This window comes from Mustela lutreola, chromosome 18 (genome assembly GCF_030435805.1).
Source record: "Mustela lutreola isolate mMusLut2 chromosome 18, mMusLut2.pri, whole genome shotgun sequence".
Lineage (NCBI taxonomy): Eukaryota > Metazoa > Chordata > Mammalia > Carnivora > Mustelidae > Mustela > Mustela lutreola.
The window spans coordinates 33,276,746-33,565,103 of record NC_081307.1 but is presented as its reverse complement, the minus strand read 5'-3'; the positions used below and the strand labels follow the sequence as shown (position 1 = coordinate 33,565,103).

At 35.9% G+C, this 288,358-nt stretch overlaps 1 long non-coding RNA gene across 1 annotated transcript; it reads right to left on the bottom strand.

Annotated features, from left to right (window-relative positions):
- Positions 1-63,938: 63,938 nt before the first annotated feature.
- On the bottom strand, positions 63,939-264,334 carry LOC131820575 (uncharacterized). The gene is made up of 3 exons (XR_009349704.1): positions 264,249-264,334; positions 259,978-260,049; positions 63,939-64,569 (listed from the first exon to the last, which is right to left on the bottom strand). It is a non-coding gene; the product is annotated as an uncharacterized LOC131820575 (long non-coding RNA).
- Between the last annotated feature and the right edge of the window lie 24,024 nt (positions 264,335-288,358).

The window sequence follows — 288,358 nt, the reverse complement described above, 5'->3', positions numbered from 1 at the left end:
ACCCAGTTCGTTCCAAAGGCAAAGCTGAATCCACTCAAAATGCTTCATTCAATGTTGGGCTCTAGGAAGGTATCTCTGACTTCCTTTGATTCAAAACTATATTTAACTGTATTTTTTTTAAAATAAGAATAATGATACCTATCTGATTAAAATTTCATGAACATAATATAAACATAAAATCCATGATGCTTTAGAAAATATGTGTTGTCTCTCCACAGAATGAAGTAATATTTGATACTTTAATACAGAAGCCATAAAAATAGAAAAACCCTTCCTTCTTGAGTGGTCAGAACTTTTTACTATTGTAGAAATGAACTCTAACGCGTGTGAATTATACTTGATAATTACCAGGGCAAGGGCAGGATTAATACAGATTTTAAAATAGTAAGAGTAAAATTAAAGGCACATAGTGTAGTTCTGCAAAAATTGCTCATAATCAATGTTCTTCAATATTGCAAAAATTAAAAAGGACTGGCTGATAATTTAGTAATTTAGATGATTTACATTAAAGTTTCTGTCACAAGGGAACCCTGTTCTACATAACTGGTGAGATAGTGTTGTGTTGCTAACTAGAAAAATTCAAGGTCATTGTCTCGGGGAGTCCGTTTCCTCTCTTTAGAGCAGACTTTGTTCTGTGATGTGGTTGTTAAGCCTAAGGATGTATCAAAGGGGCAGAACAGGCTCTGAGTTTCATGAGATTTTCGGGCTTGACTTAGTAATGCTATGCTCACTTTTCCTTTTCTTTCATTTTTGTTGTTGTTTGTTTTTACTCCTAATTTTCTTTGGGATCCAAAGCCTAGTGTACTGACCTAATCTTAGATTTAAGTTTAAAAAAAAACCAAAAAGACCGAGAGGAAAATTTTATTAAAAAATTACTTGAATGGCCTTAAACTATAGCAGCATATGTTCTGGAATTGGATTTAGGGGACAGAAATTTATGATTTTTAAGAAAATATTTCTAGCCTAGTTTTATTCTGTTACTCTTCATGTTCATAAAATCACATTTGTGAAGCACTCATTCTTCAAGTTACATCAAAGAAAATGATGTTTTTAACTATGTTAGTTTTCATTCCATAAAATTGGAATGACCCTGACTTTGACTCTTCTCAAAAAGTTTTTAAAGGAATAAAATAATCAACACTAAAAAAAAAAAACAAAACAAAAACAAGTTCAAGCCCTATGCTTGGCCAGATAGTTGTTGATCAACATAAATGAGTAAGAAAGTATAAACCAACTTATTCAATGTGTCCAGGAGAAAAAAAAAAAAGTACTCCACCTTTGTGCTATTTTCAAGGTGATCCTGGTTAATTAAAAAACAACCATAACAACAAAAATGCAAAGACTATAAGCTTTGCCTGATCCTTCAAAATTGTAAAAAATGTGATTAAATATCCAGGCAGATTTTCAGGGTTTTGTTACTATGGCTATCTCGGAAACTGGTATTACTGAAACATGTGAAACAAAAGAAACTTTCAAATGCATTTACAGATGGTCAGGGTAATTTATAAGGTATGCGAATGTATTCTACACATGTAACACCTACATTGTCCCACAGTAAGATGTTTATTTATTCAAGAAACACAGAAAAACAAAGACTTCCCCAGTCATTCTTCCTCCAGGGGAGAAAAAGAAAAGACCTGGCAAATTAAAAAATACTATTGCAAAATTTACTTTGGTTCATTCTTAGTTTTGTAAATAGTATATGGTGTCATTTTGGAAATTATACATTAATGTTGTTTTTAGGATCTCAACAAACATTTTCTGGTTGTGAGTTTTTATATCTATAAATGTATGGTTATGGTAGAGTTCTCTCTCTCTCTCTCTCTCTATATATATATATATATATTGGTTTTCTACATTCATATATATAAGATGTGTATGTCTGTATATGTATAGGTAAATAACCAGGATCCAATTTTTCTTAGGTACTAACCACAACAAATAAGACAATATTTGCTATGCTTTATATATTTTTAATATTAAATTTCAAAAGAATGCATTATGTAATAGGCAATATATACTATACCATATATAAAATAGAATATGTACTATGCATCTATGAATATTATATTACACAAAATATTGTAAGGTTCGATACAGATTGTTACATATTCTACATGCTGTATTACATATATAATTAGTTTGGCTGTCATAAACCAAAATAACATAAACAAAACGGAAAGGTCATTTTATTTAGATAAAATTAACACTTTTGAGTTTAGATAGATTTTATGCTATGACAGAGATTTCATTTAAGATCTATGGAGAAAAAGTTGAAACAAAATAAGGCAGGCATGCATATTTTATTGCCTTGTAACTGTTTAGTCTCACAAATTCTGAATTTGTTGAGTGCAAAGAGGAAATGGATCAGTTTTTTTCAACTATTGTCTTTTTAAAAAATTAACATATAATGTATTATGGCCCTAAGGGTACAGGTCTGTGAATCATCAGACTTACAGATTTCACAGCGCTCACCATAGCACACACCCTTGCATATTTTTGCCTCTTATGTAAAGTTTTAATTTGACCATATAATTGTGGGTTTATTTCTGGGCTCTCTATTCTGTTCTGTTGGCCTGTGTGTCTATTTTAGTGCCACAACCATATTGTTTTGATTACTACAGCTTTGTAGCATATCTTGAAATCTGTGATTGTGACACTTCCAGGTTTGTTTTCCTTTTTCAAGATTGCTTTGGACATTTTAGGTCTTTGTGGTTCCATACAAATTTAAAGATTATTTGTAACACTTCTGTGAAAAATGCTGGTGGCATTTTCATAAATACTGCATTAAATCCCTAGATTGCTTTGAGAAGGACGACATTTTAGCAATATTTGTTCTCTCATTCCGTGAGCTTGGAATAACTTCCCATTTGTGTTATCTTTGTATTTCTTTCATCAGGGTTTTATAGTTTGCAGAGTATAAATCTTTTACCTCTTTGGTTAAGTTTATCCCTAGGTATTTTATCGTTTTTTGTTGCAACTACAAATGTGACTATTGTCTTCACTTCTCTTTCTGTTACTTCATTGCTAATGTGTAGAAATGCAACAAGTGCCTGGGTGACTTAGTCAGTCAAGCATCCAACTTTTGGTTTCGGCTCTAGTTCAGCTTTTGATCAGGGTCTTGGGATCGAGCCCCATGTTGGGCTCTGTGCCCAGTACAGGGTTTACTTTTCCCTCTCGCTCTGTTCCACTCCCGGCTCATGCTCTATCTCTCTCCATCTATTTCTAAAGTGAATAAATACAGTCTTTTTAAAAAAAGAAATATAACAGAATTCTGTATATTGATTTTTGTAACCTTTGAACTTAGTGAATTCATTTATCTGTTCTAGTCGTTTTTTGGTGGAATCTTTACAGTTTTCTAAATAGAGTATCATGTCATCTGCGAATAGTGACAGTTTATCTTCTTCCTTACCAATTGGATGTATTTTATTTCTTTGATTGTTGTATTTAGAACTTTCAGTACTGTATTGAATAAAAATGGTAAGAGTGGACATCCTTGTCTTCTTCCTGACCTTTAGAGAAAAGCTCTCAGTTTTTCCCCATTGAGAATGGTGTTTGCTATGGGCTTTCTCTTTTTTCTAAGATTTTAATTATTTGACAGAGAGTGACAGACCAAGAGAGGGAACACAAGCTGAGGGAGTGTGGAGGGAGAAGCAGGCTTCCTGCTGAGCAAAGAGCCCCATGTGGATTGGGGTTCATCCCAGGACTCTGGGATCATGACCTGAGCCAAAGGCAGACATTTAATGACTGAGCCACCCAGGTGTCCTCTGCTGTGAGTTTTCATTACAAGTCCTTTACTATGTTGAGGTACCTTCTTTCTAAACCTACTTTGGAAATAAATGGATGTTGTACTTTGTCAAATGCTTTTTCTGCATCTGTTGAAAAGGTCATATGGTTTGTATCCTTTCTATTGTTGATGTGATATAACATGTTGATTGTGAACATTGAATGGCTCTTGAATCTCAGAATAAATCCCATTGGATTGTGGTGAATGTTTTTTAAATACATTGAACTGGCCTGTAATTCTCTTTTTCTTCAGTGTCTTTATCTGGTTTTGATATCAGGGTAATAATGCTGGTCTCCCAGAAGAAATTCAGAACATTTCCATCCACTCTATTTTTTGGAGTCGTTTGAGAAGAATAGGTATTAACTTTTCTTTATTTATTTTTTTTTTTTAAAGATTTTATTTATTTATTTGACAGAGAGAGATCACAAGTAGGCAGAGAGGCAGGCAGAGAGAGAGAGAGGAGGAAGCAGGCTCCCTGCTGAGCAGAGAGCCCGATGCGGGACTCGATCCCAGGACCCTGAGATCACGACCTGAGCCAAAGGCAGCGGCTTAACCCACTGAGCCACCCAGGCACCCTTAACTTTTCTTTAAATGTTTGGTAGAATTCACCTATTAGGCCATCTGTTCCTGAACTTTATTTTATTTTATTTTATTTTTTGGAGTTTTTGGATTACTGATTCAGTTTCTTTGCGGGTCTTCAGTCTGTTCAAATGTTTTATTTCCTCCTAACTCAGTTTTGGTAGTTTATATGTTTGTAGGAAATTATCTATTTCTTCTAGGTTATTCAGTTTGTTAGCATATAATTTTCATTCATATTCTCTTAACAATCCATACCACAGAAATAAAAAGGATTGCATTTTTCCTATTTCATTTTTTATTTTGTTTGCATCCTGTCTCTCTCTCTTTCTCTTTTAATCAACTTTTTTGATCTTCTTTTATTAAGTTCTTCATTTCTGATAGTTTCTTTATGTTTTCTGTCTCTTTCTTGAGGGTCTTACTGAGGCCCTCCGCTCTTTTCTCAAGTCCATTGAGTGTTTTTATGACGATTATTTTAAATTTTCTATCAGGCATATTACTTATCTCCATTTCATTTAACTCTCTGGCTGTGATTTTTGTCCTACTCTTTCATTTGGAACATATTCCTCTGCCTCCTTATTTTGTCTCTCTGTGTTTCTGTGTGTTAGGAAAGTTAGCTATGTCTCCTGCTCCTGAAAGTAGTGGCCTTATGAAAAAGAAGCTCTGTGTTGCTGTGACCCCGGTTTTCCAGAACTTGGCACTACAAGGGTGTCTTCTGTGTATATTGTAAACACCCTACTCTTATGGCAAAGCCGCATTTGCTTTCAGTCCAGTCATCTGCAATGGTTCTCTTTGTCTGTTATGGGCAGGGTTTGGTTCCTGTGTTGTGAGTGGGCCATTCTGGGGCCATCTTGGGCTTGAGTTGTCAGACCAAGCGTCTACCAGAGCTGTGGTCGCAGGGAACTACAGGCTGTTTTCCCTGTGTTATACCCTCAGAGGCTTTAGGTGATGGGTGGGGCCTTCGGTCAGCTCAGATATGTGCCCTCAGGCCACTGCTGCAGCAGCCCTTGGAGCTGGTGTGTGTGGTTTTCCTTCCCTGGCCCTGGGCCGGGAGTCAGTTTACAGTGGAGCTGACCCTGGTTGGAGCTGTTTGCACACGGCCAGGCTTGTGATTCTGCTTTGATTGGCTCCTGAAGAAGGCATGTTGAAGGAGGTGGGCGCCCAGGAGACCACAGGCATGGGGTGGTGCATGGTGTTTGCAAGTTTTGTGCTGGACTCCTGTGGGAGGAGACCTATAGCTACTTTGGAAAACTGCCGTGGGTGAGTTGGGGGTGGGTGCAGATCCACAGAATAGTGGGAACTCAGGAAGCACTGTCTGCAAGCTAGGTGGAGTGTTCTAGCTGACCTGGTTCCCACAGATGTTGGTGGATCTAGGTTGGAGGATGGGCAAGGGAAATGAGACCCCCACTCCTCTGTTCTTAAGGAAGTTTCTTACAGAATCCTGCCTCTCTAGCACATGATATGTCATTAGTAAATATATCTTCCCACATCCCCCAAATCCTTTGGGGTTCTGAACAAGGGAGCCCGATGTAGGGCTCCCTCCCAGGACTCTGGGATCATGACCTGAGCCAAAGGCAGATGCTTAATGACTAAGCCACACAGGCACCCCAATGGATTTGTTTTCGTTCAGACTTTACATGATATTTCTTTCTCTAAACCTTTCTTTCAACCATCCTGTATCTTTATTTTTGCAACATATCTCTTGAGAATAGCATAGGCCGGTTTTAAATCAAATCTAATTGTATGATATTAGTGTTTAACTTGGAGAATTTAATTCATGTTCCATGTAATCACTGCTGTTGTTCAGTTTTTACCTGTAATGTTGTATTTTCTATTAACAGATTTATTTAAAAGTCCTACTTTGTCTTCTTTTTAATTAATATTTTAATTGCTTTTTATGCCCATTTAATAATATAGTATTCTTTTATTAATTTATTCCAAAAATTGCATCACATTTCCTTGACTGTTTCAGTTTAATGCAGCTACTTACTTAATTCTAGAACGTGAGAATATGAGATCTACCTTCCGATGCTTTACCTTATGCGTGATTATTGTCTTGATTTTCTTGTTTAAGGGAATGTTAAACGCCACAAGACACCTAGAGACTTAACTCCCTTTCTGGGGTTCATCATTTCCTCTTGCATTTCATTTTTCTATATGCAAGTTTTTTTGCTTTTGCTTTCTTTAGTTTCAAAATTTCTACTTTAAATTCAGTTTCGTAGGTGAGCAACTACCTCAGTTCTTTTTAAACTAGAACGATTTTTCTCCTTAAATAGTTTGTAATTAAATATAGACAGAAAAGGGAACATTACTGTCTAACCAACATCTAGCAAAGATAATTTCCAAAATGAGTGCTCTAACTGAATGTTAGTTTTGCCTGTTTTTGTGCTGTTTGTAACTGGAAGTATACAGTATTTTACTTGTTTGTATGTGACTTTCTTTGCAAAAGATTATGTATATGAGGGACATCTGTGTGGCTCAGTGGGTTAAAGCCTCTGCTTTCAGCTCAGGTCATGATCCCGGGGTCCTGGGATCCAGTCCTTCATCGGGCTCTCTGCGCAGCGGGGAGCCTGCTTCTTCCTCTCTCTCTCTGCCTGCATCTCTCTCCTACTTGTGATTTCTGTCAAATAAATAAATAAAATCTTAAAAAAAAAAAAAAAAGATTACGTATATGAAATGTATAAATACTTTGGCCTGTACTTCAATTAAATGACTTTTGGTTAAGTATCACTCTCATTTAGCAGTCATTGAAAGTATATTATTACATTATCTTCTGGCTTTTAACTTTTCTTTCTTTTTTTTTTTTTTTTTTAAGATTTTATTTGTTTATTTGACAGACAGAGATCACAAGTAGGCAGAGAGGCAGGCAGAGAGAGAGAGAGGAGGAAGCAGACTCCCTGCCGAGCAGAGAGCCCGATGCGGGACTCGATCCCAGGACCCTGAGATCATGACCCGAGCCGAAGGCAGCGGCTTAACCCACTGAGCCACCCAGGCACCCTGGCTTTTAACTTTTCATTGGAGAAGTCAGGAGTTAGGCTCAATGTTGTTTCTTTGAAGGCATATGGGGTAGTTTGCTGTGGTTGCCATAACAGAATATCACAGACTGGGTGACTTAACAGAAATTTATTTCCTCACAGTTGGAAATCCAAGGTCAAGGTCATCAAGGTTGGTTTGTCCTGAGGCCTCTCTTGGTGGCTTGAAGAGGTGGTACTGTGCCCTCACATGTCTTTGCTCTGTGATCTCATGTGCATGTCTACCTTTCTTCCTCTTAAAGGGACCTCATCAGCCAGATTAATGGTATCATTTTAACTTAATCTCTTCTTCAAAGACCTATCTGCAAATAGAGGCACACTCTGAAGTACTTGGGTTAGAACTTTGACATAGAAATTTTGCAGGGACACAATTCAGCCTGTAAGAGAATCCATATCGGTATTTGATGTTTTTAAGATATTTTCTTTGTTTTGGTTTTCAGTGGGGTATTTAAGGGTTGCTTTCTTCATTTTACCCTTTTGGATTGGTATCTTCCACTAACTTGGCAAAGTTTTCGCATATTGTGTCATCAGATTTTGATTTTTTTCCCCATGTGTTACTTCCTCCTTCTGTTAATTTAAATTCCATATATATTAGAATTTGTGTGTGTCCCATATATTTTGTAAGCTATTATCCACATTTGTACTCTTGTTTTTCTCTGTGCTGCAGATTTATTTCCTGATCTATTGTCCATTTGCTAACCTGTGTTTTGCTGTGTCCAATCCATTGCGAGACCCACCCTTTATGTATTTAATTTGTTATAATACACGTATATTTTGGCAAATCACCTATTTTCCTAAAAATTAGAATTTTATAGGGAATTTTCCATCCTTTCACCAATTTATTTCATCCATCTTTTCTTTGTTTTCTGTGACAACTTCATTATCATTGTTGTCTGCTTGCTCTCCTGTCTGGGTCACCTGTGGGTTCATTTTTACAGTTTGCAATTTGTCTTGTTTATTAATTAGGTACTCTTGCTTCTTTCGTGTGTGTTTTCATTGTATGCCGAACTCTGTGGAAAAGAAGCTTAGAAGTTTCAGATCAAACCACAGGAGAGGGCTTATGCTGCTATTATCACGTCGAGTCTGGGGTGTTGCACGGTAATTCAGTGAGAGGCTGATCTGAGTCAAGTCTGGCTTTCAGTGTTTGTAAGTCTAAATTTACTTGTGGTTTACTTCTCTTACCAGAATGTGTCCTTCAGAAGCTTCCGGTAGATTGCTTGCTTGGACTTTGCATCCTTAACTCTGAAAGGCTGTTGGCAATTTATTTCTGCCTTTCACAGTATTTCATATTTTCTTTTTAGCCTACTTTCTTGATTAAAATTTTGTCACGTATCTTCAAGGGGAACACTGTCTTTAAGGACTCTCGTGTTTCCAATTTAGAAACTGCCGCAGTCTCTGCGGCTTCTCTGTCCTTTAGTGGTGGGCCTCTGCGAGGAGCCAAGACTGTTATCTTGGCCTCTAATTATACCCGTGTTTGCAAACTATTCATGAAAAAGCAGATGAATTTGTTATTGCCAATTCAGCCTTCTTTTCAGGTTTTCAATTTTCTAGGATCACTTGTTCCAGCAGGTGTCTGTCCCTATACACGACAGCACAGAGAGGATTTTCACTTTGCTTTTAAGAAACTTTCTCTCTAATCCTGCATCTTCTGTAACATCCTCAGCATTCGGTAAAATGCTTTTGGGGAAAACAGGCTTGAGTTTGAGCCCTGTCAAAGCCCATATTCTGTTCGAACAGCCCTATACACTTGCTAAAAGCCTCTCTCATTCTCCCCACTCTGATCTCACATGCACAGAGGTTTCATCCACTGTGGGCGTGCATGCTGAATGCGCAAATGAAATTAAGAAATTAAAAAAAAAAGTAGCTGTGAATATTTAGTTCACAACCGAACAGTTTGCCCCCTCTATAAACAGAGGCCATCCACTCTTCTTGGTTTGAAAGCTCACTGACAGCTTTAAAAATATGATTTTGGTCGGGGAGGGGGGTGCCTGGCTGACTTAGTAGAACATCCAACTCTTGATCTTGGAGTCATGAGCTTAAGCCCCAGATTGGGTATAGAGCTTATTTTAAATAAATAAATAAACCTTTAAAAAAATGTGATTTTGTAACCGTACAGTTTATCTGGCTTTACTAGTTGTTGACAAAACATCCCTGTGCTCTTGATCTTTCAGAAGTATGCTTTTGTTTTTTTATCTGCTGTATTTTGAATACAAATAAACCTACATGGATGAATAGCTCATTATAAATGCAAAAGGTAATACAGGTTTTAACCAGTTATAATCTGTTTAAGAGAATTTGAAACACTCCAAGTATATTTTACAAATTTAAGATCCTCGTGAATATTTTAGGCGTGGGTTAAATTATCAGAATGAATATTGCACAACATGTCTGTATGTATAGATGCATACATATATATGACATCAAGAATGCATGTAATTTTGAATTAGAAAAAGAAATATATATATCTATATACAAATATAGATATATAGGTATATAGTTCTATATGAATGCATAACTATGCAGCCATACAATAATGTATTTTTTGGCTGCATACACTATACTTGTATCAAAGTAAGATGTTAAATTTTTATAGAAACCAAGCCATAGATAAGAAATAAAAGAAATAAACATCTTTTTAAAGATTTTATTGATTTATTAGAGAGAAGGTGAGAGAGCAGAAGGGGGGCAGAGGGAGAAGCAGACTCCCTGCTGAGCAGGACCCGATGCGGGACTCGATCCTGGGATTCCAGAATCATGACCTGAGCCAAAGGCAGTCGCTTAACTAACTGAGCCACCTAGGCACCCCAAGAAATAAAGTTTAAAATAATTTTAATTAATTCAGTAATGATTACCAGTCACCTCAGGGCAAACAGCCCAATAAAACATTAGCATATTAGAGGTGCCGGAGTGGCTCAGTTAAGTGTTCTACTCTTGAATTTGGCTCCGATCATGATCTCAGGGTGATGAGATCGAGTCCCACAGCAGGATCCTTGTTGAGGATGGAGTCCGCTTGAGACTCTCTCTCCTTCTCCATCTGCCCCTCCCTCATGCTCCCTCTGTCTTCTCTAGAATGAAAGAATGAATAAATAAATAAATTAAGTCTTTAAAAAAACATGTATTCTCTCAATAGCTTGGCAATTAGAAACGAATGCATTAAAAAGAATGCCTTTTTAATAAAATATGATTTTAAAATAATGCCGTGTTGCATAAAACAGTACTACAAACGTAGTGACGTTAGTAAACACAGGTTTATTATCTTGCTTCTGTCTGCTGGTCAGGAATCTCCTCATGGCTTAGCTTTTGCCCACACTCAGAGTCTTGGAAGGCTGTCTTCCAGGGAATAGGTCGGCTACAGTTTTATCTGCAGTGTTAACGGGGGAAAGAATCCACTTTGACACTCGTTCAGGTTGCTGGCAGAATCCCTTTCTTGACGATGGTAGGACTAAGGAAGACAGATCTTCGCGACTCATCATCTGGAAGCTATCGTCAGCTTCTGAAAACCACCCACTGTTCCCTCATTGGTGGTGTTCGCTGTAAGGAGTTTGCAACACGTTCGCTTGTTTCCTCAATGCCAGCAGGAGAGAGTGTGATAGCGAGATAACCTCTCACTGAAAGCAGGTGTATCATGAGAGTGACATTCTGTTACCTTAACCGTATTTTACTGGTTTGGCCGAGTCATACCTTTCCCATACTGAGGAGGAAAGGATTATGCAAAACAATTGTCACAGCATGCTAGATCGCTGAAGCCACCTCAGTGGATCCTGACCATTGATGTGACACTTTCAGATGCATGATTTTGGAAAATGATTAACTTCAAAAGACTAAAGAATCATGGGGAAAAAAACCATGGGTTCTATGTGCTGTATTCCCCTAGCATTGGAGTTAGCTGTTGTCCTTAATCGGTAGACTTGGTCTTAGCTAGAAAAAGAAGGAAACAAAAGTGAATTGGGGTTACTAAGAAAAGAAAAAAAAAACCCTCAAATCACAGATAATTAGTTTAGTTATATGCATGCCCAAATTCTTACTAAAATATACTTAAAGCTTTGTGTTTGTGATTGTGTGTGTGGGTATAAATGGTGCAGAGCAAAGAAAGTTGAGAACTATTTCTCCAAGGAACTTCCATTGTCAACTTGAACATTTACTCTTGACATACTTATTTCTTTACTAAAGAGAGGAAAACGTACCATTTAGTTTAAAACCTGACTATTTACTCAGGATCACAATTGTCCTCAATGTTGTGAATAACTGGTGTTTATAAAACTGTTTGTGGGAAGTTTGCGGGAAAGAAATCTTAATTCTGAGAGAACATTTGGATTCAACAGCTATACTACCTTTCAGTCCACCACTTAAAATATTTTTAGCCTCAGGGTTTGTGTTTCATTTGACAGAGGTCCCATATTCCCGCCTTGCTCTTGACTGCTATTGCTGATTCTTCTCAACCCTAAGGACATTTATACTACATCCCAAGAAGCTAGATAGAACATTCTGAACTCTTTTTCCTTCCACACATTCACACTTATTTTGACCTGGCTGTAAAGTTGGAAATTTGAATTTGGTTTCTTTTACAAGAGCAGAAAATTTTAAAAGTATAAAATAGTTTGAATGCATGGATGAGTGAAACATTAGATGAGAGATGAATTTCTGAAACTTCCATAAATCATCTATTTTATTCGTATCTAAGAACAAAAAAAAAATTACAAATCAGATCCTCGTAATTGTTTAAATGAGGCCATGGATTATTTAATACTGAAATTGTTATAAGCATACTTATTGAGCACTTAGAGTAAAGCTGATGGTCACACTGGAGTACGGTGGACCCATATGACCCATATGACCCATATGACCAGTTTCTTTATCAAAAGGGGACATTTAGAGTAAAGCTGATGGTCACACTGGAGTACGGTGGACCCATATGACCCATATGACCCATATGACCAGTTTCTTTATCAAAAGGGGACATTTGTTCACTGATCTGCAAGTAGGGAGAACATACATAGAGACTAAGGCTAAGGTCAGGTGATGCTCCTGTTAGTTAAGGAACTAACTAACAGGATTAGTTAGTGATTACCAGCAAACCAGCAGGTACAAGGGGAGAGGTGAGGACTTCCTCACAGCCCTCAGCGGGGACCAGCCCTGCTAACACCTTGATCTTACTTACTGCTTCTAAAACTATGAGACTCTAAATTTCTGTTACTTAGGTCCCCACAGCTTGTGTTACCTCGCTATGTTAGCCTAGCAACTAATATGGGAAGCAAGCAAAAAATGGGGCAGAAAAACTGCTTGAAAAAAAAAATGGCTAATTTCTGTTTCCAAAAAATAAGACAGTCATGAATTTATAGATTGTATAATTTAAGATTGTATAAATCATGAGGATAAAAATAAGTTCGCTTTTTTTTAAAATATAATTTTTAATTTTTTATAAACATATATTTTTATCCCCAGGGGTACAGGTCTGTGAATCGCCAGGTTTACACACTTCACAGCACTCACCAAAACACATACCCTCCCCAAGGTCCATAATACCACCCCCTTCTCCCAAACCCCCTCCCCCCAGCAACCCTCAGTTTGTTTTGTGAGATTGAGTCACTTATGGTTTGTCTCCCTCCCAATCCCATCTTCTTTCATTTATTCTTCTCCTACCCACTTAAGCCCCCATGTTGCATCACCACTTCCTCATATCAGGGAGATCATATGATAGTTGTCTTTCTCTGCTTGACTTATTTCGCTAAGCATGATACGCTCTAGTTCCATCCATGTTGTCGCAAATGGCAAGATTTCATTTCTTTTGATGGCTGCATAGTATTCCATTGTGTATATATACCACATCTTCTTGATCCATTCATCTGTTGATGGACATCTAGGTTCTTTCCATAGTTTGGCTATTGTGGACATTGCTGCTATAAACATTCGAGTACACGTGCCCCTTTGGATCACTACGTTTGTATCTTTAGGGTAAATACCCAATAGTGCAATTGCTGGGTCATAGGGCAGTTCTATTTTCAACATTTTGAGGAACCTCCATGCTGTTTTCCAGAGAGGTTGCACCAGCTTGCATTCCCACCAACAGTGTAGGAGGGTTCCCCTTTCTCCGCATCCTCGCCAGCATCTGTCATTTCCTGACTTGTTGATTTTAGCCATTCTGACTGGTGTGAGGTGATATCTCATTGTGGTTTTGATTTGTATTTCCCTGATGCCGAGTGATATGGAGCACTTTTTCATGTGTCTGTTGGCCATCTGGATGTCTTCTTTGCAGAAATGTCTGTTCATGTCCTCTGCCCATTTCTTGATTGGGTTATTTGTTCTTTGGGTGTTGAGTTTGCTAAGTTCTTTATAGATTCTGGACACTAGTCCTTTATCTGATATGTCGTTTGCAAATATCTTCTCCCATTCTGTCAGTTGTCTTTTGATTTTGTTAACTGTTTCCTTTGCTGTGCAAAAGCTTTTGATCTTGATGAAATCCCAATAGTTCATTTTTGCCCTTGCTTCCCTTGCTACCTAAAGCAATCTACACATTTAATGCAATTCCTATCAAAGTACCATCCATCTTTTTCAAAGAAATGGAACAAATAATTCTAAAATTTATATGGAACCAGAAAAAACCTCGAATAGCTAAAGGGATATTGAAAAAGAAAGCCAACGTTGGTGGCATCACAATCCCGTTCTTCAAGCTCTATTACAAAGCTGTCATCATCAAGACAGCATGGTACTGGCACAAAAACAGACCCATAGATCAATGGAACAGAATAGAGAGCCCAGAAATAGACTCTCAACTCTATGGTCAACTAATCTTCGACAAAGCAGGAAAGAATGTCCAATGGAAAAAAGACAGCCTCTTCAATAAATGGTGCTGGGAAAATTGGACAGCCACATGCAGAAAAATGAAATTGGACCATTTCCTTACACCACACACGAAAATAGACTCAAAATGGATGAAGGACCTCAATGTGCGAAAGGAATCCATCAAAACCCTTGAGGAGAACACAGGCAGCAACCTCTTCAACCTCAGCCGCAGCAACATCTTCCTAGGAATAAGTTCACTTTTATGATTTGACGTTTTCTACATTTTATGTAAAGTGGCATAAAATAAACTTGACATAGCTTGTGGAGTCATTGAAAAACTACTAAAAACAATGAAAAAAGGTACAGGTGAAAATTAGAATATTTCAATTAAAAAAAAGGTCAGTTAATGTCAGAGTCCTAATAAATAGAGGTGCCAAGGAGAAAACAAATAATGAAGCATTACGCTAACATGCTACAATATTAACAGTTACATTAAACTCTCCTTAATAGACTCTTCAATTAATAGGTAATGATTGTCATAATGGGTAAATAGACTCTCTTCAATTAAAAGGCAGTGACTGTCATAACAGATAAAGAAGACATGTTTTAGTACAAAAGACATAGGTTGAAAACGAGTGACTGGAAAATACAATGCCAACAGTAAGGATAAAAAAGATAGCATACCTTTTATTAATCTATTCGTACTATGGGGTGCCTGGGTGGCTCAATTGGTTAAGTGACTGTCTTCAGCTCAGGTCGTGATCCCAGGGTCCTGGGATCGAATCCCATATGGGCTCCCTGCTCGGTGGGAGGCCATCTTCTCCCTCTCCCACTCCCCATGCTTATGTTCCCTCTCTCACTGTGTCTGTCTCTATCAAATAAATCAATAAAATCTTTAAAAAATAATCTTTTAGTACCAAAGAGGTATAGATTTTAAAAACTATTGCCATTGTATAAGTGGGACATTTCCTAAGGATACTTAAGTCACCTTGAAGTCATGCCAATTATAAATGTGTATATTTATAACAAATAACAGAGTTTCAAAATACATACAGAAGCACTGATGTAGTAGAAGGAAAAACTGCAGGAGCCCACAATGATAGATGAGGCATTCTAACATCCCTATTTCAGTAATTGATAAAATAACTAGATTAAAATAATAATCTAAAAACATAGAGGAGCTGAGCAACACTGTTCATTGCTTTGACCTATGTGATACTTATTATAGACACTATGTTCAATCAGACCACATTCAAGGGCTTATGATATCCTCACCACAGTAGGCCATATGCTGGGACATAAAAATTATGTATCAATAAATTAAAATACACTGAAATTCCCAATTACATTGAGAATTACATGAGAAAACAGTAAGGTATTTAAAATATTTCCAAAAACTTTGAAATTAAACAAAAACGCCTAAATAATCCATAGGTCAAGAAAGAAAGGACAACAAATGAGAACATACTCTGAATTCAATGGAATGTAAACACAGCCTACCAAAATGTATGAGATGAAGTTAGCAAAGTTCTCTCCCTGATTATATCAGGGAAGATGAAAGGTCATTATTTAATGATCTGAGTGTCTCTTTCATAAACACAGAAAAAGAAGAACTAATTATCCATAAAGTAAAAAGAAGAAACAATGTAGTTCAAGGCAAAAATCAACAATAGAAAAAAATACAAAAATCAAGATCAAAGCTGATTTTTCAAGGATGCAATAAAATTGATAAAACTCTGAGACTAATAAAAGTACACACAGATAAACAGTATCAATAATAAAAGGGAGATTGTTAGTCTAGATCCTACAGACATTAAAGGGATAACAAAGGAGTTTTATGAACATTATTCCAAGGCTAACACTATCTTTAAAGGACCCAATGTTCTATAATCTACCTAACAAGAAATAATATCCATACTGGAAAAAAAAAAGCTTAGCCAAAAGATGGTTTCCCTGGACAATTTCATAAGCCTTTAAAGGATTTATATCTCAAATATCTGGAAGATTTTCCAACTCAGTAATAAGACAGTCAACCCAAAATGGATAAACATTTTTAACAGTTATTTTACAAAAGATAAATGAATGATGAATATGCATATAAAGATATTCAAAGTCACTAGTCATCAGAAAGATTAGCATTAACACGCCAATGACATACTACTGACATCCATTTTGGTTAATATTAGGAAGATGTGTTGATGAGGATTTGAAGCAACTGGAACTCTCCTACTTTGGAAGATGGAAATGCAGAATTGTGCAACTGTTTTAGAAAACAAATTAGCATTTGCTAACATATGCTAACAAATTAGCATAGACTCTACAGATAGAATCTAAAATTGCATATGGCCCAGGAATCTAAGAGATTCACCCAAGAGCAATGAAAATACATGTCCACACAATGACCTGTACACAAAATGTTGGTAGTAGCATTGGTGATAGCAGCCAAAAATTAGAAATAATCTAAACGATGCAAATGTGCATCCACTGACAGGCACCAGATTTTGGTGAGCTCGTGCAATGGAACACACTGCAATAAAAAAGAACAGTTGGCATATATAACAGTCTGGATGAATTTCAAAACATTATGCGAAGTAAAGAATTTTAAGTAATGCATATTGCAATATTTTATTAATATGATACTCTACGGGGAAAAAAAGCAAATAATACTGACCAACAGCAGATCATGATAGCTAGGGTTCAGGGAAAGGGAGTTGATTGTAAAGGGACATGAGGGAATTTTTTGAAAAGATTTTATTTATCTGAGAGAAAGAACAGGAGCGAGGTGGAGGGAGGCAGGAGAGGGAGAAGCAGGCTCTGCCTTGAGCAGGGGGGTCTGATGCAGGACTGGATCCCAGGACCACCTGAGCCAAAGGCAGATGCTTAACCAACAGACCCACCTGGGGATTTTTGATATATTAGTACAATTGAATGCCTTGGTTGTGGTCATTATGAATATACTTAATACTCCACAAACAAAAGAAGGAAGCCACGTCTTAGACCTAGGGTCCCGGTTCCTATGTTGAATTTCCCACTAGCTGAGCTGGGTTTTAATAAGATGTGCTGTGTCAGTGAAAACCAGAAATATTCAGAGCTTCTTTTTAAAATAACCTTGTGGGAGAGAGAAAAGATGGGTAAGAATAGGTCTGGACTATCAAACTTTTTATAGTAAAAGGAGATATTAGGATGCGGTGGCGGTGCAAAACAGCGGTTAGGCATGTGGTCTCTGGTGTCTGGGGTGTAAGTTCTATTTGTGCTCCTTACTGTGTGAACTTTGGAAATTACATAACTCCTCTGTGCTTCAGTTTCCTCTCACGTAAAACGGAGGGAAAAATAGGTTATTGACAAGTTTGTCGCAATGGTGACAAAACTGTTTCTCCACATAAAACACCTAAAACAACACCTGCTTTAGTCTAAGTAAACAACACAATTACTGTTCAAAATTATCCGTGGCCGTATCCATGCTTTCCTCCCCTGCCTCATAGCAGTGGGTGATACATGAAGGAAGCACAATTATAATCAGTTTAAGTCAACTTGATTATATTGTAGATACTAATTTGGTGAATTGAGGCCAATAAAGATGTACTTTCTCTTGAGAATTTCATATTACTGAAATGTGAAATCTTCGATCATGTGGTTGTGAGTGACTGTTTTTCATGACATTAGTTAAATCTCTATTTTAAAGTTATCGAATCCACTAAAAACCCAAAATATAACAAAAATGAAAACAACAAAGTTCAAGAAGGAAAGGTGTTTTAAATAATTGAGAATGTCTGCCTTACCTTTTAGAGCTAACCTTGATAGTCCTGTGGCTGAATTTACCCATAAGCAAACATGTTGCCTACCTGAAAAGGCTTTACTATTTACGTACAGCAGTTATTAACAAAAGATAATATAATTCCTGTACCTATTTATAATGATGTTAAACATGGGACTTGTAAGACTGAAGACAGACTTTTTTGGATGATTTTCTAAAATACTCAAAATAGATACCTGTAACAGGAGAAAGAAAGGCAGAATGGTTTCAAGTGACAGGAACCTGAACTCCACAGTGAATGGACGCTGGAGAATAGTTCTTGGTTGTATAAAAACCACTGATTCCAAAATGTCGAGGACTCTAGTGCAACAATTACACCTTTTAAATCAATGGGAGTTTTAGGATGCAGCAAAGGGATAGAGCTGAGCCCCGAATAATTAATTAAAATGACAAATGTGTGTAAATGATGAATATAGACTATTGTAATTAGAGACTCACCAGGTGTAGTAAATATGCCCTACTTTCCATTTTCAAAATTGCTTATAGCGTAATGGTAAGATGATTTTCCGGGGCTCATCTGAAATCCCAGCTCTCTGCAGACAATGGGTGATCTAGTTACAGTTTCCCTTGGAACAGGGGATATGCATCTAAAGACATACAGAGGTGATAAAATAAATGTTTAGAATAGTTCCAGAGAATGAGGAATCTCTGTAGGAGGTAAAGGGGTGAATGGCATAATTAACTTGGGGTTGGGAAGAAAGATAATTCATATTTTGCCTTTATAACAAGGTTAGCTAAAATATTTGTACCTTTTTTTCTTAGTATTTTCAAAATGTTGCCAAAAATTCTACTCAAATCTCTCCTCTTATAAAAACTTGAGATTTGTCCAAATGTGATTAATTTGATAACTTATCCTTCCCACTTTTACAAAGTGGAGATTCACAGCTGTTACTAATTACAAGCATACCCTTCATAAAATAACCCAATAAAAAACATCAAATTTACTAGAAGGTTAAGTTCAGGTACATTGATTTGCATTAACAAAGGACACTCTTTTTTAAAATTTAATCCTTCAAAAAAGAATTGTACTAATACACTTAAATGATTGGGAAAAAATTTTAAAAATAATTGATAGATTTAAAGAGCAGAGAAGAAGATAGCTAAAATGCTGAGTCATTGATATTGAATATAAATGAAGATAAAGCATCGTGTTGAATATAAATGAAGATAAAGAAAAGATTCCACTTCTTGATGTATTTTAAAGTCAAAGTGAATATTGCTCTCAGTTCCTGTGGGTTGGCTAAAGGGGCTCTATTTAGGATGTGAATAGTTTATTTTATATAATCTCCAAATACATAGCTTTTTATTTGGTTTCTTCAAATTCTGTCTTTGTTTTTTTAATTATATAAAGATGAGAAATCAGTTTTATAACCTAACAAATTTACTTCTCAAAATCATGTTAATAGTTTCATAAACTAGGCAAAAAAAAAAAAAAGGGGGAGAAGAAGAAGAAGCATGAGACAGGCACACACATTTATAGAACTGTGTGTCAGTCATACCAGATCCCTGCAGGAAGGAATTCCTAGCACCACCTCGTTCATCTCTGAAAACACAGAGCAATCCTAGTCTCCATGTACACATTGACTTGTCCAGCGTGGCCAACCCTGTACTTCTTGATGGTTCCCTTCTGCTATGAACATGCATGGTCAGTCTTCTGTTTCTTGGAGCAGACATTGACCCTCCTCAACCACAGCTGGTTTGCAAGTTGGCCCCCCCACACAGAGGGCAAAAGGAATCTGAACAAAGAGGCGGGCCAGTCTGGATTGGTGGGTGGGAAGTTTTATAAGCAAGCGCACTTACAGGTGAGTGGCCCGGAGATGAGTAGAGCTCCACACGTGTGTGCCAGAATCTTCAAAGTTTTTAGAGAGACCATACTTGGGTTCAGTCAGTGTGTACCGTCCAGATGGTCTCAACAAAACATTGTTCTCTTGAAGGCTGCATCCTGGAAAATGGCTCCTGTTGTGGAAGCTGCGGGCAGAACATTCATTCCAACGATGGGGGTGGGTTGGGGGAGTGGGGGAGGAAGGAGACTCTGATTGCCTGGGCGCAGCTTAAGGGTCATTTGGTGGTCCTCTCCATGGCCTTCACTGAGGACTATTCAGGGAAGACCAGGGCTATGCAGATGATTAATCTGACACATTTTTCTGGGTAGGTTTTAGTGTGTATTTAATTTAAAGGTAAGAATTTTTCAACTGTTAATTGACTTGCTTGGTTTCATTAGTTGGTAAGTACCGTCACCAAGATTGAAACAAAGGTATGTGTCGTTCCAGAGCCTATCTGCTTCCTCGGGGGAGAATCAACTGTAGATATTCCCCTTTCTCTGAGTATCCTTTGGTATAAGCCTCAGGATCACAGCAGCTGCACACTGTACAGCGGACAGGTGTGCTCTTCACAGAGACAGGAAAGGAACTACTTCTTTGGGGAGTTGCCCAGTACAATTACTCTGATATCTTAACATGATATTTCTAATACCTCACATTATTGACTTTTGATCCTGGGTACTTTTCTGTAGAAGATTGTTTTAGCATCCATGATTTAACTATGAAGTGTATTTTCCCAGAGTGACATGATATCTGTAATATAATATAAACAATACATATGTGATAAATTAGATCTATGATATATGTTTTCCTATAGATACACCTATATTTTCCTATATATACCTACAACATACATTTTCTTCCACAGAGGAGATTTAGGATTTTACTGATATTATCCTTTATTGATAATGCCTTTATTGATATTGATATTTATAAAAGAAATTTGTAAATCTTATTGATATTCTACTGTGTATGTGAAAGACTAAAATACATGGTCAATGGATAGATATACATTTAGACTCTCTAGAACTAAACTCCTAGCATAGTTTTATTCATTCATTAACATATACACATGCATATCTCTGTATGTAGGTATGCATTTATTTATGGGGATTAAAAGTAAGCATGTGGCCATCGTGTATATCATTATTTTATGGAAAAACCTTCCGTTGTAAATAACTGATAAATAAACTTTTAGATAACGGTCCGTTTTAAGCTTGGAAATTATAGGATTCTAGAGAATATATTGTATAGCAAATCCTAACTCATTTTTACGAGAACTTGGATTTTTGAGGGTAGAGCAAAGGCTGATTGGAAGAAGTTCTATGAATATAATAGTTAATCCTGTGTTAAGTTCCCTGTAGCAGTGAGACTGATCCAACAATGGTGTCAGCTTCTTGGGAGAAACTGACCTCAGTCATCCCAAAAGCATGAAGATAGAGGATAGAGATCACCTTTTTGGTGTTGTTTTGTTTTGTTTTTTGTTTTTTGTTTTTTTTGGTGTCTTTTTAAAGGATTCTTCCCATGACAGTGGGATGCTAGATTAAATATAGCCGAGGCATAGTTGAACACTGGTTCCAATATTTTATGATTCTGTAAATTGCTCCTGTTTTCATGAACATCATGCCGGTTTATGTGTATATATATGCACACATGTACACATACACACATTATGTATATGTCACTGGGTAGAGTTGGCAAGAAATTATCTTTTTTTTTTTAAAAAAAAGCTTTGTATATATGACTTTTAAAAATGAAAAAAATCTGCATTCCTTTATAACAGATTTCTCTTATGGCTTCTTTTATTAATATTTAGTTTTATCCTTTTTCTTGAAGATAATTCCCAATTGTCCCAGCAGTGGAACTCTCCACTTTCTACTCTGGCTGTCACATTTTTCTAGAAATCTACTGGAAGTTTACTAGGTTCTCTCACGGTGAGCTATCCTGTCATGATCAGTATTTTTAGATGGGATTTCTGTTGATAAGGTGAAAATAAAGGACAGGAAATATATGTTGTAGCGCTTTGGCTTCTTTTTACTATCATCGTACTCATTCTTTGAAAGGCAGTGAAGCAGGAATTCCAGATGTGTAGCATAAATGTGCAATTGATTTTTGAATGCTCTAAGAAGAAAGCAATGCAATCAAATTCTTGGTAGCTCATGTTGAGTTAAAAGGCAAAATCTAGAAAGCTGTGTCTTGATTTTAAATACTCTGACCCTTGAATCAGGCTTTCTCTCTGTAGTTGCTTCAACAGGAGTACAGTGCTTGCTAACTGCATTGTAAATCTCGGAGAAAGTTGGTATTGGCTTTGTATGAAGTCATTGTATCTTGCAGTTTTAATAAATTAGCTGTTATTTGGATATAAATGTCTTTTTGTTACTCTTTGTGGGAATATCGGAGTGTGACTGAATGCCATCGTATGTTGGATTTAGTATTGATGCTCAAACTTAAAACTTTCCATTCAGTAGCATTAATGAAGGCAATATAACTATTTTGAGATACATTTGGATGTCTTTTACCTAATTTATGTACTTAGCTTATCTTACTCTGTCTTCTGTAAACTTGAGCTTAGGGGAAGAACAAACGAGCTACTGTAAATTAGGCAGTAAGGGTGTGATTTTTCAATACCGCCTGAATATATCACTGATGTAAAATAGTGATAGAAAAAAAGTTTCATTAGCATATGATATTTTAGAAAAACAATTAAATGCCATCCATCAAATGTAAGTGTTTCTCTTAAGTAATATTTTCCTTTGCTATGAGTACAAGTGTGTATTTTGGGGATATAGTTTAACTTCGGTTTGCATTTAATTAAACCAAAATATAAAGGAAGTAACTGTTGAATTTATTTCAATCCCAGTTAATTAATAAATCCACGTACCTGACTAAAATTAGAATTTTGCAGTCGATGGAAGTGTTTTTATTTGTACTTTATCTCATTTATGGAAGTGATTCCCATTTTCAGTCCTGTTAGCCTTTTTTACCAAGAGAGTAGACCCATTTGTGGTGAATATTTGGAGCACATTTAATTGCTATTATTTAATATATGGAGCACATTTAATTTTTAGCCAATTGCATTGATGTTCAGGCCTATCTAAAAAAGTTTAAAGTTCATTACAGTTAGCTGTTTGTGTTTTCAAGAAGCAAAGCTCTATTGGCCAGTCGTCTGCAGTCACTGTAGGTTGCATCTTAGAAGCCCAGAAGTGAAGACAGTTTGGAAAAGATCTGTCTGTGCAACTACCACCAAGCTTGGGTGTAGACCCCTGGAGAACTGGACCCAGATATAAATGAGCCACAAAGCCTGCTTTTCCTGGGAAAGACAGGCGTACGTATCCTGGATGAGAGCTCTTTTCTTAAATGGAAAGTAGCTTCAGGCAGAAAGAAAAAGGGTCCAGGTGAAGAGGTTTTGGAATGATGTTCCCAAGAAACAAGCCAAAGCAGACCAGTCAACAAGAACAACTGTAACCACAAACATCCCAGTTATCAGGCTAGGAAACCCGCCACTCCCTGAAATCTTACTCCATAACCGTTCTTGTCTATGAACTCCTCCAGAGGTGTGAGGACCATATCCAGGGGGCCCCAAATTGCACAGAACCGTTTCCCCCCAGCATGATTTTTGTTGTTGTTGTTTTTGTAAAGAATGTGCTGTGATTTGAACTTATGGTCCTGCCCAGAAATACTTCTTTTTCTGGTCTTACAACCTATTCATGAGGACAACAGTCTTTCTTACTTTAGACATTTTAAAATCGTCTCTTGGTGTTCCAAACTCAGTAGGTCACGAGCTTTTCAAGGATAAGGAGCATGACTTATTTATTTTAATAAGTCCCAAGCCTGCCATAATTACTGTCATATTTAAAAATTCAAACTCTCAAGTAAGTGGTGACACATTAAGTCAGAGCCCCTTGCTGTGATTAAAAAAAAAAAAAAAAAAGAAAAAAAAAAGATTTCAGTGATGGAATTGAGATTGAATTTCAAGGAGGGAAAAGGGTCACAGAAAGGGGAGGCAGACATCCTAAAAGCAACGTCTTTCTTAGTTCTTCTAGGCACCAGACCTCTTACCCTTTACACACATTTTCCCTGGGTCACCCAGAGAGGGGGGTTGTATGGGACAGGAACAAGCGGGCATTGCTGGGGGAACGTCCTGCTCCCTTCGTCCATTGAGCAGCTCTTCCTGAAATGTTTTCTCCTCAGTACGCATCTGAACACGATACCCCCCGCGTTCTGGTCCCGCTTTCTCTACGCAGAGCTCATCTCCAATTATTTTAAATTCCTGGGGGACACGGTCAGGCTTCTTGTTTTGTGTAACTCCGTCTTTTTCTTCACCATTTCATGATTCAGTAGCTGAGCCTCATTTTCATTTCACTCTTCCATGTCACGTTTCCTCTTGACCTACCTGGGAGCCCTCCTGGTATGTACTCCATCACTAAAGTGTGTCCTTTATCTTAAAGCTCCACTTTATAGAGCCAGACGTAGTGGAATGTGAAACACATAGATAGCCTTTAATTTTCTTAAAAACCTACCTTGTGTTTGTCTAGTGTATGTTTGTGTGTGTCTGAGAAAGAGAAAGTTTTTATAAAAAAACATCTTCCTGGTATGTTAAAATTTTATAAAATCTTTCTTTTTTAACTTCACTGATCTCATCTTTTCAACTTACTGTAACTCAGGTGGTTTATCATTGAATTTCTATACATTTAGATATCACAATACATGCATGTTCCCTTCTGACACACACTCCAGGTGCATATGTGTGTGTGTGTGTGTACGTTCTCTTTCTTTGTTTTACTTCATACACTATTTTGCTGAAATATACTCACATGCAGAGTGTCAAAATCATAAAATGCAAATCAATGAATGATCATAAAGTAGATCCATGCACATGAACTCTACCAGATCAAGAAGTAGAAGATTATCAAACCTCAGATTCCCTTCATTCCCCCTCTCTCCACCCCGAAGGTTATTTCTCTCCTGACTTCGGACACCATAGTTTAGTTTTGTGTCTCTTTGGAAAATTATACATACAGAATTTAACAGTATTGTCTGTAAATAGTTTCATGTATTGCTTCTTGTATTCCACATAGTGTTTGTGAAATTTCCTCTGTTGTGCCATAACTACAGGGTTTTTGTTTTGGGTTTGTTTTTCATATTTACTGATTACTGTTTACTGTTCTCCTATAACAATATCGTGATTTTTTTTTTACCCATCTTATTGTTTGTGGATATTAGTATTTTTTCCAATTTCATCTATGTGGAGGAGTGCTGCTCAGATGATTTCGTACATGCCTTTTGATGCACATATGTATGTATTTCTTCTACATATGAAATTGCTAAATTCTTTTTTTAAAGATTTTATTTATTTATTTGACAGAGATCAGAAGTAGACAGAGAGGCAGGCAGAGAGAGAGAGGAGGAAGCAGCTTCCCTGCTGAGCAGAGAGACCGATGTGGGGCTTGATCCCAGGACCCTGAGATCATGACCTGAGCCGAAGGCAGAGGCTTTAACCCACTGAGCCACCCACGTGCCCCAAAATTGCTAAATTCTTGCTTGTGCTTATATAATCCTAAATAATGGCACCCATATGTCTAAAGAGATTACATCAATTTGAGCTACAGTCACTGCACATCCTCAAGAAAATTTGACATTCTCCATCCATTTAATTTTAGCTGTTCAAGCTTGTGTGTTTTGGTGTTTCACTTTGGTTTCAATTTGTGTTTCACAGATTTTGAGTAAGTTGGAACCAGTTATTTGCATGCGCTATTGAGATATCTTTTCTGAAGTCTAGTTCCTCTCTCTCCTTGATTTTTTTTCCTCCCTTTCTTGCTCATTTCCTCTGTCAGTTTTCATCATTATCATCCTCTCTTCTCTTCTGTCTGACCATCCTTCTCTGTCTCTCCCTGTGTTTCTAGCTCTTTCTTATACTCTCAGTCTTTTTCTCCTCTTTCCACACACACCATTTCTCTCAGCTTTTTTCTCTTTTTCTCTTTTCAACAATGGCACCATTTCTTCAAAAAATTTTGTATTTATGATTTCCACATTGTAATTCTGTTTACATCATTTTCTGTGGAATTGGAAGCTAGTTTGAAATCTTTTAAGTTATAATACCAACACTATTAACATTCACTTTGTGGATATTTTAATAATTTGTTTTTAATTTCTCAATATGCTATGTTAAAACATTTTAGTTGTTTATCAGATGCATATTAGCATTTGTCTTTTAGGGCATTATGGCCATGAGGTTGTAAGTTATGAATATGATATTTAATACAAATACAGAAAAAAATACCGTCTAGGTAAAAAGTATGTAACTTAGGTGGATAAGCATGACTGAATTATAGCAGAACTCAAATAATTATAAATGTCTGATAAAATTGATTCTTTTTATCTTGGTGGGTAACATAGACCTGACCTGAAAGCATGTTAATATTAAATAAAAACATGGCAATGCAAAATTTCTGTTTGAATAAGCAAAGGAAATCAATGGTAATACTATAATCACAGAATTATAATTTGTGCTTACCTTAGAAATGATCAAGAGGTATCATAAAATAAATAGCTATGTGAAGAGAGAGAAACTAGATGGCCTGATAGAGACTTCTTTTAAATCAGTGAATTCTAAGATTGTGTGAGAATCTATCCATCAAAAACTCGGGCTCAGGTGGCTTTAATACGTTTCTCCTCAAGAAACTGAAAGTAATGAAGAAAAGTGTACTCTCAAATAACAAAGATGGAGAACCATTTCTTAGTGAGGTTTTCTTCACAAATAATAAAGGAAAGGCAAGGGTAATGTTGATGACAAAGGGATTTAAAAAGAAAAGATCATAGAGTCTACATACAAGAACAGAATTTTAGGTTTTTCTTTTGATCCCTCAAATATTAAGTAATGACAGCAGTGTAGTCCCTGACATGGTAATTTTGCTCTATTTTTTTCCCTATTGTTTGAGGGAGAACATGATTATAATTGAATAAATGCTTCCATTGAAATATGTTTCTTTAGAATGTCAAGTGGTTTCAAAATTTAACAAAAATTAAATGCTCTCATTTTGTGCTACATCTTTCATCTTATCTACAAATAATATGCTCTTACATATGCATCTTTGCAAAGTTTCCCTCCTCATAATGAAATTGAGGTCAAATTTTCTCATTGTTGATAACTGTAATGGTCGCTTTTCATGATCACAGTCAAGGAGGAAAAGATACAAAGATAAGAAGTGATTGTGATGTTCAGTCAGTTGCCTCATTTTCTGTTGCACCATTTTCCTCCTTAATAAAAGTTAATTTGATGCAAATTCATGATGTGAGTTTTCATCCCTCATCTGGGAAGGAGAGAAATAGTTAAGCAAAGGAGGAAGTGGGATCCTTCTGGATCACTGGTGATAGAACCTAATAGGATACATTTACCTTTCTCTTGATTTTTTTTTTTTTCTTGGAACATTGTGTGAGCATCCAAAGGCCATTGGACACAGGGGCACCTGGCTGGCTCAGTGGGTTAAAGCCTCTGCCTTTAGCTTGGGTCATGATCCCAGCGTCCTGGGATCAAGCCCCACATCAGGCACTTTGCTCAGCGGGGAGCCTGCTTCCCCCTCTCTCTCTGCCTGCCTCTCTGCCTACCTGTGATCTCTCTTTCTGTCAAATAAGTAAATAAATTGAAATCTTAAAAAAGGGCGTCTGGGTGGCTCAGTGAATTAAAGCCTCTGCCTTCGGCTCAGGTCGTGATCCCGGGGTCCTGGGATCCGGTCCTGTGTTGGGCTCTCTGTTCTGTGGGGAGCCTGCTTCCTCCTCTCTCTTTGCCTGCTTCTCTACCTGCTTGTGATCTCTGTCTGTCAAATAAATAAATAAAATCTTAAAAAAAAAAAAAAAAGCCATTGAACACAATGAGGAGTTGGAGAAATGTTAGGGACATAAGTCCAGTGATGTTATGAATCCTTTTGGGACATGGTCTGGAATAACTTTCATGCCTGCTTCTTCTGGGATGGTACAGATGTTGTTTCTGGAAACACTGATCTCTCTAGGTTTTTAATGCTCATAACTACAAAGTAGGATAGGCAAGAATGCTGATGGAAACATCTGACACCTTAGAAATACCCCAAACTTTCAGAATTTTTCACTAAGTCAACCTTTAATTCTTCCTTTACTTGGTTGCTTTGCAATAGTCAAAACAATTCAGGCCTTTAAAATGTAGAGATGAGAATGTGAAATGTAAAATTTGGCCTTTTTTTAGAGGAAAGAGACAGGATTGCTGGCAAACAAAACGCTAATATCCTGAAATGTAAACCTCTTGAATACAAACTTTCTCTTTCTTACATGTGTAGAGGTTTTTTTTTTTTTTTTTTTTTTTTTTAAATTCATTTTGGTTTTGGCGTCTACTCAGTTAAAACATATTCACAGAATTCAGATCAAATATGAAAGTAAGAGGGGCGCCTGTGTGGCTCAGTCGGTTATGGGTCTGCCTCTGGCTCAGGTCATGGTCTCAGGGTTCTAGGGTCAAGCCCCATGTTGAGCTACCTGCTTAGCGGGGAGCCTGCTTCTCCCTCTCTTGTTCCCTCTGCTTGTGCTCTCTGTGTCAAATAAATAAATATTTAAAAAATATAGAAATAAGAAAAGTTCATGAGATCAGGCCCCGTGTGGGGCTCCGAGCTCAGTGGAGTCTGCTTGAGATTCTCTCTCCTCCCTCTGCCCCTCCTGCTGGTGCTGTCAGCCTCTCTCTCTAAAATAAATAAATAAATCTTTTTAAAAAGTTGAAGGGTTATAGAGAAATATTAAAATATACTTGATTTTAGAAAGGGGAAAAAAAAGAAAAACACCGACCAGTAAAATCGATGTGCTTAATTTTTGGTTTCTGTCATAGCACAGACTTTTGTTCTTGTAGGGCCTTCATACATATTATTTAGTATTATTTATCCTAGCAAATATCAGCTAAAATTACATCAAAACTGGTACAACTAACTTGGCTCTAACCCAGGGTGTAGCAATCTCACAATACCTTCTGACTTTGCAATTTTAAAATGTGGCCTTTCTTTTCTGAAGGAAGCTTAAAGTAATTAGTTCCTTTAGAACATGAGGTAAATGTGGGTTTTAAAAAGAGTGAGATACGTTGTGATGAGCACTGGGTGTTGAATGTAAGTGATGAATCACTAAATTCCACTCCAAAAACTGATATTACACTACATGTTAACTAACTGGAATTGAAATAAAACTTGAAACTACAAAACAAATAAAAATAAAAATAAATAAAAAGTAGGATTTTTAAAAATGAGACAGAAGGGGGGTAAATTTCAAAAGTTTTATATCTTGGAGAAAGTTTCTTTTTTATGAATTTATGTATGAGAGAGAGAGAGAGAGCATGAGCAGGGGGGAGTGCTGAGATCACAACCTCAGCTGAAATCTGGTTGGACACTAAACTGACTAAGCCACCACGGTGCCCCTGAGAGACTTTCTTGAAGTTAAAACTACTTCAAGGCTCAGTTCTTCAATTAAATAGTCTGGCTTTTGAAGATGTAGTGTTTTGTCCTCTAATTTTTACAGAATTCCTTCTAAGTCTATTAGTTCATTAATTATTATATGTCAAAAGCTCCACTCTAAGAACCACTTGATACTCTATTTTAACTTTATTTTTGGCTGTTAAGGAAAATACAAGAGTTAACTAACATTAAAGTGAGACTTTAAATAGAAATCAGATTTTATTTAAGAAAGAGGTGGAAATTTCTATAAAGACAAACCCATGACAGGTAAGAAAACAGAACCACTGCATTTGTTCAGTGTGTATACTTGTGAACGTTGTCTGGGCTCCCCAGACAAGACATGCTCAGAGGGGGTCCTGTGATCAACCATCTGACAAGTGGCCCTTCTTTCACAAACTGACTGAACAGAGGTGGTGCTCCTGAGGGTTTTGAAAGGGACCTAGAACAAATCTTGGCTAGTGCGTTTTCATGACTGTTCCCTGGGCTTCTGGTTTCCAACCATCAGCGCACAGAGTCTGCTTATATTGAAATGGAAATTTATTGGAATACTGCATCCATTCTCTATGGAAGCATCTTCTGTGTGTGTTCGGCAGAAAAAGGTAATCAAGGACAAAACAAGAGTAGCCTGTGCAAAACATTACATGTGTAGACAGCCAAAAGCAAATGCATTGTAAGCAGCAGAGTAAGTATATTAATTGCAAATAACAGTACAACTTCAAATGGTACAGCTTCAAATCTGATGACTTTTTTTGCATGGAAACTTAAGTTTAATTGATCAAGTGATATACCCAAATCAGGGTTACTTTATAAACAGATCCAGGCTTGAAAAAAGTTGTATAAAAATCCAGGTTTAGGGACCTCATACAATAACCTATTTGGTTATAAATTCTAGGATAACAGAATGAATTTAGCAGCACTGCTCAGTGAAACTAGTTAGAGCTTAGATCATTGTTGGGTTGGTAGATCTAAAGGGAAAATGGTGTTTGGCGTAACGAATGCAGTGAGTATCCCTGTTGCTTAGAGTAAGTCAGCTCAATGTCTTTAAAACAAGATCACCCAACTACTGTTCAACATCTGAAATTAAAAGGCGATTCTGAATTTCTTATTTTAGTAGAGTCAGACATTATTTCCTTGACTCGAGCAGGCTGACAGTCTTGGAAAGATTGGTGAGAATCATGGCGGCAGGGATTGTCAGGCTTTCAGAAGGTAAAGTGTGTGGACGTTATGTGTAGAGTTGTTACTCAGGTAAGATGCTGGTGATAAATGACACTTGGCTGTGTTCATGGAATTACTCTGTTTCTTATCGCTGACTTCAGAAGCTAGGTTCTAACATTGTTGCTTTGCAAAAAGAGTTTTCACTGAGCTGAGTTGTCAATGATCGCCTGAACAGGTTTTCGCAGTTTCTGATGGTTATTTATCCTCACCATAGAGCAGTTAATCTTTTCCTAGCTGTACAGGGACTCTTCCCCTCACTCCCAGTGGCATATTAAGTGAAGTATAAATCCAAAAGAATGACGTGAAACATGAAGAATTGTTTCATGAGAAAGCCTGAAGTCTCAAATTTTTGAGATTTTGATAAATGTTAGGGAAAATGTAAGTGTTTCCTTTTATTTATAAGCATCTGTTTTTATAAATTGCCAGTTTGATCACATTTTAAAATAGATAACATGAGATTTGGTATTTTTATAGAGAATCCATTATTCCATATCAATATGGATTATTTTGCTACTAATAATTCTTGTGAAATAGCTCTTTCTTTAATCTTGGAATAATGATTTTATTATATTTCTTAAAAAGAAATATTATTATTTTAAATAATCAAACAATGCTATGAAGAAGAGAAAACACTAGAAAAGTCCACAGATCTCAAAGAATCGTTAGAGTTAGAACCATCCCCTGAACTAATCCTTAAATCCCACAAATGGTATTTTTTGTTTCATCCTTAATTGCATTCAGTGTTGACCACAAATCCCTTTGTTATGGTTTCCATTTCTGAGTTATTCTGAGTCATATCTTGGTAGGGTTATTTTACTGTGTTTTTTAAAATTCACACATGCAGAGTTATTAGCTTCTTGCCTATGCTTGATCCCCATCTTTTCTGAGTATAATATCCCTGGATTTCTTTTTTCCTCTCAGGCTACTAAAATTTTTTTATATAGTTTTTTTTTTTAAATGTTTCTTTGGAGAGGGTTATACTACACTTAATTTTCTCCTTCCATTTCATATGGAAGGGTAACAAAACAAAAACAAAAACAAAACAAAAAAACTTTGATTCTTCTCAGAGTTTGATGAGGGAGCCAGAAAGGTATGTGGCCTGAGTCTACTTGATTTTCATCTCTTTGGAAGATGGCTTACTATGTTCCAAAATCTAGAAAGCTAGAGATTGCCTTCTTTGAAGTTCTTATCTCCCCTCAACACAGCATCTGTTTGAGAGTTCTAGAAAAGGAACATCAAGAGAAATTTTCTCTCAATAAGTCTTGGCTTGGTTAATGGCTCTGTCTTAACTATACCTGAGGTAGTTACCCTCCTCCCAGATACACATTTTTTTATGACCTGCCCTTGCTAACTTTCATTGTCTTCAGACTCTACATGCCATAGCATGTTGTAGTTGAGGATATAAACCTTGTGACATCATAAAGAGACACAGAAATAAATTAAGTGTATTTTTTTTTCTCAGATAAGGTCAAAATGATGACCATTTGCTAGCATGGTAACTCTGCTCCAACAGGTTTTTTAAGGGACACCCCTCAGATTCTTTTAATCCTATTTTTCTTTCTTTCTTTCTTTTTTTTTTAAAGATCTTATTTATTTATTTATTTATTTATTTATTTATTTATTTATTAAGCGAGGAGAAGGTCAGAGGGAGAAGCAGACTCCCCGTGGAGCTGGGAGCCTGATGCAGGACTCGATCCCGGGACTCTGGGATCATGTCCTGAGCCTAAGGCAGTCGTCCAACCAACTGAGCCACCCAGGCATCCCTAATCCTATTTTTCTATAAATTTAAGAGATGTCTTCTATGTGGTAGAAACTAATTCAGGCTCTGCATCTTGGCTCCTGCTTCAAGGAAGTATGAGGAAGTAAAATTGGAAGAAAAACAATTTTTAAGCAAATTACACAAAATGTGCACCTATTACTTCTGATCATATTTAGTTGATAACTTAGTCACATGCACAGCCAGCAACAAGAGAGGCTGGGAGAAGTATTGCCTACTTGGATTGCTATGTGCTCAGTTAGAACTACACTACTATGCAAAGTTAGCCCTACAGACCTGAAGCGGAGGCTGACAGCTAAGGGGGGAACTAAAATGCCACACCCAGATGAAAATGCTTACAGAGCAGTAGAATTGCAAGATTTTGACTAATGTATATCAGCAAAAATATGGAGAATACATGTTGGAATTAACTTAAATATGGCAGTGTGAGGGAAAGAAATACAGTTGGAGATAAGGCCAAGCTTATCATATAGGTAGAATGACCAAGGATTCCAGTTTTTTATGTGTTAGCTCAAGCAGCCAATAGCAGATCAAACAACTTGAACAATTAATTGACTAAACTCTGAACAAATTGTTAGCTGAATGAAAATGAGATGTAAGAAATTTCCTGGCATGATATTAAAAAAAAAAAAAAAAAAAAAGAATGTAAAGATAGAAATGGAGGAGGTAGGAATGTCGGAGTGCACTGAAAAATACTCTGTCCTATGAAGGGGACTCTCCTTTACCATTGTGTTATAAAGCTAATCAGCGATGGTGTGGGAGAATCCTTATGAACTCCCTAGTGGCTGTCCTCAGTAGACTAGGTATAAAATGGAAAATTCTGCCTTAAAATGAGCTCCCTGACTTTAAAGTAAAAGAGGAAATTTGGGGCATACTAGCTAAATTACACAATTTATCTGACATAGACAGATAAGCCTGATTATCACCATGGGCAACAAGAGTGGAGTGAAAAACAAGTATTTTGACCCACCAAAAGAACATGGTAGCTAGCTAAGGCCTTTCTTGATCTAAGTAATGAAGGACAAGGTTGGGGCACAGAGGTCTATCTTGAATCGCCGAGATAATCATAGCTCCTCTCCTCTTTTCCAGACAGCCTTTAACGAAGCCAGCATCTCTCAAATAAAATAGCTTGCCAGAATTCCTTACCACCACAAGTTCATGCTATGTAACTCCTTCCCAGCCTTCCTCAAAGTGATCTGGGTTCATACATTAAAACTTTTGCAATCTGAGAAAAGGACAACCTTCAGCTTGTGTGGATTAATGAACCAAGAGTTTGAAGTAATGTTGTTTTCCAAGGGACGTAGAAGGTTTCCATGTTTACTGTAGTCTCTGACTGGGTTATCCTGGTCTGAATGGTAAACCCAAGCTGGTCTTACAATGAGCCAGGAGCCCTAATGTACCCATTTGTTGTTATTTCCCAAGTGTTTACTTGTAGTAGAAATCCCACTCAGCAATTGGTAGAAATTTTATAATGGTTCCTAGACTTCCAGCCTCTTTATGTCTGAGCCCAGATAGGTTTCTTGACTCTGTCCTGAGAGTGGACATGTTTTACTTTTTTTTCTTTACTTTTCTCTTCCTCCAACTATAATGAGTCTTTATCCAAGTCTTCTAGCAATGCTTTGTGCCTTTAGGGCATAGCTAATCCTTTATTTTCCTGATCATTTTCCTGATCATGAGTACCCAGTAAAAGTCCATGGAGAAGAAAATGCATCATGATGTGAATATTCCTTCTTTTCCACTTTTCTGTCATATTCTTTCTTGTATATAATTAGGAGTGTAAATAGTTTTCAATTTTTTTGTAACATTGATCTTTCCACATAAGGTTGTTGACTTAGTCTGCTGGCTGCAGTTGCTTCATACTAGATAGTAGGACCTAAACACAGAAAGTATCCTCGCTTGAAGTCAATGAATGGACTTGAGGAGACAGTAGTCCGTTTTTATTTATAAATGTTATAATAGCATTTGGACTTCAGGCAAGTGTTACCATTGCTCTTCTTAAAAGTGAATGATAAGACTTTTATGCATTGACACTGTGTGGTCAAAGCAGTATTTTGTGGCAGATAAATTAAGTCAACCCCGTTGTCCATTGTTTGCAGAGTGACTTCCCTATATCAGCAGTGAAAATATTGAGTTTTCCACAGCATTTGGGTTTGTGCGTGACATAATTTGTAGCAAATTTACTCAACCAGGTACATGGTAGGCAAAGTAACTTTGGGAAAAAGTCACGTTCCTACTCATTCTCTGGACTTCATGGAACAGCATGGCCAGATACAATGGAATTCCCAGAACCTGTTCTATTATGTTTTTGTTTTTGTTTTGAATGCTGATGCACATTATATAAGAAATCTATATTTCTGATACAGTTCACCAGCAGATGTGAAGTGGTTCTTGGAGACATTCATATCATTTGCTTCCCCAATTATCCATGTATCAAAAAGAATAGGCTGGGTATCATTTTGCAATAGACACCAGCAAAATAATGGTGCTAACAATGTTGCTTCTACTATATCACTATCAAAGATTAACGTGGGTTAATTTGTTCCTTACAAGTCACTCATAGATCCATGCTAGCATAGCACCCATGGTCTCAACTCTTTCCTGTGGCAGCATGACAAAGAAGACATAGAAGTTATAGAGGTTTACACATCACCCATAAGATATTAGAGGCCATTTCTGTTCATAAATAATTACATTTTAATTGATTTTTATTCTTCTAAACTGCCTGTGGAAAATGGTGTGGGGTTGGTATTTTTTTTCTTGGTTACCACCTTTCAATATTTATCAGATGAAATGATGCTCCTTTTATTGTTTGATTTCTGCTGCCTGCGTATCTATGTGTATCTCTGTGTTACTATTTTGATATTTGGTAAGGTATTGTTGGAAGGAGATTAAATAATACAGCTTCACTCTATTTTCTCTACCCAGAAATACTGTCTCTTCAAAATGTCATGAGTCAATGCATTCCATAATTATGTACTCCATTTTAATCAACAAATCAAAAGTTGTTATGACATTCTGAATTTTCACTACTCAAAATATTACTACAAAATATATATTTATATCCATTTCAATTATTTTCTTAATATTAACTCCAAGAAATCTAATTGTGTATTACTCAGGTTATTGTAAATATGGCCATATTATCTTATCAGCAGATTGTATACATACAAGTACGCTACCATAAATGCAAATAGCAATTTCTACTTACTCTCATGATCATGGACTGCTTTTTTCCTTTTTGGTTTTAGAAATTTTTTTTAAAACTTCATCCAACTTGGATCATTTGCCTTTGTTACTGAATTTAATTTTTTACTGTTTTTAATACATTCCTTTTCCCATTTTGGTGACTGCCTCTTCATTCCCTTTGTTCATACATATATGTATTTTTTTTTTTTTAGGAATCATTTTATTGATGAACCTAAATTTTAACACACCTGTGCTAGAACATCTGGTGGCCAAATAGGCTGAAAACACTTTTTAAAATTTCCATCTTTATAATTAAGGTTTTGGAATTATTTTCTTACACAGATTTAATTTGCTAGAAAATACTGTTAATTTTTAGTTTTTGCATTTTACCTTTGTTTTTACACCTGAGCAAACATCATTCATCATCCTAAATTACATCAGTGTCTACTAATAATTTTCTTCTAATGATTTCATTGTTCTTTTTTTTTTTTTCCTTAATTAATTCTTCTGGAATGTGTGTTGACTCTTTACCCATCGTAAACAATTTTTTCTTGGTGGTTGACATGTAATTCAATGCCACCTATTCATTAATTCTTAATTTCTTTTTAATTATGCTATACTTAGCACATTTAAAATTCTTGAAATTTATGGAAATTTGATTATCTTTCAATGATCTATCTGTTCTATGTAGTTCTTGATAATCTGGAAGGCAGTTACTCTTTCATTTATATTCTCTCACTTTTCTTAGCTACCTTTATCACTCTATTGAGTACATATCAATATTTTTGATACAATTCTGTCCAAAAATCAGGTATTTTCATTGAGAACACATCAAATTAAAGATTTACTTTGGAAAGAACTGATAATTGTGTATTATTGAATTTATCCATTCAAAACTTTTTTGACTCTCAGTAAAGATCTATAGTATTATTTGAAAAATATTGTTCCTGAATATTTCAGTTGATTTTTCATATTATATTGATCTTTGCTAATGTTAATGGACTCTTTTTAAAAAATATGCTTTGTAACTATAAATTATTGATTACTGCCTATTGATTTGTATCTAGAAATCTTACTGAGTGGTCTTACTGATTTTTATAGATAAGTAGATGATTTGTGTTTCCCAGATAAACAGTAATGTCATCCGAAATTAATATATTTTCTTCCTGTTATCTTATCTTTTAATTATTTTTGGCAAAAAATATGTAAAATGATGCAAGCTGAAATAGTGAATCTTAACTATATATATATATATTTTTTGTACTGAATTTGAAAGAATGTATTTAGTCTTACATTTTTAAGTAGGATTTTGGCTTTATAGTTCGTGTAAATATTCTTATAAACTTAAGAAATTAACTTTACCCTGTCATGGTTAAAATTTTTAATACTAATATTATATTAAAATTTTTTTAAATACCCTCCTCAGGACTTAGATCTTTGCCATTAAATTTATTCTTCTTGCCCTGTTAATGGAGTTAAATAGATTTCTTAATGTTGCATCATCTTTATGCCTCTGGAAAAATCGCTACTTGTTCCTGGTCTATTTATTTAATACCTTGACAAGTTTAATTTTTCTAATACTCAATTTAAGATTTTGCACCTGTATTTACAGAATTAGTCTTTAATTTGTTTGTTGGAGCTACCATTGAAAAATTTGGGAATTAAGTTACTTCAAATGGTTCAAATAATTGGGAATATTTTATCAACCATTCTTTTAACATGGTTTAAATACCTAGGGAATCATGGGTCTTCTGATGTTTGATACATCTCACCTATAAAATGAATATAATTTTTAAAAGAAGTTTTTGAGCAATTGTTTCAGAAATATTTACAAGGTTTTTTTTAGATTGACTCTTTTGTCTCTGTGATCATTTTTTTTTTTTAAAAGATTTTATTCATTTATTTGACAGAGGGAGATCACAAGTAGGCAGAGAGGCAGGCAGAGAGAGAGAGGAGGAAGCAGGCTCCCCGCTGAGCAGAGAGCCTGATGCGGGACTCGATCCCAGGACCCTGAGATCATGACCCGAGCCGAAGGCAGCGGCTTAACCCACTGAGCCACCCAGGCGCCCCTCTGTGATCATTTTTTATAACCATTCTCTCAATAGCAAAGAGGAATGACTTCAAGGCCCTCACTTTCTATTTGTTTGTCTGTCTTACTAAAGTTCTTACTTACTTAAGTTCTTAACTTAAGACCTGAAGCCGGAAAGATAATTGATACAAGTTTGACAGAAGTTCTGTCAAGTGATAGGGCGACCCAAGGTAACGAACCCCAGTGGGTTACTGGTAGTCTATAGGAGTATTTGCTCAACATGGTTCCTTGTCTATACCATCGAAGCACTGAGTCCCATTTGGCTTGACAAGCACACCTGGTCGTTAGAAAGTTTTAGCCCTGCATTCTATTTTGCTTGCCAAACAACTACAATTATGTATAGGTAAGGTTTTCTGGCATTTCTGCTCAAACAGTTTTTATTCGAATTAGCAGTCAGAGTCCTGAATAATGACCTCCCCAGCTTGTGTGTATCTTGGCATTTATCTCAGCTCCACTCCTGCAGAAGGCTGTGATTCTGACAATAGCTGTATGTGTACCTTGACATGGTGCAGTCTTTTTCAGTAAGTAGAATTTCCAAGTTAGGTAGTGAAAACATATTTTTATCTAGTATCACCTGTTTTAAATTCAGAATAAATTTATTCAAGCTTCTGAAGAGTTCTAAAGTAGCATGGCATGCTACTTTAATTTCCAGTGCTGGTACAGCTGTTCGCTATTTTTATAGTTTTGTGGTCATTTCAGTGCCAATTTGGATTAGTGAATTTAGATACTATTATTAGAATGTAGTGCAGCAAATACTGGGAAACTTAATATAAAAGAGATGTTAACAAATTCTAGTAGAGCCAAAAGAAAGTAACTTAGTTTAAAAAGTACATAAATCCATACATAATGCAAAAAAAAAAAAATAGAGGAATGTAGCTCTGCTTAGAAGAAAATGTTTAAAAAATTCCTATATCTGAAATATTTATTTTAAAAAATTAAACCTGGTGTAGCAAAATGAACTCTAAAGGAACAAGGTGACCAGGAGGCAGATTTTTTTTTTTTAAATTTTACTTATTTATTTGAGAGAGAATGAACGAGAGAGAGAGAGAGAGAGAGATAGCATGAGTCAGGAAGAGGCATAGAGAGAAGCAGATTCCCCACTGAGCAGGGAGCCTGATGTGGGGCTGGATCCTCAGGTTCCAGGATCATGACCTGAGTCAAAAGCAAACACTTAACTGACTTCAGCCACCTAGGCACCCCCAGATTTAGTTTTGATAAAAGAAAAAAAAATCTTTCTAATCATTATAACTGTCTAATAGTAGGATTGGTTTATTTTAAGAGAATTTAAAATTTCTCTTTTACTGAAAACTTTTCTACCAGAAGTTAGATGAGCGCCTGGCAGAAGTGGGATTCCTGTATGAAAAAGTATTCCCAATGTCCTTTCACTAATTTATTGTTCAGATTTCAAATTTCAAGTTACACAGTGTTACAGAAAAATATTCTTTGTTATAAATATTGAGAACTCAAATTCGTATCATACCTTTAATCTTTCTTTGTACAGAGACAGATTAAAACTGTACATTTTTCTTAGTCTAGCTATAGATTTATATAATCTTATGTTTATGTGTCATTATTTTATAGATTACTTTATATTTTGAATCAAATGCCTCAAAATTGGTTTCTGGTAAATGGGAAACAAACATGTGGTGAATAAGATGTGCCTTCTTTTCCCTCAAATTTTTGATCATTGAGTCTTCAATGAGATAGACTGTAGCTCATATATATTCATCTACCATGTATTAATCATGCATCTACTGTGCAGTAGGCATTGCTTTAGTTGTTGGGGACACAACAGTGAACAAAACCATGTAAAGTCTCCTCTCTAATTAGCTTCTATTTCAATTGGGGAGGTGGAGATAGACAATAAACCTATAAATAAACCAATATCATGTACACATGATGGTGATAAATGTTTAAAAGTATTTTAAATCAGAGAAGGAGAAGGATGGGGCACACTTTCAGGAAGTGCTCTCTGAAAAGTGCAATTCAAGCCTCTAATGCATGAGGCAAGGAAGCACGTTAATGAGGGTGTCTATGAGGAAATCTCTTTAGAACAAGTCAAGGTTCTAAAGCCAAGCATCTTGGGGTATGGAACTTAGAGAAAATCCTAGCTAAAGAGGAGAGAAGAGAAGATGAGATTTAAAAAGTGTTGGGGCTCAGTCCTTTGAGCACCCTAAGCCCTGATAAGAACTTGACACTTTGTTGACTGAGATGGGTCTTTGGGGCTATCAGCAGTGGAGATGCAGGGCTTAACCTTAACAGACTGGATTTGGTTTCACTCTGCCTGTTTAGAATAGACTTGAGTTGGCAAGTGCCAACTCAGAAAAACATCTTAGCATGAAAGTAAAATAATCCAGGCAAGAGACATGGTGATTTACACCAAAATACTAGAAGTGGAGATAGGAGAAATGACCAGGGGCTGGATGTATTTTATGGTACAAGATTCGCTTGTTTAATGGACGTCAGGATTGAATTTATTCCTGGTGTTTTTTTTTTTTTTTTTTTTTTTTTTTTTTTTTTTTTTTATAAACATATATTTTTTATATACATATATTTTTATCCCCAGGTCTGTGAATCACCAGGTTTACACACTTCACAGCACTCACCAAATCACATACCCTCCCCAATGTCCATAATCCCACCCCCTTCTCCCCAACCCCCTCCCCCCGGCAACCCTCAGTTTGTTTTGTGAGATTAAGAGTCACTTATGGTTTGTCTCCCTCCCAATCCCATCTTCTTTCATTTATTCTTCTCGTACCCACTTAAGCCCCCATGTTGCATCACCACTTCCTCATATCAGGGAGATCATATGATAGTTGTCTTTCTCCGCTTGACTTATTTCGCTTAGAAGCATGTTTTTTTTTAATCCTTTTTAACACTTGTGATATAAATATAAATTACCTGTTTTATATAGCAATTATATATTAATAATGCAGTTTATATAGATTATATATGGCATAATAACACAGACACATATGGTGTTCTTTAGCGCATCCAATATTTTAATTTTGGAAAAAGGGTCACATGATTCAGATGCTACTTAAACATGCTCCAGTTGTCATTCAACGCACTCACTCAACACATGGATCTAGTGTTCCTCAGAAATAAAAGCAATTTAAATTTTGAAATGCACCACTTGAATTCATACTATTCCAGTGACTTCAGCTTTCCTGGCAATGTTTGATAGATTTCAGTGTTAATGACAGAAACAATTTAGTATCCTATCTCCTGACTGCCATGCACAATACCAGGAAAGCTAATATGTCCTCAATAAAAAAAAAAAAATTATAAATGTTTCCAAATATACTATTATTAATTTATTATTTCTTTTAACCAATATTTTTGTTTCTTAGATTTTATCTTTCTTTAGAAATTAAAAAAAAAGTTATTCATAAGATGCAGGGCATGTCTTGCAAAGCAAACTCGATTATATGTGCCGCAAGCAACTTTGGAAACTTTAGGAAGAAGCAAAGCAAGCTGTCAGACATTTCAGTAATTGAATTTCTTTGAGAACTGCCTGGGTATGTCAGTTCTGACTTTACTGTCAAAAGGAAATAAAATAACTAGGGAATTCATCGGAGATAACACCAGGGGTATTTTGATAAAGCCAAGGCAAGAACACTAAGTGTTTCCTCAGAAGCTCTTTGCACTAGGATAGGCCCACCCAGTGTGTTGAGGTTCAGATCCTTGAGCCTCTCTTATCCAGGGCTGAGGTCTGAGATTAACTAATGACCTGTCAGATGGCAGTGCATAAGCCTTTCTTCCGGTATGAGGATGCACGCCATCATTGCTTAAAATATTCAATATACTTTTCCTCAATTACTTTGTAAGTGCAATCCATCTTTTACTGCTTCCGCACTTGGATTGCTGGTAAAATGTTTAGTGGTTAATTAGCCTGGAAGGAAGTCCAGCTTATGAAAAACCAGGTAGGAGAACAAAATGCCATCCAATTAATGGCATTAATCCAGTTCTCACTTGATAGAGCCATGTTAATCGGATCCCTTTGGAAATTTACTTTTGACTACCATTCAGCCTTCTCTATAATCAGCTTCAGAATTCTTCCACTGTGGGTTTTTCCCTTTGGCCTGTGCTTTTCTCCAAAGGGCTTGAATGTATTAAGAAGAGATTGACAGCTCTCCTAGCAACTGCAGATTGTGCTAACACTAAAAGGAAATATAGGTCTTGAGAATTTTCTGTCCTGAGATCTGAAATATCAAATATGAACATTTATCCATAAATGAAACCAACACTCATTATTATGTAGGAGTAGACTGACCTTGAGTTTCCATTAATCAGAGGAGAATTTATAGAAAACCCATAAAACTACATGTATAGAAATACTATAAAACTATTCTTATACTCATGAAGATAGTACAGTAAAGAACTTGGATACAGAATACCACATTGGCATATAAACTCCTCATTTGCCATTCAGCTTTACTCTCGGGTTTAATAAAAATACTAGGAAATCCTTAAGTTAACAGAAATGGTTTCATAAATTTTCCCTTTATTCCAAAAACAAGTAATGCACACATTTGTGAAATCAATTTAGACAGCGTTTGTTAACGTAAATATTAAGAGATTCTCAAATTGTGCCCTGTAGCAGACATCTAGAGAGTCATTAGCCCCTTCTTCTGATGTGAGAATGATTATGTGAAGACCATATATCTCAATCCAATATATGTAATTGTTTTCAGATTGTGGTTTTTTTTCCTACTCTAGTTCACTTTGCTGTTCACACTAAGCTGGAGTTGACACAAGGCCCTTTCCTGCTGTGGCAGGTGTTGTGCTGCTCACCTCATTATAATTTTAGCTACTTCAGTCCGCGAAGGACCTGCTTTGTTTTGTTGATGATTCAAAAATATAAGGTAATATTCAGATAATTCCAGCACAGGCTTCTTCCTAGTCTATGAATGGACATAACTTCCAAATTATTTTGGAAAAAAATTAATGTACAAACTTCCTTTTTATTAAGCTAGAATTCTACTTTAATCTTAATTAAAGTGACTTTAATCTTATTACAGTAAAAAATATGCAGCTGAAACAAATAAAAGGGGTTCCTAAATTTATACAATTTTCTTTATTCTTACATCTCCAACTGGGCCATTACTGATTAACGTTAAGATCACTTTTTCCACATCACTTCATATAAAGAAAACATATTGGAAAATGCATTAGTACTATTTAGCACATCTATCTGAAATAAGTTTCATTTTTTATCAAATTCCAAGTAGTATACTGCTATTCATCAAACAATGAATGTGATGGCTCTGTATGATGACGGGATAAAATTCTGGCAAGGTTTATACCCTTAATTTAAAGAGAAGACATTTCTGATTAAAGTACTATTTCATATCAGAAGAAATAATCGATAGCTACTAAGGCATATGTATACTTTATAGGCCTACTGTAAATTTTTAAAGGTAAGTCATAAAATATAGCACATTATTAATATGGGTTTCAAATGGAATTGAAAGTGTCCTGTGTTTCACACTCTGATGGAAGTTTAAAAAATCGAGATAATTATTGGGATAAACATCAGTACTCTACATGTATGGATAATAATAATGGTATTATTTTCTGATTATAAGACCATAAATCTTTTGTATTAATTTTTATAATAAATTAGAAAATAACATTGGCCCATATTATTCAGAGGTATATTTCAATGGATGCATGCATAATTTTATATTCTTCATGATACAAATAAATACTTTCTCCATAATTTTGGAGCTACAGTTTTTTTTTTTTTTTCAAATTTCAAGAGAAAACATAAACTACTATATGTTGGCCAACTGAACATAATTTTTAAAAAGAAAAAAGAAAACACAAACTTAACTTATTTGGCTCTTCATTTTTGGCCAAGTAGACTTCTTTGGAGAATTACAATACCAGAGCAAGACAATTTGGATCTGTCTCCAAAAATCAGGAAAGTTCTGTGAATAAATGCTGAGTCTGTTTCTTGAACTATTTAAAATACTCCCCAACAAAGAGCTCAGCTGAGCTTTTCAGGTTTGTTGAGAACACACTACCCTATGTTAGGGACTTCACTGACTTTAGGTTGTTTCAGACTTTGGCTCTCTACCTGGTATCAATTCGGGTTCTTCAAAAGAGACAGTGACCCCCCAGGATGAGGACCCTACCAGAGTACACTTGAGTTGTTGATGATATCTGTTAGCTCAGAGAATACTGCTTGCTCCTTACTGTGGAGTTTAGCCCTTGGATTTATGCTGTTTGCCACTGCAATCTTACCACTTTATCCACTTTCGGTTTGTGTATTTAACTAATGTACTTTATCGTTCTCATTTCTAAATAATGAAAAGGACGTACTTAACCCTCCGAATGACTGGAGAGAAGCAGAACCATGGCAGGCTCCTTCAGGAACATACACCTGTTTCCTCTCTCTTTCTTCTAGGTGAACTCTTTGATAGTTTAATCAGCTTCAGTGAAATATTAGACACCTGTTAAACTATATAGTGCAGTATGACTGAAAAGTCTTCCCCCAAAAATCAGCCAGGAAGAGGGGCACCTGGGTGGCTCAGTTGGTTAAGCATCTGCCTTAGGCTCAGGTCATGATCCCAGGGTCCTGGGATCGAGCCCCACACGGGGCTCCCTGCTGAAGCAGTGAGTCTGCTTCTTCCTCTCCCTCTGCCCCTTCCCACACTTGTTCTCTGTCTCTCTCTCTCAAATAAATAAATAATAAGCCAGGAAGAGAAGGCAAGAGGGAAGGAGACATTCTAAACGTGTTAATGCATGATCACATATAATTTTTTTAACAGTACTATGTGTGCGATTTCATTATTCTCATTTAACAGTAAAAATGAGACTCATAAGTCACTCAGTCACCATGCTAGCGAACAATAATGGCGGTGCTGGAATGCAACTCGCAGCTGACATCAGTAGTCTAGCGTTTAGCCATGGAAGAAACGCTATTATCTCCTTATCTATGAACAGGCCAGTTTCCTTCCGAAAACATGCAGCATCTGATCTGATTTTATCGTGAGTGGTCCGTAATAGCACAAAACAATCCTTTGTGGAAGGAAGTCCTATCCAGGGTGTAAAACTCTATGGTAAAGAGCTTCTAAAAAAAAAAAAAGAATAGCATCTAACTTTTATAAATAACCAAGTAGTTCTGAATGTGCTGATTCGTTCTTGGAAGGTAAATGACAGAAGATCCAAAATCAGTGTCCAGGATTTCTTTGGTGCCAGAATGCTGCAGCTGTTTTCCAACTGAGTAGTCTGGTGCGCTAGTAGAAAGAGATTAGGCTTATGAACCCATGTGAAGTGAGTTTTAACTTTGCACATATTCTTACTAGCCTGTGAGAAGTTAATTTCTTTGAAGGGATTTAAGACCAAGGTAAAATAATATTTAGCCTTTATATTTCAGATTTATAAAGAATAAAAATAAATGAAGTATAATATATATATGTAAGTGATCGTTATTGATAGAGTATCATCATCTTATTATTTACCTTCTAATTAACTAAATCTTTTGAGGACAATCTTCCTTTCTCCATTTTGCTTGGAATTTAAGTGAAGATTGGCAAGAGCTTGAATTATTTATAAGAGAATATTTTAGGATATTAAACACACATACACATGTGTATGTGTATGTCTGTGTGTATATATATATATACACACAGACACACACATCACACATATACAGGAATCCATGCAGGGACATTCATATGACATTCCAGAAGGAGAAAGAAATTGTTGCAAAGAAACCCATAGTCACCCCCACATCTGTTTAAAAAAAAAAAATAGATGTTCTGATTCTCCTTATTATATTGCTTCACCTCTACTCAAATTTCTATATCATAAAAAAAAATAAAATTATGATGACCCAAGTTGCAGTCATTCCAAGGAAACGGGCGAACATGTAGAAAAGAAGCCTCCTGTAGTTTTCTGTTTGGGCTCATCGATTTTTTATCAAGGTTTATCAGTGTCTGAAGCTTACACAGATTTATGGACTGTTTTTAAGGAAAAGAGCCCAGAATTGCAAATGAAAAATTAGGGCTTTGGGTGGAGCTTGGGTGCTAGAAATTACACATAATCAGCTTTATTGAAAATCTACCTCGACTTCCAGAGTCAAGCATATTGAAAATTCTTCCCCGGTTGTAGAATCTCTTTAGTCCCCACTTCCATTAACTGATAAATATTACTTATAGTGGCTGTTCTTCCCAAATCTTATCTCTGTTATCACACTAAAATCCAATCCCACTTTAATCTAAATTAGCCTTGAGTTTTTCCTTCCTCATGTGAGCATCTATGAAAAGTTCCTAATCTTTCTTACCAAACAGTCATCAAACAAGCCATGCCTTCTTTATCTTGACGAGTGACAGCCATTATTTTACTGGTACTCTAACCACACACAATTGACTCTGAGATTTCAGAAAAGGGGTCTCACACATAGAAATCATTTGAGTATTGTCTTTAATAATTTATAGGAGTTTTTTTTTTTTTTTTTTTAGAAAGACAGGCTGTGCATATAAATGGAGGAAAAAAAGCTGGCCACTGGTGATTCTATAGTTTGTGTGTTGTTTGTATTTAAACTTAAGTAGATAGAATTAGGGTTTAAGAGTGAAGATATTATCAGATGTCATTAACTCCTCCTGCACCAGGACAATGACCTTAGCCATTTGCCTGATGGCTGGGGAAATACATCAAAGGTTTTACCTCCGTGAGTATTGATCAATGGTTAGGTCTTCAAGAGATCTCTAATGGGAAAAATGGAACACAGATAGTCTCAGGTAACTGTAATTTAAGGTTTCTGAGGACTGTTTGAGTGTGACAAAAGAGAAGAAATATTATAAACATGTATTTGGGAAATGAACTTGTTAGATACTGATTATTGATTAGAAGTAGTGAATGAGAGAGAGGGAAATTTAGAAATCTAAATTATATCTATCATGTTTACGACCTGAGGATCTAATGGGAGGCTGTTTCCAGCAAATGATATATGGAATTCGGAAAAATAATTGGCAGTTTTGTAGGTAGAAGAAAAGTTTCATGGGAACAACTCTGAAGTTTGTGTGCGATTGAGATATTCATCTGCAATGCGTGCTCTCAGTTGGATACATTGAAAAATGATCTAAAACTAAGGAGATGCTGGTCTTCCTCTCTGTCACACTCTATTTGTGGAGCATATAAATTATGCTTCTCAATCTGTTGTAAAATTCCTGCACTGTTCTTGCTGTCCAGAATCCCTGTGCTCGTGGTTCAAGTCAAGGAGTTTAAACTTGAAATTATTTTTCTGCATGTAAAGGATAATACTGGTACTCAACAAAGATAACCAAACTATAGGACCTCTATCCATCACCTCTCAAATTAGTGTAAACTTGACCATTTTATCAAGTTGGATTATAAAAATGCTTACCTGACGGGCTCAAGCTTTGGCAGAAATGCCTTCATTGAATGATTTTTAATGTTATGCCGTTGGCTTTTATTAAGGTTAGATTCAATAAATGGGCAGGTGAAGAATGCTTCTCCCTTTGCTGATAAGCTGCAGCTGAAGACACTGTCCATTATCCTGTTCTTTGTCATTCCTATGAGTACCCAGGAAACACAGTACTTTCAGAATTTAGTGTTGAAAACTTTGATCATCTTAAAAAGCAGGTTTGATATTTTGGTCAGAACATTAAATTGTGTAACTCAGTTTGTCTTTGCCCGAATTCTCAGAGTTAGAACTTGTGAACAGAAGAGATAATATTAACAGTAAACATTTAGTTGATAAACATTTAGTTTAGTTTAGCAAAAGCTCCAAACCTTTACACACCAATTTTATATAATTGTCATTATTTAGGCTTTAAAAATCAGTTCGAAGTAAGTATTTTCTTTACAAAAAAAATGTTTTGGAAGTTTTTTTTTTGGAAAGTGTATGGGTTGTAAATAGTGAATTAATAAATTACTAAAAGCTCTGTAACTATATATTTGCTTTGATAGGATCATACTTTTCAGACACTGCTCTTTAATTAATTTTTTGTACCAAATCTAGTTTTTTTCTAAACCTTAAATGTGTAGATTTCAGTGTTACCAAAAAGGTATTTTTCAGTTAGTTGTTTTGTTAGTGGAATTTATTTGCCCTTAATTTTCCAACAGAGCAAAAAAGGGTGAAAGCTGGTTTTTAACCTTAACACAACTAAGACTAGAATTTCCAATTTCAAAATTTCAAAATACCAAGGTGAATGACAATGACATACATTTTCCATAAACAAATGGAAACATGTCTATTTTACTGCTGATAGTCAAACTAATTTAAAAATTTTAAAAGTTATTTTCTATGTTTAAAATTGAAATGAACAAAAACATTAGCAATTTTATATCTAGTATTCTCTATAGAGATAACAGGTAGGTAAAACACATGCAATATTATCTTTAATTACACAAATGCAAAAAAAAAAACAAACAAAATAACAGCAACAATAATAAAAAACAACTATCCAGCGTGTTAAGAAAGAAAAATAAATGTGTTTATTTACATCTGTTCATTAGGAAAATAGGGGGGGTATTGCTGTTCAATGGGCCTAAAATTTAAGTGGTACAAGATGAAGAAAGTTCTAGATGTCTGCTGTACAGCATTGTGCCTGTAGTTGACAGTACTGTATTGTACACTTAAACTTTTGTAAAGAGGATAGATCTCATGTTAAATGCTCTAACTGTAATTTTTTTTTTACAGAAATAGAGGAAACATCTTAGAATATTAACCTTGATATGTTAACCTTGCTTCAGTAGAGGTATGGTGGTTAGTATTTTCCAGTGAAAACTCAAGATAAAGATAATATGTATTTTCAAAGTTTGGCAGTCACAGTCATGGGGAGTCATTCACGGTGTTCACCAAATGGTCTAGCACTGATGCTAGTATTGAACTTGCCTACAGTCCTTGAACTGTAAATTTGCCCCTTGCTTTAGCGAATGACGTGCGAGTGGAAGTTACTTACACTAATTTTGCATAGAACCTTAACATTCAGTGTGTGGTTCACCATAAGCCTTCTTTCTTCCTCTGCAGTCATACAGACACAAATGTACAGCCCATCTCGGAAGAAGAGTTGGCTTGCAATAGATATAAAGCATGACAAACAGAGAAACCTGTGATTTTCAGCCCCTAAGATGTGGGATTTTACTTACAGCATCACCTAGTTTATTTTGACTGCTACTGATCTTACCAGTTTTAAATAGATCTTAGCCTAGTGGGATTATATCAGATTTTCATCTCCTTTACAGGGTTTTCCTCTCTCTTCCTTAATTTTATTTGATGAATACCTTTACTAGGGTACATTAACACATTTTCATCATTTGGCTTTACTATTCCAGTGAGATGATCACTTTACTACTACTTTTCTGGTTTATTTACCTTAGATCTGATATAAACTTATTTTCTCAGTTCTTAATTATTTAATTGGCAGAAGTATGGTGACAGAGAGCCTTTGTATCTCCTATGGTTTAACCCATTAGTGTTGTAGTCATCAGCTTCATCCTTCTCTGGTGCATTCTGTGATTTTTTGATAGCCAGATTATTAAACTAGTTGACCTAAACATATTATGCAGAAAGGGAAAAGGCCTGACCCCTATTTATTCATTGTTGTACTCCTGCAGCCTAGAGCGGTGCCAAATGAATGAAGGCAGTACTTACAAACCAGTGCATTTCAGGAGAAAATGAAAATGTTATAAAAACCAGAACTGAAGAAGGAAATTTTTCTTATACAAAAGATTTATGTTGTCAGATTCACCCCTAACATCAGACTATGGGTAAAAGTCACAATTACTCCTAAGATAATTGATCTACTAAGTACAAAAAAAAAAAAAAAAAGTCCATCAAAGGAGAGTTACTCAGTATTGCTAGATTAGGATGATGAGTGTTCATTTAGTCTCCCAGAAGGTGATACTTTTTAAATGATTTAACAACATATTCAGAAAAATGCCTAAAACATTTCTTTATCTGTATTCCGTGACTACCTCACAATCTATTAGGAAACAGGTAGCATGAAAATTTGTATCATCTTTGTGAAATTTTACCTATTACTATTGAATATTTTGTTAAGATATTTGCTACTAAGGGCTGAGCTTCTGTCTCACAAGAACAATATTGAAAATACATTAAAGAACAGTCCATCTCAAAACGTTTGGACCCTTATATGTTGACATAATTCTGCCATCAAAAGCTTGCAAAGATATTTCCATACACATAAAAGGGAGCTGTTCTGTCCATGGGACTGTAACTTACGAGATGACTAACAATTAATTAGCTCTCACATTTTTTCTGGTTTGCTCCTGTATCTAACCCTGGGCTCTAGCCCAGACCTGGAGCCAAGTTTCCAGCTGCCTGTTGGCGCACAAGTCTGGTTCTTAAGGGAGCGTAACCCCTTTTAATATAGCAGGGAAGAAAAAGCCTCTATGGGTCTCCGCAGTCTGACCTCTAAGTAACCTTTGGCCCCCTCTCCAGCCACTCTTGGTCCTCTCTGACTACAGTTCATGTACCCTGGCCTGTTCGTTCTTAATCTAACATGCCAGGGCCCCATGCGCCTTATGGATTTGCACTGACTGTGCCTTTTATCGGGAAGGATTTTTGCCTGGATATCCCAGAGCTAATATTCTAGCGTTTTCTAAGGCTTTGCTTAAATGTCACTTCTCCACAATACCCGTTCTGGTAACCTTATTTAAAATTACAAACTTTATCCTTAGAATTTTCTAGCCCTTTCTCTTGGGATACCAATTTTTTTTCCAGTAACACTCAATGCCTTCTAAGATAAATTAGTTGACTTATTTATTACAGTTATGGTTACCTGCCCCCTTTTATGCATTATGGTATGCATCTTTAACTTATCAAAATATCAACCTTCAGATATTATGTTGCTGTACACATGGCAAGGGAGAAATTTATAGTAGTATAATTTTATTGATCTTCCTACCACCTTCTGTGCTATGGTCCTAACAAACACCCACAGACCTGTTTTCCAGTGCTGCTCTTATGAACTAGGACAAATTTAGTGACTTAAAATGATGCAAATGTATTATCCATCACATCGTGATGTCAGGTCAGACATCCTCAATGGGTTCTTTCTAGGCTAGAATCAAGGGTGTGTTCATTCTAGAGGTTCTAAGAAAAGATCTTTTTTCTTACCCTTTCCAGCTTCTGGAGGGTGCCTGCATATCTTAGTTCGTGACCTTGCCCTGCTTCTATCTTCAAAGCCAGCAATGGCTGGTCAAGTTTTTCTCATATCATATCTTGTCATGGCCACCTCTTACACCTTTAAAAACTGGTGTGATTGCATTGACTTCTCCTGGATAATCCTGTTTGCTTATTTTTTTTTTAAGGGTGGAATTTAAGCTTTATTTACAAAACATGGTAAGATAAGAGATCCCACATAGAAATAAGAGATCCCACAGAGAAATAAGAAGCCTGTGAGAAAAAGAGCTTCATACATTTTGTACACTTTAGAACTGGTCAAATACAGTTTTGTTGTAAAAAGTGCCACCATAACAAAACACATTTAAAAAGAGTTCTTAGTTGGAGCATCTCCGTGGCTCAGTCGTTAAGCGTGTCTGCCGTCGGCTCAGGTCGTGATCTCGGGGTCCTGGGATCAAGCCCAGCATCTGGCTTCCTGCTCCTTGGGAAGCCTGCTTCTCCCTCTCCTACTCCCCCTGCGTGTGTTCCCTCTCTCACTGTCTCTCTCTCCGTCAAACAAATAAATAAAATCTTAAAAAAGAGAGAGAGAGAGAGAGTTGTTAGTAGAAAATCAGTAAGACAAAGTTCTACCAAACAGAGTATACAACAAAACAACTATCTGCCTCCACTATACAATCTGATCAGGACTGCCATCGTGAACTTGGAACGGAGAGCCTTCAAAGGTCGTTTCTGGCACAACATTCTGATCTCCCTCTTCCTCTACAGAGAAACACTTCTCAATCAAGTTTAATGAAGCTTTGCATACAGATTCATTTTCGTGGTTTTGTAGCGGTGATGAGACAAAGAGAGAAAGCTATGCAGCTGCAGCCGGCTCAGGCTTCCACAGGAGACGGTGGGGGGTATGCAGGCTGTGGGTCAGTTGCCCTCAAAACGTCGACCACGGATCAGCCCAAAGACAGATCATCCTGTTTCATCATCTTTTGGTTACCAGATTGAATTCCATCTACTACCATACTTCCCCTTTGCCATACAATTAAATATATGCACAAATTTTGAAGATTAAAACTTGGAAATTGTTGGGAAGCCATTATTCTGCCTATCACAATGTGTTTTTAAAAATATTTTATATTTCCTGGAGTTAAGAGTCTCTTATGGTTTGTCTCCTTTTCTGATTTCTTCTCACTCAGTTTTCCTTCCCTTCCCCTATGATCCTCTGCACTGTTTCTTATATTCCACATATAAATAAAACCATATGATAATTGTCAAAAAAAATTTATTATTTATTTGAGATAGAGTGAGAGGTATTTGTCTTTCTCTGACTGGTTTATCTCACTTAACATTATACTCTCTAGCTCCAGCTATTCTGTTGCAAAAGGCAAGATTTCATTCTTTTTTATTGCTGAGTGATAATCCATTGTATGATTCTACCATTCTTCTTTATCCATTCATCTATTGTTGGATACTGTTTCCATAATTTTGCTGTTGCAAATAATGCTGCTATAAACATAGGATGCATGCATCCCTTTGAACTAATGCTTTGTATTTTGTGGGTAAATTCATAGTAGTTTGACTACTGTATCATATGGTGGTTCTGTTTTCAACTCTTTGAGGGAACGTCATACTGTTTCTCACAGTGCCTGCACCAGATTGCATTCCCACCAACAAGGCATGCGTGTTTCTTTTTCCCCACATCCCTGCCAATACTTACTGTTTCTTGTGATTGTGATTTTAGTCATTCTGACAAGTGTGAGGTGATCTGCACTGTAGTTTTGATTTGCATTTCCCTGACAATGACTGATGTTGAACTTCTTTTCATGTGTCTGTTAGCTGTCTGTGTGTCTTTGGAGAAATATCTGTTCATGTCTCCTGCCCATTTTTTAACCGGATTATTTTGGGGGGAGGTGTTGATTTCTATAAGATGTTTATATAGCTGGGATTCTAACCATTTCTCAGATGTCATTTGCAAATATCTTCTCCCATTCAGTAGGTTGCTTTTTAGTTTTATTGGTTAACCCCTTTGCCTGTTATTTTGATGTAGTCCCAGTAGTTTAGGGTTTTTTGTTTTTGTTTTTTGTTTTGTTTCTTATTTATTTTTATTTCCCTTGACTCAAGAGACAGCTCTAGAAAAAATGTTGGTATGGGCTAATATCAGAGAATTTATGGCTTTCTTGGATTTTTTATGGTTTCAGATTTCACATTTAGGTCTTTAATCCGTTTTGAATTTATTTTTGTGTCTGGTGTAAGAGAGTGTCCAACTGTTCAGTTTTCGTAACACCATTTGTTGAAGAGACTCTCTTTTTTCCATTGGATATTCTTTCCTGATTTGTTAAAGATTAATTAAGCAAATAATTGTATGTTAATTTCTGTGTTTTCTGCTCTGTTCTATTCCTCTATTTTGAGCTGGTACCATACTATTTTGATCACTACTGCTTTGTAATAGAACTTGAAGTCTGGAATTGTGATGCCTTCAGCTTTGGTTTTCTTCTCAAGTTTCACTAACTATTCAAGGTCTTCTGTGGTTCTGCATAAAATTTAGCATTGTCTATCCTAGTTCTGTGAGAAATGCTGTTGGTATTTTGATAGGGATTGCATTAAATCTGTAGATTGCTTTGGGTAGCAGAGACATTTTAATGATATTTGTTCTTCCAGTCCATGAGCATGGAATGTCTTTCCATTTCCTTGAGTCATCTTCAATTACTTTCATCAGTGTCTTACAGTTTTCAGAGTATGGGACTTTTACCACTTTGGTTAGGTTTATTCCTAGATATCTTACAGTTTTTGGTGCTGTTGTAAATGGGATTGTTTTCTTAATTTCTCTTTCTGCTGTTTCCTTTTTGTGTATAGAAATGTAACAGATTTCTGCACATTGATTTTGTATCTTGCGACTCTATTTAATTTATCAGTTCTGTAAGTTTTTTGGTGGAGTCTTTGGGGTTTTCTACATATGTTATCATGTCATCTCCAAATAAGGAAAGTTTTACCTTTTCCTTACCAATCTGGATGCCTTTTATTTCTTTATATTGTCCAGTTGCTGTGGCTAGGCCTTCTGGTACTATATTGAATGAAAGGGGGCCAGTGGATATCCTTGTCTTGTTTCTCAACTGATCTCTGCTTTTCCCCCTTTGAGTCTGATGTTTACTATGGGTTTTTCATATAAAGGCCTTTATTACATTGAGTTATATTCTCTCTAGATGTACTTTCTTGAGAATTTTTGTCATGAGTGGATGTTATACTTTGTTCATGCTTTTTCTGCATCTATTGAAAGGATCATATGGTTCTTATCCTTTTTCTGATTGATGTTATCTATCATAATTATTGATTTGCAAATATTGAACCACCCTTGCATTCCAGGAATAATTCCCACTTGATTGTGGTGAATGCTTTTTAATGTATTTTAGACTCAGTTTGCTAATATTTTGTTGAGGATTTCTTTGTGTATGTTCATCACAGATTTGGCCTATAGTAATTTTTTTGTGGTGTCTTTCTGGTATTGGTAGCAGGGTTATACTGCCTCATAGAATGAATTGGAAAGTCTTCCTTTTTTATATTTTTGAAATAGTTTCAGAAGAATAGTATTAGAATGTTAAAATGTTAGGTAAATATTAGGTAAAATTAAAATGTTAGGTAGAATTTTCTTGTGAAGCTGCCTGGTCCTATACATGTATTAATTGGGAATTTTTGATTACTGATTCAATTTCATTACTTGTAATCATTCTCTCCTAATTTTTTATTTCTTCCTACTTCAGTTTTTTTTTTTTTTTAGTTTTTATTTTTTTAATTTTTTATAAACATACAATATATTTTTATCCCCAGGTTTACACACTTCACAGCACTCGCCATAGCACATCCTACTTCAGTTTTGATTGTGTTTCTAGGAATTTATCCATTTCTTCTACGTTGTTCAGTTTGTTGGCATGTAATTTTTCATAATCTTTTAAAATTGTATTTCTGCAATATATGTTGTTATTTTTTCCTTTTTTATTTCTGATTTTAATTTTTTAGTCTTTTTTTTTTTGTTATTTCATTCATTCAGTTTTTTGATGAGTGTGGCTAAAAGTTCATCAACTTTTTGGATCTTTTCAGAGAACCAGCTCCTGGTTTCATTGTTCTGCTCTGTTGTTTTTCATTTATCTCTTTGCTGGTTTTATTATTTCCTTCCTTCTGCTGGTGTTGGGTTCCATTTGTTATTCTTTTCCTTTCTCCTTTAGATGTAAGACTAGGTGTTTATTTGAGATTTTTCTTGGTTTTTGAGATAGGCCTGTATTGCTCTCAGAACAGATTTTGCTACATCCTTTTTCATTTGTCTCCATGTATATTTTTTATTTCCTCTTTGGTTTTTTGTTGTTGCTGTTGTTGTTGTTGATCCATTCATTATTTAGTAGAATGTTACTTAACCTCCATGAATTTGTGGTCTTCCCATAGTTTTTCTTGTGATTGATTTCTAGTTTCATAGCGTTGTGGTCAGAAAAGATGCATGGTACAACTTTGATTTTTTTTGAATTTGTTGACACTTGTGTCCTAGTACGTGATCTATCCTGGAGAATGTTCCATGTGCACTTGAAAATAATGTATATTCTATTGTTTTAGGGTGAAATATTCTGAATATATCTCTTAAATACATCTGATCCAGAGTCTTCCTTGATTTTCTGTTTGGATGATCTGTCCACCAGTGTAAATGGAGTATTACTATCCCTTACGAGTATTATTACTGATTAGTTTATGTTTGTCACTGTTTTATGTATTCGAGTGCTCTCATGTTGGGTGCATACATATTTACAATTGTTACATTTTCTCTTTGGATTGTCCCCTTTATTATTATAGAGTGTCTTTCTTTGTCTCCTATTACAGTTTTGTTCTAGAGTCTGTTTTTCTCCAGGATAAGTATTGCTACCATTTTTTTTTGCATAATAAATGTTTCTGTGTCCCTTCATTTCCAATCTGAAGATGTCTTTTAGTCTGAAATAAGTCTTTTGTAGGTAGTATCTAAGTAGGCCTTATTTATTTTTTTATCCACTCTGCTACCCTATTTCTTTTGATTGGCACACTTAGTCCATTTACAGTCAAAGTAATTTTTGATAGGCATGTATTTATTGCCATTTTGTTACTTGTTTTGTGGTAGTTTTCTGGTTTTTCTCTGATCCTTTCTTCTCTCCCTCTCTGTTTGGTTTGTTGGCTTTCTTTAGTGATATGCTTGGATTCTTTTCTTTTTATTCTTTGCATATCTGTTACTGGTCAGATTGGTATATAAACTTTGCTGCATCTAGTAGTCTTTACTAAGTTTGTGGTCACTTGAGTGTGAACCTGTTCTTTACTCCTCTCCCCCTCACGCTTTAGGTATGTGGTGTCATATTTTACATCCTCTTTTTTTTTTTTAATGGATTGAGAAATTGTGTACATCCTTTTGTTTTATGGATTGTTTACAACCTTTTTTTATAGATTGACTGACTGTTACAGAAATACTTTTATTGATTTTGTGTTTTTGACTTTTCATACTTTCACCTATGGACTTTCCTTTTCAGTCAAAGGGTCCCCTCTAATTTTTCTTGTAGGTCTGCTTTAGTGGTTATGAACTACTTTAGTTTTTGTTCATTTGAGAAACACTTTATCTCTCCTCCTATTTTGAATGATAGCCCTCAATATTCTTGGCTGCAGACTGTTCCCTTTAAGCAATGTCATGCCACTTTCTTCTGGTCTGGAAATTTCCTGCTGAAAAATGTGCTGATAGCCTTATAATTATTCCATTCTATGTAACTATCTTACTATCTTTTCTTTTGTTGCTTTTACATTTTTTTTAAATCTATCACTCGTTTTTAAATTTTTTTTTTTCAGTTTTAATTACTGTATGTCTTTTGATGTGGATCTCCTTAGGTTCATTTTTTTGAGGAATCTAAAGATCATCTTACTATCTTTTCTTTTGTTGCTTTTACATTTTTTTAAAATTTATCACTAGGTTTTTTTTTTTTTTTCCAGTTTTAATTACTGTATGTCTTGATGTGGATCTCCTTAGGTTCATTTTGTTGAGGAATCTTTATACTTCCTGGATCTGGATATCTGTTTCCTCTCCCAGATTAGGGAAGTTTGCAGCTATTATTTCTTCAACTAAATTTTCTGCCTCCTTTTCTCTCTTTTGCATCTCAGATCCCTATAATACCAGTGTAATTATACTTGATGAAGTCACTGAGTTTCCTAAGACTATTTTCAATTTGCATAATTTTTTATTCTCATTTGCTTGACTTAGTTACTTTCCATTATGTAGTGTTCCATGCCATTAATCCATTCTTTTGTTTCCTCTAGTGAGCTATTTATTCCATCAAATGTATTTTTAATTTTATTTATTGTGTTCTTCAACTGTGATTGGTTCTTTTTTATCTCTTTGTTAAGGGTTTCATGTTGTCCTCCATTTTTTTCTTAAATCCAGTGAGTATCTTTATGATCATTACTTAAAATTCTCTATCAGGCATATTATTTGGATCTGTTTCACGTAGGTTACTTGCTCTGGTTTGGTCCTGTTCTTTAATTTGGGACATATTCCTCTTGCCTATAGTCGGCAGTGTTTGGTCCCTGGCTGGGTAGGGTGCATTTCAACAAAGTGTGCATTGGTTTGCTTGAAAAATGAGAACTGCTGCCACTGCCCCACAGAACCGAGGCCCCACAGAAGCCGTGGGTTAGGAACCATGGTGCTGGTGAAGTCTGCACCTATTTTCTGTAGGAGGGAACTCATAATACTGGATTGGAGGCAAACAAGGCTATAAAGTGAAGATCTGCCAAAGAACATGGGGGTGAGGCTTCGTCTAAGCGAGTTAGGTAGCGCATGTGGGCGATACGCTCTTTTCACAGGTGGCTGTGTTTTTGCAGAGGGGTGGGGGTGGAAAAAGGGTTGTTCGAGGCCCTTTGTTCGTGGCGGTATTGTGTATAATCCCCTGCCTCCCCAGGATAGGCTCTGAGATGAATAAATCACTCTCCCTCCCACGTGCCCTGAGCATTTTCCAAACTGCTCCTTCCATGCAGTATCTACCATGGCTACTTGTCGTTCTGCTTTCTTAAGAGCAGAACTCAGCTTCTTAATGCCCTCTGGGCACTCCTTAAGTGGAGTCCTGTGTTGTTGTTGTTGTTGTTTTTAAATTCCAGGCTTTAAGTCCCACTGGTTGTAAGAACTCATGAAATTTAGCCTGTCTCTCTTTCAAAGCCAACTGTTAGGGAATTTGTCTAACTCCCTGCGGGCTTCCAGTGTGATACTCTGATTCTCACCCTTCTCTGTGGCCCCACCTTCCTCCCCACTCCGGAGGGCCACAGTCCATTTTGCTCCCAAACCTGACCTCCACCTTTCTTCTTACCTTCTTTTCTGTGGCCTCTTCTTTACCTTTAATTGTCGAGTTTCTTCTGCCAGTTTTCAGGTCATTTTACTACTTGAGGTTATTCACACCGATGTGAGGATAACCCAGCTATATCCGTGGGATGAGGCAGGCTTAGGGTTTTCCTACCCTGCCGTCCTCTCACACTCTGAGACCTTCCAGGTCCTACTTCCAGGCCATGTGAGGATTCCCTCTCATTGTCCCTCCCCTCCCCTTTGAATATGAATCGTATTCCTTGCTTCTTTATGTTTCATAATTGTTGACTTCATTCCTGCCACTGTATATGTGAGTGAATGGTAGGGACAAAAGTAAATGATATTTATCCAAGATAAGAAAATGTCAGATCACTACTGGAGGAGCTAAGTCAATCCAATCAATAGTTGGGCTATTATTAAACTTCATTGGCTTTAGCTAGAGTCATTTTTTTCACCACTGGATTTGACTATTTTCAGGACAGGATCTAAACTTTTTTTCTTTAAAGTAAGCCTTAGGACCTGAGTATTGACAAGGCTCTGGAGATCTCTCTATGTGTTAGAGACCAGTGGCCAGTTTTCCAAATGATGGTTGTTTTCTCTGTGCTTAGAGCACACTTCCCAGCTTTTTGGATCACTAAGTATTTCTCTTTGCTCTCTAATGTGAGTGTTCTGCCCCAGCCTTCAGGTGAAGGCTCTTTTTCCACCTCCACTGGAGGTGGAGGCCTGGCTCACATGCAGGGGATTGGGTTCCCCTTAATGTTCTCCCCTCGCAGTTAGTGCATTCAGGAAGATGCTTTGTGCCTTTGAGATGTGGCCTGCTGTGGTTCCATCCAGTTCTTCTCTATCTCCACTTTATCTCACAGATACAGTAGAGACCCTGTGGGACAAAACTGGTGGGTAGAGGCAGACTTTCTCTCTTTCCATTTTGGGTTCTCATTCGTTATACAACCCACATGCAGCCACTGAAATTTTACTCTAAGTGTGTATGGTTTCTCCTTATCCCAATTTGTGGCAGATTTGTCCCTTTTTCCACTATTCCTCAGTGACTGAAGCCAGTGATGCATCTTGTTTATTTCTGGTTTCAACTTACCCAGATCACTTTGCATCTAAAATCTCTGATGGTTTTAAAAATTATAATTTCATAGCTTATCCAGGATATTCTAATTACTTTAGGAGTGATGTATATCCAAAATGTCTACCTTTTAACTGGAAGCAAAAATATCCTTTGGTAAAAAATTTTTGTTTTCTTTTTGATGAATTATCACAGCAATTTTGAGAAATGTTATTGCTATTAAAATTGAAAACAGTTTTAATTATACTTCATACAAAATGTTTCATTCCATGTATATTAGAACCTGAAAATACAGTAGTGGGCTACAGCCTTTCTTTTCCAAATGACTCTGGATAGTGTTCAATAGGTTAAATTTAATGTCCCCCTTTTCAGTGGTTAGTTGGTTTTGCTTTGTGGCAACCATTTATGCATCAAAACAGCTACAGTGTGCTAAGTAGTGGATGTGGCTTTTGCCACCTGATTGAGTATATAAATCACCTTATGGACATGGACTAACATTCCTGGAAGTTGCTACCAGGTGGCAATGCAGAGTTGTAATTAGGTATAGTACCTAATTATCGTACTTCAATGCCGTGGTGCAGAAAATCATTAGGACTCTTGCCTTGTTAAAATATAACCAAGCATCATTAGCATATTACATTCTGTTAGAGGAGTGTGAACTTGAAAATACACAAGAAGAATTAAAATATGTTTGTACGTTATTCTGCATTATAGAGTTATTTGAGGAGACAGAAAAGTACATGCGATGATTAAGATAAAAATAATTAGGAATTTGGAGAAAAATAAAATAGACACAAAGTTAAATCAACAATGAAGTAAAATAAGTTGCTATAGCCTTTTTGAAATATGATAGACAAGTTGACCTCTGAGCTGTCTAGGTTTTCACCTGTGTCAGCACAGTTTTTACTGGTAGTTAGAGTGGTGGAACTTACAAATGTAGATTAGATCATCATAGGGAAATTATTTTAATTCCTGGAGCTTTAGATGCTACCTGTGATATGTAATTTTGAAAACTGTCCCTCCAAGCCACATACGCTTTTGCTTAATCTTTCCTTGAGTTCTGGCAACTGTGTTTGATCAGTTGTTCTCATTAATTACAGTCTTATCAAAGGGAAACTTCAATAATTCCTCAAATACCTGGCAACTCTCTTGAGCAGAAAGACACCTAAGTATGCTAGTTCTCTTACCTCAGTCCTCCCCACCAAAGTTTGGACTGTCCACAGGAACTGTGCCATGAATTGCTGAGACAGATTGCCAGCAATATTCTCTTCTTCAGGCTTGCCACCCTCAATGATGCTCCCTTCACATCTGCTCAAGTGCTCCCTCTCACTCTTACTAATAATGTGATTAACATGGGTATACCAATTATTTAATAAGGATGGTGTCTAGAAGTTCTACCAGAATTTCTGGAAATAAATGCATCCTCTAAATTATCCATAAGTAGCAAAATACCACTTGTTACAGTCTGTCATACTCTGTCACGTCAGATTCAGAGCGTTGGGTCATTTTTTGGTGCCCTCCCAAGGAAGTTCATTATAACAATTTCTTCCGCTTCTTCCTGTAGCCTCTCTCCACTGGTCTCAAACTCTGCATCACAGTGTTGGGTGTGGGTTGTTTCCTACTCCTTTATATTTCTGCCCTTCACCCATGCACCTCAAGAACCTTCACAAATACATCCTGTATTTTCCAAAACGTCTCTCATAAACTAACTTACACAAATTGCTTCTAGCTCTCCATCTTTTCCAGTTAATTGGAAACACTTATATTCTTTCTATAATGACGTCAGCTTGATACACCTGTCTTAATTTTGAAAGTCCTAAATTCCATTTTCCTTTTGGCTCTTCAGAATTGCTCTAAAATAATTTTTCCAACATGGCAACAGAACTTTTCACATTCACCCTTTGATTTTGAATTTACACATACAGAACAATTGTATTAGCCTTTTATGCCAACATCTCTCAATTTTTATCATTCTGCTGTAAAAGGGGTTCTCTTTCTAATCCTGATTCTCAGTTCTCAGGATATCTTGATGCACAATTTCTCCTGCTGATTCAACTGAGCAACTCATAAAACTACATTGTCAATCTGTAATCAGAATGAATTCTTACAATCAGTTACATTTTCAACCAGTATTCTTCTCTGACCAATTTAAAATGGTATATGCTAGCTTGGGATTAAAAAAAAAAAACAAAAAACAAAAAAAAAAAAACACCCAAAAAAACAAGGCTCGTAAAGCAATTTATACAGAAAAATTTCCATATAAGCATATGAAGCTGAAGTAGTTTGTTTTTTGACGTTTAACAGCAGACCTGACATAAATACTCATGAATCTCTTCCTGAATCTCTTCCTATGTGTCATTATCCATCATCCTCAAAAACAGTATACAAACACAGAGCAAGCCCTAGAGTCACTGGAAGTTTATGAAGGGGTTTCTTCTCTTGCCTATTTCTATACTTAAAAAGAGCTAACTCCAGCTGCTTTTTATTGTAAGAACTTTGTACAAGAAATCACTGTTCTTTAGTTTCTCTCTTGCCAACCTTAAGTCCTTAATAGCAAACCATACTCTATCAAGTTTTATCATGGTAAAATAAGCTCTGTTTCTTTCTTTCTTCCTCCAAAATTTCAAGACAATAAAATGAGTGTAGTGCTATTTAAGCAGTGAAGAAAGAAACACAATGTTGAGCTGCACCCTGAAGACATGTCTTTTGTATTATACTGCTTTTTATCCACAGATGTTAGTTGAAAATTGATATAATGGTGTTTCTTGTAAGTCTACCAGAAACAAAACAAAACAAAAAACATTTAAAAAGTAGAATAGATGTAATTGTATGTGATAAATGAGCCTGGTGGAATTGTACTAGAAACCCATAGGGAATAATTATCAGTGGCACCTGCAGAGGAATTATAAGCAGCTGCAGAATTTGATTTTTGAATAAGAAAATAGGAAAAATAACTTAAAAACTGGTATTAAGAATTGAAAAGTTAGGGATCAGAATATGGAATGAGAAGATTATTTAATCAGGATTTCAATCCAAAAATAATATGGTAAAACAGGTAGACTTTTTTTTTTTTTTTTTTTTTTTTAGTTATTATGAAAAATGACGTACAGGGTCATTTAGGGAGGAGATAGGAAGAGCACTGAGTTTGAATTTCACACAAAAATCTGTGAGTCGCTCTTAGGAATATAGCAGTGCTGAATTTAGAAATTGGTTTGTTAGCATGCTGTCATAAAAAGTCTCTGAAGACAAAGAAATGCCTGATCTCCTGTGTCACCTACAAGCTACATGGTCTTTAAGTTATCTGGCATCCATGATTATTTGTTTACATAATTGTGTGGTGTAGATCAAATGAATTTGCATTTGTTTTATGCTTTGTGCAGAGCTTAGGGTATACAACATATTTAGAAAATGTGTTCTAATTTTATCCCTCTTTATTATTTTGATAATTTTATAGAACTTAAAGTCTCGAATATATGCACAAAGGCAGTTCTCATTATATGAAGTAGTTATGTTCTACAAAGTGTCTGTGAACACTGAAGTTGTGAATACTGAACCATTGCTCTTAGGGGACATACACAGTTAGGTTCCTGTGAGCCTCTGGTCACATTTTCATCAACTTAACAATACATGACCTTGTTTCATGTGTTTTTCTGTTTAGAAATCTTATATAATTTGTTAATTTGTTAATTTATTCCTGAACAGAGCTTGTCTAACCAGTGTACATTGACTCTTGAACATTATGGTTTGGAACTATGTGGGTCCACTTAATTTTTTTTTGATAAACACAGTACAGGACTGTAAATGTATTCTCCTTTCCTCGTGGTGTTCTTAGTAACATTTTCTTCTCTTGAGCTTACTTCACTGTAGAGAACACAGTATATAATATGTATCACATACAAAATATGTGTTAGCCAACTATTTATATTATCAGTAAGGGTTCTAGGTATATTTTAGGTGAGTCATAACTTATACATGGATTTTTGACTGTGCAGGGGGTCAACATATTTGACCCCCTGTTGTTCAGGGGTCAACTGTATTTTCTTCAGAGGACACATCACAGCCTTCCTTCATTGAGGAGCACTAATGCAGCACTTTAGTGCTACAAGATCGGGGGGGGGGGGGGTTAAAAAAATTAACAAAGTTTCAAAAGATCATGGCCTGAAGTATATTCCCAAAAAAAAAAAAAAAAAAAAAATACAGCATGAGATCTGAACAGAGTGTCTGTTGCCTTGTTTGGACGAAGTTGGGAAAGGGCTTACTGGGTAACTCACATGCTTCTCTGCTCCCTCCATGTCCACAAATAATGGCAGACCTTCTGGGTGTTGATTCTGGATAGACTGCATTTTTTTCTCTCCAATGAGAAAACCACAGAGGAAAAACAGAATGGAGAAAGCGCTTGGTACCCTAGCTTTCCTATATATTAATATACTTATTTTTATTGTTGAAGGCTCAGAATTGAAAATTTCAAACTTTACGAGGGCCAAAAGAAGGCAGACCATCAGACATTTTATGACTATTATTTTATTTGAGGAGAGTGATGGGAATACTCAGAAATGTTTTGAATCTAGTCTTACAAAATGATTTACGTGAGTTATTTGAAAATTAAGAATTATAGGTTCTTGGGATGCCTGGTTGGTTAAGCGGCTGCCTTTGGCTCAGGTCATGATCCCAGGTCCTAGGATTGAGTCCCACATCGGGCTCCTTGCTCCGCAGGGGGCCTGCTTCTCCCTCTGCCACTCTGTCTGCCTGTGCTCACACACTCTCTCTCGACATCTTTAAAAAAAAGAATTATAGGTTCTTAAACTGATTGTAAAAGAATTATAGATTCTTAAACTGACTGTAAAAACAAAAATAATTAAAAATTAAATTATATCACTAGGAAAATAGTGAATTGCTGCTGGAAAAGTAGCCTGGGATAAATGTCAAAATGCAGACAAAAAAGGAAGAAAGTATTTATTTTCTGAAGAAATCGAGAAGTCCTTCATGTTGGATTATATGGTGATATGTTTATATCATACAAGGTGATACAAAGTGATAAGGTTATGTATAAGGTTATATCATAAAAGGTGAACTCTTTTTCTGGTAGAATCTCATCCCACAAGACTATCACGGGACATACCTTTCCCCTAAACCAGGCTGCACGACTCTTCGAAGTTCTGTTGGTTGAGTTTTTCTACAACTGAATCAACTAGAATAATTTGATTTCTGGGGAGAATGTACCTGCTCTGTGGCTGTTTTTCGAAGAACCTCTGTAGAGTTGTGCATATTAGTAACATGGGAAACGAGGAACAACTCCACCCTGGAGAGTCACTGTTTTCTGAAAAAGAAGAGAAACCGGCAACTCGAGTATAACCCCTTTAGGTATCACTTGGTCGGCCCGCATCTCTTCATCCCTTGTAGACTTGAGGCTCCTACAGACCTCAGTCCTTGTCCTTCTTTCTTTTTTCTCCTTCTGTAATGCATTTCACTCTCTACTGCCCACCTCTTAATTTTCCCTCTGGAAGAATGAAGTCCTTGAAAACAGAGAATATATGTTACTCATTAAAGTGGTTTAAGACTTTGGCCCTGTATGTGGTACACTGAACATGTTTCAAAGAAATTTGTTACATGGGGGCAGGAGGAGATCTAGAAGTCATGAAAGTCAGTCATGTCACCAAGAGAGGAGAGAGTGTCTGTTTCCAGCTGGGCCGTCAAGTTGGCCGGGCCCCTTTCCCCCATCGGTTTTTGATGATGCCATTTATACCTCAGTTTTCACTCGGAAAAAAACCATTATTTCTCCAATATTCTATTCATGTGAGATTAAGTTTCTGAAATACTGGTTTTTATTCTCATTCTGTTATAGAGAGGAAGGAGACTGAGGACCATGAGAGAGAGAGAGAGAGAGAGAGAGAGGGAGTGTTCCAATCCAGGTTCAAATGGATGCTTTTCCTAATTGGTGAACTACACCTAGATACACAGGCCTTCTCTGTGTGTGTGTGTATGCTGAATTAGTGTACCCAAGGTATTAAAAAATCATAACATAGAAACAGCACTTGAGGAAAAAGATTCTCAGAAACTGAACTGACTCTAAGAACATGTTTCCTTAAAAATAAGCAACATATTAAGGAAGATAGTGCCAGATATACCAAAAGACATAGAAGAAGGGTCTAAATCAGTGTGATGTTTACTTTAGGACTGAGAGATTTCAGGTAATATCCATTATTAACATATCCTAGCAATCCCTCCACCAAACTCCTGTCATACTCATGATATCACCCAGCAGAGAGTAAAATATTCTCAATCAGTAACAAAGGCAGAAACTTTACAACTTGACATATGCAGTCTAATAATTACGGGAGAATATATGTTTGAGGTGCTGGCCAATTTCCAGTATCTAATTTAGCACTAAAGTGAGACAAATCTGGAAGTTTTCAAATTGATCATTAAAGAGTTTAAACACCGGGAATGCTCACTAGACGGTTCAGTCCGCAGACTGGTCATCAGAAATACTACCTACAGAAAATGCCAAATCATGGGCAACCTGAATTATCAAAATAAATGGCTTGTGTCACCTCGTCACAGTTTCTAGTTTCTCCAAATAGTGGATTCTCTTGTGTCTTTTACTAAAAATGTTGGTATTTCAGATATAGTGTCATCGTATTTCTCTTACGAATATAGAAGGTTATCCAGAGAGGCTGATTTTGCAACTGCCGATTGCCTCTTTTAACCTTTTCTAATTTTTTTTTTCTTTTTGAAGTATAACCAACATACAGCATTGTAGCAGTTTCAGGGATAAGCACAGTGATTCAACAATTCCATGTATTTCTGAGTGTTCGTCCAGACAAGTACTTTATGTATTTCAGCTTTTGTCTCTTTTTTTGTTCATTTCTTTTGTTTCCTAAATTCCTCATGTGAGTAAAATCACAGTATTTGTCTTTTTTTGCCCTCATTATTATTATTATTATTATTTTACCTAGATTACCCTATCCCACATCTTCATTATCTGGTTCACTTATGGGTGGACACTTGGGCTGCTCCTGCATCTTGACTATTGCACATAATGCTGCAATAAATATGTTTCTTTTTGAATTAGTGTTTTTGTCTTCTTTGGGTAAATACCCAGTAGTGGAATGACTAGATCATATGGTAATTTTAGTTTTAAATTTCTGAGGAATCAATACTATTTTGCACAGTGGCTATACCGGTTTGCATTCCCAATAACACTTCATGGGGGTTTTCCCTTTTTTTCACATCCTTGCTAACACTTGTCACATTTTGTGTTTTTGATTTTAGCCATTTGACTCACTATTGATTTTAGCCATCTACGTCACTATTGCTTTTTAACTTTTTAGGTTAAAATTAATATCAGCATTATTATATATTAACGTGTATTGTATTGATTTAGTAAAAGCATTATAACTTTCAATTTATTGTTTGCAGTAGCAAAAGATTGAAAGTTATATCTAAGACAACTGACTTAGTCACTCTTATATCTAATCTAAGTCAGTTGTAGCACACCTGCACCATGGAGCCATTAATTAAATAATGAGTAGGCATGTATGTGCTATAGTGAATCAATTTCCAGGATATATTACATATAAAAAAAAACCCCGAAGGACAAGATATGATTTACAGATATTTAGTATTTATATACCTCTGCACTAATTTTAAGTTTTTAAAATGTTTTTATATTTTATTGAGGTATAGTTGACATGAAATGTGAGTTTCAGGTTACGGTATAATTTAATGTTCATATAAATTATGAAATGAATGTCTTAATCACCTTTACTCATCACCTCAAACTCTTTCCTCTCTGGTAACCACCATTTTGTTCTTTGTATTTATGAGTCTGTTTTTGTTTTGTTTTGTTCATTTGTTTTTTTGTTCCACATCTAAGTGAAATCATACAGTATTTTTCTGTGTAACTTCTCTTAGCATTATACCTTCTAGGTCTGTCCATCCTGTTGCGAATAACCAGATTCCACTCTTGTTGGAATTCATGGCTAATATTTCACTGTATATATTACCATACGGACTTCATTAATCTATCAGTACACAGTTAGGCTGCTTCCATTTCTTGGTCATTGTACACAGTGCCATGATGAATGGAGTGCATGTGTCTTTTTGAAGTAGTATTTTCATTTTGTTTAGATAAATACCCAGAAGTGGAATTACTGGATGGTATGGTAGTTGTATTTTTAATTTGTGGAAAAAAAATTCCAGACTGTTTTTCACAGTGGTTGCACCAATTTACTTTTCCACCAATTGCATGAGGGTTATCTTTTCTCCACATCCTCATCAATTAATGTTATTTCTTATAATTTTGGTAATATCCATTCTCACAAGTGTAAAGCACCATTTCATTGTGGTATTGATTTAGGTTTCCCAGATGATTATGGCGATTCACCACCAGTGTGTCTTTTTTGGAAAAATCTCTGTTTATGTTTTCTGCCCAATATTTAATTGAGTTGTTTCTTTTTGTTATTGTTGAGTTGTGATCTTTATATATTGAGATATCATCACCTTATTAGATACATCATTTCCAAGTATCTTTTCACATTCAGTAGATTGCCTTTTTATTTTGTTTACAGTTACCTCTGCTCTCCAAAGCTTTTAGTTTGATGTGGTCCCATTTCTTTTGTTTTTGCTTTTGTTGCCCTTGCCTAAGGAGACAGATCCAAAATAATGCTTAGACATGTAAAAGAGCCTAAACCTTATACGAGTTTCAAGGTTTCAGGTCTTACATTTAAGTCTTTTGAGTATATTTTTCTATATGGTGTAAGAAAGTGGTTCAGTTTTTCCTTCTTATATGTACATGTCACTTGCCCCAAGATCGATCATTTAAGAGACTGTATTTTCCCCATTACACATTCTTGCCTCATTTGTTGTAGATTAGCTGAACATGTAAGTATGGGTTAATTTCTGGGATCTCTATGCTGTTCCTTTGACCTGTGCGTCTGTTTTTGTGTCACTACTATGCCATGTTGATTATTTACCTTTAGAGTATAGTTTGACATCAGGAAATGTGATACTTCCAGATTTGTTCTTTCTCAAGATTTTTTTGGCTATTTGGGTTCCATACAAACCTTACAATTATTTGTTCTAGTTCTGTGAAATTACCAATTGGTATCTTGACAGAAATTACTCTGGATAGTATACACATTTTACCAGTGTTTCTTACACTCCATGAACACAGTAAGATCCATTTACTTGTGTCCTCTTCAATTTCTTTCCTCAATGTCCTATAGTTTTCTGACTTCCCTGGTTAAATTCATTCCTAGGTATTTTACTTTTTTTTTTTTTTTAATTTTTTATTTTTATAAACATATATTTTTATCCCCAGGGGTACAGGTCTGTGAATCACCAGGTTTACACACTTCACAGCACTCACCAAATCACATACCCTCCCCAATGTCCATAATCCCACCCCCTTCTCCCAAACCCCCTCCCCCCAAGGAAGTTTGGAAAGAACCCAAATACATGGAGACTAAACAGTATCCTTCTAAAGAATGAATGGGTCAACCGGGAAATTAAAGAAGAATTGAAAAAAATCATGGTATTTTACTTTTTGTTATAAGTATAAATGGGATTGTTTTTAAAATTTCCATTTCTGCTAGTTTATTTTTACTGTACAGAAATGCAAGATTTCTATATATTAATTTTATAATTTGAAAGTTTACTGAATCCATTTATTCTAATAGTTTCTCTTCTTCCAGGAGTCTTTAAGGTTTTCTTTAGTCCGATGTCATGAGCAAAGAATAAGTTTTACTTCTTTCTCACCACTTTGTATGTTATTTTTCTTGCCTGATTACTGTGGTTAGGACTTCCAGTACTATGTTGAATAAAGGTGAAAGTAGGCATCATTGTCTTGTTCTTTATTTTAGAGGAAAAGTTTTCAGGTTTTCACTACTGAGTACAATGTTAGCTGTGTGTTTGCCATACATAGTCTCTTTTATGTTGAGGTATCCTTCCTGATAGTTTTTATCATAAATGGATGTTGAATTTTGCCAGATGTTTTTTTCTGTGTCTGTTGAGATGATCATATGCTATTTATCTTTCATTATGGTAATATGGTATATTATTTTGGATAATGAACTGTCCTTGCACCCTTGGAATAAACCCTACTTGGTCATACTCTATGATTCTTTTCACGTATTATTGAACTGAGTTTGCTACTATCTTGATGAGAATTTTTGCATATCTACTTATCAGGACTCTTGGCCTGTAATTTTCTTTTTATGTAATGTCTTTGTTAGGTTCTGTTATCAGCATCATGCCAGCCTCATAGAATGAGCTTGGAATCCTTCCTCTTTATTTTATTTTATAAATTTATTTTATTTATTGGAATTTTTTTGAGAAGTATAACTCTTCTTTATATGTTTGGTAGAATTTACCTGTGAAGTCCTCTGATGCTAGACTTTTGTTTCTTGGAAGATGTTAATTACTGATTCAGTTTCACTACTACTTACTGATCCGTTAAGCTTATTATTTCTTCCTGTTTCAGTCTTGGAAGGTTGTAAATTTCTAGGAATTCATCCATTTCTTCTAGGTTATCAAATTTGTTGATGTCTAATTGTCCACAGTAGTTTCTTATAGTACTCTGTATTGCTATGTGCCATTTGAAACTTCTTTTTTACTTCTGATTTTATTTATCTTTTCAAAGTACCTACCTCTTAGATACACATCTGATCTTTCCTAATTTTTTAGTCTCTATTTCTTCCTGTTTCAGTCTTGGAAGGTTGTAAATTTCTAGGAATTCATCCATTTCTTCTAGGTTATCAAATTTGTTGATGTCTAATTGTCCACAGTAGTTTCTTATAGTACTCTGTATTGCTATGTGCCATTTGAAACTTCTTTTTTACTTCTGATTTTATTTATCTTTTCAAAGTACCTACCTCTTAGACACACATCTGATCTTTCCTAATTTTTTAGTCTCTTTTTCTTTCTGCTATGAACTTTATTATTTCCTTTTTTCTGCTAATTCTGTTCTTCTAGTTTCTTTGGTGTAAAGTTACACTGTTTAAGACTTTCTCTCATTTCTTCATGTAGGTCTGCAATACTATAACTTCTTTCTAAAATTGCTTTAGCTGCGTCCCATAGATGTAAAAATTTTGTGTGTACATCTGCACTCCTAGTACCCTATTTTTGATATTTATTGGATTTCTTTGTTGACTCATTGGTTGTTTAGCCTACACATATTTTTATTATTTTCAGTTTTTGCTTTGTAATTTACAGTTTCGTAATACTATGGTTGAAAAGATGCTTGATATGACATCCATCTTTTACATTTATGTAGACTTATTTTTTTGGTTTAGTATGTCATTTATCCAAGAGGATGCTCCATATACACTTAGAAAGAACGAGTAGTCCACTATTTTTAGATGGAACATTATGTGTATATCTATTAAGTCCCTCTGGTCTAATGTGTCATTTAAGGCCACTGTTTTGTTACTGATTTTCTTTCTGGATGATGTATCCATTGATGTAGGTGGGATTTAAAGTCCCCTACTATTTTTGGATTGCCATCAGTTTCTCCCTTTATATTTGTTAATATTTGCTTTATATATTTCAGTGTTCCTATGATTGGTGAATTGACACTTACTATTTGTATATCCTATTGTTGGACTGAGCTCTTTTTCATTATGTAATTCTTTTCATTGTCTTTTGTTAGAGTTTTTGTATTATAGCCCATTTTCTCTGATGTAAGTTTTGCAACTCTGGCTTTCTTTTTGTTTACATTTGCGTAGAATCTCTTATGTACATCCCTTTACTTTCTGGTGTGGGTATTATTATGTTTGAAGTGAGTCTCCTGAGGGCAACATGTACCTGGGCCCCCCACCCCCCCCTTTTTTTTTTTTTTTAATCCATTCAGTCGCACTGTGTCTTTTGACTGGAGCTTGTAATCCATGAACATCAAAAATAATTATTGATAGGTATGTACTTCATGCCATTTGGCTCATTATTTTCTGGTTCTTTTTCACTTCTCTGTTTGTTTTCTGTTGTGATTCGATCACTCTTTGTCATGTTTGGATTTCCTTCTCTCTCTCGCTTTCTTTTTTTTTTGTATCTGTTACAGGGTTTTGAGTTGTGGTTGTCGGAAGGTCCTTACATAACCACCTATAAATATAGCAGTTTAAATGTTGGTCCCGTAAGATTTAACACATTCTAAAAGCACTACATTTTTATTGCCTCCTCCAGCTTTTATGTTTTTTGATGTCCTCATTTACATCTGTTTAGTTTGTGTATCCCTTAAAATATTATTTATGTGATTGATTTTTTGTTACTTTTTCTTTTAGCCTTCATGCTAGCATTAGAAATGACAGGTCCACAACATTTACTATGTGTTTGCTTTTACCAGTGATAGTACTTCTTTCATGACTCTTTCACTTGTGGTTATGTCCTCCCCACGCCTCCTTACTTCAAGAAGCCCCTTTAACATTTATTGTAAGGCTGTTTTTGCAGTGATGAACTCCTTTAATTTTTCTTTATTCTGGGAAATTCTTCAGCTCCCCTTTAATTCTGAGTGAGAAGCAGGTAGAGTATTCTTGGTCGTTGTTTTCGCCTTTCAGCACTCTGAATGCATCAAACCACTCTCTTCGGGCCTGCAAAATTTTTGGCTAAAAAATCAGCTGACAACCTTATGGGAGTTCCCTTGTACATAACCAGTTGTTTTTCTCTTGCTGCTTTGAGACTCTTTATTTTGAATTTTTGACATTTTAATTATGTGTCTTGCTGTGGACCTCTTTGGGTTCATCTTGAACCCAAAGAGGATACAAACTGGATGTTTGTATCCTTCCCCAGATTAGGGAATTTTTCAGCTATTATTTCTTCAAAATGCTTTTAGCCCTTCTCTGTCTCCTCTCCTTTGACCTTTATAATGCAAATTTAAGTATGCTTCATGCTGTCACAGAGATCACTTATTCTGTCCTTATTTTTAAAAGTCGTATTTTCTTTTGCTTTCTGATTGAGGATTTCCCACTCTCCTGTGTTCTAGGTCATTGATCCATTGTTCTGCATCATACGATCTGCTATTGAATCACTCTGGTGTATTCATTTCAGCAATTATATTAAACTCTAATTGGTTTTTATATTACTATTATCTCTTCATCACTTAGGTTTATTATATCCATTTTGTTCTTTTTCTATTTTTTTTTTCTTAGATTCTTAGAATTTCTCCCTTTCTTCATTTTGAATGACTCTGAGTTTGTTTCCATATATTAAGTCGATCAGCTATGTGTCTTGGTCTTGTCAGAGTGGTATTATATAGAAGGTGTTATATAGAAGTGGTGTTATATAGAAGTTGGCCTCTTGGTCACCAGAATTGAGCACTCTAGGGGATCCCCTGTGAGATCTGTTTGTGCCCTCCTGCCGTGACTGGGCTGCAGAAGCTGCAGGTACGTTGGTGGGTGTGGCTGGTCCCTAGCCCAGCTCGGAGCAGTGCCCAGTTGCAATTGCCACAAGTGGGCAGGGCTGGCACCTTGCATGGCTGACTGAGGCCAGGCTGCAGTTGCTGCGAGTGTGGTGGTGGAAGGGCTGGCTTGTGCTGTGTGAGGAGCTCCTTCGGGGGCAGTGCTGGTCTCAGTCAAGGCCATCCACCTGGTGCGGCTCTGCAGCAGCCAGTTGGGGAGGGGTACCAGCCCCAGCCAAAATCCCTCACCAGGTATTATGGCGGGGTAGGAGCCAGTGTGGGGGAACACGTGCCAGAGTGGGCAGGTTTGGTCCACAGAGGAGTGCTCGAGTGGGGCATGCAGTGCCAGCTAGCAGGGTGCATGGAGAGTGTCAGAAAAGGCACCTGCCCGTGCTGGGTTAGCTAGGCGGGAGGAGGAAGAAAAAAAAAAAAAAAAAAGGCATCTTCATGCCCCACTCCCCCGGGGGAAATTCGTACAGATCATTGCTTCTCCGGAACACGCCCTAAAATTAGCTCTCTTTCACATACTGCTTAGGCACTTTTCAAACTGCTGCCTCTGCACAGGGACTCAGAGCAAGTGAGTTTGGGTATGGGCCTTTTAAATGTGAAATCTCATCTCCTACAGTCCTCTGGCTCTCTGGGATTTAACTACACTGGCTTTCAAAGCAAGACCTTGTGGGGGAGGCTCATCCTCCCACTGGAGTTCCCAAATGTCGGGGTGACAAATGTGGAGCTTAAACCCCAGTTCCTCAAGGAAGACTTCTGCGTTTGCATTACCCCTCTCACGTGTGTGTCAGGATGCAGGGATATGGATCTTGATTAGACATATCTCTGACCCTCCTACTCACCTTCGTGTGGCTTTTCCTTTCTATCTTGAGTTCTGGTAGAGCTATTTTGCGACTCTTCAAGTCATTTGGAGGGGGAAGTTGGGCTATGGGTATAATTTTGTTGCATTGGTGGAAGGGGTGAGCTCAGGATCGTTCTATTTATTTTTTGAGAGAAACAGTGATAGCGACAGAGAGCACAAGTAGGGATGAGAGAGAGAAGCAGCTCCTCCCCGAGCAGGGAGCCCTACGCGGGGCTCCATCCCAGGATGCTGGGATCATGCATGACCTGAGCCATAGGTAGACACTTAACCGACTAATCTACCCAGGCAGCCCAGGACCTTTCTACTCTACCACCTTGGTGCCCCTCTGAGAATGTTTATTTTTTTAAAAATATGCTAAATATACTAATAAGAATTAATTATGTTTACCCCAAGAAATTATGGGAATTGAATTTATTCATAATATTGTTTTAAAAACATCTACTCATTTTGTATTGTCCAAATTTTTAACAAATTCTCAAGGTGGGAGGTAAATCCTTGAATTAAGCCATTTCTTAGTTTCCGTGTGTGTGTATACATATATGTGTATGTGTGTATATATAGATGTATATGTACATATATATGTGTACTTCAAATGCATCCCAGGAAGTACTGTTATTTGTATAGTTGGAATATTTTGAAAGTTGTCTTGTGGTTTATTCTTTGATTCATATTCCACATGAAGTCTCTTGTTTAATTACCTCCATATTTGGGGCATTTTCCAGATTACTTTCTAGAATTGATTTCTAATTCACATCCTCTGGGGTCATTGAACACACTATGATTTCATTCCTTTTACATTTACTCACCTTTGTATAATGGCGCAGAATAGGATATATGGGAATGTTCATGAGTGTTTGAACAAAATGCGTATTCTGCTGTCATTGAGGGTAGTGTTCTATAAATATCAATTAGGTTTACTTGGTTAATGGCGGCCAGCTGTGGAGCTCGGGGTGGGGTGGGGGAGGGGCTGACCGAAAAGGAGCAGGAGGAAATTTTATGAGGTGGAAAATGTTTTATATCTTGATTGTGGTGCATTTTATCATAGTAAATTAGACTTTCAGTAAAGATGATTTAAAACAAAAAATAACCTTCCAGTTACTGCTCCATTTCTTGGTAATTCATGATGCTAAATCCTTGAAAATAGTCATCTAAATGCACTGCTGCTACTTTCTCTCCCCTCGTTCTTTGTAATCTATTCACAAATCCGATTCTGCCTCTCCTCGACCACTCTACTCTGCCCTTGGGAGACTTCCGCTCTGCCCTTGCTGATCCGTTGCCTCTCAGTTTCATGCCAGTCTTCCTCCATGCCAGCCTTTCATTCCCTCCTGATGCCTGGGCTGATACAGACTCTCTGGCCATCAGGATTTTCCCACGATATCCTCCTATGTCCAATTAGATGAAAATACTGCAGGGGAATGGGAAATTGGGGGACGGGAGATCTAGCTTCTTTTGGGTTTTCTTTTATATTGTTCAGGTAAGAATTAGCTCAATAGCCACAAATGTTACTTACTCCTCTTCCCAGCTTGCTTTTTCACTTCTGGCATCTGCACAAAGAACCTTCCCCTCCTTGAAAGAAGCCCCAGATTCCCAGCCCCGCCTCACTGCCCCCACCCACCTTGTCATTAATCCCGCCTCTTCTCTCCCATTCCAAACACCCAGGTGGTTACCAGTTTCCTGCACACACTAATTCGTATGTTATCTTAGAACCTCACTTTCCCCATTCCGTTTTACAGCACTGGGACTCCAGATCCCTGCCTTTCTGTTTGAACTCCTTCCTACAGCTTTTGATTTTTTGACTGAGCTAAAATAACACAAAACAGGGCTAGCAGGAAACATGCTTTCCAATTGGGAGTATGGCATTGATTTAGTAAGTGCTTGGACTCAAACTGAGGGCTGAGATTTTTAGAACTTGAAGAATCTGTACCTATTTCGAAAGGACCATTTCCCGGTAGTTTCAACAGCCCCTGAAGAAGTTACTAGAACAAAGTAGTGCTTGGGAAAGTTCAGACGAATGTGAATTTCTTGATAACATGTCATTATGTAAATATGTTGTATTCTTGGCTAGAGATGAAAAGAATACAGTATTTAGAGGATAGATTGGCACAGAGAATGGATGAACCAGCTCAAAAACTGAAGACAGGCAAAAATGAAACAGGCAAATATTCAAATATTTTAAAATTTGTTATGGAACTTCTTATACTGTGTGTAATGCTGATATGGCATTAGAGGACTCGTTAAATAAAATTATATAAACAATAATGTAACCTATTTATTCATTGAGGCATGATTGACATACAATATTAGTTTCCAGTGGACAACATAGTGTTTCACCATTTGTATACAGAGAGAAATTATCAAAGTCAATCTGCTTACCATGTGTTACCTTACAAAATTAATACAGTATTATTGATTATATTCCCCATGGTATACGTTATGCTACCATGACTTATAACTGGAGGTTTGTCTTCTTATACCTCCCACTCAGCCTCTAGCAACCATGAATCTGTTCTGCGTCTATGAGTCTGGATATTGTTTTATTCCACATATAAATGAAATTATAAATTTGTCTTTCTCTAACTTACTTTGCTTAGCATAACACACCTAAGGCCCATCCATGTTGTTGAAGATGTCAAGATCTCCTTTTATGGCTGAGTAGGATTCCATTGTACATATATATTATATCTTCTTTTGCCATTCCTTCGTTGATGCACACATAGGTTGTTTCCATATCTTGGCTAGTACTAGGATTGTTAGATGGTATGGTAGCTCCAATTTCAATTGTTTAAGGAAACTTTATCCTGTCTGTTGTGGTAGTTGCATCAACTTACATTCCCATGAAGAGGACATGAGAGGTGCTTTTCTGAACATCCTTGCTGATACTTTCTTGTGTGTGTGTGTGTGTGTGTTTTAATAGACTTGGGACATTATCCTCTTATTGATTCTATGAGGTGAAAATATCTTCTTCCATTCAGAAGGTTCCCTTTTGATGTTGTGAAGGGTTTGATGCTATGCGGAAAATATTTATTTTGATGTCGTTCTCTTTGTTTATTTTGCTTTTGTTGCCCTTGACTTTGGTGTATATCAATAAACACTTCTAAGCCTATTGTGAAGGGCTTACCCTCTATGCTTTCTCATAGGAGTGTTATGGTGTGGGGTCTTACATTCAAGTCTTTAATCCATTTTGAGTTAATTTTTTTGAAGAGATTGTTTTGTTTTGCTGCTGCATGATACCTCTAGTTTTATTCTTCTTCCTCAAGATTGTTTTGTTTATTCAGGGTCCTTTCTGGTTCTATAGAAATTTTAGAATTATTTGATCAAGTTCTGAGAAAAATGTCATAGTAATTTGTATAGAGGTTATCCTGAATCTGCTTTGGGTAGTATGATATTTTAACAATATTAACAATTTTAATCCCTCCAAGCCATTATCACTGTGTATCTTTACATAGTGTTTTTGATGCAATTGCAAATATGGATTTTTTTATGTCTTTTGATTATTAGTATATACAAATGCAACATAGTCTAAGTTTTTAAATTATATTTTAATTTTGTCCTGCAACTTTACTAAATTCTCTTATTGGTTCTAAATAATTTTTGTTGAGTCTTTAGGGTTTTCTGTATATAGTATCTTCATCTGGAAATAGTGACAGTTTTATCTCTTGCTTTCAAAATTAGATGGCTTCTATTTCTTTTTCTTGCCTAACTGCTGTTGCTAGGACTTCCAGTATTATCTTAAATAAAAGTGGCAGTAGAGGGCATCCTTCTCTCATTCCTCATCTTAGGAAAAGCTTTTAGATTTTCACTGCTGATTTTATTAGCTGTTCATTTATCATATGTGGACTTTAATATGTTGAGATACATTCCTTCTAAACCCACTTTGAGTTATTTTCATAAGTGAATGTTGAGTTTTGTCAAATGCTTTCTTGCATCTGTTGAGACGATCTTGATTTTTATTCATTTTGTTAATGTGGTATGTCACATTGATTTGTGGATGTTGATCAGTTGATTTTTGCCTCCCTAGCAAAATTCTACTCAGTCATAATTTATGGTTCTTTTAAGGTATTGTTGAATTCACTTTCCTAATAATTTTACAGAGATTTTTAAGTCTGTGTTCATCAGGGATTTTGGCTGGTTTTGTTGTTGGTTTCTTTGTTCTTTTTTTGTTTGTTTTGTTTCATTATTTGTTTTTTTGCTAGTGTCATTTTATTTATTTATTTTTTTTTAAATTTTTTTATTTTTTATAAACATATATTTTTATCCCCAGGGGTACAGGTCTGTGAATCACCAGGTTTACACACTTCACAGCACTCACCAAATCACATGCCCTCCCCAATGTCCATAATCCCACCCCCTTCTCCCAAACCCCCTCCCCCCGGCAACCCTCCGTTTGTTTTGTGAGATTAAGAGTCACTTATGGTTTGTCTCCCTCCCAATCCCATCTTGTTTCATTTATTCTTCTTCTACCCATTAAGCCTCCATGTTGCATCACCACTTCCTCATATCAGGGAGATCATATGATAGTTGTCTTTCTCTGCTTGACTTATTTCGCTAAGCATGATACGCTCTAGTTCCATCCATGTTGTTGCAAATGGCAAGATTTCATTTCTTTTGATGGCTGCATAGTATTCCATTGTGTATATATACCACATCTTCTTGATCCATTCATCTGTTGATGGACATCTAGGTTCTTTCCATAGTTTGGCTATTGTGGACATTGCTGCTATAAACATTCGGGTGCATGTGCCCCTTTGGATCACTACATTTGTATCTTTAGGGTAAATACCCAATAGTGCAATTGCTGGGTCATAGGGCAGTTCTATTTTCAACATTTTGAGGAACCTCCATGCTGTTTTCCAGAGTGGCTGCACCAGCTTGCATTCCCACCAACAGTGTAGGAGGGTTCCCCTTTCTCCGCATCCTCGCCAGCATCTGTCATTTCCTGACTTGTTGATTTTAGCCATTCTGACTGGTGTGAGGTGATATCTCATTGTGGTTTTGATTTGTATTTCCCTGATACCAAGTGATATGGAGCACTTTTTCATGTGTCTGTTGGCCATCTGGATGTCTTCTTTGCAGAAATGTCTGTTCATGTCCTCTGCCCATTTCTTGATTGGATTATTTGTTCTTTGGGTGTTGAGTTTGCTAAGTTCTTTATAGATTCTGGACACTAGTCCTTTATCTGATATGTCGTTTGCAAATATCTTCTCCCATTCTGTCAGTTGTCTTTTGATTTTGTTAACTGTTTCCTTTGCTGTGCAAAAGCTTTTGATCTTGATGAAATCCCAGTAGTTCATTTTTTCCCTTGCTTCCCTTGCCTTTGGCGTTGTTCCTAGGAAGATGTTGCTGCGGCAGAGGTCGAAGAGGTTGCTGCCCGTGTTCTCCTCAAGGATTTTGATGGATTCCTTTCGTACATTGAGGTCCTTCATCCATTTTGAGTCTATTTTTGTGTGTGGTGTAAGGAAATGGTCCAATTTCATTTTTCTGCATGTGTCTGTCCAATTTTCCCAGCACCATTTATTGAAGAGGCTGTCTTTTTTCCATTGGACATTCTTTCCTGCTTTGTCGAAGATTAGTTGACCATAGAGTTGAGGGTCTATTTCTGGGCTCTCTATTCTGTTCCATTGATCTATGTGTCTGTTTTTGTGCCAGTACCACGCTGTCTTGAGGATGACAGCTTTGTAATAGAGCTTGAAGTCCGGAATTGTGATGCCACCAACGTTGGCTTTCTTTTTCAATATCCCTTTGGCTATTCGAGGTCTTTTCTGGTTCCATATAAATTTTAGCATTATTTGTTCCATTTCTTTGAAAAAGATGGATGGTACTTTGATAGGAATTGCATTAAATGTGTAGATTGCTTTAGGTAGCATAGACATTTTCACAATATTTATTCTTCCAATCCAGGAGCATGGAACATTTTTCCATTTCTTTGTGTCTTCCTCAATTTCTTTCATGAGTACTTTATAGTTTTCTGAGTATAGATTCTGTGTCTCTTTGGTTAGGTTTATTCCTAGGTATCTTATGGTTTTGGATGCAATTGTAAATGGGATTGACTCCTTAATATCTCTTTCTTCTGTCTTGCTGTTGGTGTAGAGAAATGCAACTGATTTCTGTGCATTGATTTTATATCCTGACACTTTACTGAATTCCTGTATAAGTTCTAGCAGTTTTGGAGTGGAGTCTTTTGGGTTTTCCACATATAGTATCATATCATCTGCGAAGAGTGATAATTTGACTTCTTCTTTGCCGATTTGGATGCCTTTAATTTCCTTTTGTTGTCTGATTGCTGAGGCTAGGACCTCTAGTACGATGTTGAATAGCAGTGGTGATAATGGACATCCCTGCCGTGTTCCTGACCTTAGCGGAAAAGCTTTCAGTTTTTCTCCATTGAGAATGATATTTGCGGTGGGTTTTTCATAGATGGCTTTGATGATATTGAGGTATGTGCCCTCTATCCCTACACTTTGAAGAGTTTTGATCAGGAAGGGATGTTGTACTTTGTCAAATGCTTTTTCAGCATCTATTGAGAGTATCATATGGTTCTTGTTCTTTCTTTTATTGATGTGTTGTATCACATTGACTGATTTGCGGATGTTGAACCAACCTTGCAGCCCTGGAATAAATCCCACTTGGTCGTGGTGAATAATCTTTTTAATGTACTGTTGAATCCTATTGGCTAGTATTTTGTTGAGTATTTTCGCATCTGTGTTCATCAAGGATATCGGTCTATAGCTCTCTTTTTTGGTGGGATCCTTGTCTGGTTTTGGGATCAAGGTGATGCTGGCTTCATAAAATGAGTTTGGAAGTTTTCCTTCCATTTCTATTTTTTGGAACAGTTTCAGGAGAATAGGAATTAGTTCTTCTTTAAATGTTTGGTAGAATTCCCCCGGGAAGCCGTCTGGCCCTGGGCTTTTGTTTGTTTGGAGATTTTTAATGACTGTTTCAATCTCCTTACTGGTTATGGGTCTGTTCAGGCTTTCTATTTCTTCCTGGTTCAGTTGTGGTAGTTTATATGTTTCTAGGAATGCATCCATTTCTTCCAGATTGTCAAATTTATTGGCGTAGAGTTGCTCATAGTATGTTCTTATAATAGTTTGTATTTCTTTGGTGTTAGTTGTGATCTCTCCTCTTTCATTCATGATTTTATTTATTTGGGTCCTTTCTCTTTTCTTTTTGATAAGTCGGGCCAGGGGTTTATCAATTTTATTAATTCTTTCAAAGAACCAGCTCCTAGTTTCGTTGATTTGTTCTATTGTTTTTTTGGTTTCTATATCATTGATTTCTGCTCTGATCTTTATGATTTCTCTTCTCCTGCTGGGCTTAGGGTTTCTTTCTTGTTCTTTCTCCAGCTCCTTTAGGTGTAGGGTTAGGTTGTGTACCTGAGACCTTTCTTGTTTCTTGAGAAAGGCTTGTACCGCTATATATTTTCCTCTCAGGACTGCCTTTGTTGTGTCCCACAGATTTTGAACCGTTGTATTTTCATTATCATTTGTTTCCATGATTTTTTTCAATTCTTCTTTAATTTCCCGGTTGACCCATTCATTCTTTAGAAGGATACTGTTTAGTCTCCATGTATTTGGGTTCTTTCCAAACTTCTTTTTGTGGTTGAGTTCTAGCTTTAGAGCATTGTGGTCTGAAAATATGCAGGGAATGATCCCAATCTTTTGATACCGGTTGAGTCCTGATTTAGGACCGAGGATGTGATCTATTCTGGAGAATGTTCCATGTGCACTAGAGAAGAATGTGTATTCTGTTGCTTTGGGATGAAATGCTCTGAATATATCTGTGATGTCCATCTGGTCCAGTGTGTCGTTTAAGGCCTTTATTTCCTTGCTGATCTTTTGCTTGGATGACCTGTCTATTTCAGTGAGGGGAGTGTTAAAGTCCCCTACTATTATTGTATTATTGTTGATGTGTTTCTTTGATTTTGTTATTAATTGGTTTATATAGTTGGCTGCTCCCACATTGGGGGCGTAGATATTTAAAATTGTTAAATCTTCTTGTTGGACAGACCCTTTGAGTATGATATAGTGTCCTTCCTCATCTCTTATTATAGTCTTTGGCTTAAAATCTAATTGATCTGATATAAGGATTGCCACTCCTGCTTTCTTCTGATGTCCATTAGCATGGTAAATTCTTTTCCACCCCCTCACTTTAAATCTGGAGGTGTCTTCGGGCTTAAAATGTGTTTCTTGGAGGCAACATATAGATGGGTTTTGTTTTTTTATCCATTCTGATACCCTGTGTCTTTTGACAGGGGCATTTAGCCCATTCACATTCAGGGTAAGTATTGAGAGATATGAATTTAGTGCCATTGTATTGCCTGTAAGGTGACTGTTACTGTATATGGTCTCTGTTCCTTTCTGATCTACCACTTGTAGGCTCTCTCTTTGCTTAGAGGACCCCTTTCAATATTTCTTGTAGAGCTGGTTTGGTATTTGCAAATTCTTTCAGTTGTTGTTTGTCCTGGAAGCTTTTAATCTCTCCTTCTATTTTCAATGATAGCCTAGCTGGATATAGTATTCTTGGCTGCATGTTTTTCTCGTTTAGTGCTCTGAAAATATCATGCCAGCTCTTTCTGGCCTGCCAGGTCTCTGTGGATAAGTCAGCTGCCAATCTAATATTTTTACCATTGTATGTTACAGACTTCTTTTCCCGGGCTGCTTTCAGGATTTTCTCTTTGTCATTGAGACTTGTAAATTTTACTATTAGGTGACGGGGTGTGGGCCTATTCTTATTGATTTTGAGGGGCGTTCTCTGAACCTCCTGAATTTTGATGCTCGTTCCCTTTGCCATATTGGGGAAATTCTCCCCAATAATTCTCTCCAGTATACCTTCTGCTCCCCTCACATTTTCTTCTTCTTCTGGAATCCCAATTATTCTAATGTTGTTTCGTCTTATGGTGTCATTTATCTCTCGAATTCTCCCCTCGTGGTCCAGTAGCTGTTTGTCCCTCTTTTGCTCAGCTTCTTTATTCTCTGTCATTTGGTCTTCTATATCACTAATTCTTTCTTCTGCCTCATTTATCCTAGCAGTTAGAGCCTCCATTTTTGATTGCACCTCATTAATAGCTTTTTTGATTTCACCTTGGTTAGATTTTAGTTCTTTTATTTCTCCAGAAAGGGCTTTTATATCTCTCGAGAGGGTTTCTCTAATATCTTCCATGCCTTTTTCGAGCCCAGCTAGAACCTTGAGAATTGTCATTCTGAACTCTAGATCTGACATATTACCAATGTCTGTATTGATTAGGTCCCTAGCCTTCGGTACTGCCTCTTGTTCTTTTTTTTGTGTTGAATTTTTATGTCTTGTCATTTTGTCCAGATAAGTGTAAATGAAGGGGCAAGTAAAATACTAAAAGGGTGGCAACAACCCCAGGAAAATATGCTTTAACCAAATTAGAAGAGATCCAAAATCGTGAGTGGGGAGAAAGGGGATAAAAAGAGGTTCAAAAAGGAAGAAAGAAAAAAAAAAACAAAAAGAAAAGAAAAAAAAAGAAAAGAAAAGAATTTTTAAAAAAAGAAAACACCTAAGAAAAATGTAAAAAAGAAAAAATATATATATTAGATAAACTAGTAAAAAATCGTTAAAAAAGAAAAAGGTAACAGTTAAAAAAAAAATTTTACCCGAAGACGAGAAAAAAAAAAAATGAAAAAGAAAAAATTAAATTAACTGCAAGACTAAAAAAAATCACAGGAAAAAAGCCATGAGTTCCGTGTTTGGCTTTCTCCTCCTCTGGAATTCTGCTGCTCTCCTTGGTATTGAGACCGCACTCCTTGGTAGGTGAACTTGGTCTCGGCTGGATTTCTTGTTGATCTTCTGGGGGAGGGGCCTGGTGTAGTGATTCTCAAGTGTCTTTGCCCCAGGCGGAATTACACCGCCCTTACCCGGGGCCGGGGTGAGTAATCTGCTCGGGTTTGCTTTCAGGAGCTTTTGTTACCTGAGCGCTTTCCGTAGAGTTCCGGAGGACGGGAATACAAATGGCGGCCTCCTGGTCTCCGGCCCGGAGGAGCCGAGAGCCCAGGGCCGCACTCCTCAGTGCGCCCTCAGAGAACAGCGCCCAGTTACTCCCGTCTGCCTGACCTCCGGCCGCGCTCCGAGCTCACCGAGCCTGCGACCGGTTCAAGGTAACACGGAGCTGCGAGCTTACTGTCGGCTCTGTCTCTGCAGCCGGCTTTCCCGTTCCAGTACCCGCAAGCTCTGCGACACTCAGACACCCCCGATCCTTCTGTGACCCTGCGGGACCTGAGGCCACGCTCACCCCGCGTGGGCTTCGCCCCGGTTTAGCCTCTGGAGCGATGTCCCTCAGCGGAACAGACTTTTAAAAGTCCTGATTTTGTGCACGGTTGCTCCGCCGCTTGCCGGGAGCCGGCCCCTCCCCTCGGGGTCTTTCTTCCCGTCGCTTTGGATTCACTTCCCCGCCGGTCCTACCTTTCAGAAAGTGGTTGTTTTTCTGTTTCCAGAATTGCTGTTCTTCTTCTCTTCGATCTGCCGATGGATTTGCAGGTGTTTGCAATCTTTAGATAAGCTATCTAGCTGATCTCCGGCTAGCTGAAGCAGTCTCAGCTTGCTACTTCTCCGCCATCTTGACTCCTCCCCCCTGCTAGTGTCATTTTAGAATGTTGGTAAACTTGACCTAGTAAAAAGAGTTTATAAGCTTTGACTTGTTTTCAGCTTTTTGGAAGAGAAAGATGTCATTATTAAATCTCCTTTGAACAATTTGGTAGAATTTGCTAATGAAACCAAATGGTCCTGGACTTGTGCTTATTGGGAAGGTGTTTCTGTTGTTTTATTTTTTTGTTTTGTTTTGGTTTTGTTTTCTTTTTTTCCCCTACTGATTCATTCTCTTTGCCAGTAATTAGTCTATGCAGATTTTCTATTTCTTCATTATTCAGTCTTGGAAAATTGTAAATTTCCAGGCATTTATTCCAATTCTTTAGGGTTTCTAGTTATTTCTAGTGTTATTGTTCATGCTAGTCTCTTATGACCCTTTCTATTTCTTTGGTATCATTTTTCAGTTGTACTCTGATTTTTATAAAACTTTGTCAATTTTTCTTCCCAAAGAAACAGCTCGTAGTTTCAGTAATCTTTTTTATTATCTTTTCAGTGTCTTTATCATTTATTTCTATCCTAATCTTTATTATTTCCTTCCTTCTAATGTTAGATTAGTTCTTGTTTTTCCAGGTTCTCTAGGTGAGAGTTAAATTGTTTATATGAGATTTCTATTCTTTCTTGGGATAAGCTTGTATCACTTTAAACTTCCTTCTTATAACTGCTTTTGATGAATACCATAGGTTTTGGTATGTACTATTTCTGTTTTCATTTGATTCTAGGTATTTTTTGAAATTTTTCCTTTTTTTTTTGATTATGATCCAGTAGTTGTTAAATAACATATAATTTAATCTCTGTGTTTTTGTAATATGTCCAGTTTTCTTCTTTTGAGTGATTTATAGCTTCTTACCATCATGGTCAGAAAAGGTACTTGATAGGATTTAATATGGAGACTTGAAGCCTAGCATGTAACCTATCCTGAAGAATTTCTCTGTACTCTTCACAAGAATGTGTATTCTGCTACTCTGGATGGAATGTTCTGTGCATATTTGTTAGGGCCATCTGGTCTAAAGTATCATATAAGGCTGATCTATCCACTGATTAAATGGGGTCTAGAAATTCCCTATGTTTATTGTATTGCTGTCAGTTTCTCTCTTTATGCCTATTATTATTTGCTTTATGTATCTTGGTCTTTTTATGTTGAGTTCATATAAGGATAAAAGTTATATCTTCTTACTGAATTGAGCTTTTTATCCTTATGTAGTTGCCTACTTAGTGTATTATTACAAGCTTTGTTTTAAAATTAATGAATGAATTAATTCATTAATGTAGACAGGAGTGTAGCTACATCAACTTTCTTTTTCATTTCCAGTCACATGGAATATCTGTGTGTGTGTGTCCATACTTCTGTAGTGATTTTCCTATATTCAGTAAATAAATGTTTGTTTGTTTTTTAAATCCATTCAACAGCTCTGTCTTTTGATCAGGACATTCAGTCCACTTTAACCCACTGAGCCACCCAGGCGCCCCCTTCAGTCCACTTTAATTTAAAGAAATTTTGATAAGTATATATGTAAACTGCCATTTTGTTCATTGTTTTGTGGCTGTTTTTTGTAGTTCTTTTCTGTTACTTTCTGTCCTCTCTTCCTGTTTGGTTTGATGACTTTGATCAGTGTGAGTGTTTGATTCTTTTCTCATTTTCTTTGCATAAAGAAATAAGGTAAATTTCTTTCCTGTAAATATTTGCTGTATAGTTTCTATTATCATCCTACATATAGATCAGTGATATAGATCAGTGTCCTGCTGAATTAAGTTGACCTGCTTAAATTTCAGCATATTCTAAAATGTATATTTAAATCTCCCTTATATTTTATGGTTTTGATGTCATTTTTAAATTTTATCTGTATCTTTTAATTAATTCTTTTAGTGTTAGTTAATTTTACCACTTTTGAATTTAAACTTTCCTAGGTTTCTAAGTGATTAATTCACTTACTTTATGGCGTATTTACTTTTTCCAGTGAGAATTTTGCTTTCATATGTTGTTAATTAGTTCCATTCTTTTTTATTTGATTAAGATTTTTATTTATTTGAGAGAGAGTGAGAAAGAGAGCATGAATGGGGAAGAAAGGCAGAGGACAGAGAGTACCAGGCTCCCCACTGAGCAGGGATCCCAGTGCGGGGCTGGGTCCCAGCACCCTGAGATCATGACCTGAACTGAAGGTTGATGCTCACCCAACTAAGTCACCCAGGCACCCGTCTGTTTCTTTTTGGATTAAAAAAATTCTTTTAGGGATGCCTGGGTAGCTAGGGGGTTAAGGCTCTGCCTTCAGCTTAAGTCTTCGTCGCAGGGTTGTGGGATCAAGTCCTGCACTGGCCTCCCTGCTCAGTGGGAAGCCTGCTTCTCCCTTTCCCTCTGCCCCTGGCTCTGTTCATGATCTCTCTCTCTCTTTCTCAAGTAAATAAACAAAATCTTTAAAAAAAAATTCCCTTTAATATTTCTTGTAAGGCCAATTTAGTAGTAATAGACTCTTTAGCTTTTGCTTTTCTGGAAAATTCTGTCTCTTTTTCAAATCTGAATGATACCCTTACCAGGTAGAGTATTCTTTATTGGAGTTTTTTTTCCTGTCAGCACTTTGAATACATCAAACCATTCTATTCTGGCTTGCAAAATTTTGTTGAGAAACATGATAGCCTTATGGGGTTGCCTTTGTATATAAAAGATTGTTGTTCTTACCTTTAGGATTCTTTAACTGTGACATTTTAATTACTATGTGTCATGCTGTGGCTTTCTTAGTCTTCATCTTACTTAGACATCTCTGACATTCCTTGATGCTGACATTCCTCAATTTGTTTTCTTCCCTCTGTTAGGAATGCTTTTAGCCATGGTGTGTTCAAATAAACTTTCTGTCCTTTTTTGTATCTTCTTCTGCTGCTGGGACCTTTATATTGGAGTTGTTATTCTACTTGATGTAGTCCTAGTAGTTCCTAAGTTTGTTTGTTTGTTTGTTTGTTTGTTTCTCCTTTTGCTGCTGTTTGGGTGTGTTCCATTGCTTTTTCTTGCATTTCCCTAGTACATTCTTCTGTGTTATCCACTCTTCTGTTGAACTCATCTAGTTCATTTTTTCAGTTCAATTATTATGTCCTTCACCTCTGTGACTTCTGTTTGGTACTTTGTTTTCTATCTCTGTTGAACTTCTCTGGGTCTATTGATTCTTCTTTCTAGTTCTGGTGTCTTTATGACCATAACTTTTGTTTCGCATACATTACTTAGCTTTACATCATTAAGGTCTTTTTCTAAGGTTTCATCTTTTTCTTTGTTTTGAGTATATTTATCTGTTTCTTCATTTTGCTTGACTCTCTGCATTTCTGTGTATTAGGTGCAAAATATATATATATATATATATTTTTTTTTCTTTGTTTTTCAAGATGTGACCATGTGTAGCTTGATGGTTCTACTCATTGAACCTTTCCCTAGCTCTTGGTTGCCTCTCTAGCCTTTATGAATATCTTAACCACCTGATTTATTCTTGATGTGCTCCCATTGTTAAAGATGTGCCAAGATCTGTCAGTAATCCAAGAAGAGGAATCTCATTTACCACTGATATTCAGGCTAAGTGGAAGCCAGATCCTCTGGCAGAAACTTTTAAAGTATAAAAATATAAACAGTCCTTGGGATGGTGATTATAATCTCTGTTGACCTCCAGACCAGGAGATCTGGAAATGTGTCCTGTGTGATTATAGCAAAACTCTACGTTCCACAGATAAACACCTTTCTGGGAAGTCTCATTGATCCGTAACTAGGTCAAGGGACTGTGCAGAGAGGTGTTTCCCCATCAATGTTCCCTGAAAGCAATTCCTTTGCCTCTAGATGTCCAGAAAACATACTTTTCCCGCAAGTTGAAGTGCCAGGCTAAGTGACTAGGCCTTTTTCATACAAAGACAGGTTTTGTTCAGTCTACGGTTTGTGCAGAGTCCTTGAGGTGGCAGTTTGCCAAGAACTGTCTAATTGTTATAGTCCCATGGAATACTCAAATGCCAGGCCTTTTGGCCACCAGGGCCTGGTAATGAAAGGGTATCACTGGTGGGGATGACACACCTCTGCTGGCTTTAGCAAGGCAGCTTGGAGAGTGCAGTGAGTGGCGCATGTTTGTCAGTTTCATCAAGGCAGAACAAAATGTCTTGCCCGTGTGCATGCTGGGTTGTCGAGGAGTGGGAGAATGTCATGACAGTTCATGCTCATCATCTCTAGTTGGGAGTGGGGAAGTGTCACAACTCCCTATGCTCACAAACTCCACCTAGAGAGAACTCTGCAATAATTCACACTTGATTGCCCCAGCAAGTACAGGGATTGCTCACCCTAAGCCAGCCAGTCAAGGTGATGGGAGGATGCTCTGTCCAAGCTTGTACACCTGCGCGCTAGCAGGAGATGTGGAGTACAACAATGGCTTCTTCCAGGACCTTCACATATGGGGATCATCTCAATTCTTTCCTGTCCCTCTAGCTAATACCCCAAGATCAGCAAGTGAATCTCTCTCACATTTAGTCTAGGTACTTTTCAAACTGCTGTTGTTTTTTGTTTTTTGTTTTTCCACTAGGTCTTAGGGACAACAGATATATGCATGAGCCCTCTCTAAGCAGGGAATCCCAATTTCCTGGAGCACTTTGGGACTTGCTCACATCAGTCCCATAGATTATCCAAGCCAGATGTTATATCAGCTCACCTTTCTCATGCAGACCCCAGGTTTATGATGCATTATCATATGGGGCATTATCCTTTCAGTCTTCTAAAAGAATGGTCTGTCCAGTGCGATCCTTCCCTATAATGCGTCACCATAGCAGGGATTTTTGTTGTTGCTGTTTTAAATGCATCTCTTCCTCTCCTTCCCATCTTCATGTAGTCCTTTTATTCTTTGTTGTGGCAAACAGTTTATTTAGTTTTCAGAGAGTTTTCAAAGGTAAATGATCCACATGTAGCTATATATTTGGTATGTCCAAGGGCAGAGGTGAGTTCAGGATCTTTCTATACCATCAGCTTAGACTCCGCCTCTTCCATGTTCAATTAACATAAAAAAGCTTCTTATCATGAATTATACTGCAAGAGAATATAGTTTTTTCAAACAAAATGGTGGGAAATCATTGGCAATTTAGAAAACAAAGTAGTATAAAATATATTTTTTCTTATATGTAGCAAAATGTCACAATAGCAAGTAAGTACTCAATGTTTTTAGCAGTACTTTCATGTAAAAATTACAATATTTTTGGTCAAAAGAAACCACATCGCCTTGTTACATTTCAAGTAGAAAAATAAGGAGTAGGATTAGTAACCCCATGAGAACACCTCAGAAGACTAAAATACCAGTTTGGTATGTTACTTAAAACTATAGAAGTTCAGAGATCATGTAAAATCTGTATTCTTGAAAATCGCCACGGAATCAACATAAGTAATACCACATTTCATTTGTCATTTACATCTAAATTTTAAAAAGACCAAAAAATACTTTATTTTTTTCATCTTAATAATGGTATTTGGATACTTTATCACTATTTACAATGGCTTTTTAAAACTCTGATGTTCGAATCATTCTCTTTTGCCCCAACTGTGCCATCCAGTTCTATTTTCTCTTCCTTAATTGAGAAGCTCATCTAATTATACCAGATCATCATTGGGGAATTATGCCATTTTCCACACTAATAGACTTTCTGTAATTTTCTAACATTCTAAGATTTGTGGATTCGTATAGATGCCCCCAAATTTGATATACCTTATTTTATTATTCCACATTGTTTCTTGATCTCTGAATGCTATTTTTAAAAATAACCAAAGAGTGGTGGGTGGGGTTGGAGGTTGGGGTACCAGATGGTGGGTATTACAGAGGGCACGAATTGCATGGAGCACTGGGTGTGGTACAAAAACAATGAATACTCTCATGCTGAAAATAAATAAAAAATAAATTTAAAAAATTATAGAAGAAAATGGAGCTGTCCTTTTTTAACTGTGAAGAGCCATAGTCATCCTACTCTGGTGACTCCTAATTTGGAATACAGTTTAGGAATTATTTAAATGAAGTTTCATATGCACACATATGTGAAAGCATTTTTCCTAATTGTAAAACATTATAAAATATTTATTAAAGTATTGTTAAAAGAAATCTTAAAAAAAAAAAAAAACCATTTGATAGTGTGACACTCATTGTGAATGACATTGTCTGGTCTCTTGAAATCTAGGCCTGTTTGGCTCAAGCCCATTCCACACATGTGGAAATAGGAAGCCTTATATAAATATAATCAGTTCAGGACTGATTCTATCATGGTCTTCACTGGACTTTAGTTCTACTTTCTACAATTACGGAATTTCATATTTTGAAGTTTCAAACACTTTTTAAAAATACAGAGGGGGTGCCTGGTTGGTTCAGTTGGTTGAGCTTGGATTCTTGATTTCGGTTGAGGTCATGATCCCAAGTCATGGAATCAAACTCCCATGAAGGGCTCTGTGCTCTGTGCAGAGTCTTCTGGAGATTCTCTTCCTCCCTCTCTCTCTGCCCCTCTTCCTCCTCACAATCTTTCTAAATAAATATCTTTAAAAAGTATAAAACTTGGACACGTCATTATGATGGTTGCCATTATTATACTGCACTGAAAAGAAAGTAGGGCTGGGATAGCTTGCATTTCATGAAAAAGGTCTCAGCCACATCACTCTCTGTAACATCTCCCTACTCGTTCACTTCATATGCTGCTGACCCTTCTCTACTTTTCTGATTTCACTCCATTTCTCCCTCACTTCTCTAATTTCAATCTGTACTTGATTGCCCTTGAAACTCTATTTTCTTTACTTTCATATAGATCAATCCATGACCTTTTTCAGTACCAATTCTATATTTGCTACCTAAATTCAGCAAGATGCTCACCAGTTTAAAATATCCATATTCCTTTGAGGTCAGCTGTGTTTAAAAATATAGCTTTTCATTTTAGATCTAAATACAATCTATCTATCTATACTATCTATATAGATGTGTCTGCTATAGGATCCAAATGTTGATGTATTTACCTGTTGTAATTCCCCATGACTGACTAAGAGACACTTTTCTCACTATAGAGCTAGAGTAAGTATTTACCACTGTGTTGACAGTCTCTAATTCTTACACAGGTTATTCCTCACCCACATAAGGCTAAAGAGAGAAAAATCTCCACCCTTTAAGAAACATCCTTCAAAGTAATCTGAAATACCATTTTTAAGACCTAACTTTCAAAAGCTTTTATTGAAGTTTCATACATTCTATCATTTATAAACTTTCTTTTTTGGTAGTATCCACCAAGTACCAAAGTGATGATGTTTCCTATTTTACAGTGAAATAAAGATTGAAGTGGATTCCAATAGTTTAGGGAAGTAATAAAGTGAACACATCAAAAAAGAAAGTGCTTCTGAGCTGAGTAGACATGTTTCAGATAGTAATATGTTCTGTGGGAGTGTTCTCATATTGATGTAGTTGATTAAGATGGCTACAACTGTGTTGTGTGAAGAATAAATACCCACTACATAAATATCTGATATCTTATTTGTGTACTATCATAAAACTGTTAGAAATGGTCTCTAGGCATAGCAAAAATGGTATCTAGTGGCTTTTGGTCTACTAAAATAAGTATAACTTGGCACTGAGTGTGAATAAGACAGCTAGCTTTCCACTTTCTTATGGCATGTGCTGTTGAATATTGTTAGTCAATTCAAATTAATTAGATAGTGTAGAATCACTGTTCGGTGCTTCCATTGATTTATATTACAAGCCTCCTTGTGGGACAGTATTCCAAATTAAAATAAAATTGTTTTAGTGTCTAAAAACTGAAACCTATATTGGAGGGCATTGGTATTTCTCAAAATCTTTACTCAGATAATTTTGGTGGTAGGGGAGGAGTCAGGGGAGAACACTGCAGTAACAAAATGTTTTTTTCACAAAAGGAGCAAAATGAAACTGATAAAAGTGAGTTTAGGCTTTTGAGTTACTGTACATATCATTCATAAGAGGCAGTCCTTTGTTGTACAAATATTGTCTTTTTCCAGGTAGTAACAGAAATATGCAGTGAGGATTTTAATTTTAATTGAAATACATAATACATAATACTATTATTTTTCAACTCTAGGGTTTTTATTGGATTCTTTTTTATAGTTTAATTTCTCTTCTCATTGAGTTTAGTCTTGTTAAAAAATGAACATATTTACAACTGTTCTTTTAAAAAAAATTTTTTTCAGTGTTCCAGGATTCATTGTTTATGCACCACACCCAGTGCTCCACGCAATACATGCCCTCCTTAATACCCACCACCAGACCATGCCAACCCACCACCCCTTCCCCTCTAAAACCCTCAGTTTGTTTGAGTCCACAGTCTCTCATGGTTCATCTCCCCCTCCGATTTACCCCACCTCACTTCTCTCCAACTCCCTATGTCCTCTGTGTTATTCCTTATGCTCCACAAGTAAGTGAAACCATATAATTGTCTCTAACTTATTTCACTCATCATAATCTCCTCCAGTCCCAACCATGTTGATACAAAAGTTACAAAAGTTGGGTATTCATCCTTTCTGATGGAGGCATAATACTCCATTGTATATATGGACCATATCTTCTTTATCCATTCATCTGTTGAAGGGCATCTTGGCTCTTTCCACATTGGCCAATGCTGCTATGAACATTGGGGTACAGATGGACCTTCTTTTCACTACATCTGTATCTTTGGGGTAATTACCCAGTAGTGCAATAGCAGGGTCATAGGGTAGCTATTCTTTTAATTTCTTAAGGAATCTCCACTCTGGTTTCCAAAGTGACTGCACCAACTTGCATTCCCACCAATAGTGTAAGAGGGTTCCCCTTTTTCCACATCCTCTCCAACCCTTGCTGTTTATCGTCTTGTTAATTTTGGCCATTCTAACTGGTGTAAGGTGGTATCTCAATGTGACTTTGATTTGAATCTCCCTGATGGCTAATGACGAGGACGTTTTTTCATGTATCTGTTAGCCATTTGTATGTCTTCTTTGGAGAAGTGTCTGTTCATGTCTTCTGCCCATTTTTTGATGTGATTATCTGTTTTGGGTGTGTTGAGTTTGAGGAGTTCTTTATACATCTTGGATATCAGCCCTTTATTTGCAGATATCTTCTCCCATTCTGTGTGTTGCATCTTTGTTTTGTTGACTGTTTTCTTTGCTGTGCAGAAGCTTTTGATCTTTTTTTTTTTTTTTAAAGATTTTATTCATTTATTTGACAGAGAGAGATCACAGTAGACAGAGAGGCAGGCAGAGAGAGAGAGGGAAGCAGGCTCCCCGCTGAGCAGAGAGCCCGATGCAGGACTCGATCCCAGGACCCTGAGATCATGACCTGAGCCGAAGGCAGCGGCTTAACCCACTGAGCCACCCAGGCGCCCCGAAGCTTTTGATCTTGATGAAGTCCCAAAGGTTCGTTTTTGCTTTTGTTTCTTTTGGAGACAGGTCTTGAAAGAAGTTGCTGTGGCGGATGTCGAAGAGGTTACTATGTTCTCCTCTGGGATTTTGACAGATTCCTGCCTCACATTGAGATCTTTTATCCATTTCAAGTTTATCTTTGTGTATGGTGTAAGAGAATGGTCAGGTTTCATTCTTTTTATAGCTTTTTTCATTCTTTTTATAGCTGTCCAATTTTCCCAGCACCAATTATTGAAGAGACTATCTTTTTTCCACTGGGTATTTTTTACTGCTTTGTCGACTTTACTTATTTGACCATGGAGTTTTGGGTCCGTATCTGAGCTCTGTACTCTGTTCCACTGGTCTCTGTGTCTGTTTTTGTGCTAGTAATATGCTGTCTTGGTGATCACAACTTAGTAATAAAGCTTGAAATCAGGGAACATGTTGCTCCCAGTTTTGTTTTTCTTTTTCAATATTTCCTTGGCAGTCCGGGTCTCTTCTGGTTCCATACAAATTTTAGGATTTTTTGATCCAGCTCTTTAAAAAATGCGAGTGGAATTTTGATCAGGATGGCATTGAAAGTATAGATTACTCTAGGCAGTATAGACATTTTAACAATGTTTATTCTTCCGATTCATGAACATGGAATACTTTTGCATCTTTTTGTGTCTTCAATTTCTTTCATGAGTGTTCTGTAGTTAATGGAGTATAGATCTTTACCTCTTTGGTTAGGTTTATTCCCGGGTATCTTATGGTTCTTGGTGCTATAGTAAATGGAATTGATTCTCTCATTTTCCTTTCTATATTTTCATTGTTAGTGTATAAGAAAGTAACTGATTTCTGTATATTGATTTTTGTATCTTGCCACATGAATAAATTGCTGTATGAGTTCTGGTAATTTGGGGGTGGAGTCTTTTAGGTTCTCCATATAAAGTATCGTCATCTGTGCATCAGAGAGAGTGTGTGACTTCTTCTTTTCTGATTTCAATACCTTTTATTTCTTTTTGTTGTCTGACTGCTAGGACTTCTAGTACTATGTTGAGTAACAGTGGCAAGAGTGGACATCCTTGTCATGTTCCTGATCTCAAAGGGAAGGCCATCAGCTCTTTCCCATTGAGAATTATATTCTCTGTGTTTTTCATAGTTTCATAGGTAGATTTTATGAAGTTGAGGAATGTTCCCTCTATCCCTGTACTTTGAAGTGTTTTAATCAGGAAGGGATGCTGTATCATGTCAAATGCTTTTCTGCATCAATTGAGAGGACCATGTTGTTATTCTTTCTTAGCTTATTTATTCTATCTCACTGATTGATTTGTGAATGTTGAACTACCCTTGCCTCCCAGGAATAAATCCCACCTGGTCATGGTGGATAATCTTTTTAATGTACTGTTGGATTCTATTAACTAAGATCTTGTTAAGAATCTTGGCATCCATATTCATCAGGAATATTGGTATGAAATTCTCCTTTTTGAGGGGGTCTTTGCCTGATTTGGGGATCAGGGTAATGCTGGCTTCATAGTAAGAGAATGGGGGGATTCCTTCTGTTTCTATTTTTTGAAACAGCTTCAGGAGAATAGATATTATTTCTTCTTTGAATGAGTGGTAGAATTCGCCAGGGAATCCATCAGGTCTTGGGCTCTTGTTTTTTGGGAGGTTTTTGATTACTAGATACCGGTTACTAGATATTGGTCTATTCAGATTATCAATTTCCAGGAATACATCCATTTCTTCTAGGTGGCTTAAACTTATTGACATATAACTGTTGATAATAATTTCTGATGATCGTTTCTATTTCCTTGGTGTTAGTCGTGATCTCCCCCCTTTCATTCATAATTGGATTAATTTGGGTCCTCATGGATTAATTTGGCCAGTGGTTTATCAATCGTATTGATTCAAATAACCAGCTTTTAGTTTCGTTGATGTTCTATTGTATCTCTATTTTGAGCTCATTGATCTCTGCTCTAATCTTGATTATTTCCCTTTTTGTACATGGAGTTGGCCTATTTTGTTGTTGGTTTTCCAGTTCTTTAAGGCACAAAGAGAGCTAGTGTATTCTGGAATCTTCAAATTTTTTTTTGAGTGAGGCTTGGATGGCTATGCATTTCCCCCTTAGGACTCCTTTGCCATATCCCATAGGTTTTGGACCAATGTGTCTGCATTCTCATTGGTTTCCATGAATTGTTTGAGTTCTTCTTTGATTTCCTGGTTGACCCAAACATTCTGGAGTAGGATGGTCTTTAGCTTCCAAGTATTTGAATACCTTCCAAACTTTTTCTTGTGGTTGAGTTCCAGTTTCAAATCATTGTGGTCTGAGAATATGCAAGGGATGATCTCAATCTTTTTGGTATCGGTGGAGCCCTGATTTGTGACCCAGGATGTGGTCTATTCTGGAGAAAGTTCCACATGCACTTGAGAGGAATGAGTATTCTACTGTTTTAGGGTGGAATGTTCTGTATACATGTATGAGGTCCATCTGGTCCAACATGTCTACAAAGCTCTTGTTTCTTTATTGATTTTCTGCTTGGATGATCTATTATATTACTGAGAGTGGTTTGTTAAGATCCCCTACTATTAATGTATTCATATCAATATGGCTTTTTATTTTGATTAACAGTTGGGTTATGTAGTTGGCTGCTTGCATATTGGGGATATAAATATTTATAATTGTAAGTTGTAAGTTCTTCTTGGTGGATAGACTCTGTAAGAGTGATGTAGTGTCCTTCTTTATCTCTGACTGTAGTCTTTAGTTTAAAATCTAATTTATCTGATATGAGAATTGCTACCCCAGCTTTCTTTTGAGACCCATTGGCATGAAAGATATGTCCATCCCTTCACTTTGTCTGAATGTATCTTTAGGTTCCAAATGGGTCTCTTGTAGACAGCATATGGATGGGTCGTGTTGTTTTATCCAATCTATAACCCAGTGACATTTTATGGGAGCATTTAGGCCATTCACATTGAGAGTGATTATTGAAAGATATAGCAGGAGGCCTGGGTCCCAAAGAGCGCCGGCTGGCAAGTCCACCAAGCTGCTCACAGTCCATGGTCACACAGAGCACAGAAGGCCCTGGAGCTAGAGAGTGCCAGCTGGCCCCCATGTGGGAGTGTGTCCAGCCCAGTGGTGGTGCAAGCAGCAGAAAGCTGTGAGCTCGGGGACCACGGGGGCTCCATTGCACTCTCTTCAGTATGGGTTGTCATTGGTGGTGGCCATTCTGGGTCTGTGGGCTTAGGCTTGTGCCTGTGACCACCCAGTTCCACCAGTTATCCCTTAAGCTCTTTGCTCATTTTGAGTGTTTTCAACCAGACTCCAAGTTAATGCTGGTCCCCAACCACAGGGCACTTTTGTATGGGGTATTACTTTCTAATGGGTTGCATGTAGTGGTTCCCTCCCCCTTTGCTTTTCCTTGGATATCAGTCAGAGAGTTCCCACTCTGCTTTACCTCTCCATTGATGTCTACATCCAATGACTCTCCATTGAGTGTACATCCAGAAGTGTACACTCCTACATCTCAGGCTGATTTCATGGGTGTTCAGAGTGTTCTGGTAGATATTTAGCTCACTTTATGGGACTGGTTGAAACAGGGTCTCCTACTTCTCTGCCATCTTGCCCCCCCTAATTCAAACTTGACAACTTTCAAACTTGACAATCACAGAAGACTTTTTTATTAACACAGCTAATATTGTATTTTATGCACATTTTCCACCACATGCATGATCCATTCTAGTTTAATTTTGAAGATAACATTTGCATATGACAGTGGCCCAATTTTGAGCTTACAGTAAGAGGCCAGAGCAGTAATTACTCTTACCAGTGAGTGGAAATTCCGATTTAAAGCAATTGAAACTGCTTTATGAAATGTCTACTGATAATAGAATTTACTAGCAGGGCTTGTCAAACCTTCTTTCTCACCAAAACACTTGAGATTAGATCACGCTGTCCTTTTATGATTTTTAGTATCATTCAGAAGCACGAGGGAGGCTGCCCTCCAGAGAGGGTGTAGATCAGAGTCTTAATTGTGGAGGGATGAGGAGTTGGATTAAAAGTTGCAGATGATTCTCTGATAGCTATTACAAAGTATCTTAATCTTCTTGCTCACCATTTCATAGTTTTTGAATTAGTTTACTGCCTATTAATAATGTATAACAGTATTTTTTTTACATTTATCAAACATCTATAATGTGCCCAACATTATAACAAAATTATAATTCTCCAAAAACTCAATGAAGCAGGTTTTCTTATCCTAATTTTACAAATGAGAATGGTGAAATAATTAACTTATTCAAGTTGGGCATTGTTAGAGCCAGAGCTGATAGAGAAGCCAATACAACACTGAGGTCCATGGTCTGAAATTCTCTTCTTCTGTTCTGTCTGGTTCACCTCAATTTAACATTAAATTAAGCTGAATGAAAGTGTTTGAGTTTCCTATTGCATTTTTATATCTATTAACGGGGTAGGGAAAAATGTGTATAGTGACTGTAGCTAGATATCTAATCAAAGATCAGTTTTAATCACTACAGTGGGGATGCTATATTATCAATAGCACATTAAGATACTTTGAAAAAATATATGAAAGTCCAAACTAAATTTTTCTTACTGTGTTTACTCCATTTCGAATTTAGTTTTGCTATTTCATCTCCCAACAATATATTAGATTTTTTTTTTTTTGGAGTTGTTACTATAACAAAGCTGACTACATACAGAAACCACTCAATTATTATATTGAAACACTCCTTACTTAATAGGAGATAGTCAACAAAATACTAATAGAGAATTTATTGGAGAGGAAAGCCATTATCTTTGATTATTGGTAGGAATAGAATCTTCAACCAGACAAGTAAGTAAACAAGATCCCATATAAAGTTTACATTTCTATAGCTATTTGCTGCCCTTCCTATCAAGGATGATAATTGCACTCATCCTTGACATCAGGTGAGACCATGGGACTTACTTTGCTAGTGAAATGTGAGTGGAACTGATATGTGGCCCTTCTGTGCGAAAAACTTCAATGAAGTAAATTTGAACAGAAAAAATTTTCAGGAAGTAGAGACATAGCAAGACGTCTAAACTGCTAAGTGTTAGTGATTCCCTTTTTTGAAATTCTAAAGGAAAGTTGTCACCACAAGTAAATCTAGCTGGCCATGCAGCGGCTTAATGGGTAAGAGTTGCACACGTCCAGAAACTTCATCTTTTTACTGTGACAGATTAATGATATGGAAGAAATAGCTAATGTGCTCCACAAGGGGGCAGAGTATAAATAGATTATGGGTGTTATAATTTATGAAGTACAGTGTCCTCTCCAGTGCCTCAAATCTTTCTTGTTCCTTTCAGTTACAAAAATTATGGACTCATTTGTAACCGGTTATCCGGAAATCCAGTGATTAACTCTCTGGGTAAATGTGGAAATAAAGAAAAAGAGGATCCAGCCTTCATAAAGTCAGAGCACCAAGTGTGTGTGTGAAAGGAACCACTTGACTGTATCACAGTCATCGAAGGTTCTGCTATAGAAAGCTGAACTACTCCCCGTTAAGCCTCTCAGACTTTCTTGTTTCCTGTGCTCTTGTATTAAACATTCTCTGTGCTCACTGACATGTTTCATTAGGGATATTTATAGCATTAACTGAATTACTTTTTTTAAAATATAATGGTGGGATGCTGGGGTGGATCCATCAGTTAAATGTCTGCCTTTGGTTCAGGTCATGATCCTGGGGTCCTGGGCTTGAGCCCCCGATCAGGCTCCCCACTGAGTCATCTTCCCTCTCTCCCATTCCCCCTGCTTGTGCTCTCTTACAAATAAATCAAATCTTTAATAAAACGTAAGATAGTATAATGGCTATACAATATCCTATTGGTTTCAGGTTAGCATCACAGTGATCTGACATTTTTATGCATTGTCAGATGATCTCTACAATTAGTCTAGTCACTTTCTCCATTATTGACTATGTACCTATACTGTATATTCTATCTGCATGACTTACTGTATGACTGAAAGTCTGTCCTTCATAATCCCCTTCACCTCTAAGGCCTCTCTCTCCATAATCAACAGTTTCTCTGTGGTTGTGAGTTTTGTTTTTTGTTTTTTTCAGATTCCACATAAATGAAATCATATGGTATTTGTCATTCTCTTAGCATAATACCCTGTAGGTCAAACAGTAGTCCAGTGTGTGTGTGTACATGTATAATGCCTCTTGTTTATCCACTAATGTACTGATGGACAATTACGTTGCCTCTTACTTTATTATAAATACTACAGTGAACATAATAGTGCACTATCTCCTTGAATTTGTGTTTTATTTTTTCTTTAGATAAATATTGCTGGATTATATGGTCATTCTATTGTGTTTGAGGAACCTCCACAGTAGCAGCACTACTTTATATCCCCACCATCAGTGTGTGAAGATTCCCTTTTCTTTACATCCTACCCAATACTTGTCTTAGCTGTTCTTACCATTGTAAGGGGTCCTCAATATCATTTTGATTGGCATTTCCCTGATGATGTGTGATGTTGAGCATCTGTATGTCTTCCTATCTGTAAGTCTTTCCTATTAAGTTGTGTAAGGATTTTATATATTTTGGATTTTTACAGCATATTGAAAGTATGATTTGCAAATATCTTCTCCCATTCACTAGGGTGCTTTTTGTAGTTTTTTTGGTGCTTTATATTGTTGTGCAAAAGCTTATTAGTTTTGTGTAATCCTCTTTATTTTAGATTTTGTTGCCATTTCCAGAGGAGACAAAATATTGCTTACATGTTGTTTCAGTTTTATTGTCTCAAGTCTCCCATCAATTTTGAGTTTATTTTTATGTAGAGTGATCCAGTTTTTCAAAAATTTTTCAAAGTGACCACTTTACTTTTTCCTTTTCAATTTGGATGCCATTTTTCTTGGCTCACTGCTATGAGTGGGACTTGAATAAAAGTGGTGGACATCATCGTCTTGTCTGTGATCTTAGAGAAAATGCTTTTAGCTTTTAACTTGGATTGATGTTACTTGTGGGTTTGCAGTACATGGCCTTTTTTATATGTTGAGGTCTATTTCTTTTATTCCCACTTTGTTAATTTTTTTCCCATTAATGGATGTTGAATTTTGCTAGTATTTTGCTGCATCTGTTGAGATGATCTCATATGATTTTTATTCTTCATTTTCTTAATATAGTGTACCACACTGACGTGCAGATTTTGAACCATCTGTGCATCCCTGGAATAAATCCCATTTGAATATGATATATAATCCTTATAATGTGTTTGTTCCCCTAATCAGTTGTTGGGGATTACCTGCATCTCTCTTTACTAGGGATACTGGTCCACAGTTTTCTTCTGATGTCCTTCTTGGCCTTTATTTTTATTTCAGTTCATTACTATAGAGTGTGATCTAGTTTCAGGTGTACAATACCGTGATTCAACTGTGTTGTGCTCCTCATAACAAGTGCACTTTTTAATCCCCATCAGCTGTTTCACCCATCCCCTGACCGACCTGTCCATTGGTACCATCAGTTGGTACCAATGATGAGTCTCTTTCTTGATTTGCCTCTTTTTTTCCTTTTATTTTGTTTCCTGAATTCCACAAAGGAGTGAAATCCTATAGTATTTGTCTTTCTGACTGAAAGACTTATTTCATTTAGTATGATACTCTCTAGATCCATCATGTTGTTGGAAAAGGCAAGATCTCATTCTTCTTTATTGCTGAGTAATATTCTACTGTGTGTGTGTGTGTGTGTGTGTGTGTACATATACACACACACACCACAGCGCACTTGGGCTGTTTCCATAATTTGGCTACCAGAGATAATGTTTCCATAACATCAGTATTCATAAGCCCCTTCAACTCAGTATTTTTGTATATTTTGGATAATACCTAATAGTGCAATTGCTGGATCATGGGGTAGTTCTATTTTAATTATTTTGATTTTGCAGAGTGGCTATACCAGTTTGCATTCCCACCAACAGTGTAAGTAGTGTGGTAAGTGGTTCTCCCTTCTCCAAAATCTCACCAAAACCTACTATTTCTTGCATTGTTGATTTCAGCCATTCGAACAGGTCTGAGGTGCTATCTCAGTATTTTTGCTATATACAGTAAGTTTTGACAAATGTATGCAATTACCATCATAATAAAGATACCGAATATTTCCGTAGTACTAAAAATTCTCTAGGACTCCTTTCCAGCCAATCGCTACATTCCACATTACTCCAAGAACTATTTTTTTTTCTGTCACTATGTTATGCTTATATTATTCTCTCTGGATTCTTTTAGCATAATGAAAGAATCTATGACGTTAATCCATGTTGCGTCATGTTCACTCTTATTTTTTGCTGAGTCGTATTTCATCATACATCTATACCACAATTTATCTATTTATCTATTTGCCCATTATTTGAATAGTTTCATATTTTGTACTATCATAAATAATGCTGCTGTGTGGGACGCCTGGGTGGCTCAGTTGGTTAAGCGGCTGCCTTTAACTTAGGTCATGACCCCAGCATCCTGGGATCGAGTCCCACATCGGGCTCCTTGCTCTGCCTCTGCCTGCCTCTGTCTGCCTGTACTCACTCGTGCTCTCTCTGACAAATACGTAAATAAAATCTTAAAAAAAAAAATAATGCTGCTGTGAACATGTGTCACTAAAGAAATGCAAATAAACACCACAGTGAGGTACTCTACACACATACTGAAATGGTGTAGACTTTTTTTTTTTTTAAATATATAAGGAGATGGATGTTAACTTATTGTCATACACAATACATGTCTGTCAGGTCATTATGTGGTATAGCTAAAACCTAAACAGTACAGTATGTCCATTAGATTTTAGTAAATCTGAAAAAAAAATCTTAAAATATACAAACTATTCGACGTGTTAGTATGTGAAGCTATTGAAACTTTCATATGCTGCTGGTGAGAATGTACGATGATGCAGAGATTTTGGAAAACTGTTCACAGCTTATGAAGTTAAATCATCTTCTAGGTATTTAGTTAACAAATACAAAGAAATATCTATAAAGAGCTCTAAACATATACATTCACATCAGCATTATTCCTTCTCTGGTTTTGATATTATGCTAATGCTAGCCTCATAGAATAAGTTTGAAAGTATTTCTCTTCAATTTTTTTAAATAATTTAAGCATTTGGTAGAATTCACCTTTTAAGTTATCTGGCCCTGCACTTCTGTTACAGGGAATGTTTTAAGTACTGATTTGACTACATTACTGGTAAGATCTTCTATTTCTTCATGATTTGCTCTTGGAAAGATTCCCAGAAACAGAGCACCTTCCATTTCTTTTAGATTTTCCCAATTTGTTGGTTTAGAATTGTTTGTAGTAGTAGATTTCTGTGGTGTCAGCTGTTACTTCTCTGTCATTTCTGATTTTATTTGAGCCTTCTTTTTCTTCATAAGTCTGGCTAATGGTTTAATTTCATTGACTTATTTAGTCTATTTCTGGTCTGATCTTTATGTCGTTCCTTTCATTAACTCTATAGTTATTTCTCTAGTTCCTTTCATGTGGTATTGTTTTCCCTGTTTTTTGAAGTAGGTCTGTATTGCTGTAAACTTCCTTCTTAGAACCGCTATTCTGAGTCCTACAGATTTTGTAAAGCTCCGTTTCCATTTCATTGGTCTTAATGTATTTCTTTGGTTTCCTCTTTGACTTCTTCCTTGACATACTGGTTTTTCAGCAGCATGTGCTTTCGTCTCTACCTGTTCATTTTTGACAGTTCTTTCGTAAAATTGATTTCTACTTTCTTACCATTGTGGTTGGAAACGATGCTTGATAATACTTCAACATTCTTGAAGTTTTTGCAACTTGATTTATAGCCTGATGTGTGATCTGTCTGGGAGAATATTCTATGTGCTCTGGAAAAGAATGTTTATTCTGTAGTTTTTGGATGAAGCGTTCATTTATCTAGGAAGTTGATCAGGCCTAATGTGTTATGTAAGGCCGATGAATCCTTATTAATTTTCTGTCTAGATGATATATCCACTGATATAAGTGGGATGTTAAAATCCCCTATAGTATTTCTGCCAATTTCTCCCTTTATATCTGTTAGTATTTGGTTTATGTACCCAACATAGAAGAACCTAAACACAGAAATTATATCCTTTATTTGATCTTTTTCTCATTATGTAATACCATTCTTGTCTTTTGTTAATTTTGACATGAGTATTTCTATTCTAAATTTGTGTTTGCATCGGCTTTTTCTATTCTTTAATCTTTAGTCTGTGTCATGAGTTTCTTGTATGTAGCACAAAGGATGGGACTTGAATTTTTGTTAATTCAGTCACCCTATGCCTTTTTAATTAAATGTAAATGCCCTAAATGCTCTAATTATTTTATTTTTATTAACATATAATGTATTATTTGTTGCATGGGTACAGGTCTGTGACTCATCAGTCTTAAACAATTCAAAGCGCTCACGATAGCATAGACCCTCCCCAACATCATCACGCAGCCACTCCACCACCCCACGGCCCTCCAGCAGCCCTCAGTTTGTTTCCTGAGATTAAGAGTCTCTTATGGTTTGTCTCCTTCTCTGGTTTCATCTTGTTTCATTTTCCTGGTTTCATCTTGTTTCATTTTTTCCTCCCTTCCCCTGTGATTCTCTGTCTTGTTTCTCAACTTCCTCGTATCAGTGAGATATCATGTGATAATTACCTTTCTCCGACTGACTTAATTTAGCATAATAACCTGTAGTTCCATCCATGTTGTTGCAAATGGCAAGATTTCATGTTTTTAATGGCTTCTGAATTCTCTAATTATTGATAGGATTGTACTTACTGGCCCTTAAAGGTTGTTTTCAGGTGTTTTTATAGTTCTTCTATTTGTCTTTTCCTGTGTCTGTCATTGATGGATTTTTTTTTAATGTTTGGATTCTTTTCTCTTTATTTTTATAACAACATAAACATGCACATATATGTGTACGTATATATGTCTATTTTAAGCTGATATTCACTTAAGATTGAATGTATTCTTAAAGCACTACATTCTTAACAGCATATTTTACATCCTTTCTTTTGTGTTCTACTTAACTACTTACTATAGTTACAGTCTGTTTACTATTTTTATCTTTTGAACTTCATACTACCATTTTTTAAAAAGATTTATTTATTTATTTATTTGACAGAGAGAAATCACAAGTAGTCGGAGAGGCAGGCAGAGAGAGAGAGAGGGAAGCAGGTTCCCTGCTGAGCAGAGAGCCCGATGCGGGACTCGATCCCAGGACCCCGAGATCATGACCTGAGCCGAAGGCAGTGGCTTAACCCACTGAGCCACCCAGGCGCCCTTCATACTACCATTTTATACTGGCTTTATATTTGTTGTTACCATTGAGATATATATAATATATCCATATAAAAATCCACATATGTATGGCTTTTTTCTGACAACATTTTAATAATTTTGTTAGTCTAGTTTATTGGTGATTAACTCCTTCATCAATCCTCCAAATCTGAATGATAATCTTGCTATTAAAGCCTTCCTTCTTGTAAGTTTTTCCTTTTCAGTATTTTAAATTTATCTCACTGCTCCATTTATACAATTAATATAAATTAATTATGTCAGGTTAATGAATAAAGGTAAGAAGATACTAAATTGCCAGAAAAAATGATTTGTAATCATTTCTGCTCTATTTGTCAATTGACATATAAAAACATTGTAAGTTACTTCTTTGGAAAGGTTAATTATTAAATTCCTTGCAACAACTGACCAAGACATAAAAAACTCCCCAATTATAAAAGGATCACCTTTTATAATCACCTTAGAAGTATGAAAACAATTAAACATTTTAGCAAAGTCATTTCCAAGTTAACTCTGGCCCAGTAGAAAGTCAACAATATCTACAGTAATGCAAATACATCTAACACCAATGAAATTCACAATGTCTGGTATGAAATAATAAAAAAATTACCAGTTATGCAAAGATGCAGGAAAATTTCACTAAGAGTGAAAAGAAAAATCACTTAAGAAATAAACTTGAAGAACACAGGTAATAATTAGCATAAATCCAAGAATAAGTCAATTTTTCATTTACTCAAAAAGGTATAGAGAAATGACAGCTTGTTTTATAGATATCCAAAGATATACAAAGACACAAATCCAGCTTTTAGAGATGCAGACTGATCTGTCTCATATGAAGAATTCACTGGATAGGATTAAAAGCACACTGTAGAAGAAAATACTACTGAACTTGAAGATGTACCAATAAAATTTTTCCCAAATGAAAGGTATAAGAATATCTGAAGAAAAGAAGAAAAAGAGAACCAAAAACCAGTGAGCTTTGGGACAGCATAAAGGCTCTTAATGTTCTTGTAATTAGAATTCCCAAATGGGGAAGGGTGGTTAGGAAATAATGATGAACTTTTTTTTTTTTTTTAAAGATTTATTTGACAGAGCTCACAAGTAGGGAGACAGGCAGGCGGAGTGAGAGAGGAGGAAGCAGGCTCCCTGCTGAACAGAGAGCCCAGTGCAGGACTTGATCCCGAGACCCTGGGATCATGACCCGAGCTGAAGGCAGAGGCTTTAACCCACTGAGCCACCCAGGTGCCCCAATAATGATGAATTTTTAAAAATTTGATTAAAAGTATAAACCCTTAGATCAAAGAAGAAAGGCCAAATAATTCTTAAAACAAATTAACTGGGATATCAGGACATCTCAAAGCTACAACACTGCAAAGATTATAACAAAAAAATAAACTTCACATTGTAAATATGACTTCACATTGTAAATACAAATTAGAGTGGATCAGAAATCCAAATAAATATAAGGGCAAAAGTACAAAACTTTTAGAAAATATAGAAGTTAATGCCCTTAGGTTGGGCAAAGTTTCCTTAAATTTTATCCAGAAATTATGACCAGTAAAAGAAAAATATCAAAAAAACTGTCAAGATGAGAGATCAAGGAAAGATGGCCAAGTAGGAACATTTTGAACTCATCTCTTACCATGGACACACAAAGCATCAACTGCATATAATGAAATTCACCCAGAAAGCCACCAGAGCACTAAGAGGACAGATCTTCCAGAGATAAAGATGAAAAGAGGCCATCGTCAGAAAAGGAGAGGGGACAGATATGCTGTCAGGAACCAAACCTGGCAGCACGGTGCCTCAGGCGTCACAGATGCACTGCTCTTTGCTGAGAAGAGGGAAAGAAAAAAGAAAGAAGAAAAATAAAGTTACCCTGAGCCCTACAGACCTGCAAGGGAAAACGACCCCTTATAACATCTGGCTTTGAAATCTAGCAGGAGAGCTGGAGAAAATCTAGACTCTGCTCCTAAGGGGTCGGCATGTATGTCACTCAGCTGGAGACCCAGAACAGAAGTAGTAGTTTTAAAGCACCTGGGTTATATGTGAAAAAGTTCCTGATTTTAGGCTGTGTGCTACGAGGGCTAGAATATGCAGGACTTTTTTCAAGACCAGATATGGTGTACGGCACCATTTTTCTTGGCCTCTTGTAACAGAGCTGGCCAGACGCTTGTGAGTTCAGGTCTGAAACTCTTTCACTAAATGGCTTTAGCATCACTCACCTCAGCTGTCTTCCCTCACAGGCCATCTCGCCCAGCATGTCCATACTGGCAAGTGCCCCCTGAAATTAGCTCCTGCTTTACCACACCTGCCAGGCAGCCTCAGTGGGAACCAGCCTTCCCTTAAAGCAATTATTATACTTCACAAATAGTAAACAGCCCCAGGCAGGACCAGCAAACAGTTAAGGCAGCTTCTGACCCTTGTCAGGTGAGACCTGACAAGCCGTGCACTTGCAGCTAGTAGAACAAACCCTCTTGGCCAGCCACCAGCACGTCCACAGTATCTGGAGTCTAGTCTTAACAGGAGGATGCATGCAGCAGACACAAGGGACACCCTGAGAGTGCCTGGTTCTGGTGATCAGGAAAAACTGTCTTTTGCAGAATGCTTTCTACATAAGTCCACTACTTCCAGCAACAGGTCATGAGACTGACCTACCTAGTACATAGAAACCAATAGAAAGACTCAAACAAAGTGAGAAAAATATATTTCCAGCAAGAAAACACAACAAAACCTTTGAAAAAAGAAGTAAACGTAAGGTAGGTACTTGATTGATCAAGATATAGATATCTATATATCTATCTCCCAATATCCTTGATGAATATAGATGCAAAAACCTCAACAAAGTATTAACAAGTCTAATTCAACAATACATTAAAATAATCATTCATCATAATTCAGTATGATTTATTTTAGGGATGAAAAGATGTTGCAATATCTGCTAATCAATCCACATGATACGCCACAAACCCTGGCCCAAAATATTGGTTACTACTCCCCTTAATCCTTTATCTGAGTACCCACAGTCTTCTATTTTTCTAACTGTACTGCCTTTCTGCCCTTTAGAGGTGACTGAACAGTTACCTTTTAAAATAAAACCATCTGAATTTATAGGCAATACTCAGGTATCTTTCGCTCCTTGGACAAAAATGGAGTTAAGCGCCATGACCAAGGAATTTCCAAAACCAAGGGAGAAGCCTTACAAGTTTTTCTAATAATTTATAATCATATCAGTACCTATGACTCAGGCTACCAGATCTTTATCAGCTTGAACACATGTTGACAGGACCTCAAGATGTCCAAAAATGGAAGCAGAATGGCATAAATCTAAGGAAGGTGTTTGAAATCGCCATTTTCTAATGTGGTCATCTTATGGACCAGAAAGAACTCAAAGAATAGCAGCTAATCTTTTAAAAGCCATTGCTAGGGTCTTCCCTACTACAGATTGGTTTATTACTCAAACATTCAAACAAAAGAAAGGACTCTGTGAGACACTTTGGGAAGCCCATTGGGAGGTGCTCTGGGTACAGCATTCCAGATTCCATACCCACTATTAACATCAAATCTGCTCTAGCTGCTCTGTTTGTGAATGGATTGTCTCTGTGATTAGTAGGTCAATAAGAATGGAGGGAAAAAAAAAAAAAAAGGGACACCACAGGACTGACTGAACTAGTGGCTGGAGCTGAGCATTTTTCAAGAACCTTGGAACAAAATCATAAAAACAAAACAAAACAAAAATCTGTCAAACTGTTTGCTTTACACCTACAATAGCTCCAAGGCTAATGTGGTTCTACCACATTTCACACTTCTAGGGACCCACCGTCAAAATGCTGTTCTAAAGATCCCTGTTTAATTTGTAATCTACTGGGGCACTGAAAAAAGATTGTCCTCCAAGGCCCCATATGAATTCTTCAGTTGTGGAGCTCCCAGGAAGTGTTCCCCATTTGGACCCCTCCCAGAGCTGACAGGACTCTGATGGATTCTCTCGTAAACTTTCCCTTGAAACTGTAACTCCTTTAAACAGCCAAGGAGAAACTAAACTAACCTAAATAAATTAAATAAACTTTGCCAAATTTTAGTTGATACTGAATGCAGGCTTTCTATCTTAAATCCTGCTTTCTTAGGCCAACCATTCCCTCAGGATGAAAAAAAAATTTTTTTTTTCCATACTGGGGGTATCTCACTTTATGCTTAGAAATTTGGACAAACTGGAAACGGATATTCAGAGGCTGATAAACAAAAATTTAGGCCTTTTCCCCTAAACTAAATATGCCCAGAGGAAATCAAGGTGTTATCTTAAGTAAATGGGATTATCAGTCATTTTAGATGATTTAGGTGAGAACTCAATCCTTTGAAAAATTAAAAACAGCTGTCATTGTTTTACAAAAATGATTCTACAGAATCACAGGTGTGGTTCCAGAAACATTTCAAAGATCATCAGTCCTTCTTACCAATCCCCCCAAAATTCTGTCATGAAGTGAACAGAATTCTTAAAAATTGTTTACATTTTCCCTGCACCTTTAAAATGTAAATATTCTGTGTTCTGCTTGGTCTTATTCAGGAACTCCTTAGTCCATTTATTTAGTCCATTTATTTTATTTAAAAAAATGCAGATTCCAAGGAGATAATTCTTACCAAGTAAAAACAAGGGGAAAAGACCATTTAAAGCTTGGCTAATGAAAAATAAGTACAAATGTTAAGTATTCTCCACAAATATTAAAAGAAAGCTTTCCTTTAGTCATCTAGAGAAATAACCTTGACTTATTCCATATACCAGAAAAAGAAGCTCAGAATGAAGGTTTATAACTAGTAAATTGTATACCTCTTTCAGGCAGTGATTTTAATTAGCAATAATCACACCTCAGGTAAACCTCGTTGGCTACAGTACCGCCACTGCAGAGTGATTTTAAAACAGAAGCTCTGTTTGAGTCTACACGTTTACATGTGTCTATATGGGTATTGTAAATGTGTTCCGACCTCTAGATTGTATTGGTAAAACCAATTTCTGCAAGACCTCTAGTTGGTTTGGAGGGAAGTACGTGAAAGCCCTAGCATTGTAAAACTCAAGAAGCTAGAAACCAACAAATGTTTTCTAAAGTCACATGATCTGGAAAAATATTCAATGTAAAAGTTAGTTGAAGATTCATGATTTAATTAAAAACATGCCTATTTTAGAGTTATTACCATGAAATATAAAGCTTTTATTCTACCTTAGTTTATTGGCCAAATGAGTTCATTTTGTCTTTTATTAGATATGTCAACAACAAAAAAATATCTTCAGATAATGAATGACTGACCTTTAATAATCTAAACAACTTAAAAAAACTAAATTAAATGAAAAGGCTCAATATAAAAAAATAGTTTTCCCAAATATTTTTGATAACTCATCATTTACTCCCCAAAACTTTAAGCTTTTAAGTCTAAATCATATTCAAATAAAAGAAAATACTAAAACATTAATTACTAAGCATAGGTTTTTCTCATTTTGGCTTCTTATTATGGAGAAAAAAATGTGCACATATTAATGCTACAGTGGAAAATTTAAAAAGCATATACTTCTAGAAATTGTAAAATTTATAAATTTGAAAGTTTTAAAAAATGCTGCTATGGAAAAAAACATGCTGATATGCCAGACCATTTACAATTGCTTGCTTTTTAGTTCTCATTAGAATAATAATTTTTAATCCTTAGAAATCTTATATATAATTAAAAAGGGAAACAACTCTGTATGCCAGGAAAATAAGATATCTTCAGTTTAAAAAGTTATGAGAAATGAGTTATAGTCAAAGTAATTTTGTCCTAAAATGAGGTTGGATTAAAGAGGGGAAAAATCAACTTGAGAGAATTACAGTAGGTTTGTGTGGGAAAGAAAAACTTTGGAAAACATTAATGTGTAATCAAGCTAGGCAAGATTAAAGTAAACCTATTAAAAATGTCTTTCAGAATGTGGTGGTCTTTGTGTTAAAAAAAGTTTTCTTAGATGTTTGGTCAGCTTTTCATAAGATTATATATCTCTCTGCTTTTTAAGTATTAAGTTTCATAATAATCTATGAATGTATTTAGAGAAGTACAATAAAACTTTTAAAAATATTTTTGACAAACTTCTGAAAATCAAATTCCAAGAAAGTCTTTAATCTGGAATAGCCCATAAGTGTTTGCCAAATTATTTAGGCTTGATATGCAAATTCAATAGACATAAATATATTCTACTAAAGCCTTCTTCATATGATATTTGTAAGATTGTGGCACTCGTAGGTAAAGTCCTTTTTGGCTCCTGCAAAAATGACCACTTATTGCCAGACTCTTGCCATCTCCTGTCTTTGTACCATGGCAACAGTCTGCTCCTGCATCCGAAAAAAATGGGGGATGGGGGGAATGGTGCAAAGAATGGCTGTAGATGTCATGAGTCATCAGAGATACGGGAAGCTTACGATGGCTTGGCTCCTCCTAGATCCCTGACAAACTTTCTCTTTTGCAGTTTCTGCATTTTCTTACCCACCACAGCATAGTCCATTTCAGATGACTCAAATTATAAATAGACATTGGTATAGAAACTTCTATAAAATTGCAGTATACCAGCAATGTCTGGCCTTTTTGGTCCCTAATCCTAAAAAAACTGGTCTGTTCCCTGAGGTTTCAAACCATATAAAACACAGCTGTGGCTAGATGTCTTTGAACTGCAATGTAGTATATGTTATCAGTGTTTTCTGGTAATGATGTGGGAAACAAAGGCAGAAGAAAAATTACTAAATTTTCTTACTACCTACAGCCCATTGACAAGTCCTTGAAACAGGCAGAGTGACTTTCCTCTAGGGACTCAACTGCCCCCCACCCCCGCCCCCTTCTCTGATGTTACTACTATGCTAAGGGCAAAAGACAATCTTAGCCCACACCTCCCAGCCCACTGCAGGATCCTGTAAGTCCATTTTAACATGCAAAAATTCCATTAGAAATTTTGCATGTTAAATTTTCCAAGATGCACATTGATAATTATCTGCCAATCATCTGGGCCATTGATATATATCTGAAGGGTCTCATGACTAAGGTTTCATTAGGTGGTAATATATGAAGTTTTCCCAATGATAGTTAGCCTCCTCCAGGTCCTAAAAACCTTGCTTCCAAAATTCTTTAGAGACTTAAGCTCTCCCTAACCCCTTGCTAACTTCAAAGTATGTAATAGGCCACTCCTCATGACCCTGGTGCAGCTCTTTCTGTCCATGGAACCTGTCCCTGTGCTTTGATACTACCACCTTTTTGCACCAAAGACATCTCAAGAATTCTTTCTTACCTGTCGTCTTTGAACCCTAACTTCTTTCCTACATCAGTACCTTCACAGAAAAAATGTTTCCCACTTGGGGTGTATGTTTCGCTATGTCCAGTGATAGAGGCACCCACTTCTCTGAACAAATCATAAGAGCCTTAACAGAAGCCTTAGGAATTTTTTGAAATTCTAGCCATATACAACCTTTTGCTGGTCCCTTGTTATCTCATGCTCATATGACCAGCTACTATGAGTCTCTAATGTCTTATATTTAAGCCTATCATCAACAGGTTAAAGAAGCCTTCCTGGACTGTAATTTTTTTTTTAAGATTTTATTTATTTATTTGACAGACAGAGATCACAAGTAGGCAGAGAGGCAGGCAGAGAGAGAGAGAGGAAGGGAAGCAGGCTCCCTGCTGAGCAGAGAGCCCAATGTGGGGCTCCATCTCAGAACCCTGGGATCATGACCTGAGCTGAAGGCAGAGGCTTTAACCCACTGAGCCACCCAGGCACCCCCCTGGGCTGTAATTTAAAAGAAGTTGTCAGTTACAGTCTATGGAGATGGCTGACTGGGTATTTTAAAACATCATCAGAGGCAGACAGTCCTAGAGCATAGTTGAAATGATCTGACCACTAACCACTACAAAACTAAAAGATGCTAGAGACCTCTCAATCTATTTGACAAGGAAGAAAGGTATCTAACAGCAAGGTAGACTTTTTGTTCCTAAGACGATGGGTCAAGACTTCATAATTTAACTGAATATAAACTCTCTTACCTGTACTCTAGCCCTGGCCAGGAAAGATAGTATCTTTCATCTCTTTTTTGAGGTCACTGCCAATGGAGATAACCTCTTTTTTTTTCCCCCAGACAAAAAGGAAATCTAACTGTGCCCTGACTTTTCACAAGACATCCATTTGTTGGCTCCCTAGATTTATATTGGTAGGTTAAAAAGGCCTTACTAGTTTTGTTTTTCTTTTTCAACACTTTCTCAGCAATTTGGGGTCTCTTCTGGTTCCATACAAATTTTAGAATTATTTGTTCCAGTTCTTTGAAAAATGCCAGTGGAATTTTGCTTGGGATGGCATTGAAAGGATAGATTACTCTAGGCAGTATAGACATTTTAACAATGTTTATTCTTCTGATCCATGAGCATGGAATGCTTTTCCATCTTTTTATGGAAATATCTTTCCATATCTTCAATATCTTTCATGAGTGTTCTGTAGTTCCTCAAAAACAGAATGTTTACCTCTTTGGTTAGGTTTATTTCCAGGTATCTTATGATCTTATGGTTCTTGGTGCTATATTAAATGGAATTGATTCTCTAATTTCCCTGTTTTTCATTGTTAGTGTATAAGAAAGCAACGGATTCCTGTACATTGATTTTATATCCTGCCACATTTTACTGAATTGCTGTATGAGTTCTGGTAGTTTGGGGGTGGAGTCTTTTGGGTTTTCCATATAAAGTATCATGTCATCTGTGAAGACAGAGAGTTTGACTTATTTGCAATCTGAATACCTTTTATTTCTTTTTGTTGTCTGCTGTTGCTCGGACTTCCAGTACTATGTTGAAAAGAGTGGTGAGAGTGGACAGCCTTGTCATATTCCTGATCTCAAAGGGATGGCTGCCAGATTTTACCCATTGAGAATGATATTCACTGTGGGGTTTTCTTAGATATATTTTATGAAGTTGAAGAATGTTCCCTCTATTCTATTTTGAGGCATTTTAATCAGGAACAGATGCTGTGTCTTGTCAAATGCTTTTTCTGCATCAATTGAGGGGACCAAAGAGACCCCAAATTGCTAAGGAAATGTTGAAAAAGAAAAACAAAACTAGGGACATCACATTGCCTGATTTCAAGCTTTACTACAAAGCTGTGATCACCAAGACAACATGGTACTGGCATAAAACAAACACATAAACCGGTGGAACAGAGTAGAGAGCCCAGATATGGACCCAAAACTCCATGGTCAAATAATCTTCAACAAAGCAGAAAAAAAAAAAAAATCCAGTGGAAAAAAGACAGTCTCTACAATAAATGGTGCTGGGAAAATTGGACAGCTATGTATAGAAGAATGAAACTCAACCATTCTTTTACACCATACACAAAGATAAACTCAAAATGTATAAAAGACCTCAATGTGAGGCAGGAATCTATCAAAATCCTAGAGGAGAACACAGGCAATAACCTCTTCGACATTGGCCACAGCAGCTTCTTTTAAGACAGGTCTCCAAAGGCAAAGGAAACAAAAAGCAAAAGTGAACTTTTGGGACTTCCTCAAGATCAAAAGCTTCTGCACAGCAAAGGAAACAGTCAACAAAACAAAGAGGCAATCCACAAAGAAGAATGGGAGAAAATATTTGCAAATGACACTACAGATAAAGTGCTGATATCCAAGATGTATAAAGAACTCCTCAAACACAATACACCCAAAACAGATAATCACCTCAAAAAATGGGCAGAAGAGATGAACAGACACATGAAAAAATGTTCATCATCACTAGGTATCAGGGAAATTCAAATCAAAACCACGCTGAGATATCACTTTATGCCAGTTAGAATGGCCAAAATTAACAAGACAGTAAACAACAAGGGTTGGAGAGGATGTGGAGAAAGGGGAGGCCTCTGACACTGTTGGTGGGAATGCAAGTTGGTGCAGCCACTTTGGAAAACTAAAAATAGAGCTTCCCTATGACCCTGCAATTGCACTACTGGGTATTTACCCCAAAGATACAGATGTACTGAAGAAGGGCCATCTGTACCCCAATGTTCATAGCAGCAATGGCCACAGTTGCCAAGATGCCCTTCAACAGATGAATGGATAAAGAAGATATGGTCCATATATACAATGGAATATTATGCCTCCATCAGAAAGGATGAAGCCCCAAATTTTCTATCAACATGGATGGGACTGTAAGAGATTATGCTGAGTGAAATAACTCAAGTAGAGAGTGATTATATGGTTATTATATGGTTTCACTTACTTACTTGTGGAGTATAAGAAATAACACAGAGGACATGCAGCATTGGAGAGGAGAGTAAGTTGAGGGAAATCAGAGGGGGAGATGAACCATGAGAGACTGTGGACTCTGAGAAACAAACTGAGGGTTTTGGAGGGGAGGGAGTAGAGGATTGGGAGGGCCTGATGGTGGGTATTAAGGAGGGCACATATTGCATGGAGGACTGGGTGTGGTGCATAAACAATGAATCTTAGAATGCTGAAAAAAAAAAAAAAAGGCCTTACTAGAAGACATTTCTCATTCAGAATGCACTCCTTTTGGAGTGCATAGTTCTCTGGTTAAGGATAAATGTAAATGAGGCCATGACCACAAACTACTCCTTAATTCTTAAAATTAATACAATATCAGCTGCTAAATCAGTAGTCACACAACAAAGATCCTTAAACTCTCTAGCCAAAGTTATGTTTGATAATAAAATGTCTCTTAATTATCTTTTAACTGAATAAGGTGGTATCTGTGCTATGACAACACCTTCTGTGTCTGAACTAACACTTCTGGGGAAATTAAAACTCAATTACAGAAGGACAGCTTGCTTAGGTTAAAAAGATGCCTATTTTTTGATGGTTTAAGTCTTGGGGCCACAGCTCTAAAGTACATTCAAAATATTAGGAATTCTATTGCTTATGGTAATCAAAATGATCACCCTGATAGGTTATATTCTCTCAAAACTTTAACTGTATGTCTGCAACATTAGCCACCAAGCAAGTGATCTCCCTGACTAGAAAATCTAAGAAATGAAAAACAACAACAACATCAACAACAACCTTAAAATATTAACTGGAAGATATGACCTGTGAAAACTCAGAGGTTAAGTGAAAATGCACCACACAAAGGAGCACCAAAAAATTTGGGAACTTCAGAGTGGTAGCTGAGAAGGATGCTAATCCCTTAAATTTTTATCACATCTATCAGTGGAACTGAGAGTCTGATCAAAAGGGGAAGAATTGTATCACTTAACTAGAGATCCCAAACTGGGGCTTGACACCTAATCTAATTACAGTTCCAACTTAATCCAGAAATATTGTCTTAACTGCAGAGTCAAAAATTTTTCAATCACTTGCCAATGATTCTGCCACGTGGGTACTCTCTGTCTTCCCCTGAAAGATAGAATAATCTGCATAAGACACCTTTCTTTTCCTCCTAAAGGAAAGACAACTTTCATCAAACAAATTTTTTTTATTTTGCTAATAACTCCTTACTGCACTTGCTTATATAAAATCCTTCTCTGTACATCTCCTAGAAGTCCCCCTCTATTTCATAGATGGAATATTGCCCAATTCATGAATTCAGTTAGATCTTAACAAAAACTTAAGTGAATAAATTGTAATTTGAGATAAAATGGATAAAAAACATATGATTATCTTCATAAATAAAGAAAAACCTTTGACATAATTCAGCATCCATTAATAAAAATAACAGACTGGGTTTAGAGGCAATACACTTCAACATAAAAGGCCATATATGACAAACCCACCACTAATATCATGCACAATGATGAAAATATGAAAGCTTTTCCTTTAAGATCAGGGACAAGACAAAGATGTCTTCTCTCACTACTTTTATTCAACATTATACTGGAAGTCCTATCCTATGCAAACCTAGATTTATTGTAGCATTATTTGTTATAGTCAAGATATAGAGGCAACCCAAGTATTCATTGATAGATGAATAGATTAAAAAGTGTGGTGTGATTTAATACAATTCCTATCAAAATACCATCCATTTTTTTCAAAGAAATGGAACAAATAATCCTAAAATTTATATGGAACCAGAAAAAACCTCGAATAGCCAAAGGAATATTGAAAAAGAAAGCCTTGGTGGCATCACAATTCTGGACTTCAAGCTCTATTACAAGGCTGTCATCCTCCAAAAGTGTGGTGCGATTTAATGCAATTCCTATCAAAATACCATCCATTTTTTTTCAAAGAAATGGAACAAATAATCCTAAAATTTATATGGAACCAGAAAAGACCTTGAATAGCCAAAGGAATGTTGAAAAAGAAAGCCTTGGTGGCATCACAATTCCGAACTTCAAGCTCTATTACAAAGCTGTCATCATCAAGACAGCATGGTACTGGCACAAAAACAGACACATAGATCAATGGAACAGAATAGAGAGCCCAGAAATAGACCCTCAGCTCTATGCAGCAACCTCTTCGACCTCAGCCGCAGCAACATCTTCCTAGGAACATCGCCAAAGGCAAGGGAAGCAAGGGCACAAATGAACTGTTGGGATTTCATCAAGATCAAAAGCTTTTGCACAGCAAAGGAAACAGTTAACAAAACCAACAGACAACTGACAGAATGGGAGAAGATATTTGCAAACGACATATCAGATAAAGGGCTAGTGTCCAAAATCTATAAAGAACTTATCAAACTCAACACCCAAAGAACAAATAATCCAGTCAAGAAATGGGCAGAGGACATGAACAGACATTTCTGCAAAGAAGACATCCAGATGGCCAACAGACACATGAAAAAGTGCTCCACATCACTCGGCATCAGGGAAATACAAATCAAAACCACAATGCGATATCACCTCACACCAGTCAGAATGGCTAAAATCAACAAGTCAGGAAATGACAGATGCTGGCGAGGATGCGGAGAAAGGGGAACCCTCCTACACTGTTGGTGGGAATGCAAGCTGGTGCAGCCACTCTGGAAAACAGCATGGAGGTTCCTCAAAATGTTGAAAATAGAACTATCCTACGACCCAGCAATTGCACTACTGGGAATTTACCCTAAAGATACAAATGTAATGATCCGAAGGGGCACATGCACCCAAATGTTTATAGCAGCAATGTCCACAATAGCCAAACTATGGAAAGGACCTAGATGTCCATCAACAGATGAATGGAACAAGAAGATGTGGTATATATACACAATGGAATATTATACAGCCATCAAAAGAAATGAAATCTTGCCATTTGCAACGACGTGGATGGAACTAGAGTGTATCATGCTTAGCGAAATAAATCAGAGAAAGACAACTATCCTATGAATCTCCCTGATATGAGGAAGTGGAGATGCAACATGGGGGGTTAAGGGGGTACGAGAAGAATAAATGAAACAAGATGAGATTAGGAGGGAGACAAACCGTAAGTGACTCTTAATCTCACAAAACAAACTGAGGGTTGCTGGGGGGAGGGGGTTGAGAGAAGAGGGGTGGGGTTATGGATGTTGGGGAGGGTGAGTACTGTGAAGTTTGTAAACCTGGCTATTCACAGACCTGTACCCCTGGGGATAAAAATATATGTTTATAAAAAATAAATAAAAAATGAAAAAAAAGTGTAGTGTGTATATATGTATGTATATATAATATATATAATATATAATAAAATATTAACCTTAAGAATGAAATCTTGCCATTTTTATAACATGGATGGGCATTAGGAATACTATTCTATGTGTAGTAAGAGAAAGGCAAATACCATGATTTCATTTAAATGTGGAATCTAATGAACAAGTGAACCAACAACAAAAAAATTCAGAAACTGACTCAAATGTAGAGAACTGGTGGTTGCCAGAGGGGAAGGGCGCTGGGTGAAATCGGTAAAGGGGTAAGAAATGCAAACTTGTAATTATAAAATAAGTCATGGGGATGCAAAGTACAGCATAGGGAATATAGTCAATAATACTGTAATAACTTTCAATGATGGCAGATAACTATGTTTGTTATGGTGAGCACTTTATAAAGTTTTTAATTGTGAAATCACTACATTGTACACCAAAAAGTAATAATGCCAATTGAATATGAACTAAACCTCGAAACATTTTCATCTTCCTTTATCTGCAGCAGATAAAAGATGAAAATGTTTCAAGGTTTAGTTCATACTCAATTTTTGCACAAGTGTTATAATTTATTATACACTCAGTATACATTCTCACTTATAGCACTACCAAATGAAAATGTGAACTCTTACATGTGGTTGATTTCTACAGAACGTTAGGAAATGCAAACTCATGTATAGTGGCGACACATCAGTGGTTCCCGGGGATGGCAAGGTCAACAAGAAGGAATTTGGGGTGAGGCAGATGTATATACTGTCATTATTGTGGTAATATTTTCACAGGTGCATACCTATTTCACAATATATCAGATAAAATGTCTATGTACATATATAAAATGTACATGTATATAAATATATGTATATGTACACACTGTATGATTCTTGTTAATAAAAATTCCAAGAAATTAAAACTAAAATGACAGGAAGAAAATTGATATTTGCCTGGGGATGGGCAAAGTAAGTCGAGAGTATGAAAGCAAAGGATGGCACCAGGAAACTCTGGAAGTGAGGGATATGTTTCCTATCTTCCTGTGATGACGGTTTCATGGAAATGAACATATTTCAAAAGGAATTAAATTTGCATTGATAAACATGTAAGGTGCTATGTGTCACTTATAATAGATAAAATTTAAAAAACTGATGAATGGATAAGAAATATGTGGGGTATATGTGTGTGTGTGTATGCACAATGGGATATTACTCAGCCATAAAAAAGAAGGAAATCTTGCCGTTTTCAGTGATGTGGATGGAGCTAGAGTGTATAAGGCTAAGGTAAATAAGTCAGAGAAAGACAAATACCATATGATTTCACTCAGTTGTGGAATTTAAGAAACAAATGAACAAAGGGGAGAAAGAGAGAGCAAACCAAGACACACACTCAACTATAGAGAACAAATTGGTGGTTACAGAGAAGAGGCAGGGGGGAGGGATGGGTTAACGAGGTGTTGGGGACTAAGGAGTGCACTTGTGATAAGCACCAAGTGATGTACGGAAGTGTTGAATCGGTGGATTGTACAACTGAAACTAATACAACACTATGTTAACCAACTGGAGTTTGAATAAAAACCTAAAAAAAATTTTAAAGTAAATATGACTAATAATTGTTGGGGATTTAAAAACAACTGGAACTCTACACGTTGTATAGGAAAAAAATTTCTTATAATATGTGAAATATTGATTTACCATATAATAGTTATTCCACTCCTCACTATTTGCCCAAGAGGAATTAGAACAAAGGAGTTGTTCATATGTGTTGGTAGCTGCTTTTTTCCTAACCTCTCAAACCTGGAAACAACTCAAATGTTCGTCAAAAGTAGATAGACCAACAAATTGGGTCATAGTCACACACTCTGTAGACTACTAAGCAACAGATATGAATAAACTTCTGAGGCACGCAACATTTATAGGTTATAAATCATCCTATGTGAAAGAATCCAGCCAAAAATTCAATTACAAATTCAAAAATTTGTAATTCCATTTCTAATAAATTCTAGAAACCACTAAACTTTAGTGACAGAAAGCATATCAGGATTTACTACAGAGGAGATTTGTAGGAACTTTTTAAGAGATGGGAATTTTATTGGTAGTCACTCACATTTGTCAAATTTCATCAAATTGTATGCTTAAAATTGTCACTTTTTACTGTATGTAAATCATATCTCAATATAGTCAATTTAAACAACACAAAACCACCAATTTTCTAAGAAGCTGTATCTTAAAACTGACGTGGCATTTCTGTTGTAGTATATTGTAGTGTCATAAAATTACTTCAATTTTTTTTTTGTTTTTTTGTTTGTTTGTTTCTGTATAACTGATACTTATATACTTATAGTTAGATATACATTTAGGGTCATGATACACTCTTCCAGCTCTTTAAAAATGGTATAATTAAAAAGTAAAACATAATTCTACCTATGCATTGCCTGAAGTCCAGCCATGTTTCATTCTTGTCTATGCAAACTTATTTGACTTAATGTCCTTTAAAAAGGCGAAATTCAATAAATATCAGTTATAAATTTTGATTTACATAACTGTTCTGATAGAATTTCTTATTTTACTATATTTGATCTAATTTTGTTTTTCAACCTGAGAAAATTTTCCCTTGAGTATTGTTAAAATATATGTCAATAATTGGTAGAGAGCTTTTTCAGTGGAAATACAGTGTGTGTGTGTGTGTGTGTGTGTGTGTGTGTGTGTATGTGTGTGCATATATATATAGAGAGAGAGAGAGAGAAAGAGAGAGTATTTAATACATAATACTATGTATTTACTAAATACATGGTTATAACAAAAACCTCAAAGAATTAGATCTTCTGTTTCAAATTAGAATTGAAAAGATTTTTCCTATGTCCTCAGCAGCTTGCCCTTAAATCTCATTAATCAATGTGATATCCCTTAGAGTTAGTGTTGGTTAGCTAGCGGAGTTGCACTGCTCTTAAACACTATGAATCTCCCTGTTGTTCCATCTTCACATGCTATGTTCCTTTGCTGCATTTAGGATCCAGGCCTATAGAAAACTCAGCCTCTCCTTTATAGAACTCTACAACAAACATTCACTTTCCCATTCTATCTTCATTATCTTGCTCATTTTCCTCCTAAGACATAACTGTCAGCAGTAAATTTTATATGTATTTTTTATGGTTCAAAAGAGTCTAAGTTCTATGAAAACATCTTTGCCTCATTTTTTCACTGCTTCCTACTTAGTGCCTGTATACAACAGGTACTCATGAAATATTAGTTGGATAGATGCAAGCATGAAGACAGAAATAAATGGATGCATCTGCCTAATCAGAGAGTATATTTAGAGGAAATGAGGTTTGTCAGAGTTTTGACCAACCCTGCTGATCAAGTTTCTGTTTTACAACCTTGGAGTTAGCCCATTAAAGTGAGAAATAGGGATTTCTCAGCTGGAGCAAAAGAAAAAAAAATTTTTTTCAAGACATTTGTTTAGAAAATGAGCTGTACATCTTTACTAAAACCTATTATCATATCTACTTTCAAGATTAAAGGGCTTAGAAATTTTAAAATTTAAAACAAAATATACACATAATTATTTTCGGTTCGACTGTTCAAGCACATTATCTCAATTTATCCTGACCTATCACCAAGTCAGTAAAACATTTATTCTCATCCTATCTATTCCACTGACTATGTCTGGTCCTCTCCTCATTACCTGGGTACTATATTTCTGTTCAATCTAACCAGATGTAGCTACTGAAAAGACATCAACAAAAGGGCTTTTTCAAAACCTGATGACAAGTAAAATCGAAATGAAGCCTAAATTCTTGTCAAGAACAATCATCAAAAACTACTGATGTCCATATGCTAGCTAATTGAAAATAATAATAAAGTGTTGGTTAGGCTCCTCAACACTTTTCAGATATCAATTCAACATTTATTTTGTTTATCCAAGAGTATCATGGATGCCTTTTTATTAAAATATTATTAAACAACTAATATCAAAAATCCAAAAAAAAAAAGAAAAGAAAAGAAAATGTGGCCTATCTAGCCTTCTATCCAAACTTCTCACAATCCAATTCTTTTTGGGTTCAAATCTGGCCCAAATTGAAGGAGATTGATCACAGGAGGACAATGGAAACTGGTAAAAGAATCTGGTTGCTTCTTCATTTCTGTGACATAGGTTTGACTTATTCATCACCTCTGGTTCTGCTGCATGAATTTACGACAAGAGAAATTACAGCTCTCTGCGTTTGAGGCAGCAGGCCAATTTAGCATGTCAGAAAACTGTTTACTTTCATTTGCTTCCTCTACTACTGTCAGAGAACCTAGCATTTTTTTTTTCTTAATAAGGAACGATGAAGAGCTAATATTAAGAAGGAATTAGATTTGGATTCGTTATAGGTTTATTATTTGTTAGATTTGACCTTGGGGAAGTATTACAGTCAAGTTGATTCATACAGAGTGTTTTAAGGATTGAGCAGAGAATGTGTGGTAACCTTTTTAGTAGGTAAGAAGACTAACTTTTTCAAGAAAGATCCTGGAGTCCAACTAAAAGAGAAGCTCTACTATAGAAGACTACTGAACTTTTACAGTGAAGATATACCTCAACATCGAAGCTGATTGGATGTCTGTAGATGAGATGATATTGATTTTAACTGTCTGCATCAATATAATTCTCTAAGATAACTTATATTAAAAAATGGAATTAAAATATTGATTATCACCATATATTTTTTCTATTCAATGACTTTCTCTAATTCTATTTCACCATTTTTTATATTTTATATATTTACCTTTGGACCTACATTCTTTTTGTGGGATATAAGAATATTAGAGCCAATCCTGCATTTTTATTGAATAAAGTACTAGCATGCTGATGTTATGTCATTGACTATATTTTTTTCTCCTCTAATTAGAAACTTTTGGTCTCAAATTAGTAATACAGACTCTCTGATTTTATATTAATATTCATAAAAGTAATTCTTGAAATTTGTGTCCATATTACTTGGACAGTACTAAACAAAGTATCTTGAGAATAATATTCCTAAAGAACACATCAGTTCAGCCTCAAAATAAAAATTTAATAAGTAGTGTACAGATTTCAATACATTTTTGCCTTTTAGTTTAACATTTGAAGATTTGGGAAGTAGTATTTCCACTGAACTTCAATATAGTTGTAATTTTTATTGGGATTACAATCCTCTAAGACATTTTAGGAATTGTAACCAAGTAACAATTTTTTTGATTTTTACTAATTTTCACACAACTTTCTTTTGGTAAGAAAAAAATGATATTACCAGTCTATCTATTTGTAAAAGATAAAGCTGTAACTATCCTGAGCAACCAACAGCTGTTTGCATATTCATTCTGATAAATAATGGGAAGAAAACAAATTTGTTCTGAAATTATTTCAACAGATGCCAACTTACGAAAATTGCTGTTATAAGAGAAACTTCTCTCAGAGTTTTCCAGATTTTGTGTGATTAGTAGTCATCCATAAGTAAAAAGTACTAAGCATGTTTGCTTTATACAATTACCACACCACTTAGTAATATTTAAATGGGTTGAATCATCAATCAAAAATAAAATTTCAATGAGAATGAGATAAGAATACATTTGCATGGCCCTTCTTTATTTCTTCTTTCCTCCCACTTTTCTTGTCTGGCTTTTAACACTCAAATGCCTAACTAAAGATGTCTAAACTAACCACAAGGGAGGTTTTTTCTATGATATTTTCAAGTAATGCAGAATATTAGATGTTTACCTCAGCAGGCTTTTAAGTTAATTTTATCACAAATTAAATTTAAAGTTATTAAGGTACTTAAGTAGAAGCTTAAAGTAAATGTGAATTATTTTTAAAATGTAGACTTTGATTATAAACTCAGTGTTTAATCATTGAATCCACCATACATACAATATTAAAAAATAGAATAGTGGATGTGTGATCTGTCTAAAATAACTTTATAATACTTCACAAAGGTCTCATAATACCTCTTTAAAAATATCCTCAGTGTGTTCACTTTTTTATAGTAACACTTGCTTTTTTCTTTTTTTCTTCAGCAATGAAAAATTCGTTCAGCTAGATTGTTTTTAAAGCACTGGCAGAATAACAACAAAACAACAACCCAACTGTACTAAAAATGTAATCACAGAACCAGAGAAATAATAAAAATGATTTCTTAATTAACAAGTATAGCATAGTAATGAATAAATCTGAGTACAAATATTGCATACATATTCCACCTTTCTCATTGTTTTGAAATGTCACTTCCATAAGGTTATATTCATATGTTTTATAATCATTTCATTGAACTATTAATAAATAAAAGCTTTCAAAAATATCCTATTGGGACGCCTGGGTGGCTCAGTTGGTTAAGCAGCTGCCTTCGGCTCAGGTCATGATCCCAGCGTCCTGGGATCGAGTCCCACATCGGGCTCCTTGCTCAGCAGGGAGCCTGCTTCTCCCTCTGCCTCTGCCTGCCATTCTGTCTGCCTGTGCTTGCTCTCTCCCTCTCTCTCTGACAAATAAATAAAATCTTAAAAAAAAATCCTATTATTTAATTCACCCCAAGACCCAGCACAAAAACAGCAGGATGAAAATTATCTAGACCTTATGTCAAGGAGATAAATCAACTCATCTTAAAACATTTGCTATATGGGCAGTTTTCTGTTGGAACTCTCTCCAAGGACAGAAATGCTGGCAGGTACCACTTTTCCATTCTTCCCCTATCTTGCTGGTGCCAGAATTGGCAGGCACCATTTTTGCACTCTCCCTCAGCCTTGTTAGTCCCTAATGCATGGGCTGGAAGCTCCCTTGTGGCTCCACCCCACTAAACCCAGCCAGTTACATGGTCAACACAGAGCATACATCTTGAGTTCCTGACTCTTCTGGCCAGGGTTGGAGGGGGGTGGGGCCTGCCTTTCTGGACTCTATAGGGCTCAAAAAGAGATCATTCTTGGCAGTCTGTAACCCCAGGGCACTGCACAGACAGCAGACTGAAAGACGCCCCCACTCTTCCTGGGAAAACACTTTTGAGACTGGTAGAGATAGCCCTACCAGCTAATACATACAGAGAGTCAAGAAAATGAGGAAACCAGGAACATTTTCCAAGTTAAACAAGATAAATAAAACCATGAGGGGGAACCTTAATGAAATGGAAGTAAGTAATTTAGTTGATAAAAAGCTCAAAGTAATGCTCATAAAGTTGCTCATCAATCTCGAGAGAACACTAAATGAACACAGAAAATTCCAAGGAGTTCAAAAAATGTATAAGAAAGTACCAAACACAAGTTATAAAACTGAAATACAGAATAACTAAAAAGTACACTGGAGAGGTAAAGTAATGAAGAGGATGAAGAAAAAAAAGCAGTTACCTGAAAGACAAGAGAGTGGAAGGCACACAAAGAAAGTAGTAAAATGAGAAAACAATTTTTAAAAAATGTAAAGATAGCTTCAGGGATCTAGGAGTGACATCAAAAAGAAAACTATATATGTTATAGGGGCTCCAGGAGAGAAAAACAAAGGGACAGAACTGTTTTATGGAATTACGGCTAAAAACTTTTGTAGTCTGGTGAAAGACACAGACATCTAAATCCAGGAAGCCTAGAAAATTCCAAATACAATGAACTAAAGAGATCTATACCAAGACACATTATAATTAAAATGTCAAAAATGTCAAAAAAATAAAGGTGAACTCTTAAACATAGCAAGGGGGAGTAAAGTTTGCTATGTATAGGGAACCTCTGTAAGACTATTCTCTGATTTTTCAGTATAAATTTATGCATGTGCTGAAAACAAAAGTAACATGTGTGGAAGGCAAATAAAAAGACAATCTTCCAACTAAAAATACTCTGCCTGGCAAAGTTCGCATTCAGAACTTAAGAAGAAATTGAGTTTTCCAGACAAAGACAAAAGGAATTTTCCACCACTAGCCTTAGAAGAAATGTTAAAGACACCTTTTTAAACTAAAATGATAGGGCACTAAATTAGTAACAAGAAAACTTGAGAGTAAGCAGGACACTGGTAAAGGTGAATGTATATAGTTAAGAGAGTGAACTAATCACTTATGAAGCTAGTATGAAAAAGACAAAAGTAATAAAATTAATTATAACTAGAATAATTGCTTAAGGGATACATAAAAATAAATATGTCCATGTGACATCAAAAACATAAAATGTGGAATTCATGAGAAATTAACTTACTATCATCATGAAGGAGATGGGAATTTACACAAGCAGATATATGTAAAGCTCATGCTAACAACAATTCAAAAACCTATGGTATATACATGAAACAGAATGAGAATAGAATCTAATCAGAACATTAAAAAAGGCAAAAACTCCAAGGGAAGAGAAAAAGTAGAAAGGAACTTAAAGGAACTCCCAGACAACCCAAAAACTAAACAAAGTGGAAATAACTACATAAGAATCAATCATTTTAAGTGTAACTGGACTAAATGCTCCAGTCATAAGACATAGAGTAGATGAATCAAACTCAACACACACAAAACAGGCAATCATATCAATAAATGGGCAGAAGATATGAACAGACACTTCTCCAATCAAGACATACAAATGGCTATCAGACACATGAAAAAATGTTCATCATCACTAGCCATCAGGAAGAGTCAAATTAAAACCACATTGAGATATCACCTTACACCAGTTAGAATGGCCAAAATTAACAAGACAGGAAACAACATGTGTTGGAGGGGATGTGGAGAAAGGGGAACCCTCTTCCACTATTGTTGGGGATGCAAGTTGGTGCAGCCTCTTTGGAGAACAGTGTGGAGATTCCTCAAGAAATTAAAAATAGAACTTCCCTATGACCCTGCAATTGCACTCCTGGGTATTTACCCCAAAGATACAGATGTCGTGAAAAGAAGGGCCATCTGTACCCCAATGTTTATAGCAGCAATGGCCACGGTCACCAAACCATGGAAAGAACCAAGATGCCCTTCAACGGACGAATGGATAAGGAAGATGTGGTCCATGTACACTATGGAGTATTATGCTTCCATCAGAAAGGATGAATACCCAACTTTTGTAGCAACATGTACGGGACTTGAAGAGATTATGCTGAGTGAAATAAGTCAAGCAGAGAGAGTCAGTTATCATATGGTTTCACTTATTTGTGGAGCATAACAAATAACATAGAGGACATGGAGAATTAGGAGAAGGGAGTTGGGGTAAATTGGAAGGGGAGGTGAATCATGAGAGACTATGGACTCTGAAAAACAATCTGAGGGGTTTGAAGTGGCGGGGAGGTGGGAGGTTGGGGTACCAGATGGTGGGTATTATAGAGGGCACAGTTTGCATCGAGCACTGGGTGTGGTGAAAAAATAATTAATACTGTTATGCTGAAAATAAATAAATTAATTTAAAAAAATAAAAAATAAAACCCATTTATATCTTCCCTACAAGAGACTCACCTCAGATGCAAGGACACAAAGCGGAAGGATGTAAAAAGAGGCTTCATGCAAATGGAAACCAAAAGACAGTTGAGGTAACTATACTCTTATCAGACAAAATAGAATTTATAACAAAGATTGTTAATAACAAACAAGTGTTATAGTGACTAATCCGACAAGGAGATATAACATTTAAAATATTTATTTACTTCACCATGGAACACCCAAATATATAAAGTAATATTAACAGCCTAACAGGACAAATTGAATGTAATGTAATAATAGTAGAGATTGTTAACACTCCACGTACATCAACTAATTGATCATCCAGACAGAAAATCAGTAAGAAACATTAGCCTTAAATGACACATTAGACCAGATGAACTTAACAGATATGCACAGAACATTCCATCAAAAACAGCAGGAAAGAACAATGAAAACCCAGCAGAATAGACATTCTTATCAAATGAACATGGAACATTCTCCAAGGTCATATATTATGAATACTGAAATCCTATCAAGCATCTTTTCTGTCCACAATAATATAAAACTAAATCAACCACAAAAGAAAACTAGAAAAATCCCAAATATGTATAGATTAAACAATATGCTGTTGACCAACCAATAGTTCAGTAAAGAAAGCTAATGAGTAATTAAAGTATACCTTGAGAGAAGCGAAAATTAAAATAGAACATAGCAAGATATATGGGATGCTACAAAGACAATTCAAAAAGGGAAGATCTTAGCAATACAAGCTTATTACTAGTAAAAAAGCAAAAAGCAAAACAACAACAACAACAAAAAAACCCCAAATCTCTCAAATCAAGCTCATTTTATATCTAAAGGACCTACAAAAATATTAACAAATGAAGCCCCAAGTTAGTAGAAGGAAGAAAATAATAAAACTCAGAGTTGAAATAAGTGAAATAGAGGCTAAAAATGTAACAGAAAATACCAATGAAACTAAGATCTGATTCTTTGAAAAAATAAAATTACATATTTTAGCTACAGTAAGGGAAAAAGATAATGTATCTCAAAATCAGAAATTAATGGACCTTACAGGTGATATCAGGGAAATACAAAAGATCATAAGAGATTACTATAACCTCATACTAACAACTTAGAAAACCTGAAAGAAATGGATAAATTCCTAGAAATATACATTCTTCCAAGATTGACTTAGTAATAGAAAATCTAAACAGTCCAATTTATTATCAATAATATTGGGATGTTTTTAATTACCGATTTAAATAAACCAGAGCTTCTTTGTTGAATTCTATCCAAAATTTAAAGAAGAGTTAAAACCTATTCTCAAACTGTTCTAAAGAGCTGAAAATGTAGACATGTTTCCAAGCTCATTCTCAAAGGCTTGGATTATCCGGACACAAAAACCAGACAAAAACACCATAGAAAGAAAGAGGGAAGAAAGAAAGCAAAGAAAGAAATGGGAGAAAGAAAGATTATTACAGGCCAATATCCTTGATGAACACAGATGAAAAACCCTCAATGAAACATTAGCAGACTGAATTCAATAACACATTCAAAGATCATACACCATGATCAATAGAAATTTATTCCAGGGATGCAAGGATGGTTCAATATCTGTAAATTAATCAGTATGACACACCACATTAACAAAATGAAGGAGAAAAATCTTATGATATTCTCAATAGATAGAGAAAAAGCATTTGACAAAATTCAGCATCCATTTATGATCAAAACTGTCAGCAGAGCTAGTACAGAGGTAACGTATCTCACCACAATAAAGGGTGGCAAGCCCACAGCTAATACCATACTCAATGGTGAAAATCTAAAAGCTTTTCCTCTAAGAACAGGAAAAACACAAAGATGTCCACTCTTGCAACTTTAACTAAACATAGTATTGGAAGCCTAGCCAGAGTAATTAGGTAAGAAAAAGAAATGAAAGTCTTCCAAATTCGAAAGGAAGGAATAAAATGATTTACAAATGAAATGATTTTATATATAAAAACCGTAAAATCTGCACCAAAAAAACTGTTAGAATAAATGAGCTGAATTTGTAGCACACAAAACACACAGAAATCTATTTTTATAAACAATAAAAATTAATAAAATATTCTTTTTTACAATTGCATTGAAAAGAACAAAAAGGTAGGAACAAATTCATCCAAGGAAGTCAAAGAACTGTAAACTACAAGGCATTACTGAAAAGAAATTGAAGATGACATAAACAAATGGTAAAATATTCTATGGTCATAAATTAGAAGAATTAATATTGCTAAAATGTCTATATTGCCCAGAGCAATCTATCAACATGACAAAATCCCTATTTACAAACCCAGGACACTTCTCAAAGAAATAAAAAAAAATCCTAAAATTTTTATGGAACCATAAAAAAAAGGAAATATGGTACTCTCAGGTATGTTGTCTGTTCTCCTACATCCCTATTTTGTTCTCCACATGTCCCTGTTTTGATACTTCATTTTCAGAATGGAGATTGGCAAACTCCAACCTGCAAGCTAGACCTAGCCTTGTTTGTTTGTTTACATATCCTGTGTGACTGCCTCAGACAAAGGTGGAAGCTTCAAGTCCACTGATTTCAGAGTAGATTACAGAGTTGCAGTAATCAAAATATTATGGTACTGTCATAAAAAGAGATACATAAAATGATATAAAATAATAGAAAACCTAGAAATAAACCTGTACATATAGGGTCAATTAATTTAAGAAAAATAAGACAAGAATATAGAATGTTTTATTTAAAAAAAATAAAAAAAAATAAAAAAAAGAATATAGAATGGGGAAAAAGTATTTTTAATGAATTTCATTAGGAAAACTGGAAAGTTACATGAAAAGAATGAAACTGGACCACTGTCTTACCCCATATGCAAAAATTAATTCAAAATGGATTAAGGACTTGAGTCTAAAACCAAAAATCATAAAACCCCTGGGGCGGGGGGAACATAGAAAGTAAACTCCTTCATATCATTCTTGGCAGCATGTTTTTGGACCTGAATCGAAGTGCAGTGGCAACAAAAATAAACAACAACAACAACAATAAAAAAAAACATCTCAAACTAAAAAGCTTCTGCAGAGTGAAGGAAACCGTCAACAAAATAGCCAACCTACTGATTGGGAAAAACCATACACCCAGTAAGGGGGTAATAGACATGAACAGACACTTCTCCAAAGACATACAAATGGCTAACAGACACATGAAAAAATGTTCCTCATTATTAGCCATCAGGGAGATTCAAATCAAAGCCACATTGAGACACCACCTTACATCAGTTAGAATGGCCAAAATTAACAAGACAGTAAACAATGTGTGTTGGAGAGGATGTGGAGAAAGGGGAACCCTCTTACATTGTTGGTGGGAGTTCAAGTTGGTGCAGCCACTTTGGAAAACAGTGTGGAGATTCCTCAAGAAATTAAATATAAAGCTTCCCCATGACCCTACAATTGCACTATTGGGTATTTACCCCAAAGATAGAGATGTATTGAAAGATGTATTGAACATTCTGTACCCCAGTGTTCATAGCAGCAACAGTCACAACTGCCAACCTGTGGAAAGAACCAACATGCCCTTCTACAGATGAATGGGTAAAGGGGATATGGTCCATATACACAATGGAGTATTATGCCTCCATCAGAAAGGATGAATACCCAACTTTTGTTTCAGCATGGGCAGGACTGGAAGAGATTATGCGGAGTGAAATAAGTCAAACAGAGAGAGTCAATTATCATATGGTTTCACTTACTTGTGGAGCATAAGGAATAACACAGAGGACTTTGGGCGTTGGAGAGAAGTGAGTTGGGGGAAATCAGAGATGGGGACAAATCATGAGAGACTGTGGACTCTGAGAAACAAACAGAGTTTTGGAGTGAAGGGGCTGGGGGGTTGGATGAAAATGGTGGTGGGAATTAAGGAGGGCATGTATTGCATGGAGCACTGGCTGTTGTGCATAAACAATGAATCTTGGAACACTGAAAAAAAAATTTAAATCAAATATAAAAAGAACTCATACAACTCCATAGCAATAACAACAACAAAACTCCAATCAAAAGAGGGCAGCAGATCTGAATATTTTTCCAAAGATGACATACAGATAGTCAAGAGGCATATGAAAGGATGCTGAAGAGCACCAAATACTAGAGAAATGCAAATCAAAATCACAACGAGATATCTCACACCTATCAGAGTGACCATTATCAAAAAGACAAAGGATGGAGACAGTGTGGGAAAATGGAAACCCTTGTGCAATGCTGTGAATAAAACCTGATACAGCCACTATGTAACAATATGGAAAGTGATATGGAAGTTTCTCAAAGAACTAAAACTCTAACTGTAATACAGTAACTGGGTATTTATCTGCAGAAAGTAGAAACACACACTTGAAAATATATACATGCCCCTATGTTTCCTGAAGCACTATTCACAATAGCCAAGATAAGGAATAAAACAGTGTCCATCAATGGATGAATGAATAAAGAAAATTGGGTATAAATACATACAATTGATATTACTAATATATAAAGAATGAAATCTTGTTATTTGTGACAACATGGATAAACCTAGAGGGTATTATACTAAGTGAATGAAGACTGAGAAATTCAAATACCGCATGACTTCCCTTACATGTGGCGTCTAAAAAGCAAAACAATTAAACAGTCCCAACAAAACTCACAAATGCAGAGTATAGATTGGTGATTGCCAGAGGGGAAGGGTATTATGTGCTGGGCGAAACTGGAGAAGGGAGTCAAGAGGTACAATCTTTCAAACATAGAATAAATATCGTGGGCAAATAATGTACAGCATGGTGACTAAAGTCAATAACACTGTATTGCATATTATGTGATTTTATATAAGAGGAAACTAAGCTTATTGGGGTGGTCACTTCACAGTGTATACAAATGTAAAATCATCACAATGTACACCTGAAACTAAGGTCAATTATGCCTCGATAAAAATAGTGGATAATAAAGAGACTATTGATAAATGGTACTGGAATTGCTGAGTACTCATCTAACAAAAACACCCACCACAAGAACAAAAGTATTTCCTTTCCTCTCTCACTCTTTTTAAAATTTTTATTTTGTTTTTAGGTTTTATTTATTTATTTGACAGAGCAAAAGAGCACAAACAGGGGGAGCAGTAAAGGAACAGGGAGAAGCAGGCTGCCTGACAAGCAGGGAGCTGGATGCGGGGATGATCCCAGGACCCTGGGATCACTACCCAAGGTGAAGACACTTAACCATCTGAGCCACCCAGGCACACCTCACTCTTTTTTTTTTTTTTTTTAAAGATTTTATTTATTTATTTGACAGAGAGGGAGAGAGGGAACAAGCATGGGAAGCAGCAGAAAGAGGGAGAGAAAGAGCCCAACATGGGGTTCCATCCGGGACCCTTGGATCACGACCTGAGCCAAAGGCAGATGCTTAATGGACTAAGCCACCCAGCTGCCCCCTCTCTCATTTAACTGTAAATTAATCATGTATAGATTCGAACACTAAAAATGCACCACAAAATTTTTACAACAAATCAGCAATTTTAAATAATCATAATCTTGAAATCAAGATATTAAAAATACACAATCTTTTTTTAAAGTTTTTTTTTTTTTTTTTAGAGAGAGAGAGAGAGAGAGCACCTGTGGTGGGAGGAGCAAAGGGAAAAAGAGTGTCTTAGCAGACCCCAAGCTCAGCCCAGAGCCCCTATCTTACCACCCTGAGATTACGACCTGAGCAGAAACCAAGAGTACCACACTTACCAAGAGTACCCAAGCGCGCCTAAAAATACATAATCTTGTCATCCAAGTTCACAAATCCACTATACATAAAAGCATAATTTTTCAGTGGAAAATGCTGCTGTAAAAAGAAAAACCTCAAAGCATAAAAATTTGAAGCTGAAAAAACATCTGCAACCCATAAGCATGAATAGGGCTTGTTTTAATAGCAACTGGTATGAATGCAAGGCCAACAAAATAGGAACTTAATTGACAAATCACCAGAAAAAAATAAATTCTGAAAAATACATACCAGAAAAGATTTTTAAAATTAAAAGTATTATTATTGTAAATAATTGTGAATTAAAATCATAAAACATACTTTCTAACCATACATTAAGAAAGATACATGTAAGAAATATGTTTGTAGTAACACTATTATAAATAAATTTGGAGTCCATTATCGGAAAAATAAGTATAATATGCCCAGGCAATAGGGTACTATGAAACAAATTAAAATAAAACTGTATGCCACAGCTGTCACTGACATAAACTCTACCCCCAAAGTACAGTGTTCTGTGGAAAACAACTTGTAGACCAATATTTGTAGTGTGCAGCATCTAGAATTAGAAAGGGAATGGAAAAGATGATTGACAAATCCTGGATTAACACAAAAGAAACACCTAGCAATTGCTACCTCTATAGTAGCAACTATGGTAATTTGATTCCCAAAAGAATTATTTGCTTTTTATTTTATTTACACACACACACACACACAATCTATACTGTTAGAATTTTTTGTGTGCATATATTATCTATTTTTTTAAACTAATTAAAATATATCCAAAACACATGAATTTGGTTGATCTTACTTGAAACCATACCTTAGTGGTATTGAAAGTGTTGTTATATTCTACTTTACTTTTGAAAGAATTATACTTTGAAAACTCACCAAACTGAAACATTAGTTATATAAAATGTTACTTATAAAATGTTTTCCAGGTACATTCTGTAACTTTTATGAAATCAAAGTCCTGAAAAATAAACATGTAAATAAATAATACAACCAATTTTAAAAACCTGAAGATTCTTTGAACTACTGGTGTATATTGCCATGCATTTGAGATGTTGACAAAGGAAGATGGGAAACTTCTACTCTCCATAATAAAGAATTCCTGGCTATTTTATTATTTTTGTAAGTGACATCTGACTTTCAAGAATATCATTTACTTAAACAGCAAAACAGACCATAGAAGTAGGTTTCCTTTTTAAGTGTGACTTTGAAATTATGTATTAGATTCAATACATACTAGATTATCTTGACCCAAGTATATATTAGACTATTTCCCAAACCCCGGATATTTACTAATGAATCAAAGCCATACTTTATAGCCAGCAGCATTACCTTACTATGATCCATCTAGCTGCTTGAGGCTTTAGAACAAGTAAGTACTTTTGAGTAGAAGATAGTTTTCTTCATTGTTCAGAAGTGCCCAATTTCAATAGCTGCTCTGAAATATGTTTCAACTCACATTAACGTACTATTAATGTACATAGGGTGTTTATATATATTCAACATGGAAATTTAATTTAAATCAAAAACAGGTTACTATTTCTAAACAAAATTTATGAATATATGAATGTGAGTCTAAATCATAGTATGGAGATCTTTTTTTCTTAAAGATCTTTTTCTTAAGATCTTTTTTCTTAAAGATCTTTTTTCTTAAAAAAGATCTCCATACTAGTCCTAAGTCCAATGAGTGAATACTAAGGATGAGTTCCTTAGTTCAATGAGTAAATACTAAGGATGTATTTAAAGACTCTATTATTAAAAAAAGTGAAATAGGATATAGAAATAGGAAGGACTTGGGGGAAATAGATTAACTTTAGCACGGACTCTCGGTACTACGCTGACTTTCATTTCTGATTTTTCTTGATTAGCTCTTAAGTAGTTATAATAATACAAGCATTCCCTCTTGCCATTATTTTTGTAATGATAAGGAAAACATGTGGATATTGCGCTAAAATTTTTAAAAACATCAATTATTTTCACAATTCTATAAATATTTTTATCATTAGATAGCCATGATAGCATTGATAGCAATAACTAATAAAAACAGAATCTCACCATTCATGTAGTAACATACACATTACTGAATTAGGCACTTACTGACGGGGTAAAAGGGAAGGAAGTTTGGTTTTAGCACCTCTTTCCATTAGAAAGGAGGAAACTGGCAAAAAGCATTAAACCTTTTATTTATTTTTTAAGATTTTATTTATTTATTAGACAGAGAGATCACAAGTAGGTAGAGAGAGAGGTGGGGAAGGAGGCTCCCTGCTCAGCAGAGAGCCCGATGCAGGACTCTATCAGAGGACCCTGAGATCATGACCTAAGCCTGAGGCAGAGGCTTAACCCACCGAGCCACCCAGCACCCAATCATTAAACTTTTTAAAAGAGAGTTGGAAGAGTGCTCATGAATATCTCAGTATCCTGTTTTCCCTTGAACTATAAATGTTCTATGTATGTTAGGGGAAAAGAAGGTTTTAGTTTGTCTGAGTAGGCTAACTATTTTGGGGAGAGGCAGATACACATTCTTTTCCAAGGTTTTTCCTGGCTGTTTTGGGAAAAGCTTTTTTTCCAATTCTGTTCATTGGTACCAGCAACAGCTGGTTCTCCTCCCTCTGATGGAGACTGCCACCATTTCCTTTCCCAGCCCAGCTGATGAGGGTGTCTATTATTTATGACCATTAGATTACACTCATCCCTCAGCTTTTGGGCAGGTATACAAAAACAAATCGGCACATCAATCTTTTCTTCCCTGAGTTTCCAGTCTATGGATTCACACCTGCCCTTCTCCCATATTTATCAGGCAAAAGCCTGTATCCACAGATGGGCCTAGCACCATAAAGGAAAGAGATATCAAAATTTAAAAAGAATTAAAATTTGCAGATAATTCTATAATCTTATTCATATTATTTAAAAAAAAGAACATTAGCCCTTAATAATCTGTGGTTGCAAATGATCACTGGCAGTGTTTAATTCCTAGTGAGTGTCTTTTATATGTAAATACATCATTACCTATAATTATCATGGATAAAATTTATATGTTCAAATCATTAAAAATATATAGAGAGAAAATATTTTTTGACATAGTAAATAAACAAATACGAGTTATTTGTAATAAACTTAGTAGCCTGAAAGATATTTTAGAAACACTTAGAGAATTAAAACACAGGTGTTGCCCAAAGCAAAGGCACTACATTGATTTGAAGCGAATACCTCAAATTGTCCTTATTTAAAGGGCTCCACAGCATCCAAAATATTATTCTCATTTTTACAGGAGTTACAAGGCCTAACAGATTTCTACAGTTCTATCCACTTGTATAAAATCATTGTGATGTTTGGTGAATGTTCAGATAGTAGTTGTACTACACACTATGGTTTTTAGTGAAATAATTGATTTTTTTTTTTGGTTTCCTATAGGAAACATGATATATTACTATGCCTGTCTCTAATGTGAGGAATATAAAACTAAGTTCTCTGACTTTTGCAATGTAATAGCATGAATCAACACTGAGTCCAGAGCTTTATTTTAGGAATCTATTTACAAGGCCACTGTAAATGAATGAAAAGTAAAAAATGGTAAGGGTACGACCCTTAGATCATTCTTCTAAATACACGCCCTCTGACCTGGCCTCCACCTGAATTTCTAATAGCAACTGTGCTTTAAAGTGCACTCAGCAGTGAAAAAACTCTAGAGAAAAACATAAAAACAAAGATCTTAAAAATTAGTTTTAAGATGTGTAAGTCAATACTATAATTATATAGAAACAAATACCACTTAAGTCTGATAATATCCTTAATATTTTATCTATTCACAATATCCCATCTATCAAATAGATTATATGGAATTTAATATAGGATATAGTGAAACTAAGGCAAAAGCTATCATAATAATTGGAGTTTTAAAAATTATCTTTTAAGATACTCAGTTTTCAATATGTTTAGACTCCACAGAAATGAATTAATGGTGGGTGCCTGGGTGGCTCAATGGGTTAAGCCGCTGCCTTCGGCTCAGGTCATGATCTCAGGGTCCGGGGATCAAGTCTTGCATTGTGCTCTCTGCTCAGCAGGGATCCTTCTTCCTACTCTGTCTCTCTGCCTGCCTCTCTGCCTACTTGTGATCTCTCTCTGTCAAATAAATAAATAAAATCTTAAAAAAAAAAAAGAAATGAATTAATGGTGTTTAAACCTGCTTAGTTTGATTAGTATAAGGATTTTAAAGTAAAATATACTTCAAGTATCTATTTCTCTATTAGTATTTATATCTAGATCTACATCTTACAGTAACATCTACATATTTTTACTATGCTCCTCATTATATCCCTATATTTACTCATATGTATGTAACTCTTATTTCAAGAGCTGCAGATAAACACTAAAGCATTATTAGTTTTTGTTCTCCTTGAAGTGATCAATTAGAAGAGATAAGACTATATAAAAGATACTGTCTCAGGAAACAGAATATACCGTTACTGTGAAAATCATGAATGTCTTCTCTAACCTTTGGATGTACTGAAATTTCTATGAAGAATTCAAACTAAGCCAACACAATTAGTTCTGCTAATAGTATTGTGTCTTATTATAGTCTCAACTGAGCTGTAGGAAAGATCACACGTTAGCCTAAAAAATGGCGAATAATAAACAATTTTAAAGTATAAGAGAAATAATGAACTTTAAAGGACTACACATTTTGACTATAAGTCCAAGACAGGTAAATGGATAAAAGACCTCAAAGTGAGGCAGGAATCCAACAGAATCCTGGAGGAGAACATGCAGTAACCTTTTCGACACCAGCCATAGCAAATTCTTTTAAGGTATGTCTCCAAAGGATAAGGAAAGAAAAGCAAAAACGGGACTTTGAGGACTTCATCAAGATCAAAAGTTTCTGCAGAGCAAAGGAAACAGTCAACAACAACAACAAAAAGAGGCAACCCACGGCAAATGACACTGCAAAGGGCTGATGTCCAAGATGTATAAAGAACTCCTCAAATTCAACACACACAAAACACATCATCACATCAAAAAATGGGCAGAAGACATGAACAGACATTTCTCCAAAGAAGACACAAATGGCTAACCGACACATGAAAAGATGTTCATCATCACTAGGTATCGGGGAGAGTCAAATCAAAATCACATTGAGATACCACCTTATACCAGTTAGAATGGCCAAAATTAACAAGACAGTAAACAACATGTGTTAGAGAGGATGTGGAGAAAGGGGAACCCTCTTACACTGTTGGGAATGAAAGTTGTTGCAGGCGCCTTGGAAAACAGTGTGGAGGTTCCTTAAGAAATTAAACATAGGGCTACCCTATGGCCCTGCAATTGCACTATTGGGTATTTACCCCAAAGATACAGATGGAGTGAAAAGAAGGGCCATCTGTACCCCAATGTTCATAGCAGCAATGGCCACCATCACCAAACTGTGGAGAAAACCAAGATGCTCATCAATGGATGAATGGATAAAGAAGATATGGTCCATATATACTATGGAGTATTATGCCTCCATCAGAAAGGATGAATACCCAACTTTTGTATCAACATGGACGGGACTGGAGATTTTGCTGAGTGAAATAAGTCAAGCAGAGAGAGTCAATTATCATATGGTTTTGCTTATTTGTGGAGCATAAAGAATAACACAGAGGACATTGGGAGATGGAGAGGACAAGTGAGTTGGGGGAAACTGGAGGGGGAACCAAACCATGAGAGACTGTGGACTCTGAGAAACAAACAGGGTTTTGGAGGGGAGGGGAGTGGGAGGTTGGGTGAGCCTGGTGGTGGGTATTATGGAGGGCACGTAGTGCTTGGAGCTCTGAGTATAGTGCATAAACAATTCTGGAACATTGAAAATAAATGAATGAATGAATGAATGATAGTGGGGGGGAGGGGGAGACCAAGACAGATAGTATAGGAAAAAGCTAAAATCACCTCCCCTCAAGGATTAAGCTAAATCTATGCCTAAATGTAGACGAATTCTTCCTGAAGAACTGTGGCCTAATTAAACAGCTTCTGTAATACGAATGACAGAGGGACCACATATTAATGAGTAGAAAAGATAGAGACACAGTAATGATGAAATCCCTTCCCCTGGTGTGGCAGTAGTAGAAATATCACTGAGGGGTTCATGCATAGACTTGCCAACTCTAGGAGCAGCAGAATAGTGGATTGTATCAGTTGTGTTTCTATACAATATTCCCAAGCTATCAGAAATAGAATTTTTTAAAAAGTTTAACTGCATCAAAAAGAATAAAAATACTTAGGAGTATATTTAACCAAGGAGGTGAAAGATCTGTTCTCTGAAAACTAGAAGACATTATTAAAAGAAATTGAAGATGACATAAATAAATGGAAAGATATTCTGTGTTTATAGATTAGAAGGATTAATAGTGTTAATATATCCATACTACAGAAAATAATCTATAGATTCAGTACAATTCTCAAAAAATATCAATGGCAGTTTTCATAAAACTAGAATAGATAATCCTAAAATTTGTATAAAACCCTTAAAAGATCCTAGATAGCCAAAACCATCTTGAGAAGGAGAAAACTAGACTATTACAGTATCAGACTTCAAACTATACCATAAAACTACAGTAATCCAAACAGTGTGTACTGGTCAAAAGCAGACACACTCATCAAAGGAATAGAATAGCACGCCCAGAAATAAACCCACGAATATACAGTTAATTAATCTATGACAAGACAGGCAAGAATATACTATGACAAGAAGACAGTCTCTTCAATAAATGATATTGGGAAAACTGGACAGCCCATGCAAAAGAATGAAACTAGACCATTTTCTTGCACAATATATAAAAATAAACTAGAAATTGATTGTAGACTTGAATACAAGAACTGAAACCATAAAACTCAGAAGAAAATGCATGCAGTAACTTTTTTGACATTCGTCTTTGCAATACTTTTCAGATAGGTCTCTTCAGGTAAGGACAACAAAAGCTAAAATGTTGAATGAGATTCATAAAAGTAAAAAATCTTTGGCACAGTGAATGAAACTATCAACCAAACAAAAAAATAACCTACCAAATGGGAGAAGATATTTGCAAATCATACATCTGTTAAGGGGTTAATATCCAAAATATATGAAGAACTCATATAGCTTAATATTTATAAGCAAACAGACAAAAACCCTGATTAAAAAAATAGGCAAGGGGTGCCCAGGTGGCTCAGTCAGGGAAGCATCTACCTCTGGCTCATGTTGTGATCCCAGGGTCCTGAGATGGTCCACCACACAGGGCTCCCTGCTGAGAGGGGGGGTGTGCTTCTCCCTTTCTCTCTGCCCCTCCTGCTCATGCTCTGTCTCTCTTAAATAAATAATAAATATATATATATATATATATATATATTTTGGATAGAGAACTTAATAGACATTTCTCCCAAACATAAGATTGCCAATGGGCCTGTAACAAGATTACAGCCGGCTAATTATCAGGGAAATGCAAATCAAATCCACAATGAGAGAGCATCTCACAATGGTCAGATCAAGTATTAAATAGAAAAAATACCAAGTATTGGCCCTGATGTGGATAAAAGGCAACCCCTGTACACTGTTGGTGGGCATGTAAAATTAAAATATAACTACAACATAATCCAGCAGTTTGTACTGTCGGTATTTATCTGAAGAAAAAAACCCATCTATTTGCAAAGATATATGAACTCTATAATAATAAATAATATACTATGTTTATTGCAGTATTATTTACAATAACCAGGATATAGAAGCAATGTACATGGCCATTGTTAGCTGAATGGATAAAGGTGATGTAATATTTATATGTTTATGTGTGCGTGTGTGTATATACATATATATATGTATATATGTATATATATATATAATGGTGTACTGCTAACCCAGATAAAAGAATGAAATCTTGCAATATTCTATAACATGGGTGGACCTAGAGGGTATTATGCTAAGGGTAGTCAGTCAGAAAGAGAAAGACAAATACTGTATTTCACTTATATGTGGTATCTGAAAACAAAGCATAGAAAGGAAACCAAACAAACTCAGACACAGGAAAAAAAGGACAAAATAAGTGGATGGAATTAAGAAATACAAACTTCCAGTTACAAAATAACTAAGTCATGCCAATGTAATGTATTTCATGGGGAACATAGTAATTAATATTATAATAACTGTATGGTGGCAAATGGTATTTGGACTCCTGAGGATCATTTCATAATGTATAAAATATTAAATAACTAGGATGTGCACAGGAAACTAATATTGTATGTTATATTTCAATTTAAAAAAACGGTATTACTATCTCTATTATAAAAGTGACCATAAATACGGTCTCATGCGTGGAGTCACTTAAGTAAGGTATCTTAGTTTTAATTTTTTTGTTTGTACAGAAAATGTAATTTACTTTTTTTTAAAGCAAGTGCTTTCTTAAAAGGTCACACAATAGGAGGATTGAAACCTTTCAAAGTAGTAGTACCATAATATTAGAAACACGCATGATCAACAATAGGTATGGAAGACTCAAATTTTAATTGAGATTAACCTACTGTTAAGGGACAAGGAAATGGTACCTCTTCAAAAGTCAGAGACGTGCCTGGGTGGCCCAGTTGGTTGAGCGTCTGACTTTCGATTCAGTTCATTAGCTCAGGGTCGTGCGATGGAGCCCTGGGGTAGCTTTATGATCAGCGGAGAGCTTGCCTGGGATTCTTTCCCCTACTCTCGTTTTCTGCTCCTCCCCTGGCTAGTACACATGTGCTAATGCTCTCTCTCTAAAATAAATAAATAAAATCTTTAAAAAAAAAGTCAGTTTCTATCCAAGCCTTCACTCAAGCAAAATTAGTGATGTGGTTTGCATAAGTTACTGAACCTCTCAACTAAAGTATTTTTATCTCACAGAAGAAATAACAATACTGGCTCATATTGGGGCTCTACACGAACAAGCAAACTTGTCCAAAGATCTTTTTTGGATTAGTTTGGATCAGTTCGTAGTTGTATTTTTAAAGTTTTTGTGGGGGTACAGGGACCTGGAGCTTAGTCTACAACCGTAATGACTTCACACTCTGGTAGTTATTTTTAATGAAGTATTTAGCCCCATGAAATAAAACATTGACACTTTAAACTGATGAATGGGTTTTGCCCTAAAATCATAATGTCAACATATGACTTTGTATAGCATATTAATCTTGTATGTTTGAAGTTAAAAAGGCAATTAAGTTTCTATCTAAAAAGTTATATGGTGAAAAGTTAATGGTACCCCATGTTTAAGAGGTAATTCTATATCAGGATGACTTTAGAAATTCCCCTTTGATTACCATCATTGTTATTCAACATCTGAGACAACATATTGCCACAATTCATTTGCCATCTCAGTGATCTACTTGCTCTCAGTTCTTGCGCAAAACATGTCTCAAAGAATTACACTATATGACCTTTTTTATCACAATGTAGTTAGTGACTTTGCCTTGTATTAAGTGCTAGACTCAGTAACAACATTCCTAGCTAACTGACTTCGTATCCAACTTCCCGGATGGAAAATGCCATAAGGAAAGTGATAGAAAGTGTCATTTCAAGGTTCATATATTATGTGATCCTGAACTTTCACAGGTCAATGTTGGTAGTCTTGAAGATCTACTTATTGAAAATTCTTGAAATCCACTATTGCTTGTTGCCATAGTAATTAATCTTATTTTTAATATATTTTAATATATTCTCCTCCCTTAAATGCTTCTTATTCAATGGTATGCATTTTAGCTTATCATTTTATTTCAATAACATATAAATCTTATCTAAAAGAAACATCTAATGATCCTGAATGTTATAATGAAATTGTTAAACTTAAAACAAAAATTCAGGGGTGCCTGGGTGGCTCAGTGGGTTAGAGCCGCTGCCTTCGGCTTAGGTAATGATCCCAGGGTCCTGAGATCGAGCCCTGCATTGGGCTCTCTGCTTAGCAGGGAGCCTGCTTCTTCCTCTCTCTCTCTCTGCCTGCCTCTCTGCCTACTTATGATCTCTGCCTGTCAAATAAATAAACAAAATTTTTAAAAAAAGATTAAAACAAAACAAAACAAAACAAAAACACCAAAAATGCAATCCTCCCTTTGAACACATGTGAAATAAAGCAGTCTCAGCACTTTTTAAAGATGCAGAAATATTTCACTTGTGTAAGGAACATTTTGCTTTTATCTAAAAAGACATCACTATTTCGCAATCACTTTTTAAATTTTTTAAACGATTTTATTTATTTGAGAGAGAGAGCAGGAGCTGGGATTGAGGGACCGAGGAAGAGGGTGAGAGAGAAGCAGACCCCTCCCTGAGCTGGGAACCCAACTGGGGCTTGATCCCAGGACCCTAGGACCACGACCTGAGCCAGAGACCGATGCTTAACTGACCGAGCCACCTAGGTTACCCTTGATGACTTTAAAACAGATATATATTTGTCAGTACTTATACATATTTGTCATCTTAAATTTGATTTTTCTCTAAAAATTAGCACTTAGACGTCTAGGATTTTAACATCTATTTTATGTAGTAATTGTGGTAATTAGTATAGGTACTTTTCTTAATGCTTAAAAGAGAAATAATTACCACATACCTATACTACGTTAAGTATCCTGTAAGTTACTGCTATTAGGTAGATTAAATAAAATTTATCATGTTCTAATAAATATAAGATTTTCAAGTATTTCAAACATATTTAATGGAAGTGAACACTAATTTTACACCTAAGGGATGTTGACTTTTTTTTTTTTTAAAGATTTTATTTATTTATTTGTAAGAGAGAGAGAGTGAGAGTGTGCACAGGCAGACAGAGTGGAAGGCAGAGTCAGAGGGAGAAGCAGGCTCCCTGCGGAGCAAGGAGCCCGCTGTGGGACTCGATCCCAGGACGCTGGGATCATGACCTGAGCCGAAGGCAGCTGCTTAACCAACTGAGCCACCCAGGCGTCCCAGGGATGTTGACTTTTAATGAAATAGCTCATAATTTTTCAATATTCACCTAGTTCTCTCTTTACATTATGGTTGCATTTTTGGGACAAAATAAGTTCAAATACTTTTTGAACTAGAAACTAAAATATGCTCTTCTGGAATCAGTGTACAGGGTAGCTAAGCAAATATTCTAAATCATCAGGTAACTATTTTGAGAAAGTATCCATCTATTCCCAGAAGTCAGTTATGTCCTATTACCAGGCTGATGTTGTTTTAGAAAATGTTCAAAACAAGTTTTTTCAAAGACATGTACTCAGCAGTAAGTCCTGCAACTCTTAGTCTGGAGTTGCTGCGTTTGTGTCCCCCGGGGCTTGAGAACCACAGGCTGTGCTGGAGCGACCTAGGGTTCTGAGTGGATTACTTTACTTTAATGCTTAGATGGTTGCTTTTTATAGAGAAAGCCACAAAATTAATTATAATTATAAATTTGGGTCAACAAATTTTTATTTTCTAACACCAGGGTCCTTAAATGAGTAGTCAAAATTACCACCCTGTCTGTCTTTGGCCACTTTTTTTTTTTTTTTAAGATTTATTTATTTATTTGTCGGGGGGGGGGGCGGAGAGAGAGAGAGAGCACACAAGCAGGCAGAGTGGCAAGCAGAGGTAGAGCGAGAAGCAGGCTCCCTGCCAAGCTAGGAGCCGGATGCGGGACTCGATCCCAGGACTCTAAGATCATGACCTGAGCCAAAGGCAGCAGTTTAACTGACTGAAACTGCGAGGTGTCCCATTCTTTGGCCAGTTCTAATGACAACCTTCTTCACACTGGCTTCTTCCCCTACGTGTACTATCAGTACATTATTCTGAATGCCTTTCAACCGAACTAATCATTATTTTGTTTTATTCCTTGGCTATTTCTGTTTTGCTTCACCCCTGGGAATTTTCCAAGGGTTGGCCCTTAACTTCTGTTCTTATATACATTCTGTCCTAACCAATGGTTAGTCTTGTGTTTTCTATTACACGCCTACAGTAATGACTTCTAAAGTCTTGTTTCCATTCTTGCCCTCCTTTTGTTTGCGCTATGTTTCTGGTTTCATGATCAGAAATTTTAGTATCAGTGGAAATGAATTTTGCAAGCGATAACCACAATACATATTGTAATAACAGTTTTGGAAAGAATGACGACATTTTGTAATAAGCCAGTACTTATCCCCCAAGCATATACCTAGAGTACTAAGGCCATAATGTATTTTATATGCCAACGTGGATATAAGCAAAATCTTAAAGAGTGGAAAGCAAAGACTGTAGCTAAGTAAAGCTATCCTAACATTTCTTTCCAGGAAGCCAATGTCTTCATTGTTGAAAGCAACATATGTGATACCATCTTTTCTAAATATCACTAAGAGGTATAAATGTCCCTTAAAATTCTCCTTGGAGTCAAATTTTTGGTGTTTCCCCCCCCCCCCGACTCACTATTATGTAACATGAGTGGATTTTATTTTCCTTAACTGACTGGATAGAAATCCATGTTATAGCTAAATATAATAATTATAATCATACTAAGAATTATACTTACTGTGTCACACAATTCTCTTAATACTTTACATAGAATTATAAAATATATATTATGTTGATATATATATTAACATTATTTATCAATAATTTAATAATCTGATTATATACCAGTATAGTTATTAAAATAATCCTTCATTCCAAAGCTCAAAAACTTTCAGCAAGTATAAAGTTATTCATAAATCAAACCCCAAATTCTTTAACTTTCCAAAGATTTCTATAATTGTGCATGACATCAACAATTCAATATCATCAGATACTTTTGACACAGTTTCTACCTTCTTGCTGGATCTCCCTATAGTCTCTGCCTCCTTTCTATAACCATGAATTTATAACCTATGATTTTGCTTGTCTGTGAGATTAATACCATCTCTCCTTCAAAACAATCCTTATGTCTCACCACTTTACTTTACACCACATATATGTACTTGTTCATACCATATATAGCAAGGACTTCAAATATTTTATATAACTACTGCATAGAGCATTTTACAAACAATATAATTTGTCACCAAATGTTTTTATTGAGATTCAAGTTACAAGTAAGTAATTTCCAGTATATTATAGATGCGGTACTCTAAAGAAAAAATAATCACATGTAATCAATAAAAATATAATCTCTCTCTGACCCTCTCCCCTCTCATGCTCTCACTCTCTCTCAAATAAAATCTTTTTTTTTTGACTTTTAATTTTTAATTTTTTATAAACATATATTTTTATCCCCAGGGGGACAGGTCTGTGAATCACCAGGTTTACACACTTCACAGCACTCACCAAAGCACATACCCTCCCCAATGTCCATAATCCCACCCCCTTCTCCCAAACCCCCTCCCCCCAGCAACCCTCAGTTTGTTTTGTGAGATTAAGAGTCACTTATGGTTTGTCTCCCTCTCAATTCCATCTTGTTTCATTGATTCTCCTCGTACCCACTTAAGCCCCCATGTTGCATCACCACTTCCTCATATCAGGGAGATCATAAAATCTTTTAAAAATATATAATTTTATATATATCAAATAGATATTTGATATCACCTTTCATTAACTTAACATCTATGTAAATAAATCTCTGTAAGACAAAAAAATTGTATCTTTTCTCTTTAAATGCATACATATATAAGTCCAAAAATTTAAACAAATGTACTTTGTTTAAAACATTTTATCAATTTTTCATAGCAAAATATATACACATTGAGGTGAGTTAATGTGTATATATATATATATGCTTACATATTTATGTCTACAAATGTTTTTAAAATTTTATATAATTCTAAGTCAAGTGTTTAGAGGAATTTTTTTCTGGATTAAGTTGTAATAATTATTTGTTTTATATAATTGATTCAAATAAATTCTTAAATCATGTATTACTAATTCTTTTTTTTTTAATATTTATTTATTTGACAGAGAGGGAGATCACAAGTAGGCAGAGAAGCAGGCAGGGAAAGAAGAGGAAGCAGGCTCCCTGATGAGCAGAGAACCCAATGCGGGGCTCGATCCCAAGACCCTGAAACCATGAACTGAGCCGAAGGCAGAGGTTTAACCAACTGAGCCACACAGGCGCCCCTAATTCTTAAATATAAACAAACAATTTTCAAAATGCATCTTAATTATGTGGATTAAAGCCTCTGAAAATTTAGTGTATGGATCTCTGAGTGAATACTGCTTATTTATTGAATATGACAGGGTTTTGCATCATTATTATTTTTCATTATTATTTTCAAAATTATAACCACATTTTATTTTCAAATTTATAACCACAACTACTGAGAAAAATTCTTTATGTAAAAAAAGCAAAAGGGAAACACTGTCATGCAATTTTTTAAACACTTAGTGATTTGAAAGTCAAAAATCATATAGTACTCTACCATCAAATATAAGCCCTCTACAGATGCCTGGGTGGCTAAGTTGGTTAAGCAGCTGCCTTTGGCTCAGGTCATTATCCCAGTGTCTTGGGATACTGAGCAAGGAGCCTGCTTCTCCCTCTGCCATTCTGTCTGCCTGTGCTCGCTCACTGACAAATAAAAAAAATCTTAAAAAAAAATAAATAAACTCTATTTTATTGGTTAATAAACTATTGTGGTTTCACCTTAATTTTGTACTAATCAAAGAACTGGAGACCACTTGACTTGCATATAAATTTGTTCCCTTGGCATTAATCACATACTTTTCAATACCAAGACCAATGATATCATGCATTTTGTTTGTCAGGTGTTCCAGTATCTTTCATGTAAATGTAATGGCTAAGCATGAAGAAATGCCTTTCTTTAGAAAATGGATAGAGGGTTACCTCTGACAGATTAATTTTAAGACAAGTACATGGAGAGTTGTAGATTTGACATTAATATTCTTAAAACTATCTGTATCTACAATACCCCAGGAAGTGTTTGCATAACCCCATAAGTATGCAAACCTCATTTTTAAGACTACTCCTCTCTAAATCTTGAAATGCAATCCAAAATTAGGCCTTAATTTCAAACTGCTCATGCTACTTGTTTCATGATCATTTGTTTAAAATCCTCAGGTAGGGCAGAGTTGCTTGAGTAATATTAGTTTAGTTCATGTATTTCTTGATGCTCAGCCGCATCTTTCAATGCAAATTAGAATCCCAAATGTTTTTTCTTTAATTAACATTTTTAAAAAGCATAAATAAAAAGGGCAAAAACAACATGACATGGATATTTTGAAATGTTAATGCCAAAAATATTTTACATTCCAACTTCAGATCATCCTAATGTATTTGAATACAGCTATAAATTAGTTTACAATTTTCTTCTAAATGGGAAGTTATACAGGTTGCAAATTAGTAGCAGTCATTACATTTAAATTCAGTCTGTAACACAATCAAATCCACATACATACTGTTTCCCCACAGGTATCAATGTTCATTCAGAAAACTATATGGCTACAGATATATTTTATGTATGTATCTGTTATATACAGGGCTTTATTTTATTTTCCAAAAGAGATATTCCTTGAGGGGTATTGTCACTTTAAAAAATAAACTATATTTGGTTTTAGAAATATAGACAATTATAAATATTTTTGAATGAAAATAGGTATAAAAAATTTGATAAACCTATCAATTTAATGTTTTGGAGTTTAATATAGGTCTTTTTCATAATTATCCTCATTTTCATATCTTCCTAATTGTGTATAACATATTGAACATTTACCTATAGAGTTCCTATTGTAACACATTTAATTTCAATTTTTATGTTTTAGTGTTTATTTCTTGATATTCAGATAATTGGGATAATCTTTATTCTCTTAAACTATTATTTTACATTATAAAAGTGCTCATCAACACTATTCTCAACCCCTTAGTTAGTACTTAACCAGTCAATGGTTTTCAACTTTACATAAATATTGACAACTCATCTTCCACATTCTTAATCATATTTTCATTCAGTTGAGTTCCAATATTTCTACTTAGTTATAATTTAAGATTTGAGTACTATTCACTATTTGGTTTAACATTTTCAATGTTAATTCAATATTCATTCTGTGAATATTATTACAAAATGCATTAGTCTTTTTTCCTAGTAGATAATTTTTTAAATCCCCAAATTTTTGACATTGCATTTCAAGGTAGTAAGATAATCAAACTATCTCTACTCCTTCTCCAGGTACAATTCAAATAAACACAGGAATAAAAATATAATATGTTTTAATTCTGACAAACAGGAGTGTTGACTTTTTAACAAGGGTGAAATATCTTGATAATCATGGAAGATGTAATGCTATGAAATGAAAATTTACAAATTTACAAATATGGCCATATTTCATACCACAGAGAGAAGATTCATCTAAAGCATAGTAACATCACCTTTGGTTTCAGCTACAACATGTAAAAGTAAGTTACCACAGCTATCCTTATAACAGGAAATTGGATAAACTGAAAATGGGCAAATCTTTCTGGATCTATTGAGGAACAGAGGTTGCAAGGCAATCTACAACTCTGAAATTTGGAGATGAAGTCTTACCTAGTGAGACCCAGCCAAGACTTCCTTACCTGGAGCAGTAACTGCTGGAACCATAGTTGGCAAGAGCATTCATTCATTCATGATTTTATTATTTATTTGAAAGACAGAGATAGTGAGAGAGAGCAGGAGCAGGGAGGAGAGAGAAGCAGACTCCCTGACGAGCAAGGAACCCAATGTGGGGCTTGATTCTAGAGCTCTGGGATCATGAGCGGAGCTGAAGGCAGCTGCTTAATGACTGAGCCACCCAGGTGCCCCTGTGTCAGGAACATTTAAATGGTAGTTTTGATAAACTGCTAGAGAATGAATGTAGACTTGTATTAGAAGTAAAAATTCTTGAAAACAACAGTTTTAGAAGTGTTCCATGCTTCTTTAGGTTTTCCTTCCAGGAAAATCACTTAGTTATTATGATGAATATATAGTAAATTTTCCCCGTTGCTCTAGAAAGTGGAAGGTAAAAGTAGTCACTGTAAAGTATATGCAGAGACTTCTCCCTAACAAATATCCACTCTCTGGGGGGAGCTTTGCCAGAGAATTATCTAGTTTGAGGAGTTCATTCCTTCTACTCTGGCTCCCTCTGTCTTTCCTAATAAGGGACAACCCCCCCCCAAATCATTAAGTTTCCATGCCTTGGAGTTGTACATTAAGTTGCTGCAGCCAGAGAAGGAAGCTGGTGAAAAAAAAAACAAACTTACAAAAGTCACATTCACAAGAGATGAGCTCATTAAAAGACTGAGCTATAATAGGACACTTCTAGAACACTTCTACTACTCCACACCTTAGCACCACCACAATAGAGCACCAGTATAATAACAATGGTTTATACCTGAAAAGCTGTAAGATGCAGACTCAGTTTGAGAAAGAGTACCTAGAGAAGCCCAAAGTCAAGAGGTACAGCAAAACAAGGATCTAGGGAAATGTGAAACCTCTGGCTCCTATAGCTACAGAAAACATTAAACACAGTCTAACCCTTAGCCAGAGAAACCCAAAACATCACACCATAACTGATTTGAAACAAAAATTGTCAAGGTTGCAAGACAGGCCAAAATATAGTCCGAAGAGATGAAAACAATCACACAAACAAGACTCAAATATGATGCAAATGTTGGAATTATCAGCAAAGGAACTTAAGAAATTATGATGAATATGTTAAATGCCCTAATGGTAAAAGTAGTTCAGCAAGTATAAACTCAAGAGTGAAGAAAGTAGAGATTTAAAAATTCTAAACAATACTTAAAATGAAATGTTAGGAAAAAAAAATACTGTAATGAAAGTGATTAATGCATTTAATGGTTAGTAAACTTAACATAGCTCGTGAAAAAATCAGCCTTAAAATAGGTGATTTAAAACTTCCCAATTAAAACTTCCCCAGTGTTAGTCAAAAGGGGGGAAAACAGTACAGAATATGCAAGAATAATAGGTTGAAAAGTGTAATGTATATAGAATTAGAAACCAGAAAGAGGAAAAGAGAACACAACAGAGGAAATATTTTAAGTAATAATGGCTGAGGACTTTCTAAAATTAATGACAAACCCCAAGATACAGATTCAGTAAGCTCAGAGATCATCAAGCAGGAAAAAAGCAACAAACAAAACGAAACCATAAACACCCTCAAACCCTACATCTAGGCATATTGTTTTCAGGAGAAAGCAAATAAGAGAAAAAGAAAATTCTGAAAGACTCTGGAAAGAGTGGCACATTACAGAACAGTAATAAGAATGACAGTGGGTTTCTTGCATAAAGCATGAGATCAATAAAGTGTTCATTTAGTGATACAAGAAAAAAGAATACCTCATGATTCTAAATGCAGTGGAATTGTCCTTCACAAAGGGAAGGTAAAGATTTTCATAAACTAAAATAAATGTAAAAATATCCATTACTAACAGATCTTCGCAGCAAGAAATGTTAATTCTTTTAGAAAATAATATAGGTCAGAAATTTAGTTTCATAAGGGAATGTCACTGGAAAAGGATTAAATTATTTTTCTTATTCTCAATGTAAGTGAAAACTTTGTTTAAACCATTAATGATAAGAATTTACTGAGTGGTGGGAGGGTGCAAGATAAGTAATGTACAAAGACCCTGAATTCACTTCCTCCATGGACACTGAACGTATGCCTAACATATCAAGAAATTCTTCCTGAAAAAGAACTTAACGTGTGTGTAACAAAGAACAGAGAGACTGCACAGACGATATCAGGAGAGAAGAAGGTACAGTAACTATGGTAATCCCAGACCCAATGCTACAATCTGTAGTTGGGCAGGGGGTGTGGGCGAAAGTGTACTGAAGGACCTGGAGTGGATTTGTTAGTGCTGGGTCTTTGAAAAAAAATTACAGCTTAAAAGGGTAACTAGAGTATAAAAAAATTAAGCCTCCATCAAATGGCGGGTAGGGAGGGAGTGCTTATATTCTCCCTCCACTTTGATAGCAAAAAAATAGGAACCCTGGCTGGCCCGCTACCTCAGTAAGCCTCAGGCCAACACCAGCCCTGGGTGCCCTGGGGCACATAAAAATAGCTGCAGTTTAAAATAGCAATTATGATATAAAGGAATAATCCCCAAAACACTATCAAATGGCGGGCAAGCTGCTAGAACAGTGTCTGGGGTCAAAGAGTCTGGGAAATAACACTTTACCATGTCCTATCCATCTTGGCAATACTGACAAGAGTAAGGTCCAGGAGCCCTAGAAAGTCTACTACCTCAGTGAGTCACAGTTGCGTAGCACAAACCAGCCCTAGCCATCCTCTCAAGGAAGCCCAACAAGGTGGCCCAAGTATTATGTACACTGGGACAACACTGGACAGTATCCACACAGCTCCAGTCATCTCACCAAAGTGACACAGGTGCAAGGCATCCTGGAACACTTCAGGCTCACACCTACTTCAGCTTCAGATGATTCACCAGGGTGCCCATTGCATCCATCACCTCAGGACTTACTAGTTGGTCTCAGCTCCTGTTTTCCTGACAGGGCCACTCCTGCTTGAAACAATCCAAGTCATTTTGCTCTGTACTTGCCACAGTGCCAGCCATCACCAGGCAGTCCCATGTTGGGACATTCTGGGGAACTCCCAGCCTATGCCAGCTGAAGCTCCAGCCAGCCAGCCAAAGCTACCAGGTACACATAGTCTACACAGGGGATGCTCCTTCATAAGACCAGTACTTCAAATCTAGGAGAAGCAGTTGTTCTGCCTAAATTATAAAAACAAATACACAAAGTCAAACAAAATACAGAGTCAGAGGAACATATCCTAAATGAAGGAATAAGACAAAACCTCAGAAAAATAAGTGAAATGGAGATAAATCATCTACTAAAGAGTTCGAGGCAATGGTAGTAAGAGTGGAGGAACCCAGTGAGATCTTTGAGACAGTAAATATAAAAAATGCCCAATCTAAGTTGAAGAATACAATAAATAAGATGAACAATATACCAGAGGGAATAAATAGCAGATAAGAAGATGCAAAAGAACAGATGGACAACCTCAAAGTCAGTGTAATGGAATTTGCCCAAACTGAGTGTTAAGCAACCAGTTAATCAATGTAGGTGAAGGGATCTCTAGGACATCAAGCATACTAGCATGTGAATTATAGGGCTCCTAGGATAAGGGAAAGAGAAAGGGGCAGAAAATTTATTTGAATAATAAATAATAAATAAATTTCCCTAATCAAGGGAAGGAAACAGATGCCCAGGTCCAAGATGCACGGAATCCCCAAAACAGTGAACCCAAGAAGGTCCATATCAAGGCACATATTAAAATGTCAAAGATTGAAGATAAAGAGAAACTTTAAAAAGCAGCCAAAGGAAAACAACTAGAGAAATCCTATAAGCCCATGAGCTGATTTTATAGCAGAAACCTTGTGGGCCAGAAAGAAGTGTGGTACATTCAGGATGCTGAAAGGAAAAGATAAACAAAAACAGAAACAAAAACAAATAAACAAAAAACCCAAACCTACAACCAAGAGTATTGTACCAGAAAAGTATTTGATTCAGAATTGATGTAGACATAATTTTCAAAACAAACAAAAGTTAACAGTTAATCACACTAAAATGGCCTTAAAAGAAGTGCTGAAAGAACTTCTTTAAGTAGAAAAGACCATAATTAGAAACAGAATTATGAAAGAAAATTTCACGAGTAAAAGCAAATGTACCATGAACTAGTAGATGAATGACTTATAAAGCTTCTATAACTGTTAAGAGACAAAAGTAATAAAATTGTATCTAAATTAATTAGTTAAGGAACTCACAGAATAAAAAAATGCAAAATACGACATACATACAACATAAACATGTGTTTAAACCAGAGCAACCATCAACTTAATACAGACTGTTAGGTACTAAAGAAGTTATATATGGATGTCATGATAACCACAACGAAATTATGGATACATAAAAAAGAAAAAGAAATCCAGGTATAAGAAAAAAGAAATAATTAGATCAAAGGGGGAGAGAGCAATACAAGAAGAATGGCACAGAGAGAACTACAAAAAAAATAATTGACAAAATAACGATCAATAATTACTATAAATATAAATGATATAAATGTTCCAATGAAAAGACATAGGGTTACTGAATAGATAAAAACATAAAGCCAATCTATATGCTGCCTACAAAAGACTCATTTCACCCCTATGAACACATACAGTGAATGCGAAGTGATGAAAAAAGACATTTCTTGAAAATAGATGCAAAAAAAAAAAAAAAAGCTGGGTTAGCAATCCTTTTGTCACACAAAATAAAGTTTAAAGACTGTAGCAAGAGACAAAATATTACATAATAATAAATCAAAGTCCCAAACTATTGTATTACTATCAATTTCTCCTGCTAATATTTTTTTATATATTTAAGTGCTCCTATTTTGAATGAAGAAATATTGTTATATCCTCTTATTAGATTAACACCACACATATACCAATGAATAGACAGATCATCCAGACAGAAAATCAATTTGAAAAACTGGCCTTGTATGATCATAAGACCAGCAGGACTCAACAGAAGTACACAAAACACTATATCGAAACACAGAAGAATGCACGTTCTCTTCAAGTGTACATGGAATATTCTTCATAATAGAACATATTGGGGCAAAAAAATGTCTGATTTATGATAATTGTAATTATATCCAGCATCTTTTCTGACCAAAATAATATGAAACTATAAAATCATTTCTAAAAAAATTAACTGGGAAAAAAAATGGTCAAGACTCAGCAACATGCTACTACAAACCAATGGATCAAAGAGGTAATAGTTGTGCCTGGGTGGCTCAGGGGGTTAAAGCCTCTGCCTTCGGCTCAGGTCATGATCCCAGGGTTCTGGGATGGAGCTCCACATCAGGCTCCCTGCTCAGCAGGAAGCCTGCTTCCCCCTCTCTCTCTGCCTACTAGTGATCTCTGACTGTCAAATAAATAAATAAAATCGTAAAAAAAAAAGAGGAAATAAATAAAAATACATGGAGATAAATGTAAATAAGAAGAAAATTCCAAAATCTTTGAGGAAACAGTAAAAGCAGTTCTAAGTGGAAAGTTTATAGTGATACAGGCCTATCTCAAGAAACAAGAAAAATTTCAAGCAGTCTAACTTTTACACCTAAATGAATTAAGGAAAAACAAGAATAAAGTCCAAAGTTAGTAAGTAGAAAAGAGGAAATAATAAAGATCAGAATGGGAATAAATGAAATAGGTATAAAAATTAATAAAATGTGTCCATGAATACAAGAGCTGGTTCTTTGAAAAGTTAACAAAGCTGATATACATTTAGACAGCTCCATCAAGGAAAAAAAAAAGAGCATTCAAATTCATAAGTAGCAGAGAGGTAACAACCAATCTCAAAGAAATACAAAGAATTATGAGACTGCTATGAAAATCATTAGGCCAACAAATTGGAAAACCTAGGAGAAATTCATAATAATTTCCTAGAAACATAGAATTTTCCAAAACTGAGTCAGGAAGAGATAAAAAAAAAAAAATCTGAACAGACCAGTGACTGGGAAACATAAGGAAGAGTTAATATCTAATCTTTTCAAACTATTCCAAAAAATAGAGAATAAAGGAAAACTTCAAAATTCATGCTATGTGGACTTTATTATAAAAAATACCAAAACCAGATAATGACACTACAGAAAAGACCAGGACACTCTCCCTGATGAACATAGATACAAAAGTTCTCAACATGTTATTACAAACCAAATTCAAGAATACATTAGAAGGATCATTCATCAGCATCGCGATTTATTCTGGGGATACAAGGATGGTTCAATATCCTCAAATCAATCCATGTGGTACATCACATTAACAAAATTAAGAATAAAGACCATATGAACATCTCCATGGTTGCATAGAGATTTTAACAAATTTCAACATCCATTCATCATAAAAACTTTCAACGAAATGGGTTTAAAGAGAACATAATATAATAAAGCCACATATGGAAAACCCACAGCTAATATAGTGAAGGGTGAAAAAACTGAAATTTTTCTCTCTAAAATCCAGAACAAAGCAAGGATGATTCCTCTCATCAGTTTTATTCAAGATAGTATCGGGGGTGCCTGGGAGGTTTAGTGTGTTAAAACCTCTGCCTTCGGCTCAGGTCTTGGGATCGAGCCCCACATCGGGCTCTCTGCTCAGCAGGGAGCCTGCTTCCCCCTCTCTCTCTGCCTGTCTCTCTGCCTGTTTATGATCTCTGTCTGTCAAATAAATAAATAAAATCTTTATATAAAAAAAAAGATAGTACTGGAAGTCCTAACCACAGCAACCATCAAGAAAAATAAATCAAACATTTACTTAGTAAGGAAGAAGTGAAACTGTCACTATGTGCAAAAAGCATGATACTATATGTATAATTTCTGAAGATTCCGTTGATAATCTATTAGGACTAATAAATTCAGTGAAATTTCAGGATACAAAAGTAATATGCAGAAATATATTGCATTTCTATAAACTAATAACAAAGTATCCAAAAAGAAATTAACAGCGCCATTTATAATTCCACCAAAAAGAATAAAATACCCAGAAACAAAGAGGTGAAAGACCTGTACTCTGAAAACTATAAAACACTGATGAAAGAAATTGAAGATTACACAGGCAAATGGAAAAATACAACATGTTCATGGATTGGAAAAATTAATATTGTTAAAGTGACATCACTTGGAGCAATGTACATGTTCAATGCAATTTTGATGAAAATACCAATAACATTTTTCACAGAACTGTAACAAACAATCCATAAATACGTGTGGAACCACAGAAGATCCTGAATAGCCACACCTATTCTGAGAAAGAGAAACAAAGGTGGAGATACCACATTCCCAGATTTCAAGACATCCTACAGAGCTATACAATAAAAACAGCATGGTACTATGTGTGCACGTGCATGCACGCACACCCATACACACACACACACACACACACACACACACACACACACACTCACAATGCAAAGGAAGAGGATATAGATCCCAGGAATAAACCAACAGTTATATAGCCAATTCATCTATGACAAAGGAGACAATAGGCAATGGGAAAAAGACTGTCTCTTCAATGAACGGTACTGGAAAAACTCTATACCTACATGCATAAAAATGTAACTGGACCATTTTCTCACCCTACACACAGAAATAAATTCAGAATGTATTAAAGACCTAACTGTAACACCTGAAGTCATAAGCCTCCTAAAAGAAAAGATCATAATCTCTTATATATTCATTTTAGCAATATTTTTTCTAGATATATGTCTTTAGGCAATTGAAGCAAAAGCAAAAATAAGCTATTAGGTCTACACCAAAATGAAAAGTTTTGCATAGTTTTGGAAATCATTAACAAAAAGGCAGCCTACCAAACAGAAGAATGTATTTGCAAATGATATATGAAATAAGAGGATAATATGCAAAATATAAAAATTATACTACTTAACTACTTAGCAACAAAAAAATGATTACTTCAATTAAAACATGGGCAGAGGTTCTAAACAGACATTTCTCTGAACAATACATATCAGCGGCCAATGACACAGAAAAAAGATGTTTAACATCTCTAATTATCAGGAAAATACAAAGTAAAATCATAGTGAGATACCATCTTACACTTGACAGAATGGATACTATCAAAAAGACAAGAAATGATAATGTTGGTGATGATATGGAGAAAGAAAACCTCATCCACTGTTGATAGAAATGTAAATGATGCAACCACTGTGGAAATCAGTATAAAGTTTTCTCAAAAAGTTAAAAATAGAAACACCATAGTACCTAGTCATTTCAGTACAGGGTATTTACACCCCAAAAATGAAAACCAACTTGAAAAGATATATGTATCCCTATGTTTTCTGCAGCATTATTTACAATAATCAGGTTACAGAAGCAATATAACTGCCCACCAATATATAAATGAGTAAAGATGTCACACACACACACCCCTTACTCAGCTATAAAAATATGAGATTTGTAACAAGACAGATGAACATATAAGGTATTATGCTAAGTGAAAGAGGTCAGAAATAAATAAAACTATCATTTCACTTATGTGCAATCTAAAAAAAAATCAAAACAAAAGGAAACAGAATCATAAATACAGAGATCTGGTGGTTGCCAGAGGGGAAATGGGTGGGGAGATGTATGAAGTAAGTGAAGAAAAGGTACAAATTTCAGTTATAAAGAAAAAAATAGGTCGTGAGAATGAAAAAATTACAGTACAATAAAGACAGCCATTAATATTTTAATAACATTTTATGGTGAGAGATGGTGACCACACTTATTGTGGTGAGCATATCATAATGTACAGAATTGTCAAATCATTGTGTTTTTACTGAAACTAATTTTACATTGTATGTCAACTATACTTCAATAAAAAAATTAAAAAGTGTATTGCATAATTATAGCACATGAGTAAGAGAAATGAATGACAGAAGTAACCCAAAAGACAGAAGATAGGAAATGGGAATGTTCTGTCATGAGATACTTACACTATACAAGATGTGATATAGTATTACTTGAAGGTGGATTTAGAATAATTAAAATGTATATAGTAAACTTTGGGGCAATGACGTAAAAAATGAAATTAAAAACAAGTGTAAATGACATGCTAAGAGAGGAGTTAGCATAGAATCATATAAATTACTAAATTAAATCGAGAGAGAGCAGTGAAAGAAGAGAACAATGACAAAAAATATACCACTTAAAAGACAGTGATTGTCAGAATGGATTAAAAAGATGAATCAATTATATATTGTTTACAAGAAACCCACTTTAAATATAAAGACTGATGTTATAATTAAAGAACTCTAGAAAGACATGCCATGGTAACTAATCAAAAGAAAGGTGGAGAAGCTGAGAACTATTAGAATTAAGTTAATATCTTACTTAAGAGAAATGGGATGTGCAGGATATTGGAACTCTATACTGTTATGAATTTTTCTGTAAATCTAAGACTATTCTAAAATTAAAGAATTCATTTTTTAAAAAGTAACTATATCAAAAACATGTTATTAAACAGTAAAAACAGTAAAATCTAATTTTTAGAGCCATAATATCCAAATATCTGTTCATATACAGAATAAAAAGTTATATTCTTCAAATTATTAATCATAAAATTACTTTGTAGGCCTTTTCATAACATGTCTAATTCCAATGTCTAATTTCATCATGGATTGTCTTAGCTGGATTACTAGAATCAGAGCTTAAAGAACTTTTTATGTAAATGATTTATGGCAAGTGTGCTCTCTGGTAAAATGGGCAAGGAATTGATGGAGGAAAACAGAACAGAAAAAAATAGACAAATGGGGTGGCTCGTTTGATTCTTAAGTCTGAATAGCACTCTGCAATTGATATGCCTTAATGTTAAGTGTCTGGCTTTTATATCCCCATACCAGACACTCATGGGCCTCAGTCTCCACTGTAACCAGGATTTGTATATCATCAGGACAACACAAACTATTACATGGATATATATTGCTTTTGTAATCAGAAATGATGACAATTTAATGTAGCTGTACAACCCATTTTTGATAGTTATGTTAGATTAACCCATTTTATATTTCTTTTGCTATTTTTCGCATAACCCAGAGTGCATGACTTTCCAGGATTTCTATACTCTCAAATAACAACAAAAAACGCTGACACAATCTCTTGTTTGTGCAAATGTTTTTCCAAAACAGATTGCATACTGTACCTAGTTATTACTTTTTCTTTATTACTCTATTGTGTGTTAAATGTCTTAAAATTAGTCCTAGAGTCTACCAAACAGGAAATTAACTAGTAGCTCTCATTCCAGAGGAAACCTAAATTGTCAATTTAAATGATTCCAGCTTCTACAACTTTGTTAACTACCTGATTTCACTCCATATTTCTAAAGCTAAATCACTACTATTCAATTAATTTAAGCTTTTACAATGCATAAGTATAGTTGTAACAGAACAGCTGTATGGAAGGGTTATTTGCTTACTTAAGACTATTGTTTTAGAGACACTCAGATTTTGAAGGAAACTTACTTAACTAGGTACTATCAGGAGTAAAATAAAGTGATATATTTTCTCTACAAAATTCCACCAAAGGCTATAAGAACTTACTTGCTTCTTAATCTGCTATTTGTAAATTAGCTGCTTTAGTGCAGCATAGGAAAAAGCTACAAAATATTATGTTTCTTTTAAGGGGAAGAAAACACCTAGATTCAGAGTTAGCTGAAATAAATCTTCATTTACGTAAAAAAAAAAAAAATACAAAAACAGTTTTCACTCTAAAAAGGCTGCTTGCTGTCTAGGGGTCTAAAGATGGGAAAGTAGAAGGATCCTAAGCTCACCTCATCCCATGGATCTACCTAGATAAAAGCCACATCAGTATAAACAACCTAGAAAATGACCCAAAGGCTGACAGCACAGACTCTCTACAACTAATCACAGAGAAAAAGGCACATGAAAAGGTGGGTGAGGATGGAGTCAGAAACCAAACTAACCCATGAGACTGTCCATGGGAGGGAGGGACACTGTAAGCACATAGAAGGGATAGGAGGATAGAGCACAGGCACAGGACCCCAGATTGCAAAGACAAATCCCCCTAACATCTGGCTTTGAAAGCCAGAGGGGCTTATGTTTGCCAGTTATTACAACCAACAAGGCTCAATGCCTAGGCCTTTATTTTATTTTGTAATATCTATAACTTTAGAAATCAGTCAACTTAGCTTGGGGAGATCCAGAAGATGATAGGAAACTGAGCTCCCACCCTTAAAGGAGACAGCACGAGGAAGAGTCCCATGCAGACACATCATAGAAACAGTAGTTTTAAAAATTCCTGGTGTAACAGGAGGTAAATTTATTTACTAATCTCAGGATATGTGCTGGAAAAGAAAGGATCTTTAGGAGACTTCCCTCCAGGAACAAAGGAGTTAGTGGGTCCCCTATTCCTCCAGGCCTAGATATACTGACACCTACTGGAATCAGAACAAACACTCTTCACCTACCTTGCTAACAGTGTACCCTGCCCCAGAACTGTGAAGCAGATCCACACCCACCAATCTGCCCTTGGCAGTTCTCCAAAGCTGTTCCTGGTCTCCGCCCCCATAGCAGACATATGTAAACCTTGCTAACACTGTGCACCCTGCCCCCTGGTTATTTTGTGAACCTGCCCCATTCAACCTGCCCTCAGAAGGAGTCTATCCAAAACAGTACCACATGTACAGCATCCTGCAAGCATCCCTGATAGTGGTCAGCACTGCCTCAAAGTAACTCCTACCCTGGGAAAGGGGAAGGTAATCACATGTACCAGCTTCGCTGTAGCCCCAATGGTAGGCAGGGTACACACATCTGGTCTGAATTCAGGTACCACCTACCAATAAAAGCCTCTCAGGGAAAGTGCCCTGTATGACCACAGTGCAAGGAAAAACCTTGCCCAAGACAGTCCCAGACTGATCCAATAACAACAGTGAGACCAAGCCCTTCCCATAGCAGCCATTGAAGATGACTGGACTGAACGCAAACATGGCTGAGCCTCAGTAGTTGGGTGTATGCAACATACATAGGATATCCCTAGGTTCCGGGGAACAGGGACATTACACTGCAGGACGTTACAGGACCTCTTCTTCATTAGGCCTTCTTCAATAGCCAAACTACAGAAAGATCCCAAATGCCCATGAACTAATAAATGGAAAAAGATGTAGTATATCTGTGTGTACACACACACACACACACACACACACACACACACAGAATAGAATATTACTCAGGCATCAAAAAATGCAGTATTGCTATTTGTAATGAAGTGAATGGAACTACAGTGTATTATGTTAAGTAAAATAATTTAGTCAGAGAAAGACAATACCATATGATTTCACTTGTATGTGGAATTCAAAAAAACAGAACAGATGGACATAAGGAAGGGAGGGGAAAAAGAGGGCAGGAAATAAACCATAAAAGTTTTTTTTTTTTTTTTTTTAAAGAAATTGAGCCTGAGCCAATTTCTGACCCCATCTCTGACCATCTCAAAAGGGAAAGAATATCAACCAGGCTCCACACTCAATGCAAAGCCCAATGTAGGGCTCAGTCTCATGACCCGGAGATCATGACCTGAGCCAAAATTAAGAGTCAGATGTTTAACTGACTGAGCCACCCAGGCACCTCAAGACTCTTAACTTTTGAGAACATACTGAGGGTTAATGGAGGGACTTGGGTGTGGGATGGGCCAGATGAGTGAGGGATATTAGTGAGGATACTTTTTTGATGAGCACTGGGTGTTTTATATAAGTGATGGATCACTAAATTCTACTTCTGAAACCAATACTGCACTGTATGTTAACTAATCAGAATTTAAATAAAAATTTGAAAAAAAAAAAAAAGAACTTTAAAAGCAGTAAGAGAAAAGAAGGCAGTTACATACAAGGGAAACTCCATAAATCTATCAGCAGATTTTTCAGCAGAAACTTTGCAGGGCTGAAAGGAGAAGCATGATATATTCAAAGTGCTGAAAGGACAAAGCCTGCAACGGAAAGTCCTCATTCAGGCTATCATTTAAAATAGAAGGAAATATAGAGAGTTTCCCAGACAAACAAGTTGAAGAAATTTGTCACCACTAAATCGGTCTGATAATAAATGCTATAGGGGATACTTTGTGTGGAAGGAAAAAGCATAAGCAGGAACAAGAAAAGTAGGAAGCACAAAAGCAGTAAAATTAAGTAAATTTATAAAAATCTGTGAGGGGATCCACAAAAGATTGTAAAGTATGATACCATATACCTAATGTTCAGGAGACAGGAGTAATATTTCTTGCTTTTAGAAAGGGTTCAAACTGAGTGACCATCAACTTGAAAAAGATTGCTGTATGCATAAGATGTTATATAAACCTAATAGTAGCCATAACTCAAAAATAGCAATAGATATGTAAAAAATAAGGAGAATAGAATCCAAGTATATCCCTAAAGAAAGCCATAAACCATAAGAGAGAAGACCAAGGGAAGAAAGGAATAAAGAAGTATAAAAACAACCATAAAACAAGTAATGAAATGGCAATAAATACTTAATTATAAAAATTACTTTGAATGTAAATGGAATAAATGCTCCAATCAAAAGACATGGCTATTGGATGGATTAAAAAAAGCAAGATCCATCCCTATGCTGTCTACAAGAGACTCATTTCAGACCTAGAGAAATATGCAGATTGAAAGTGAAGGGATGGAAAAATATTTACCATGAAAATGGAAGTAAAAAAGAAAAAAGCTGGCTTAGCAACATCTATTTTTTTTTTTAAAGATTTTGTTTATTTACTTGGCAGACAGAGATCACAAGTAGGCAGACAGGCAGGCAGAGAGAGAGGAGGAAGCAGACTCCCCGCCGAGCAGAGAGCCCAATGCAGGGGCTCAATCCCAGGACCCTGGGACCATGACTTGAGGCAAAGGCGGAGGATTTAACCCACTGAGCCACCCAGGCGCCCCCTTAGCAACATTTATATTAGACAAAATAGATTTCAAAGGTCATAGCAAGAGACAAAGAAAAATATTACATAAACACAAGAGAGAAATTACAACAAGATATAACAATTTTAAATTCTTATAGATGCACATGATAGCACGCAAATATATAAAGCAACTAGTAACATACATATAAGAAGTACTTGGTAATAATACAGTAGTAGTAGGGGACTTTAAAACCCCAGTTATACCAATAGATAGATTATTCAAACAGAAAATCAACAAGGAGACGGTGACTTTGGATGACACATTGAGCCAGATAGATCTAACAGATATACTCAGAACATTCCATCCTAAAATAAAAACATTATTTTCAAGGTCACTTGGAACATTCTCCAGAATAGATCACATTTTGGCCACTGATCAAGTCTTAACAAAATAAAAAGAAATGAAGTTACCTCATGCATCTTTTCTGATCATAACATAATGAAACTTGAAATCGGCCACAAGAAAAAAATCAGGGAAGAGCACAAACATATGGAAGTTAAATTACAGTCTACTAAATAATGAATAAGTCAAACAAGAAATCAAAGAGGAAATTTAAAAAATTACAAGGAGACAAATGGCAGTGAAAATAAAATCACAGTAGTCCAAAATTTTGGGGATGTAGCAAAAGTTGTTCTAATAGGGAAATTTATAGCAGTACAGGCCTATCTCAAAGAGCAATACAAACCTCCAAAAAAAAAAAAAAAAACTCCACAACCTACCCTTACACCTAAAGGAGATAAAAAAGAACCAACAAATCCCCAAAATAAAAGGAAATAAATATCAGAGCAGAAGTAATTGAACAAGAAACTAAAAAAATAGAACAGATCAATGAAATCAGGAACTGGTTCTTTGAGGAGACCAACAAAATTGGTAAACCTTCAGGCACACTAAAAAACAAAACAAAACAAAACAAAAAACCACACACACACAAAAACAAAAACAAAAACAAACCTAAACAACAAGAACCCTCAAAATCAGAAATAAATGAAGAGAAATAGGAGAACTGATGCTACAGAGATACTATAAAAACTTATCTGACAACAAATTGGACAACTGAGAAGATACTGATAAATTCCTAGACATATATAACCTCTCCAAACTGAATCAGGAATAGAAAATTCGAACAGACTCATTACTAGCAGAGAAATTGAATCAATAATCAAAAACTTCCCAACAAACAAAAAGCCAGGACCATATGACTTCATAGGCAAATTCTACCAAACATTTATTTATTTATTAAAGATTTTATTTATTTATTTGACAGACAGAGATCGCAAGTAGGCAGAGAGGCAGGCAGAGAGAGAAGAGGAAGCAGGCTCCCTGTGGAGCAGAGAGCTCTATGTGGGGCTCCATCCCAGGACCCTGGGATAGTGACCTGAAAGCAGAGGCTTTAATCCACTGAGCCACCCAAGCGTCCCACTATCAAACATTTAAAGAGTTAATACCTATTCTTCTCAAGATATTCAAAAAAAAAAAAAAAAGAAGAAGAAGAAAAGAAAAAAAAGAAAATTCCTAATTTATTCTGAGTCCAGTCCATAACCCAAAGGGCAAAACATGATGAAGCCTCTACAAAAAAGGAAAAATACAGGCCCATCTCTCTCACAACATAGGTGTAAAAATCCTCCACAAAATATTAGCAAATGGAGTCCAACAATGTATTTAAGGAAAGTCATTCATCATAATCAAATGGGATTTATTACAGGGATACAAGGGTAACTCAGTATTTACAAATCAATCAACAAATATATCACATCAATATGAAAAAGGATTAAAAACCATATGATCATTTTAATAGATTCAGGAAAAGCATTTGGCAAAGTACAACATCCATTCATGATGAAAACTCTCAACAAAGTAGGTTTAGAGAACATATCATGATATAATTTAAGCCTTATATGAAAAACTCACAGCTAACATCATCGTCGATGAAAAAAAACCAAGAGCTTTTCTCCTAAGATCAGGAAAAATACAAGGATATTCACTGTCACTACTTTTATTCAATGAAATCCTAAAATTCCAGCCCCAACAACCAGACATGAAAAAGAATAAAAGTCCTCCAAATTAATTGGATGAAGTTAAAATATTCACTATCTGCAGATGACATGACACTATATACAGAAAACCATATAGACTCCATCAAAAAACTATTAGAACTCATAAATGAATTCCATAAAAATCTCAGGATACAAAATCAATATACATAATTTGTTCCTTTTCTATACATTAATATTGAAGTAACAGAAGAGAAATTACAGAATCATTTCCATTTGTATTTACACCAAGAATAAAAAAATACCTAGGAATAAAATTTAACCAAGGAGGTGAAAGACCTGTACTCCCAAATCATAAAACATTGATTAAAGAAATTGAAGATGACATAAACAAGTAGATATGTCATGCTCACAGAATATGAAAATAATATTAAGACAACTGTATTAACCAAAATCCACAGAATTAATGCAATTCTTATCAAAACACCAACAGGATTTTACATAGATCTAGAACAAATAATCCTAAAATTTGGGTGAAACCACAAAAGACCTCAAATAGCCAAAGCAATCTGGAGATATCACAATCCCAGACTTCAAGATACACTACAAAGCTGTAGTAATCAAAACAGCATAATAGTAGCACAAAAGTAGATACATGGATCAATAGGACAGAATAAAGAATCCAGAAATAATCCAGATTTATATGGTTAATTAATCATTGACAAAGTAGGCAAGACTATGGAATGGAATAAAAGATAGTTTCTTCAATAAATGGTTCTGGGAAAACCAGACAGCTACAAGCAAAAGAATGATACTGGGCCAATTTCTTTGACTATCCACAAATAGACTCAAAATTGATTCAAGACCTAAATGTGATATCTGAAACCATAAAAATCCTAAAAAGAGAGCACAGGCAATAATTTTCTGACATAGGATATAACATTTCTCTAGATATGTCTCCTGAGACAAAAGAAATAAAATAGAAAACAAACTTTAAGGATAAAACGCTCCTGCACAGCAAAGGAAACAATAAGCAAAACAAAAGACAACCTACTAAATGGGAGAAGATTGTTCTAAATAACTATATGAATAAGGTGTTAGTGTTCAAAATATATAAAGAACTTATATAGCTCAACACCAAGAATAATAATTCAATTAAAAATGGAAGAAGACATACAGATGACCAGAAGATAAATGAAAAGATGCTTAACATGACTAATCACCAGGGAAATGCAAATTGAAACCACAATAAGATATCACGTCACACCTGTTAGAATAGCTAAAATTAGTAACACAAGGAACAACAGTGCTGGTGAGGATATGGAGAATAAAGGAATCCTTCTGCACTGTACTGGGAACGCTAAATGGTGCAGCCACTATGGAAAACAATATGGAGTTTCTTTACAAATAAAAAAAAAAGAATTACTTATGAAACAGTCATTTACTTCTGGATATCTACCCAAAGAATACAAAAGCACTGGGATGCTTGGGTGGCACAGTTGGTTAAGCATCTAACTCTTGGTTTTGGCTCAGGTTGTGATCTCAGGGTGGTGAATTTGAGTTCTGCATCAGGCTCTGCACTGGGCAGAGAGTATCCTTAAGACTCTCTCTCCTTCTGCCCCTCCTCCTACTCTCTAAAACAAACAAATAAATCTTTTTTTTTTTTTCCGAATAAATTTTTTGAAAAAGGATACAAAAGCACTGATTCAAAGGAATATATGCATTCTTATCTTTATTGCACCATTATTTGCAACTGAAATAAAATAACAACCCATGTTCACCAATAAATGAAGATGAAATACACACACACACACACACACACACATAATGAAATATTACTCAGCAATAAGAAAGAATAAACTCTTGCCATTTGTAACAACATGGGTGGAACTTGAGGGTTTAATGCTAAAGAAAATAAGTCAGACAGGGACACATACCATAAAATTTTATGCATGTGGAATCTAAGAAATAAATGGATGAAGGAAGGAAAAAGAAAAGGAGACAAAAACCAAGATTCTTAACGAGAGAGAACTGGTGGTTATCAGCAGGGAGGCAGGTGGGAGAATGGGAGAAACTGGTGAAGGCGACAAGGAGTCCACTTTTCATGATGATCACGGAGTATGTACAGAATTTTTGAATCTGCCATCCTGTTCACCTGAGACTAATATAACACTGTACATTATACTGGAATTAAAAATAATTTTAAGAAATATGCCATTTATCCCCAGGTCTAAAATATATGTATATAAAAAATATATGTTTATAAAAAATAAAAAATTTAAAAAAAAAAAAAAAAAAGAAATATGCCATTTATTAAATATAGTAAATTCATAAAATATTAATAGCTGTTTTGGATATTTTGTGTCAATAGGATAGAACTGCTTAATCTAGCACCATTTATATGATAGCCGACCATTGGCTGGTTATCCAGATAACATTATGGATGTGTCATAATTAATTACCAAAATCATAGGTATAAATTTTGTTCTTCTTCCAGTAGAAGTGAAATGTCCTTTTACAAAATGATTGATCGTTCACTTAAAGATGAGTATAGACAGAATATGTTGTATAAATACATCAATATGTTTATAGATATTTATGCTCTATGCATTGAACACAGAGGACTCTAGACATGATTTCAAGTTCAACAGCCTTCATTCCATTCCTTAACTTTCCAAGTCTAAGAGAAAAAATGTATTCAAGTTAAGAAAACATCTACCAAAGATTATGAAAGATAAAATATTGCTTGAAGCAAGTATCATTTGCTTACCTCCTGAATGTGATACATTTTAGATGCTAGTTTATTTCTTTATTGTATTATACACAAATAAGCCCAAGTTCAATTTAAGCAAGCTACACATCATACTCTTGTACTTATATATTTTTAATGCTATCATATTTTAGGTATCTTTTTTTATGAAGAATTGATACTTGCCATCCAGACTTCTTTAATTATTAATTTATCTTAGGAGTTTAAAAAAAATCTTCAAAAGGTAAACTAGTTATCTGCAAAGAACTATTCTGTCTTTAATCAAAGATACATCAAGTCTCTTTGATCTGATGAACAATGGTTTGAGAAAAAAAAGTACACCTTGCTTTTGGTCGGTTGATTAAAGTAGTTTCTAGTTTCTCAATGTTCTATCACTTCAGAGATAAAATTTCAATTTAATTAATGATAGATTCCAATATAAATTGCCAAAACAATCTTGAATTGATTTAAAGACTAGGTTAGAAAATTTTCACAAACTATAATTTGGATTATTTTAACACACTTTTCTACCTTAAAATAATACAAGTTGGGTTGCACTCAGAAGTGCAATTTAAGTCCTAATACATTTGGTGAAGACTCTAATAGTTAATCCAGATGCATATGAATAACTAAAAAAAAAAAAAGAAGGTATAATTTAAGAGAGAAAAGAAACATGGCTATATTGATCTAATTTACCAATCATGTTTTAAATCATACTTATGGAATAAATTTTCAATGAATAAACTTAACATCAAGATATTAAGGTTTTGGTTTAAATTTGCAGCACTTTATTTGCAATTATATTTGTATCACTCTACCAGATTTTATGACAAACTATATGTTATACAGAAAATATATGTTTTGGTATGTTCTCTATATTTTTCTAATAGTCATATAAAGTAGGATATAATATTTCTAAACAGGTGTATGGATTTTAATCAAGAAGAAAATGCTAGAAATCTGAATAACATGCAAGGAAAGGTGTTCCAGAGTCAAAGTTGTATTTACATACAAAATTTGAATTCACTTAATATGCTTTGAATGACATATTTATCCAACTTCCATTATATAACACTGAACTACCAGCAGTAAATTTCTCTTTATTATTCTATGTTACCATATATGCAAAAATAAACAAATAAAAGGTTTTTATAGATGTATTTCTAAAACCTCCCCCTCCACATACAACCTAGAATGTCATAAACCTGAAATAAAATTTCTTTGAAGAAATAAACTATTTGGCCACTAACCCCCACTAGTGAAGCTTTCATATCTTGCATTTACAATTGAGGATCATTTTTGGCCTATTATGAGTATGCTCTATCTTGAATTCCCACAAAAGCAGATTTCAAACCACATATTTAAGGTAAATTTGAGAGGAATCTATAAAAAGCACATACAGAGAAAAGGACAAGTGAGGCATATAATAGAAGGCCATATAGTTTGCACTGATGAGCAAAATGCCATTATGGTCACTTGGGTCTCAGACCCGGTATAGACTTCTAGGAAATGATTTGGTTCTAGTCTAAGAGTAGCTTACTTGAGGAGCAAGGAAACCACAATGTTTATAGACCAATTTCCATTCATCACTGTAAGAACTGTTCCCCAGAATCATTTTTTATAGGCAATTTGTTATAGTACCAGTAGAAAACTAATACAGTGTCAAAATGTATCTTTGATGATATGATTGGTAGAAAATGTGTCCCCTGTGCCCTGTTGGTAGGATGACAGGGTTCTGTCGTTTTTGTTTTTAGAATGCTATATTGCAGTCTTCATACTGACAGTATCTACATTTCTTTGAGCTTACTAATTACACTTGTAGAGAAGCTGGGCTCATTGTGTGTCACAAGCATTTATCCAGACACTCAGTGAAGCATTCATTCACCATTATTTCTTGGACGCTGCTATATATCTTCAGTTTACCCTGTAGATCTCCCTTTGCTGTAGCAGAGTTCCTTTGTCCTCTGACTTCCCTTTGGAAATGGGCAGCTAACAGCCCTACATGTTATCAGAGAGAGAAAGAAGAATACAATCAAAGGATGTATTCTCCCAACTCCCTCCTTGCAAAATTCTATCATGGGCTGCCTGTATCACAGCCTAAGCCACAACTCCAGTGAGATGGCATGTTCTACAGGACTCTTCTGCTCCCTCCCTTTGACCCTTAGTGAATGACAATTCACTCATATTACTAGATTCCAGGATGCATGCTGTTTTTTGCCGTCAGGACTTTGGCTAATACAACCATTTATGATATGACAGTCTAGTTGCCAGAATTAGGTCACTTAGCTTAAATTCCAGTGAGGAAGACAAACAACACACTAACAACACAACAACACAAATATAAATCCCTAAAATTTGTGGATTTAAAAGAGAAACAGGGGCACCTAGGTGGCTCAGTGGATTAAGCCGCTGCCTTCGGCTCAGGTCATGATCTCAGGGTCCTGGGATCGAGTCCCGCATTGGGCTCTCTGCTTGGCAGGGAGCCTGCTTCCCTCTCTCTCTCTCTGCCTGCCTCTCTGTCTACTGTGATCTCTGTCAAATAAATAAATAGAATCTTTTAAAAAAATAAAAAATAAATAAAAGAGAAACAAAGCCAAAAAGAAATGAATTTCGTGGGCATTGAAATTAACCAGAAATATTCTAGAAAAAAAGGAATTTAAAAAGTCAGCCCCTGAGTAACCTGAAGAAACTGAGGGTTTGTCTGTGATTTTTCTGGGCAGGGAAATGAGAAGGGAAGCATTTCATCTACAGTGAGATCCTTTTAAGAGCAAAGACATAAAAGAGATAAAAACATGCCTAATAGATTTGAGCAATCAGGAGCCCAATGAGACTGGAGTGGAATAAGCAAGAAGATAAACACGGGCGGTCAGCTCCTAGAGAATTCTGTAAACCATCTTAAGGAAAGTGATGTTTAATCTGGGGGAAAGGAGTGAAATGATGGGTGCTGTTTTCATAGAATCCCTCTTTCTCCCACCTTGAAAATGGCGTGAATTGGAGGAATTGCCAAAGTGGGAAGACTCGTTAGAAGGCACTGGAGATAATCCAGCAAAGACGTTGCAAACTGTGACCAGGGTAAAGTGTGTATGTAGGTGATTCATTTCCGTATACTTTTGAATGTGGAGAGAAAAATACAATTTCCTAATGTATTAGTTGAAGAATGTATGAAAAACAACCATTAAGGATAATGTTAAGATTTTTTTGGTGAGAACTACAGAAAATTTTTAGTTGACTTTTACTGAGATCAGAAATACTCTTACTGGAGCTGGTTCGTGGAGGTACATTAAGAGGTAAATTTTGGATTTGTTAACTTTGACATAGCTAATACCTATGTAAGAAAAAACTTAAGTAGGAGATTAGAAGTATAAATCTCACTTCAGAGGAACAGACTAGTCTGGGTTTCTTAATTTGGGAGTTAGCCCTGTATTACAGTTTAAAGCTGTGAGACTAGGTAAGATCAACTATGGATTTTATATAGATATAAAAGGGAAACAGTGACAGGACTGGGTTCTGTAGATGCTGGCTCTATGATGGGGGGGAAAAAACAAGAAAAACAGAAATAGCAGTAAGTGGGCAGAAGGGTCAAGACTTTGTGCTGTGCCAATGAAATGAGCCTTTCGAAGAGGTAACAAGCAACAGTGTCAAATATTGTTGGCACCATAATGACCCAAAATACCAAATGTTGTTTGTGTCCTGAATAAGATCACCTCGGTGAATTAGCTACTCTGAGTATTAATACAGATGGTATTGGGGGTCTTTTTAAATGTCAAGGAGTAAAAATCTGTTGGATGAATTTAAGAGAAAATGGAGAGTATTTTCAGAGAACTGAAAAGGCCAGTTTCTGGGGAGGGTAGTGATTTCGTTTTGTGTGCCTATTTAAAATGGAAGAAATAAAAGTATATTTGTATGCTGAATCGAATGGTCCAGGATAGAGGGTAAAATAGTAACATAAAAAGGTGGGACTGGGGTGACTGGGTGGCTCCGTGCGTTAAGCCTCTGCCTTTGGCTCAGGTCATGATCTCAGGGTCCTGGGATCGAGTTCCACATCAGGCTCTCTGCTCAGCGGGGAGCCTGCTTCCTCTTCTCCAGCTCTCCTTACTTGTATGCACGCTCTCTCTCTCTCTCTCAATATTTCAGATGAAATATTTTATATAAAAAAAGGAGGATGAGGAGGAGGAAAAGGGAGGACTGAGTGCATTAAAAAAAAAAAAAAAAAAAAAAAAAAAAAAAACAAAGTACTGGCCTTAGCTAGGAACAAGGATTGTTTAACCTCTGTAAGAGGAGAGAACATTATACAGGCATGAATTCACGTACAGGAGACTGGGAGCTTGAATTTCTCATACAGTGTCTTCTGTCTTATCAGAGAAAAAGGAATTTAAAAAGTCATCCCCTGAGTATTAGAAAAAGAAATAACATACTAGGTAGTTTTGAATAAAGAGGGTAATGCAGGAGACAGACGAGTAAGAGACTGGCAGAGTGGATGGAACAGAAATGTCTGAATTTTTATAAAGCTAAAAGTGAATTCAATAATCATGAATCAAAAGTGAGATTAATCAGCAAATGGTTTTCTTCTTCTTCCTTAGCTACCTTCAGCTGCACTGGTGTGGTCTCGGAGAAGGTGAAGAGTTAGATTTACCTGGGGTACTAACCCCAGGTAAAATGCTTATAATTAAAGAAGTCAAATTTAGTAATTATTATAATAGAAATTATAATTATTATAATAGAAATATATCATTTCAAACTTTTATTTTTTATTTTTGTTAAAGATTTTATTTATTTATTTATTTATTTGAGAGAAAGAGAGAGAGAGTACCACCCCAAGGGGAAAGGCAGAGGGAGAAACAGACTCCACTGAGCTCCATCTCAGGACCCTGGGATCATAACCTAAGCCAAAGACAGACACTTAACTGACTGAGCCACTTAGGTGCCCTTGTTTTAAACTTTTAACAACAATGTGATTATGTGTGCAAGGAAAGTGATTAAAGGGCACAGGCTTATAATTTTAAAGAGAAATTTTTGGAACACTGCATCAAAAACAACTGATGTATTTTATGGTGACTAACATAACACAATAAAAAATTAAAAAAAAAAAGTTTATTCAATCAAAATGCCCTTGCATTTCTGCTTCCATTTAAATTACCTGGCAAACTCCCTTTGATCAGTTTCTTATATATCCTTGGAGATATTTATGTATTTACCCTGTGAATTTGTTTAGAATGTTTTACTGACATAAAGCACATGTTTAGAAAAGTGAACCTCAGCTTTGTATAAATTTAGAAGTGGATATATTGTGTAACCAAAGAAATAAAAAAAATAGCCCACAATCGAAAACTATCATAGACACTAACACAAAAACTCTATCACCTGGTTAACCCTATCCTGAATTATAATACAATAAATTTTTATTGCCAAATTTTAACTTTATACAGATGGAATCGTATTTTCTTATATTTGAGAAATTTATTCATGCTATTAGATCTATAATTTTCATTTCTTGAAGATTATATTGTGAAAGCATACCACTAGTATTTATTGATGATTATTGATTATTGATGCACATTTGGGATATTTATCTTATTAGCTTTTATAAATTACTGCTGTGAATATTCCTGTAGACATCTTCATCTACACATTTATCTAGTTTCAACATAATTACCTGATTTTACCACTAAGTGGAATTCTGTTAGATATCTTCTTTTTGAATGCTCTTGTTATATTAATGTTTTATTGCTTTTGTCATTTTTATTTTGATATAGTTGATAGTATTTTGGTCCTGAAAAATATTTTAAGCGTGTTGAATATAGGAATATCTAAACACACTTATTCTTGCTCAACAAGACCATATCTTATAGAAAACTTATCCAATATTTTTTAAATTCCCTCTAACTCCAATTATAATTAGTCTAACACTTGTTCTGTAAAACTGTTTTAGAAACTTTATCTTTTCTCTGGAAAAGTTTAAATAGTATTAGATTAATTTGCTCTTTTTAGATTAGGTAATTAAACTATAAAAATTTGTGGGCATTATCAGGTACTTAGATTTTGATAACTTTTACAATTATTTCATAATTATTGAACTATTAAGATTTCATGTTTCTTTGATAATGACAGCCATTTAATGTCACTGAAATTATCAATTGAATAGAGGTTTCCAAATCTGATTAAAATATTTTTTAGACATTTGCAATTTTCTGTTTTGTTCCATATACAACTTCTAAATTTTGTATGTGTTCCTCTCTGTTTTTGTTGCTTAGGGAAGGTCATTATTTATCTTTAATTATATTTTTCAAAAAGCCATTCTTTTATTTATTAAGTCTATTTCTTAATGAAAGTAATACTATTTTTATATTAGACTCTTCATTTTTCTAATGTATTGATTTTAATGCTTGACAGTATTTGTATTCTGGAGTGATTTTTTTATTGTTATTATTTCACTTTTAATTGTGTCCTTACTAATAGTTATTTAAGTTCCCTGGAGTATGGCATTTCATTCGTTTTTCTTAAAGAAAAAAATCTTTCTTACAACATAATCAGAGACTATAGTACTTATTATTCTTATTTTTGACAATTAAGATTTTCTCTATGGTCCTAACATATGCTGACTTTTTATAAAAGGTTTTGCATAACAATATAAATATAAATATAAATGACTAGATATTGATTAATTCAACAAATATTTGAGGACTCACTATATCATTAGTACCAGGAAGTGATGAAAAAAAATGAAGCAGACAAACATTCCTGTCCTCTTATAGTTTACGTTCTAACTGGTAAACAAATAAAAAATCCTGCACATCTCAATTAAATGCATTAGACCACCTCCTTTAGATGCTATGGGGGAAGAAAGTAAAAAGATAGCTTTGCAGGGCAGGCACTGAGGGTTTGCTTTTTTATGTGTGATAGCTTTGAAGACCTTCACTGATAAAATGCTATTGAGCAATGACTTGAACTAGTAGAAAAGAGATCACTTTGCGCATCTGGAGGAAAGAGTTTCATTGTGCAAAGAGCTGGTAGAAAGTCTCTAACGTCAGAGTGTATTTAGCATAGTTGTGAAACACACAAAGACTGGTGTGGCTGAGGAAGAGTAAAGGAAGGGGAACAATTGTAGGAAATGAAGTGAGACATGTATTAAGCTAGAGGAGGGGAAGATAGTGGAGGAGAAAGATCCTGAGCTCACCTCATCCCGTGTACACACCAGAGGTGCAACCAAATACACAGCAGCCCTGTGAAAAACCCGAAGAAAAGCAGGACAGCTCTTCTACAGCTGAGGTTATTTTTTTAAAAGCTACATTGAGGAGGGAAAGGGGCAGAGACATTGGTGTTGTAACCAAGTGGGAGGGGTACTGGAGACACAGAAAACCTCCCTGAGGAATGATGGGCTCCAGCCCCACATCAGAGAGCCCCACCCTGGGGTCGTGCATGGGCAGATGAACCCCCATAACATCTGTCTTTGAAAGTCAGTGGGACATATTTATAGGATACCCACAGGGCAATAAGAAACTCAGACTCCACTCACCAAAGGCCTGCCCACAATCTAACTTGCTCTTAAACCCAGCACAAAGGCAGGAGTCTGAAAAGCACTGGATCACATATGAAGCTTTTGGATTAATTTAAGGGCATGTGGTGCAAAAACAGGATCTGTGGGTACTTTTCCAGTAATAAAATCATTGATGGGAGCCATTTTTCTTGCCTTCCTTCAGTCTATCTGGCCTAATATTGGTAATCTAGTTCTGAAACTCTCTACCTTACCAGTACCCCACGCTGCACCCCAGTATTTCCATGCAGACCTTCCCACCCAATCTGAAAATCTGGCACCTTCCAACGTGACTCCCACCTGTGACACTCAGTGGGCAGCCTTGTTCTGGAGCAGCACCTCAGCAAAGCAATTACTTGTCCAGGAAGATGGAAAGACCAGCTCTTCCAATCACCAAGACAGCAACAGTCATGGCCAAACATTGTAACCAGTCCCACCAAGGTTAACCCCACCTACCAATATACCTACAGCAGTTTAACATGAGCCCCTCAACCAGCTGACCAAGAGAAAGCCCAACCCATATTGTGCCTGAGACAGTCGTGGCTCAAAAACAAAGGAGGGAACATGCAGTCATGTATAGGACTCCTTTGGGGAACCCGCTTCTGATAAAAATGGGTGATTGTGCCACTGGGCCCACAGCATGCCTTTAATGTAGGACTACTACCTTCAAGACCAGGAGAAGTAGATGACTTACTTAATACATTGAGAAAAAGCAGTCAGACAAAATGACCAAAGGATTGTGTTCTGACCAAAAGGTGAAGACAAAGCCTCAAAAAAAGAACTAAGTAAAAGATAAGCAACCTACCTGGGGAAAAAAAAAAAAAAAAGGTTACATTAATAGTCATAAATATGCTCACCAAACTGGGGAAGAGTGTGGATGAACTTAGTGAGAACTTCAGTAAAGAGAGAGAAAATAAAAAGAATCAGAGACCACCCCCCCCCAAAAAAAAAAGAAGAAGGAAAAAAGAAAAGAAAAGAAAAATACACCAGAGGAAGTCAACAGGTAGATTACAGGAGGTAGATGAATAGGTCCAGAATCTGGAAGACAGAAATCATCCACACTGAACAGATTAAAACAAACAAACAAACAAACAAAAAAACAAGAATTTTGAAAATGAGGCTAGGATAAGGGACATGCCTGGGACAACATCAAGTACACAACTACTCATATCATGAGGGCCCAGGAAGGAGAAGAGAACAGAACAGAAAATATATTGGAAGAATTAATACCTGAAAACCTCCCTAGCCTCAAAAAGAAAACAGACATTCAGATGGAGGAAGCACAGAATGTCAAACAAGACGAGCCCAAAGAGATCCAGAAGTAAGGAACATCTCCAATTCATCCTGTGAAGCCGGCATTGCCCTAACACTAAAGCCAGATGAACACACTCCAAAGAGGTACATATACTGCAGGTCTATATCCCTGATGAACATAATGCAAGAATTCACAACATATTAGAATCCATCAATATATTAAATGGCTTATTCCCCACAACCAAGTGTAATTTCTTCTAGGGATGTGAGGACGGTTCAGTACCTACAAGTCACAGATGTGATAAACCACATTAACAACACAAAGGTTAAAAATCATATGGTATTTCTCAATAGGTGTATGGAAAGCATTTGACGAAATTCAATATTCATTCATGATAAAAATCCTCAAGTAAGTAGGTACAGAGAAAATAAAGCTTAGCATAATGAAAGTCACATGTGATAGACACACGGGTAACACGATAATGAATGGTATAAACCTGAAAACTTTCCTCCTCTAAGACTGGGAACAAGATAAGAATGCCCATTCTTTTTTTAAAAAAATATTTATTTATTTATCTGACGTAGAGAGAGCAAGGGAGCATGTGGGAAGGTGAGGCACAGGGAGAGGGAGAGAGAGCCTTAAGCAGACTCCGTCCTGACCTGAGCTGAAACCAAAAGCTGGAAGTTTAACCAACTGAGCTGCGCAGGCACCCTAAGAATGCCATTCTACATGCTTTTATTCAACAGACTATTGGAAGATCTAGCCACAGTAATTCAAGAAGAAACAGAAATAAAAGACATTTAAATTGATAAGGAAGAAGTAAAACTATTTTTCTTTGCACATAACATGACATTATATACAGAAAACTGTAACCAAAAGTAAAAATAATTAAATAATTAAATAATTAAAACTGATAAATGAATTAAGTATGCAGAACACAAAATTTATAAATAAAAGTCTGTGATTCCTTGATATACTAATAATGGGCTAGCAGAGAGAGAGATTAATAATCCCATTTATAATTACAGCAATTAGAATAAAATACCTAGGAATACATTTAACCAAGGAGATGCAAAACCTGTATTCTAAAGACCTTAAGGCACTGATGAAAGAAACTAAAGACAACACAAACGGATGGAAAGATGCACACAGATTGGGAGAATTAATCTTATTAATATTTCCATACTACTTGAAGCTATTTAAACATTCAATATAATCCATATCAAAATATCAATAACATTTTTTTAACAGGGTTAGAATAAATAATCCTAGAATTTGTGTGGAATCACAGACCCCAAATAGACAAACCAGTCCGGAGGATGAAAAACAAATCTGAAGGTATCACACACGTCCAGATCTCAAGCTACACTACAGAGATGTAGTAATCAACACAGTATGGTACTGACACAAAACAAGCACATACATCAATAAAATAGAGTCCATAAATAAACTCTTGTTTATATCGTCCATTAATCTACACCAGTGGGGGAAAGAATATGCAATGGAAAAGAGAATCTCTTCAATAATGGTATGGAAAAACTGAACAGCTAATATGCAAAAAGAGGCAACTGCACTACTTCCTTGCACCATACACAAGCATACACTAAAAATGAATTAAAAATTTAAATGTAAGATTTGAAACTACAGAACTCCTTAAAACATAGGCAGTGAATGCTTACATATATATAGTAATACTTTTTTGGACCCGTCTCTTCAGGAAAGGGCAACAAAAGCAAAAATAAACAATTTTGACTACATCAAACTAAAAAGGTTTCACATCATATAGAAAAATAATCAACAAAATGAACAGGCATCTGACTCAATGGAAGAAGATTTTTGTAAATGGCATATTCAATTATAGGATAATATCCAATATATATAGAGAGCCATACAAGTCAACATCAAAAAAGTAAGACTATCTAATAAAAAAAATGGCAGAGAATCTGAATAGACATTTTCCGATGACATACAGATGGCCACCAAACACATGAAATGATGCTCAACATCACTAATCATCAGAAAACTGTGAAACCAAAACAATAATGAGGTATCGCCTCACATCTGTGAGTATGGCTAAAACCATAAAGACAAGAAATAAGTGTTGGTGAGGTCGTGGGGAAAGGGAATCTTTATGCACTGTTGGTAGGAATGTAAATTGGGGCAGACACTATGGAAAACAATATGGAGGTTCCTCAAAATACTAATAATAGTAATATCATGCAATCCAGTCATACCATTACTGGATATTTACCCAAAGAAAATCAAAACAGTAATTTGAAAATATAATGCACCCTGCTGCTTATTGCATTATTATTTACAATAACCAAGATGTGCAAAACAACCCAAGTACCCATCCATAGATGAACAGATGAAATGAAATAATACTCAACTATTAAAAAGTGTAATCTTGCCATTTGTGACAACATTGCTAGACCTAGAGGGTATTACTAAGTGAAATATGTCAGACAGGGAGAGGCAAATACCATACAATTTCATTTAATGTGGAATCTGAAACACAAAGTAGGAAATGATAAATTTTATAAATAGTAGATAAATACAGATAATAAATGTGATTGCCTGAGGGGATGAGAGATGGCGACAGGTGAAAAAGATGAAGAGCATTAAGAGTTACAAATTTCCAGTTATAAAGCAAATACGTAATTCAGACATAAAGTGCAGCACAGGGAATATACTCATAGTGTTGTAATAAGTTTGTATGGTGACAGATGGTAACCACTTACCATGGTGAGCATTTCATAACATATACAAATGTCAAATCACTATGCTGTACCCCAAGACTAATATTGTATGTCAACTATACTTCAGTCGAAAACACACCCATGTGCACAGATTTTAAAAGTAAAATCCGAAAAAAAAAAAAAAAAGTAAAATTCGATCCCTATGTTTACTCGTGTAACCCAAGTCTAGCCAAGACTTTAAAAAGCAAATTTTCTGTCAACTACATCCTGGAAGAACCACAACAATAACCCATTTGCATAGACACAGACTGGAATAGGATATAAACACTGGTTCTGGAGAACTCGGACGTGAATTTTAAACCCAGTTCAACTACTTATCAGCTGATGGTGTCTGGAGTTCAGTTCCTCACTTCCAAGACCATAAGTATGAAAAACAATGGAGAAATAGTTCTCAAATGTTGGTTCCCAGTCTACTGTTCATCCTTTAGATGTTCTATCAGTTCATCCACAAATAGTAATAATTTTTTTTAAAGATTGATTTATTTAAGACAGAGAGAGAGTACGGGGGAAGGGGCAGAGGGAGAAAGAGAATCCTGAAAGACTCCAAGCTGAGTGCAGAGCCCAAACTGGGGCTTGTGTCCAGGACCCAGAGATAATGACTTGAGCCAAAATCAAGAGTCAGCTGTTTTACTGAACAAGCTGCCCAGATGACTCCAAAATAGTAATCATTTTAAAAGTATGTAGAGAAAATCTGGGACATAAAGTAAGGATTTTATGAAAATTAAATTTAAATACTTTAAAAAAATTTTTAGGTTGTCCTCTCTACATTGTGTGTGGTAAGATATCTTTTCTGTTATGAAGTAATAATAATCACAGATACACGTTTTAAATGGTTTTACATGGCAAAGTAAAAGTTGGCAACCCTAAAATGAAGAAAAAGGAAAAAAAAATACAACGAGGTCCATGTAAGGACTTTGAATTATATTCTAACGGCGAAAGGAAGCACCAGAGGTTTTTGCAGAGAGTGAAGTAATTGAACGAACATTACATTGGACACCCAAAACTAATAGCACACACGGTTAATCGCACTGGGATAAAAAGTAATTTAAAGATGTTTTCTTCCCACAGTGCCTGTGGGGTATGAGGCGAGGAACTGAAGCAACAAGCCACTATTGTGTTGTGAGGAATTACAAAGGTGCAGTCCCCAAAAGAAGCCTGGCAACAGAGGAAATGTTGAAAGTGGCTCTCAGGCACTGACTTCTGGATACGTTCAGTTTGGGATGTCTACTAGATATCTGAGTCAAGTCCAATAGGCTCTTTGATGACTGAATTTTGGGTGGTAAGTTTTAGGATGAATTTATAACCAGGAAGCAGAAAGCTCTTTCTGAGGATTTTTAGTAAAGACAAATATTAGAAAAGATAGAAGGGCTGATACTCTAAGTCTGGGCAAAGCGCAGGAATCGGCGAAGAAAACTGAGAAGCCATGATGAGAGCAGGATGACGAAAACAGAGAGACTGAGAGAGAACCTGGTTAGTGTTGAAGAGAAACTAAGAAGAAGGGCATTAAAGACTAAGCATACTTTCAAAGTGTCTGCCTCAAAGGAGAGCCACATAGTGGAGATGTGGCCTTCAGAGGAGAGGGTGTAGCTTCCTTCCTGCCCACCCCCCAGTCTGTCCTGGTTTTGGTGTTTTCCCATGCTCTGTGAGTTGGAGGTGAGTTTGCCTTGTGTTGGTGTTTGTCAACTCCTGGTTCTGCTGGTTGTGGTCTAGTCTTTACCGACAGAGCTCTTGACCCTGTTCACAGCAGCTGTGAAGAAGGCAATCGCTTCCAGTCTTCCCTTCCTCTCAGCACTTTTCAAGCACTTTCAGGAGGAGCTAGGTTGGGTGTATCAAGTTTCTTCTTCAGCCGCTTCGATCAAAACATTATGAAAATACAAGGTTTAAAATAAATTACAAACTATCACTCTTATGATATACAGAGATTTCTCTTTTTTTCTGTTGTAAATGTGGTGCTCATTTATAAAAGAAAAATTATCAATAGCCTATTTTAATTAAAAGTTAGATTATATAGAAATTAAAAAATAGGCACACTCATAATGCAATAAACGTGCAAAATAAAAGTGCAAAATTAGGGTGCTGTTTCTGACTGGTCACTTTTGCCCCCGATGCCATGTGAGGAAAATTATTCCTCTTTTTTTGAGACTTCTAAAATGAATTCCCAACAATTTATCTGTTATGTTCTTTCGTGAGCCACCTTTTCAAATTAAAATCTTAGCTAAAAGTGAAAATAATTTTGTCATTGACTTTTTAAGGATAACAGAAATATTAGGCATTAATTGTTCTTATCATCACAGTAAATTTTTAACCAAGAAATGTACTATTAAAAAAATACAAGGATGGGTGGCACTTTGAAAGAAATCTAATATAGTTAGAAAAATAAAGTATTTTTTTTTATCAATTCCTATTATATGGAGTAATAAATTCCAGCACAGATTTTTCTAGCCAGTTAATTTAGGACCAAATTAAATATTTCTCCTCTTCCAGGTTTGGATGCAAATTTAAAGCTCAAATGTCTCAACTAAGATTTCAAAAAGCTTATCCTGACCATCTTCTTTAAGTTACATAAGAAAGTGTTTCTAAAACTCCTCACCCAGTGGAAAGTCTTGTCTGCTATATTTAAATGCCTATCAAGAGATAACAATGATCAATGACTGCTTCAGAAATGGACGTGTCTGTCGTCATATTCCATTTCGTTGCTTTATTATACAAAGAAAGTTCTGTTAATTGCTGCCTTTGGAATTTTCAAAAAATATGTAATGTAGTAGAAAATAAGCAACTTCTATAATTTTAAATGTGTAGTAGTCAGAATAGTGATATAAACCTTTTCTTTTTAAAAACATTTTCTCTAATATTTGACAATGGTGCAAGCTCTATGGGAACGGTCTATAAGGTGTAAGTTGCAAGTATAACTTCTAGTCTGGTCGCATGGCTCCTCTGAGGTCGGAAGTCTTTTCTCATACCCACAAATCCATCATGTAAAATAACAGCATTGTGATTTAAAAAAATATATATGGGATGGACTTACTCAAAATCTGCTTACATTTGATAGAACCTCTATATATGTCTGGGAATAGCCCTGAGTAATACAAGAAGAAAATCCTTGACTTCAAATGAGATACAGTGGAAGGAGATAGATAATAAAACCACAATATTTAATAAACAAAAATAAAGCTTAATAAGGGATGCTCATCGCTGTGTAAAATTTGAAAAAAATAAAGAGGAAGAATGTTGGTGGATGGTGTCAACATTAAAAAGAGCTATCTTCTCACTGAGAAGAGAAAAGGCGATGAGTAGATAGCGTCACAGGCAGTAGCTTTCCTGGCAGGGGCCATGTATTTGAAGAGCAAAGATATCCTAATGTAAATGGAAAACGCAGGGAACATCACACTGAAGACGTGTCTCCATATTCTTTAGTCTCGGAGAGGGTCATGGGAGCAATGCGCAGCAACCAGTTAGTAGGCAAAAAGATAAAAGGTGGCAGAGAAATAAGATGGTCAAAAGAAATTTTGCCTTGAGGTTCTTATGTCCTGATACAAGTAAGCCATAGACAAATATGATCCTAGTTAGAATAATCAGGCAACCAATTAAAAGCAATTAACCCAGTCTCCACCTACAAAATGAAGTCTAGAGCCCCAGTGCACTGAAGAGGTCTAAGTATCTGGTTAGAAAGAGCCTGATATGAGGAAGTGGTGATGCAACATGGAGGCTTAAGTGCGTAGAAGAATAAATGAAACAAGATGGGATTGGGAGGGAGACAAACCATAAGTGACTCTTAATCTCACAAAACAAACTGAGGGTTGCCGGGGGGAGGGGGTTGGGGAGAAGGGGGTGGGATTATGGACATTGGGGAGGGTATGTGATTTGGTGAGTGCTGTGAAGTGTGTAAACCTGGTGATTCACAGACCTGGGGATAAAAATATATGTATATAAAAAATATATGTTTATAAAAAAAAAAAAAAAAAAAAAAAAAAAAAGAAAGAGCCTCCAGCTACTCTGTCCTGCTGCTGTGTTAACTGCCACTCCACTGATTGAGAAAACAACTTGGGAAAGAGAAGCCTCTCTTTTTAAAAGTCCTTTATTCTGACAATCACCACAGTGGGAATATTCTTCTCAACACTGATATGATAGTATCAGTGACACTATCAAACACACATGGACACAAACATGGTTACACAAAAATACATGTTTTTTTCTTAAGCTTAATGAGCTACAGTAGGATTAATAATTTTAAAAAATAGAAGAAAAAAGGATGCAAGATTTGAAGTTTTATGAAGATTTATAGTTTTTACCTCATTGGAATATAATGTTATGATTAAAATTCTTGATTATAGTAGACTATGAAATTATTTTATTCTGAGTATTTTACACATAAGAATCTCTCTCAAAAAAAAATCTCCTTCTCCACACACATTTATAAAAACAGATACACAAATGTCACTATCAGTGGTCACATGCTGATTTTTTTTCTTTCAACATCATAAGGTACAAAGGAATTACTTTAGCATCATCCTGATCTTAATACTTTATAAATATCTATACACAAAATACATACATGCGCCTAGAGAGATTTCATGAAATTACTATATTTCTACAAGTCTTGCTTTACCTGATGTTCCTTTTAAATTGTGCTCAACCATAAAATCCATAGGCATCTTATAATGATTACAACTAAGCCTAGTGTTATATACTTATCTGATTAATATGTTTAAATGTCACAATGGAATTATACCCACCAAATAGTCATAAAGAAGCTTTTAGAAGTTTTGGCCAGTCTATAAAATAAAAGGGTTCTAGGGAGTAAAGATTAATGAATCAAATTTATTCCAAAATTCCACAGATTAACAATGAACTTCTAAATATTAATAAAAATAAATAAATATTAATTTTAAAAAAACAAAATATGACACTTATTGAAATTCAGTGCAGGAGAAGGTGAATAAAAATCTTTGGAAACAAAAGGATTCATGGTATCTTGAGAACACCTGAAGACTATTCACTACCATACTGCTCACCACCACGGTAAATAAACTATATATAATGTTTTGGCTAATCTTTCCACCTCTTTAATGCCACTGCTTAATATAAGTAAACAGATTCATACAAGTTAAATAATTTTCTCAAATTTACACAAATGAAAAAGAATAGATTTGTTTTTTTAGGGTTGTTTTTACATCAGTAAAAACTTACAAAGATGACAATTCCATGTGTGGGTTCCAATTTAATACTTGTTTGTGAATGATTTTAGGTAAATAACTTAGCAAAAAAAAAAAAAAAAGTAGAAAAGCCTGGTTGGACATAAAGAATTTATACTTCAGGAAAACTGCTGATATAGGTTCATGGAACTGTTTTTTAATCAGGGTCACAAAAGCCCTTTCCCTGGAAACCTGGAGCTTTAAAGAAAATTGTTCTCAATTTAAATGCACTGATTTCAAATCCTACCACTTTCCAGATTTTTGTCCTTAGAACATTTATTTCATGTGTCTGTAGTTTAGCATCCATATCTATGAAATAGGAAAATAATACTATTACATTTGCCCTTTTCATTGTGTTGACATTTGTGGCTTACACCATAGCCAGAATCGCCACCAATCTGTGCTCGAAGCCCTCTCATGCTCCACTGGTCCTCACATAGACCCATAAATACAATAAAATTAAAAAAAAAAAACTAAAACTAAAATAATCATAATAATCAATGCCAGTTTTAATTAATATTTTAATTAAATCAGTAAAAACCAAGAATTCTATTAAATTTTGACTCCTAAATACATTTATTTTTAATATGCTATGTGACAATTGGGAGGCATGTATACAGCATTTCTGCAGTAAGCCAAAAGTCACGGTTGCCTGGAACAGAGATTGGTAAACTCCTGTTTTCTTAAGGGGCCAACTACTAAGTGTTTTAGGCTTTGCAGGAAATGTAGTCTCTGTGGCAGGTAGTTACCTTTGTTTGCCAATAGAGCATGAAGGCAGCAAATCAGCAAGTTAGTAAGTGAGCATGAAACCAGTGAAACTATGTTTACAAAAGTGTGTGACAGGTCAGATTAGGTCTGCTGGGCTATAGTTTACAATGTACTCCTCCAGGAGAAAGTTTTACATGGTTGTTTGAGTTGCAAACTGAACTGGATTTTTTTTGGAGGAAGAAAAACGGGCAGAAAAAAAACTGTGGTTAAGCAAATTTGGGTATTGCTAGATGGTTTCTCAAAAATTAAGTTTATTTCACAACAAAAAATTGACAACATTTGTTACCACATATAAAATTTAAGCTTCCAGGGAAAGTTCAACTTAGAAAGTTTGTAACCACTTCTGTGAGCCTGACTGTGGTGGTTTTGTTTTGTATTTTTATTTTGTTTTGTTTTGTTTTTTATGTTTAATAAGCCACTGTATAGTACATCATTAGTTTCTGATGTGGTGTTTCAGTAGTTAAAATTTTGTCTAGGAGCAAGGATTTAAGATGACAGTGTGGGGGACCCTGAACTTATCTCCTCCCATAGAGAAAACAAACTTACAGCTACATATGAAATAATTTGCCTCTGGAAAGGATCTGAGAACTAGATCAATAGTGCCTTCGCAATCCACGAGGCATTGATAAAAGGGTAGGAGAGGCAGAGATACAGTTTCACCTGGACCTCATACCAGGCATGGTGACCCCCCAAGTGACAGAGATCCCCAAAATACAGAACACTCCCTCGAGGAATGAAGGGATTTTGCCCCACACCAGGCACCTGGACCCTAAGGGCCTGCCACCAGAAATGCTAGCTCCCAAAACGTCTGGTTTTGAAAATTAACACTAGGGAACCCATGTAACTATAGCAGATAGTGATCTCACTTTAAAAGGGTTTGAGTACAAATCCACAAGTCTGAAGATCCAGCATGAAAACAACAGGTTGAGGAGCGCCTGGGTGGCTCAGTGGGTTAAGCCTCTGCCTTCGGCTCAGGTCATGATCTCAGGATCCTGGGATCAAGCCCTGCATGGAGCTCTCTGCTCAACAGGGAGCCTACTTCCTCTCTTTCTCTCTGCCTGTCTCTCTGCCTACTTGTGATCTCTGTCAAATAAATAAATAAAAATTTTTAAAAAATTGAAAAAAATAAAAGAGAACAGCAGGTTGAAAAGTGCCTAAGCATAAGGGAGAAAGATCTCCTTCTAATTTTAAAGTGGCTGACAGAGGCATGAACCTACAGGGCCCTTATGCAGAGATCGAAGCGCTGGCAGATGCCATTTATGCAGTCTCATCCTCATTTGCTGGTAAATGAAACAACAGGTGCCATTTTGGGTGCATGGCCTTTAGCCAGCTAGCACCAGAAAACAGGTCCTGCCTACCCTGTGCTATAATTGGCCGGGATGAACACCTGACATGCTAGCAACCTGACCGGAGACTCTGCTGCAATGAGGACAAGCAAGCTTCTCGAGCTCTGTCACCCTTGTTCAGCAATGGAGATATAATCGGCCTGATTGGGTGTCCTGAGCCTTGCACAACACACACAGTAGTGTAGCCACAATAGGCCTAGGGGATGCCTCAAACCCCCACCAGCACTATGCAGTCATCCTTGAGGGGTGCAAGGACAAGATGCAACAAAGATGGACAAGTACCCTGAGCTCTGTCCTCCTTACATAGCAAGAATGCTGCAAAAAGCTCAGACAACACCCTGAACTCCACCATCCCCATGTAGCAGCTGAACTGTAACCAGCCAGGCGAGCACACTGACCCTCACCCAATCTGCACAGAGACAGGCACAACGGGGATGATGAGCATCTCAAACCCACACTCCCAATATAGCTGAGCCTCAACCAGTCTGAGTGAATGCTCTAAACCCTGACCTCCCTGTGCAGCAGTCAGGGCCCTATCATAGCAAGGACACCACCCCCCACCCCACGAAGGACAAACAGAGTTTCTGGGTCTAGTGGCCAAGGCATAATGAGCTTCTGGGCCACATGGAACAGCTCTTAAACAAGACCCCTCTTCAGGACTGAATGAGTTAGCCACTTTGCCAAATAAATACAGGCAAACACAAAGAGACAAACAAAAAGGGAAGACAGAGGAATATGTTCCAAACAGGAAGAACAAGGCATATCCCAAGAAAACCATCCTCATGGAAAGGAGGTGAACAATCTACCTGAGAGAGTTCAAAATAATTGTAAAGGGGGAAAAAAAAAGTGCTCACCAATCTCAGGAGAAGAATGTATGAACACAATGAAAACTAACAAAGAGAAAATATACAAAGTACCACATAGCAGTTCTACCTGAATTGAAAAACACCCTAGAGAGATTCAACTGCAGAATGAATGGAATAGAAGCATCATTCAGAGATCTGGAAGACAAAGCAATGGGGCACACCCAGAAAAAGCAGCAAAATAGGATAACTGAAAGAAGAACAGATCCATTAAGGGGACCTCAGGGACACCAATCAGAGTAATGTTCACAATGTACGATCTCTGAAGGAGAAGAGAAAGGGACAGAGAATTATTTGAAGGAATAATGGCTGGAAACATCCCCATTCTGGGGAAGGAAACAGACATGCAGGTCCAGGAATCCCCCCGAGTTCCAAATAAAATGAGCTTACTAATTTTAAAGTGTCTGACAGAGGAATGAACCTGCAGAGACCTTATGCAGAGATGGAAGTGCTGGCAGATGCCATTTATGCATCTAAAGCCTAAAGAGAAAAACGCCAAGACACATTATAGTTAAAATGGTAAAAGGATAAAGAGAGAATTTTAAAAGAGCAAGAACAAAGCAACATATTACATAAAAAGGAACCCACCCCCCGCCAAGAAAAAAGGAAACCCCATAAGGCTAACAAGATATTTTTCAGCAGGAACTTCACAGGACAGAAGGGAGTAGCATGCCATATTTGATGCTAAGAGGGAAAAAAAAGAAAACAAACAAAACAAAACAAAACAAAACAAAAAACCAAAAAACCTGGCTAGGGAAGAATTCTCTATCTGGCAAGATTATCATTCACAACTGAAGGAGATAAAGGCTCGAGCAGATAAATAAAGCTAAAGGAATTCATCACCGCTAAACCAGCCTTACAAGAAACGTTACATAGACTTCTCTAAGCTAAAAAGGAAAGGAATTTATTAATAAGAAATCAAATGGAAATAAAAATATCACCAGAAAAGTAAATAATAAAGGTAGTAGACCAACCACTTATAAAGTATGAAAAGTAAAAGACAGAAGTAGTAACATTGTTTAAAAACATAATGATTAGTAATGTAATTAGTAATTAGTCAAAGAAAAATAATTGAATATTTTAAAATTATAATAATTGGTTAAGTGACATGGAAAATAAGAAGCTGTAAAATGTTTCATCAAAATGCAAAATGTGGATGGGGGAGTAAAATTATAAAATTTCAGAAGGTGTTTAAAATTACGTTATTATCAACTTAAAACAGACTTTTAAACACGTAAAATGCTGTATGTGAACTTCACAGTATCCCAAAAGCATAAACTTACTGTAAACACACACACACTATATCTACCTATATCTATCTATAGCTATAAAGATAAGTGAATTCTAAACATAATCCTAATGAAAACCAAACCACAAGGGAAGAAAGCAACAGAAGGAAGGAACAGAAAAGAATAGCAAAAGCAATTCTAAGAAGGATATAGGCATACCTTCAGAAATGAGAAATTTGAAATAAACTATCTAACCTTACACTTTAAGAACCAGGAAAAAAAGAACAAAATCCAAAGTTAAAAAGAAGGCCATAGAGGTGCTTGTGTGTTTCAGTAGTTTAAGCGTCTGCATTCAGCTCAGGTCATGATCCCAGGGTCCTGGGACTGAGCCCCGCATCGGGCTCCCTGCTTTGTGGGGTCTGCTTCTCTCTCTGCCCCTCCCCCTGCTTGTGCTCTTTCAAGTGAATAAATAGAAATCTTAAAAAAAGAAGGCCATAATAAAGATCACAGGAAATAAAATAAATACCGTTATGATCCCTTCTGGGTATGATTTATGATCTATGATCTACTTCTGGGTATTAACCCAAAGAAACAAAAAGACTAATTTAAAAAGATACATGTACCTCATGTTTATTGCAGCATTATTTACAATAGCCAAAATATGGAGGGAATCAAAGTATCTGTATTCACCATCAATAGATGGTGAATAAAGAATATGAGATCTATTGTATATATCATATGTACGATATGATATATAGGATATACATGAGATAATATAATGGAATATTACTCAGCTATACAAAAATAATGAAATCTTCCATATGGGACAATATGGATGGACTCAGAGGGCATGATGTTAGGTGAAACAAGTCTGAGAGAGAAAGACAAATACCGTATTTCAATTTGTTTTTGTTCTTTTTAAAGATGTTATTTATTTATTTGACAGGCAGAGATCACAAGTGGGGAGAGAGGCAAGCAGAGAGAGAGGGGGAAGCAGGCTCCTTGCTGAGCAGAGAGCCCAATACAGGACTCGATCCCAGGACCCTGAGATCATGACCTGAGCCAAAGGCAGAGGCTTAACCCACTGAGCCACCCAGGCACCCCGTACTTCAGTTTTACATGGAATTAAAAATCAAATAAAACAAAGCCAAAATAGATTCAAATACAGAAAATTGGTGGTTGCCAGAGTGGTGGGTTGGATGAAAAAGGGAAAGGGGATTAAAAGGTACATTTTCCAGTTTTAAAATAAGTCATGGTAATAAAAAGTGCAGCATAGATAATATAGTCAATAATTTGTAATATCTTTGCAAGAGAAAGTTAACTACACTTACTGTGATGAGCACTGTATAATGTATATATAAAGGCTGAATCATGTACACCTGAAACTAACATAATATTGCACATTAACTATAATTACAATTAACAAAAAATTAAAATACAACTAAAAGCATTTTATAAAGAATTATTTTTAGTTCTGAAAAGTATCCGTTTCATGAAAGTATTATTGATTTTAACATCTATGTGTTTGTCTTTAAATGAATGAACAAATAAATATTTTAAGTATATCTCATTTTGAATACTGATATGGGAAATACTGATACAGTCTATATGAAAAAAAAATTTTGGGGGGTGTTCCATAAAAGAACACTTTAAAAGACAATAAAGAGGTTCTCAGATGAAAAAGTTTGAAAATTGCTAAAAAAAAAAAATAAATAAAAGTTTGAGAATTGCTAAAATAAATGCATATAAATTAAATGTTTAGTTTGAACATGGTATATAGCAAGCATACAAATAATAGTATATGTAAAGATATATTAGATTATTTTGCTTGCATTTGGGGAATTATGAATGTTGATAGTGATTTTTCCATCGCTGTTTCCCCGTGTTTTCACAAGTGTACTTGTGATTGACCAGCCTCAGTAATATTGGATTGAGGTCTGCCAGAGACAAGCAAATAAGATTAGAAATTTAAAATATTGTCCTGATTTCACTATTTAATGTAATTATTCATTTGGAAAATGAATATAAGAGGACTTATTGAAAATGTATTGAAAATAATACATAGAGAATAATAGAGAATATATTCTCTACACTATGTAAAATATATAAGGCATATATAATAAGTGGAATATAGAAAGAGTCTATGTTCAATTTGGAAGAGATATTATAGAACAAAAGGAATTTTATCTTGCTATGTGTAGCTGATTTCTTTGTTCAGGTTTCTATACAATAGCTGGAAAGACTGTATAAATCATAAATTTGTTCTTGCTACTTAAAACATCTATTAGTAACTTATGTTATTGAAAAAGATTGATTAGTACTAAGTTTGAAAAAGAGAACATATGAACAATTATTAGGCAAATGTAAAATTTAGTTGGTTTTACTAAACAGAAATGAAAACCAAAATGTTTTATTTTTTTAATTCTTAAATATTACTTAAACTTAGGGTTTTTGCAATATTGTAAAACAGACTTAACTTTACCCTATAAATGTGGTGAGAATATAGAAAAATAATTATTTCAACGGGAAAATGACTTCCTGTAAGAGAAACATCTGAAGAAGAAAGGATGATTCAGGAACCATAACTACCACAACTATTTGTAGGGTAAATACCTCTCTAACAATCAGTGTACTAGAGAATATGATTTTAATTAAGCTTGAAATGAAAAATGTGTAACTTAACACATTTTCTCTGCAAGCACAATTTACAGGTTTGGAATTTTTAATAAATTCCAATGACTGATAGTGAAAGTCAAAAAAATACATTACTGTGAACTTCATTTTCTGTCAAAAATAAATTATTCAACATAAAATGCAATGGGAATCTTAGACATATCCTGTTATGGAACCAGCTGCATTCAGAAATTATTTCTGTATCTGTGAAGGAAATATAATGAACTATATCATTCAATTTAATGCAGTGAGTTTAAGATGAAAAATATGTTTGAAGTGTTTTGGACATACTCTTGCTTTAATCCCATTTTGACATTGTTTCAAATATCAGAATCAACCAGCTGCTATATAAGGTTACTTGAAATGTAAATTTTCATAGTTTCTTTCAATGTCCCTCAGAGTAATAAGGATATTCATTCTCTTTGATCTACATTTATAGTACTTTTAAAGGTGTATCATGTGGATATTACTATGGAACTAGAAATACTTTGCTCAAACCCTGTGTATCACTGCTTTATCTGAAAGACCCTCAGATTAGAGAAGTCTTCATGGGGTCTGAACCCTGTCAATTTCTCTCATCTTGCATAATTGTGCTTCTGTGTGGAAAGTGAAAATGTAGGAAGTTGACATTTCAAGACAGATACTGTAGTTGGCAATTAATGTTTTACTTCACTTTTTTCCCCCTATCTCCTCACTCCAGCAAGAGACAACAAAAAATTCTTCCTAAATCTCTGATGGTAGATCACGGTCTCTCCCATCAAGAAAAGAAAAGAAATTATTAGCAGAAGTAGAAAAAAAATTCTACTGATAAAAATAGAGAGCTGGAGGGAAAATGGAGATTTTGATATATACATAGAGATGAAAAAAGTTGTAACTGTTTCAATAGCTCATATTATACAAAATGTATGAAGTACACATTTATAAAAAATAAATAAAATGCAATAATTTGGGGAGACTTTAGGACCACAGTCTCACTCATTTGAGGAAGGATGTAAATAAAAAAAAAAAAGATATAGAACATGTAAATCATGTATTTCATTAAGTTAAGGTAAAGTGACATGCTATGTGTATTCTGTCTCACACACACCCCTCTACAAAGCTTTAATACAATGTACATCATGTTGATACATCTTATTTTTTCCCCTGGCTATGACAAATTAAGAAAAGCAAAGGTGATCTGACTAAATATAAATTCTCTCAAGGCAGTAAAATTGGAACTTAATGAGAAAAAATCCATTTAAATGAAACAGTTTGAATAAATGTTAGAGAAAATGCTCTCTGGATCGTTCCCATGTCTAGATTATCCAAGCTGCAATTACTGACTTTTAAGAAAGATCAAATAAAAGGTTTACACTACATAAATCATATTTGATATGGACAGTGCTGAGTGGAAAGAAACATTTATAGCTCTAAATGCTTTATTATACTAAAGAGATTGCAATAAATGAATCAATAATTTAAGGGGATAAAAACACCAAGGGTGAACCATAATACAAACTATGGACCTTGTGTGGTTATGATGTATTTAAGTGGGATCATCAGTTCTAACAAAGCACCACTATGATGGAAGATGTTTTTATTGGGGAAGGTTATGCATGTGTGGGGGCAGACAGTACACAAAACGTCTCTGTATCCCCCCTCAATTTGCTGTGAACCTTCAAATGATCTAAAAAAGTCTTAATTTAAAAAAAAATGGTAACATACATACAGTGAACCAAACAATTTTAAAAATAAGGCATCAATTGAATGTTTTTTAAAGCCTATAATTTCTTGAAAGTATAGTTATCATAAATGGAAGAAAAGCCAATGCTTGGCATAATAAAAATTTTATAAATCCAGATACAAGGTTATATTCCTTTCAACTTTGATTTTTCTCTAATTTTGGATAGATTTCAAAATATGTGCAGTAAAATCAAAAATAAAATAGGAAATGATAAAACAGGAAATAAGCAATACAAAAGCAACAGCCTTTAACTGCTCTCTTTTTATCCACTCAGAGGTATTTACCTTCAAGACTTTGAGTCCTTTAAGTCATGCTGATAAATTACTTTGAGTGGCAGAGCTACCTAATTTAGCTAATAGGAATATGAAACAGTAAAGCCGTGTCCAGGACGCAAGACTGAGGGACTGTTACATGTGATGTTAGTGTGTCCTGTTATTGGTGATGTTAATACTAATAATTGAAGTGTTGTCCAGGAAGCTTTTTCACTGTAAACGTCCTATTTTTGTGTAATTGATAATTAATGAGAAATAATTTGAGACATTTATTAAGTTTTCTCTTCTCTTCAAACTTTTACCCAGAGGCGCCTGGGGGGCGCAGTGGGTTGAAGCCTCTGCCTTCCCCTCAGGTCATGATCTCAGGGTCCTGGGATGGAGCCCCTCCTCAGGCTCTCTGCTCGGCAGGGGGCCTGCTTCCCTTCCTCTCTCTCTGCCCAACTCTCTGCCTACTTGTGATCTCTGTCAAATAAATAAATAATATCTTAAAAAAAAACAACAACAACTTTTACCCCAAAGTTGCCTTTTGTCTTGGACTTAGTTTTATGCTTTTTGGATCCATCCTTGTATAGATCTTATCTACAAAATCTTGTTTATTCTTTTAATGGTGATAATTCCATTATGGATAAATTCTAATTTATCCATTTACCATATAACACACTTTGAGGTGATAACAAGTTTACATAGTTATAGAGAAGGCTGCTATGAGCACTGGTGTTTAGGTCTTTTATCTTTAGCAACTACCTAGAAATGAGGAGGACTTTTATCTTTTATCTTTAGCAACTACCTAGAAATGAGGAGGACAGGTGGCATGGCCAGGTGATGGCTCACTGTATATGAGATTACCAAATACTTACAAAGGTATCATTCTTTTTTCTTATCAGGACTATGGGGTCAAAGATGCCTTTCAAACTTCATTATTTTTTTTCTTTTGTCTTTTATTTTAGCCATTCTGGTCAATGTATAGTGGTATCTTGGATTGTTTTCAACTTCCATTTTCCTAACAAATAATTAAGAGTATTCATCTATTTTCCATTCATATCTCATCCTTGTTAAAGCAACTGTTCAAATATATAACAATTTTTTAGCTGGCTTTTTTCCCCTTATGAATGAGTGTATGAATCTTTCATAAACACTGGGTATAAAACTTTTAGAGGTAAACATTTCCAAATATTATCTCCCAAGTATATAGCAATAGATTATTAATAAACAGGAGTTTTGAAAATAAATTGTGTTATCTTCATAATATCTTATTGAAGAGCCAAATATTTAAAGTATATCTCTTTTTTTTAAAGTTAGCTTTCATTTGTTTTATGTCCTAAGAATTCTTTCTCTGCCATGTTGTATTTCTCCAGTGTTTTCTTTCAACATGTATATATGCTTGGCATTAGATTTGGGCATAAGATTTTTCTTTTAAAGATTTATTTATTAGACACACAGAGAGAGATCAAAAGTAGGCAGAGAGCAGGCGGGGAGGGGGGGCAGGGAGCAGGCTCCCCGCTGAGCAGAGAGCCCGATGTGGGGCTTGATCCCAGAACCCTGGGATCATAACCTCAGCCAAAGGCAGAGGCTTAACTCACTGAGCCACCCAGGCACCACAGATTTTTGTTTCCTAAAATATAGGGTGCTTATCAAGTCCAATTTGTTGAAAATACTATCCTTTGTTGTTGAATTAATTAATTCATCACATATATATATAGGCCTATCGCTCTAATTTATCTATATGCTTACTCTTATGATAAGCTATCATAATAAAGTAGGCTATTAAATGTCAATTTTGCACTCAGGTTATGGGGGTCTTAGTTACATAAATCTTTTTCAGAACGTTGGTCCTTTGTAATTCATATACATTTTAAACCCATGGACCAGATCTACAAAAATTCCGCCGGAAGTTTTATCAGGCTCAAAATGAATTTCTAGATGAATTTTGGGAGAAATGACATCTGAACAGTATTAAATCTTTCAACTTATGGATATAATGTAGCTCTCCCTTTATTTTGAATTCTTTCTTTCATTGATGTTACAGGTTTCAGCATACCAATCTGGCATATATTTTCTTATAATTACTTCATATCTATATTTTTTGAAATGTTATTGGCTTTATTTCAATTTTCATATGCAATTACTCAATTCTATTGTAACAAGAAATCAAGCTCAGTTTTATTTATTGCCCTCATCCTGCAACTTTGCTAAACTGGACTCGGGGTTTCTTAGTATTCAAGGAAATGACAGAAGTTTTGTTTTTGTCTATAAAATAACTGTGCTCTTAGTATTTTCTACAAAATAACATGTATCTATCATTTACTTTCAATCAGGATTTTATAATAAGGGATATCTGAAAACACAACTCTGGAGCCATAAATGGTTTCTAAAACAAACTTGAATTGTATTGAGCTATTATAAAAAAAAAGACTCAAAATAACGATATGCCCATACGTAGGAGGTACATTGCATAATGGAGTTCTTGGGAGTTAAATTCTTCATAGAATACAGTATTTCCTTAAGGAAATTAAAAATTAAAATGGTCTATTAGGAGTATATTTAGATATTCATAAATATATTTAATATGTATAATGAAAGTCCAATGGTAACTGCCAAAATTATTTAGAACTCGAAAAATACTGTATCTGAAAGAGTATTTTATCACTGACAGTGTTTAGAACTGGCAACAAATACTGAAAATAAAAAGTAGATTACTTTAATTGATTTAAATATTGGTTTAAATTTTAGATAACTCACCCCCTATTGTTTAAAGGCAGAGCAAATCATTCCATCATATCAACTGTGATGTGTCACTTCCTAGCCAAGCTTTCTTTCTTTTTTTTTTTTTTAATTTTTTATTTTTTATAAACATATATTTTTATCCCCAGGGGTACAGGTCTGTGAATCACCAGGTTTACACACTTCACAGCACTCACCAAAGCACATACCCTCCCCAATGTCCATAATCCCACCCCCTTCTCCCAACCCCCCTCCCCCCAGCAACCCTCAGTTTGTTTTGTGAGATTTAAGAGTCACTTATGGTTTGTCTCCCTCCCAATTGGCCTCCTAGCCAAGCTTTCTTTAGTCATTAGCAGGAAATTTTAATGTATGCAATGACTTCTTGTTCACCTGACGTTAATTAGCTAATTAAAGGTACCAATTCTTTGAGAGAATTACATACATGTTTTTTAAGTTTAATTTTTGTAATCAACATAGAGCAAATGTAATCAAATAACACTAAATGTAAAGTTATACATATTCCACTAAAGGATGGTAAGAACCTAGTATTGTTTTGCAGTTAATATTTTTAAAGATTTTATTTATTCATTGAGACAGAGATACAGAGAGAGAGAGAGCATGAGCAGCGAGCAGCGGGAGAAGCAAAGGGAGAGGAAGAAGCAGACTCCTTGCTGGGCCAGGAGCCCTACATGGGGCTCAATCCCAGGACCTGGGGATCATGACCTGAGCCTAAGGCAGATGCTAAACCATCTGAGCCACCCAGGCACCCCTCTAGTTAAGTTTTCAGGCTGAAATATGTTGAGGATTTCCTTGGCAATAGGGGCGCCTGTGTGGCTCACTGGGTTAAAGCCTCTGCCTTTGGCTCAGGTCATGATTCCAGGGTCCTGGGATCCAGCCCCACATCAGGTCTCCGCTCAGCAGGGAGACTGCTTCCTCCTCTCTCTCTGCCTGCCTCTCCGCCTACTTGTGATCTCTGTCAAATAAATAAATAAAATCTTAAAACAACAACAACAAAAACAAAAAAACTTCGCAATAAGGATCCTTTCTCATATCGATGAAACAATTAAAAGTCAAAAGTTAGTTAAAAGTGTACAGTGGGTTCAAGAAAGAGCATATGTGGTTGAAATAATATATCAAATATACCATCAGACTGATTTAAAAAATCAAATTTCATTTTTATCTTATCTGTGAACATTAATTTTTCTCAATAATACGTATCTAATTCATTGAAAGTATGTAATATGTAATATATGTGGCATATCTGTAGCCCATTGGGTTCTATTTATTAATGAATTAGGCACAACTGCATGTTTATTTTTCATAAAATATGTTCATGAAAAGCACAGATAACCCCAAAGTTAAGTAAATCACATACTTCTTATATGCCAAGAAAGCCAATATTCTCATATATAAATAACACCACAGAATGCCCTGAGAGAATATAGTTCTTATATTACTTTGTCAGCAAAAAATATTCAAGTTTAGCAGTGTTATGCCAGAAGTTGAATTTTCTAAAAGATACACTCAAGCTTTTACAGTATTAGTGCAGTTATAGACAATTATCTGTAGCATACTAGTAATGTCAGAAGTATAGGAAGTGCAAACTTCTTACTCCCTAAACATGAAATTATTTGTAACATCATGCATGCATGTATTTTGTATACTCATTTAAAAGGGTGAAGATCAATAGTTTCAGTCAAAAAGACATTTGTATTTTGAGTCCACAAAAATGTAATATATCCCTACACAGCATTAAATACTCTTATATGCAATGTCTAACTCTTATGAACATCTGATGCTTTTTCATAATTTTATATGATTCTAAGTATTTGAACATCCTTAACATATCAGCTGCCCTAATTTTCTTTCTTAAGGACACATAAAATGAATACATTTTAGAGCATTTATTTCCTACTCACTTAAGATTATAATATGATTTTACTTCATTTGATTCTCTTATGTGTTGACATACCTGCTGGCATTACCACAGGATTTCTGTGTCTTACGTGAAATACTAAATGTTTAACATTCATATTGACAATTCTAAATTACTTGATTGTATGCCAAAATAATCAAGTTTGCTTCAAAGTCATTGTTGAAAGTTCGTAACTTTAACATTTCTAAGTATATCTCCAAAATCTAATCCATTTATGATCAATTTTAGTTTATGATGCGAAATCTAAACATCTCACAAGTCCATCAGTATCAAAATTGACTTTATGTTGACACATATTGGGACACTACTTCTGTTCAAGGGCAACAGGGAATGTTTTGAGTAATCTATGTGCTATATCCAAGTATCATTTATTTGTTACTTCACAAGCTGTGTTATGCATAAAAGGAAGAAGTTATTAGTAAGAAAATAAAAACACCTCCATAAAGCAAGTACGACATCTTCTTATAGGACTATTCTACCACAAGATAGTATGTAAATAGCAGAAAATCAAATATATTTTAATGCAAATGGGATTTTGAAGGAATTAATTATCCTGTAGTCTGTGAGTTAGGAAGCTTTCATGGAAAGTGAGGTCCTAAATATCCTATTGGCTTAAAGTCAAAAAAAGAAAGCACTGCAGGGGTGGACATGGCTTTAAATGGAAAGCAGGAACTACAAATGTAAATCTTCAGAATTCTTTTAAGGCGTAATGTAACCATGAAAACCACGGTTCATGTATAGAATATTGTATGGTGATGAATATAGCATAATGTAGAACAGTACAATAAACCTAAGGACAATAAATCACCAATTTTCTGAATTTAATATAATGAAATTTCCCCAAGAACAAATTTTGTTTTAAAGACTTTATTTGAGAGAGGGAGAAAGAGCACAAAGGTAGAGTGAGAGAGAGAAGCAGATCCCCCACTGAGTAGAGAACACCCGATGTAGGACGTGCTCTCCTCCCTGGGATCATGACCTGAGCCGAAGGCAGACGCTTACCTCACTGAGCCACCCAGGTGCCCTCAAGAAAAAATTTCTTCATAATTTAATGTTAAAAAGATATAACCATCTCTCACCGACTCATCATCCACTTGTAGAGTTTAATTAACACTAGATAAACAATGACAATCATATATTAGCTTATAGTTATCAGTGGAAATATAAGAATGAGAATAAATGGACTTAATTATTTACTTATCATTTATCTTTTTCTTAAATAGTAGAAAATACATATAATTATGCTTGTGAGAAGTTTGTAAGAGAGTGGTTGATGTTCATAGAGAAAAGGTTGCATTTTACATTGCTTTTGATAGATTGCTTAATGTTTAATTATGATCTGCAACAGAATAAGGAGAATATAATAGAGTTATAACCTGTGCTTATTTTGTCAAGAATTCCATCAAGATTTTGTTGTTAAACCTAAAACGCCGTCTATAGTTCAAGAGGTTTTATTTTTGACAAAAACTTTAACTTCCATCATAAAATTCTTTATCTTAAGACTAAGGCTGTAATTATTTTAACAATCAAGGCTTATCTCCCATAGAAATTTATTGATCCAATCTAGTTTCAAGACAGTTTGTTCACAGAACCCAACAAATGGAAAATAGTGAAGAAATGGCTTTAAAATAAGACTAGAACCCTGAATAAGAGTAAGTACAGAGATGTAAATAAAATGTTAAATCCTGAATTATATATAGTTTACACTTATCCAAAACACAGGACAATTATTTTTGAGTATGGCATGTTTTTTATGCTTCTCTATTAATGTAGAAATTCCAGACAGGCTTCAGGAATTCAAATTATTTTTTAAAAAGTTATAAATGAAAAAGAACAATTTAATCATTAAAGGTAATAAAAGGTTTTTCAAAAGCTTGTTCCTTAACAATTATTAAGTTTTCACTGTGTAATTTTGGTTTATGGAGTATCTACTTACAGTCTTAAATTAAATAGATGATGTAATCACTGAACACAGCAAATATTTTTCATGTACTTTTAAGTTCAAAATTTCCAAAGGCTTAAAAAATCTTAGGCATACTCTCTCTTCTTTCTGTCCCTGTCTGTTGTCTTTTTTTACCAATGATGATAGGTGTATATTAGAAACAGTGAACTGGAGAAAATTATTTGGAGAAAAGAAACTGGAATGAATTGTCATTGAGGTTAAAACATTGGCTTGGTAATCAAGTAAGGACTTCTCTGTATCTGCCATTATTGTGATGCTATTACTAGAAAAATCACTTCATACTCCATCTCTTGCGTGTGTGTGTATGTGTTTGTGTATACAAAATAAAGTAAAAAAACCATATACTACTATCCTGTCACAAAGTTCTGTGACTCAAGTGATATTTTACATTATGTTTTAAATTGTAAATTAGCTTGTAGTTACACAGATTATTCTAATCTCTTCAACAAAACCTATGATATAAAAAAAATACATTGTTTCAAGTGTGGATGTGTCTTGAATGAAAACAAAAATAGAAAAATGAAAGAAAGCAAATACATTTTCACTTAAACTGATGGCATACTAGCTAACATAGATCAGCTTTTACCAATAAAATTTTGAATTTATAGGGAGAGGCTAAAATATGAAAAAGGAAACTTGGATAATTGTGACCCTTCAGTAGGGCAATTTTTCACCTAAAATTATCTATTTTGGAAAAGGCAGCCAACAGAATGTGAAACTATGCATGGATTTTGTCAGCCTCTTAAAGACAAAATTTGGAGTCTGCGTCTAATCAAGGAAGGGAGGCTTCTTGACCCTCCCATTGTTTGATTTGGCTCTCTGAAGGGTTAAACCACACAAGGAGTTTTTTTTTTTTTTTTTTTTTTTTTTAAGATTTTATTTATTCATTTGACAGACAGAGATTATAAGTAGGCAGAGAGGCAGGCAGAGAGAGAGAGAGGAAAGCAGGCTTCTTGCTGAGCAGAGAGCCCAATGCGGGGCTCAATCCCAGGACCCTGGGATCATGACCTGAGCCGAAGGCAGAGGCTTTAACCCGCTGAGCCACCCAGGTGCCCCCACAAGGAGAATTTTAAGAGGAATGAAAAATGGGACCTAGACTAGCATCACATACCCTAAAGCTCAAAGTCCTATCATTGTAAACACATTAACTGGGATATATTAATCTAGGGATTATCATGTACCTATTTTCTCCTTTCAGAAGCAAAGGTGAATTCCTTGGGAGGACTTCTATGTAGCCTCAAATATTTTCCTTGTGTAAGTGTTTATTATTCAATCAAAATTACTAAACTTTTTTTTTTTTTTTTTTTTTGACAAAAACTTTAAGAGAATTGAGGAAACAAAGTGATAGGACTGAAAGCCAGGAGAAAATTATCAAACAACCATCTGCAGAAGATGCTGACAATAATTATATTAGGTAAGACATTAAAGCAAAAATGTTTAAAATGTTCAGTGTTACAAGCAACTAACGAACCATTGAACACTACATCAAAAACTAATGATGTACTATATGTTGCTAACTGAACATAATAATAGAAAAAAAAAATGCTTAGAGCTACACACCATAACTTTTCTTTTAGGAAAGAACTGGAATCCATGAAAGAGAAATGGTAATTTTAGAACAGAAAAATGCATTATTCAACGTTGAGAATACAAGAGGACAATGCAGCAGTATGTTAGTTATCACATAATAGAAGACTAAGGAACTGGAGGGTCTATCAGTAGAAAATATCTGGGGCAAAAAATTATACAAAAGAAATGGAAACACAAAAGAGGGCTTAATAAATCTATAGAAAAAAATGGATTAAGAAAGTATGATCACATACCTTATAAAGAGCATAAATAATGAAATATAATATACACAGTGGAATATTATTCAGCCATGAAAAGGAAATCCCGCTATTTACAACATGGATGAACCTGAAAGACATGCTAAGTGAAATAAGCCAGACACAGAAAGACAAACACTGTACATTCTCACTTACATATGGAATGTAAAAAAGTCACAATCACAGAGCCAGAGTGTGGAACAGTGGTTTTGGGATGGGGGTGGGGAGTACAGACATGTTGGTCAAAGGTATAAACTTCCCGTTGTAAAGCGATAAAGTTCTAACAATACTAACAGTTCTAACAATACTGTATTGTATATACTTGAAATTTGCTGAAAGAAGAGATCTTAAGTGCTTTTACCATATATATATACAAAATGAAAACTATGTGAGGTAATGGGCATGTTAATTAATTTGATTGTGGTAATCATTTCACAGTGCATATGTATACTAAATCATCATATTGCATGTACAACCTTAATGTATAGAATCTATTTTTCAATCATACTTCAGTAAGCCTGGGGAAAAAACACTAAGCATAAAAAATAACAAGTTAAATCAATTTTTAAAAAGCTACAGGAACCCATTGATAACGCCTATAGTTAGAACCTAGTCTAATAAACATTCTGGTAATCATAGATGGAAGAAGAGAATGAGGGCAAACTGACAATAGCTTAACATTTTCCCAAATCAGAGAAATTAAAGAAATTATAAATTCGAGAGCAGCTATGAAGAAAATCAATCCCTAAGCACATCACAATAGAACTGCTGAAAATCAAAATGAATACAAAAAACCCAAAGGCATTTTCAGTAAAGCCAAATAAAGAAAATTCATCACCAAGAAGCCCATGATTATGGATACACTATGGGGTATTAATCAGGCAGAAGAACAAGAAAAGATTAACCATGAAGCTATAGACAAGTGAGAAAAATCTAAAACCCAAATATTAGCTGTAGAGAGCAACATCTTGTTTTATTTAAAATGACACTGAAGTACAGAAGAAAGGAGTGATACTTCCACCCTGCATACAGAAAAGTGCAAGAGACCATCACTCTCAAACCAAAGATGAAAAACAGCTGGATAAAACACAAAAACAATTTTTTTGGGAACAGATCCAAGAGCTGAAATTGCAAGTCACTTACGGCAATTGAACTGCAAGGAGTGGCAGTCTCTTCTAAATAGAAAAGAGACATAAGAACTGTTGCACTTCAGGAGGGTACAAATAATTAAAAAAAAAAAAAAAAGTAACAGTACTCTACAGAAAAACTCTAAGGCTGAGAACTGGTTCAAAGTAATAGGGAGTCCTAAGCACAAGAGAGTGGGTTTTGTTTGTTTGTTTGTTTTTGTTTTTTGTTTTTAGATTTTATTTGTTTATTTGACTGAAATCACAACTAGGTAGAGAGGGAGGTGGAAGTAGGCTCCCTGTTGAGCAGAGAGCCCCATGTGGGACTTGATCCCAGGACCCTGAGATCATGACCCGAGCCTAAGGCAGAATTTTTTTAGATGCTTAACCCATTGAGCTACCCAGGTGCCCCTGAGAGTGGGCTCTTAATCACACACTTTTCTCCATCTGCTCCTACTAAATTTTTAACAGAAAGATTGGAAGTTAAGGAGCATAAGCATCTCCTTAGTGCTGGGGGAAAGCCAGAGGTGGTCTGATGCCAGTGGAGAATGAGAAAGAAATATGAATGCCTTTCCTAACCTCCTGATGAGGTGCCAGCTCACTTCTCACACAGGGGCCTACTGGAATATGGGTAGGGACAAGCGCATCTCAGCTAGGGCAGGCATAGGATTCGCTGCTCCTGGGGAAGTGTACATGCAAAATCTTCTGAAAGAGAGAGGAAACAGGCCTTGAGTTCCTCACGATACAAAGCAGTCAACTCTTACTGCTAAGCAAAGGCAGAAGTAACTTTCTCCTTATAGGAGACCAACATTAACTACAGGGCAGAATTTGCTGCCATTGATGGAAAAGAGGCAGGAACACTGAGAAAATTCACTCCCTGATGATGACTGGGCTGGGCCAAGGGAGACAAGAAGTCCCCAGCCCAAAGCTAAGCACAGCAAGGTCATGAATAACACCTTGTGCATAGCATCAGCATCTACCACTGGGGAAGGGCACCACTCTTTGTGATTCAGCAATGCAGGAGCAACAGAGTCAGGAGGGAAAGACAGACAAACACTACAAAAGTTCTCCAGAGACCCATAACTCACGATAAGTATACAAATTATGACCCAACACTAAATGAATGTAGAGTCTGTGGGAACTGCAGACAAAGGCAAAGACATCAAAACACATGCCAACAAGACTCAGCATATTTCAACTACCAACTCTAACCACTCCAGAATAAAGGCCTAGCAAAGAAGAAGGGAACACACCCATTTCTGGACATACAAAAACATATACAACATCTGCTTTTCTCAACTTGATGTCTGGAACTTATACACACTCTTTCTAAGAAAAATTTAAGTCTCTCCATTAGACCAGACACCACTAAGAAAAGACTCACTGGATTTGAAGATAAGTTCAAATATTCAGGGTGAAATACAAAAATTTAAAAAAATAAAATAAAAACAAAAGAACATTCAAGATATGTGGGACAGAAACAGAAAATTAATGTTCATGTATTTTACTGAGAGAGGCAAAAGGGAGAAGAGAATGGCTGAGTTCTTTCAAGGCACGATGGCCCCAGATTTCCAAAACAAATCAAAGACCAAAAAACACATAACTAATAAGTTTAGGTAACTGCAACAAGAGAAATACAAAAGGAAGAAAAATGTTAGAAAAAGTTAAAGTCAATTTGTTGAAAGAAACATGTAAAGAGAAAATCTGGAAGGCATTTAAGAAAAATCAACATTGCATACAGAAGAAGCAAGACAAGATTCATTTTCAGAAATTGTGCAATACCAGAAACAGTGGAAGTGTCTTTAAAATACTTAAAGAAAAATATTTCAACTAGCCCTTCTATGCCAAGCAAAAATATCCTACTTGGTCAAGATTAATAGAAAGTAGAAGCAGGTATTAAGAGGATTCATATGTTGTGTTGAAGGACATAGGCTTTCAAGCAACTGGTATAAATATTTTGAAGGACTGAAGGAAAACATGACCTTACTGAGTAAACAGTTTGGAAACTACAGCAAATAAATGGAGAAAAAAAACCCCACAGATTTCAGAAACAAAAAGTACAATAATCAAAGTGAGAAATCCACTATGGGTTGTGAACAGGAGCCTGGTGGGAAAGGAAATCATCAGAGACCTGGAAAGTCCATCACTGAAATGATCTCATCTCAAGGTAGGGAAGACTGCAGAAAAGATCATCAACCAAGGTTTAACCAGTCCATAACTGGAGTCACAGGAAGAGAGGACTGAAATTAAAGCAAAAAAAGAAAAAAAAAGTTTGAATAAAATGACTGTTTCCCCTCACACACAATTTGATTAAAACATTCAGTTATGTTTTAAGATCCACGCATTTAAGCAGATGCTAACTAGGATAAATACCAAGAAAATCACATCATGATAGAACTACTGAAAAATATGGTGTGAGGGGTGCAGGTTGAAAACAGTCAGAGAACAAAAGAACTATCACATACAGAGCCACACTGAAATGCATGACAGCTAGCTTCTCATCAGACACCACAAAGCCACAGGCAATGCAATACTATCACTAAAATGCCAAAAGTGAGGTTTCAACAGAGAATCCAGGAAAAAAGAAATAATGAGGATGAAAATTTACAGTTAAATAAAAGTTCAAGATCCAGGCCATAGACCTGTACTAGAAGAAATGCTAAATCATGTTCTTTGGGCAGAAAAAGAATAACACCAGTTGGGAATTCAGAAAAGCATAAGAAATGGCAAACATATCAGAAAAATAACAATATTTTTTTCTGTTGATTTCCTGAAGGCAAATGGCTGTTTAAGAGAAAAGAGTAGCACCGAAGGCAGAACTCAACAGTTTGTGGAAGGGACAGATAAGAAAATAAATCAAAGAAAACAGCACAGAGCAAGTAGAGTCCCAGGCATGAAATGACAGAAGGTGGGAATTTGGAATCAAGAGTGAAGTGGAAGGTAGAATAAATACTAACTCTTAATAAATATTGAAAATTCAAAGATGTATAATGTGAACTCTAAAGAAGCTACTAAAATAAAATATATGTAACTGAAAGCCAATAGAATATAAAATAATAAAGTAGAATCAGACATTAAGAGGAGGCCTACTTATGTATGCTTGTTACTTTATAACAGTGGTGTTAAGACATTTCAACGAATTAAGAAAAACATAGTCATGTGGATAACCTTACGTTTTACCTTTACTTCACACTATATGCAAAAATGACCAAAATTACCTTGAAATGAACCAAACTATGCTCTTCCATTTCATCTACAAAATATTCTAGGAGAAAATATAATAGAGATCCCTATTTGCATTGGGATAGGTAAAAGATTTCATAAGGAAGATATACAAAGCATAAACTATAGAAGAAAAAATAGATAAATTGGATTTCATCATTTCACCCTATTTTAAAGCATTTCTAACAAAACAGAAAGTAAAACTAAAAATCAGTAGAAAATGTTAGCAAAACCATTACCTGATACAATTTCTTCAGAATATGTATAAATAAGTTTAACAGTTCAGTGGGAAACACTAGAAACGTAGAAAATTTTTAACAGATACACCACCAAAAAACAGGTAAGGGGAAAAGAACACATGATAAGATGCTCAACAAAAAGTCATTAGGGAAATGCAAATTATAATTACAGTAAGATGCCATGACATACCTATGAGTATACCTAATGCTAAGTTTTATATGTGTATGTTTCATTTGCTGACTAGAGCAACCAGAAATCACAGAAAATACAGGTTCAAATGCAAAGTGGTACTACCATTTCTCATCTAGATAAGCATACCCTGTGGGCACCTGGGTGGCTCAGTCCTTAAGCCTGTGCCTTCAGCTCAGGCCCGTGCTCCAGGGTCCTGGAATCCAGCCCTGCATCTGGCTCCCTGCTAGGCAGGAAGCCTGCTTCTCTCTCTCTAGCACTGCCCCTGCTTGTGTTCCCTCTCCCGCTGTGTCTCTCTGTCAAATAAATAAGTAAAACTTAAAAAAAAAAAAAAAAAGATAAGCATACTGTAAAAACCTATCAATCCACTGGAATTAAGTGTTTAATTGTCAAGCAATTTATCAAAACAAAGCACACACAAAAACAAAACAAAAAAAACCTTATCAGTCCTAATTATCTACCTCATAGAAATGAAAATATGTGTCCACATAAATATTTGTACTCAAAAACTCATAGCAGGTATGTTTCTAGTAGTCAAAAAGTAGAAAAAGCTGATATGGTTATATCAGACAAGTTAAATACTTCAAGACAGGAAGCATTACCTGACATAACAGAATTCTTCATAATGGTAAAATAATTAGTTCACCAGGAACACATTACAACCTGATGTTTATATATATCTAATATACCTAATAAGAGAATGTCAACATACATGAATCAAAACCAGATAACTCCTGGGGCAGAAATCGACAGCTCCAAAATTATAGGTGGAGTATTTAACTCCTCTCCCTTCATAAATGATAGAAGTAACAAAATTAAGAGTAAAGAATAAACAATTCTATGAAAACTGAATTGATGTTTACAAATATTACACTAAGATTTACAGAAGATATATTCTCTCAAGTGTACACTGAACACTCACCACACTTTCCATTTTAGGCTATAAATTTTTTTTATAAATATACAAGATCTTACATTGCATGTTTAAAATTTATAAAGATGTGATCTACTAAACTTCAAGATCAAAATTTTTAACAAAAAAGTATCAAAACAATTAAGTTAGAAATGAATATAAATTCAATATCCAGAAAAAAAAAACCAATAGTTGAACATTTAATAAAACTCTTCTAAATAATTCATAGGTCATACAAGAAAATATAACTGAACTTACAAGAAAATACAACTGAACTTAACTGAATTACAAAATATAACTGAATTACATGAAAAGGAAAATATAAATTATCAAACTTGGACGATGCCACTGAACTATAGCTTATACACATATTTATAATGCCTACAGGCAGAGAAAATTATAAAATCAATGACCAAAGATTTTTCCAGGGGGCTCCTGGGTGGCTCAAATAGTTGAGTGTGCTACTCTTGGTTTCTGCTCAGGTCATGATCCCAGGGTCATGAGATCAAGCCCTGCCTGGGGCTCACAATGGAGTCTGCTTAAGATTCTCTCCTTCTGCCTTACCCTCTGCCCCTCTACCCACTCGCGCATACTCTCTAATAAATAAATAAGATTCTAAAAAAAGATTTTCCTATGAGAACCTAGGAGGGGAAGAACAAAAGAAAGCTAAAAAGATTTAAAAAATAGAAATAAGAGAATAAGTAAGTATAACAGGTTAAAAAATGGACAAAATAGAATAAATCAAAATCTGATATTTTGAAAGGTTAAAAATGTTGATAGGAAACACTAACTAGATAAATAAAAGATTAATATTTATAAAATATTATACAAAGCTCTAGCTCCTACAGACATTAAGTACATGAGTGACCTTATGCTAATAAATTTGACAATTTAAACTAAACAAATGACATAAAAAATCAAAGCAGACTAGTAAAGAATCATGTGGCAAACCATATATCTATAAACAACCAAATTATTTATTTATTTAAAGTTGGTTTTTTTTTTTTTTTTAATTCATTTATTTGACACAGAGAAAGAGAAAGTACAAGCAGGCAAAGTGAAAAGGAGAGGGAAAAATAGGCTCCCCACTGAGCAGGGAGCCCCATGTGGGGCTCGATCCCAGAATCCTATCCCAGAATCCTGAGATCATGACCGGAGCTGAAGTCAGGTGCTTAAATGACTGAGCCACCCAGGTGCCCCAAAAGAATTGAATTATTAATCAAAACCTTTCCTCAAAGAAAACTATATATCCAACTTATTTCATCGGTAAATTCAGTTGAGTAGTTAGGGAAGAGTAGCCCCAATTTTTCATAACTTTTTAAAGAAAACAGAAGAGGAGGAGGTACTTTTTACTTTATGAGGACAGTTTTACCCTGACATCAAAACCAAAATTATTACCAAAAAACTGTAAAATTAATATCCATCCTGCACATAGTCCCCAACATTCTTAATCAACTACAAGGAAATCAGATCCAGTGATACATCAAGATGATAATATGCTATAACCAAGTGAATGTCATGAATTTTAATGATTTGATCTAACATATTGGACTAAATATAGGCCAAACAGAGGCAGAAATTGGAGAGGAAGCATTATTACCTGTGGTATGTATTAGCCCTGAGGAGGCCTGCAAATTTGGACTCTTGTCAAATATTCCTTGTTATACTAACTCAGTGCATCTATGCTAGATCCACTTACATGAGACCCGCTAAATTTACTCTAACAAACTGAACATCTGTAACTCACGGTTGAGATTCATTATGGAGCAATCCTTAACTTATGTGTAACCTGAAATTAATGAGATGCAGCTGAAGGTTTCCCAGGTCTGATGGTTTGCTTTAATTAAGACTGTCTGAACTCATGGAGCCTCGTTTCTTACATCAGGGCAGGCACGCTGATGAATGTGTCTGGGCGTCATCAGCCATCCAGAACCGGACTATGCACGCTATGTTGCCTGATTCATTCCCTCCTTCAGAGCTAACTTGGTGCTGGCCAAATGTATCTTTTAAATTTGATTTTGCTTAAAGCCAAAACCACTGGTTCTAGCCAAGCAGATCAGGCATTGAAGGAAGACTGTAGAACTATGGACTGATAGAGCACATCATTCCCTTATTTTATAGCAATCCGTTAGAAAACAGTATTAGAAAAAAATTAAGTCATTCGCATGAATATTAACCATGCTAAAGGGTCAAGGGGGCCACCTATACAAAACGTGTGTAAGTCTGACATGGAAAACAATTCAAAAAATTAAATGCTCCAGTCATGAAGGATGGACGACACCATGAGGTTCAAGTGGCCTGCAGCAAGAGTTTGCCTTGAACCCCAAACCTTTCCTCAATGGCTTAACAGGAAGTAAGGGTGCCACTTAAGTGGAGAATGGAGTACACAGGCTACCTGGCACAGACAGATGGCTACGTGCACACACACAGAGGGCGCACTGTCTGGACATCTGGTTGACGTTTTAGTCTGGTGTGATAACTAACGTCCTTTCTATCAGGGGTATTGAAGAGGAACAAGATGGGGAAATGAGAGACTAACATTTTGCAGGGATTTATTGATATGTATATTTCTAGACAATTTTTTTCAAAAAATGGATTAAAGACAGGAAATAAGTTTTAAATAAATGGATACATTTTGCTGTTCAGGAGTATTTATTTAAATTCCAGTTAAGTGCCAAGCTTTTCGAACGACGCGAAAAATGTTCTGATTTTTTTTTAATAGACGAAAGTTGCAAATAACTAAGTCAACTTTATAAAAGAAGCCAAGAATGAGAAGATTCACTCTAACATATGTAAATACTCTGTACAGAGTCTTAATGGTTTTAACATACTATTAAGCCAAGAAAAGATAACAAACCATAAGAGTGGTCAGAAATGGACATAACGATTTTATGTCCATTTAACAAGTCATATTTTTTATGATTACATTTATAAATCTTTAAATGTTATAAATTAAAAAGTTGTTAGATCATCAGTGGAGAAAAATAAGGGAATTTTGAGAATTGGATCACGATGTGGAGATAAATGAAGTGAGACTTCTTTTATCACTTCAAATTGCTTTTTTTTCTCCTGTGCTTAAGTTTATTTTTTTAATTTTTATTTATTTATTTGACAGAGAGATCACAAGTAGGCAGAGAGGCACGCAGAGGGAGAGGGGGAAGCAGGCTTCCTGCTGAGCAGAGAGCCCGATGTGGGGCTCAATCCCAGGACCCTGATTCAAAGGCAGAGGCTGAACCCACTGAGCCACCCAGGTGCCCCTTAAATAAGTTTAAAAAATATATATCTCACTATGCATTTTGTTTGTATTAAATGTTTTTATACTAAGTTTAAATATTTAAAAATAAAATGTTTATATCTCAGGAATTTTATTTTTATAAACATTTCACTTTAAACTGACATTGATTTGTCACTTTTTCTAAATGTATCATTAACATAAATATTATTTATTTAATATTCACTTTTACAGTTAGAAAAAAACAGAAAACAACCTTTAATAATACCTTTGTAGAAGTGTCAGCAATTATTTGAACAATTTGCAAGCCACGTGATAAAAGGCAAACAGTAATCTAAAGTGTTTTTTATGATGTATCAAGCTACCAACTTGATTTGATCCTTTCAATTTCTGTGAAAGCAAATAATTGGAAACCATTTCACATACAAGTGACTTAAAAGTTAATCATAAAAGTCATTCACTTTGGCAATTTCTGTGACAATGATTAAGTTCGGGTTGTTCATGTTTCTTTTTCTTTTAAAAAATATATATACATATATATGTGACTATGTATTTATGATTGGACACATGATATATTCTCATTTTTCATGGTATTTATGTTCTATAAAGTTGCTGTGAACACTGAATTAGCAAATACAGAACCACTACTTCTAGGGTGAATACAAAGTCAGTTTCCTGCAAACCTCTGCCAACAACATTTTCATCAACTTATCCACATAAAACCTTATTTTACGTGTGTCTGTTTAAGATACCTTATTTAACATTTCTTAAAATTAATTAATTGCATTCTCTTTGAGTGATGAAGCCAGAGATTTGGGAGGTCATTTTCACTGTACAGTTGTTTTGTCAATGTCTTTGTGAGATGAGCAACTCTCAGCATGGACAATCTGCTCTTGCACATAATCCTGTTTCTGTGTAATACTCTTCAGGTCATTCCCCCACCCTCCAGCAGCCTCCTGATCTGCAGAACTGACCTCACCTGCTAAGGCTATTTGGCCAGATTACTTTTTGAAACATGCAAACCAGTCAACATCAGCAGGGAAGTGTTTAACATATTCCTGACCCTGGGTAATGTGACCATAAATTGTTTTGTTTTCAGCCTCACAACAATGCTGTCCACTATACATTATCAGTTATCTCATGAATCCACAACTTTAGTCTTTTTCCATAGTTTCATTACACACTATAGATGTGATTTCAGCAATTTTGAGAGAGGCCTTGTGTACAGGTCAGCAAATTTCCTCTTCCTATCCCTGGATGTATTACAGTATTTATTTATTAACACTGAACTGCGGCCAGTAGCATTAGGACTTACACCTTAGTTAAAGTCCATTATTTTGGAGCCGAGAAATCAAGGCTCAGGGTCAGTTAATTTTCTAGGGTCACAAAGCAAGTAAGTGAGAGAACTATAGACCACAGCTAAATACACTGTGGAAAATGCAGAAAGTTTTATTCATAATTATGGTTTTATAGTTTAACGTATGACTAATAAAGTTATGTATCCTATTAATATGTATATTTATATGTGTGACATTATGTATTTTATAGGTATTATATATTATTTAAACAATGGCAGTAGTGTTAATGGTATTTAGGACTATTTTATAACAGGGTATCCTTCACATATAACATAATACAAATAAAATACATATTTATAATGCATGTATTATACATTGTTATGGGGGTATAAGTTACTTTCTCCATAAGGCACATCATGACCTCCTTGCTCTTAAAAACACTGGACAGAGCTTTAGCACTAAACTTATGAGACTCTCGAAACAGCAAAATCACCAAAAAGGAGTAGAAATATGTGAAAAGCATGGCACTCTATATACTGGGGAAGAGACACTGATTTATAGTCTGAGAGCTGAAACAAGAAGGCGGAGTGTCACTTTGTTCAGCCTTAGCTGGGAACGTGTCACGGAGTGACTCAAATTTTTGATGTTCTGCCCATGTCCATGCATGATTTCAAAATACAGCAACTACTGATTTTGGGGGTTGCAAATTATAAATTTTGTCTAATAGGCAAACTTACAAATAGGAAATCCATGAATAATGAACATGAGGCAAATGTATGTGTGTTTATTTTTATAGATTAATGTCTTTGAATTTTGTTAAAGGAGGTGGCAAGAGTATTTGCCAAAACGATTTATGGTGGTTTCCTTTAGGATGTATGTTTTTAACAACAGTCTAGGAATAATTGAGCTAAAATATATTTTTAGATTTATTATACTGCTGACTTTGCTTTACAACACATGGGAATTTAGAATATACTAACCGATGAAACTACTCCATATTGAATGACGAATAAAACATCGAAGTTAACCAAAATGAAACCAGAATGATGCGTTGGATGTCTCAAGGCTTTATGAAGTCATAAATACAATTAATCCTATTCTTTGCATAAAAACCCATTTTTTTTTAAATGGGAGGTGGAAGGGAATGAGTGAGCTATAAAGAAGAAAGCAAGTACGAAGGCAGATGGATGGGAAGAGAGTAAAGATGATCAGGAAATAGATACATAAATGCACAGTCAATGGATAGGAATGAGGAAAATACTAGAATATTAACAAAGGCTAAGAGTAATTATTGCAAAAGTACTAAAGTAAATGTCCTTCATTCTCCCTCTTATTTTCCCACATTTAGTATCTGCTATATTTTTATTTATTTGTAGTTAGTTTTTTAAAAATTTTATTTGAGAGAGAGACAGGGAAAGAGCATGAGTGCACACATAAGCAGAGAGGACAGAGAGAGAGGAGAGATTTTCAGAAAGATTTTGTGCTAAGTACCCAGAGGCCAAAAAGGGGCTCAGTCTCATGATGCTGAGATCATGACCTGAGCCGAAACCAGGAGTCAGATGCAAGACCACCTGAGCCACCCAGGCTCCTCTCTGCCAAGTTTCTAAAAAACAAGGAAGCAGCCATGAAGCCCCTGGGCAAGGAACAGTTGGATATTGGAAGTTCTTCTTTACTAAGATAAATGCTGATGTCAACTAAGATAAATTAATTGAAACATAATCTACAAATTTCCCACCGATGTGCAGTTTACAGCAATTCAGACCAAATAACCTCATAGCTGTACCACTGTTTTTGGTTTTGTTTGCAGCTGAGCAACCAAGGCTCAGAGTTCAAGTGAACTGTCAAGTCACACTGCTAACAGGTGGGAGCACTGAAGACCAACGCTAATTCCATTTGATAACATGCAAGAAGTTTTGTTGTTGTTGTTTTTTTAAATAATTTAAAACTTATGACTAATAAAGTTACATAAAATATTACTGAAGGGCAGGGCTCCTGGGTGACTCAGTCCTTAAGTGACTGCCTTCAGCTCAGGTCATGATCCTGGGATCCTGGGATCAGGCCCCACATCTGGCTTCCTGCTCAGCAAGAAGCCTGCTTCTGTCTCCCATTCTCCCTACTTGTGTGTGTGTGTGTCTCTCTCTCTGTCTCTCTGTGTCTCTGTGTATACCAAAATATATATTTTAGTAAAAAAATATTACTAAAGGGTATTTTATGTGCAGGGTGCTTTGATTTAATAATATAATTCTTATATTGTCCACCCATGTTTTAAGGCATTATTATTCCCATTTTACAGTAAACAAAATTTACAAAGAACTTAATTTGTTCAAGTTTGCACAAACATCAGTGGTAGAACCTCAGTAATATTCATTCTGATTATTCTTCAAAACTTCAGAAATTTTATAAAAATATATGAAGACTGGGCCCACAGGATTTCCAAATACACAGCATACCCACTTTGTGTCTCTGAACCATAATATGGTTACTTTTTCATAATTAACCAGTTTTATAAATCTTTAGGTCATCTTCATATAGGTGTGTGCAGGTTTTAATTTTTTTAGTTTTAAATGCAAATATTAATGAAAATAGTTTACTAATCTTACATTAGACCTCTGGAAATGGAGCCAGAAAAATATTTATGAAGTGTAAAATTGAAATTTAAAAAAATATGCAACTAATCTCTGACTATTCCAGCATGTAAGTTGAAAACAATTCAAATAAAGTGATGACACCTTTTCTTCCTTTTTTTTTTTTTAATTTTTTCATTTTTTATAAACATATATTTTTATCCCCAGGGGTACAGGTCTGTGAATCACCAGGTTTACACACTTCACAGCACTCACCAAAGCACATACCCTCCCCAATGTCCATAATCCCACCCCCTTCTCCCAAACCCCCTCCCCCCAGCAACCCTCAGTTTGTTTTGTGAGATTAAGAGTCACTTATGGTTTGTCTCCCTCCCAATCCCATCTTGTTTCATTGATTCTTCTCCTACCCACTTAAGCCCCCATGTTGCATCGCCACTTCCTCATATCAGGGAGATCATATGATAGTTGTCTTTCTCTGCTTGACTTATTTCGCTAAGCATGATACGCTCTAGTTCCATCCATGTTGTCGCAAATGGCAAGATTTCATTTAGAAGATGTGGTATATATACACAATGGATGACACCTTTTCTAATTTTATTGTCAAAATAAAATAAGAATTATGAAGATATGATAGGATGCACTTCATGTATTTAATATTTCCTAAGAAAACCCCCAAAGTAAAAAACAGCTCAGTTGCCATAAGTTTCACTTGTATTTTAGACCACCTTGCTATTTGTTCTATATTTTACAGGTATTAAAAAGGGATAGCAAAATAAATTAATTATAGAAGACACCCGCAAGGCAATAGGTGTATAAGTCTGGAGTAAAACATTGCTAGGATTATAATGAGGGACATTTTGTAATTACACAGTGATTAACCACTATTTCTATTTTCTTGTCTGGTTGTCATAAACAGTCCTTTTTGAAGTTGCATTAATATGAACATTGAAAGAGAATACTGATGGCTCTTTTGAATAACCAGCATGTTTTGCTTGAGGATTATGCAAATAACTTCTTAAAGTCTCATTAAAAGATAATATTTAAGCTGAACACTAAAAAATCTCAGTTAAAATTCAAATCAGTGAAGCATGGACTGAGGAGGTAGCAACTTACTGGTTTATTGTGCACACTGTTACGCTATATAAATATTCCATTTGCATCGCATATTTTTATATATCAAGTATCTAGGACACCCTCTCTTCTTTTATTATGATATATACATGTATATTTTAGTATGTATGGCAGAATATTTCCATGCCAATTTGATGTCTATTTTGAGAGAAATTATAAAATTTTCAGTATGGGATCTGAATCCTCAGTATAGCAAAGTCTATTAGAGCTATGAATCTAAATATGAGAGCTTCTCTTGAATTCTGGAAAAAAATCCAGATTTGGGAGAAGTTAGAGAAATAACTAAGAAGACCGTTGTAAACCTAGTGTATGTACCTTATTGTGCCTTCTCACCTTTGTGGGAAGCAAACAAACGGGCTACTAACAAAACGGCTTTAAGATCTAATGGTATTCTTTTACTTGTCTTGCTCTATTCTGTGCCGTTAGTAAATGGCTTTGTCAGGTTTTGTTACAAACTGAAGAGCAACTTTGATGTACTGATTAACAATTTTGCATTTTAGATAATTTAAGAGGAACCCAGAAATTGATCAATCATAATACAAAGAATTAAACTTTTGGATGTCTGCCTACTTCTCAACAGAACAGAAAATTTTCTTTGACACAAGAAAGAAATCAAATTTCACTAAGTGTGTCATGGATTATAATTCATAAAGAAAGCAGTAGTCTTCAAAAGGCAAATAAAGCTGAGAAAGAATTTAGGTGATCAAAACAAAAATCTGCTCACTTGACGCTAGCAGTATTTGTTTTCTATTCATATTTGTTTACAGAGAATTGGCTTGCTTCATAAATATAAAATTATGTTCAAGCAAAAAATACCTACATATACATAAACAAATAGGCTTGGAAACACTGAAGATTATTTACAGCAATATCTTTGAACTGAGTAGCAGATCAAAGGGTGCTATGTCTTTGTGGCAATAGATTTCTGGTCTTAATCTGGTTTTTAAAGCAGACAATATTAACTTTGTAATGCGGATAATTAGAAATGCATGAAGGTGCAGACAAGCTGACCGAGCTCACATTTCATTTTTTTGTGAAGGTCTATCTATTTTGTTTATCCAAAATGACTTTCTCTCTTTGGAACTTTTCAATGATGAGCGACACTTCCCTACAGTACCCTAGTGCTATGATTTATTTTGAAGGGATTCTCATTAAATTGTACACTGCTGTATTGAAATCCATGATTACACTGAAAATGCTGACACAAATATTTTCATATTACTCTTTAAGTTGGCTGATTTTCTGTGAATATTAAATCAAGGACAAGAGCACAGTCTTCTTCACCTGCATAGAGATGAACATGTCGCATATATTATGTCATCCTGCATGAATATATACATATATATAAATATATACTTTATAATATATGTAAATATGCTATATATAAAGCACATTGTATATATATTTGGGGAAGAAAAATGTTCCATATAAATGTCTAATAAAACTGTCATATTTATACTATAATAAAACAAACATATATTTATATTTTAGGTAGACCATTTAAAAAAATCACTATGGTCGTTATATCTCCTTTTACAAGCTCGATAAGGTCTATGGAAATTGAACATAATATTTAAAATATACTTTATGTCCAATTTTTTGTCAAATTTTAATGGCATAGTTATAGTTAAAAATGTGGTTTAATAACATAACTCAGTTAAATTTCTTTAGAAAATACACTGAAACAATTCATATCCACATTTTGCTTAAATGTAAGTTGATAGTTAATTCCCATGGGTTCATCAGGAATTGTTCTCAATTTTAAGATATGTCTCTAAAGAATTTATTTTTTTTTAAATATTTTATTTATTTAATTCACAGACAGAGATCACAAGTCAGACAGAGATCACAAGTAGGCAGAGAAGCATACAGAAAGAGAGGGGGAAGCAGGCTCCCTGCCAATTTGGGGCTCCATCCCAGGACTCAGGGATCATGACCTGAGCCAAAGGCAGAGGCTTTAGCCCACTGAGCCACCCAGGTGCCCCAATTTAGTTACATTTTTAAATGTAATAGTGCATCAGTTATTTTCCAGATATTGCTTATGGCATGTTTGGGAAATGTATCTTTAGTAACAACGAATTTTAATGAGTTTTTGGCTGTTTGAAGAACATTTTACAAGTGCAAACATATAAAATATGTAATTATAAAACATAATATGCTGTGATGTTTTATATACTATCTGTTTTTTCTCTCTAATTGATTTTAAGTGCCTGGAGAGGACATCTACTGTCTCTTTTTAAGGGGTGGGAGGGTAGGGTAAGTTATACCTCCTAAAACTGTGTGCCTTGAAAATGTGCTTACTACATATATGAGGGAATGCTTTAAAAAAAATTCTCTATGTGACAATACCATTATATACAATTGTGAGTGTCCTCATCATTGGTCAGCAACTGCTGGACAAGATGGGGCTGCTAGTCTGTAAATGTTTTAGATGACTGCCTGGCGTGCTCACTCATTACCTAGAATGAGAGAAGCAGGGGAAAAACCTGAACAAGTTTCCAACCTTCTCAAAGAAACTTAGGATCCTTACCATCAGACTTACACTTTTCAATTTCTCAGTGGACTGTAGGGAAAGATTAAAGCCTGGGGAAAGTCCTGGGCTCTGGTTTCTCCCAGTAATCCCCTATCTGTGTCAAAATTAAATTGCAACACCTTATGAAATGTTCTCAAAGTCCATCTTCAAAAATTAAGTCAGAAAAGTGTTTTCTGTTTTCTAGAGTGTTGTTTTATCAAAAGTACTTTTAGTCTGCATTGATGCTATACTTATCTGATCGAATGTTCCTGTTTGCATGGGATGAAGAAAAACTGGAACTAAAGACATGCCCCACCCTTAGCTAAAGTAAAGCTGAAAAAAATTTCTAATTGTATACTATTTCCTATTCTTTGGCTTTTTCACATAATCATATTTTATTCATGTTATACAAAAGGTGGATGTAATTTTTAGGGAATAAATCAGGATATATGCATAATCAAAAGTGCACACCCTATGTACACTACACAATGATTTGCCTATAATATTTGACAATAGCTGCTTGTGGCACACAGACTACAATGCATTACTGGATGACTTTGGACAATATACTTCATGCGCATATTGTTATATTAGATGATCATTTTATTCCCAGGGTCCTGAGATCAAGCCCTGTATCAGATTCCCTGCTCATTGGGAAGCCTGCTTCTTCCTCTCCCACTCCCCGTGCTTGTATTCTCTCCCTCCCTATCTCACTCTGTCAAATAAATAAATAAATAATATGTAAAAAACAAAAGCAAGTGCCCTTCTTAATCCCCACCACCCGCCCACCACTCACCTCCCTTCCAGCAACCTTCAATCTGTCCTCTATTAATTTCTAAGTATCCATCATTATGCATACAAATACCACTTTTTATGTATGCTGATTTCACCAATCTTGCTAATTACTTATAATTTATTACATATTTCTGGTATGGTAATTGGTAAAAAGTATACATCACTAAGAACCATAAATAACTAAAAGATTATAAGAGAATACTATGAACACCTATTTGTCAAAAAATTATGCAAGTTAGGTGAACAGGACAAATTCCTAGAAGGACACAAACTATGAAAACAGATTCAAGAAGACTCAAGAAGAAATGGAAAATAAAACAGGATCTGTAACAAAGAGATATATTGGATCAATAATTTTTAAGCTTCATGATGAATTCTATGAAATATTTAAAATTAATACCAACTCTTCATAAAAGTATTATGAAAATAAAAGGAAGAGCAATACTTTTCAAATTATTGTATGAGGCCAGTAATATCCTGACACCAAAGAGATCAAGGCATCAGAAGAAAAATGCAGATAAACATATTTTTTAAGTGGACAGAAAAATACTTAAATTACTGCAATGTCCTATCCAATATAACTAAGGTGAATTTATACTTGGAATGCAAGATTAACATTCAATTTTATCAATTAATATAACATATTAATAGAATGAAGGACAAGAAGATACCCGAGTATCTCAATAAATGCGGAAAAAGCATTTAACAAACTTACACATTTTCATAGTTAAAACACTCAACCAAGGAGGGTCTAGGTGGCAGTCAGTGAAGTATCCAATTCTTGATTTTGGCTCGGGTTATGATGTCCAGGTTGTGAGATTGAGCCCTGCATCCCACCCCAGCATGGAGCCCACATAAGATTCTCTCTTTCCCTTTGCCCCTCCCCACTGCTCATGCACACTTGTTCTTTCTCTCTCTCTAAAACAAACACAAACGAACAAAAAACCAACCAACCAAACCAACAGAAACCACTCAACCAACTAAGAATAAAGGTATCTTTCTCAAACTAATAAATGGGGTCTACTGAAAACTCACAGGTAACAATGTTTAATGGTGAAAGACAACACACTTCCAGACAGTAGAATATTACTAGGCACTTAACAGAAATGAAATATCAAACGACATGGAAGAAACTTCAATGGCTATTACTAACTTAAAGAGGACAGGCTAAAAAGACTACACCCTGCTTAGCTTCAACTATATGATATTCTAGAAAAAATAAAACTAGGCAGATATTAAAAGACCAATAGTTACAAGGGATTTAAGGTGGGCTGAGAGGGATAAACAGGCAAAACAACAAGGAGTTTAAGGACGTGAAAACAGTCTGTATGTTACCATAATGGTGGACATAAGACATTATGAATTTGTCCAAATCCACAGAATATACAACACCAAGAACGAACAGCAGCATCAAGTATGGCTTTTGATGTTTAGAATATGTAAATGTACATTCAGTTGTAAGAAATAGAACATCCTGGTAGGAAATGTTAATTACAAGAAAGCTTATGCATGTGTGAGGCATGAGGTATATGGGAAATCTCTGTAGCTTCTCCTTAATTCTGTTGTGAAGCTTAGCTTCTCTCAGCAGTTGCTCTAACTTAAAAGAAAACTTCTATTTTTTCCTTTAAATTTTTATTGGCTTACTGGAATGATACCTAGGGCCTTTAATAAAATCTATTCATATCACAATTCAATTCTGCCTGGGTCTCTTACAAAATAAGGTGGCATTTATTACATGGGACCCCAGAGAGTTATTTCAGTCTAATTTGTTAATTTTTAATGAATAAAATGATTGAATGCAATCATACTGTTCTTCATCAAGTGTATATGGGGAAATCTCATATCATTTATTTCATGGTACTTTTATAGCTCTTTTTTAAGGTTAAATACATCACTCATACTGCATGACTTTGGAGATGTGTGCATTATTTGGTGACATATGTCATTATAATTCTGTGATAAGAGTAGTTTAGTGTTGTTATAGAACTAATGGGGTAATAATTCCTAGTGCCTATTTTGTCTGAAAAAATGTATAAGAAAAAATAGGTTTGTATAGATATGTAATGTTTACTGTGTGTCAATTTCAAGCATCTCTTTCAGATAAGTATTTTCACTCAATGGAAAAGGGGGAAATTGAAATTCAGACTTTAATTACTGTTGAACTGTTACTATTATATTATTTCTTCCATTTACCTCTTATATATTAGAAATGTCCATAATTAACTTGTACTTATGTTCTAGTTATTTCCACCAAATAACTGTTCAATTAATGTGTAATAATTTGTAAATCATGATAGAATATTGGAAATCTCAAAATTGTTTTCCACCATTTAGAAAAAGTTCTTATTCAAACAACATGCCTTGGACCAATATATTACCACTTCAAGTTTGCTAAGTAAATGCCAGAATCCTTTGAGATTAATCTGATAATACTTAATAATGACTTTTTAAATATTCATACTATTATTTTACTATGGCTTTGACAAATTTTACAAGTTCTCATTTCAAGTAATAAGGTAAATGCACTTCTAAGTATTATTTATAATTTGAGTACCTTGTTTTAGGATATATTGAACAGTTATATTTATATAACATATACCTAAAATAATTGTTAAAAGATTTGACCCTAGCAAGCACATTTTGTCACATTTCAGTATGCATGCCTAAATATTCACAGAATGGGACCCCAAATGAAAAAAAATGATTTGCAGGGCAATGTAATACTATTCACTTTTTCTGTTAGTTGTAATTTTGTAGAAAGAAGAGTGAATTTTGGTGCTAACTTGGTCTATTCTCAGAATTAGTTTACAGCTGAATAGGACACAAATATTTCTACACCTAAACAAATAACATTTTATAAAACTTACAATAATTTGGATACTACAAGAAACATATGTGACCCAGATTTTATGGAACACAGATGGATAAAGAGATATGTAAATACAGAGATGGCTAACAAACAGATGGCTTTTAATTTTTCTTTTAAACACTGTCCCTGTTTGAAAGTGGTCTCCGCTGATATATTTCTACCATCTTTTGCATGAGTTTTAACACTCTGTATCTTTAAAAAAAAAGTGGGTTTGAAATAGAAGAGAGAAGGAAAAGTTTGTAAATTCACAGCTAAGTACCATTTTCTTATTTTTGAAATATTACTGTGTCACAACTTATCCAACACAAATTTAGAATAAGAAAGTGTGTCCAGACACTGCTTATCTTATATTTACTACTCTTTTCCAAAGAAAACTTGAGGGGCACCTAGGCGGTTCAGTTAGTTAGGCATCTGACACTTCGTTTACGCTCAGGTCATGATCCCCAGCATTGGCTTAGGGATTCTCTCTCCTCTGTCCCTCCCTCTGCTCATGTGCTCTAAAATAAGTAAATCAATCTTAAAAAGAAAAAAAAAAAAAAAAGCAAACTTGGATATTCAAGCACATTTGCATATTTTCCTATAACTAAAATACAAATGCATTTAGCTTATCTTTTCAAAATCAGATGTACTAATACTGCCCACTAATCAGAGACTTGTGAGAGTAGACAGTTTTGTTGTTAGCATTTAAAAGTAAAAACAGGTTTAAAAAGCTAATGTTCTTTAATTCTGTGAAGTATGAATAGTTTAAATGGTTATGTCAGCATCATTAACAGACAATACACTAAGATTGTTTAAATGGGTTTAACATTTAAATATTTACTGAATTAAAATACACAACTAAGCATTATTTTCCTTAATATTTTTTTGTCTTTTAAATTTAATTTACTCAGTTTATGAAGAGTGGCCATATCACCATGTCTAGAGTGATCCCTTAGTACATTCCTTATTTAGGAAATCTTTGAGGTCTCCTGCATGAATCTTATACTCCCATTAGCTCATGTTATAGTATTGGAATTCCTCTAGTTTTCAAAGTAGCATCAAATGCTTTTCTACTTTATCTTATACTTTTTAAATATTGCCCCTCAATTTTTCATGAATATGGATATGTCTTATAAATTCAAGGATGTAAGTTTTGTTCTTGTATCCCAATATATGTATATATACATATATATGTATTGAATTTATGTGATTTGACTTATGATGCCTTATTTAAGCTATTATCATAATATAGATAATTATAGTCAGTATGTAAATAAAACCCTTGTTTTAAAGTTTCTAAATCACTGTTTAAAGCATGTCCCTCTGTCATATGCACCATATATTCACCTGAGAGTGACCATCTGGAATAAAGACTAATATAGGGATTCTAGAATGGCAAAATAGACTACCTGAATTTATACTCACTTTGAGTTTAGTGATATGTAAGAAATGCAGAAGACAGGATTAGTGAATTAGAAAGCAAGTCATTAGTAAAAATCTAAACTGAACCACCAAGCTTATAAAAGGAAAAGACAAGAAAAAAAAATTAGAACCATGAGAACAAAGTGAAACAGACTCACACGCATGTAGAAAGAGGCCCTGGGGGAAAGAAAAGAAAAGTACGTTAAGAGACAATGGCCAGAGAGAGGGGGAGAGAATCCCAAGCAGACCCCATGTTAAGCATGGAACCTGATGCAGGACTCACGCACAACTCTGAGATCACAACCTGAGCTGAAACCAAGAGTCGGACATTCAGCTGAGTGCACCACCCAGGCACCTCTACATTTACATTTTTGACTTCTAATTTTGAAGTGCCTTTGACTGTGGAGATAATATATATTTCTGCCACAATAATGATAACTCCACCATGTGACTTGCACTGGTCAATATATTACATAGTTTGTATAATTCTGCTAAAATATAAATATGATTACATAGTTTAGTTGATCTTCTTGATATTTCCACAAGAAAAAGCATGCCTTGGGTAGCTGCTTGTGTCAGAAAAAGAGATACAAGTGCAATGGATTTGATACCTCTTGTAGCCTGGATATAAACATAGCTGAATTCCTTTAGTGTTCCCTAGACCCTAGATGAACACTGAGACTGACTTAGTCATAAACACAAAAATAAAGGTCTTTATAAACCAGTGGATTTGGTTTTTAGCCAAAAAAAAAAAAAAAAAGAAAAAAAAAAGAAAAGAAATTAGAAACATTTGTTACTAGAGCTGGGATGGGATGTTGCTCTTCTACCACGAACTGTGTGCCATCGGTTTTGGGACCAAGCAGAGGAAAGTAAGACAACTCTTATAAGAGGATGTAAACAGCAAACAATATGAATAATCAGTTCAATGTACACCTGTGAAAATCTAGTAGCATTAACTTGTGCACAAGATAAGAAAGTTGAGGGCATCTGGGTAGCTCAGGGGGTTAAGCCTCTGCCTTCAGCTCAGGTCATGATCTCAGGGTCCTGGGATCGAGTTCCACATCGGGCTCTCTGCTCAGCAGGAAGCCTCTTCCTCCTCTCTCTCTCTCTCTCTCTCTGCCTGTGATCTCTCTGTCAAACAAATAAATAAAAATATTAAAAAAAAAAGTTGAAACAAAATACTAATATGGGTACGTCTGTGTTTGGTATCTGTACTTTTTATTTATTTATTTTTAAAGATTTTATTTATTTATTTATTTGACAGACAGAGATCACAAGGAAGCAGAGAGACAGGCAGAGAGAGAGGAGGAAATTTGATCAATGATAGATCTCAAAAATTTGAGGCCCAGTATAAGATGACATCACAAAATTGGCCCAGGATTTCAGTATTACCATGAATTAGTGACTTCTAAGTGCCTTCCCTTCTTGGCACTTTTTAATGGGAGTATGTAAGTTAGTTACACTTCCCTGTTCCACTATTATATACTGTTTTTTTGGGAGAAAACATACTAGTGTTCAATTTTACAGGTTTCTGGTCAAGAAGATTCACTTCTTAACCTGATTAAGATCACTGAGAAGCTCAGAAAGATATTGAGATTGATTTTAAGGCAGCAAAAACAGTTATTTTAAACCATTAGAATCATGGGAGCATGTTATGAAAATGTCTGTGAAAACAGGTGTCCAGGTGTAAGAAACATTAAGCCCAGGTCCTGATATAAAGGCATACAAGAAGAAAGAAAATGAGTAAGAGATGAAGACAGGCAAAAATGGACAATGAGCATGTGCAGTTTCATTTAGGTTTCTGCTAAAATTTTAGATTTTGCCTAAGAAGATATGGAAAAACAGGTAAAGTTTTAAATGCAATAACATGATGTGACTCATTTGAGACTTGTTATAATGTGCCATAGGTAATAAGTACAGAATCAAAATGACTAGCAATAATTGAGGCAAGAGATGAAGGTGGTAATGGATCGGATGTCTCAGTGATGTATTAATGAAGAGTGCTTAGATTTGGCATTATTTGAAGGTTAAGCTTTCATGATTTGTTGGTGTATTTTATTTGGAGTCTGAGAGGAAAAGAGGAGTTCAGGATAATATCAAAATCTCTAGTCTAATTTAAAATATCCAGTTACCAATAATCAAAGTAAAGATGAATGACTGCAAAGAAGTTTTACTTTGTATGTATGAATTTTTGTAGGTTGGGGGGGGTGTTCAGGAGTTTGCTTTTGTACATAGCCAGTTTGAGTTGCTGGTTAGAGATCCACACAAAATATTGAGAAAGTTAGTTGATATGTCAGTGTGGAATATAAGGGATATTTAAGATGGAAATATATATGCTTGGGAGTTGTTTTTGGATGCTATTTGAAACCACAAGATGGTATATGATCAGCAGTGGCTAGGAATTGATATGTTCCAAGGGCTGAACCCTGGGGCATTTCAAGGCCAAATAAGAGATGAAAAGAAAAACACCAAGTTGTTTGAGATGAAGATTATTGATATAGGAGGAAATTAAAAACATGAAGGTAGATAGACAGTAATTGAAGAAAATCTTATAAAGGGAAGAAGGTAGTTAATGGAATCAGTTTGGTATGCCAACTAACATGAGTGAGGAGAAACTCACCATTTGATTTAGCAACAGGGAAATCACTTGTTAGTGATTTCCATATTGACCAATTTTGGCAAAAATCAGTTTCAGTGGAGGGTTAGGGAAGAAAACATAATTGGGGTGGCGGTTTGGTTAACAAAGGGTAAAGGGGGCAAGAGAACTGAAGATATAAGAAACAATTAATTATTATCATTTATCATGAAGTTTAATCCAGCTAAGAAATACAGATAAAAGGGTGGTTGGAATAGAGAAATGCTGGTATAATCAATGGAATTTTGGTCTTGTTAAGGTTGAAGTTGTTTCTGCAAACATGATAATGAGATAATAAGAGAAAAGGTAATAATCAACAAATAAGATAATTAAGGAGATATAACTACTAAATATAATGTCATGTTCTGAATGGGATCTAAGAAGAAAAAATAATAGATATTAGATAAAAACTAAAGATACATGAGATTCCCGAGTGGCTCAGTTGGTTAAGCATCGGACTCTTGATTTTGGCTCAGGTTATGATCTTTCTGCTTGAGATTCCTCTCTCCCTCTCCCTCTGCCCTTCTGTCTCCTCTTCCCCTACCCCTGCTCATGCTCTTTAAAATAAATAAAATCTTTTTTTAAAAAAACCTAACGCTATATGGATCATGAATGGACTTTATTTAATAATGTACAAATATTGGCTTACTAATTTTAACAAATATACCATACTACAAGAAGATGTTAATCATATTGGAACAGGGTTTGAAATATGTGGAAACTCTGTACTATCCTTAAATTCTTCCATAAATCTAAGACAATTACATAATTTTTTAAAATATTTACTAAAGTCATAGGATACCTGCCTGTAGGATTTTGACATTTCAGTTATTGGTAATAATAACATGGTCTAGGTAAGACAATAAGAATGAGTGGCTAAAATGGAGTGGAAGAAGACTTCAGAGTTTAAGTTGTCAAGGGGTTCAGAGGTCAATGAATTTGAGTAACCGTGAAACAGGAGCTAATTTTTTTTCAAGAAATAAGTGGGAACAACTAAATTTCTTTAGATAGCAACAAGTAGGGTGTAGGGTAATAAAGTTGACAAAATGAAAGGCCATTCGGGAGGTTAAGTGATGGAAAGGGAGAACATCCTAGAAGCAGCAATGTTTGATAGAAGAAAGGTCACTCCATCTCTAACTCCATTCTAGGAGGGATTGGGGTGAGAATACCTCACCAATGGAGAATGTTGAAAGGGAATTATGACATCAGGAGAAACCAAAGTTGTAGAAGCAAATAGTGCAGAAAAGCTCTTATAGATATAGAAACAGGTATTTCAGAATAATAAGAGTAAAAATGACAGAGGGAAATATCTCAGGAGTTGGGACAGATGAAAGAAAGGGTTGGGAAAAGAGTTTCTGGAGTCCTAGGACCAAGAATCAATTAAGAGGTCCTGGACTTCTTGTGATAGGTGGAATAAACGGAGATAAATGGCATAAGGTTAATCTTGATATTTTTAGAGCATATAGGTGTGGTAAGTCTGCAAGCATCAACAGGAAATGATGTTGGAGAATATTCAGGGTATGAGGAATAATTTGCCACTGCTGATGGTCTTTTTCAGGTAGGGGGATTAGCACTGTCTTATTCTCTTACCCTCTGTCCTTGAGGGAGTACAAACCATTCTACAACCAAATACATACATAATTCTGGAGCTAGAGAAGGCAATAGAACTCAAATACCTAGATGCATCAGTTATGGTGTTTCAAACATGGGATTTGATGAGGATGTTTACTGACATTGTTAAGACAGGGAACAGAAGAATTTTCAGGAACAAGCATCTGGCTGTGCTAATAATTAGAGGTAAAGAAGAAAAGTAGAAAGGAGCTCAGAAGGGTGGATACTAAGGTAATAAAAAAAATGATTAGAATATACCCTCATGGGGTGCCTGGGTGGCACAGTTGGTTAAGCATCTGACTCTTGGTTTTGGTTCAAGTCCTGATCTCAGGGTCATGAGATCAAGCCCTGAATTAGGTTCTGCACACAGAGTACTGTCTTCTTGATTTTCAATCTCCCTCTGCCCCTCCCCATTCTTCCACATTCTTTCTTTCTCTCCCCCCAAATAAATAAGTCTTTATTAATTTTTTAAGGATTTTATTTATTTGACAGAGAGAGAGAGAGAGAGCAGGAACAGAGGGAGCAGCAGGCAGAGGGAGAAGAAGGAGCAGGCTCCCCACTGAGCAAGGAGTCTAATGTGGGACTCAATCCCAGGACCCTGGGATCATGACCTGAGCCGGAGGTAGATGCTTAACCAACTGAACCACCCAGGTGCCCCCAAAATAAATCTTTTTAAAGAATGCCACCATGTTTGTAGACCTCAATTGATTCATTTTATCTGCGTGGAGCAAACAAAGTCTGATAAATTAGATTCTCTAGCATTTCTTTCACACAAAACTGAATGTTGGTGGAAGAAAACTGCCACACCACCTCCATACTCTCTAATTCACAAACACAGGGCCCTGAGAAGATGATGGAGTAGGAAGCACTGGGAATCTGTCTCCACAGTTAGACAGCAATTGCACTGGCAGAATCTGTCTTCTACAACTATTTTGGAACTCTGGAGGCTACTGAAAGCTTGCAACTCCTACAGGAAGTCTTTCACAGTAAATTGAAGCTAATTTTGGTCAATTTCTGGTCTTTTTAAAAAGAATTTATTTATTTGAGAGAGGGCACACAAGCAGAGGAAGTGGCAGAAGGAGAGGGAGAAGCAGACTCCTCGCTGACCAGGGAGCCCGACTCAGGGCGATCTCAGGACCCTGAGACCATGACCTGAGCTGAGGGCAAACGCTTAACCAATTAAACCACCCAGATGCCTCAATTTCTGGTCTTAACCCAGTAGTATCTACTCATTCTCCACTTCTCATACCTGGTCCAAGAAGCAGAACATAGCACAAAGATATGGTTATCAAAACAATGTCATACTGGCTAATAGACATGTAGATCAATGGAATAGAATATAGAGCTCAGAAATAAATTCTCATATATATGGTGAAATGATTTTTGACAAAGTTGCCAAGACCATTCAATGGTGAGAGGTACTTTTTAACACACAGTGCTAGGGAAATGAATTTCCACATTCAAGAGAATCAAGCTGAACCCTTACCTAACACTATATAAAAAATTAACTCAAAATGAGTCAAAGACATAAATTTAAGATGTATCCATGAAAGGCAGAGAAAACAAAGGGCAAACTAGATACAGCATTTATTTCACTGATAAGACATCAACAGTGTAATCAACAAAAGAAACTGCACTTTGTGAGTTCTGTTTTTTCATTGTGCATCAAAAAAACAGTATCAGTAGAATCAGATGATAATCCACAGAATAGGATACATTATTTGCATATCACATGTCTGATAAAGGATTAACATTCCAAATATAGAGAATTCCTAAAACTCAACAGACATCCCAATTCAAAAATAGGCAAAGAACTTGAATAAAAAATTTCTCCAAAGAACAGATACATGGCCAATAAACACATGAAAAGATGCTCAATACATTAATCATTATGAAAATGCAAATCAAAACTACAATGAGGTATCACCAGCAAGGAAAACTAGCCTTAAACAGAAAGGACATTCTGACATGTGTTATAACATGGATGAACCTAGAAGACATTATGCTAAGTAATAGGAGCCTGTCAGAAAAAGATAAATACTGCATGATTCTAATTCTATGAGGTACTTAAAATAGGTCAAACCACAGAGACAGGAAGGTGAATGATGCTTGGCTGGGACTAGAGAAGAAACTGGGAAGTTACTGTCTAATGAGTATAGAGTTTGAGTTTTCATCTGAAAAAATAATCCTGGAGATAGTGTTGGTGGTAGTGCATTATGAATGTATTTAATTCCATTGAACTGTATACTTTAAAATGGTTAACATGGTTAAAAAATTTACTTATGTATGCGCACACACGAGGTGTGTATGTGTGTGTACACTTATTTTGTTCCTTGGCATATCTTCAGCATTTAGAACAGTACCTGACACTTAATTAATCTTGTAAATTGCATGTATAAATAAAAACTTGAACTGACTGGTGTTACAGAAACTAAAATAGTTATCCCAATTAGGAAGGAGCTATCAAATAAGAGTTCAAAGTAAGACAAGAATATTTTTGCTAGATATCACAATATGCTTGCTGTGATTTAGCAAAACAGTGCCCAGGGAGTAAAGGTCATGACAACCTATCTGGTAAGTTGGACAGACCTGAAGGGGGACAAAAAAAAGAGATGACAAAATAGATCCTTATCAAGACAATTAAAAAATAATTTTACTGTGAAAAGGAACATAAAACTGGGACAATAGCTAGAAGGGTTTGTTGAGTTGATATAATTTTTGTTATAAAATCCTAGGGGATTTCTGAAGAAGAGAGAGGAGCAGGAGTATCTAAGCTCACCTCCTCCTACAAATATATATAGATTAATGCCCATATCAGTGTAAATAACCTAGAAAATTACCTAAAGACAGGCAGAACAGACCCTTCATAGTTAATTGTAGAGAGGAGACTACATTGAAAATGGTAAGGAGGGCACAGAGTCAGGCAGGAACCAAAGTGACTGACAGGGGTTTAACTTTGCCAATTTTTTTTTTTTTTTTTTTACAATTAGTGAGACTTATTAACACCTAGAACTTGGAAAAATCAGCAGCTTGGCTCTGGCAAAGTCAGAGGGCAATAGGAAACAGAATACCCACCCTAAAGAGACAGCATAACAAACATCCCCACTGAGGTACAACATAGAAGAAGGAAGAGACTAAAAATGGCTGCAGTATACAGGAAGATTTATTTACTAATCTCACACATATGCTGGAGGGGCAGAGATCTTTAGAAAACTTCTCCAAGAACAAAAGAGTTGGCATGCACGGTTTCCCTCTTCAACTTCCCAGCCTAGATGTAGAGACACCTACAGAAACTGGGACAACCCTTTCCACCTAGCTTACTAAAGGTTCCCCCTTGCCTGCCCCAGGTCCTGAGGACCTGACCATCAAACCCACCCTTGGCAGTTTTCCAGAATGGCTACAGATCCACCCCTACCCAGAAGATCCACAAAAAATATTAACACCTTGAACCCCATCCCTGCTCTCTCCTATCGACCTGCCATCCAACCTAATCTTGGCAGAAACTTTCTAAGGCACTCCAGGTTGCTCCCACAGCAGACCAGTGTAAAACTTGCTAATACCATATACCCATCCTTGCAGTCTCCTGTGAACTCACCCTTGGCAGAAGTCCATCTAAAGCAGTTCCACAAGTATGGCATCATACAAGAATCCCCAACAGGGTCTAGCATCACTCTCAAGTGACCCTTACCTTGGGAAGAGGGGAAAATAACCACACACACACAGATTCCCTGCGGCCCCAGTAGTGAGCTGGGATTAGACATCTGGTCTACAAGTCCCACCAAACAATGAAAGTCTCTCAGGGAAAAACAGACAGTAACCTGTGGTTGTTGTGACAACATCTCTGCAAATGCCTGGTGTGACCCAATTCAAACTCAAGGCACCTGAAACTGGCCCACTAATGGCAGAGTGACCAAATCCTGCCCCATATAGGTAGAGAACCATCACAGATGACTTCACTGAAGGCAAACATGGCTCAGCCTCAACAGAAGGGTAGATGCAACACACATAGGAGACATACTTGAAGCACTGGGTTCTGGTGAACAGGGGGCATTGCACTACAAGACACTATAGAACCTTTTCTTTGTAAGGCCACTACTTTCAAGATCAGGAGATTAATGAGTTTCCTTAACATAGAAATAGAGTTAGACAAAATGAGGAAATGGGACTATGTCCCAATTGAATGAATAGGACAAAAGCATAGCAGGAGAGCTAAATAAAACAGAGGTATTATACTTAACAGAAAATTTAAAGTAATGTCCATAAAGACACACAATGGACTCTTGGGAAAACAGTGAAGGACCTCAGTGAGTTCCTCAACAAAGAGACAGAAAACATAAATAGAAACAATCAGATGAAGAACTTAATAACTAAAATTAAAATACACTAAAGGGAATAAATAGGAGACTTGAGGAAGCAGAAAAAGATCCATGTTCAAAGTAATGAAAACAATTAAGCTGATCAGGAGAAAGAAAAATATAATTAAAAAATGAGACTAGATTAAGGGGACTCATCAGTACTATCAAGTGCAATAATATTCACATTAAAGGAACCCAGAAGAAGAAGACAGGGAAAGGGGGGGGGGCAGAAAATTAATTGAAGAAATAATAACTGAAGACTTCTAAAATCAGGGAGAGAAACAAATGCAGGTTCAGGAGACACAGAGAGCCCCCAACAAATTCAACCCAAAGAGGTACACACAAGAAACAATAATTAAAGTGGCAAAAAGTGTGATAAAGAAAATTTTTAAAGCAGCAAGAGAAGAGTGACATACAAGGGAATGCCATAATGCCCTCAGTGGATCTTTAGTAGGAAATTTGCAGGCCAGAAAGGAGTGGCATGATATATTCAAAGTGATAAATAAAATAGAATAATAAAAAAATAAAATAAATGAAAATAAAATAAAATTCTACAACCAATACTATGCTACCCAGCAAAACTAACATGCAGAATATAAGGAGAAATAGAGTTTCCCCAAAAAAAGTTAAAAAAATTCATTATTACTAAACCAGCCCTATAAGAGATGTTAAAGGGGATTCTTTAAGTGACAAAGAAAGAACATAAGCAGGATTATGAAAAGTAGAAAGCAGACAAGCTGCAAAATTAAGTATATCTATAAATATCAGTTAAGGGATTTACAAAATAAATGGATGTAAATTATGACACCATATACCTAAAATACCTAGGGGAAAGGTGTAAACATTTATTGCTTTCAGAATAAGTTCAAACTTAAGTGGGCATCAACTTAATGCAGACTACTATATGCATAAGATGTTATAAATAAACCTAATGGTAACCAGAGTTTAAAAACCCATAATAGATACGAAAAAAGTAAAAAGAATGGAATCCAAGGATATCACTAAAGAAAGCCATTAAAACAAGAGAAAAGAGAGTGAGGAAAGGAAGGAACAGAGAAGAATCACAAAAACAACTGTAAAACAAGTAAAAAAAGGCAACACACTTATCAATAATTACTTTGACTGTAATGGACCAAATATTCCAGTCTAAAGACAGGGTTACTGAGTGGATAAAAAAAGCAAGACTCATCTATATGCTGTCTTCAAGAAACTCATTTCAGACCTAAAGACACATGCAGATTTAAAGTGAAAGGATGAAGAAGCTTTATCATACAAATCAAAGTTCAAAGAAAGGCAGGGTAACAGTGCTTATATTGGACAAAATGAGCTTTAAAACAAAGATTGTAAAGAGACAACGCAGGACACTTCATAATCATAAAGGGAAAAACCTTAACAAGAAGATATAACAATTACAAATATTTATGCACTCAACATGGGAGTACCCAAACACAAAGCAGCTATCAATAAAGGATATAACTGAAAGTAATACAATAACTCTAGGGTAATTTAACACCACCTTTATGTCAAAGGATTGATCATCCAAATAGAAAATGTCTGTTCATGTCTTCTGCCTGTTTTTTAATTGGATTATTTGGTTTTTGGATGTTGAGTTTTGTTAAGTTCTTTATATATTTTGGATACTAACTCTTTATCAGAGACGTCATTTGCAAATATCTTCTTCCATTTGGTGGGTTGCCTTCTAGTTTTGTTTTTTTTCCTTTGCTGTGCAGGAGTTTTTGGATTTTTGTTTCAATCTTTTTGTTGTTGCTGTTTGTTTGTTTCCTTTACCTCAGGGAACATATCTAGGAAAAAAGGGTACTGCTGATGTTAAGGAGGTTGCTGGTTGCATTCTCCTCTAGGATTTTGATGGATTCCTATCTCACATGTAGGTGTTTCATCCATTTTTAATTTATTTTTGTGTATGTTATAAGAAAATGGTCCAGTTTCATTCCTTTGCATATTGCTGTCCAGTTTTCCCCAACACCAAACTCACGCACCATCAAGGAAATACAAATCAGAACTACAATGGGATAATACTCCACACCTGTCAGAATGACTAAAATCAAAAGCACAAGAAGTGTTGATGATGTGGAGAAAATGTAACCCTCTTCCCCTATTGGTGAGAATGCAAGCTGGTGCAGCCACGTGGAAAACAGTACGGAAATTCCTCAAAAGTTAAAAATAGACCTACTGTATGTTCTAGCAATTGAACTACTGAGTTTTTACCCAAAGAATACAAAAATACTAATTCCAAGGGATTTATGTATCCCTATGTTCACAGTGCCATTATTTACAATAGCCAAGATTTAGAAGCAGCCCAGTGTCTGTTGACTGATGGAAGGATAAAGAAGATGTAGAGCATATATACACACAATGGAGTATTATACAGCCATAAAATGAATAAAGGAAAAGAGACAAATCAAGAAATGGACTCTTCATTATAGAGAACTGATGGTTACCAGAACGGTATGAGTTAGATGGATGATTAGTATGAAGGAGCTCACTTGCAAAGAACACTGAGTGTTGTACAGAATGGTTGAATCACTATATTGTGTAACTGAAACTAATTTAAACCTGTATATTACCTAACTGCAATTACCACAGAAACTTTTAGAAAGGAAGACATAAATCTGAGCTCTCCAGTATACGTAGTGTACAATGAGGACTACCACATTTATGTGTTTGACAACATTTAATGTCCAGACACGGTTTTAGGAACATTCCTATTCTCCTGAAACTGTTCCAAAAAATAGAAATGGAAGGAAAACTTCCAAACTCATTTTATGAGGCCAGCATCACCTTGATCCCAAAACCAGACAAGGATCCCATCAAAAAAGAGAGCTATAGACCAATATCCTTGATGAACACAGATGCGAAAATACTCAACAAAATACTAGCCAATAGGATTCAACAGTACATTAAAAGGATATTCACCACGAACAAGTGGGATTTATTCCAGGGCTGCAAGGTTGGTTCAACATCCGCAAATCAGTGAATGTGATACAACACATCAATAAAAGAAAGAACAAGTGTGGGGAGCCATGAAATAGATGCAAGGACTCACGTATACGGAGGTGCCCGGGGATTGAGGAAGCGAGACTGATTGGCTGGCTGCAAGCATGGGTGAGCCCGTGCTCGCAGCGTGATCAGGGAGAGGGGCGTGGACTAGATCGGTGATTGGCCGAGGTAAAGGATATAAAGTGGAGAGACTGTCGGGACAGAGAGAGAACTAATAAAGAAGCTTGCCACCCATCACGTTTGCGGGTCATTCTTGCCGGCGAGAGCGACAAACAAGAACCATATGATACTCTCCATAGATGCTGAAAAAGCATTTGACAAAGTACAGCATCCCTTCCTGATCATAACTCTTCAGAATGTAGGGATGGAGGGCACATACCTCAATATCATCAAAGCCATCTATGAAAAACCCACCGCAAATATCATTCTCAATGGAGAAAAACTGAAAGCTTTTCCGCTAAGGTCAGGAACACGGCAGGGATGTCCCTTATCACCACTGCTATTCAACATAGTACTAGAGGTCCTAGCCTCAGCAATCAGACAACAAAAGGAAATTAAAGGCATCCAAATCGGCAAAGAAGAAGTCAAATTATCACTCTTCGCAGATGATATGATACTATATGTGGAAAACCCAAAAGACTCCACTCCAAAACTCCTAGAACTTATACAGGAATTCAGTTAAGTGTCAGGATATAAAATCAATGCACAGAAATCAGTTGCATTTCTCTACACCAACAGCAAGACAGAAGAAAGAGAAACTAAGGAGTCAATCCCATTTACAATTGCACCCAAAACCATAAGATACCTAGGAATAAACCTAACCAAAGAGACACAGAATCTATACTCAGAAAACTATAAAGTACTCATGAAAGAAATTGAGGAAGACACAAAGAAATGGAAAAATGTTCCATGCTCCTGGATTGGAAGAATAAATATTGTGAAAATGTCTATGCTACCTAAAGCAATCTACACATTTAAAGCAATTCCTATCAAAGTACCATCCATCTTTTTCAAAGAAATGGAACAAATAATTCTAAAATTTATATGGGACCAGAAAAGACCTCGAATAGCCAAAGGGATATTGAAAAAGAAAGCCAACGTTGGTGGTATCACAATTCCGGACTTCAAGCTCTATTACAAAGCTGTCATCATCAAGACAGCATGGTACTGGCACAAAAACAGACACATAGATCAATGGAACAGAATAGAGAGCCCAGAAATAGACCCTCAACTCTACGGTCAACTAATCTTCGACAAAGCAGGAAAGAATGTCCAATGGAAAAAAGACAGCCTCTTCAATAAATGGTGCTGGGAAAATTGGACAGCCACATGCAGAAAAATGAAATTGGACCATTTCCTTACACCACACACAAAAATAGACTCAAAATGGATGAAGGACCTCAATGTGCGAAAGGAATCCATCAAAATCCTTGAGGAGAACAGAGGCAGCAACCTCTTCGACCTCAGCCGTAGCAACATCTTCCTAGGAACAACGCCAAAGGCAAGGGAAGCAAGGGCAAAAATGAACTCTTGGGATTTCATCAAGATCAAAAGCTTTTGCACAGCAAAGGAAACAGTTAACAAAATCAAAAGACAACTGACAGAATGGGAGAAGATATTTGCAAACGACATATCAGATAAAGGACTAGTGTCCAGAATCTATAAAGAACTTAGCAAACTCAACACCCAAAGAACAAATAATCCAATCAAGAAATGGGCAGAGGACATGAACAGACATTTCTGCAAAGAAGACATCCAGATGGCCAACAGACACATGAAAAAGTGCTCCATATCACTCGGCATCAGGGAAATACAAATCAAAACCACAATGAGATATCACCTCACACCAGTCAGAATGGCTAAAATCAACAAGTCAGGAAATGACAGATGCTGGCGAGGATGCGGAGAAAGGGGAACCCTCCTACACTGTTGGTGGGAATGCAAGCTGGTGCAACCTCTCTGGAAAACAGCATGGAGGTTCCTCAAAATGTTGAAAATAGAACTGCCCTATGACCCAGCAATTGCACTATTGGGTATTTACCCTAAAGATACAAACGTAGTGATCCAAAGGGGCACGTGTACTCAAATGTTTATAGCAGCAATGTCCACAATAGCCAAACTATGGAAAGAACCTAGATGTCCATCAACAGATGAATGGATCAAGAAGATGTGGTATATATACACAATGGAATACTATGCAGCCATCAAAAGAAATGAAATCTTGCCATTTGCGACAACATGGATGGAACTAGAGCGTATCATGCTTAGCGAAATAAGTCAAGCAGAGAAAGACAACTATCATATGATCTCCCTGATATGAGGAAGTGGTGATGCAACATGGGGCCTTAAGTGGGTAGGAGAAGAATCAATGAAACAAGATGGGATTGGGAGGGAGACTAACCAAAAGTGACTCTTAATCTCACAAAACAAACTGAGGGTTGCTGGGGGGAGGGGGTTAGGGAGAAGGGGGTGGGATTATGGACATTGGGGAGGGTATGTGCTTTGGTAAGTGCTGTGAAGTGTGTAAACCTGGTGATTCACAGACCTGTACCCCTGGGGATAAAAATATATGTTTATAAAAAAAAATTAACAAAGAAGTAAGCCAACTTTGAAAATGGCCCTTAGTGATCCGTGTCCCCTGGTATTCACACTTTTATATAATTCCTTCTCCTTGAGTGTGGCCAGACCTAAGGACTAGTTTGTAGTATGTGAAATATAATGACATTCATGAAAAGTCACTAATGAGATTAAGTTACAAAGGATGTGATTGCATTTCCATAACAGTCCTTTGCACACACTGTCTTTAGACTTCATTGCTGGCTCAAGTAAATGAAACCAGCCCTGCAGTTCAAAGATGCTATTAGAAAAGCCCTGCAGTTCAAAGATGCTAGAAGAACTGAAAAGTTCCTACAACTGCTGAGAGACAAAAGTTGTGGAAATTTGGGAAGATTTGGCTCTGGTTGACACCTTAAATGTGAAGAGATCTGAGTCATAGGATGAAGCTAATCCATGCCCTGATTCCCAACTTCCAGAAACTGAGAATATAAATGGCTTATTTTAAGATGCTAAATTTTAGGGTGATTTGTTACAAAAAAGTCTGCAACTGATACAAACAATTATTTAAAGAAGAAAAAGATTACTACAAACAACTTTATAGCAATCCATGGGACAACATAGTTAATAGAAAAATTCTTAGAGCCAAAGATATTTTATATTTGACCACACTCTCCCAAAAAGGGGGAAAAAAAAAAAAGATGAATAATGTAAGTACTAGAGCGATTTGTTCAGTGGTTAGGAATATTTACATTAACGATTTTTTACATTAACATATTTACATTAACAATATGTAAGAAAAAATTACTGAAATACTCTTAAGATATTAGGCTATTTTTAATAGAAAACCTTATACTGCCAAGCAATAGCTTACTACTAAGTTTTATAAATCAAGTCAATGTATTTTAACTTTCTCTTCTGCAACACTAATTTTATCATGAATCAAATATATTTCTAGAAAGTTAACATTATAATTGAGGGCTCTCTGTTACATAAATCAATTTGGAATTGCCTATTTGAAATCATCATTTATAAATCTGTCCACACCATATAAAAATTAAATATACCACATATTTAATTACAGTAGATGATTCAGGTATTTCTGAAGAGCTTTCTGTGTTTAATTATGATTAGAGCATTTCAACTACAGTAACATAGAAAAATATTTTTAACCAAATTATGTATCTCATATTAAATGGGATTTTCTAAGATTATCCAAATTATTCTGGGGAATAACAATCACACCAGTTATCCTGAAAGAACTTGAACAGAATTAAGGCCCAGTTAATGAAAGAATGGTATAGTTGTTTTGCCCCAAATATTGATCAACTATGTATAAATTGCCCCTAAATTAAAGGCCATTCATAGAAAGAAAAATATACACTGGAGAATAGATTTCAGAGAATAGTTTCTGAAAAGAGACTTTATGGACAGTAAAGAATTTAAAAGCTTTTACAGAAACAATAAATATTTATTTATAAATTTTAAATATATTTATTTATAATAAATAAATATCAATATACTATAGATTTATAGATTATATTATATATTAGTATTTATATTATATATTATATTTATGTACTAAATAATATTATATAATATATTAAATATTATTTATATTATAGATTCATATATTATATATTACTATGTATTCATATATATTATAATATTCTATATTATTAATATAATTGATAAATATTAAATATAAATAAATATTTATAAATAAATAAGATTTTAAAATTTAATTGTAAATAAAAATGCAAAGATATCTATTTGATGACTATTTTACTTATGAGAAAGAAACTTGAAACAAGGAGACTTCAAACCTGGAACTGGCATGAAGCTACGAGGCATGAAGTTACAGAAAGGCTTATAAAGTGAAAAATGAGCAAGTTGTTTACCCTCACAGTGGTTGGTTCTTACAGTGGAGTTCCCAGACAGCAGAGGATTGGTTAAAAATAACGATTCTACACTATTTTGTTTTATTTATTTCTCAAAGATTTTATTTATTTGACAGAGAGAGAGAGAGAGAGAGATAGCAAAAGAGGGAAGTGGGAGAAGGAGCAGCAGGCTTCCTGCTGAGCAGGGAGCCTGATGCAGGGCTGGATTCCAGGACCCCGGGATCATGACCTGAGATGAAAGCAGAGGCTTACTGGTTGAGCGACCCAGGCACCCCTATTTTACACCATTTTGGATCGATGACTCATTTTATGGTTATCAGGTACATTTACAGAAAATAACCTAAGTTTTTCTTAAATTAATGAAAAACAGCTAGATTAGGTTTTGCTTATGTGGCTTAATTGTTTTGTCAGCTTGTAGAAACTTCAAGAATGATCTTCATTTTAAGAATATAGGCAGATATAGTTAACGTAAGAATATTAAAAGGGGGTGGCTCAGTTGGTTAAGCAACTGCCTTCGGCTCAGGTCATGATCCTGGAGTCCCAGGATCAAGTCCCACATCGGGCCCTCTGCTTATGAGGGAGCCGGCTTCTCCCTCTGCCCCTCACCCCTTTCATGCTTGCTCACTCTCTCTCTCTCAAATAAATAAAATCTTAAAAAAAAAAAAAAAAGAATATTAAAAGGGATCTTTTCCCCTCTTTTTACTCTAATCCAGTGGTTCTCAACTGGGGATGTTTTTGCTCCAAGGGACATTTGGCAATAACTGGAAACATTTTAGCTGTGACAACTAAGGGTGTTCATGGCATGGGGTGCTGCCATGCATGTGACAGCCCCACATAAAAAGGACCCATCCTGCCCATAATGTCAACAGTGCCTCTTTGGAGCAATTCTCCTCTAACAGCTCACCTGATATGGTCTCTCTCATGTCTACGGTTTATATTTCCGGGTCTAAGCAGAAGATGCGACAGTTTATACTATCCACATCAACTCTCTCCCTTGAGATTCATACCTATCACACCATGTGTGCTTGGCTTTTTTTTTTTTTTTTTTTTACTTTCTCAAAGACACCTGATTTTATCTTCTCATCTCCATTTATATTCGTACTGTTAATAAACAGTACCAAGTCCCTTCCAACTGACCACTCAGAGAACATGGGGGTCTTTCTCACGTTTCCCAGATGTCATCTATCAAGGTGTGTGGGGAGGGATGGGGGAGGGAAGGTTTGGAGATACAAACTTCCAGTTATAAGTTCTAGTGATGTCATGAACAGGTTAACAGCATTTTACGACGTACAGGAAAGTCATTGAGAGGAAATCCCGAGAGTTCTTAACACAAGGAGAAAATGTTTTCCTTCTTCTTTTTTTTTTTTTTTTTTTTAATCTGTGAGAAGGCAGGTTTAGATGAAACTATTGTGTTAATCATTTCACACTATGTGTAAATCTAACCATCATTCTGTAGGCCTTAAACTTACGCAGTGATACATGTCAATTATTTTTCAATACCTCTGAAAACAGATGGGAGGGTGGGCGAATGGGTGGCAGGGGCGAAGATGTGCAAACTTCCAGTCATAAAATAAGTGTTAGGGATATAAGTACTGCATGGTGCCTAGAGCCAATACTGTACTATATCTGGACATTGTTAAGAGAGAAGATCTTACGTTATAAGAAAAAATATATAATGATGTATGGTGATAAATGTTAACTAGACTTATTATGCTGGTCATTTTTAGCATACACAAATACAAAGTCATTATGATATATACCTGAAACTAATATTATGTCAGTTACAACTCAATGAAAAAAAAAACTGGGAAAACGTTTATTTAATCATGGGTAATATAAGTAAGAAACCATTTGTAATGAAATTACATATAAATGGGACCTAAAATGCTACTGGATCTAATATTTCTCTTTCACCACTGGATGTACCACACTTTTAACAGTTGAAGGAATCACCACTCTGGGCATCTATTTCCTGGTGCAAACTCAGTGTTCCTCCCTGACACTGGAGCTAGCTTGGACATCAGAGCACCTAAACCTTTTCACTGAAGAAGTAGGCAGGGCTGAATTTGTGGGGGCTGGTGGACAAGTGTGGTGGTTAGCATGAAAAGCACAGGCACTATTGTCAACTCAAACTCACTGCCAGAGCCAGACAGAAGCATCAGTCTACTTCTGTGCAACCAGTGACCCCAACACTCAGACATTATCAATAGTAATTATTATCTCTCCATTTATACTCATCATGAATTCAGGAAAGACCTATGAGACTGTTTAACTGCTGTTCCATGGTGTCTGGAACATAGGTGAATACACAAATCCAAGCCTAGAATCATCTGGAAGCTTATTCTCTCTCATGTCTTATAGGTGCTAATGGTCAGCTGGGGAGTTAGCTGGGCATGTCAGCCATAATAGTACCACAGGAGGTCTTTCCAGTCCAAGAGCAAGCCTTCCAAGGAAAAGATACCTAGGTAGAAGCCATATGACTACTTACTGCAGGGCCCCAGAAGCCATGCATCATCACTCTGCTACATTCCACTGATTGCAGGAGTCTCAGAAGTCCACCCAGGTTTGAACGCAGGGAACACAGAACACACCTCTCAGTGGAGGTATGTCAACATTACATTAGTTTACACACTATATGCTGTTCCTGTGTGGGTTTATTTTTCTAAAGATGGCTATACGCACACAATCTTCTGTAAGAAACACTGGAAGAAACCAGATACTGTGATGATGGGATTCTGAATTAGAAATGATCTTCCAAATACTTGGGTATTAAATTGAGAACATTAAGTTACTCCAACACCATTTTCCTCTTATTCAGCTTGATGCCTAAAACACACAGATACCAACTCATCACTTAGATGCTTCTCTGAGATTGTTCGAAATCACCTGAATTTAGATTGTTCCTATCAAAATCTCAGGCCTTCCATATTCATTGGAAAATTTCAGAAGCACAGTCTCAAGTTCTAGTTCAACATAATCTCATAAGCACTGTCCTCTTAGTCCTTCTCCCTCAAGATCTCTACCTCTTCCATTTCACCTTGTAGAATCACATTCAGGTGTGGGTAAAACTTAATATAATTTTAAGAACTTATGACATGCACCAGGAACCCTCTCCTACTTCCAAACATTGCATTCCAACACAACCCTAGGACACTGTTTCTCAGCCTATAATTTCTCATTAAAAAAAAAAAAAAGAAAGAAAGAAAGAAAAAAAAAAAGCAGCAGCAGCAGCTGCTGTTGAACGTTCTGAGTTAGCAAGACTTGTTATTGTTGAGATATGATGTGGTCACCATGGGTTCTAGAAACTGGCTGGTTACCTTGGCTAGAGCTGTCCTCTAGATTAGTGAAAAGAAAATCTGAAACTCTTATCTGGAGTAGTGTTTATAGCAATTGTCAGACCATCATATTAGGGAAGCACAGGCAGATAATCATTTGTGTATCCTTCACTAAGTGTTCTATTGTTCTGTATGCTGACACAATTATTAGAAAGGATTATCTTTTTGTCAGAAATGTGACTCTATGTCTTAATAATAAGGATTGCACAGCTAGTATATTTTTTTTCTGAGAATGTCCTGACTTAATTTTTCTTACAACATAATTGACCTCTAGATATTAGAACCAAGTTACTCAATGTTTTATGTCTTTAAAGATCTCATTATTTATAGAACTGTACACAAGTGGTCCAAACAGTTATAGCTATCAGCTGAACCAAAGAACCTATCCCCTCAGGAGCTTATCTTCACAACACAGGCACTATGAAATTTGCCTTCTAAATTAAATTGTAATATTCATCTCATCTAATAATAATTGAAATATGTCAAAAATCACTGCCATTAGATTTAATATCACATGTGCACTGGTAACTTTGTTAATGGCTTAATTTCTTAGATACCATACATGCAATATACATAATTACTTAGGTATAAAATAGATCAAAGAGACTATGAAAGTAAAAATGTTAAATTTCTCACTGGATTTATAAATCACTTAGTTGTTTTACAATAGTTTAACTCCTTTGTTAAACTTGCTACCTTCTTTTTTTTTTTTTTAAGATTTTTTATTTATTTGACAGAGATCACAAGTAGGCAGAGAGGCAAGGAGAGAGAGAGAGAGAGCAAGCTGAGCCGAGAGCCTGATGCGGGGCTCGATCCCAGGACCCTAAGATCATGACCCAAGGCAAAGGCAGAGGCCTTAATCCACTGAGCCACCCAGGCGCCCCAAATTTGCTACCTTCTTTTGGTGGGTGTGTAAAGAGAGTCCTTATGTATGTCATTAGTGGAAGAAGAAAGAAAGTCCTGTTCCTTTAAATTCACAGTGCAGGCCACAGAAAGTGTGCTTGTAGGATTAGACAATATTGGGAGTGGGACAAGTGGGGCCAAAGTCTTCCTGTATCTGTGAGTGGCTGAGCTGACTGCTTCTTGCTGTGCTGCCAGCTTAAACTTTGGAATGGACCAGAAGCTTCGATATAATCTTGGGAATCTAGAAAACCAATACTTGTACATGCATGGGCCAAAAGTATCAGAGTAGATATTCAAGAAAACACAAGCAATTTAACAAGCATTTGTTGAACTAGCTTTATGCAGAGCATAGGGTATGGTCTCTAAAAGTTGAGAATTTTCCAAGATGTTTTCAGATAAATCTTATTTCTCTCTACTTCTATAGTAGAAAATAATTTATAATTTTGTTAAATAAATTATTTAAAATCTTGTTATGGTTGTTTATAGATTAGCATTTTATAAAGGCAAATATCAGAAGGTAAGAGGCTTATTTTTATGTTCAGTGTTCTGACGGGCTGTCCAATTCTCATTATTTTTGACGCTTAACCAAAAGTGGAAATAATATTTACCTCCATCCATGCTTAAGTTAAAGATAGCTAGTCATAAACTCCATTAGTAAATTTGAGTGTGACTTAAACTCAGGCATACGAAACCTAATACATATAAATGAAGAACACTACAATTAAAAAGGCAGAGGTTGTTAGATAAAAGGTCCTGTCACAACTTTCTCCTGCTTGAAACAAAAGGTACTTTCACTATTACTATCTAAGTAGGCAAAAAGTAAAAGGACAGACCTGATAAACCTTCTAAACTCATCCAAATCAATCTGTTATAGCTACATTGATAGGCAAAGTCGATTTCAGAAGAATATAACCCAAAAGGAAGGCCTTTTCATAGAGAGGTCAATTCATAAAAATGTAAAAATCCTAAACTTCATATACATGACAGTTCTTCAAAACACACAACACAAAAACTGATAGAACTGCGAAGAGAAATAGATACTTCCACAACTATAGTTGAACATTAACAGTACTCCCTGACCAATGGACAGACAGGAAATCTTTAACTGTATGGTAAACTTCAATAATGCTATCAACCTAACCTGTCCAAACCGACAGTTTTGAAACAAGCTACTCAGCAGCAGAGTCTCTGCATTCTTCTCAAGCGTAGGGAACATTTATTGAGATGGACTCTTTCCTGGACCTTAACACACGTCTCAAAATTAAAAGGTTTCAATTCCTACAAAATATGTTTTCTCACTGGAAAATAATTACAAACTATTAACAAGGAGCACTGGAAAATGCTTAAGTAAATAGAAATTAAGTAACACTACTAACATGGGTTGAAGCAAAATCAAGAAGGAATTTAGTTTTTAGAACTGAGCGTAAATGAAAGCACAAAGTGTAACAATATAAAGTAGAACACCACTGAAGGTATCCATAGGCAAAAATTCAGAAAATGAAATCCTATGAGAAAAAAGTCCAAATTCATGACCTCAACTTTCATTTTAAGCAACTAGAAAAAGAGCAAATCTAAATCAAAATAAACAGAGAAAATGAGATATTAATGATGGGAACAGATAAATTTAAAAAAATATACATGGGACGCCTGGGTGGCTCAGTTGGTTAAGCAGCTGCCTTCGGCTCAGGTCATGATCCCAGCGTCCTGGGATCAAGTCCCACATCGGGCTCCTTGCTCAGCAGGGAGCCTGCTTCTCCCTCTGCCTCTGCCGGCCATTCTGTCTGCCTGTGCTCGCTCTCTCCCCCTCTCTCCCTCTGATAAATAAATAAAATCTTTAAAAAAATATATACAGAAAATAATCAATGTTTTCCAAAACCAGGTCTTAGAGAAATAATCTGTTAAGACTCTACTCCGACTTGCCAGGAACAAAGACTCAAATGAACTACCAGGATTAAATAAAACTGTAACTACAGATCATATTCTGCAAAAATTGAGAACAAAGGGAATATTAGGAACAATTGTGTGCCAATATATGCAACTCCAGTGACTTGACATTGACAAATTCTTTCAAAAACAAAAAATCTGAACAGCTATATTACAGAAAATGAGTTTGTAATAAAAAAAAAATACTTTTCCTCAAGGAAAGTGCTTACTTACTAAGATTAAGAGAAAGACAGTTTCTTGTACTGTGTCTAATTTGAACTGGGAATTTTAGGCAGGTTAATACTGAAAAGGTTAAGACTGAAAAGTAAGCAAAACTATCCTTATTTATAAGTTTAATATACATGTGTAACTATGCAGAAAATCTGATGCCATCTATAAAAAGCTGTCAGGAGTCTGAGGAGGATTAGTAATATTTAAGGACAGGAGAAAAAATAAACTACATTTCCAAATACTAGCAATGAATAATTGAGAGCTGAAATTTTAAAAACTTAGCAACATTAAGTTTGGATATATTTGCTCATATCCAAAATAGGAGATTCTTGGGGATCAATCTGACAAAAGGTGTGTCCGATCTCTGCACCAACAACTGTAAAACACTGTTGAGATAAATTTAAAAGACCCAAATACAAAGATATATATATATATATCTTTGTGTGTATATATATATATAAATAAAATAAAATAAATAAATAAATATATATATATATATATATATATACACACACAAAGATATATATATATATATATATATATATATATATTTATTTATTTATTTATTTTATTTTTGAGTCTGGTAACTCAATGTTAGTATGTCAATCATCCCAAAGGTAATCTATAAATGTAATGCAATTCCAATAAGAATCCCAACAAGATATTTTTAGAAATCGATAAGGTAATTTTATAATTCATATGAAAATCCTAAAAAATTAGAATTAACCAAAACAATTCTGAAAGAACTAAACTGTAAAATGTCATCAGACTACAAGTTCTTAAAAGTTATAGTAAAGTAGAATTGGTGTCAACATAGACAAGTGTATCATTGAAACATGTTAGAAGTCCTGAAACAGACCCATGCATATGCAAAACTGACTTTTTACAAATGCTCAAGCGTAATTCAGGAATCAAAAGACAATGTTTTCCACAAATATTGCTAGAAAATTTGTTTGTTCATCAGCAGAAGAATAAGCCTTGTTCCCTATCTTCTATAATATAGAAAATTAAAATGGATCATATACTCAAGTATAAAATGTAGAGCTTTAAAACCTGTGGAAGCATGAGAGGAAAAACATCTTTGAAATTCAGTTTGCCAAGATTGCTTAGAAACAATAGTCCAGGAAAGGAATAAGTTGGTAACATAAACTTCCTCAAAAATTTTTATTTTTTTAGTTTTTATAGCATACAGTTATATAAAATGAAAAGCCAAACCACAATCTAGGAGAAAAATTCTCCAAGTTATGTGCCTGATTAAAAGGATGATATCTAAAATACATAAAGAATGCTAAAACCTCGGGAGTAACCCAACAACCCAAGGTAAAGGCAGACATTATTTGAACAGATAGTTCACCAGAGAACATATGTGGATGGCAAAGAGTGTATGAAAAGATACTCAACATGATTAGTCATTAGGCAAATACAAGTTAAATTCACAATGATATATATGACACCACACCTTCTAGACTGCCTAAAGTAAAAAAGAAAGAAACTAACTGTTGGTGAGAATATGGGAGGACTAGAACCCTTATACACTGGTGATAGCCTTGTAAAATGTTACAACCACTTGGTGTACAACTTAAGAGTTTTTTTAAAAAATATTTTATTGAGAGAGAGAGAGAGTGTGGAGAGGTGGTAAGGAGGGGCAGAGAGAGAGAGACTCTCGGACAGACTCCCCACTGTGCACAGAGCCTGACACAGGGCTTGATCCCATGACCAAAATCAGGACCTGAGCTGAAATTAGGACTTGGGTGCTTAACCAACGGAGCCACCCAGGTGCCCCTTTAAGAGCTTCTTACAGGGACGCCTGGGTGGCTCTGTTGGCTAAGCGACTGCCTTTGGCTCAGGTCATGATCCCAACATCCTGGGATCGAGTCCCACATTAGGCTCCTTGCTCAGCAGGGAGCCTGCTTCTCCCTTGGCCTCTGGGCCTCTGTCTGCCTGTGCTCACTCTCTCTGATAAATTAAAAAAAAAAGAAAAAGAAAAAGAAAAAAGAGCTTCTTTTGGCAATAGCCTTCAGCTCAGGTCATGATCCTGGAGTCCCAGGACTGTGTCCCGCGTTGGGTTCCCCACTGAGCAGGCAGTCTGTTTCTCCCTCTGACCCTCCCCTCTCTCATGTTCTCTCTTTCTCATTCTCGCTCTCAAATAAATAAAATCCTTTAAAAAAAAAAAAAAGAGCTTCTCACAAGTGCAACATACATCTACTATGTGAGCCAGCTGTCCCATACAGCTGCGAAGTGGTGATTACAATTTTTTTCAGATTTTACTATTTATTTGAAAGAGAGAGAGAATGAGGGAGCAAGTGAGCAGGTGAGTGAGCATGGAGGGAGCAAAGGGAGAGGCACGAGCAGACTCTGTACTGAACCCAGAGCTACAGGGAGCTCACTATCAGGACCCTGAGATCGTGACCTGAGCCGAAATCAAGAGTCAGACACTTAACAGATTTGTTCCTAATAAACACTAAAAGCACGTATACGTTCATAATGTGACTAGATCAACCAATTTTGCCATATATTTACGTGCAAAATTACTGAACAATAAAAAATTAAAAGTTGCTATAATAAAAACATGCACGCATCTCAAAATATGGTGAAAGAAGCCACACAGTGTGACTATTTAGATAGGTTCTAGATATGACAGAAGCAGTTCATTAGTTGCCTAGAGATGGGGGAGAGAAAGGTATTATAAAGTGGTATGAGAAATTTTGGAGGGCCGTGGACTCACTTTCTCTCTTAATTGTTTTGATTTTATCAGTGTACACATATGTCGAATCTTATCATATGCTTTAAATAAATACAGTTTATTATACCTCATTTGTAACTCATAAGTACCTATAACACTCAGACCATTGTCCAGAAAACTTATTCAAGAATGGAATGTTTTGGGACGCCTGGGTGGCTCAGTTGGTTAAGCAGCTGCCTTCAGCTCAGGTCATGATCCCAGCGTCCTGGGATCGAGTCCCACAGCTGGCTCCTTGCTCGGCAGGGAGCCTGCTTCTCCCTCTGTCTCTGCCTGCCTCTCTGTCTGCCTGTGCTCGCTCGTGCTCTCTCCCTCTGTCTCTGAAAAATAAATAAAATCTTTAAAAAAAAAAAAAAGAAAAAGAATGGAATATTTTATCGGGCTCTCTGCTCAGCGGGGAGCCTGCTTCCCTTCCTCTCTCTGCCTGCCTCTCTGCCTACTTGTGATCTCTGTCTGTCAAATAAATAAATAAATAATCTTAAAAAAAAAAAAAAAGAATGGAATGTTTTAAAGATTCCATGAAAGAAATCTGAGTGATAATAGTCAGTATGAAGAAATCTGAGTGATAATAGCCAGTATTCTCCCCAGTTATCCTAAGGGAAATAAACATGAATACTATTTTCTCAGTTTTATTAGACACTAAAACCCAGATGTAAACAAGTCTATACATTTGAAAAGGATTATGTAAATGTTTCAGTCTTACTAGGATTTTGTTTGATCTTCAAATTCAGAGTAAAACTATCTTTGCAAGTACTCAAAAATATTTACCAAATGACCACAAAGAAGCTATGGTGGCCATGTGATACAATCTGGAGTGAAGGAGAGGCCACGGAGAAGAGAAGACTCACAGTGATTTTTAGAATCATCGGAACATAACATGTAAGTACATTACAAAACATTCATTTAACTCATGAACTCTGTGTTGTATATATGTAGATTTCAAATTAGGGGATTTTGAAAAACCATAGAAGGAAAGTTATTTTGGCTTAAGAAAACTAGGAGATACATTGAATCTTACATGAAAATTTTAAGATGTTTGAGGTTCACATAAACCAAACTTACTGTACAAAACTATACTGATAAGGCTATAGCAAAATCAAACTATGATCCCTTAATCCAAACCCAAATTTTTATGTGTCTCATTTGAAATTACTGATGTTTTGGCAGAAGTTAAAGAAACTGTATTAAACACACATACACACACACACAGAGGGAGAGAAAGGAAGAATCCAATGACCCTAAAAATCTCATCAGAAAAGAACTGCACACAAACCACTCACCAGATAGTACATGGAGCGAGGGATGATGCTTTACATTTAGACATTTTTTGTCCTGGTAGACCAGAATCCATTATATTTGCTCATCTCGTAGGAACATACTGGTTTCTTTTAACATATAGTTTTTTTTTCCCCTTCTCTTCTTGTTTTCTATGTAGTTTGGTTGGTTTGACCTAACTCTTTGGCATCAGGCACTGGATATGGTCCAAGCTTAGTAGAATTATCATATCTTTTTGCCTCACTTTCTTGTTTTTGTTCTGGCTCAGAAAGGGCCCATCACCACCAACATGTGTCAGGTCCGGTAACCCTTGCTACAAGTTTTGGCTAAGAGTATTTACATTTTTACCCCCACTGGGGTAGAGAAGTTACTATGAATCTCAGCTGCTGAAAACCATATTGCTTAATTGTCCATCTGTTAAAAAGTCTTCTAGCTACAGCAGGAGGAAAAGGCTAAAACACAAATCAAACAGTCCGAAGATGAAGGAAAAAAAAAACCAAAAGCCTTGATGAGATTCAAGCCCCCTAGATTTAGCTATGCCTAAAGCCAAGCCAATATGATCTGGGCTTCTTACATTGACACAGTAATCTCAAGGAAAACACAAAATCTATAAAGTTTCTGAATACCATACTCGGTTTCAGCTCTGACTTTATTTTTCAAGTTACGTAGAATAAGACCAAAAAAGTAATGCTTTCCCAGTAAAGATTCATGAGTTTCAAGAAAGGAATAAATTTTATCTTAAATGGTGAATGGTTATCAGTGAGGTCCATTATGCTCTGACATACCTTATTCAGAAATCTCTTGCTCATGGCAGTGTAAGGGAAATTTCAGAGTTTGAAGAGCATGCTGACTCAAAAGACACTATAGCGTCAAGTGGTCTCCAGCAGAAGTAATGAGCCTGATGGCCCAAAGTTTTCTGGTTAAGGTTTATTTTGGCTCCTGTCAAGCCTCCTACATTTCTATAGCTTTTCAGTAAAACTGAACTACCCAACAGTTTTGTAGTATGTTTCTTTTATACTTAAATTAACAGATGATTTTTGCTATTTGAGGTTCTACTTGTGAAAGTAAGTGGCAATTTCTTTGGATGGTATCTTTCCTACCTTCTATGGCTTTTGCCTACACTGAAATAGTTTCCTTTTAGATTTCTAAGAACACACACTACATTCTGAATGTCCAGTGTCCCCTCAGTTTAACTTCTAGAAGCCAGTGATTTGTAATGATGAAGGTTTTTCACCTTGGCCAAGTACACCCAGTTAGTTTCTCCATCACGATGGTCAAGATAGTCTTCTAAAACAGCAGTCCTATCGCGTTGGGGCTGGATACTGGTGGTGCAATTTTGATCCTATTTCTGCACGTGCTTTCCCCTTATTCTTACTTGGCTACTAACCTCTTAATTCCTGGCAGTTGCTTTGAGCTATGGGAAAACATTTCAAAATTTCACATGGGAAAACGAATCATAATTCTCACTACTGTTTTTCAAGGAAATCCTGACCATCTCTTGCCCTGATTTTATGACCAGAGACTCCACTTGATGCCTCTCTGTACAAATTCCATCCTCTTAAACATCTGAGAACTCAACTTCTAGATCCTGTCTTGGATCCTGAATGCTCCTAGCATTTGGTTCTAGCATGGTAGGTTATCTTTGACTTCCACAGAAAGAGAGAAACTCTCATTCTAAAATTGCCTAATACCTTTGTAATGTGACTCAATGCAAATAAAAGGGAAAGATCACATGGTAACTATCAACTAAGAATTAAATATTACAAATATGGCTCAAATATCTCCTGATCTCATTAACTTTTCTGCTTACAGAAAAACACTATCCTCAATTTGTTTTATGCAATGCCCATGCACAACTTTTACACTCTTAGAACCTATTTACCTGAACACAAAATAGCATTGGTTTCTACAATTTTCAGTTTTATGTAAATGGTATCACATGCTATAACTAGCACTTATAATCAACATTTGGTGGTGATTAATCTTAGAAAATCCTTGAAGATTAGGTTGAGGATATTTCCTTTTGGAGAATGTGTGCTTTTATCTATGAAAAGCCCCACTGTGCTAATTTCTAAGGATAGATTTTTACAAATTTAGGTTGAGGATATTTCCTTTTGGAGAATGTGTGCTTTTATCTATGAAAAGCCCCACTGTGCTAATTTCTAAGGATAGATTTTTACAAATTTAAGACCTACATCTATGTGAAAGTAGTCTTTGGTTCTACATTCTCAAGTGAGTTTCTCCTCCCCAGTTCCAGTAAACGCAGAATCAGAATAACCTTCTTAGTGTCAATTTTCACAGATGGAAATATATATTTTTTTTGTATCTCATCCTTCAGTAAGTGGTGCAGTAAGACTGAGGTTCCCAGTCAATATCCCATCATGCAGAATGGGTTACAGGCCAGTACCAACAGCCACATCTGTCGACACCAGTGTGATTTTATGAGTTTTTCTTACGCTATGGGATGGAAAAAGAGTGAAAAGTCATTGCTTTAGATCCCTCATCATTTGCAAAAACCTCATTCTCGAGTTAATACTCTGTCTAGAATCCAAGCCTCATCTTTCATTAGATACATGATCATTCAAATGCAAGCCTTTTGGTTACTAAGGTTGGCAGAGGCTCCCCTGCCTCTACAGCTTCAGCAGACAGCTCTGGCTTCCCGTTGCACGCTAGTAGCTCTTACACAGCATTTATGAATGTTTGTGTTAGGATGTGAAAGCCAAGCTTGTAGGTAGCTTGTCCACCATGTTGCTGGAAACAGATGTTTATTTTTTATATTTTTGATAGTTGTTCATAGACACTTGAAGCTATTAAATTTCCTTAAAGTTGAAATATGGCTATTTCAAGTTACAGCTTCAACTACAACTCAAATGTAGTTAATATACTACATTTCAACTTTTTGCCTATTGAAATTTGCAATATATAATACAAAAATCAGGTGTGATTATTATAGCTATTGGTGACTATAAATGTATTATATCATAGTTCCTATTTTATTCAACTCAATAATATTTAAGTTGCAAGGTCAATAATATGTAAGTTGTAAGGTCTAGCAATTGTGTAAAAGGAGAAAAAAGAATAAGTTCTCGGAATATGCTATAAGAGACCCTGGATATCTTGGGCTTCTCTTTCCAATTGCCATGATAAATCATATTATCAATTGGTGATAGATTCATCTCTCATCATCTGTTGGTTGGTCTGAAAGCATTTTCCTAAGAAAGTGGAAGCTACTCTCTCCTTGAAATACGTTCACCACCACAAATGAAAGGAGATGGACTCCAGCTCATTAATTTTAATGAGGTTTAATAATGTTTCCCACTTTAACTACAGTGTCTATACCAAGAAGATTGCTACTTAGGAGCCCTCACTACCAGATGTACCAAACAGGATTCCCCATAAAGGAAAACTATGAAAAATCCAATCAAGAACCTGAATTTTTCCAGAGAAAATGTAGCCTAGAAAACAAATTAGGAGGAGTTATAGGAGCAGTTATAGGATGATAACTGAAGTCAAGCAGGGCAGGATTGGCAAGTCGGCTGTGATAAAGCACATGTGTGATTCTGGAGGAGGTAGAGGGACTTGGTGAAGTAAGCGAGTGAAAACCCTGAAGGACAGGGGACCACATAGGAAAGAAAGAATCTCCACAAACGTGGTAGAGCAGATATCTTGTCAAGGACACCTCCAAAGGAAGAATTATATCCCTGTACTGGCAGTCTTATTTAGGTGTTTAACAGATTAAAATCTTCACAAGGAAGCCAGCAAACTAAAAATAGATCTCTGTGTGTCTATCCTTAGACAAATGTCCAACTGTTGAAATTGCCATACATTTATCGTGAACCTTTAAATTGAGCACTGTGGATCTTCCAACTCAGTCTTAAATTGTTTTGGTTATTCCAGGTAATTTTTATTACATTTTAGAATCACTTTGTCAATTTCTCAAAAAAAAGTATTAGTGGGCTACAGATAATAGATTTTAATGAAACTAGAGATCAATTCAGGGAGAATAAAAAGTTTTAATATATTTCAGGTTATGAATATGGGTATCTATTTTCTATTTTTTTTACCTTATTTTCTCAACAATATCTCATTGTACAACTCAAGCATATTCTCTATACTGCTAAGCATTTTGTCATTTGATGAGAAATAGCACTTTTTTATTTCAGGTTCCAGTGGGTTCCTGATACTATGGAGATTTCCATATTGACCTTATATCCTACAGACTTATTTAGTTTCACTAACATTTGTCCGTGTGCGTGTGTGTGTCTGTTATAGATATATATAATAGTAGGATTTCGTACTCAGGAGATCATGTCACTTGCAAATGGATACATTTTAATTTCTTTCCAATGTCAATTCATTTTTTTTTGTGTTTCCTCTATTACAATAGCTAGAGCTTTGGGGACAATGCAAAAATAAGGAACAAAAGGGAAACCTTTGTTCTTATAGGGAGGGCATTTCATTTTTTACCAAAAAGTACAATGCAATTTAGGTTTCCATGTAAATCCTTTACATCATGTTGAAGGCTTTTCCTTCTAATGCTATCTTAAGAAATTTATCAAGGATGATTAATTTTGACACTTACTATCTCTGTATTTACTAAGGTGAATAACACTGATTTTCAGATAAGCCTAATGCACGTTCCTGGGATAAACCCATTAATCTTTACATTACTGGATCAAATTTGCTAAAATGTTCAAGATTTTTAGGTCTATGTGCTGGAGAGGACTTGGGCTGTAGTTTTCCTTTCTTGTACAGTTATACGTCTTGTTTTAGTATCAGGATTATGCTGGCCTCCAAAAAGGAATTGAATGGGTTCTACTGTACTGTGTGTGTGTGCTTATGTGTGTCTATGCGGTTCGTATTATTCTTTTTATTATGGATCTTAACTATTCAGAAGTTCTTTTATGGATAGGTCTGTGATAAAATGCAGTCAGGATAGGGTCTTACAGTGAGATATACTAGTTTAATGCCTTTCTCGAAGTTTCCCATTTCACATCAATTTTTAGTGAAGTTGGTATAAATTTGTATATAATGCTCCTTATTACTTAAACACATGGATTAGCAAATTTTCTAGAGAGTGCCAGATAATTTTATGCTCTGTGCACCCTAATTCTTTTACAAATATTCAACTCTTATTGCAATGCAAAAACAGTGACAGACAACATGAAAATAAATGGGTATGGCTGGGCTCCAATAAAATTTTAGAGAACAAGCTGCGGGCTGAATTGGGCCCAAATGCTGTACAGTTTGCTGACTTTTATTTTAAATATCAATGGCACTTCTGACGTTATTGGCAATTGTGCCTATTGATCTCAAAGGACCAGTTTTTGGTTTCATTAATTATTTAGCCTTTATTTTGTGTTTTGGTTTTTAGTATTTCCTTCCTTCTTTTCATCTAGTGTTCAGTTCACGATGTAGAATTTAATTTCTTATGATTCAAATTGACAGCAATGATTGACATCTTGGACTTTTTCTTCTGTTTTAATCTAATGCTATAAATAGCCCTGTAAGCACCACTTTAACTGCATCCCAGAAGTTGTCATGTACATCTTATTTAGTTTAAAATATTTTTAAATGTGATTTTTATTTTTTATGACCCGTGAATCTTTTAGAAGTGTGCCGTGTTATTTCCCTCCCTTTGGTGTTTTCCTGATTATCCTGGCATTCTTGATTTCTAGCGTAATTCAAAGAAGTTCAGGACACATATTCATTTTCTATTCCTTTTAAAATGCAGACTAATGGTACAGCTCAGAACACAGTTTTACTCTCTATTTTGTTTGATTGTAGAGGACACAACATTTTTTTTTTTTTTACACTAGTTTTGGGTAATATGAGCTAGTTTAGTGAATTTGATGGGCCCTGAAAAGGTTTTTTGTGCTGTTCAACAGATTATTCCATAAGCCTTATATAGGGGGAGATGCTTTAAGATTTCCCCACCATTTTTCAGGGTCATTGTCTATGTATGAATTGCAAAGTGCTGAATTCCACACTTGTAACTGAATTGTCTGGTTCTGTATAATTCTATTTGATTTCCTCCTCAGACTTATTTTGTGCATAATACAGTTAAGTCTTTTGTAGATTCTTTATACCTGACAGTTTTATGAAATGATCCTGCTTATCCTTTGTAATAAATCTTCTGAGGTCTATGTAACCTTAATTTAGTCAAACATTACTTAATAAATTGTTATAGTCTTTTAGTTTTCATATTTAACTTATCAAATATCTTTTGTTTATCAAATGAGTATTGGGAGAGAGGATACAATTGATTTTAATCTAATCTGACAATCTTTTAGTTGGAGTATTAGGCCATTCAACTTTAATATAACTGAAAAGATATCTTTAAATCTGTCATCCACTTTTTTTGTTGTTACCATTGTTCTTTCGACATCTTTCCGCCCTCTTGGAGATAAAAGTGCTCTGAAATTTATCAGCTTGTTAGCTGCACTTTATTTTGAGATACATTTACAATATACATTTTAAATGTGTCTTCAATTTGTATACCTTTCACATGCACAGCAACAGCCTTAAAACTAAGTAGTTCTAGTCCCTCTCCCATTCATTATATTCCATTATGTTTTGCATTTACATAAGCTATAACACCTATAATTGTTAATTATAATGTTCACATGTTAAACCATTTTAATATAGAACCAAATGAAAGCCTTTTCTGCCACTTCCATCCTACCATAGCACTAGATGTCCTAGTCAGAGCAGTTAAACAAAATGAAACAAACAAAACAAAACAAAAATGGCATCCAAATAAAATTACCTCTTCAGTGCTTTGTACATGTAAGGTCATATCATCTATAAATTTTACACATGCAAAAAAAAATTCCCTTTTAGAATTCAGTCAAGCCCTGGATAAAATAATAAAGTGTATTTGTATATATTAATGGTCTGAAAGGAAATGAAGGACACCATTCCATTTATAGGATCAAAAAGAATGCTTAGACCTAACTTCCGCAAGGAAGCAAAAAAGACTTGCATGCTGAAATACTAAAACCTTGTTGAAAGAAATTAAGGGTTACACAAACAGGAAGGCATCTTATATTCATGGATTGCAAGAATATTGTGGAGATATCAGTACTACCAAAAGTGATCAACAGATTCAATGCAAGCTCTATCGGAATCCCAAGGGCTTTGACAAACTATCTAAAAATCCACATAGAATCTTAAGGGAAGCTGAAGAGTGACAACAGTCTTGTAAATGAACAAAATTGAGGGTCTCCCGTTTTCTGATGGCAAAACTTGCTACAAAGTTAGTTAAAAATCAACAAAAACAAACAGAAAACAGCTATAGTAATCTAAGCATAAATTGTAGGTCATAGAGAGTATGTTATGAAGAGACATATAGAGAAGGAGAATACAGACCCCAAAAATAAAACCTCGTGTATATGGTCAACTGATTGGACAAGTTTCATCAATCAGCAAATGATGGGAAAATTGGATATCCACATGAAAAAGAGTAATTAAGGTGAAACCTTACCTTATACCATATACAAACATTACCTCAAAATGGAACAAACACCTTGATTTAAGAGCTAAAACCATAGAACTCTTTAGAACATGGGGGAAATTCTTCAAGGAAGATTTTTTACTGATTTATTGGATAGAACCAAAAGCATAGTCAGCAAAAATATGTAGATTGAACATTGTAGATTTTTTTGTGCAAAGCTTACTAGTGACAAAATGAAAAGGTAACCCATGTAATGGAAAAAGTATTTGCAAACCACACGTTTGATAGCTTATACATTCTCTTGATATTAATTCCCTGTAACTCAAACAAAAATGAAACAATCTGATTAAAAAATGGACAAAAAAATTAGGTAGGCATTTCTCCTAAATAGATATACAAATGACCAATACCTAAAAAGATGTTCATCATTAACTAAGATAATGTAAGTCAAAACCACTACATCTACTATGATGTACTACAAAAAAGAGAACAGAACTATTGTCAAGAACATGGAAAAATTCTAACCCTTGTGTTTTATTGGTGGGAAAGTACAATGATGAAGCCACAAAAAAAAAAAAAAAATATGGCAGCAATTCAACTTCTGAGTATATACTCCCAAAAAAACTCAGAAAGCAGATGCTTTCAGTTTTGTTTGTACATCTTTGTTTATAATAGCATTATTCACAATAGCAAAAAGGCAGAAGGAAACCAGATAAATCCAATGACAGATAATGGATAAACAATGGATAAACGGAGGTGGTAGATACACATCATGAGTATTACTCCAACTTAAAAAGGGAAATTCTGCATGCTAGGATACAGTTGAAACTTGAAGACATTAGGCTAACAGATATAAGCCATAACAAAAGTACAAATGTTGAATGATCCCACTTATGGAGGTATGTACTATAAATTCAAAGAAATAGAAAGCCCAACAGTGGTTGCCAGGGGCTGGGGTGTCCAGGATAAACACAGCCTGACAGTAGTTAATATGATATAAACAAATTTTGCTCAGCCACAGTGCAAAGTAAGGGAAAGAGCTGAATTCCATTCAGAGGTGCAGAGGTGATGTTGGGGTTATAGAGGGAGGAGGAGAGAGGTGGCACTACAGGTGGTTCAACAGAAGGAGATAAGTGAACAAATACAAAGTCAGTCAATATCAATATGCATAGGCCAGCTTTGTTACCTGGACAAGAAGGATAAAGTCTTGGTCTCCCAAAGATTTCACTTCAAAGGAATGGCTCCCAGGTCTTCAAGACCAAGTCTCTGAGTCACAAAAGATACCTACCTTTTCAAAATTGTGAGCCTTTTTCAGTGAACACTCAAGGAAGGTTAGGGGAAATCATTAGGTCTTGACTAGAATAATAAAGTTTCCTGGCAATGTTGAGCTTCCACAGGGAAATATTTTGTTGGGGATGCAGAGTAGGGGAGGAGGAGGAGGGCTGGATTCATCCTACCGACACAGCATTATGTTGTCAGAAGCCACGAGTTAGGTTAGGTCTCTCGGTGCAGGGGTTTGGAGAAAGTTCTACAGAAATTTCTGCAGTTCTCGGGGGGGGGGGGGGAGGGGAGAAAAGAACAGGATAAACATTCTCCTGGATAGATCACAGATTAGGCCCCCAAACAAGTCTCAATGAAATTAAAAGGATTGAAATCCTATGAAATATTTTTCCAATCACAATCATATCCAACAAGGAATGTGCCACAAGAAAAACTGGAGGGAAAAAACAAACACAAAAACTCATGTGGAGACTAAGCAACATGCTAATTAAACCAAGGCATCATTGAAGAAAATTAAGAAGAAAAAAATACATGGAGACAAATCAAAGTAAAAATACAATGTCCCAAAACCTTAGTAAGGCAGCAAAAGCAGTTCTAAGGGAAATTCATTTTTTAACAAGTAAAGCATTTCAGTTTTGCAAGATCAAGTTTTGTGGATGGGTGGCAGTCATTGTTTGATGAAGGCACAGCAATGGGCATGTACTTAACGACACAAACCAGCTTACAATAGTGACAGTGGGTCATTTTGTTTCATGTATCTTTTACCACAATACGTTTTTAAAGAAGTCATTAATGTTTACTTACATATTTATGCTTCCTCATGTTCTGTTTTGTGGATACTGGAGATCCTAGCACATCAGGTTTTTTTTCTTTCTCCTAGAAGAGATTAACATTTCTTATATTTCAGAACTATTGACTTAGCTTTTTTTTTTAAATTTTTTATTTTTTATAAACGGCAACATGGATGGAACTAGAACGTATCATGCTTAGCGAAATAAGTCAAGCAGAGAAAGACTTAGCTTTTTTTTCTTCTTCCTTAAAACACGTATTTATTTTGAGTTCTGTATGAAATTATAGATTGGCACTTTTTCTGTAAATCAAAAAAGTCTTTGTCCTTTCCCTTAAATATTTTCTGAAAAGTCTGCTGTCCTTCTCACTTTTGCTCCTCCATCTGTATTTTTTTAGCTGCTTTAAAAAAACTATCTTCATCAATCTGTACCTTGGAGAGGTTCTGATGTTTTTCCATTTTTCTGTGGATTTGTAGTTATCCCCATGTTTAGTCAATTTTCAACCACTAATATTCTATCCCCCCTCTCTTTGAGAAACTAATTTCACACATTTTAGAAAACTGTTTCAATTTCCCAGTGAGAAATTGCTATATGGTTGAAGCAAGTGTGATAAAAAGTGACTTAACCTAAGGGGACCTTAGGGGGAGAATTTTGTCCTGGAGTTAAATGTTTAGGGCCAGTTTAGTGTGTACATATTATGTAACAGGATTGGGAAGGAGATCACCTGGAATAAGTATAGATAAAACCACAGATGACCATGGGAAAAATCTGAGAAATCCACAATTTCTAATTGAAGAGGTAAAATTAGAAAGAAAAATTGACCTTTGGAGAGAAAAATGTGATATTGAAAAACAACTTATGAAAACATTTCAGAAAGAAGGCAGTGATCCACTGTGTTCATGAACAGTCAGTCAAGAACTAGGACAAGATTGCTGTGTTTGACCAGATGAAGGTAACTGACCTGGACAGTGATTTCAATAGAGGTGAGAATAGGCCATTTGGGATGGGTCAAGAAAAAAAAAAAAAAAAAAAGAAAGAAAGAAATAGAAGGTAACAATAGTAGTACCAGTTATTCATTCAATAAGTTTTGCTACTAAGTAGAGAGTTTGATAATATATATGGAAAATGTAAGTAATTTTGTGGATCTATGTAACATCATTCTTATCTTCTACTGTTTATAGTATTATAATACCATTTCAACTTCATCTTGCTTTTTTCATTCAAAAAGCTTGCACTTGGTACTACTTATATAGATTAAAAATGTACTTAATTCTTTTAACTAAACAACATTATATTTTTTCCAATTGTGTGCTATAGGTATTGCTTTTTAGAATTTTTCTTCCCTCATTTGCTACTACAGATACTACTAGAGTGAATGTCTGTCTGAATGTCATTTTTATCAACAAATTAAAGATTTTACATATAGATTTGAAGTAGCCAAATCAGCTTATGTTTTATATTTTATTAGATATTGCCAATTTTTCTTATAAAGTGTCCAGAATTCTCACCTCTACCAGTAATCTAGGACAGTAAATTTTTCTATCATTGCTTTTGTTAGACTTAGATTTTTGCCAATAACCCCCCCCCCCCCAATTCTGGTTTCTAAATATGTAGTTAACTTGAGGATTGTTCCATACGTATTGGTCATTTTATTTTCTTCACAGTGAATTCCTGTTAGATCCTTTATTCACCTTTGAGGGGTTCTTAATTTTATGGGAAGATAAAATTGATGGCAGAGGTCTTTGATACTTAGATAATAGTCTGTAAAATAATTGAGGCAACCATTCTTTGTATCAGGCTTAGATGGAGTCAGTGCATGCTTCATGAAGAGAGGAATGTCAAGTTGAAAATAAAGCTCTGTAAGCCTCAGCCAGCCAAAATTTGTTTTAACAGAGAAAGCATAGCCTAGGGTAAGTAAGAATGGAGCCATGTACAGATCCGAGGAAGAAAAGCAAGATGTAGCCCGCAGGGAGCAATAACCTTTAACACTTATTCAGGCCACACCCCAAGCCAATTATGCCAATCTCTCGGATACTAAGAATAAGGTGCCCATAGGTTTTAAAATCTCTCCAGCTGACTTCTCTCAACCTGCAGTCAAGGTCAAGAAATTGTCCGAGGCCAAGATTCTGAGTGTCTGGAAGTCTTGTAGTCTCATCTTTCAAGAACGTACCTTGAAACAAGTACTTTCAAGAATTTCCATCTACCTTCATTTAAAAACAAATGTTTAAAAGGACAGTTTCCTCTATCCTTCCTCTTACATTTAGAGCAAAGAATTCAAAATACTTTTAAATGTAGCATTTTTCTCTGTAAACCATGCCTCTGCAATTATGACCATTGTAAAAGCTAGTTTTGTAAGTCAATGTTTCATTATAACTAAAGTGATTCAACCTGCAGTGTTCGTCTCAAAATCATTAGTTTGAACACACTCAGCCCTTTCAAATAACTTGCAAGGCAGCAAAAAATATACTACAATCCTTTGAACTGTTCTTCCTTAAAGGTAGTTGTTACTGTAAATATCTTTCACTGTCTAGAATGAGGAGGCATGTGTAAATTTTAATTTCACTTTTCTAAAACAAACTCTCCCACCTTTTCCTTCTTAAGTCTCAAGTGGCCTTTAAGTATAAATGGGTTTATGAGATTGTAGGGAAAAAAAAAATCTGTTCCCTTCCTCTCCAGCTGCAGTTAAAACACAGAACATTATGTTTATCCCATTAGAAATGATGAGTTTGCCCTGGGTCATTCCATGGCTAGCTCAGCGAGACCCTTGTAACCAACAGCACATATTTTTAAAAAAATGAGTAGTTAAAAGCTATATGGTTTTTTTATACTGCCAGTTGTCTGATGGCCGGGAAAATAGAGGCCTTTCCCTCTCAACCTACAGGGAGGAAAGGTGGAGGAATAGAGAGTCACTGAATTTCAAAGAAACCTCCAATTAAAGGGGTCATAATAGTGAGCAGCTTCAGGGAAATTGGATCAGGAATACAGCATTAGGTTCAAGGTGACTCTACAGACATCTGCAGAGAAATTTGCTGATCTTCACCCAAGTCATCCAACATACCCATAGCAGATTCCTATGGCTGCTGCAACAAATTGCCACAAACAGCACTGCCCCCCCCCCCCGCCTTTTTAAAATTATTTTACTGTAGAGGAAAAACATACTCTAAGATTTTTGTTAAATAACAATACTCCCTGACAAAATCATTCTTCAGGGTTTTCAAGCTTCGCCATCTGGTCGGACATAGTAACTCTCCCTCACTGTGTAATAAGCTTCATTAATATTGCCATAAACCACAGGAAAACTCAGATTTTCTAAGTGCCTTCCAAATTTCTGCATAGATGCACTTAGTAATTCCAAAGGTAAACAATAAATAAGTTGGCAGAGAAATTAGAAGGATAGAGATTAAAAAAAAAAAAAAAAAAACTGTTAACTAGTGATCCTGGGTATATAAGAACAAAGGGTATGTAAGTGTTGATTTTGCTATTCTTTCGACTTAATGTTGTAGTTGCAGACAGACTGAAAAGTTGTCTTAGCGTGATCATGCTATTTTCCACACTTGCCTTAAAACAAAAAACAAAAACAAAAGACCTTCCAGAAATTTCTGGAAAGTTTAAATTGAGCAGCTACAGTGCATAAATACGGCTTTATAGTTCTTGGGGGAGGTGTTGGAATAAAAAAAAATGTAAAAGTCTTATTTATTTATTTGACAGAGAGAGAGAGAGAGAGAGAGAGAGAGAGATCACAAGTAGGCAGCAAGGCAGGCAGAGAGAGAAGGGGGAGCAGACTCCCTGATGAGCAGAGAGCCTGATGTGGGGCTGGATCCCAGGACCCTGAGATCATGACCTGAGCCGAAGGCAGAGGCTTAACTCACTGAGCCACCCAGGCGCCCCAATATCTCCTTTTAATAGCTCCGCCTTCAGCTCTTCTGCTCTGGGAAGAGAAGTCTCCTGTTCTTTTACTGGGTCTTTTCAGGAAGACAACTGATTTGTAACCCCGACGTCTGGTGGTTTCTCAACACGGCGGGGTGTGTGCTTTGTGACAGAGGCCGAAGGCCTGCTTAGGGTCGCCTCCCGCTGAGTGAACGGACGCCCTTGGGCCGATCTCGACTCCGGAGCGGAAGCACCCGAGTTCTCTGCCCTGCGCCACCTACTCCCCCGAGAGGACCCTCCCCGGGTCCCCGGGCCAAAGGCTCCCCTCTCCGGGGTCAGACCCCAGGACCGAGAAGGTCCGTCCCCGCGGACGACGCTGGAACCACAGCCCCGCAGGACCACAGACGCGCGCGGACTTACGGTCAGACGTCTGTCTGTCCGGACGCGGGGCAGGGCCGCACCCCCGGAGCCCGCAGGGAAGCTTCCTTCCTCCTCTCTCCGCGGCTCCGGGCGTCCGGGGCTCGGGGCTCGGGGCTCGGGGCTCGGGGCTCGGGGCTCGGGGCTCGGGGCTCGGGGCTCGGGGCTCGGGGCTCACTCGGGACTCGGGTTTCGAAACCCGCGCCACCCCGCCCCAGCCCCGCCCGGCCCCGCGCCGCGCGCCCTTTTCTAGGCCCTGATGTGGCCCGAGCGCACCTGGGCCGCCCGCGCCGCGCTCCGCAGCTGAGGACCCTGGACGTCGCCGGACCCTGCGAGCCTCCTGCTGGGCGCGGAGGATGCGCGGATCCCGCCGTCGCGCCGGGGCGGTTCGGGGTCACGGTCAAGACCCCCACGAGTCGCCTCAGAAGTCACCCTTGGGCGGATCTTGGTGCTTGAAGCCGCTCGGGTCGCGCGAGGAGGCGCCCCCCCCCCCCGCCCGGTGACTCCGACGCCCCCGAGGTGGCCGTGGCGCCGCCGATTCGGTTCGCAGGTTTTCTCGCGAAACCAAGTGGGAGAAGCAGTGACCGGGAGGAACGGCGCGAAGATGTCGCTTTGAAGGCCGCGGCTTGACACCTGCGCGTTCGGGGACACGTGCCCACCGCGGCGCGAGGCACCCGACGGGCGCCCTCGGTCCACGCGCGCAGGAGCTTCTCGGCCGCCGAGGACGACGCGGGACCCGAGTCTGAGCGACGCGGCGGAGTCACGGAGCCGGGAGGGGCCGGGCCGGGGCGCGACCTTGTCGGGCGGGGGCGCCGGAGCCGCCTTATTCCCGCCGCACCTGCCGCCTGGACCGCGAGGCCGCGCGGGGCCCGAGCGGCCCGGACCGAGCCCAGCGGGACCCGGACCCGCGCTCCCGCCGACCCGGCTGCGGCCCGCGGTGCGGGGGTGAATCGGCGCCTCCGCGGGGCTCGGCTCCCTCCCTGACGGCTGCGGGTCTCCGGAACACGCGCCCTTCCTCCAGGAGGTTGGAGGAAAACCATCATCCAGATCCACTTCTCACGCTTGGGAGCGTTTCCGAAAACACGGGGTTTTCCAGAAAACCGCGTCCCCTTGTCTCCCATCCCCATGACTTGGACCTTCCAGTATCTCTGTGTCCCCTCCGCCGCCAAACTGCTTTTGCCACCCCGGGTGAACCTGACGGTTCTTTCTGTCGTTTCCTTTTTTGTCTATTTTAACACACTTTGTTGAAATATAATCTATATAAAGGGCATCCATATGAAAGACCGCATTTCAGTAATCTTGATACATGTCCGCACCCACGAGAGCACCACCCAAGCCAGAATATAGAGTATTTCCATCACTTTAAAAATTCCTTCTTGTACTTTCCAGTGGATCCTCTTCTGGCCCTAGACCTAGGCAGAGCTCCTCTGTTTTCTCTCACAATAGACTATATGAGGCTTTTCTTGAGTTTACTGTGAATAGAATCGTATAGGACATCCTCTTATGTCTGGCTTCTTTTACTCAGTGTAATGTTTTTTAACATCCATGCTGTTGCATTCTATAGTAATGAATTAACTTTGTATTGCGGTTTTTTTTTTTTAAGATTTTATTTATTTATTTGACAGAGATCACAAGCAGGCAGAGAGGCAGGCAGAGAGAGAGGAAGGGAAGCAGGCCCCCTGCTGAGCAGAGAGCCCCATGCGGGACTTGATCCCAGGACCCGGAGATCATGACCTGAGCCGAAGGCAGTGGCTTAACCCACTGAGCCACCCAGGCGCCCCTGTATTGCAGTTTTAAGAACTAGAGGACAAAGATGCGGAGAGTACATTAGACTTCATAGCATTGGCTCTGAAGAAACAAACAAACAAACAAACAAAAAGCTTGTTATAAACACAGTATTTTACACACAGAATCTAGCAAAAAAAAATTATGTTTACATAGAGCATTTTGTAATCTATATAATTATTTTATTAAAAATGCCTAGGATCCTCAGCTAATGAGTTACGGAATTCTATATACTAAACAACTCCTGCCAAGCAAAGTGTAGTTTTAACAATTGATTAGCTTGAGTTCCCTTTGGTGTTTTCATTTAATACTTCTGAAATAAAATAAAAATGGTATATCCTGTGATATTTGCAAGGCCATCACAGCACACTCTAAATATAATTTAAGGATTATAAAACATGTAACATTTATTCAAAGATCAGTTGAGTAAATACATTCAGATATTTAATCATTTGCTTATAATGGAAATGACAGTTTAATGGGTTGAGATGTGCCTGATGTGATTTATTGATACTCAGCGTATTTCACACCAATGGACTGAGGCCTGCTGTATGCAAGGCATCAATCTGAAAACTTCACTTGTGTGTCTTTCTTGTTGGGAAGACTGTGGACATACACTGCCAAGAATCTGTGGCTTTAAGAACGTAGAAGAGACTATTCTGAAGTGCCAACCGCAAGCAGGTGTATAGGTGTCAGCTACTTGATGTGCTGGGATTCTGCCTGGATTCTGGACGCCCTGGTGAGATTGCACTGTTGTAGTACAATCACAGTTAAGACCATAGAGAGTGACTTCCCTACAATTTCTAAGCTTCCATATTTTTTCAATTCTCAAATTTTCAAATGATTTTGTTAGCCTCTCCTTTCCGGCATGGAAAGTATTGCTGGTAGTAGAAAGCCGCAAAGTTATGGCATCCTAACATCTAAAGATAAAGAAGAAAAGATAATCTACACAAGGTTAGCTTTCCTTTAATTCATCAGGTAGCTGAAGATCATAATGTAACCAAGGCAACTGAAAACTAGAGTGACAACTCTATAGAAGAAAAGCCAGAAAAAGAAACTTCTACCTTTGGTGAAGGAGAAGAGGTGGCTGCCGTGGAAATGGGTAAGAAGAAATCAGCTAAAATTATAACGACTGAGTGTGGTGAGCAGATTAGTTTAGAATTTCACCTGGAGGTCCTACAAGTAAGAAGGATTTCACACTCACAGAAATTTCTTCCTCATGGTTCTGCATCATTTGTTGACTTAAAAGACTGGGACCACAACAGAGGACCGCAGCAAACTCTCTCAACACCAGGAACACAGTTGGGTCAGTATTAAAAGCAAAACCGATCTGTCATTGGTATGTGGGTAGACATTTCTTCTTCCTATGTCTAGGGACCAGTCAGAGATCCACTGCTACTACTGGAAATGTAGAAGCAAAAACCAATATAAGCAAAGAAAACCAAACCAAACCAAAACAAAATCTTACTGACACAAGATCCTACAACAGTACAAAGACAAGTTCTGCTAAAATCCAGGGAAGGGCAGGAGACCCTCTCTTGCCTAAGACCTATAACAGATACAAGGCAGAATTTGGCAGCAATTTGACAGATGAGGGAGAGTCATGAACAGTGGAAAAAAATCATCCCTGGATTTTGGTTAAAAAAAGCCCTACCTAAATGGAATTTGGACAAGAAACTCTCCTGCCTCTGCTATAAGTCTACTGCTAAGTAATAAAGTAAAACAATCTACCAACAGAGGAGAGACACAAACATGAGTAATTGTCTCTATTGGTGCCAACATACAGGGACAGCTGAAATTTGAAGGTTGAGGGGGACAGTGGGAAAAACTATAGCACCCTAAGTTACAAAGGACAAGAAGATAATAACCCAAACACTGAAAAAGCACATGAGGCACTAAGAGTTTTATACCAACAACAAAACCTAAACCCAACCCGTCTATTGGCTGGATTGACTCATCATACTATCAGTCTGACAAAAGTGGATCCACATATATATATATATTTTAATTTATTTATTTTAGAAAGAGAGAGAGTACAAGCATGAGGGGCAGAGGGAGAAGGAGACAGAGTCACAGGCAGACTCCATGCTGAGCGTGGAGCCAGATGTGAGGCTTGATCCCATAAGCCTGAGATCATGAAAGATCGTAAGATCATTAGCTGAAACCAAGAGCCCTTCACTTAGCCAACCGTGCCAGTCTGGTGACCTGGATCCTATTTTCTAGGCATAAATGTTAATTAACTTATTTTCTACTATTTTTAACACATGATATTTGGCATTTAATAACAAATTATGGGCCACAAAATAGAGTTAGGCAGGGTGAAGTTGGGAGTGTTGCCAAGAGATAAAGTAGTCAATAGAGCCAGACACAGAAATGACTCAAATATAGATTTCAGATAGATAATGTAAAGTAACTGTAATGTGACAGATAAAGTGATGAAAGATAGATAATATAAAGTAAGGTAATGAAAAGAAAAATTTGAGTATTTTTAAACATAGTGGGAAAGACACAGAGCGTGCTTGGATGGATGGAAAATTTCACATGGGGTTGGAAACAAAAAAATATAAAGAGAAAGGATATACTGGAAACAAAAAAATCATAGGGGCTCCTGGGTGGCTCAGTCAATTAATATCTACCTTCGGCTCAGGTCATGATCCTGCGTCAGGTCATGATCCCTGGTCCTGAGATCCAACCCTGCCCTGGGCTCCAAGCAGGGAGCCTGCTTCTCCCTCTGCCTCTGCTCCTCCCCCTTGCTTGTGCTCACTTGCTCTCTTATGCTCTCTCTCTCAAAATAATTAAATAAAATCTTTAAAAAAATAAATGTGAAAAATCACAATATAAATCAGGGGTCAGACATACCTGGTGGAAATTCCTCTCTATCAGAATAATCAAGTGAGTTGAGAGCCACATATCTCAGGAAATCGCAATGTTAAGACAAAAAAGACTTGAAAAAACAGTATGATTTCTACTACCCCTCTTTTTAGCTTTTCTATTAGCCTTTGCATAAGGCAAATATATCTTAAGAATGACAGTCAATGTCAAGTAACCAGGTGAGAACTCCAATTACACTGATGTCTTATCGTTGCAGGTGCAAATTAACACAACCTCTGGTACCTGAGATAAAGTTATCTAACTGAAAAATGTGTTGTTATTTATATGAAATAAGAAAGACGTAGTTTTCTTTCACTTGGTAGGAACGGAAGTGTAAGTTCTCTGTCTTAAATCAGTGTTATATCTTCTTCATCACTGTCATAGACTAACCTTGATCATCTCAATATCAGTCTGGTCTTGACACTATTTTGTCCTATTGGTCACATACTGATTAGATATGTGATTGATATCTGATTGATAATCAAGAAGTAATGACTGTCTTAATCTATTTAGCAATTCTCTGGGTTGTGGAAGTTATGTAACACAGTGTAGTATATTAATTTGACCTATTTACTAAATAAACCATAAGGTTGACAATTTCAGTCGCCCAAAACAAGGAAAAGTTGAGGTCACTGCAAAGTTGTAAGCCACTTGAGCTCTATAAACGAGATCAGTGACGCTCCAAGGGTCTGTAACAGATATGGACATCATGTGGAGCCTCTGGCAAGCTCCGATAAAATTAACACTGTAGTTTGGGGAAACCGTGCTCTTTTCTATCAATAGAGATTCTCCTGTACAAGAGCTGCTGGCTTAATGGTGGGCACTGGTAGATGCAGAACGTTTGAACTTGAGTCACGAAGCAATCTTGTGGTCTGAACTGCCTATCAGAAAAGACATGTAATCTTTTCTATGAAAGCATAAGGTTAAGTATTCCACTACCAAAGTATGAAGGTAGTATAATATATCATGCCTAAATCCTTTCTAAAGGGATAAAAATCTCATAAACAATGGTTCAGGCTCCCATAGTATTTATCTGCTATTCTCCTATGACCACATTTACCTGAACCCAAATCAATAGATTTATGTGGAATTGTCTATGACCAGTAAAATGAGAAATTAAATATTTGGGGCTTTATTTATTATCATTTTATATCACATGCCGATTCAATCTAAAACTACCCTGATTGCTCCCACAGTCCCTCAAAAGGATGTCCCTGGAGGAAATGAGTAAGGAAATACTCCCAGTGGAGAGATTCAATCAATCTGTGTGTCTACTTTGCCAATAAGAAAAAGAACTAAAATTTTGGAGCTATACTGATATGTTGGCTAATGGCTTAGCTGATGGTCACAGACTTGGCAGGAGTAACAATGGAGGAATGAGCACGAGATCCATGGCCAATGCCCAGTAAAGGAACTGAGTCTAAAAACTTTAATGGCCATGACATTGATCATCAAAGTGCATCTTCCACGGTACGAGGTCTCAGTGATCAGATAGACATAAATGACCCATTCAATGGAAATTAGTCCGCCTCCTTTCCCAGCTGGTCTGGTTTTCCCTAAAAGGCCAGGGAGGCAGGGATAAAATGATTGCACAGTGTTTGTCTTACTGGGATGATCTAACAGTACCACTGCATATCCGATATGTCAACAACAGAGAATACTGTTGGTTCCTTGATATGGCATCATTCTCCTGACGAAAAGATCAGCCAAATGGTGGCAAATTAAGATTGATTACATTGGAATCCTTCCACCATGGCAGAAGCAGTAATCTATCCACAGTAAAATAGACACTTACTCTTAATTTGTAACTGCATTCTCTACCTGTATTAATTCTGCCAACAACACCATCCATATATTTATTAAATACCTTATTCATCATCATGACATCTCACTCAGCATTGCCTATGATCGGGGAATTCACTTCTTAAATTTTATTTTGCTTCCAGTATAGTTAACATACAATGCTATATTAGTGTCAGGTGTACAATATAGTAATTCAATGATTTCACACGCCACCCCAGGGCTCACCCTCACAGGTGGGCACTCCTTAATTCCCGCCTTCATCCCCATTCTCTCTTTCACCCATCCCCCCACCCACCCTCACCTCTGGTAACCATTAGTTTGTTCTCTGTATTTAAGAGTCTCTTTCTTGGTTTGTCTCTCTCTCGTTTTTTCCCTCTGCTTGTTTGTTTTGTTCCTTAAGGGAATTCATTTTTAATTATTTTTTTTTTCTTGTGATGAGAACCTCTAAAGACTTTTATAATAAAATAATTGAGGAAGTGGCCTTAAGTCCGTAAGATTCACAGTTCTAATAATTTTCCCTATTAGAAAAAGGAGGAGAGAGAGAGAGAAATGTCCTAAATAAGATAGTAGGAGAGTCCTGATTATAGTAATAATGAACATGGTAATTGAAAAGAAACAAGTTTTATTCAAAACAAATAGAATTATGAATAGTGTAATTAAAATAGATCCTAGATGAATCAAATAGGTCCTCTGGTACTCCAGATAAAATTAACAGATACAGGGGTGCCTGGGTGACTCAGTCATTAAGCATCTGCCTTCGGCTCAGGTCATGATCCCAGTGTCCTGGGATCAAGCCTGTCATCACGCTCTCCACCCCGCAAGAAGCCTGCTTCTCCCTTTCCCACTCCCCCTGCTTGTGTTCTCTCTCTCACCATGTCTCTCTCTGTCAAAAAATAAATAAGATCTTAAGAAAAAAGAATTGACAGATACAGTTTGTAAAATAACTACGCTTGCTGAGGAGATAACAGACAAGTGTAAGCATTTCAGCAAAGAGCTCAAAGAGTAAAAAATAAAAAAAATAAAAATTAAAAAACCCACAAAACCTGATACTCCAGTTTTGAAAAAGAAATGACTAAAAGAATTCACTAAAATTAAGGACTCAGGAGCCAAACATAACAGGAAGTGAGATTTACCTGAAGAGAACATTAGTGAACTGAGAAAATACATAAGACAACCCTAACAAATGAAGTACAGAAAAACAAAAGAAGAAAAACTGCAGACGAGAGGATGAGACAGGGAAGATACATCTAGAAGGTTGACTATGTCTAACTATAAAAGCAAAATAAATGTGTTATAAGGGCAGGTATGATTGTGTTTGATTGACTCAGTTGGTAGAGCATATGACACTTGATCTTAGAGATATAAGTTCAAGCCCCATGTTGAGTGTAGAGATTACCTAAAGAAAAAATCTTAAAAAATAAATAGAAAACTACATATTGTGATGTTTGGATGTACATATAGAACTAAATGAATGAAAAGAGCATAAAATTAAAACGTCTAGGTTAACATAAATAGAATAAAACACCATAACACCAGTGTAGCAACAGGAAAAAATGGAATGGTGGATGAATTTAAACCAATAAACAGGAAGGGAAATAAAATATTGGAGACAAATAAGAGTAACAAAATGGCATCATATTATCGAAGCCTAATTAAATAAATGGGCAGTGAACCATGGGAAAGTACATGGTTGACTGAGTAAAATTTCATTATAGAAAAATGCCTATCTATTTATATAATGGGACATTATTCAGCCATAAAAATTAGAATTCAGAAAATCTGAGGGGAGAATGGAGGTGACCAGAAGTTGGGAGCTATTAGAAATGAACAGAAGTTTGTTAGTACAAACTTTCAGACAAGATGAGTAAGTTCTGGGGCATCTAATATACATCCTGGTGCCTATAGTTAAAAATCCTGCACTGCATACTTTAAATTTGCTAAGAGAGTAGTTTTTAAGTGTCTCCCACAAAAAAAAAAAAAAAAAAAAAAAAAAAAAAAGGTACCTTGTGATGTAATATATGTTAATTAGCCTGATTGTAGTAATCATTTTACAATGTATATGTATATCAAACCATCACATTGTATACCTTAAACATATACGATTTTTATCAGTTATTTCTCAATAAAGCTGAAAAATATTTTTTAGAAAAGAAAATGCCTGACGGCCTAAATGAATAAGTGTGTGAACAATTTGTACCTGCTTATAATAGGTACATCTGAAACTGTAAGAGATGTATCTTACAGCTTATAAGAGATGCATCTGAAACATGCAGAAATTGTAAAGTAAAAGGGTAGAAAAAAGATAGCCATATACATAAAGAGCAAACTGATGTGCCTACATTAATATAAGATACATTTGAAGGCAAAATGCAGTATTGGAAATAAGGAAGTCTCTTCACACTGAGATGGAGTTTAGTTCCTCAGAAAGAACTATAGTGACCAGCAAAGAACTGGCCAGCCTATCCCAACCCAAATTTCCTCCCACAGAATCATCTTCTAAATAAATAAATGTTTTACATTAGTGGCTTGTGATGTGGTTTGATACACAGACAAATCTAACTGATATTCTGAGAAAGAAAATCTCCCAAAAAGAAAAAAAAAAAAAGCAATCACTTTTAATAGTGACCACCGATCTTCTTCCCTTGGAGTTAGGACCAACATAAAGATGCCTGACTATCACTCTTATGTGGCATTGCACTAGGTCTTCTAAAACGGTCCAAAAATGACCTGGGAGACACACAAAAAGAGAGTGGATGAGTGCTTCCACTGCATTTAGGGAGTGGAAGCTGGGTGAGTGTTCCCACACCTGAGCAGGAACTTGTGTGGTGGGGACCTTCCACCAGTGTCTCTAAGCTGGGAAAACCTTGGCATTGTTTTCGGCTTGTCCAGTTGTCGTTCAGAGGCCAGGAAGGAGGGAAGGGGCTGAACAGCTGTGGCAATATCAACATGTGCCCTCTTCATTATCTCACACTTCCTCTCCCCTATACTTTGAACACGGCTAGTGTATAGACCTTAGACCTTAAGGAAGATATGTTTCTGCCAGGGAGCACAAGAGTTGCTCTGAACCCCACGTTGAGACTGCTCCATTTTCACTTACGGCTTAGCAACCAGCCATAAATGGGGACCACAGTTGACGGATCCTGTTTATTAAGGGAGAATGGAATTGCTACTCCAAAATGGGGTTGACAGAAGAACTTCTGGAATTCAGGTGTCTCTGGTAGTATCTCTTAGTAATGCCCTTGTCCAGTACTATAAATTAACAAAAAGGCAATAACGCCTCTAAATCAGTAATTTAGTAAATCAGTAAAACCAGTAAGATCACTAATGACCCAAAATTTCCATGAAGATTTCATTCAGTGTGTGAAGTTAGAGAAGACGACTGGATGAAGCTCCCGCTGAGGGCAAAGGGAACAAGAAATTGGTTCTGGAAGATGGAACTTCCAAACACCAGCTACATCCTTGTGACGAGTTGCAGAAGCTCATCCCCTTCTACGAAGATTTTAGATGTGCTAAACTGGTGGTTGTGGTCCTCCTGGTAGATGGTATCAAAAGGGAATGAGAGTTGGGCTAGTCGATGACATGCATCACAGGAAAGTACAGAGAGTTTTAAGAAGTTCTGGTCTCTCATTTCTGAGTTTATAATATACACATCTTTCTAGAACCACATGTGGCAAACTATAATGTTGCTGCTGATGAGCTTGGAAGTTTAAATATGAATCGAAGATGAAGATAGACCTGACTATCCAAGGGGATGGCCTTACCACATGGTTTGTGGAAGGTCAGAAGCATGCCTATGCTTCCAAGCTCACCCTGCATCCCCCAGATTCTTTTCCCAGCTAGGTTCTGGTTATAGTCTTCCACAGAAAGGCACTCTGCAAGATTTGGAAGACAGAACAAAAGGAAAGCAGTCTTGCTTTGTTGGCCTCTGCGAGCCTGCAGGCCGGCACCAGTACGACAGACACGTGATTTTGCTCATGTCTTGGAGTCTTATTCTTTGGCAAGTACTAACCACAGTGCTTCGGTCAAGTCTGGTCATTCATGGCACAGACCAGCAGCCCAGGCCCCCATCTTTTAGGTGGAGGTACACCTTTAGTTTCACTCCAAGAAAGAAAGCAATTTGGGGAATTTATTGTGACATGATGAATTCTCAAAACTAGGGCATTTCCCCCCTTACCATATCAACCACACACAAAAAACTACCCGGAATTAATGGAACAAGTGTGGCGGTTTAAAATAGGAGCAAACCCTCCCTGAGCTCTCATTGCTGTCTGTGATGGTTTGTATGCTAATGGGCAATGCTTATGGAAATTTTCATTCCTTGGTTTGATTTTCTTGCATCAAATGGACCAGTGAGTTCAAAATTGAAATAAAGATTTACTTGCAAATGGGGCGTTTTCACACTCTTCCACTCTCAAGTTATTTATTTTGGGGAAATGAAGTGAATGACATGATTATTCATAAAACTGAATAGATTTTGTGTTGATTCAGATGGAAACTAAAGGTTAAAAAATTAGTCTTTTTATTAAACATGCTAATTGATATAATTTCACCTATGCCTTCCCAAACTTCCTAAAATATGTTGTTTATAGGTCAAAGCTTTTAACTTGAAATAGACCTTGATCATTACCTCTCTCTAGTTCATCATTAGTTACATTGGCTAAAATGTAGTTAGAAGTTTTGGTAAGAATATTTTTAAAAATAAAATAATCATAATGATAATGCAAGAAGCCAGGACTGCATTTTATTCAGTTCCTAACTATAGTTCATAATTGCTACCTAAGCTTTGTTTTATACATTTTATACTTCCCTAAGAGGGAAAAGGTAGCTTTTATCATTTTATGTGTAATCATAATAGCCTAAATTACACACATTTTCAATATCAGATAATTCATATAATTGCTCTACTTTGGTTAGTCTGAAGCTCATAATTTCTCTGATTTTTTCCTAAGCATGATTAAAAGACAATAAATACCTGGGGTATCAGGTAGTACTATGAAGTCAGCATTTAAATAGCATCAGGAAAATTAGAGTTTTCTGGAGGTTTAAAAGGAGTTATTTGGGTTTAAAAAAAAAGCACTCTTTACTACATTACGCCTTTTTACTCCTGCTTTATTGTAGGGGAGAGAATAATTGATATGTGGATATCAGATTTACTTCTTTTTTATTTCTTTTTTCCATTAAAAAATCTTAATTTAATTTTTTTCATTGGCTTTTTTTTTTTTTAAGATTTATTTATTTATTTGTTTGACAGATCACAAGTAGGCAGAGAGGCAGGCAGAGAGAGAGGAGGAAGCAGGCTCCCTGCTGAGCAGAGAGCCCATGTGGGGCTCCATCCCAGGACTCTGGGATCATGACCTGAGCCAAAGGCAGAGGCTTTAACCCATTGAACCACCCAGGGACCCCTTTTCATTTGCTTCTTAAAAAATCAATGCTATAAAGACAGTCTTACAGGTTGAGGAAAATAAAGTAAGACTTGTTTTATAAATATAAATTTTCATTAATGATTATAGTTGCTGAGACTTTTAAGCAGAGGTGGGAATGTGGAAAATATTTTCTTGTAAATATTTTCCTTTAGCCATTCTTTAAAATCATCTAATTTTCTCACCACTCACCAGGTTCAAGATTTAATTAAACGCAATAAAGAGGAAAATATTTTAAATAAGTTAGTACAGAATTTTGTGGTCACTTAAAACTCTGAAGCTACAATGTTGGAACTTATCTAATGTATGTTTTACAACAATTCTATGATTATACTGAATTTTACTTTTGTTAACAAATGATAGAAATCACCAACTAAAGACCACCAAGAATGTAGTTGTGACTTCAAAAATGTAGTTTTATTTAATTTGCAGCAAGAGATGATATTCACAATAGTGACTGGGGCATTTCACAGAAGTTAGGGAAGGATAGTTTTAGGATTTGGTAAGCTGAGGTTATCCAGACCTTCTCTTTGCAGGGACTGGTCAGGTTATATCAAATAAGTAAAGTGCTAGAATGGTTATTGATCTCATTAGAACGCCTGAGTCCACATAGAGATAGGGGAGGTTTTTTCTGTGTTATTATTTTATGTCCTGGAACACATGGGTCTAATCATGCTGATATTAAAGGAATCTAATTGCAGAGTTTGTAATGCAGATCATGTTTTTCTTGGTAGGTTTATCTATTTTGTGAGTAATATATCTGTCTGTTTTGCAAGTTGCAGTTCCTATATAAGTTCTCATCTCGCACCACAACGAACACCTACTCCAAACACACACACGCACACACACACACACACAGCTTAGCTATTACCAGAGACCATAGTTTTATTTTATTAGTCCCCTCTTCTGGTGGGTTTTAGTTTAAGCTAAAGGATGGACCAGCATCAACCCCAACAGGCAACACTGTTCATTCAGGGGATGGTGTTCTTGTATCGTGTTTATAATGGTAGTATTTTGACCTCTTTAAGAATGCTTTCATGTCTGTTCATGTCTTCTGCCCATTTCTTGATTGGGCATTTCTGCAAAGAAGACATCCAGATGGCCAACAGACACATGAAAAAGTGCTCCATATCACTTGGCATCAGGGAAATACAAATCAAAACCACAATGAGATATCACCTCACACCAGTCAGAATGGCTAAAATCAACAAGTCAGGAAATGACAGATGCTGGCGAGGATGCGGAGAAAGGGGAACCCTCCTACACTGTTGGTGGGAATGCAAGCTGGTGCAGCCACTCTGGAAAACAGCATGGAGGTTCCTCAAAATGTTGAAAATAGAACTGCCCTATGACCCAGCAATTGCACTATTGGGTATTTACCCTAAAGATACAAATGTAGTGATCCAAAGGGACACATGCACCCGAATGTTTATAGCAGCAATGTCCACAATAGCCAAACTATGGAAAGAACCTAGATGTCCATCAACAGATGAATGGATCAAGAAGATGTGGTATATATACACAATGGAATACTATGCAGCCATCAAAAGAAATGAAATCTTGCCATTTGCAACAACATGGATGGAACTAGAGCGTATCATGCTTAGCGAAATAAGTCAAGCAGAGAAAGACAACTATCATATGATCTCCCTGATATGAGGAAGTGGTGATGCAACATGGAGGCTTAAGTGGGTAGAAGAATAAATGAAACAAGATGGGATTGGGAGGGAGACAAACCATAAGTGACTCTTAATCTCACAAAACAAACTGAGGGTTGCCGGGGGGAGGGGGTTGGGGAGAAGGGGGTGGGATTATGGACATTGGGGAGGGTATGTGATTTGGTGAGTGCTGTGAAGTGTGTAAACCTGGTGATTCACAGACCTGGGGATAAAAATATATGTATATAAAAAATATATGTTTATAAAAAATAAAAAATAAAAAAATAAAAAAAAAAATAAATAAAATTAAAAAAAAAAAAAAAAAGAATGCTTTCATGTACTTTTTAAAATAATCTTTCTTTATCCATCTGATATGACAATGGTATCATATAACCTGATGATTATCAATGATAAGAGTCCTGGGAATACCATGATTTAAGGAAAAGGGAGTCTACTTATAATTTAGAACTTTATATCAATAGGAGGAAAGGACATATCGTAGAGGATAAAGAGCAAAACTTGCAAGTAAACATACTGCCTTTAGTGACTTCTGACATCTGGGTGGTCTTATTCTGGTGGTCTCAGGCAGCAGTGTGCCTTGTTTTGTCACTGGCTTATCCCAAAGATCTTGGGCAAGATGTCTCTTCCTGGGGATCATGTGCTTCTGAAGAGTCACAAGAGAGCCTTGGTTTTATAGTTTTTGCATTTATTTGCTTGCTTTGTTTGGTTTTAATTCTTCTTTTTGAGAAAAGACAATGCTGTTTTAGTCGGGAAGCAAGTATGCAAGATCAACCCAGTGAGCTTTTCTACTGTGTTAATTATTAACATTACTCATTCACTCCAAAGGTCTCCAACTATCATCTTTCTTTGGTAATGGTTTCAAAACATACAATCGTTTAAGATCATGTAGAAGCTAGTTAGGCTGGCAAAGGAAGGTGCTCCCTGCTTGTTGTTGAGAAAATTTAATGGTTCTCTCTAGTTTATTGTATTGCCCTGAATTTTGAGTTTCTACTGAGCTATCTCATATAATGACTTTGACTTTGACTTTATCTCATATAATGACTTTGTAAGAATTTAGTCTATGATTACCCTGAGAATAAAATGTGCCAGGGAGACTGAGAAAATTGAAAAACTCTCTAGGCCATTTGATCTATTCTCTAAAAATTACTCTGAATTTCATCAACTAACAAGCATATTTAAATCCACAGCAAAATATCTTTTAATAAACATTTCTTGCATCAATTTTCATATATATATGATGAATATGTTTCTTTCACCCTGAGAAGGATACAATCATTGAAACATATGTAACTAAACTCATTGAACGTGGAAGTGCCCGAGGTAACTGGCCGGAAGTGGGGAATGAGGGTGAGGACAGAGCAGAATGACAGTGGGATGGAAGATGGGCGTGGGAGGGATAGAGTCTTACCTGGAGTGATGCAGAGCAGTACCCATTGGTCTGTCCCTGAGAAAGGAAAAAGGGAGGTGATCTGGATTCACTTACCAAACCAACAGTATGTGAGGAGAGATGAATGAATGCAGACGTAGTCCAAACTTGCCAACGGAATGTGCTCTGAGCTGGTCCATGTCCTTACCATTCAGAAGGCAAAGGTAAGAGAGCCATTCCAGTAATTACCAGTTAAACATAGTGATGAGTGTAGTGAGGAAACCCCTGCAATATTCACTGTAGTGAGAGAAGACAGATAACAGAAAATAAACAACTGGGAAAACAAAACATAGTGATCATTAAATTAAGGTGAAGGCATAGAAAGTGAACTTGTGGCTTAGAATGCCAGGTAAGCCCTACTCTGAAGATGACATCCGAATGAAAAGAAGGGTCCAGCCAGGAGCAGAGGAGACCTCGGAGTCCTCAAGGCCCACAGAACGTTGAGTACAAAGGCCTGAACTGCTTCAACACAGTGTGTCTGGGGAAGCAGAAGGAGACTAGAGTGGCCATAGTGGGGTGGGCCATCGAGAGTGCAGGCCCTAACACATAGCAGATGCTTAGTTTATAATAGTTATTATTGCAAATCAGACATGTAAATGGAAAAGCAACAGCTGGGAATAACAGGTTTATCATTCTTTGCAACAATGGCCACAACCTGTGAAAAATATGCCAGTTAGCTCTAGATTGCCACAGCCTCATGGACCGTCCGATGACAGATGTTGAGTTTTATTATGAGTCGCAATGACAAGTCATATTACAGACCTATGAAGTACTTCAGTTTTGCCCAAATTACTACGATTTGCCACTGACATCCTTGAAACATCAAGCATAACATGGTCCACCTTCTGATGACTGTGGCAGGGTCTCGTGGAGGCCAGGCCAAGCCTCAGCCCCAGGCCCACACTGGCCAGAGCCAAGAGCAGGACAATTTGCAGACCAAATATCCTTCTGGGACATTCTCTTTATCAAATACTGAGAACGGAAAAGCAGGAGTTTTTGAAAAAAAAAAGTTTGTATGAAATGCCAAACGATTGACATTATAGAAACGTAACCAAAGTAGACATTACTGGTCACGGTCCATGTACAACAATGAATCTCTATTATAGTCACACAGATACACACAGGAGATATTGATTTTTATTTTCTCTAATAAAAATACAGACCTAAGCTTTGAGTTTCTTTCTTAGCGAGAAGCCATTTATTCCTTTGTGATGACTCCTTTGAGTATTCTTTTTTGTGGATGTTTATAGAAACTGGAGTTTAAAATGACCAGGAGTAATCATCGTGTGAATATCTATAATGTTGCTTTGTTTTTGACTAGTTCTAAAATAACATAGTCAATCCAGAAAACAAATTTCAAAATATCACCCATTGTATATTTTATATAAATGGCATTGCTAAGGTGATTATTAGCAAATCCATTCTAATTTGTACTTCTCTTTTACACAAAATAGAATACTTTAACATATAATAAACTTTGCCACTTAATTGATTTTACTCTATAGGCTGCTTATCCTGGTGAATATTAGTTTGCTACACAAAAATAAGTAATTTAATTAAAGACAACAAATAAAACATATTTTACTTTTACATAACATCATGCTCTGAAATTTATTCTTATTAAAAATACTGAACATAATTCCATGGATTTCCAATCATATATGTTATAGTGATTTATAATGATTTAAGGTAGTGAAGGATACTTTCCTTTGAATATCTTAGAATAATAGATAATAAAATATGCATTACGTAAGTCAATCTATAACCTACTTAATATATGTGTAAATAATCTTGGATCCATTCAATATAGTCGAAAGCACTGTTATTTCAACATAGCTAAAATATCACTAACAAAGAGACAAAAGAATAATTTTGTTTCCTTAAAAATGTATGAAATCAACTCCATGTGGTTTTGAGACTATGAATGATTTGAAAATCAATCACAAGCCTTATTAACTGTATTTCAATTCTGAGAGGTAAGAGTCTCTACCAACTACCGAGCGCACAATTGTATGAACCACAATTATCTAAGAAAAGACAGCAGTAGTCAAATCTCGAAGTAAACCCGTTCCTTTTATTCACTCCTAATCTCATGGTACAAGCCACATTTTTTAAAGATTACTTTATTCCCTATGTTCTAGATAGTAAGCCACTATATTTTATATTTTGTTTCACATTTTCCTATAATATAGGCCTCTAACAATAAGACCAATAAATATTATTCACATGAATTTTCATATGCAAACAGCAATAGTTTAGTTCAATATTTTTACTTTAATTCATCAGGACCTTAGCTAATGTTTTACTTGTGTGTGTGAATGCATAATTTTAAATATGTACTTTTGTATAACTTCCTTAACTTCAATAGATGGAAGACAAGTTTAATATAGCCATTATTCTATCAAAAGTGGGACAGACTGTGGAACTGAATGATCCGTAAACAGTGGAGTTTTCAAGAGAACATGTCACTCTTTAACGCAAAGAACCACTACTGAATGTTAAATGACTTCAACTTTACATAAGCAGGCCACCACTGTTCTAACAGGGATACCACATTTTATCTTGCTAATGTATAAATAAGAGATAAAGTTGCAAGTAGAAATGATATTTTAAAGTCTACATTATGTAACCAAAGCTACAAGCATGAATCTTTTTAAAAAGAAATGTTTGATTTATGAGTGTAACACTTTATAATGTTTTTCATAAATTTTCCTCAGGTGATTATTTTATGTGACTTCACTAAATGTCATATCTCCCTTTCTTGTAAGCATTCCTAGAAGTGTCAGAAATATAGGACAAGTGATTTTACTCTAAGGTTTAAAGAAATAAACCATATATATAAATAAATATATATAATAAGACATGTATAAAAGTTGTTATATATATTTCATGTAGGTAGCAAGAAATTTTGAGCTATCTCAACCTATGACCTCTTTACTACCAAATCATAATAACTTAGACTTTGAATTGGTTTTTAAACCTTTGAGCACAACTGCTATATTCAATTTCCAAGTTCCTCAAACCTCATCAAATGCATTTACCACAGCTCTCACTCAAATTGCCATCCTATGTGCTAACATGCACTACACTAATTTTCAAATGCCAGGCTTTGAGATTCCCACCTCTCGTCTTCCAAAAAGCTACTATCTGCCCATTCTCCATGTAAGACACCCCTTGCTCATCAAGAGATAGAATAGTCTTCCAAACCACAATCTTGATACCTTTAGCCCATCTCTTCCAAAGGGAACCATAGACTGATTGACTGATTGATTGATTGATTTTTAGCAATTTTTAAATTTTATCTAAATGGAATCTACATTATATAGTGATGTAGTCTGGCGCTCCTGCTCCTCAGTATGTCTGTGAGATTCTTTCTGGAAGATGAACACAGCAGCTGAACCAGATTACATTTATCAAATTAAACTAAGGAAGGGGAATATCTGTACTGAAAACTATACATTGAGAAATGAAATTGAGAGAGACACAATTAAATCATCATGGATAGGAAGGATTAAAGTATTAAAATGTTAATAATGTTAATAAAATGTTTGTACTTTCTAAAGCCTGTCTATAGATTCAGTGCAATCTCTATCAAAATTCCAGTGGTGTTTTTCACAGGAAACAAAGAAATAAAACAAAACAAAAAAACATCTGAAATTCAAACAAAAGCAAAAATCCCAAATGGCCAAACACCAGTCTTATTAAAGAAGAACAGAACTGGGGGCACCTGGGTGGCTCAGTGGGTTAAGCATCAGCTCAGGTCATGATCTCAGGGTCCTGGGATCCAGCCCTGCATCAGGGCTCTCTGCTCAGCAGGGAGCCTGCTTCCCCCTCTCTCTCTGCCTGCTGCTCTGCCTACTTGTGATCAGCCAAATAAATAAATAAATAAAATCTTTAAAAATAAAATAAATAAAGAACAGAACCGGAGGCTCACACTTCTTGATTTAAAATTATACTACAAAGCTATAATAATTAAAAAACTATGATGATGGCATTAAATATAGACATAAGACCAGTGGAGCAAAATCAAGAGTCCAGCAATGAATTCACACCTGCACATTCAACTAAAACTTGACAAGAATGCCAAGAATACAAAATGAAGAAAAGGTCAGCTTTTCAAAAAATGGTGTTGAGAAAACAAGGTACCCACACACAAAGTATGAATGGGATCCCAGTCTTAGACCAATCGCAAAAGTTAATTTGAGATGGATAAAGACAAATGTAGGACCTGAGGCTGTAATATTCCTCGAAGACAACATAGGGAGAAAGTTCCTTGATACTGGTTTTGGAAATACGTTGTTAAATATGACACCAGAAGCACAGGCAAAAGAACAAAAATAAATATTTGAAGTGGGACTATGTTAAACTACACCTTCATAGCAGAAGAAACAATCAACACGATGAGAAGACGTCCTACAGAATAGCTGAAAATATTTGCAGACCATATATTTGGTAAGTGTTTTATATCCAAAATATATAAGGAATTCATAAAACTGAATAGCAAAAACCACAAACAAACAAAAAATACCCAAATAATCCAATTTTAAAATGGACAAATGACTTGAGTAGACATTTTTCCAGAGAAAATATAGAAATGGTTAACAGATACACAAAAAGTTGCTCAACATCACCAATTATCAGGGAAATACCAAAACCACGAGGTATCACCTTACACTTGTTAGGGTGGTTATTATTGAGAAGGTAAGAGATAACAGATGCTGGCAAACACTTAGAAAAAATGGAACCCTTGTGCACTGTTGGTGGGATTATAAATTGGTTCAGGCACTATGAGAAGCAGTGTGGTGGTTCCTCAAAAAGTTAAAAATAGAACTACTATGTGAGTCAGCAGTTCCACTTCTATGAAAAGAAAATGAAAACACTAACTGCAGAAACCTATGTACCCTGTGTTCATTGTAGCATGCTTGAGGGTTTCTCTCTCACTCTCCCTCTCTGCCCCTTTGCACTCTGTCTCTAAAAAATGAAAATTAAAATTAAAAACAAACAAACAAAACCAGGGACTTCAATCTTTATCCTAAAAATCTTTTCTGGACCTAAGTACAGTATTAGAGTTGTAAAGGGATTTTTAAAAATAAAAAAGTATAATCCGAAACTAAACACTTGAAAGAGTGGAAGAAAGTTCAAAAATAGAATTTCTGTATTTATAAAATTTTGTGAAATATTTATTGAACAAAATGTTGGACTTACAACATTCATTATAAACACATTCATATTCAAAAACATCACTAAAAATAAATTTCTTCTATAAATTAACATATATCTGCATTTATTAAATTGAAATTACATGAATGTTTTGATTATATGAGCTTTAAAAATAGATTAATAAAATTATTATCTGAACTATATTTCCATACTTTAAAATGTATAGTCTCTTCTGACCCAATTTTTCATACTCTAAACTAGTACTTTGTAAAAATGATGTTTTTAAATTGTCTTATTGTTTATTTCTTACAAAATCGCCTACAACAGTCTTCAGAGTTGCATTTTATGGTTAACAAATTTTAAATAGCTTACACATTTATTCTTTACTTAGACCATAATTTTTTAATTAAGAAAACACTGTCTCTACAGCTTAGCGGGTAAAGTCAGAGGAAATTCTAAGTATATATATATATATATTTTTGAAATGTGTAAATATTATTAATATGAAGTGTTTTCGCAGGTGTAGCCTGTTTCACTTTCATTAGATTACATTTTATTTACAAATAGTATTTCAATTAAAAAAAACTTGCTAAATTAGATGACTATTTTGAATGTTTTGTCAAATTTAGATGTTATAAAAAGTGTAGGGCTCATATTAATTCCATGATGCTATAAAATATAATTTTATCCAATTTCAAGAAGGATCTCTTTTGAAAGATTTTTTCCCCAATTGTGATACTTAAAAATTGAATATTGCACTCAGTTTTTGTTGTTGTTTTAAATATAGCATTATTTATTAGGCATTTGTGCTTTGCTTAACATTTCTGTTTTCTTCAATCTATGATTGCTAGATGAAGCATGCTTGTGTACAGTTTATAACTCATCATTTAATATTTTTAGTTATGCCCTTGATAGTAAACTGATCAGTTTCAATATTTTCATATTCCTAATTTTTATTGAAATAGTTATATTTCAATAAATCTTAAAAACTGAAATTTTTCGGAGGTAAAATTATTAACTAATTAAAGAACTTAACGGTCAGCAAAATGGCAAAACCAGAGAACGCATTAAAATAAAAATTAAAACATTTTTAAGACACTTAGTTGACTTCCAAGCCCTTACATGTTAAATTTGCAATTGATAACAGAAAGCAGGAAATAAATTACATGGTAAAGCATCTTTCTGTGTTCAATAGAACTTTCCTCACTAAAATTAGTAACAACAAACTGCACACAGAATCTACACATTTTGAGAATGATGGTTTCTAATTCAATTAGTGCAGTGAAAAGTGTAGTTTATTTGGAAGTATTTATGAATTATGTCTGCATCACAATCAATTCCAAGTATAATTCAGTTTATAGTATTTTTCCTGTGGGTCTTTACAGAAAATCAATTAACCATATATATGTGATTATCTCTGCACTTCGTGGCAGACCAATCTTACACATGTTTTGTAGGGTTTATAATATCTGTGGTGTGGTTGTAAATGTTCATATTCAACATCTAAGTTTTCATTTCTAGGGTATAGAAATAGTATTGTGTTTTGTATATTTATCTTGTATTCTGAAGGCCTCGTTAAACCCACTTTTTTGCTGTGGTAGCTTCTTAACAGATCCTATGGGATTTTATACATAGATAATCATATCTGAAAATAGTTGTTTTTAAGATCTTTTTTTTTTTTTTTCACAATCGGTATTTCTTTTTTAAAAAAAAATTTGTTTAAATTCCAGTTAGTTAACATGCAGTGTAATGTCAGTTTCAGTGGCACAATACAGTGACTCAGCGCTTGCATACAGCACGGGGTTCTCATCAGGACAAGTGCACTCCTTCACCCCCATCACCTGTTTCCCTCATCCCACCGCCCCACCCACCCCCTCTCTGGGAACCATCAGTTCTCTACAGTTAAGAGTCTGTTTCTTAGTTTTCCTCCCTTTCCTTTCTTTTCCCTCTTTACTCCTTTGTTTTGTTCCTAAAATTCTATATGTGAATGATGAGGATTGTGAATATGTGAATATGATGATTGACTTTCTCTGACTTATTTAATTTAGCCTAATACTCTCTAGCTTCAACCATGTCATTGCAAATGGCAAGATTTTATTCCTTTTATGGCTGAATAATATTATATTATGATAATATTATCATAATATAATATATAATCTAATGATTATATTATATAATTATTTATTGCATAGTATATAAAATTATATTATATATGATTATTATAATTTTAATATTTAATAATATATTGTCATTATATATAATATTATTGTAATTTAATCATAATATATACTTATAATATTATATAAAATAGAATAATTTAATTTTATATATATATATTTATTGCCCATTCATCAGTCATTGGACACTTGGATTATTGAGCTATTTACATAGTTTGGGTATTGTAGATAATGCTGCCATAAACATCAGGGTACATGTATCCCCTTAAATTAAATGTTTGTATTCTTTGGGTAAATATCTAATAGTTCAGTTGCTGAATCCTAGGGTAGTTTTATTTTTAACTTTTTGAGGAACCTCCATGCTGTTTTCCAGTGGCTACACTAGTTTATATTCCCACCAAGTGCAAGAAGGCTCTCCTTTCTCTAACAGCCCTGTCAATGCCTGTTTTTCTTGTGTGGTAATTTTAGATGTTCTGACACCAAGCGCGAGGGGATATCTCAATGTAGGGTTTTTTTTTTTTAAGATTTTATTTGTTTGTCAGAGAGACAGAAGAGAGAGAGAGAGAAAGCAAAAGCCGAGGGAGAAACAAGGAGCCCAATATGGGATTCTATCCCAGGACTGTGGGCTCATGACCCAAGCTGAAGACAGATGCTTAACTGACTGAGCCACCCAGGCATCCCTCATTGTAGTTTTAATTTATATTTTCCTGATGATCAGTGATGTTGAGTAGATGTTCATGTGTCTGTTGTTCACCTGGATGTCTTCTTTGGAAAAATGTCTATTCATGTTTTCTGCCTATTTTTAATTGTATTATTTATTTATTTATTTATTTATCTTTGGTGTGGAGTTTTTAAGTTCTATATATATTTTGAATACTAATCCTTTATCACATAGGTCATTGGCAAATATCTTCTCCCATTCTATAGGTTGCATCTTAGTTTTGTTGATTGTTTCCTTTGCTGTGCAGAAGCGTTTTATCTTAATGTAATCCCAACAGTTAATTTTTGCTTTTATTTCCTTTGCTGGAAACATATCTAGAAAGAAGTTGCTTTGGCCAATGTCAAAGAGGTTACTGCCTGTGTTCTCCTCTGGGATTTTGATGGATTCCTGTCTCACATTCAGGTCTTTCATCCATTTTGAATTTATTTTTGTTCATGGTATGAGTAAGTGGTCCAGTTTCACTCTTTCCCATGTTGCTGTCCAGTTTTCCCAGCACCCTTTGTGGAAGAGACTCTTCACATTGGATATTCATTTTTTCCTTGAAGACTAATTGACCATACAGTTATGGGTTACAATCTGTAAGTCTTTTAATTTCATTTTCTTGTTTTATTATAAGATTTTAAAAATTCGGTGAGCATATATTTTCCTACCATATAATAATTCATGGAATATTTTCTTAGTGTTATCATCTTGAAATAAACAGTTTTATCTTCATTGTTTAATTTTTTTTAAGATTTTTATTTATTTATTTGACAGACAAATCACAAGTAGGCAGAGAGGCAGGCAGAGAGAGAGGAGGAAGCAGGCTCCCCACTGAGCAGAGAGCCCGATGCAGGGCTTGATCCCAGGACCCTGAGATCCTGACCTGAGCCAAAGGCAGAAGCTTTAACCCACTGAGCCACCCAGGCGCCCCATTCATTGTTTAATTTTTAACTAAATTTAAGTAGCATTCATAAAATATCAGGTATCTCACCCTATGGAGATGAACTTTACTAAGATTTATTTTGAGTCTATGAACTAGATTGAAAAACATCAATCATTATTGAAATTAACTAGATTTCTTGAATTATA